This window comes from Ornithodoros turicata, chromosome 1, assembly GCF_037126465.1.
Source record: "Ornithodoros turicata isolate Travis chromosome 1, ASM3712646v1, whole genome shotgun sequence".
Taxonomy (NCBI): domain Eukaryota; kingdom Metazoa; phylum Arthropoda; class Arachnida; order Ixodida; family Argasidae; genus Ornithodoros; species Ornithodoros turicata.
The window spans coordinates 59,856,898-60,100,690 of NC_088201.1; the positions used below are offsets into that span (position 1 = coordinate 59,856,898).

Below are 243,793 nucleotides of genomic sequence, written 5' to 3' on the forward strand. Positions count from 1 at the left end.
GCCAGTTTAAAACCGCTATCGATAGAAAGTGAGATAAGCACAGACTTCTTATCGCATGTGCCCTCAGCGCTGAGAGTAAGGAGGAGAATCTCGCCAGTTTACAACCGCTGTCGATGGAAAGTGAGATAAAAACTAACGCACGTCAGTTTTACAGCGTCAGCTGTGCCGTGCAGCTCCCCACAGGGCTCGTGGTGGCTGTGTGCTACTTCTCGCCTCGCGCCGCGCCGGAACGCATCTGGGATTTTATCGTGTATGTACTTGCGCTTTACCGCACGCACAAGCTTCTCGTCGTCGGAGACTTAAATGTGGACGTTTCACTGCCAAGAACACCACTCTTTCCTTAAGTACGAACAACTGGACCTTACGCTGTGCACCGACATCCACCAACCCACCACTAGACATGGCTCATGCATAGACTTCGTGTTCCAGAACAGCCCCCTCGTTCAGGACGCCACTCACCTCGCCAACCATTTCAGCGACCGCAAATCAATGGTCATCACGCTTAAATAAATTTGTCTACACACTTTCATCCGGCCTCATTTCACCACACACACAGCTGACGCTGAATTTCGCGTTACACGAGTCGTAACCGTCTGTATCTTTTTCTCTCTCTCTCAATGTGTCTTCTGCAAATCCGAGGTGCCTGCGATATACCTATTAGAGGGTTTTAGAGCATCATACGCGTACGCTATCCCTTTTGCGTACGTAAGGGATAGCGTTGGTGGTCCTGCGCACGCGCAAAACATATAGAGAGCTTCGTGCAGTGCGCAGAACCACCACGCTATTCCTTACGTACGCAAACGCGACAGCATGATGGTTCTGCGCAATGCGCGAAGCTCTCTTTTGGTTCCGCGCGTGCGCAGAACCACCAACACTATCCCTTATGTACGCGAAGTGATAGTGTAGATACACTAAAACTCTCTACAATTAGTGAGTTTTAGTGCATCGTACGCTATCGCCTTTACGTACATAAGGGATGGTTCTGCGCAGTGCGCAAAACTCTCTTTATGTTCTGTGCGCAGAACCACCAACTCTAACGTACGCAAACGCGATAGCGTACGATCTACTAAAACTCACTATTAGCGCCGCACGTTCGAATTTTAGCGAAACGTATACGAAGTCAGACTCCCGGGAAAACTGCAGATTTGGAGTCTATTTTTGTCGCTTCCCCAGAAACGTGCTTTTCCCTTCGAGAAGAAGCTGCGATTCTTGATATTCCTCGCATTTGTGGGCAAGGGAAAACCGCGTTTCTGGGGCAGCGACGAAAATGAGCTCTGAAATCTGCCGTTTCGCCCTCATATCCTCGCGCTATACTGGCTTGATCCCTTTTCATAAAATGGGAACGGCATCAGCGCATCAAAGGGAACGGCTGTTGTCATTGGGTCGAGCTTCTGTGTCCCGTAATTAAAAAGTTCATTTGTGAAATTTAATAAGGGCAACGCTCCAGGAGGTCGCTAGTGCAGCCATAAAGTGGCCCACTTAACCACCACCACCACCAACGACAACTTTATTTTTAAACACTTAAGCAAGAATATAACGCCAATTATCGTAATTGAAAAAGGACATTGTCCTATTATTATGAAATAAAATCTGACCACAGTTAGCGTGGACACCCGTATAGTGAATGGTGAAGAACGTCCCCCACCCCTGTCCCCTACTCCTTCCTGCTGTCCTCTCTCGAACTGTCCGCGTCTGCACGTCGCTCATAGCCACAGTTGCTTCGCGGCGCTAACACGGATTTTCATTTTTATTTTAATGGTGAAGAACGTTGGTCCGTGCTTATCAGACATCAGCATCGAGCAAACGACCACGAAGCTCGATTGTGTACATGATTCATTTCTCTGGTTCGTTGATTGCCGAGGCCTGCCGGTCAATGTGGCGGCAACGCGACTTAGGCCGACTTCGCAGGGAGTGTTTGCCGACATTTGCTTTACAATGTAGAGGAGGTGGTGTTCCCCTACATGAGTCCTGACCGGCGATGATGGAATGTCCCAGCGGGCAGGTGTGCGTGGCCTCACGCTAGGACGGTGCCGGTAGAACTGCCGTGCCAGCGCCGTAGCGCGTGGCAGCAGAGGCACGTCTTCGTCATCACAACATCGTCTGAGGAAAACCTAGCGGAAAACACCGAAACAGGACATCCGGTGTCGGGATATGAACCCGTGTCATCCTCCAATCGATTCCTCTGTTCTTTGGGTTGTCGCAGTTCCTCTGTTCAACTGAATAATGTGAGTTTTATTTTTTCGAATTTCTACTGGTGCACACCGCTGGGCTGCTCCCGGCACACTGTGGACTAACAATAACCGCACCTCAAAGTGATCGTCATCGAGGATGCGCATGATTACGACCTCTCTTCCAGTTAAGATTCCCCTGAGAATGACTGCACTGTATACTTGGCAGCAGAGGCTAAGTGCCCCGGGGAAATGAGACATGGGATCTCACATCTTCCGAAGAAGAGCAACCCTACCAAGACGTTGCTAAGCGTGCGCGAAATGCAAGCTATCGCGACACTGCTCGGATCAACTCGCTCGGTATATTCATATTCCTTTGTGTATCCCACACAGTCATATTCGCTTCTCGCCGAGATACGGCTTGCTGTAGCCGGCGGAAGGTGTGTGTGAACTGTGGCTCAACCAACGAAGCGTCCCACCATTATAATATACCTCTCCCTGTTTGTAAACAAATGACGTCATAGTGTTCGACAGTGCCACCAATTTGGTAGAGTTGAACTACGCTCGAAGCTAGGGGCGAACGAGGTCGCGCCCGAAAGCCACGATCTTGAGGAGATTACGATGGTCCCTGAAAGGAACGCGACCTTCGGTCCTACTTTTCTTTCAGTAGGAGGCAGCGAACAAGTGCCCATTCGTGGAACCCAGCCCTCCCCTTGCGATTTGTATCGGTTTCAGTCTGTCTACCAACGCCATGCTGACGTTTCTCGGGTAGAGGTCTATTCCGAGCCCTTATGTGTTCATCGCAAAAGTAAATATACCGCTACCTGCAGAAACTGCCCGAAACTAAAGGAGCAATGGCACATCCCTAGAGGACGATCTCGCTCGTGCAGCACCTTTCACACAGAAGTAATTTTTAGCACCCTGTTTTCTTCCTATCAAACTGTTAAGTAGGTCAGTAAGATGCCCCATGAGAAATAATTCACACCACAGAATCATAATTATCGCAGAAATTGAATTTAAAGTACACCGCAAAAAGCGATCGCGCGCAGCGGCAGTGGAGAGCAGTACCAGCCTGTGATGTGCCTTGGACCTCGCTCGCTGAAAGTGTCCAGAGAAATGTTGTCTGTTATTCGGCTGTTCGGGGTTGTGAAAAAGCATTGCTCCTGGCTCGGTCATGGTTCGGACGCTCCTTTCTATCCCCAATTCTCCGGGGGAACTGGCAAAACTGGTTTACGGATGCAAAGGGATAGGGCGCTGACCCCCACTGACCAGCGCACCAGAACGAGTTGCCCCTGTAACGTCATCGGTGAAGTGGTATCATGTCTTATCCTCCTCGTTAAACCCTTAGTGGCGAGTTAAGGGTGAACGCACGGAGTCATGTTTATGTGAGTTTTTTTTCTTGGGAAACAAATTGCACACATCAAAACATTTCGCGCTATTCGGTAAAATGGCACACACTTTCATCCGACGTCTTAATCTGGAAATTTGTTGGCCCTCTGTACTCCTTTAACGAGGCCAAGTAAAAGGACCGAGAGATATGAGTGCTTAATGCAGAGCGAGCTTTACAGTACTCAAGAACCACGGGCGGCGTCCGAGATATGTCGAGTTAAGCACCTTCCCAAGTTCAAAACCACGACTGAACCACCAGATGGGACGGAGGTAAAATTTCCTGCTATCACGGCGTAAGAGCACAAGACCGCGCAGAGGAACACCATTGCCGAAAAGTCAGTGTTCCTCTGACTGCATGCGATGACAGCACACCTGACATCAGTAGAGCGTGTGCAGGCCACGAACACGCCTGCTGTGATTATAGGACTGCATTCCCTCACAAGTTAGAATCAGCTGCACTGAACACGCCTGCAATGGAATCGAACACAGCGGTGCAGCGATTGCAGCTCACGTCACCTGCAACCCCTCTTCACCAATGTGCGAGGACAGTGATAGACATATGATCATTAGAGAACTACTTCAAACAGAACACACTGCAATTGGGGAGATTACGTTAAATCGTCGTTTAGATCTCGCTATCGCAGGTCTCCCAGGAAATATCCAAACAACACTCCACAGGTTGCAAACTGGGTCAGCTATCACCAGCTCGCTGCTACACAAATTCGGCTCTGTGAATGACGCAAATTGCAAGCACTGCCATTGGGGCGAGCACTGTCACCATTCAGCACATCCTAAGGGACTGTTTTGCGTATGATTGCGCTCCCCAAAAGCACCTAGCAAGAGCGGTACCCTGAATGGTATCGGGCTTCCCAGAGGCACGCTTTCAGAGAGACGCGTGGGAACCCAGCCGCTAAGGGAAACGGGGCTAGTATGGAGACCTTTGAGTGACAATTGTTAATGCGTTAGCATTAGAACATGCAAGTTGGAAAATCATGACGTCTGTCGGATGGATGTTTTAAGCCTCGAGTTGAGACATAGGGTGTTAGATATGAGAGGAAAAGTATAGTAGATTTAAATAGAAGGTACAGTAGTAGATAGTTTGAAGTGATAGTGATAATTAGTGATAAGTGATTGTGATTAATGGTGAACGATGAGTTGTGACGATAGTGATTAGCCATAGTGATTAGTGATTGTTTTTAGTGATAGTGACTAGTTGTAATTAGTGATCAGCGATAGTGATTAGTGGTCAAAAATACATAAGAGAATACGTCTAGTGCTAATGCATTTCAGTCGCACTAGTTACATTAATCGTCCTTCAATTTTTTGGCTTGGACTAGGCTCATATTGTGTGCCCCCAAGTCAGCCATCGATCTTGATCGTCTCTTACTCTCATTTCCTCCCATCATCCAGCCACAGTCGACACACTGCCCACGGGACCAACAACTGCAAGGTGTTCGCATCGTCACCAGGCATGAGCACGAGAATTGGTCTTTCTTTCTTGAGATATTTGTGATACACGAAAGGTGCGTGTGAGTCGGGTGTTTTTCATTCTGTTTTGCACGCGTAATTTATTTAAGTGGTTTCTAATAGTCTCATATTCAAAGATGCCAACGACAGAATGTATGACGCAGAAGTGACGTTTTGCGCGTATATCTGGCTTTTCGAGTGAGGTTTCCCGAACTGAAGTACTCGCTAAGACGTCCGTATACACTTCGAACATTGCATGCCGAAGCATTAGTGAGTTTTATTGCATCTTACAATATAGTGTTTTCGTACGTTTGAGATAGCGTGGTGATTCTGCGCAGTGCGCGAAGCTCTCTTTGTGTTTTGCGCGTGCGCAGTACCACCAACGCAATATCTTACGTACGAAAATGCGATAGCGTACGTAAGGGATCACGCGTAATCCTGGAGCCCAAGAGAGCTTTCAATCTCGCGGGTCCGAAACCTTGCTCCCCTCGGCTGCCAGTCTGCAACGTCGTGTGCCTCGCCAATACTGAGACGAGCCCTTTCTTTTTTCTCTACTTCTGTATGCAGCGCCGCCCTTCCCGTGTCTCGACTGGTCGCTCTCGCTAGCAGATCATCCTCGGTGGCCAATGAAAAACGCTCTGCCACCTGACGTCACGAGACGCGAGAAGCCGCTGGGCGAGGCCGTCGCCGCTGCGCGCTCTCTTGCAAGCAATTTTCTCAGTAAATTCGCACTACCCAAATGAAATATTTTGCGTGACTATTCCTGAAGGTAGTATGCTCATATGACGCTGTAAAAACATATATGTTCCAAGTGCCTTCCATGCTCCTTTAACATGTATTTGTGCGCATCAACATGGCCGTTTGCGCAGTAAAATACTCATATATTAAAGAGAAAGTAAGGAACGGAAACGAAATTCGATGGTTGTTCCACATCTTACACAACATAAACCGAATTCTGCAACGTGCTGTCAATCTCGTAATGTGTCTCGCCTAAGCATATTAGGCAGATAGTGTGCAGAATCCTTTCTGAATCCCGCTTTGCGCATGTGCAAAGATGTGAGATACAGCTATCGACGACAGAGGGAACTGGTACCTGTAACGCGTGCGGCTTACATTAGGCCCCCGGAGCGTGATGGTTGGATAATTGCAATGGCCAGAAGCGTATGCTCCGTAATAGGTATGTTTCGTCCATCGGTCCTGTCAATTGCTGAAATTGCTGCCGCGAAGTGGCAGCGCGCATTTCCAGCAACATTTCCACACTCCTTTCTTGAAGGGTCCGGCGTATGACTGTGCATCGCAATTTGTAGGCGTACACTCTTAGAAACGAACTTCACCGCATAGCACGCTCCTAGCCAACCATCATCTCGAATGATATCGTTAACTGCCCTGATTTGTTGAAAACGGTAGTCGTACGCCTTTTTTGTGACAATTATGAACAGCATAAGTGTCACAAAAAAGGCGTACGCCTACCGTTTTCAACAAATCAGGGCAGTTAACGATATCATTCGAGATGATGGTTGGCTAGGAACGTGCTATGCGGTGAAGTTCATTTTTTAGAGTGTATGTGGGACCAGAGTTACCGCTCATCGTCCATGTAGAAAACAGATTATACAGGATGTTTCACCCAAGGTGATAAAAAATTCGAACTGGCGACGTACTCGTCGGAGGATTGTGGGACTTTCGGCAATTACCTTCTAGAAACTTTTGCCGCCATTTAGGAAGGCTTTGGATGATTTTTAATTGAGGGAAATTAATTTTTTTCAACTGAACTTTGAAAATTGCCAAGCGAACCTCACTTTTTTTTACAGAAATATGAAGTCATCCACGGACAAGCACAGACCCAACAAAAACTATGCACAGTATCGCAACAGAAATAGTCGAAAAAAAAAAACACTGAAACTTAGGCTTTAGCCCCGCCTGCTTGATTTTCGCAAAGAAGCGCTCCACATGTCCGTCTAGGGGAGGAAGTGTCCTTGCCTCTTGTTTTACCTTTCTTTGCCCCGCTTTCACCTTGATGCTAGTGACTACCGTCTTATCACAAAGAAAACAAAATAACCGTCTTATCACATGGCAGGAAAAACAAATGAAGGTGGGGACACTTCCTCGTCTAGACGCACATGTTGCGCCCGCGTCTTTGGAAAATCAAGCAGGTGGGGCTAAAGCGTAATTTTCACTAATTTTTTTCGACTATTTCTATTGCGATACTGTTGTTGGGTCTGTGGTTATCCGTGGAGGACTTCATATTTCTTTATTAAAAAAAGTGAGGTTCACCTGGCAATTTTCAAAGTTCAATAAAAAAAAGAGGTCCCACAATTGAAAAATTGTCCAAAGCCTTCCTCAATGGTGGCAAACGTTTCCAGAAGTTAATTGCATAAAGTCCCACAATCCTCCGGCGAGTACATCGCCAGTTCGAATTTTTTATCGCGTTAAGTGAAACATCCTGTATATGCGAGCCTTGATTGATTGATTGAACAATAAAATTAAAATGGGGAGATGTGAGCCCCGACAAAGTCTAGACAGGCTACTCCAGACGTAAATCCACAACTCCAAGTAAATAGAACAGAAAGCAGAAAAACAGAACAAATGAAACTCCCAGATGTCCAAGAGGCATAATAAAGAACAAGCAGGGTCCAACTAATCAATGAGTCCAGTTAATGAGAAAATCGTTCAATTGACCGTAGACTAATACACTAATGGCCCTCAACGCACTAGAGCAGAGCAGAGCCTTCTTCCCATTATTCGTGGTAGGGTTAATCTAAATGTCACGTGGAACTGAAAAGAAGCACACTAATCGTACCACCAGCGGCATGGCCGAGCGGGCTAAGGCGTCCCGCTCGTTGGTGGTAGCCAAGGTCGTGCTGAAGACTGGGAGGTTGTGGGTTGGAATCCTACCGCCGGCTGTGCTGTCTGAGGTTTTCCCTGAGTTTTCCGAAAACTTTCTAGACGAATGTCGGAACAGTTCCGCCTGATGCCGGCCCAGGACGCATACTAATCCCCCTGTCCCCACTTCTTCCTCCTGTCCTCTCTCCATCTATCCACATCTGTACGCGGCTCATAGCCACAGTTGCTTCGCGGAGCCAACACGGAATAAAAAAATAATATATATTATAACTAATATAATAAGATAGCTCTGGAACGCTCTGGTGGAAACGGAGCACGCTGATTACATTCGGCTGGTTCTATTTGAGCGCTTGCCTGCGACTCGCAGCGCTCTGGGTCGCTCTGGCCCGCATTATCGGTATGGCGATTGCGAGATATTGGCAGGGTTCCGCTCACGTGAGGGTTGGGGCTTCCACTGGGCGCGTGAAGTAGGCTCCAGGACGCCCTTTCCCGGGTTCTCAGGGCAACGTACTCTTGGTGTCTCCACCTAGCTAACGGTGTATGTGAGGCTCTACGGAAGCCGGGCGCCCCGCACGTGAGCCACTGCTCGAGTTCCCTTCTGTCGTCTGCTTTCTGTGAAACAGGCCGCCCACCAATCCCACCAAACGCCATCTCTATGGCCAAACGACGCATACACCGGAAAATGCGTCATGGGTTGGAAGTCGTACTGCTTTACCCTGGCATGATACAAGGAGCGCGCAGCGTGCACCCGGGAACTCGCCCCGGAGGTTGCTTTCGTGCTGTTAAGTGGTCCTGGGAGATAAGGAACGTTCCCGGATTACCAGCTTAAAGTGCCACTACGGATTAAAGGACGTGTCTTCAGAATCCTACCAAAGTTATGTTACTGAAATCTTCTTGTCTCACTTTGCATTCCTGCAAAATATTTCGGCTCTGCGTATCGCGAAAGCTAGAGAAAATTAATCTTTATTTTTGAGAACTGTGACGTCATGTTAAGCTCCGACGGAGCGCCCGCTCTCATCTGGCAACGTTGTTGCCATTAGCGTCTTTCGGGGAGCTCACTTTTTGCACACCGTTAGCGGAGCCCCACGTGACATACCCAACCGGCCGCTCCGACATTCGAGAAAACACAAGGAGGGAGAAGCCATTTCTCCCATTTCCCCCTTTTTGGATCAGCGTCACGTGACTTCACCAACTGACCCTCCCGAACGTCGGCGTCGTTGCTAGGAGAAGAGTGCCCTCTTCAGAACATGACATCATTGCAATTTGTGGGCTTATGATTACGTCACCCGCTCCCTGCGTCATCGAAACTTGTGGAGGCTCCGCAGATCTTCAAAAATTGACAGAAATGCACAGCGTTCGTAAGCAGGATTGAAATTTCGTGTACAGAATCCTTGAGGCACCTTCTTTTTATGGACTAAATAAAATAAACGCTGGAGTCCGGAGTGGCACATTAACGCCCCACTGAGAAGCCTTACTGCGTGTTCATTTCGGATGAATCTCCTGCATGTTGTTGTGTTTCGGTGGAAGACCAGAAGTTGCGTTCAGTTACATATCCGCCGTTTCATTGTTCCGAAGGCGGCTGTCGAGTTCAGCCTGTCTGATATTCCTCCCGCACGGGTTTGAAGCGAGAGCTGGACGAGCACGCCCTAGAAACAAAGCATGATCGCTTAAACGACACGACATAACAATAAAGAATCCACCAATCACTACCGCGCTTTTGGAGGCCATAGCTATGGTGACAAACCGTCATGAGCCGCATGGGCAGCCACTTGTAGCCACAGGCAGCCTGTCTTTGAAATCGTCTGCGGCGATTGGCTGAATCCCGACTACGTATAGCAAGGGGGGAAACGGATGCATTAAGTAGCCTTACCAGCTCCCGTGGCTCACTGGCTAACGTGCTAAACATGTCACGTCGAAACTGGGAGGTACCCGGGTTCGAATCCCGGTGCCGACTGTGCTGTCTGGTTTTTTTTTCTGGGTTTTCCTCAGACGCTTTCAAACATATGTCGGCATAGTTCCCTTCGAAGCCGGCCCGGGACGCACATTCCCCCAGGGCGTCAGTCGTGACGTTGCCCACCTCTGTGAGGCCGACAACGTAGCCTTTATTTACGTGGCGTCGGCTGGACCCGCTTCGCTCCGACTGAGCGGATCGGTGCAACCAGTCGAAGGCACCATAAGTAACAGGTTTCAGCTCCGCTTACACGGCAACTCCCCTGAAAAATCACACATCATGGCATCCTCGGAGTCGTCGTTGGCTGTTCTTCCTTGGACGCGGAGACCAAAAGCATCAACGAGAGCTCGAGGCACGTATCAGCGTTCTCCGCTACCTGTCTGGTTCCCGCTGGGACCGTTCCTGCTCCTCCGAGATACGCCTATATAGTTCATTAGTTTGGCTTGTTCTGAATAGCATGCTCTCCAGGGTATTCTAGCAACAAACATGAAAGTGTGCATTGCGACTCAAGCTAAAACATCACCGCCTCAGCAGACACTAGAGAGCTCTCTATTGAGGCATGCACGCGTCGAGCACTGGTTAGGAATCGGTATGACACTATTCTTGCCTTGGAAACACTTCATTGCTACCCACTTGTTTGACTGATAACAGCGCTCAATCATACATTGCGCAGCATCAGCAAGAGATTCCAAGATACTGACGCGTGCCGCCGGTATGACAAATAGTCTGGACTCTCCAGCAACCCCTTGCGGCACTTGGCATCTCCATAATAGAGGGGGGAATTCAGTCCCGTATCTGCGATCAGACAATGCATTTTAGAACTGATTGAAAGCCACAGATAAAGCTGCTGAGTCGTACGTAACGTGGTTACTTGTAACGGCGTTACTTTCCTACGTTTACTCCGTTGCTTTTTTCGGTGGCGGAGTAAGGATCGCGGTACTTTTTTAAGTTGGTAACGAAATAAGTATTTCCGTTATAAGTTTTCGGCATCGCGATCGTCTAGCGTTACCGATACCGATACTTTTGCAGCTCATCTCGGCGACAACCCGTCTTTTTATTTTTTATTTTTTATTTTTTTCAACCATAAATCGTCAGCCATATTTCTTCTTACCCACGTTTAAACAACGCGCCCCGTACCACGGTCGAACCAGAACGAGGGCATAGAATATTGGCATAGGCATAGGCATTCCAGCTGTCATACTACAAGGAGGCTATACCTGCTTCCATGTGTTCCGCGTCTGGGATTATACGTCAACAAATACTTCGTTGGTGTCTTGCAAACTTAAGATAATGACCCTTAAACTTTGACTGAAGAATATGGAACCTAATTGAGAACTCCGTCACGGTGACGTTGACCTCAGGCTGAGGTCGCAGCAGCGTACTCTAGATTTTGCTGGAATACGAAGCAAAGCATCGCATGAGTCACACATTATCTATTCTTAGAGGGTTCGGTTGGTCACATGACATTGGTACATATTGACCCTAATGCATGGTCCCAGTCATCCGTGCCAATCATGCTGCCTACCATGGAGGGACCATGGTCGGCTGTAGCACAGTCGCAAGCATCTTCGATTACGAGGGGGAGAAAAAGAACTGGAGTTTGGATTTCAGATGTCTTCTCTGCGTCCAGATGGAAAAGATCTCTGCATCAAAGAGCTTAACGTCCAATTTGGAAAGTATATCAAGGTATGCTTAGCAAGTTTATGTTCGGTGTAAACTGAGCTCTTTGTCTAAGCAAAGCTACAGGCAGCGCTCTAGCTTTAGGCCACGGAGCTATACTTGCTTTATGCTTCATCAGCTTTTCATGAGAGCAAGAAAGAGAAATAACGGCAAACCAGCCCTTCAGAAATTTTGAGTTTCGGAGAATTTCCAAATAGTTCCCAAAACCGTAGCGGTTTTGCAAAGCTAAGTAGCATCATTTCTTTATTAACTGATGTAGTACTATGTCAGTTTATTATTGTGTAGCTTAAGTTTATCTTTATTTGTGGTCATATGTCCACACGAGGATACGGATATCATATATCAATATGATACGGATATCATTTCAATATGAGTTTCATCAACACTGGTGTTCATACGTATTAGAGTGCACGTGAATATTACAGAAGATAAACTTTTCTGTTGCAACACTTTCGTCCGTTAATTATTTTCATTTCACACAAACGCAGTCTTAACACGAGCTAAATGTCGGTAGTGTCCATTTCAGACACTATTCCTGCTTTCAGCAATAGTAGCGGATAAATTATCGCGTTACTTTGAATTGGTAAGGGTAACGGTATTCCGTTACATTTACGAACGTGTATGGAGATTTCGTTTTCCGCGAGCTATTTCGTTTCTTTCGTTTTCGTTTTCTTAGGGAACGGGATTTCGTTTTCATAGGGAACGGGTACAACGATGGATAAAAGATACATATTTTCGGGCTACATTAAACCAGACGAACTGTACCACCTGCACCGCAGTGACGATAGCTCTGACGGGCCCTGAAGCAGACTTGTACGTATCTTGAGTACGTACTCAAAATACAGTATTTTAAATACTTTTTCCGGTATTTTGGTACTCTACTCAATACTTTTTGCGACAAGTATTTTTAATGTATTTAAAATAGGTTTTTCGGTATTTGCTACTCAGTACTCAAAATACTTTCCTTCCTCGTCAAGCCATATCCAGCACGGTTCCCGCCGTGCCGAGATTTTCAGCTCACTGGAATTTAACCCCCTTTTTCTTTGTTTTTCTTTTTTCGGGACTTCGCGAATCTGTCATTTATCCTCTTGTACAATAGGCTGGTCCCAAGCCTGGCCTTGCTTCTCAATAGCCAGCTTCGTCAGAAAACCGTTCCTATTCATATTGCCATGTGAATCACCAGGGGATTAGGTACAAGATAATCCCGGCATTTATTTACTTGGTCATCAAAGCAATAAACACATGCCAGAGGTTGAAAGACCCGAACCGACATACAGGAGGGATTACGAAGTTTTGGGTCAGAACATATCAACAAACTTTACTTGGGTTCACCAAAGTTCACCAAACATTACTTGACACCAAGACGTTGCAAATGAAAGGTATGCATGGCTGATGAAGTTTATTCCTTTCATTTGTAAGGCCACGTTCAGAGTACGCGTTTCACTTACTGCTAATACTAAAGTACTTTAAATAGTATCTTAAATACTTCTTAGAGTATTTAGTACTCTACTCAAATTACTTTCAGTTTTGAGTATTTTGTACTCTATTTTAAATACTTTTTCCGTAGAGTATTTTGTACTCTATTTTAAATACTTTTTCCGTAGAGTATTTAGTATCTTATTTTAAATACTTTTGCGCAGTATTTTGTACAAGTCTGCGGCCTGAAGTCACCTTGCGGAAGATGACGCACACATGCCCAACCTCTCCCAACGCGGAGCACTTTCCTTATCTTCTAGAGAGGAACCTTTCACTCGCTTGCACTGCAGCTAATATGAATCACTTCTTTGCCTTCGAGGCTTTTCGAAACTGTAACATATTGTAGTTGACTTTTTTTGATTAGTAAGAAGCTGATGTAGTAGTGTATCTTTTCACAGTGTAGCAGCGCGTCCTTTCTTAACGCTGCACGGCATTTGTTTCCAAATCCGGTAAACAAGGATGTTGATGTTGGCGAAAAAACAAAATGATAGGGAAATATTGCATTCGTCACACGACAAATTCGGCTACTCCCGTAAACAGATCCCCCAAAGGAAAAAAAAAAAAGAAAACCCGCCGCTTTCGCGATAAATATCGGCCAAATCGCGAGTTAACTTAGCGCACAATGAATCACACCGTCCTAGTAGTCTGACTCCAACGCACTGCTCCGAATAAATGTCACAAGCGCTGAGAAGACAGTGCTGCCTTGTCAGGTGGCCAAGGACCCAGCACTTTTACAAGGTCAAAGTTGCGGCTGTTCAATCGGTCGAGAGCAGATTTCATGGCAGCTGTTTGAGATGTGTATCTAGGACAGCTCACGAGAATGTGCTCAGTGTCCTCCACGGTTGCACAAAGTGTACAGTTCGCTGAATCAGCCTTCCCAATTTTAATGAGGAATCGACGCCCGCACGGGATGTTTAAACGGAACCTGTGCAAGAGCGTCTGGATCGGCAAACGAGGAATGTACGGTAAATAAATTGGCTTTTCTGTAGTGCGCACAGCATACTACTTTGTTTGTACCACGTATCGTTCATTTCTTTATTTTATTTTTAATGTTTAGAAGCAAAAATATCTTTTGTAGAGCTATATGGTATAAGGTGTATTGCTTCAATTTATATCCGCGTAGTTAAGTCCTCCACCAGACATTACTTAACCGCCGACTATCTCTCTACCGAATTGTCAGATCGTAATGTGGCAGCGGGAATGTTTCATGGCACGTGTAATTGGTCACGCAGTCCTAATTATCTGATCTTTGCACACGTCGATGGACGGGGATCGAGATAGACGGACAGACAATTCGATCTGCAGTCTTCGTCGCGGTATAATGACTGGTAGGAACGATGGCGCACGGACCCCTTCCGACTGGCCAGTTTCATGCGTTTAAGTGAATACACAATAAACACATATAAAATTCAGAATGACGGGCTTTGTTTTTTTTTTTTTTTTTTTTATGGAGGCTACACCTCCCCCCCCCCCCCCCCCATGATTTTCGTTTTCCCCAGTTTTCATTTCCAAAGAAGGATGTTGATGTGTCTGACCCTATGGCATCATCATTCATAATTTAATTGTTGTTGCTGTTCTCTGACGCGTGTGGTCACGTGGGTGCATGCGGAACAGGGAAGGAACCGTTGAATATTCGCAACCAGCAGCAAACATATTATTCATAATTTAATAAGTTTTCCTGTAATAAGAACATAATTTTGTGTCCATAAAAGTTAAAGATTGTGCTATGCGAACGTTCAGCAACGACGACAGGGTTAGACAAGTTTAACAGTAAGACGTGGCTCGAGCGAGGGACCCAGCAGACCAGAGGACTCTGAATTAAAGCCTACATTCATGTCGCGACGTAGGCCGATCACGAGCGTCTGGCATTGATGTGCTGCAGTCTTGCCATGGGTCTACTTTTGCGAATGCGGGAGACAACTGCAGCGGTCAACCCGCATGCTTGTTGGATCCTGGGCGTTCGGCGGTCGCTTTTGTCGACTTCCTTCCCGCCTGTTTCAGAGCTCTCGCTCAGTCTCTCACTGGCGGTTTCCTTTCTGGCACGTACCCCAAGGCAAGTTTTCCCCAAGTCTTTTGAGCCCATTTTTATGCTCTGGTAGATGAGAATTCTTCCACTTCTGCAGCAGTATACACGGATGGCGCTTCGAGAAGTGGAAAGTCAGCATCGGCCTTTGTAATAGCATCCGAAGGTGTAGTGCAAGGACGACGCTTTTCGCATCCAACCTCATCATCAGCTTAAGAACACTATCCCATTCTATTCTTTTTGCAGCACATTGTTGATTTTAGCCCGTGAGAATTGACAGTGTTCACCGACTCAAAATCTGCACTGCAAGCTATCGAGAACACAGGCATACGAGCCTCGTCCGCACCCCTAGTGACGGATGTGTTAATGGCTCACCAACATGTGTACCAAGCTAGACACACGCTGGTTCTCCAGTGGGTTCCAGCCCATTGTGGTGTCGTGGGGAATGAACAGGCTGACAGCTCCGCAGAAGTAACTCCCTCATCTAGGAGACAAACGAGTATTGTACTGCTGAGAGGAGACCGTCGTTCCATTCTTCGACATCTATTGGCACCCCTGGTTTCCCGCCAATGGACAACTGACATTCTCCCCATCTATGCTTGCCAGAGATATGTTCCAACGTTCGCTTTCCGTATGCCACGAAACACCTCTCGTCAAGACGCCGCACGAATTCATCGGATGCGACTCAATCTGGCGCTTACAGCACAGTGGCGTTACCGCTTGCGACAAGTTGACTCTCTAAGATGCCGTCACTGCGGTGATCTTGAAGATCGAGAACACATCTTTCTCCATTCCCCGTACTACCAACCCATTGGAACCACACGTTCAGTGTATGTATATGGGCTGGACTCTCGCCCTGTGACTGTGCTAAAATTGCTTGGTCCATGGTCGAATCCAGCCCACCTAGAGCACTGCCCGGGCCGTATTCTTAGGCCCAGACCTTCCTTTGATTTACCTGCCCAAAACCCGGCCCGACGGCTCCATACCTGGCCCTCGCGGGGCCGGCCCAAGCCCGAATAATTTTTAGGTTTCGTGGCGCAGGCCCGGCCCAGCGTAGCGGGCCGTATAAGTTGCCCGTGGCTAACTAAGTATGAGGCAATAGCGGCTCGAGCCCGACCTAGGCCCAGCAATGAACGTACGCGGGCCGCGTAATTCCGAAACACTACCCTGTACAACGGATCGCGCAGTGTCTATCTTTAGCGGGCGATAGCTGATCACATGGCAACCTGTGTGACCATGGCAACGCCGAGACGCTACGGCATTTATGGGGGTTTCAAATATTCATGGAGGAAAAGAAGGCAGATATCTTTTCCAGTTGACGCCTCGTCAGCGATACCTTTTGAGTCTGTAATTTCATGGTTCGACTTCCTGTTGTGTGACATGTTGAACTGTGAGCATTGACAGTGTGTCAGTGTTTCTATTCCTTTCCAAACGAAGGAGTTTCGCAAAATGTTCTTTGGAGGAATGGCCATGCAAGATATCGGCTCAGACATCGTATCAGCACACATAGTGCTGGCGTCGTGAAAATGGCGCACAATGGTCCGCAACTTCTTGCTTAGAGCTTCGGAACTGTTGTAGTCTCGTTATTTATTATATTTTAGCTGTTACGTCAGCGCGAATACACAAACAGCAACGTCAATCACTGATTGAATTTGCTTTGTGTGTGTGTGTGTGTGTGTGTGTGTGTTCCATTTAAATATAAAATAGATTGGGTGCTATCTGTAGAAAACTGAACATGTTCGCTGACCGAATTCCAGCTTGCGATGCTTACAAATATGCGACGCGCAGTGTGAGAACAGTGAGCACGTCGTAGACTTAATTATGCCTGAGATATACTGAGCAACTAGTTGCTAGAGCAATACAAAACCATACGTCGGCGCTTTTTACGGACACACCAGAGGTGACACCTTTATGTGGTACACCATCCTCAACTGGAAATTAATACTGCCACACATGTGCGCTTTGTGTGATATGAAATGTTTTTCATAACTAAAGAAACATCTCCTTTGCGTTCTGATTCAGTTTCAGAACGCAAACCTTCTATTTACTCTAGGGGCTTGCCTGAATAATACCACAGTCTGATGTGCGTATCAGGGTTGCGGAATGGGGTCTCCCATTCCGTTCCAATTCCATTCGGAGGAATGGAGATTTGCGAAAATTCCATTCCTTTCAATTCCTCGGAATGAAAAGGTATGATCAGTTCCCGCTCCTGGAATGGCTTGGCAACCCAATTCCATTTCGTTAATTCCCTCAATAAAAGAAAATGACCGGTAACTATACTGGCAAGTCCAGCAGTGCTAGAGGAGATTGACATTACCAAGCACGGAAAAAGGAACAAAGACAAGGTTATTTCGCTCTTGACGGTGTGCAGGTGTGGTGCGAGGGCAGAAACCCCAGCACGTTGAAACCAAAACTGCCACCGGGGCACCCAGACCATTCCATTCCCATTCCTATGACAGTTTCCGCCATTCCATTCCAATTCCATTCCGGGCTCTGAAAAATCTGGAATGATTCCGGAATCATTCCAACTCCGGAGTGGCATCTCCGCAACCCTGGTGCGTGTCACGCCTATAACATAGAGAAAAGTATTCGCGGTTCCTGAAATGTTGCTATCACCTCACTTCGATGCAAATCATCACACTACAGGCACCACGAGCCATCATAGCTGCTAGCGTCCCAAACGAACGCCAATTTTTCTCAGAGTTCAGTTCAGTTCAAATATCGATGAACATGAAAAGGCTACCTTCGTCGACGGCCTATGCATGGCTTGTATCCTACCTTTAGCCATTAAAATTGACTGACCACTCTCTCCCCATACCAAGAAGAAACATCCTTCTTTTCATCGTGAATCACAGGTCCTGATTTAACACAGTCAGTCTATTTGGAAAGTACCACACAGCCAATGTCTGCAATTTAAGACAGCTTGTAGAATGTTCGGCCACAGAAGTGGAAGGGTAAGCTGACGAAAGATCCCTGCAGTCTTTCCAACGATATTTGAAACCACGGAGAAGGCCGTGGCGTCTCCGCGTCGTCACGGCAACGTAGGATGCCAGCGCATCACCTATCATCCGCAAAGATTTGATGATGATGATGATGATGATTGGGAGTTTTGTGGCGCAGCGACAACTGAGATCATAATGCGCCAAAACTCTGCTATTGTTTAAAACAAATTTAACTTAAAAGTAAACTGATTTGTTTAAAATCCAAAGGACTCGAAAGGAGTTGGTCTGACAGGTGTGTAAATCACCATATAAAATAAAGTAACGAAGATATTACAATTCATTCACGATGCCTATATCGCTTAAAAATAGGTAAACGTCCTCGAAAGGGATGAGAGCCTCATCCCCCAGCAATAATGCGGGGTGGAGGGGGATACAGTACTTGTAGAAGATATGGAAATGACGTTGGCGATGTGTCACAAAGGAAGGGCAACTAATGAGTATATGCAAATGGAAAGGTCTGCGCCACAGTGTGCACACTCAGGTGCGTCCTCTGCTCGCAAAAGGTACCCATGGGTCAAATGTGTGTGACCCAGCCTTAACCGACTTGACAAAATCTCGTGTAGCCGGTTTTTAAATATTTGAACTGGGGCTCCAATTTGAGGTTTAACTGTGTGCAATTTGTTATCCGTTTGTCCAGACCAGAAAGCTTGCCACTTCCTGCTGATGACCCTTTTCAAATCTAGCGGTAGGTCAGGGAGAGGGATTTCAAAAGGAGTGGTGTCATGGCTATGGGCAGCGAGAGCTGCACGATCACCCCTCTCGTTGCCGCTTATACCGACATGGCTGGGTACCCAACAAAGTTTCAAACTGTACCCTTTCTCATGTATGACAGTTGCTAAATGCTGCGCACGTCGAACTAAAAGATTTTTGTGTGGCTTGGTGTTACAAATGGCATGTATGGAACTCAGTGAGTCTGTGTATATAACAGACGACGTTATCCGTGTTTCTGGAATATGATTTAGTGCAACAATAATCGCATACATTTCTGCGCTGAAAATTGTCAGAACACTGCTCAAAGAATGCGATTTTGTACATGTTCCTGAAATCATGGCGCACGATACTCCTGTACTAGTTTTTGAGGCATCCGTGTAAATATCAGTGTGTTCACCGAAGCCTTCCTTGAGGGTCTCAAAGTCTTGCTGTATTTCCACAGCGGGTCTCTCTTGTTTGTTAAATTTGGTTAACGAAGTATCATGTGCCACGGGTGTTCGCCAAGGAGGGAGCATTTGTGGGGGCTGTAGCGGGGGTAGATTGTAGCTCCACCTAAAAGTATAGTGCTCTACATCTTGTTGGAGCCGAATACTGTATACAGGTACGGCATTCGGTTTGTTCATGAATAGCCGTTCGGAACATGTACCCTCCACACAGGGCAGCGCAGGAGTCTGAGGGTAACCTTTAATTCTGAGCCATACGACGCACCAAGATAAAACCGTCGTCTTTCTAGGGACCATTCGTTTGCTTGAACATAAAGACTTTGGACTGGAGAAGTTCTGAAGGCTCCAAAGACCAGCCTTAATTCGAGGTGATGCACTGTGTCTAAGGCCTTCAAAACTGAGGGACGTGCAGACCCATACACGAAACATGCATAATCTAGCCTAGCACGGACAGTGGATATGTAAATGCGGTGGAGGGTTTCGCGGTCCGCTCCCCAAGACCTGTGAGAGAGGATTTTCAGCACATTTAAGGATTTTAAGCATTTGCGTTTCAAATCCTTCACATGGGGCAGGAAGGTCAGCTTTCTGTCAAAAATCAAACCAAGAAACTTATGTTCATACTGAACACAAATATCCTTACCTTTCATTTGGAGTGATGGATCCGGAAAAAGACCTCTTGTTCTGGAAAACGGTACGCAAACAGTCTTGGTGGGTGAGAACCTGAACCCGTTTTCAGATGACCATTTGGTTACCCTGTTGATAGTCAGCTGGAGCTGTCTTTCGCACACAGCAAGGTTGGAAGACGAAACACATATTTGCAGATCGTCTACATACAAAGAATACGAGACGGATGGGGGTATAACACTGGCAAGTGAATTCATTTTGATTACAAAAAGGGTGACACTGAGAACGGCGCCCTGCGGGACACCATTCTCCTGTACGAAAGGCCTCGATAAAGTAGTGCCCAACTGAATTCTCAACAGTCGACCCTGGAGGAAGTCTCTGACACAGCGAAACAGGCGACCACGCACTCCCAGAGAGTGGAGGTCCCTGAGAATACCATAACGCCATGCTGTGTCATAGGCCTTCTCCAAATCAAAAAAGGCAGAAATACAGTGCTGTTTCCTGATGAAAGCTTCCCGTATTATATTTTCTAGGCGCAGAAGATGATCAGTTGTTGAGTGTGCAGCTCTAAACCCGCACTGAAAACGGTCCAGACATTGTTTTTTTTTTCAGGTAGTACACAAGTCGACTGTTCACTATGCGCTCGAAGGTTTTTCCGAGACAGCTGGTAAGAGCAATCGGCCTGTAGCTTGATGGATCAGATTTGTCTTTTCCTGGCTTCAAGAGAGGGATGACTGTTGCCAGTTTCCAGCTAGAAGGTAGCATGCCTTCTTGCCAGACCAGATTAAAGAAGTCCAAAAGACTGTCAAGGGAGGTGTCTGACAGATGGCTGAGCATAGAATAAGTGATGTTGTCCGGTCCAGGTGCCGTGGCTCTACGAGAAAACAAGGCTTGAAGAAGTTCTGTCTTTGTAAATGGCTTATTGTAGCCACATCTGTCACCTGATGCACTTGAGAGTGTTTGTTTTTCCGCATGTTCCTTGACCCTTAAGAAGTCAGGTGTGTAATGCGATGAGCTCGAAACATTTGAGAAGTGCTCACCAAGAGCATTTGCCTGTTCATCTATGCTCTTACAAATTGTGCCATTTACCTGTAGCAGAGGTACGGAAAAGCTGGCGTAGTCGCCCTTAATTTTTCTTAGTCTATCCCACAGTGCTTTTGAGGGGGTGCTAGAGTTTAAAGAGGATACAATTTTTTTCCACAATTATTAATTCCACAGGATACAATTTTTTTCCGAGCTTTTTTAAACGCAAGCAGGTTTGCACTTGTGGGGTATCTTCGAAAGATATACCCCATGCTCGGTTCTGCTCCCTGCGTGTCTTCTCACATTCACTTGTCCACCAGGGTTTAGGACGCCTGGGGAGATATCCTTTTGTTTGTGGTATGGGTAGTTTAGCAGCATTAATAATTTTGTTTGTGATCACCTTGTTGGCCTCCTCCACGCCAAGACGATCAAAAGATGAAGGCGCAAGTTCTGCCTCTTTGGTAAATAACTCCCAGCCTGCTTCAGATAGCTTCCATCGGGGTGGCCGAGCTCTTTTATTACTGGTACCAGAGAATTTAAGGATAACCGGAAAGTGGTCGCTACCTCGAGGGTTTTGGTCGACTTTCCAGTCAACAAAGGGGTAAAGAGTGGAACTGCATAATGAGATGTCAATTGCAGAGAGTGACTGGGTTGCAGAGTTCATTTAGGTCGGCAACCCTCTATTTAACAAACAAATTGACCAGGAAAAGAGTATTCTTTCCAACATCTTACCACGGTTGTCAGTTTTTGCACTGCCCCACAAAGAATTGTGGGCATTAAAATCTCCCAAAATCATAAATGGTTGAGGCAGCAGGTCGCAAAGCTCCTCAAAGTCCCTCTGACGTACAATAGCTCAGGGAGGCAAGTACAAAGAGCAGACTGTAATGATCTGGTCTAGACAAATTTGTATGGCTACAGCCTCAAGGTCTGTTACCAGTGGAATGTTCCTTGCAGGGACAGAGAGTGGTACGACAACAGCCACACCACCAGATGCACGTGCTGTGTGCGCACGGTCCTTGCGGAAGATAGTATACCTACGAAAAGGATTTAAATTTTCATTAGTTAGGTATGTTTCCTGTAAACAAAAGCATATTGCACTGTTCTCCTCAAACAGGCCATGAACGTCGTCCAAGTTTGAAAAAAGACCTCGACAATTCCATTGGAGTATAACCTGTGCACCCATGAAAAGGATGATGGAAGAGAGAAGCAGCAAAATCCTTATCATGTGGTCGCTAATACAGAACCCCGTGGACTGTTTGGACATGAATGTTATTTAGGGAGGAGTTATCCTTGGTGGAAGCACTTTCTGTGTACTTTTTGGTCTGCTGCCCCTACCTCGGCTAGATGTCCTCTCTCTCTTTTCTTTCCCCTGAGGGAGTACACCTGGGATACTAGACGACGACTTCTGCGATAAGCAGTCGTCGTCGTCCATGTCCATGTCTTGCAATGTGGCGTGGGATTGGCCTGGTGTGGCCCCATCCCAGATGGAGGCAGTGCCATGAACTTCAGTAGAAGTTGTTTCTGTCTCCGGAGGAGATCTAGAAACAGGAAGAGACACCTCGGTGTCCTTTCCCTTTTGTTGAGGAGTATTGGGTAGAGACCCAGAAGTCTGGGTCTCTACAGGTTTCCTCAGTGGTGCTACTCCCCTGCGCACCACTTCGGAGAAGGTTCCCTTTTTCGAAAACTCAACCTGCGCTTTTGCATCTCGGTATGAAAGATTTTGTGTCACTTTGACCTTCAGTATGTCTTTCTCTTCCTTCCACCGTGGACAGGAGCGAGAGTAGACAGGATGATTACCTTTACAGTTTGCACATCTGACATGCTTCTCACAGGTCTCTGCAGCGTGATCTGTGCCTGCGCATTTCGGACAGGTAGCCTGTCCACGACAGACCTGCGACCCTTGACCAAAACGTTGGCACTTAAAGCACCTCCGCGGATTTGGGATATATGGCCGGACGTGACAGTTGATGTACCCTGCTTTAATGGTAGTGGGAAGCTTATGTAATTGAAAGGAAATAACAATGTGTTTAGTGGCAATCTCCTTACCGTCTCGACGCATAGTTATTCGCCGCGCTGTCACAACACCTTCATCCTTTAGACCCTCTTCGATCTCAGCATCTGAACAATCAAGAAGTTCATGCTCAGATATCACGCCCTTCACTATGTTCAGCGTACGATGCCTCGAAACCTTAACAGGTACGTCAGGAATTCTGTTTAGGGAAAGCAGAGTCGAGCTTTGCTGTCGTGTCTGGACTTCGATCTGCAAGTCTCCTGTAGTCAACTTTTTCGCGGAATAGGACTTCCCTATGGCTTTTTCCAGTTCCTTCGCGATCGCAAATGGTGATACTTTGCTCAGGGGGTTAGACTCGTCTTCTCCATGGATGATCAGAACCTTTGCAAACCATGGTTCTGGTGTGAGGTCCAGTGATTGCGTTACTAGTACATCGGTGCGGTGCCGCTTTCGGTACCGACCATGTTTTTTTGAGTTTGAAGAATCCATAAAAGGAATGTTGTGGTTCAGTGCAGTAGGTGCGTCGCCCACCATGGAGCCCATCAAAGGAACGTGTCCCACACGCTAACGCCTGCCTCTGCACTATACCCTAGTGCAGCTTCTGGAGAGTGAAAGGACTGCCTAAGGTTGACCCTTGCCGCCAAAGAAGGTGAAGGGAGGAAAAAAAAGATAGTGAAGGAGTGGAGAAAGAAAAAGTAATGAAGGGCGAGATGGCGACTAGCTGAATAATCCTGGCCGGGCCTTCCAGGACCACCCGACTATGGGAAGCAGGGGCCAAAGCGGTGTGTTGCTTTCCCAGAGGGGCCCCAAGGAGTCCTAAACAACCTCCGGGTCCACTCAACCGTCAGGATCCCCTTTTCCCCAGACACGGGAAAGCCACGCACAGCTATACGTGGGCTCCCTCCTGCGGCGACGCAACCGTGAGTGCAGGAGGGGGCTACTGCGGCTGCTGCCGGGCAATGGGGGCGCCACTTTCCCGACGCCGGACCGCAAAGACTTGAGAAAGCGTGATCTGTTGTACTGGGTAGTGTTTTGGAATTACGCACCCGGCGTTGGTTCTGGACCGCAATGGTCAAACCCGAGCCCAGTCCAGGCCCACAAAAAGAAGGCCTTCCCCGGCCTTCCACGGGCTTTCGGGCAAGCCCGTCCAGTGCTCTAAGCCCACCAAGGCTCTGCCCTAAATGCACTTCAAACTTTTTGGACACCGTAGGCCTTCGTTCCTCCACTATGAGGCGACTCATCCTATTCCATTTGGGGTGGGAGAGGGGGGGGGTATATGTTTATTAAGAAAAAAAAAGAAAGGCAAAGTGCCGCCTTGTTATTCCAAAAAAGAAAAAAACGGAAAAGAAAAACAAGGAAAAGGAAAGAAAGAAATTAGAAAAGAGACACTAGAACAACGTTACATGCAGTTCACATGCAGTTCACGAGTCCTGAGTCTCGGAGAAAACCGAGGAGAGCGACAGTGGACAGCCCACTGGTTGGGGTGCAAGACGGGGCCAAGGAGAGCGGCCAGCAACTGGGTAGAGTATCGCCCCTTGCGATGAAAGTCTCCAATCATCACCATTAAAATAAAGTTTTGTTTTGCGTTTTGTCGCACACCGTGTTATAAGGTCTCTGCCGAAGGACGTCAAACAGGATTTGTAGTACGTCTGGCTCGCTACGCCCCACTACGGACAATTCTGCACTACGGACAATTCCCCACTACGGACTAAATTTCATGTCTTCAGAATCTTCCCGAATTTATGTCATTGCAATCTACGTGTCTCATACGTATTCGAAATAGTGTTCCCCGAAATAGTGTTCCTCAATGTAACCCAGAAATGTCATGATTAATTTCTAGTTTTGAGAAGTACGACGTGCGTGGTGTGCCCAGTCTACCATCGAGTCTGTCAACGTGACTTCTCGATGGTGGATTTCCGTCTATTCGCCACAGCTGCTGGCAGTCTTCCAACGTTGGAGCGGAGAGCAGAAACGCGTATTGTTACTAGGAGACAGACACCAGAGATCGCGCTGACGTCATCGGCCTACTCTTGGAGTATCCGAAACTATGAAGTTTCGCGTCCCCTTTCGAAAATTCGTGCACCCACGTGATGTTCACTGACGGCACTGATATTTCGCGCGATGTAGGTCCTCTCGAGAGCGAGGTTGACTGAAAGAACGAAATTAAATAAGCATAATGTTTTGAGTCCGTACTGGCACTTTAAAGGAGCATGGAAGGGACTTGGTACATATGTCTTTGGACTGCGTCATATGAGCACACCGCCTTCAGGAACAGTCACGCAAAATATTTCATTTGGGAAGTGCAAATTTACCGAGAAAATTGCCTTGCAAGAGAGAGCGCAGCGGCGACGACCTCGCCCAGCGGCTCCTCGCGTCTCGTGACGTCAGGTGTCAGAGGACTCCTCATTGGCTACCGACAATCATCTGCTAGTGAGAGCGACCAGTCAAGACGTCGGACGGCCTGCGCTGCAAAAGGAAAAAAGAAGGCGCTCGCCTCAGTACCTCGGTATTGGCGAGGCACGTGACGCTGTAGACTGGCAGCCGAGTGGAGCAAGTTTTCTGACCCGGGAGATGGAAAGCTCTCTTGCGCTCCGGGATTGCGCGCTACACTCGCAGTTTTTGTGCGAATGTGTGTCCCAGGGCTTGTAAACCGAATTTCTAATGGACCTTTTTCACAATGGCCTATGCGCATGCGTATGACCTTGAGGCGCCGGAGAGGATGATCTCCGTCTTCACTAGATGGCGTAGTATGGGGACGACAGAAGTGGGGACCAGTGGCGAGACCGCACGAATGGCGCGACCTTGTTGGCCCAACTCCGGAACGGTTTTGGTCCTTTGTGCTATCCATGTGGATTTGTTTTGACGCGCACCGAGCATGGTTCGTTGGAGAGCCGCTAGAATACGACGCGTATGTGAAAAAGGTCCATTCTCCCGACACATTTTTTCTCGTGTCTTTCCATGCTCCTTTAATAAACACGCTTGACGAGCAGCTTAACCGAGAAATAGACATCAGTACCATGTTGTTGTGACACGAAAGGATCGACTGTCACTCAGAACACAGATTACAGTGAACCCTGAAGATAACCATCGCCGTCAAAGTCAGAACGCAACGCTCTCTAGCTCGCAGTTACGAACCGTGACACTTTACAGAGAGTACCGTACATTTACTTAAATATTGGCGTCGGATCGTCGGAGTGCGTTCGGGAGTAAAGGATTAGGGAACGCAACATGAACAAACGAGAGACCCTGTCTGCAAAATGCATCTCAAAAATTGGCACTGGAACACTGCGTGATTGAATAAATCGCTCGAGGAAACCTGACGTCAACATGAGTGAAGTGTGGTAATAAGGAATTTTCCAACTATGAAATGTTGAAAATTCGAACTAGGGTGTAAGCCATGTCGATTTTCACAGTCGTTTGTGTTCAGTCACTTTGTTCACTAATTCGAATATAATTCATTGTGGACCGCGACAACCAGAGCGATTGTCCATTAGCCCTGTGCGAATATTCGAAATTTTTCGATACCGAAATATTATGTATTCGATTCAATTTCAGAATCGAATACGGAATTCTACATTGGAACTTCGAATCGAATCGATGTTTCTTCCAAACCCTATACATTACGGTACTTCTGAAGGCCCGTAAAAGCTCAAATGGCGCAAGAGAGGGTGTAAAACAAAATAAGCGCCACTTCATATTCCGATCCGCATGATTATATATTTGCTGTGCAATGCTTATATCCGTGCATGTGCTCCATGTGTATCCGGTCCGGTTATACAACTGATTGATTGCTTATGAAAACGATAAAAATGGAGAAACAACTATACAAGTATTACAACTATTCGCTTCGTATCCCCTTCGGTTTTAAAATATAACTATTCGCACATGCCTAATATTCAAGTGTTCGTTATCAAGCAAGTTAATAAGCGTAAAGAGCGAAAATCTAGAGAGGAGATGTTTCATACTGGTGTCACGTCTTTGAACTCCATTTTTCTTCTTCTTCTTCTTCTTTTTTTTTTTTACAAACAGGGTGTTCCAGAAAACGTGGCGTTGAATTATAATACAAAAAACTACGCCACCTTGAATCATGAGGTCAACAGTATTTCTTTTTACGAGGTTCTTTTCCACCTCCTGATGTGGACGTGATCAAACTTGAATTTCATTATGTCAATTGAGATCTGTCACGTAGATGTGTCACGTCTTTGAACTTCATTTGTTTTACATACAGGGTGTCCCAGAAAACGTGTAATTTTATTATAATTAAAAAAAAAAAACTACGTCACCTTGGATCATGAGGTCAACGGTATTTGTTTTCACTAGGTTTTTTTCAATTCTCACGTGGATATGACCTAACTTGAGTTTTATTATGTCAATTTAGATGCGTAAGGAAATAATAAACTTGGACGGGGCTTGCCCCCGAGCATCGGAGTAAACGGACACAGCAACCAGCATAGACTTCGTAGAACGTCACCGTCCACGATATGTTTACTTTACAATAGATACACTCGTCCCAAGGACGCAGCATTTGGAAGACCTAATTCATCCAGAACGGGAAGAACGCCTGTCAGCTATTGGTCTGAGAACGGCGCCCCACCTACACACCCGGACAATAGGGCCGCTTTCGCAGGCCATATCGGCTGGCTTGAAACAATTTCTCACAGATGTATCACGTAGATGTGTCACGTCTATCATTTTATTATGTCAAGTTAGACGTGCCACGCCTTTGAGCTTCATTTGTTTTATATACAGGGTGACCCAGAAAATGTGTAATTGAATTAGTAAAAAAAAAAAAAAAAACTACGCCACCTAGAATCATTCGGTCAACGGTATTTGTTTTACTAGGTTTCTCCCACCTCCTGATGTGGATGTGATCTAACTTGAGTTTCATTATGCCAATTTAGATGTGTCACGTCTTTGAATTTCATTTGTTTTACATACAAGGTGTCCCAGGAAATGTGTCATTGAATTATAATAATAATAATAAACTACACCACCTAAAATCATGCAGTCAACGGCATTTGTTTTGCACTAGGTTTTCGCCATCTCCTGATGCGGATGTGATCTAACTGGAGTTTTATTATGTAAATTTTTACGAACTGAACTTGGAAATTTGCCAAGCAAAGGTCACTTTTTTACCCCACCAAAGTCAAGAGCGTGCCGAATTTACCCAAATTCATGATATTTGACATGGATATTGAGGAGCTATCCCATCAGAAAAAATAGTCGAACATCATGCTTTTCGGAGCACCCAGAGCATAGCGCTCGATGCTTTTTGAGCACAGTGGTTGCCAGTCCGACGAAAGGATGTTGCAAACCCAGCCCACAGAGGGATAGTAGTAAAAGTGACAGTTCTTGAAATTGGGAGAGGGAATGCATGATCCCAGCGGAAGCCGAATGCGATAAGCCATGCCTGTGTTATCTCTTTCTGCTATCCCAGTGTGGGCTGGGTTTCTAACCTCCTTACGCCGGACTGACAACGATTGCGCTGAAAGAATCATCGCGCGCTATGTTCTGGGTGCTCCGTAAAGGATGACGTCCGACTATTTTTTCCGATGGGATAGGTCCTCAATATCCCTGTCAATTATCACGAATATGAGTAAATTCGGCACGCTCTTCACATTGGTGGAGTAAAACGTGACTTTTACTCGGGAAATTCACGAGTTTACTTCGCAAAAATGTACATAAATAACTTACGTTACATGACATTCACATCAGGAGGTGGCAAAAACATAGTAAGAACAAATGTCGTTGACTACATGATTCGAGGTGGCGTAGCTTTTTTTATTGTAATTCGATGACACGTTTTCTGGAGCACCCTGTAAAACGAGCCCTAAATAACGCGTCCTAGAGTAGCCAGTCCCGAGTGGTTTGTGTCTAACATCTCCATTTTTTTTCTTTTACCAGTCAATCAATCAACTTCAATAATTTTAGAGAGTTGCATGAGACGGTCAGAACATTCCTCCTGCTTTGTGTCACCTCCGCTCAGAGTGTTGATGGGACGATCCCAGTGTGGAAGTATCTTATCCCAAATACCGTGAAAATGGCCCAGATGGTTGTTCCTTGGAATCCTTTGAGTTGGATCACTCGGGGTGGACGAACTTGAAGTTGGCAGCAAAATTTATTTATTGAAGTTGGCAGCAGTATTTACGGTAATGGAACATAAACAGAAACCTTCCCGAGCAAGCGTTAAACGAGGAGGTAGCGGGCCTTACCAGATGCAACTCCCCAGCTCCAGTAAAATTAACACAAAGATGGAGAATTTACTCAGCCTGTATATCATTCAGGTTGTCGCGTAGTACACCATTCCGGAAATTTGTTACCATGCAAAGTGGAACGCACTTGAAACTGCGCGCAACGACACAGACGTCTGATAAATGGCATTTGTAATATTCAACATCTTTTCCCGTTCTACACAGTGAAGGAAGATATGTCTTACAATCAACGTGCCTGTCGTGCCTTTCTTCGTGCGAGGCAGCATAAAATATAGACGGTGAACTTCGCCTCAGAGACGTTTAATGCCGGGTTTAGAAAGGGACACCTCAAGACTAAAATTCCCTGATCTTCCTACAAGTATGGGAGATATCAATTTAAGAAGACGACGAAAAGAAAACAAAACGCGTTGCAACTCCGTGATTCTTTCCTGGGGATGTAGCTCCAAAGGAAAATGTTATTTACATGCGCGACATAATCCAGGGTGTTTATTTTTATTCGTTACGTAATTTTTATTAAAAAACTAGCAGAGCAAAATAGATACCGTTGTTGCAGTTGAGTTCTATGTCCAGGCTGACATCCCCTCGAAGAAATTATGGAACTAGAAGATGACGAATTACCTAAAATTAATTAACTCTTGAATTAGGGGATTTCTTGCAAAAGCGGAAGATCAGAATGAGAGACCATCCTAGTTGAAAGCCATTCCACGTTTAAAAAATCATGAAACACGCACGTGCGTGAAGATCTCCACCCCCGAATTTCGATATGCAAATGAGGCGAAACCGAAACCGCGGCGACCTGGAACGCAGGGGGTACAGCCCTCATTTCACGTCAGAGGGATACGTGATTTGGAGCGATGGAGACGATTGGAGTAGGTGCCGACCTACACTCTTAAAAATGAACTTCACCGCATAGCACGCTCCTAGCCAACCATTATCTCGAATGATATCGTTATCTGCCCCGATTTGTTGAAAACAGGGGGCGTACGCCTTTTCTGCGACAATTATGAACAGCATAAGTGTCACAGAAATGGCGTACGCCCCCCGTTTTCAACAAATCGGGGCAGATAACGATATCATTCGAGATAATGGTTGGCTAGGAGCGTGCTATGCGGTGAAGTTCATTTTTAAGAGTGTACGACGGGCGAGATAAACCGCTTTCTCGCCCAGATAAGCCTCCGTCGGCGAAGGTGATGCGCTTCTCAGGCGCGCTTTTTCAGTTTCGGCTCATTTGCGTATCAAAGTTCGGGGATGGATATCTTAACTATCCTGAGAGAAACAAGTTACTTTTATGAGTATTTAGTATTCTACTCAAGTGATTTTTAAGGTTCAGCACTCAATACTCTACTCAGAATCCACTCCTTGCCTGATACTCAGTAACTTAACTTAAACACTTTTTCGGGTAATTTCTACAAGCAATGCATGGTGGACGAAAACGAATGTTGCAGCCATACATGACTATGTTTGTTATTGTTGTTATACTGCATTTCTATGCCATTTCTCTGGTTTGACCCCATATTTGAAAAACGCGTAAAACGAAGCGCCGTCTTGCCGTCATCCCTGTACATGTCGCCACTGTCTCTGCGTAAACATGCGCACAATGTGAATGTCCGGTTACTTTCTGGTTCATATCCTCACGTCTAGCCACATTGAGATGATTTGTCGCTTGACTATCAACTAGTTGATAGTTTCCATGGAAAGAAACTCCCGCCCCGCCTCCCCCCCATACTCATGCACATACTCACCTCATTGCCTTGCGGAATTTCGTGCTCGCGTTCTATTACCGTGCGATCTGCCTGCCAATATGGCGGGTTGTTGATCCGGGGGACTGTGCCTCCGGGGCTGACTTCATTGAACACCTTCTCTGTAGTCACAAGTCTGTGTCGGTGCTACGTAGTACCGAAATATCGTGTGAATATTGTGAAGAGGAAATGTACAACCGTGCAAAGCGCTATGTGGTTATTAATTAGGTATGCGGTATTGATGAGCGTGAGCTTTGTCTTCCTCTCCCTCTTCCTAGCAATATTTAGGCGTGCATAAAATAGTCGATGTTGCCTTTCAGTTTCGTTCCAGTTTCAGTGTAGCTACTCTTTCCGGTAATGGAACGTCTGTTGCAGAACTGCGGTAAGACAGCCCTTTCAGCTCTGTCAGCACCCCGTTTGGCCTAAGTGATGCTTCGGTGTCACGCAAAAACACCACGCAAGTAATTTCGCTTCGGTGAGATCCGTATATATCTGAGGAATAAAAAAAAATCTGTAGAAACATGTCTTCATCCATGCAGTGTGTCGTGCTGAAACTCGCGCAACTCGGAATGGGTGTAACCAGACTTTTTTCCAAGGCGGACGCATCTACACTTTTAAAAATGCAAGAGAGAGAGGGGGGATGGGGGGTTCAGGAGTTAATAGGCTCGGCGTTGTTGGCAACACAGCAGTGGGCATCGTTACGGCTATAGCCGGAAAAGAGAAGAAAAAAAAAACGTATGGAGGATGAAGAGTCTTGTAAAAATCCTCCTAGCGAACCATCATCCCGAGTGACATCGTTTTCTCCTGATTTGCTGAAAGCGGGGGGCGCACGAACGTAACCTAAATGTGATTTGCAGTACAACTACGTCGACAAGTCCATCGAAGTTCGTTCTCGCACTCTCCTTTCTCATTTGCACCAAAACGCTTCTAGTCCTGTCCCACGACGTCCGGCAGACGAAAGCATGCCATGCACCCACATATGTGCAGCAGCTATTCGCGGACGCGTACAAAAGCTCTAGCTAACAACCCATATGTGAGATTTTACCGCCCGTGAAACCACCGTGAAAGCTGTGAAAAAGAAAAGGGAGAGAGAGAGAGAGACAAAAGGAAGGAAAGCAAAGAAACATGAAAAAAAAAAAATTCTGGCAGTGGCAATGAATCACTTTCCTGTTGTGGAATCTGACATCGGCAACTGGACGTGAAATATCTCCAACCTTGCACGGATGAAACTGGGCAGAATTTGGGACCGCCAGAGCGGCTTCTTTCCAGGGAGTATTTCCTTTTCTGTTGTTTTTGTGTGCCTCTAATTAAACGTGTTAGCCTCGTGACATGCTGCTGTCGGCCCATTTCAGTCATTAGTCACTTTACCGGTCGATGTGAACGAGGTTTCTCTTTTGTTTCTCGAAACGGCAAGTGTGATGTACGACGCTAATTATTCCACGGGCCCGATTTATACGCACGAACTGCGATTTACAGTGTTTATTCCTCCGGTGCCCACAAGTATATAATCCGTCTTACTCTTTTATCGACACCTGTTGCGGAGATCTCCAAAAAAATGGGCAACCAAAAGTAGAAGGAAAAAAAAAGAATGTGGAAGAGAGAGATAGAGAAAAAATTGAAAGGGAACGAAAGAAAAATTACAATGCGAATAGTGAAGTAAATTACTCAGAGTTTGTGGATCAATGATTGACTAACAAACGCAAAGCCCGTAAAAAGCCATCCCGGACCCAAACCTGAATTTTGAAACCCTTGTCACGTGATTTCTTATGGGGATGGAAGTCATTATGTGAGGTGGCTGTGCGCAGTTTGATATTATCTCCAACAGATTAATTTGTCGGGCACCATGTACAGTTTCTTCGCGCGTTTATTTGAATATATTATCCGGCAGTATCTACCCATGTTGTCTTCTGCGCGAATATTTTTTTAAACTCCATGTTAGCGCCGCGAAGCAACTGTGGCTATGAGCGGCGTACAGACGTGAACAGATTGGGAGAGGACAGCAGGAAGGAGTGGGGGACAGAGGGGTTAGTACGCGTGGTGGGCCAACTTCAAGGGGAACTGTGCCGACATTCGTCTGGAGAGTCTGCAGGAAAACCCGGGAAAAACCCCAGCCGGTGCGGGGATCCGAACCCGCGTCATCTCCCAGTTTCGGCGTGGAAAGCGGCCACTCTAACCACCATGCCACAGGACCGTGGTGGGCAGTATCGCAGATACATGTATCTTCGATACAATCTTTCGATACATTTTGTGTATCGGTATTAGGTATCGCGTGCCAAAAATGAGAGTATCGGTATCGAAAATACATTTTTAGTGTATCGTGCATTTTAACGATACTCGATACTAAAAAAAAACGCAAATATTGAGGCTGTTGTGAGACTTAGGGTCGGCGGCGCTCGTTCAGGCGGTAGTACAAGCCAGGCCGCAGCGGCGTAGACATGTCGACCATAAATTCGTTCGAAGCTTACGTCCGCGTGCGCGCTCCATCGTCAAGGTCGCCCGGAGAGGAGGCCCTGGGCCCTACCCTGGGACGCGCTCGTGGGCGCGCGCGGCTTCTAGTTGGTTCCAGAAGAATCTGTTCCGTCTCTTTCTACGGCGGGCGCGCCGAAAACGCCTTACACAGGACCAACCTCACGGCTTCTGGAACTGCGCTGCCCGATGTCCCCCTCCTCAGTGCGCAAGAGCATGTCCACTTGACTTGAAGTGTGGATTCCGCGTCTGCCATGCGGAAAGAATAACCGCCGGCTTAGCTTGAGCACTGTAACCCGTTCTACAGCTCACAATTCACAACGGCCAGCTAAGAAAATCAAGTCAGAGGCAAAGTCAGAGGCTACCGGGTAAGTACTGCAGTACCAAACGATAAAAGCAGCAGAAAAAGAGTTTCAGGTTTATTCGTGTGTATAGTCAAGTGCTCACAGACCGGTACGCACGAAGAACATTGTCTTAAAGAATTGTTTTTTGCTAGGCTGCTCATTGATGCGATCGTTTCAACGTACCCATGGCTTCAGTCTAAAGTTCTAACAAGACTAGCTGCTTAGACAGTGCAGCTTGGTGGTTGCCCACAGTAGTTATTTTGCAGCCATGGTGTTACCTGGGGATATGGACGTACTAGAAATCTATTTTTGATCATTGCAAATACTCTTGGCACCTGCGACTGGCAATATACGAGGGGTGTTCAATTCAAACCGGGACTTTTCATTTTTCGCAAAGGTAAAATGAACTTACAGGCCAGAAATTAGTTTTATTTTTCAACGTAATCTCCAGCTGCAGTAATGCACTTGTCCCAGCGTTTCACGAGGACTTGGATGCCAGCAGCGTCGAAATCCTTACCGGCGCGTAGCAGCCATGATCGGACCGCATTCTTGACCTCGTCGTCGCAGCTGAAGTGGCGGCCCCCAAGGAACGCGTTCAGTGGCCCGAAGAGATGGAAATCGCTGGGGGCGAGCTCTGGACTGTAAGGAGGATGTGGCAGCAACTCCCAGCCAAGTTCCTGTAAGGTGCGTGTCGTGAGATGCGCGGTATGCGGGCGTGCATTGTCCTGTAGGAGAAGGACTCCTTTGGTGATGAGTCCCGGCCGCTTTTGCTTCAGCGCCTTATGCACATCCCTGAGAACCTGGCAGTAATATGCACTATTGATGGTGGTAGAGTGCTGAACAAAAGTTTACGGAACACGCTCCGGCGCATTCCTTCCTCAGCGAGACACGCTAGTAGCGAATGGTACCGCACGGACTTGCAAACAGGTGACTGGCTTACTTAGGCACACGTCTCTATGTCCGTATGGTCCCATTTGCTGCTAGAGTATCACTCTGAGGAAGGAATGCGCTGGAGCGTGTTCCGTAAACTTTTGTCCAGCACTGTACCACTGGGCAGAAAATCAACATGAACAACGCCAGCCTTGTCCCAGAAAACCGTGGCCGTGACCTTACCCACAGACGGGGTGTTTCGGAACTTCTTGGAAGCTGGCGAGCCCGGATGCTTCTACTGTTTTGATGCGCGTTTAGACTCAGGAGTGAAATGGTGCACCCACGTTTCATCGCACGTGATGATCCGATCCAGGAACGGCTGTCCTTCAGTGTCGAAACGGTACCTTAGCTCTTGGGAGATTTCCAGTCTTCTCTGCCGGTCAAACAAGGAGAGCTGCCTCAGGACCCAACGAGCACTAACTTTCCGAAACTGGAGGTGTTCATGAATGATAGTGTTCAACGTTCCCACAGAAAGGTCCTTCTTTCGACCCAGTTCGAGACATCTTATCCGTCGGTGCTTGAGGATCAGGCGCTCCACAAGTAGGAGGTTCTCAGGAACTCTGACACTGGGCTCTGAGCCGCCCCGGCCGGGATCGTCCTGCACTGATGTACGGCCGTCTCGTTGCACTTGCATCCCCTCCGAACACCTGCAGTTTCACGTTCACCCATAACTGTGCACTTCTTGGATATGCTTGGAGACTTGTTATTAGTTCTAACCGTAAGTTGTCGTTAAACGTCGAAACAAATCGGATTTCTTGCATAAAAGAATCCAGGGGTGCATTATTTATTCGTGCACTGAGAGAGAGAGACTACTTTCCAATAATACGGCACTCGCTTATAAACGGGCAAACGTAAAAACCGTAGTCTACCGACTTGTTAAGAAAACAATACGTCAGCCGCACAAATGCAAATGCAGGGCATTTGCGGGAGCTCGCGTTGAAAACGTTCCCATTTTCTTTCTCACTATGCTAATGAACAACAGCTTGCACATGCAGGGTCGATCTACGTAAGCTACGCAAAGTTTTTTTCTTTCTTTATTACATAGTCCACATCCTTTCTATCCGAACTTGGTTACATAAAGACCAGAAGCTGAAAGAGAAACAATGCCGCAAAATATTAAGCGATAGAGCACACCTCAAAATTACCCTGTTCATGTTTCGCCATCTTTTACCAGAGTGTTCATATATACGCTTCCTTCGACCTCCCTCTTATTCCTTTTTTTTTCTTTTTTTCCTCGGTGAGCCAACCGTAGGCCGCATTCTTTTCACGCTAGACTTCGGTTAGTGTGAACCATTATTGGACAAAACATGTTTTCACTGCTTCTTTTTCTTTTTCCTTTTACTTCCGTTTTGAAGTGAAAGGCTGGCAAATCTCACTTTGTGCGAATTATATCTTTCTTCTCTCTCTTTTCTTTTCACTCAAGCAGAGATAAAGAAAGAGTAGAAAAAAAAGCAATGCCGATGTTTAAAAAAAAGGAGAAGGACGATTAAAGGAAAAGAGACCCACCCTTTCCGTTACGATCGAGCAGACCTTCTGTTGGCAGTGAACGCCCAGGGCATCTGTGTAAGGCTATCGTTATAACGAATTTCGATTTTATTTTTTGAAAGCTCACCCTTTCTTTTCTCAGGAATGTATTCTCCGACTGCTATTCCTGGATGAAGCTTCCTACCACGTTTCTACCCGGGAGCCGTGCCAGTCATGAACAGTGTGGTTTCGAAACGTGACCTAATGGGGCGGTCGCACCCGTCCCGGTCTAGTTCGAAACTATAGTGTCATTTTATTCATCACTGACCACGATATCGAAAATCCACGCGAGATAGTGGCGTAGTTTGAGTGTTATTCGACGGAATACATGACAAGAGCAGACGCCGGATGTTGAGAGCATGCCGGAATTCCCTCTCTGGAAGCACGAGAGAACGTCACTCCCTAAGAACCAACAAAGACGCACCCTCGAGAAAAGGAATGCCGCGGCCTTTTTCTTTCTTTTTGTTTACCAACAAACGCGTTTTGGAGTAGCCAGTTCTGACTGGGTCGGGACTAACCTCTCCATATTTTTCTTTCTTTTCCAATCCAATCCAATGCCGTGGCCGTGCGGGCGTCTCATAGAGTTACGGGGCGTCTGGACGGTGCCTTTCCCCCTCTGAGTGGCGCACTCTCACTCCTCCGCTGAGAGAGTGACGTCACGGCGCCGGAGCTTCTGCTGCAGCAGAAGCAGCGCTGATCTTCAAAATCGCGTTCGTAAACCTACTCCCGAGTTGGGTAGATCACGTGACACGGTTGTTCCGCTAGACCCTAGAGTAGCTAACCGGTCGAGTAGGTTTGGGAACGCACGTTACGCTCTCATCGTGTAAGCATGGAGGCGAGCGACTGTTTTTCAGGGATGATGGGTAGGAAGACGTCATGCACCTCCTACAGGATGGCTACATGGTGTCTAAAAATCATATAACGCGATAAAGCCAACAGCCATGTCCAGTCCCAATTGAAAATATCGTAGCAAGATTTAGTAAAAATACGCAATCGCGATTCTTTTCCAGCAGCTTAGGAAGCTCGAAACGAAAAAGGGAACAACACAACATGACGCGAATTTTGCTGGGGTGACCACATAACGAATGCGCATGGAATATAAAACACATATGCAAAGCAGAAAATGCACGCCTGAGCCAGGAGAAAAAAAAAAGGATAACTTACTTTGGCAACTGTGGAAGTGAATCTCGCTTTGTTCGACCTTCGAAAACCAAGTCACAAAACGCGCATTGAAACAACCGTGCCAGCTTGCTGGCTTTCGAATGGTACGTGTTATGATGGGCCATATCACGACTTGGTGGTCATGTCATGAAGGGATTAGTTATTGGAAAGCTATTCCAGTGCTACACTGGCCCAGTTTCGTTTCCAATGACGCGGCTGGAGTGACATCACTACTCTGTCTTACCCATCCCTGGCGACGTTGGGAAGGTGAGTTGACACAGATTGGACTTCGTTTTGAAACGCAGGTACTGACCTCATCCAGTAACTGAACCTGGTTTTGAAACGACGCTTCGAGTAGAATGCAACTCCCGACGAAGCGGTTTCCGAACGAAAAAAAAATAGCCCGGTAGATTGTCGACCGATGCCGAATACAGTGCTATCAATTTCATAGGTGGGTTTCCGGATGCGACCGTGCCTTTAACGGCAAATAATGGCACTCGAAATATCGTATGCAGAACGTCGAACGCATTACGGCACTCAGGGTATCTTACACAGACTGTATCTTACAGTTGTTTAGGATTAGTTTAGCAGTTTTTGTTTATGCACCAATCACCAATGAGGAAGGCGTTCTATGAATGTCGTGATTGTGAATTGTGTGGTCATTACAAACAAAGTATATTGCGGTATACAGCACATTATGTATGCGCCTTGTGTAAAATTAAAGGAGGTAAGAACTCCAATTTGCATGTATTTAGTTACGGGTTTAATAGATGTAATATTGTTCTTCTACGCTTCGTAATTCTATTTACAATTTATTGTTCAATACTTCTCCTTCATAACGTGTGCAGCGTTAATACAAAAACGCACTTTTATTTCGGGTACGTGCGAGTAGATGCACCGCCATCCAGATACCGCTATCCATTGTTACGTCATATGAAGAATTGTAGCAACCATTCAGACGCCAACGCGGAGGTACACAGAACGTTCTGCTTTACACTCTTGAAAATGAACTTCACCACATGGCACGCTCCTAGCGAACCATCATCCCGAATGACAACGTTCTCATCCCTGATTTGTTGAAAACGGGAGGCGGAGCCTATTTGGTAGCCATACTGCGGTACATAGTCTCCGCCTCCCGTTATCAACAAAGCAGGAGCGAGAACGTTGCCATTGGAGATTATGATTGGCTAGCAGCGTGGTTTATGTAGTGAAGATACGGACCTATCAGATTCATCTTTACAAAAGGTGTCACAGCCAGCAAGTTAAAATCGCCGTTTGGCACAGTCGGCGGGCTAGCTTGGTAGAGTTCATAGCTCCTTTAAAATACCCTTGAACATTGGGCCTGATCATAAGGGCCTTAATTGCGCTACACTCTTAGAAATGAACTTCCTCGGCATAGCACGCTCGTAGCCAACCATCATCTCGAGTGATATCGTTATCTGCCTTGATTTGTTGAAAACGGGAGGAGTACGCCTTTTTTGTGAAAATTATGAACAGCATAAGTGTCACAAAAAGGTGTACAGCTCCTGCTTGAATGCGTCGTATTGTAATCCATTTTGGGGACAGGTTGCGTTGTGAAATTGATACATCGTTCCCTACCCTGCATAACGATTTTAGAGTTCTGCACCTTTTGAGACCACCAAACAAAGCGTCCTTGCTCCCGCTCAAGAGAATACAATACACTGTCCTTTTGAATAGTTGGCGCACCAAAATCCTTCGCCCACATATTGCAGTAACACGACCTAAAACTGTGGCATACGATGAAGTCCACATCTTCTCATGAGCAACCACAAAGTCATCGCTTAATCTCACTCCACAAAGGATCTCGGCCACTACTCTCACATTTTCTTGCGAGCAGTCTTTGACAGCTGCGCTTTCAAGTCGGCACATTCTCAACTTCATCGAGAGGCGCACTTCTATTCTTCCATCCACTCGGCTTTGAGACAATGGCCGCACTCTTCCCTGTAGCCATTCATTATCCCGTCCTCGCCTCAAAGGCCCACTCTTATAGGCCTCCTGCATTGAGTTCTGACGCTATATCTATTGATTCACGACCGCGTTGCCCCCAGGAAAGACGCTGCTCCGTTCGTTGCCCGTTCTCGTGAAATATCTGGCCGTAACTTATCACCGTTTTATGTTTTTGGTGGGGGCTTCTGTAGCGAAAGAAATCGTGGACGGTCATTACTGATTCGTTTCCATGCTCACTTTGTGGTTGCGTTCATTTCCTTTGCCGTGTTCCACGCTTCGGTGACCGACCTGAACAGTGGTGTGCGGAGACAGGAGTGCAGCTGTAAGGCGATCGTGCAGTAACTGGCCTGCTATCTGAACTGTAGTTGTTGGAAGACATTGAGAATGACATCGCATTTGATATCGCCGTTCGGTGGCGCCCGCCCGCAGTGTGTGTCTCACCTGCAGGGTGGACTGATGTAAATCGAAACTCGACTTAGACCGTTGGTGTTAATCGTGGTTTACATGACTATATTTTGTAGCTATTTCAATCAGCACCCCTATACTTTTTTGAATAATCAAATAATCACTCTATGATTCGGAAGGAAGCTGCGGCACAGGCTCACAGATATATTCTAAGCACACATCGTTTCGACAGCACTGAGACTAATGTGCAACAACATTGTGTGTCTGCGCATGAGGAGAGGTGAACAGAAGTGAGGCCACGTGTACAGCCAAGCAAGGAGGCAACACAACACAGCTAAACGCGTCAAGGCAGTTGTCCTTTGGGTGTCTATCACTGCAATGTCCAGCTACACTCTTAAAAATAAACTTCACCGCATAGCACGTTCCTAGCCAACCATCACCCCGAGTCACATCGTTCTCTCCCCCGATTTATTGAAAACGGGATGCGTGCGCCTTTTTGTGGCACTTATGCGGAAATATTAATTGTCACTAAAAGGCGTACGCCCCGCGATTTCCATAAATCAAGAGTGATAGTGGTATCACTCTGTACAATGGTTGGCCTTCAGCGTGCTATGTGGTCAAGCTTCCTTTTCAGAGTGTAGGGTAATCAACATTGTCTGTCCTGAATGTGTATGCGTCCCGTGCAGGCGGGGGGATGTCGATGGACGATCTTACTGAACACAGAGTACAGAATCGCTGTTCACACAGGTACAGAATCCCCAGGTGGGGCGGCCACGCGCTTGTAGGAGACGAGCGCAGCGCTAGGCTCGGCGGTCCATAGCCAACTAGAGGATGCGTAAGACGCACGTCATGTGGGCAAATTAGTGCAGCAGGCATTGAAGGCTGTGGACAAAAAAAAAAAAAAAAAAAAAAGGTGGCGCCACTTTTCTAAGCTCCGCTCTCCTCGTTTGGTCAGCCCAGCAAGGGTTTGAGCGGTTGCCCGGACCGTTAAACAAGCTGATTGAAGATGAAGCGGAGGGCTTGGCCGAACATGCCATCTTCCTGTATGCCTTGCCCATCTTAAAGAAGCTCCTCCGGCGAAGAACCCACTGAGATCTGTGTCCCTGTCACTACGGCAAGCCGGAAAACGAAGTCACCTGGAAGTTTTGGTGAGGCGTAGCGGAGAGCTCCGAGGCAGCGAAGGATGTGAGCTTTCACGGTGATGTCTTACCTTTCCAATGTACTATTAGCTTGGCTGCTCCTGTGCCTGAGCATGACATGAAGCCAATTTCGGGGGAGCTGAGCTCAAAGTTGCTGTAACACTTTCGCACAAGATGTCGTCTCCCGGTCCTGTCATGACCACTTATGCAGCTATCCGAAACTTCGATGGTAGACGTCTTCAGGCGCCATTGGAGATCTACAGCAGACGAGGGCGGAATGAGCGGGTTCCTGCCTCGTGGATGGAAGTGATTCATATTGATATAGAGAGCACAGGAACGAGGACAGAAGAACTGGACAGCACAAAGCGCTTAGGCAGTCGTCAGTACTTCCTATTTTGAAGCCGGGAAAACAACCCTCTGATTTGGCGTCCTTCTGCCCAGACTGTCTCACCAGCTGCCTTTAAATGCAACGTCCTCGCACGAATAATCTTAGTAGTTATAGTGGTGGCTAGAGAAAAGGCAGCCTCTCTTCCCACATGAAATGGCAGACTTCCTGCGGAACGGCAGTTCTACAGACTAAGTTCTTGATCTGGTTTCTTCTGTAGGGAAAGCACAAGCCCAAAGGAAGATAGCGGTGGCTGCCTTCCTACATATCAAAAGAGACTATGATACCGTGAGTGCGACCAATGTACTGCATCGCGCATGCGCTGATCCAGGCTCAGGTATATCAGATAGGATTGTTGTGGACTGCCGACTTCCTCCAACAACGGAAAATTTTCAGTAGAATAGGAGAAGGTGACACAGAGAACTGTACCTGAGGGCGCTCCTCAAAGAAGCGCCGGAAGTCCGTTGCTATTTAACATCGTCATCGGGGACCGCAAAAATTGTATCCCCACAAATGTTAGCCTGTCCATAAATGCGGATGACATGCGTATCTGGACTATCTGACAGTCCCGACCGGCAATTCAACATCGCCTTCAACGTTCACTGGACACCGTTAGGAACTTCTACATGGATGCAGGGATGGACATCTCAGCGCAGAAGATCGCAGTACTCCCCTTCACCCGAAAGCACATGAATAGACTCCAGCTCCACCTCAGGGCAATCTACTCAAACAACAGAAGCACCACAGGTTTGTGGGAGCCGTAGAAGACCACAACATTTCGTGGAAAAGGCACATAGACTACTCTGCCACAAAAACCCAACGCTGGGTATATGTCATCCGTCACTTCGCCGGAATACGATGGTGCAGTAACGAGCGAGACTTTCTTATGTTTCACAAAGCTTTCGTGCGTGGGTCAATGCAGTGCAGCTTGCGTGTGTTGCGTGGAATATCTCAGACATCAGAGCGTACACTTCGATGTGTACAAGCAAGCAGCCTGCGGACGTGCCCAGTAGTACCAACGCAGCGCTGAAACGCGCATGAGGATAACTGAAGCATGGGAGTTTCCTGTCGACGTCCTTCGCCGTAGAGAAACAGCTACCTGCGGTTCATCGCTCACCACCGGCGTTGCCCACTTGTGCGAGAGATCCGTAAGCGGGAGCACAGCAAAGTATTCCAGTGCATCCGTGGCGCATTGCCAAACATCCCTCCTTTCATATTGGCACCCTCAGCCCCCTCTGTCTCATCGGGGACGCTTCTAGGGCCATCCATTTCAGGGCATATTTCTGGCCTCACCGTGAAGAAAAATGAAGCCCCAGTTCCAATTCACAGGCAAAGCACGCTGGCAGTGATGGACACAAGATATAACAACCACATACCGCGGTGTTCACAGATGGATCTTCCATCAGCGACGGATCATCTGCTGCATATAGCTGCTGCATATAGCTGCTGCTGTTATAGCAGTGGAGTACATCTCACCGCACCGCACTGGTCATCCTGCGGAGCCATATGCCATTCTGCTGTTCCTGAGGACGGTGCTGGAGTTCCAACCACGTTCCTGAGTGGTATACATTGACTCCAAAGCGGCATTACAGTGTATAGGGACCATGAGTATCCGCGCATCTTTGGCAGCAGTGGTTGTGGAGATCCTGAAGATTCACAAGACGCTACACTCTTAAAAATGAACTTCACCGCATAGCACGCTCATAGCCAACCATCATCTCGAATGATATCGTTATCTGCCCTGATTTGTTGAAAACGGGAGACGTACGCCTTTTTGTGACAATTATGAACAGCATAAGTGTCACAAAAAAGGCGTACGCCTCCGGTTTTCAACAAATCAGAGCAGATAACGATATCATTCGAGATGACAGTTGGTTAGGAGCGTGCTGTGCAGTGAAGTTCATTTCTAAGAGTGTAGAAGAGAGTGACATCGCTTTTTTTTTTTCTGCAGTGTATCCCTGGCCACATCGGAATACGAGGAGAAGAAGGGGATTAGGCGGCTGCAACCGTATAAAGTGTTTCCAGCGAAGCAGGGGGGGGGGGGGGGGGGGGTTATGCGTATTGTGAAAAACAGCGAAAGGGAAATATTAAGCCATACGTGAGTCGGCTTGCTATTCCCGTACGTAGAAAGAAAATAGCCTGGTGCGTAACCAAAATTGTTACAGGGGCTCTTCGGCCGCTTATGGCTTTCCTAACAGGCACGGCCCTGGTGGATGGGCTCTGAGCCGTTGCTCTGATACCTTCGCGGGCGTGTCAGGGTAACTCATCAAATCATATTACAGCACATGCACTGGGGTAGGCCCCGGCAGCCTTAACGGGGAAACACCCAATGGCATCATCATTCATAATTTAAATTGTTGTCGTTCGTCAAACACCCGCGCTCGCTGTTTGGTTGTATTGCTGCGTCGGCTTAATCGCCTTTTGTCTCCGATGCTGAGACCAAGAGTGTATGCATATCGTCCACTTCAACCTTTCCCCCTTACCTGAAGCCCGACTAATGAGGTCACGGCCTTTGCAAACGGGAGAAGGAGGAAGCTATAGGGAATCCGCTGTCCCTGGACCTACTTGCATATCGTGTTAATGTATGTTACAAAAATCAAGCGTACACTCTTAGAAATGAACTTCACCGCACAGCACGCTCCTAGCCAACCATCATCTGGAATGATATCGTTATCTGCCCTGATTTGCTGAAAACGGGAGGCGTATGCCATTTTTGTGACAATTATGAACAGCATAAGTGTCACAAAAAAGGCGTACGCCTCCCGTTTTGAACAAATCAGGGCACATAGCGATATCATTCGAGTAGATAGTTGGCTAGGAGCGTGCTATGCGGTGAAGTTCATTTTTAAGAGTGTAGGCACTGCCGGCGTCTACGGGGAGGGGGGGGGGCGAAAAGACAACTTTCGGGCAGATTACAGCCGATTTAGTACGACAGAAGAATCGAGGATGCGGGGGGCGGGCACAAATTTCAAATTATCCCCACGGGAGCGAAACGTAGACGCCGACCCTGAGCGTAGAGGTCCACGGCTAGTGGGTACAATGTCAACGTAAGTGCACGCAAGGATTTAAATAATGTGTGTTTTGTTCGTGCATTTGGGAAAGAATAGTTTAGGCCTTCTCAATTATCCGATAGTGACACGAACCAATACACTATAGTGAGTATAACAGTAGACAGTTATCTGGCTGGAATCAAGCTCATTTCCTCTAGCTCAGCGCACTAACAGCTCAGATGGTTTTATCACAACACATGTAACCCTGCAATGCGATCTCCCTTCGTTTTAACGTTTATAGGCATTGACAACTTGAAGTTGTATGGGCTAACCAGTGAATTGTGAACAATGAAAATAAACTGTTCATGCGCTGGTTCCGTACACAAACAGTGCACACCTGACGGTGAACTTTTTCTTCTAAGTCGTTCTATAGTACCGGAGTGTGTTGCGGTTACGCATCCCCGGCAATGAAACAGGCAGTGCCTTTAAAATGGCTGCTGAACGTTCCAAGCATTACTTTTTTTCGTTCTTAATAGATATCTGTCAATATAGGTCCGATAGGTCTTCAAAGAAATGTGAAGGTAAGTGGCAAAAGATGGACAGGCGCTGAAAAATTCCAATTACTATGAACGACTCAAACTTTCCCGTACGTTGGACAACATTCCAAAGACAGTTGGGTGAAGGCAGCAAACTGCGCTTTCTAGCTCGTGTAAAGCCAGTTGTCAAACGTTGCCAGTATGGTTAAGCCTTGACCATAGAAAAGCCGCAGGAGTGAATGGCAGTCATCCCCCATAGAAGCAAGGTGTGGGGTGCAATCCCTGATAGAATAGGACCCCGTTCTCGGGCATACCGCGTTTTTGAGCCTGATGGCGTCCCGAAAGCGATGAATCAAGGTTGTGCACTTGTTCCCGGTGATGATCTGCCCTTTATTACGTAACTGATGAGCACGCCCTTTGAACGTCAGAAAATCGTTGCCATTGCGCTGATGAAAAAGATGTCTTCTTCCGCGTTGGGGTTTCCACTATTTGGACCGGGCTTTACCCTAGAATTGGAAATGGTTGACCCAGGTTTCGTCCACACTCACAAACAGGGCAGGGAAGTCCCCTAATACTTGGAGATTGTCCTTCCCCTCCACGTCCCTCTCCCCGAGCAACGTGCAGTCAATCTCACACCCCTTTTCTACTCAACGTTCCCATCCTCCTAAAGACTGCCCCTGGATGTGGTATAGCGCGCGTGTTTTTAATCAAGCATGCGCAATCACGGGAATCATCTGGCAGAAACCTTGCAGTCAAAATGTGTTGAACTGTGCGTTTGGGTATGCCTGTGCCGGAAGTCGACTCGGTGAACACCCATGACCTCATCGTGCGCACGGTATCTTCTTGCGCGGTCACATCCTGTGGCCTACCAGGATGGAGGTCGACTTCGGGGCTGTCCCGCCACGTCCTCGCCTGAATTCCGCGGCCCACTTTTGTACCGTGCTTTGTACCACAATGTCCTGGTGGATGCCTGTCAATGTTAGGTCCTTCCGAGACAAATATTACACGCGCCTTCACTTTCCTCTTTTAGCTCAGTTGCCGACGTTCGCCACGAGAAAAGCGTGTAGCGCACATCAGTCACTCCTGGTAACATTAATCTTGAAGACTGCATATGTCCCATGCACAGAGCCGTCACGAGGCGAGTTTGCGACCCGGGGAGGGTAAACGTGAAGCGCCCCCCCCCCCCCCTCCCAATGCCGCCAGAAGCTCTGTAAATAAAGAAAAGAAGACGCTCATTCGCACTGCCGAGATCGCAAATTAAATTTCTCGTCATTCCCGCTGTATACTGTACAAACAATCTGCCAGGGCCTGCCATTCGGCACGGGACGGCTGCCCCCCCCCCCCCACCACCACCACCACCACCACCACCACCGCTGCGGCTCTGGTCCTACAATATAGTTACGTGACTGTGCGTCCTTCTGCGCCCGGCGGAGAAGTTGTTGGGCGCCCCTGAGCCTTTCCACGCAAAACCATCCAGCTACGCTTTTCGCCCATCATCATAAAACAAAAACAAAGGAAGACGAAGAAGAAATATTCCCTGTTCTTATCACAGTCTCCGCTCGAGCCAGAGGTCTGACAATTTTTTTTCTTTGAAACGCTGTATGAGAGCTGCGTAAAAAGAATAATCATAGAAATTCCATTTGTAATTCGCTTGTAAAACAAAATCTTAAAATAACTAAAAATTTGTATTTTTCGCTGTTTCCGTATCTCACACCGTTCTAAGTAAACACAGCAGGACTTGAGCGACGATATAAGACCGGCCTTCCTCTACAAAAAGAAACAAATCGTAGCATTCGAGGGGCTCCCAAAGCGTCGCAGCGACGTTTCAAGCGGATGGCGGTTTTCACGAGAGGCGCACGCACTTCGATGACATCTAGCGCTCAAACGCCGTGCGTTAGAACAGAAATAATTTGTTGGAAGGGCACTGTGCATGCCTATATACCCTACGACCAGCCAAGGTATTTTTTCGAAAAAGAAAAAAAAAAACACTATATGCCAGCACTGTAGTTGGATTACTTCGCGTGTAATGGCCCCTCTCGTACCTGTGCATATGTGTCAAAAGTGCGCCTTTCCTCTTGAAACTTTTTTTTTTATCCAATGGGGAACGTTTTCTATTTTCCATCTGTGATTCGCTGCATTCGCGTGCTCGAGTATACACCGAAATTACTTTCCCTTTTCGTGATACAGGATTCCGGAAGCTGCGCCGCATTAGCTTTTTCCCACGACGCTTTGCGTGGCGCTCAACGTTCCACTTGCTATCGCTTGCATGATTATTGTAATGAGACGCAGAGTTGGAACATTTTTTTCGTTCTGGATTAGCTGAGTTCTTCACGTTCTGTGTGCCCGTGCTTACGATCCACGGCTGTTGAAATGTGCCACTGCTCCCAAGCATTCTGGGCTCTCGAAAGCCATGAACAATTTTGAGATGAAGCAACGAACGCTGAATCCGTGATACAGCGTCGAACATCGCAGAAGAAAGTACTACGGCCTTAAAAATTACGGATCTCTCTGTAGAGGTACCATCTGCATGGCACCCCACCACCGGTGCACTTTTCTCCGTTTAAAGGGAAGTTTTCAACTAATTCTATTAACAATACAATTGAGAAATGCGTCAGAGGATGATAGCAAATTTTTGAGCGAAGCATGCTACAATCATCAGTCAAGTTTAATCAAGTAACAGTTTAATCAAGAGAAACGTTCTTGAGTAGCTGAATTTCCGAGTTTATTTTAACGAAGCAAAATCATATCATAACGCGAGCAAAACGTTGCTATATATGGTGTGCCGTTGGTAGTACCAATATTCAATTGTTTGTTTTACTAAGAACTACTTAGTACTTTAAGCACAAAATAGTCGGAACACTTAATTTCGTTAATACGGTGTAAGGCTACAGCTGCAGCACTGAAACTTTTCACCCAAGCCTATGCAAACAAATCTCACATTTTAAAGGCCGTAATGCTTCTCAATTTGATGTTCAACACTCTATCACGGATACAGCGTTCTACATCGCATGTCAAAATGGTTCGTGGCTTTCGAGAGCCTAAAATGGTTGGGAGTCAGTGTTGCATTTCAGAAATACAGAAATACGAGAAACCAGAACGTAGAATTAACTCAGCTCATCCAGTGAAAGTTATTCCAGTTCTGCGTCTCATTACAATAATCATGGAACCGATACCAAGTGAAATGTTGGGCACTATACGCACAGCGTCGAGGGAAAACGCTAATGCAGCGTAGCTTCAGGGAATCTGTATCGTGTAATGTGAAGTAATTTCTTCGCTCTCTTGAGCAAGACAGTGCAGCAACTCACATCCGTTCTCAGTAAGAATCTCGGTACGTCCCGTAGTGAACATAAATGGGACCGATTCGCCTTAAATTTCGCGAGCACATATGACACTGGAGTCTGTATAAATTCGGAAGAGACCGCATTACGTGTGCTTGTAGTTTTCCTTGCCAATGACCGAAGCTAGATATGATGCGTCATGGTACGTTGCTGAAGGCTCCATAAATTGGTAACTATAGATGTGGATTATATGAATTTTATTCATAATTCGCGATTGTCCGTCACGATTGAAAAGCGATAACGAGCGATATGGTCCATGTACTACTATTTGTTTATTTTATTTATTTTTCGCGCCATATACGGTAAGTCCTAAAAGGAAGAACACGGAGGCACAGAACACATACATGCAAACAACATACGTGCACGCAACCATAGCTTACAAATGAATAACAGCTACGGTTTGTCCACCTGTGGGTTTATAAACGCTGTAGTATCGCATTTCTACGTATAGCATAGCTGACGTACACTCTTAAAAATGAACTTCACCGCATAGCACGCTCCTAGCCAACTATAATCTAGAATGATATCGTTATCTGCCCTGATTTGTTGAAAACAGAGGGTGTACGCCTTTTTTGTGACACTTATGCTGTTCATAATGGTCACAAAAAAGGCGCACGCCTCCCGTTTTCAACAAATCAGGGCAGTTAACGATATCATTCGAGATTATGGTTGGCTAGGAGCGTGCTATGCGGTGAAGTTCATTTTTAAGAGTGTATATAAAGAACTTTTTTCGTGCCGGGAAGAGTTCGCCTTCTTGGCTGGTGTCGATCCGACAATTTCGATTACCTTGAGAGCCGCCCCCGGTGGCTCGGTCCGGTCGGTAGCGTGTCCTCTGCTGATCCCAAGATCGCGGGTTCGAACCCGGCCGAGGACGGCGGTAGTTTGGTGGAAGGGTAGAAGTTGCTCAGGCACGCTGTCTTTCGCGAGGAACGTCAAACGTGGAGTGCCATGTGTGGCGATTTCGGCGAACGCAAAGGACCCCTCAGGTGGGCAAAGTTAATCCACAGACCAGACCACGCTCTAAAAACAGAACTTCACCGCATAGCACGCTCTGCGCCAACAATTGCCACGAATGATAAGGTTATCGCTTCTGATTGGAAGAAAGAGGGGGGCGTACGCCTTTTTGTGGCAAGTTTCATACATCCAAATTGCTACAAAAAGGCGTACGCCCCCCCTCTCTCTTCGAATCAGGAGTGATGACCCTATCATTCGTGGCAATGGTTGGCGCAGAGCGTGCTGTGCGGTGAAGTTCTGTTTCTAGAGTGCACTGTGGCGTCGCTCATGATCGCACACTCTTAAAAATGAACTTCACCGCATAGCACGTTCCTAGCCAACCATCATCTCGAATGATATCGGTAACTGCCCTGATTTGTTGAAAACGGGAGGCGTACGCCTTTTTTGTGACACTTATGCTGTTCATAATTGTCACAAAAAAGGCGTACGCCTACCGTTTTCAGCAAATCAAGGCAGATAACGATATCATTCGAGATGATTGGTTGGCTAGGAGCGTGCTATGCGGTGAAGTTCGTTTCTAAGAGTGCAGTTGTCTCGCGGCGTAAAGCCCCAAATGATTAATATTAAGACCTCCTTGAGGAAATAGATTCACCATCAAAGTCATCATCATCACCATCCTCCTCCTCTTCATTGGAGAGTCATCATTTACAGGAGTTTTTCCACCAAAGTTACTGGTGCAAGTCATGCGAAGTTGCGGGACTCACACTAGTGAAGCCAAAATCTCCATTTTTTTTTCTTAAAATGAAATTAAATCAATCTTGACGATATAAATTTTGTTAAACAGAGTTGACGTACAGTGCTGCAGACGTGTTTCTAGCAGAATCACTAGGTATTTAGCTTCCACATCGTTTCAATTACCACGCGCATATGCATTGTACGAATAAATAATTTTGTGCCCAGCCGATCGAAGTAATGAGACCATCGTGTTCGAACAATTCAGTCTAAGGAACTGAATTACCTTTTGTACCATACTATTTTACGCTATTTAACATTCGCCCTTGATAACTTTTCTGTAACGCGTGACAGACACAGCAGATTTCGCGACAGTAAACACAGAAAGAATCATCATCATCGTGCGCTTAATGCGGCCGTGCACCCTCCACCCTTGTTTCTCCATCCACGCTCGACAGTCGGATTCTGTGACATTTACACATTGCACCTATAGCTTGAAACAGAAATATTAGCTCGAATCTTCTCGGCGATCATAGCTGTCAAAGAAACGATCCTGTAGATTTCTGTAGCGCTCAATGAGGTTAGAAGTCTCCTTTGAGGTTTGAGATTTTCTTTGAGTGATCAAAAAGAGTGAATGAAGCAGGAAATGTAATTTTTGTCACCCTCTGAGCGCCGCACAAAAGTTCCTAAAGGCCCAAACCGATTTGTTTCTTGTTAGAGCCGCGAAGCCATGTCCATGAGCGGCGTACAGACATGGACAGATGATGAGAAGACAGCAGGAAGGAGTGGGGGACAGGGGGAGGGTTAGTATGCGTCCTGGGTCGACCTCAAGGGAAACCACGCCGGCATTTCCCGGGAAAGTCTGCCGGAAAACACCCATGGAGAACCTCAGGCAGCACAGCTGGTAGTAGGATTCGAACCCGTCACCTCTTACCCACTCGGCGATGCCGCAGGTGAAACCGAAAATCCGGCCGCATTCAGCGCGAGAAATCACTGAACTCCACTAGTGAACACATATTTGACGCAAATTGTACGATTCCTCACGACTCTAGTGGTCTTAAAAATGTATGGGGAATCCCATCGAGGCTGGAGCGTGTCGCGACCTGTTAAGGACCGCACCTGTCGACTAAAAGGATTAAGCAAAATACTGCTATGAAGCACTCAAACAAAGAAAGAAAGAAAGAAAAGCTTACTGCCATCTCGGCTTAACCAAACGAAGCATTCTTTACGAAGAGTAACTTTTTTTATTTTTTTATTGACGTTACATCCAAATTAGCCACTTTAGTGAGTTCCACTTGAAGGGAGGTTCGTCCTGGAAGACAGGACCCGTTGTAAAAGCGAGAGAAAAGACGCTCACAGACTTTCCAACTTCACGGAAGCAGGTCTCACTAAGGCACTTCCTTCTTACTTTCTCGGTGCTTTGAAGAGGAATGCTTTGAATACGAAACAGGGACGACCCCGCATTCTGTCGCGAACGCTGAGGCTAGAAAGCTAATTAAGAGGCAGTTCTCAACTTTGTGGCCGTAACGCTTCGCTACGCGTAATTATAGTTATTCGAAGACACTAAAGCTCCCGCAAAGTGGCTGCCGGGCTTATACGTTACGAGTAGCTCTGTATCTGCTCAGTATTTCACGCAATCTGCGTTTCGATATAGCGGAAGAATAAGGTGGATGGAGAAACTCTTAAAACAGAATTTCACCACCGGCACGGCCGGGTGGATGCAGGCATCCGATCGTTGGTGGTATAGCTGAAAGGTCGTGCTGAAGACTGGTAGAGGGTAGACAGTTTCCGGCAGACTTTTGCAGACGGGTGTTGTTGGCACAATTCCCCTTGAAGTCGGCCCAGGATGCACAATAACCTTCTGTTTCCCTCTCCTTCCTGTTGTTCTCTCTCCATCTGTCCACATCTACCCCGCTCATAGCCACAGTTGCTTCGGCGCGCTAACACGGAATTTAAAAAAAATGTTGTAAACGAGAGGCGTACGCCTTCTTGTGACAAGTATCTTAACTGCATTAGTGTCACAAAATGGCGTACGCCCCGTGCTTTCCACAAATCGGGAATGCTAACTGTATTATTCTGTGTAATGGTCGGCCTTCAGCGTGCTGTGTGGTGAAGTTCTGTAGGAACTCCTATCCTTGTTGATGAAATCCTGTTCATGTTTAAACGCCCTTCGGTCAGTAAGATCAATCTGCATAATGAGTCACCCGCATTGTCAAAGGAAAACCTAGCACGATTGCAGGGCTCCTGCGCACGCGCAGCCGTACACTTGTTTCCACCAGCGCAAGATGAGCAAGGAGCTGACTTTGCTGCATGTTACAATCGTTGGCGGAGGCACTTGGTTTGACAATGACACCCTCATTCCCTTTCTGTAGCACCCTTCCTCTAACGCCGAGCGTAACGCGTGCTCGCACGCGCGCCGAGGACATCTACGCAAACACGCGCACGCACACGCAACCTCAAAAGCAGACACAAAACAGCACGCTCTGCTGATTGTTCACCAACTGCTATTCAGAATGATACCATTCTGTCGTTGGAGTTGTTGTGACAGTGGACAGTATGCCATTTTCGGAAAATTTGCATATAAATATATATCTCTGGAGAGAAAGTCGTACGCACTGTTTTGTCATCTCGTAAGAGTAGATACTGGTGTCACTACGCAGTGGGCGCCGCTGGGCGTGTTACCAGTGGAACTTCTTTTTTTAAAGTGAGAAACGTGGCCGTTCCTACAAGTTGTTCGAATGCTTTTGGGCGGTTCGCCAGCAGTGGTACATTATAGTTTGCAGTATCAAACGTTAAATCGAAACGGCAATGGGAATGGTGTAGAGTATGTGAAGTCCGACATACTATATAGTTCTGATGAAATTTATAGTACTATCTTAACATCACTGCAGCAAAGAATAAAACAAGAAACATACGTTTTCAACCTGAAAACTTTCCCTTCCCCTTCCACACTGCGAGATGAAAAATTTATGACCGAGTGGTTTCTTTCTTCCCGTGTACCTTGTAGAATTTGAAGTGCAGTCATTCCCAAAGGAGTCTATGATCACTAATTTAAAACCATTGGTCTCGAATCTCTCGAGATAATGTGGCCTTTCGTTTGTATGACGTAGATTTTCGTTTGGTCCCGTGCGCTCGCTCCTGTTTCTCGCCGAAGGGAAAGAACGTGGTATTGACACCTAGCAAACATTCCTGGAACGCAGTCTGGGCAATGTCAACGGGTCCCTCCGTCTTTATTTCGAACGTCTTTTCTTTGCCCAGGTATTTCTTCCATGTCCATTTGTTTTGTCATTGTTCTTCTTCATTCTTCTTCACTGGATACTGTAGAAACTTATCCGCTCTGTGCTACTGTACTGGAGTTCGTCTAAAATGAACTTCAACTCACAAGGCATCATTGGATAGTGCATCCCTGTGACGGTCAACTATCTTCTAACTTGGCTTACCTCTCTGGAGCAATTCCAATCAAGAGGGAGCTTTCACACTCAGTTCCCGTATCGAGTCAGAAAACATAATGCGTTTGACGTGTTCCGCAACTCGCGGTCCTGTTGTGGGAACGCACATGCATTTATCGGAAAGCAAGTCGAATTATGGAGCAGTCTTGCGACGCGAACAACTATCTCGTAAACAACGAGAATTAGCCGAGGCAGGCTACAAATGTGGACGACACAAACACGTAAGCCTCGAACGGCCAGAGACAATGAAATCAACTCAGGAAAAAGATCATCCTGGCGTCAGCATCTTTTCCCTTACAGTTGTTTGACAACTCTCTCCTTGTGGATAACGTGGTACAGGAGTACCGGATACATTACCGTCATTCGACCAAGTTTTCTGGGGATGTCTCTCCATTTTAGATATTTGTTCTCGAAAAGCCATGTCGTCACCAATGCATATCGTCATCACCGCCACAAGGTGTGATTGTAAAGACGTCGACTATAAATGCAAAGGTACGAGTCTACTCTCTAAAACAGTGTTTCTCAACCGGAGTTCCGCGAACGGGATACTGGTCCGCAAAAGCGGGTGTAACTGGACCGACGGCCAAGGTTTACTCTCGGACAGCCATGTTATCGGACTGTGCTCGACACTTGATCGTTGGCATTGGGATTGACACCACTGTGCCACGGGAGCTGGTCACAACATAATGTGCCACCTGCATTAAGTAATTGTCGAGCACGGCATGCCGACGTGGGTAGACTTTCAATTTCGTTTCCGGTAATGGAAAGGCTGTTACAGAACTGCGGGAGGAGAGCCAGTCCAGCTCTCTCAGCAGCCTGTTTGACCCAAGTGCTGCTTCGGTGTCACGCGTACACACTACATCAGTAATTTTACGTCGTTGGGATATGCAAATCTTGCAAGATTGTTTGAAAAACGTAGGGACATGTCTTCAGTCTTCAGTTCAGCAACTCAAGATGGGTGTAACCTTCATCCAATGTCACATCCATAAGCGGACGCTCTCACTAGCAAATAATACTGCCATAGCCACGGTGAAATGAGAAAAAAGGTAAAAATCAAATAACTAAAAATCGTAGGCTGTCATCGTCGTGCTAAAGCGGTGTATAGTCATGTGTTGATATCATGGAGCTATGAGGACTGGGACGAGGTAAGTGAGGGATGCACCCTCGAGATTCAATATTGCGCTTTGTTTTCATGCCCACGTGTCGTCTTTACAGTATTAGAGGGAATGGAGTCACCAAACTACAAAAATAAAATGAAAAGTCACTCAAATGTCGTCGCACAACAGGAATAGCCATTACCCGAATTCAGTACCGGACGATAATTTTCGTTTCCGTTTCTGTTTCCGGTAATTAAGGACCGTGACATGCGTTTCCGTTTCCGTTATCGTTACCGTCTCCAATTTTGGTAATATACCGTTTCTGTTTCCGTTACCATTACCGTTACCCTTCCCTGCAAAGAGGACGACGCTTTTGGAGTATACATGAACGCATCAGGCCGCACAAAATGTGTGACAGCATTCCTGTAGTTCTGGGACGCTGTTTGCGTCAAGTGGGACTGTGTAAGGGAGAAAACTCGTTTACTATAGAGATTTCCAGTGGCTGCTTTCGACATCATGTAAGGATATTGCATCCTGTCCCTACTGGTCCTTGAAACTCTTGAACATCCTGAAATTCGAAAATGCTGTCTTCAAGGTCTGGAAAACCCTGCAGTTTTGCACAGTCCTTTAGCATATTTTTTCCTATTATTATATTATTCGAAAGATGCACCAGAAACAACAGAAGCGCCACTATTATTGGCTTGTTCATATATATAACAATACTTTCAGCCCCAGAGCAGGGGCCACGATATCTTACACCGAATGAATGTCGTTTATGGTACGCGCTTAGTCGTTTCCTTCGGTGCCATGCTTTCCAATTCGTTGTCATCGCAGCTAAAAAAGAATAATTTCCTCTTCAGGTTAAAGATTCAGCATTAAGGAAGAACTGCCAGCAACACTCTGGTCTAAAATCTCATGCCACTCTGCACATGCACCCCAGCGGTTGTTTCGCGGACTAAAAGAATATACTGCAAACAAGGGGAGGCTGGCAGGCAGTTACGGGTACAGGTCCCGGAAAAAGTTTACTGTACACTGGTGTGGTGTATATAGTCATCTGAGCGACGCGGTTGCTGCAAACAGGAGCAGATAGACTTAAAAACAGGTGACCGGGTACTCGACGCACCTCTCAGTAAGTGGGTCCACTCCCGTTCGCCGCTAGGGTGTCGCTGAGATCAAGAAATACGTCGCCCTTGTGTCCCGTAAACTTTTGTCGGGATCTGTACGCCGTCAATAACTGCGCTCTTTGCCGCTGCGCTTGCGTACAGTGTACCGGCACCCTCTCGTAGTCCACTTTTTTTAGGTGATACAGCCGGTAAGGGATGCCTCGGAGCGTCCCGAGATACCTGACAAGTGTGTTACAAGCAGTACATCAGTTCTGAATTAGGTGATTTGCTTGTCATGCGTTGTCATAGTTATTGTTTCTTTTTTTTTGTACACTCTACGCTACGGGAGTCCCCTAGTAGCTAATTCTATACGGTAGTGTCTTTTTTGTTCACTGTTCTGTACCTTGTACGTTGTTAAATAAATAAATAAACGGCACTCGTAAGTCGTAGCAGAGAACAGACAACAAGCACAGTGATATAATTAACACCTAAAACAATAAAACCCCTGAAAGCACATCTCTCACGCATGTGCGTTGCTAGTTTCATGTTTACGCGAATTTATGTGATACCTTATGATATCGGATGAAACATCGTCTTTATGAAGTCGGACTCATAATACTCATCAGCTTTATCGTATAACCACCCAACTTGCGTAACTTACGTTTATATTTGGATCTCGATATCCCAATTCCTTCATACCATCTTGTGCGGTGTAAGAATGGACCCCCGTGTGTGTCCCTGTCGTTCTTCCTGTGCCCAAGCTCAGGCTTTTTCAACTATGGAATTTATCCACCAGCTTGTCTGCAGTTATGCTGTATTAGCAATGGAGCGTCTCTATCTTCCCACAGCACACGTAGTCCGCGACAGCACTAAATGAGTTGTAGGGTGAGGCTTTTGAGGATTGACGCAATATCAGCCTGCGGGGCAGTTGCAACGGCTTGTATTTGACAGCACTCTCATGATCAGACATAAAATTGCTAGCGGCACCGTCTATGCTCAGCAAGGACGCAGCACTCTTGATCGCGATGGACGCGCCTGAGGTGCAGAGGTGTTTAATTTGCTTCAAGAGATACGTAAATACGGCTAGTAAGTCTTACCAAATTTCATGACACACCATTCGGAAATGGTTCCCCCATCGCTGAGGCGAGCGGAGGTGTCATAGAAGCCAACGTCCTAGCATGGACCGGTGGCGCTGCGTCGGGTGTCCCATGCAGTGATGTGCACATAGCGTACAGAGCTAAAAGGTAAGCGTAACAGCAAGGACTCAGCGTACACGACACATTAGAGCAGAAGTAAAATGGTCTACATTTTTAAAGTGCAATACATCCTTTTCCCGCAGTACCACTTTCCAGAGTCCGTCCTTTTGAACGTTCGTTAAGCGCGGTGTTACAGAAAAGGAAAGGAGAAGAGGGCGGATATGAAAGTTTATTAAATGAAAAAGAGAAGGGCAGCCAGACAAAGGTCGGCTTCCTATTTCAAAATAATAATAATAATAATATAAAAAAGAAAAAGAAGAAAAGATAATTCACAGTCAAAACAGTGCAGGAAAAGAGTGCATGAAGTGTCTCCGCCCACGATTCCAACATGTGCAGCAAAAGCTGCTCTCCCATATCGGCAATGATGCCATCCTACGTTTCTGGAAACACGTATGTGGCGGCGCATGGGCGTGAGTGGCGTGATACACTCTTTCCCATTACCCAAGTCTCTATGCACTCGTCCCTTTGGTACGCCGAGTATTGCTGCTTCGACCGTGCAGATGAGTTTTTATTGAGATATTTCATTGATTTACCTGCACTTTGATTTATTTCCCAATGAACTCAGAAGCGGTCCCGGTCTTCAATTATGAACAACATTTCACAGGCAGTATGAACTGGCAAGCCAAGGACGTATTCTACGTTCATCGGGATCATTAGTGAGACTAAGCAGCCTATAATTCAGTAGCATCTCTCGATAAGTAATCGACATAGTCACATATCTTAATCCCTTCTCTCGCAATGCAATGCACAAAGATAGAACTGTTCCAGGAAAAAATGGCTAGGAAGCAAGCGAGCTGGTGAAGATGATGCATAATGAAAAACCCCGAAACTAGGGAACACGAAAGGACAGACATCGTGTTTGTGTCTGTCCCTTCGTGTTCCCTAGTCTCGGGGTTTTACATTATGCATGTTCCAGGAATTTCATTTTCGCATGCACCGATAAAGAGTGCGGGTATAATCTACCGCATAAAATCTCTCATTCTGCCGCCTGATGCGCCCGGAAGCAGAACAACACACCCTTCAGCTTTTGTTTGAAGCTAGTCCAACTGCAACCTCCGAAAAAAAGAAAAAAAAAACAACCACACACAAAAAAAAACACCCAATCTCACTGGGAGCATTCAGGACAACTCTGACGCCCGCCGCTCAAGTACTATGCGAGATTCTCGCGCTTCAGCGCATCGATAAAAAGCAATAACACTGTGCCATACACCGATAAAACTTTCTACAGACCGTCTACTAGTTCCCATCTCCGCCGCTTGGAGGCGCAGTCGCTGTACCGAAGCGAATGTTGCCAGCGGCGCAACAACGATTTCCGCTGTTCTGGCCGCCGTCGAAAGCTCACCCAAGCGCGAGATCAAGCGAGCGACTGTGTTGCAGGTATGAGCTTTCGATTTTCGCGCAGAGCCGTTTTCAATCGTGACTATGGTCTCCTATCCCCTTTCCACATTTGCGGGCCGCAACGACCTGTAAATGCATGGTGCGCATGTAGGGTCTCGGAACCACGTTAGCGTGAGGACGGGGTTGTGTGTATTGCGTGTTTACACGAAAAATGAGGATAGCAGACGGTTGTGGGGAGCTGGAATTGAGGAGGAGGATGAAATATGTGGTGTACGTTGTGTGTGCTGAAGTTTGATTGCCCGCCAGTTTGTGGTGGATTGCGTGTGTGAGGGAGGTGGAGATGGATGTGCGGGTGTCAGACGGTGGCGATATTTTGAGCGTATACTGCTACCGAGTTTTCTGTGAGCAAAATAAAATCGGCAGAAAGTTTCTCGTGCGGGAAATCTTGTATCGCCCCTTATTTGATCGAAAGCTTTTCGACAACAATTCCTGCTGGTTGTTGTTTGAACTACACGGATCGCATCAGAAGGTTTTCTGCCGGTGTAGGTAAGCAAGCCTGGTCGGTAAGCTTTGTGTTTGTGCGTCACATTACACGTATGCCGGCAAGTCCTCTGCAGATTTCAGAGCAACAACAGCAACAACAAATACACTGATGATGATTTCAGAGCAAGTTATTGTCTTCTTGACTGTTAATGATCGACCGATAGTCCTATACTATTCGCTACCTCGCTAGCAATAGAAGGACGTCAGGAATGCAGCAACACACGGAATTTCAACATGAAGGCTCGGTCCCTGTGTCACTTGAGTCATTTGTACTCAACCGACAGCAGAAAGGTGCATACTTATTATTTAGTGCACTAGGTATTGTAACCATCATGTGAATGTACAAGCACCCCTGTGACAAAACGCTTGCCTACGGCTACGGAGCCTGCAAACTGGCAATTCCAATAGTAGTCATATGGTATATATAACGCGCGAGAAATCCTAGCTCCGTGCGACCCATCCCAGCTTTGCCGGAAATTGGTCCGCTGGGTTTTTTAGTCGACATTTTACCTTTCGTCGCGAATGTTCGTGAAGCATAGAATTCCCTGGCATGCAGCAGTAAGGCGGGAAACAACATCCCGACAAAAGCGCTTTTCAGACACTTGGAAAATGGTCTATGTCGAGCAGCCGACATGGCGAAGAATGCCAGAGAATACGGTGTCCGCTGTGATATTCGGTGCTGTTTCTCGTGGAAATAACACTATTGTACATATCAACATTGCGCAACCGCAATATTGGCAGGCAATCCATCGAAGTCCTGCTTCATTTGTGAAGCTGTCCACAAGGAGTCACCATGCAAAATATTTCCGATCTGCGGCGTATTGTCACTGCGCAATAAAATTTACAAAAGACAGTCGGAGAACGGCAGTCGCGGGCGAGAGACACGAGCCCCGCGTGACGTAGAAGCTGCTCGGTTCCTTTTTTCTTTGTTTTTTCTTTTTTTTTTTTTTCATCTCGGCTCGCGCGCCGCTTATACATGTTTCAGCTGTGCCGTTGGACGTCACTGGTCACGTGCCGTAGCCCGTGATACGTCACGCCGTCTTCGGCTTCGCTTCGGTGCTCTTCGGATGTGGAGAGCGTTCTTTAAAGGTGTGCGGAACAGAGCCTTGCGCGTGCTCTCTGGGTTACCTGCGCTTATCGTTCTTTCGCAGCAGCTCATTTTATTTGTTGTAGAAGACGTTGCAGCGAAAAACTAAAAATATTTTTGGGGTCACTTCCATGCTCATTTAAATTTTGCAAAACACGGTAAAGGGCCGAAAGTTTTTCTGGTCTATGTGTGGTTCTTTTACTCTCATGGGAGGTAATACTATACCTGTACGTGTCACATGCCCTTGATGGCGCGTGCATAGCATCAAACATCAAAATGTGAACATTCCCGCATGTGTAGGAACCACGAATAGGAAGCGGCCGATGAAGCCTCCGCAGTAGCTTCTCAAAAACGAAGGTGAAGAATTTGCAGGTCGTATGAGCCTTCCCCGACTTGTTGATAGTCGGCTGTACCGTCGGGGCTTCGTTTTGGTACTCCTCATGAGATAATTCATTTGACGTCCGTTATATGTCTTGCCTTCGAGAGTGTTCTGCCGGTTCCTGTGTGAAAGACATGCTTCAGGGACGCCGAAAGGATGTACGACTTCCACGAATTGGTCGCGTATACTATACTAGCATGTTGGAGTGCGGATGAAAAATGTGGCAGGTTGTATGGAAGGTGCGCAGGAAAACGCTATGTAATATGAGGTTGACGCTCTCGAGCAATGCAGCAAGGAGCTGTGTCCCTACACTGTTAAAACAGAACTTCACCACATAGCACGCTCCTAGCCAACCATCATTCCGAATAATATCATTCTGTGTCCTCATTTGTTCAAAATTGGGGGGAGGCGCCTCCTCCCATTTTCCACGAATGAAAACACAGAATGATATCATTCGGAATGCTGGTTGGCTAGGAGCGTGCTATGTGGTGAAGTTCTGTTTTAACAGTGTACATACACTGTCATCTGAACCATCTTGCGCACACACGCTCTAGCTTCAGCTGACGACAAGGGGAGCTCTTCGACGACTAAGAAATGGAGGATATATCCCGAATTGAACGTATGCAAGATTAAACCCTGTACCACCAGGACGTTAAAGGAGGTAAGAACTCCTATCTGCATGTATCTAGTTACGGGTTTAATAGATGTAATATTGTTCTTCTACGCTTCGTAATTCTAGTTACAATCTATTGCTCAATTCCTCTCCTTCGCAACTTGTGCACCGTTAATACAAAAACACACTTATTTCGGATACGTGCGAGTAGACGCGAGTAATACAAAAACGCCCTCTCTTTCGTATTCGGGCGAGTACACGCACCGCCGTCCAGATACCTCTATCCATCGTTACGTCATCTAAAGAATTGTAACATCCAATCAGACGCCAACGCTGAGGTACACACAACGTTCTGCTTTACCCTCTTCAAGATGAACTTCACTACATGGCACGCTCAGCGCCAACCATAATCCTGAATGACAACGTCCTCATCCCTGATTTGTTGCAAACGGGAGGCGGAGCCTATTTGGTAGCCATACTGCGGTACATAATTGATCCACATAATAGTCTCCGCCTCCCGTTATCAACAAAGCAGGAGCGAGAACGTTGCCATCGGAGATTATGATTGCGAATGCGGATCTGGATGCGACCGTGCCTTTAATGGCACTCGAAATATCGTATGCAGAACGTCGAACGCATTACGGCACTCAGGGTATCTTACACAGACTGTATCTTACAGTTGTTTAGGATTAGTTTAGCAGTTTTTGTTTATGCACCAATCACCAATGAGGAAGGCGTTCTATGAATGTCGTGATTGTGAATTGTGTGGTCATTACAAACAAAGTATATTTCGGTATACAGCACATTATGTATGCGCCTTGTGTAAAATTAAAGGAGGTAAGAACTCCAATTTGCATGTATTTAGTTACGGGTTTAATAGATGTAATATTGTTCTTCTACGCTTCGTAATTCTATTTACAATTTATTGTTCAATTCTTCTCCTTCATAACGTGTGCACCGTTAATACAAAAACACACTTATTTCGGATACGTGCGAGTAGACGCACCGCCATCCAGATACCGCTATCCATTGTTACGTCATATGAAGAATTGTAGCAACCAATCAGACGCCAACGCGGAGGTACACAGAACGTTCTGCTTTACAATCTTGAAAATGAACTTCACCACATGGCACGCTCCTAGCCAACCATCATCTCGAATGACAACGTTCTCATCCCTGATTTGTTGAAAACGGGAGGCGTAGCCCATTTTGTAGGTGCGCATAATAGATACATAATAGCTTCGCCTCTCGTTATCAACAAATCATGGGCGAGAACGTTGTCATTCGGGAAGGTGGTTGGCTAGGAGCATGCTATGTGCTGAAGATACGCACCTATCAAATTCACCTATACGAAAGATGTCACAGACAACACTTTGAAATCGCCGTTTGGAGCCGACACGGTCGGCGGGCTCGCTTGGTACAGTTCATAGCTCCTTTAAGACCGACACCACGAAGACGACTCACCAGCGGCTTAAGCGATGTAACATTTGCTCGTTGATGGTAGCTCAAAGGCAATGCTAAATACTGGAAGGTGGGAGGAGCGAATCCTATACCTCCTACTGTGTTGTGCTGAGATTTTCTCTGGGTTTTTGGAGGATTCTTCGAAACAAATGTCGGCATGTTTGCCTCTGAAGTCGCCCCCGGACGATTACTAACTGCAACCTTCCGCTCCTTCCTGCTGCCTTCTGTCCACTATTCAAATTTAACAAAAAGAATGACAATCGGCATGTCTTCTAACCATTTGCCGCGTCAATTTGCATTGCAAACGCTGTCTTAAACTTCAACCGTGCTGTCTTACCAACCTTCCGAATGCATTGCAAGAGCTGAGAAGTGCTGAAAGTGATGCAATCCCAGAACACGACCTCTCACACCAAGGAAGGTATTTAGAACTATGAAATTATGGAACTAACTAAGTCCTGTCGCCTCCACAGTAGTTGTTACAAAGAGGTACTTATCCGAAGCTTAGGTACATACACTAATACATGCTATTCAGTCACTCAAAGAGCTTTGCTGACGTAAATGTGAGTACCGGAGGCTAACAATTATGTAAACTCATGTGCTCAACTCGGGTGTCCGCTCCCTCCATTCGCGGGTGCTTAGTGGCAACGGGCCACAGGTAATCTTCCGTCGAGGATAATGTTCCCTTCCTTCGAGATTAGCCTTTTATGTGTTCTGAGGAGTTGATGGAACGGCCAGCAATAAACACTGCACTTATTCCGCACTCCTGCGCACTGATTGTGCTCTTCGTGGAAATATGTGGCAGAAAGCACAAAGTTTAGCACACAAATTGCACGCCTCGCTCAGATAATGTCCGAGCTATAACGCAAACTTTACAAACCAGAGTTCAGAAGAGTGTTTACGAAACGACTGAAAAAACCGCCGCAATTATATTCGCAAGTCACCGAAGCTGCGTTTCCCTTGTTGTGAGACTCTAAAAGCAGAAACCAGCGGCATGGCCAAGTTTGTAAAAGCACCCGCTCGTTGGTGGTAGCCAAAGCCGCGCTGAAGACTGGGCGGGTTTGAATCCTACCACCGGCTGCGCTCTCTGAGGTTTTTCTCTGGGTTCTCCGACAGACTTTCCAGTCGAATGTCGACACAGTTCTCCTTGAAGTCGGCCCAGGACGCAGACTGACCCCTTGTTTCCCACTGCTTCCTGCTGTTCTGTCTATCTGTCGATGTTTCTACGCTGTTCTTAGCCACAGTTGCTTCGCGGCGCTAACACAGAATAAAAAGTAAATAAAAGCAGAACGCCACCGCATAACAAGGTCGAACCCCACCACTATTCAATATGTTTTCGATCTGCCTCCTGATTGTGTTGAGAACTGGAGACGTACGCCAGTTTTGTAACACTTAGCGTAGCCTACATGTAAAATGTGGCTAGCGGTGGCGCTAGTCATCGGCCCGCTTAGTGCTCCTTCAGTTGCTATAATATCTTGTACTCAAACTTACTTTATGATTTTCGCACAATCAGTGCAAGTTTTGGAAGACACATTTACTTCCAAAAGTGGTACATTCATTCTGATCATCACTCCATGCGTCTTACTGGGTTTTGGAGTTCGGAAATACGCGTACCATTGCTGTCGTCTGCTACGGCTGTGCGTTCGGTCCTGCCCGTCCAAAATTAAAAATTGCACTGTCGAATCACGATGCAGTTCCCGCGGGCCGATGCATATAGCGCCCCTAGCGTATCGTGCGGACAGGATTGTGCATACACTCTAAAAAACAGAACTTCATGTCAATAAGCGAGCAAAAAGACACGAACAGCACACACTCTTAAAAATGAGTTTCACCGCATAGCACGCTCCTAGCCAACCATCAAGTCGAATTGTTGAAAACGGGAGGCCTCCCGTTTTCAACAAATCAGGGCAGATAACGATATCATTCGAGATAATGGTTGGCTAGGAGCGTGCTGTGCGGTGAAGTTCATTTTTAAGAGTGCAGGACACGCTCAATCCTGAACTCAATTGAGCTCGTCCTGTGCTGCTCGTGTCTTTTTGCTCGCTCATCGACATGTCTTACCAACTACACTCTTAAAAATGAACTTCACCACATAGCACGCTCCTAGCCAACCATCATCCCGAATGACAACGTTCCCGCCCCTGATTTGTTGAAAACGGGAGGCGGAGCCTATTCTGTGCCGTGCATAATGGAACGAAATAGGCTCTGCCTCCCGTTTTCAACAAATGTAGGGCGAGAACGTTGCCATTCCGGATGGTGGTTGGCTAGGAGCGTGCTATGTGGTGAAGTTCATTTTTAAGAGCGTAGCCCACGCTCTTAGAAATGAACTTCACCGCGTAGCGCGCTCTAGCCAACCATCACCTCGAATTGTATCGTTATATCGTTATTATATCGCTATAAGCGATTTGCTGGAAACGGGAGGCGTAAGCTTTTTTGTGACAATTATGAACAGCATAAGTGTCACAAAAAAGGCGTACGCCGATCGGTTTGAACAAATCAGGGCAGATAACGATATCATTTGAGATTATGGTTGGCTAAGAGCGTCCTACGCGGTGAAGTTCATTTTTAAGAGTGCACCTCTCCACGCCAAACAGCGGGCGGGGGGGGGGGGGGTCGAAGTAGCTTGCCGCTGATGGCCGCACTCAAGTAGGCATCGTCACGACTTTAACCAAAAAGAAAAAAAGTAGGGAGGAGTGAAGAGAGTTGACGATTTCAAAGTGAGGCATAGGCAGGATGAACGATACTGGTGGGGCGGAGGTGCTCTGTAGACGAGAGGTGCACAAGATTGGGTGCACCGTATGCTGTTGAAAATGAACTTCACCGCATAACACGCTCCTAGCCAACCATCATATTTAAAGACATCGTTATTTGCCCTGATTTGTTGAAAACGGGTGGCGTACGCCTTTTTTGTGACACTTATGCTGTTCATAATTGTTACAGAAAAGGCGTACGCGTGCAACAAAATAATAACGATATTATTAAAGATGATGTTTGGCTAGGAGCGTGCTATGCGGTGAAGTTCATTTTTAACAGTGTAGAACTTCTAGCCTAGCCAACCTAGCCAACCAGTGCCACAAATGATAGTATTATCGCTTCTAATTCGAAGACGGAGCAGGGGCGTACGCCTTTTTGTGTCAATTATCATATATCCAAATTGACACAAAAAGGTGTATGCCCCCCTCTTCTGCGGTGAAGTTCTGTTGTTAGAGTGTACACTGTTAAAACAGAACTTCACCACATAGCACGCTCCTAACCAACCATCATACCGAATGATATCATTCTGTGCCATGATTTGTTCAAAACAGGGGGGAGGCGCCTATCTGGGACAAGATAATCTGTCCCAGATAGGCGCCTCCTCTCATTTTCAACAAATCATTTCACAGAATGATATCATTCGGAATGGTGGTTGGCTAGGAGCGTGCCATGTGGTGAAGCTCTGTTTTAACAGTGTAGGAGTTGCTGAGTATGACACGATCGTAACAATCTAGCATAGGTCATTGTCAGGACACCGATCCAGAGTGGTGGTTGTCCCTGAGCATGTTCTGTGGTAAAGTTCTGTTTTTGGAGTATGTAGTCCTGAAACTCGTTTAGCAGAAGACGCTGGAATAGGAAACGTGCGAAACTCACAGATAAAATGGCATGAACGCAGAAAACCTTAAGAATAAGCTCAATGATGAGAGAAGCCACATCGACTCTGTTGTCTTCGCGGAAGCCAAGGAGCCACCCGTACCCATCATGAGGCTCGATCAGTCTCTTAGCCACTATATGAGGCTGGTAACTCGCCACCATCGACACCCCTTAGTGCGCGCTTTGATTCGTCGTCCAGCGTCTGGGTACAGCCAAGCCGTTCTTGCCGACCGAAGCATCATCCCCAAGCACAAACCTCTGTCGAGGCACCCTGTCCCACTTCGGGCCCTGCCCGCACACCCTGTCCGTGTCAACGTACCTGGAGTGTCCTCGAAGAAATCTCGGTTGTTCTACGGCAGCTCACCTTGGCCGTATTTGACAGCGATACAGGGAAGATTCAGGTTTTCACCGCTGCATCAACGACGCGTTCCGGCTCTGCTTGCGCCTATGTGATCCCGCAGTTGTCAGCTGAATGATGTGCAAGACTCTCACACCGCACGCCGGCGGCGGCGGCGGAACTCCACGCGGTTTCTATGTCCCCATTCTCCATCCCCAGCTCACTGGTCCATCTATACCGACTCCAAAGCCGCCCTACAAGTCATTCTCTACTCTAGAGGATCGGGATGTCTGTCTCCAATGGTGCATGACGTCCTTGAAGTGTACACCTCTGCCGTATCACAGGGACACGACATCCAGGTGCAGTGGGTCCCTGGCCATTGCGGTGTTCCCGGAAATGAGGCTACGGGTGCAGCTGCTAGGCGTGCCCTCTAGCGCGTGGCGTTCGCACGCACCCCGTCTACTTCACAAGAGGGGATGCAAAGAGCACGATAAACGCAGTAGTGAAGCTTCTGAACGGGGAACACTGGCGTCGATGCGTCCGAGTTTCCTCACTACTGCACAAAGTGGAACCGGACCTGCAGTTTTTAATGCCCTCAGCGCTCCCCTGGGCCGTTACCTCCATCATTCACCGGCTCCGTCTCAATGTGCCATATACCGGCCGCCTCCTCTTTAAACTTGGGAAGGTTTCCTCACCGAATTGTTCTGAGTGCGAGGTATTGGAGGACACAGAGCATGATATCGAGGCCTGCCCCCGATGCAGAGCCCGTCGTCTTTCCCTTGAGACGGCACCAGCCCGCCTCGACAATCGCCCTTTCCCCATTGGGAATGTTCTAGGCTACTTCCAACATGGGCAGCGCCATTTTGGGTGGCAAGTGGATTGGATGGGATTGAAATGGATACCTCTCGTAAACTGCAAAAGTAGTGGATTGTTGGTCCAATTTGATGAGCGCCACCTAGGGAGCGTAAGGAACGTCGGGAATTGTCGTCTGCTTCCGTCGTTGTACCGCTGCCGGCAGCTGGGACACATTCTGTTGTCGGTATGATTTTTAAACAAATCCACATGAATAGTTGGAATATAAGAGGCAAGAATGTTTATATCCATGAAATCCAGCAATTAAATATAAGATTGTACAGCACAGCGCCGTTTTTGTTATGGTTTCGTTGTGATGGCCGTGTTCACTAGGCCTAACACCGGCGACAAAACGTATTATTTTCAGTTAGACATCGATGGATGAGCATAAGTTGAAACTGATTTCCGAGAAACTTATATTAGGATGTACACTTGCAGCGTAAAATCAGGTTAGTCTGTGAAAATTTTTTGTCACGAAATCCCCGCTTCACTGTGTTTGTTTTCGTCGCCATTTTGGGTGGCAGTATGGTGTCATGGCGACCCCCTTGGTAAAAAGCAAACCAATCAGAGGAGCGAAACTGTGATTGACAGGTCGAGCCTCTTTTTGTGACTCCTCCCAATGGCCAGACTCCCTTTTAATATACGGCTCTGCTCTTGTGAACTTGCTTACCGCATCGAACCTGCTTGACACTCTGTGACAACTTCTGTGACACATGTGTTCGCGCGGTATCTGACATTATGAGCCAGTGAGTGTTTCTCTTAGCCTAACGATTCCCCTTTCATTTCCCCCGTTTTCCTTTATGCTTTATCCTGCTACGCCCACTCGACCCCTTTCCTGTTTCCTGTGTAGCATATAGTCAGCGCGAATTCTTTCATCCATCAGCTCAGCCCTCCACAGCCGCACCCGAATACATTGATAACCTGCGGCATACCTTCGCTCAGATCCGTCCAACGGATACCCGTGTACCCTCCAACCGCCCGCATCACGTTCCCAACGAATTGGCCACGGCATCTCACGTGTATCTTCGAACGGATGCCACGCGGAAGTCCCTTCACCCTCCATATTCCGGATCGCACCTCGTCTTGTCCCGTTCATCCAAGCATTTCACCATCTCGGTAAACGGCCGTAAAGACACAGTCAGCATTGACCGCCTGAAGCCCGCCCACGTCAACAATGAGTGCCTCGCCGCAGCTGTCTTTCCCTTGGCGACGTTTTTTCCGCTGAAGACCAAACACGTTCGTTCGTCGGACGTCTCTTCGCCGTTTCTGGAGGGGGTGCTATGTAGCATATCGTCAACATCGACAATGAGGAAAATAGCGCAGAGCGCGTGATCTCTAGCAACCTAGGCGATCCCGTCGAATAAACTAGTTGTTGTTGTCACCCGGGCTGTTCACTTCATTCCTCTCGGGCTCCTACACCTGTTTTTGTTTGTTTGTTCGTTCTTCTCTATTTTCTGGCTCTATTCTTTCACCCACAAACGCGTTTTGGAGTAGCCAGTTCTGACTGGGTCGGGACTAACCTCTCCATATTTTTCTTTCTTTTTCCAATCCAATCCAATCCAATGAAAAAAGCCAGGGCGTGTGCCGAAAACTGATGCACACTACGGCAGCTCAATCGCCATCTAGTCGCCTTTTATTTGCCGTCCGCGATCAGGCTTTTCTCCTTATGTACCACAACTGCGTGGTTTCCAAAATGATTCTGGAAATAATGACGTCGACAGCAAGGAAACGGGAAGACACATAGCTGACGCTCGAACCACGATCTGGGATGGTATTTCAGGGGTCTGTCTACGAGGGATATAAATGCGTCTCCTCGAGTTACCTGTATTGTATGGTAGGAACGTCAACAAGAACAACAGCATTTTGCGGAATTCGACGCAAGATATAGTTAAGGCAGTTTCCCGGAGAACGAAACCTTTAGTGTCCTGTGGATTGAAATGAATAACATCGTAAGGTTGGGAACAATGTTTGCGGATGAAGCCATCAAAGCTACCTTCAATTGTGATTGGTGACGCTTTTATCGCCGAGCGGTTTGTCTGCCGACGTGGCGGGTTGTGTGTCCTATAGGGCCCCATCGGCCCACATATGAGACGTCTCCCACAACCGCTGTCAGCTCCCGTCTTTGCGCGGAAGACGGTTCTCAACAATGGGAGTTCGGCAAGACCGAAGTCATCGATACACCGTGAAATATAACGCAGTCATCTATTGAATCTTCACCATGCGTCACCCGCAGCAGTGTTATGAAAAATTGAACACCGAAATAGTGCAAACGAAGCTTTTCTATATTACCGGTGGTGTCGTTAAAGGAGCACCGAGGTGACCACTATTTTTTTTCTTTCGTTTTTTGATGCAGAGCGTTCTCCAACGAATAAAAGGAGTTCCTGCGAAAGAACGATGAGCGTAGGTTACCTACAGAGCTAGCGGGAGGACTCTGTTCCACGCACCTTTGAAAAATCCTTTCCTCGTAAAAAGAGCGCATCGCAGAACGAGAGGACGTCGTGACGTGCGCTGCTCCCTTCACGTGACCAGTGACGTACAGCGGCACAGCTCAAGCATGTATAAGCGGCGCGTGAGCTGCGAAGAAAAAAAAACAAAGAAATAACGCAAGGAGCCTTTACCACGTCATGAGAGCATCGTGTCGGCCGTCCGCGACTGCTGTCTCCGACTGCTTTCTTGTAAATTCGATTGCAGAGCCATAACGCACCGCAGAGCGAAAATATTTTGGAAATATAATATAAAAATCATATCTCAGTATAACCAGCACGCTCCTCTAGTGCGATCCACTGGTGCGCTGCTGGAGCATGCCCATCCACGTCCGGAACATGCTTGGACTATACTGGTATGTCAACCGCGATCGGCAGGATGACACCTGCGCCGCGATTAGGGATGAAGATGCAATTAACATTCTCGCTTCCACTGGTGACCAGCGTGAAGATGATGGCACTCAGGAAGCCAGCGTTGTGACCCTTGAGAATGCACGCAGAGAGAAGTACACAGAGAGCGATTCTGGTACTTTTTTGAGCAAACGAATAATGTGTCTCAAGTTGACGTAATCGCGGCCGTCCTCCTCATCAACATCGTCCTGTCCTCTCGAGTTTCATTTATCGAACTCCGCCGCCATCCGGATATGTTCGCTGGGAACGGCCAGTGCCAGATAAACGAGGCTTGGCTACTTATTTCTTTACTGACCTTTTCTCTGAGTATGTACGTGGCTGTACACAAGTCCTGTGGGACAGAGATCCATTCTGAGTGTTACAAAGGACAAAGGCTTTTCGCGGTATTTTTGCGTCGGAGTAAAAAAAAAAAAGAAGCAAAAATATTTTTCGCACAATTTTACCCCAGGTATTGTGTTCATTAATCTTGTACACCAGTGATTGGTGGTTCGCGCTAACGCGCTTTTCTTGTTTTTCTTTTTTTTTTTTTATTCGCGTACTTTCTGCTTAAATTTACCATCTTACAGCCGTGCAGGAACGACAGTAACCGACAACCTCCAGAGCGAAACTAGCCGTCTTTTCTATGTCTCAACGATATGAGGAGATAAGAATAACAGAGCCCTATAAGGAGTTCACTCAACTGAGAGCCTCTGTAAATACGGATAATAGAATTCACTTCTCAATCATCGGGACCTGGTTTCAAAGAATAACCTAAAATACTCCTTAGGCACCGTTCAGTTACTCTTTCTGTATTTCTTTCCAAGAAGTACACCATCTACTGTCATTCAGTAGTCTCCGTGAATGTCAACACGAACAAAACAACAACTGTACCAAATACGCACACTTCGTAGTAAAAGTTCCGCGCATGAATACAAGAAGAGGCGCATTCAAACGTGCCCTTGCTCACTAGTCGACCTCCCTCCCCACCTTCGAAAAGACCACGTCGTTAATAACGGCCGGCGGAAAGTTGCCCTCATTAGGTGAACGTCTAGAGTAATTAATAGGACTCGAGGGTAATAAAAATGCGAGCCAGCGAACTCCAAATACGCTACTTAGCAAAGAGTTTGGGACCCTCTTGTCCCGTGTTTACTCGTAAAGACGAACGGCAGGGACTGCGCTGCGTGGCATTAATAAAGGAGTTATGCGCCTTTGCTTTGGTTAGTATAGGATAGCGTAGATGTGAATAAGAAGGTTCCAGAGCAAACGTTGCCACTTTGTCGCTATGGAAGACGTTGGTGTGCACAGTCAACAGAGAGCGGGAAAATATTGGACCGCGGCGTTGGTGTTCGCTGCTAAAACGCCCGGGAAGTTTCTCCGTGGTAGGAAGGAGGCAATGGATGATTATTAGATAACTGGGTAGGCGAGTGTAAACTGCCTGACGTCCTCGAGAAGAGTAGAAAGAAACAGGGGAAAAAAAGTGCGATAATAATACCAATCAAGTGTGCGCCTAAAGAGTCGCGCTCAACATACGCAAATGCGGATGAAAAACCCGGAGCGGAACTGCCGGTATTTTGAGCGACCTCTCCATGGGCCTATTGGTCTCTGTTGCCTATATCTTCCCGCTTGTATCATCCCTTTCATAGTTCATGGCGTTGAAAGAAGCTCCACCACTCAATACTTGAGTGTTTAAGTCGAAGCACGGTTTACAGGCAGTAAGTGCATTGCGTAACTGCGGCCGGCTGAGGCCTGCGACTTTTTAGGAGCCTCCAGCTTGTCACTTCCAACGTCGAGCTGTTGAGTTGTTTTCATTCACTGTGTCGCGTTCACCATAATTCATCCTGTCGTATTAACCGCTGTGAAGTGGGGTAAGGTCCTATATGGCTACCACGCGGAAACATCCCATGTTATCGTCACTTCTGCTTCATTTATTGTTGTTGTTGTCGAGCAATGTACGTGTCGCCCACGCAACAATCGCAACATTTTGCAAGCACACACGGGCCCTCAGTATGTCTTTAAAAAAGCGACATAACCTTGTTTGAGTTGAGTTGAGTTGATAAGAAAAAAAAAAATGAACATAACATTGTTAATGTTTCTTTGTACACTGTTTTCTCTGGTTGAGCGCTCTTGCTGCAATTACTGAAAAGTAGGGTAGCCGTGAGTTAAAAGTCACCACGACAGTATCGTACACATATGGAAAATAAGTTTGCTACACTGTACGCGCGGTTACATTACGTGTGGAAGTCGGTAGAAAACAAAGAGTTGTTTTAAAGTCACGCGCGCCAACTAAGTATTAGCGTGGTTATTCATTAGTAAAATCATTCAATTCTGGGACTTCCTGTGGAACCAATGCAGTTGAATGGAATCCACCTGCGATACAATGGAACCAAACGCCTGGTCCCTTGGAGGGACGATCGAGGAACGCATCTAAATTTCAAAGGAGGCGACATCTCATTACTGCATCATGCGGATCTATGTTCACTAATAAGAGGGACGCGTTTTACAGATTTGGCACCCCAGCGACACGTGTGCTGGGAGATGGCAGTATGTCACGTTATAGCTTCATTTAACGGTGACTGAATCATTCACAGGCTGACCTGCAGTATATCGAGTGTTTCAGTTAAATCCCCGGGCTAAATAATTCGCGAACCGGTGCACCAATCGACTAACTTTCTTTTTTACAAGTACCTGTCCAATACCGCCTACAAGATGCGCACCGCGTGAATGAGCGGGAGGCGCTCATTATTTAAATAAAAATTCAAATGGGTTTCGTGAAAAAAGCTAACTTCTAAAGCAGGGCGCCGTCGGCAATATAATGGGTACTACCCCTTCTGGGACCTTCAGTAGATACCTTTTAGAGAAAAATCTGCAACCGAAGCGGGTCATTTGTTGCAGTAATAAATTGGTTTCGGTTTACATATTTTTGTCGCGGCTGGTCGCGGTGAAGCGCAAAAGGATGCTCTTCCACTCCCTTATCCACCAATGAATTACATCCTTACACCAATGAATTACGTCCTTTTGCGCTTCGCCGCGACCAGCCGCGACAAAAATACGTAAACCGAAATCAATTAATTACTGCAAGAAATGACCCGCTTCGGTGGCAGATTTTTCTCTAAAAGGTGTCGACTGAAGGTCCCAAAAGGGGTAGTACCCATTTTAATGCCGACGGCGCCCTGCTTTAGAAGTTCGCTTTTTTCACGAAACTCATTTGAATTTTTATTTAAATAATGAGCGCCTCCCGCTCATTCACGCGGTGCGCATCTTGTAGGCGGTATTGGCGGTATTGGCGGAATGGATAGCATTGGTTCTGCGCAATGCGCGAAGCTCTCTTTATTGTTTGCGCACAACCACAAACGCTATCCCTCACGTACGCAAAGGCGATAGCTTACGACCCACTAACACTCACTATTGACTGAAGACGTAACGACGGACCAACCGGTCCCTTTTGTAGCTTATTTAAATACTCACTCTTGATTGGTTGCTTCGCACACTATACCACCGTTGTTCCCCCGACATTAATTATCACATTTATATTTCGTATTTGATGATACGTTACAGGTCCAGAGCAGGCAATTAACAGTAAACACGCCTATTAATGCTATATCCTACATCATAATGGCATTACCTGAGCAGACTACACACTCTTCTCGGATATCTTGCGTTTCTGGGTAAGCGTAAATGTACTCGCCCCCTGTGGTCGGTAACTCCTTAAACTCCTATTTGAGCTCTCCTCTCACACATTTTTGGAAAGCCTTTCTATAGCTGCCGTCCACACGCGCAAATGGACTCCAGACATCGACGTCCGGGAACGTCAAGCATCGCATCGCGAAGTTTACGGCAATTCCCGACTGACTGCGGTTAGGAGGCGTATCAAATTTTGCGCAACCTTCCTCTCAATACATATTTCGTGCGGTTACGATACCGCGCGTTCCAGATACACAGTGTTCCATTGCTTGGATCGTATGGGGCGTCACGCTTGGAAAAACTGCAGCCTTCCGTATCGGTCGTGATAAATTAAGTTACCCAGGTCCTCCCCTGATGGTTCCCGGAGCCACCGTCAGAGCTTCAGAAGGGGCCCATTAAATAATCGGCCAGAAACACCACGCTCCCGAAAGCTGAACGTGTGATAACGGTCGCTCCATTACGTCCGCTGTGCGCATCGGTTTTGTTTAAAATGAGGAGAGCAAAAAAGCGGGGGCAACGTTGATTGAATTTTTTTTTTTTTTGCATCTGTGTGTGATTGGGAAAACCAGTCGAGGAGGTGTTGCGCAAAAAAGGAATGGGAGATAAGTGAAAGGAAATAAATAAAGCGCGATGGGCGGAGCTGGAAATTGAAAGTATGATACGGTTCGCACTAATTGTCTCTGCAGGGTGATTTGTCGTGTCCATCGATACAGAATGTGCGCGCTAGGGACATAAATAAAAATAGTCCCACAACGCCCAAGCAAAAGCAGGAAGCTATTCTCCCTCCAAGAACATTTATCGTACGTTGAACTATAAAGACGCAACGAGCTCGGAAACAGCGCGAAATGATTTCGCCAGCGTCTTTGTTATCCTGGTATGTCGCGGCCTTCGCGTTTCAATCATGCGACGAGTAGCTTGTCCTGCGGACCTTCTGACGACGAGCGGGTCTCTCGAGAGAACTATAGACGATCACTGTAATTTAGCCATGATCTTCTAACCACTCCTTTAGACGGCAATAGGACAGAGGTCGAGCTTGATGACGGACGACAGTTCTACATCATCATCATCTGTGCATATCTGTCCTCTGGGCGTTCCTCTGTGTGCCCTATGGATAATTACAGGCAGTTCGAACGTCCGGCAATTCGGTGCGCTTAATCGTGCGTATAATGATGATGTGAACGAGCAAACTATGGCGCACTTCCAAGGTTAGGTACACTGTAAACTTTTTCACACCTTTAAAGGTGTGCGCTATGAACCCTTAACGTGGTTGCGTAACATTGCATCTCCAGGATGATATTTTACAAAATTTGGAAAGCATTACTAAAGCTCAAGTGTCAGTGCAAATCTTGCTTTCATTATGTCTTGGATATCGTAGGTACGAGCTAATGCCTATATGCATCGCTATCGATAATCGAGCACGCGCAAGTGTCTACAATACTGTTGAACAATGTTGATTTGTGGCAAGACTGAATTTTTGGGAGGACAGACAACACTCGAGTAAAGAAAATTTGTGCGAAACCGTGCTCCATAATGATGTTACCAAAATTACACCTAAAAAGGCGTGCGCCATGCACGTCATTACACCTTTAAAGGTGTGAAAAGATTTAGAGTGTACTAGTGACTGAAGAAATTTGCTATGCGACCAGCGTCGTCCATATCTGGAGGGCTTACTCCTTAACTGAAGGAAATATGAAGTCAAATAAGATTTTCTGAGATATAGCAGCTTTTCTTACTTGCTGATTTGCTAAAGCAGGAGCTCATAAACGCCTAAGGATCACAAATCTTTGTGACGTACCTATGTTTCGTCTCCGGTTGAACGGAGAAAGAAGAAATGCAGAAATACTTAACTGCGTTGTCTTCGTAAGCGATTGCTCTCAGTAATGTGCGACCTGTGCGCTACACAGGCTGCAAAGTCTCTAGAGAATTTCGCGTTACGCTCTAAAAAGATAACTTTACCCCATTTATTTATTGACATAATAAATGAATAAATTAATGTGGTGAAGCTCTGTCCCGTTCTGTCACAAAACACGCGCCCAGCCGATCGTCATTCACAATGGTATCGTTCTGTCATCAGATCTGTTGAAAATGCGCACACGCCTTTTCGTGGCACTTTGCATTTGTTGTAATGATCACGAAACGGCGTACGCCCCGCCTTGTCCTGAAATCAGTACTCATAACGTTGGAATTCTGCGCGGTGGTTAAGACCTTGGGCAATTGATGCGGTGAAGTTCTGAACTGTAATATCGTGTGACTTACGAAATAACGAAATCCCGTCACGCTGCATGTATCTGCACGAAAAGTATAAAACCAGGGTCCGTTGTGAATTTCTTGCTAGTTTTACTTTCATGCGTCACAATGTGATGCGTATGGCATTCATGCACGCCACACATGCTTACCGGCCTCGAAAAATTGGATACAATGTGATGAAGTAGCGTTGAAGCGTGTGTTTGGTATTCACGCTGAATAGTTCTGTCTGCATGCTGCGGCCAGCGGCGAGCGACGTTCGTGGTGTTAAAACCGTAGCCAGTCGCCACCTGCGGTGTGTATGCTTCTCACGTACATTGCAGCGCTGGGCGCTCTCGCCGAGAGTCATCGGTTAGGCGCTAAAAGCGCGTTCGACCTCTTTCGGCCTTTTCGCAAGTTCCTTACTTCTGCGTGGTGACCACACTCTATAAACAGAGCTTCACGGCCAAAGGCGGTTATCACTTCTGATTCGTAGAGAGGGGACGGCGTACGCCTTTTTGTGTCAATTATCATATATCCAAACTGACACAAAAAGGCGTACGTCCCCTCTGTCCTCTAGTCAGAAGCGACAACCCTATCATTCGCGGTAATGGTTGGCGCAGAGCGTGCTATGCGGTGAAGCTCTGTTTTCAGAGGGCAGGGATTCCAGGACTTGATTTGTCGCGGAAAAACCACAGAAAATACGGAATTTGAGTTTTTGTCACACACACAAAAAAAAAACAACAACACGGAACCTGTTCACAAACTTTATATTTGGGGTTCTGAAAGAGGTGAGTTTTGTTTGAGTTTGTTTGTTTTGTGAGTTTGTACATGAGTACGTAGAAGGCCCGCTACAGTGCTTTCACTGCCAAAGGTTTGGTCACCTCGCACGCAACTGTCGCTGGCCCCAACGCTGCAAAATTTGCGCCGGCCCACATAATTTCAAGGAATGCACGGCTCGGCGTCAGCCGAAATGTGCTAACTGTAGAGGACCCCACGTTGTCTCGCATTCCCAATGCCCTTATAAGCGCCAAGCTATCAAGCGTTTTCAAGAGTCTGTTATCAGCATATCCCAACCTGTGAGAGACCATCATGCGTCCGATACTCGTGTGCAACATCACCGCCCCCATGTGTCTGAGGGCCCCGCTATGTCACCGCGGCCTTCTCGAATTGGACAGAAGTCCCCTCGTCAGCTTGATGGCGACGCAGCTCGCGTCTTCCACAGTAGTAATGGGAAAAAGACGCTAATGCCACCTACACCTGACGCCGATACACCCCAGCTTTCACGGGCAACTTATGCTGAGGCTATACGAAGGCCTTGGAAATGCGCTACGCCGAAGCCAGTGGTTTCCCGACGATCGAAGCACGCACACACCGCAGTATCGAGTGACAGTACCACAATTTCTGTCCTCCTCCCTCTAGTTCTGGCCGCACTCAAAGCGATTGTGTCCTCTTTCCCTGCTGCTGCGTCCTTACCCGAAGTTCAGCACCTTCTTGCTGCGGAAGGAGTGCTAATATCCCTGCATGGACAGTCTTTATAGGAGAGCCACAGTGCTGCAGTGGAACGCGAGGGGCATTCGCAATAAGCTCCCCGACCTCAAGTTGTTTCTTCTAAAATATCCCATTCCCACACTTGCCATAAGCGAAGCGTACATTAAGGACGACTTTAGGCTCAGCGGGTACAACGTATTTACATCTGGCAGCCAAGGCGTATCAAGGACTGTGCTTTGTGTTCGGAAGGACCTAACGGCTGCCCGATTACAGGAGCCGCATATTTCTTCCGCTGACCAAGTGAGATGCAAGGTTCGACTGGGTAACATTGTACTTACTGTTGTAAGTTTGTATCTCCCGCCCTCTATTACCTTGTCGCAGCAGAGCATACGGGACATATTTCTTGGGCTACCACCGCCGTTCCTGGTAGTGAGGGACATCAATGCCCACCATCCACGGTGGGGAAGTGCACGTACAGACAGGAGGGGAATAAGATGGGTTGACGTCATCGACGAAATGGACCTGTGTCTGCTCAATGATGGTTCACCAACGTTCCTGCGTAGAGATTTCTCAACTGACGTCCTGGACGTGTCCATCTGCTCAAAAGATGTTTCCAGGAGTCTCTCGTGGTCGACTGATGTCGATGGGAAAGGAAGTGACCATTTGCCCATCTACATTTCATGCGACAGGTATACTGGCCAACCCAGGACCAAATTTGTTAGGTTAATTAACTGGAAGGACTTTCGAACGTCTTGTTCAGAATTGGCGCAGCCGAACATGTCAGCAGAGCAGCTAACCGAAACGCTGACTACTTCTCTTCGATGCTGTTCGCGAACCGTAAAGGTCGCGACAGGACATATGGGAACAAATCCTCGCGTGGAACAACTACGAGCGCAAAGGCGGAGAGCTGAACGAAAGGCTAGACGATCGGGGCTGTTTCAAGACATCATAGAAGCCCGGCATGCTGCCAGGGTAGTACAGAAGGAACTAAAGAATGTTGACAGAGAGCGCTGGCGTCAATTCTGCGCAACGCTGTCGCCTTTTACTCGCGCTGCCAGAGTGTGGAGCGTGGCCCGGAGTCTGAGAGAGACCCTCCCGCCCAAAAATCCTTTGGGAGTGCTAGCGCTGTCTCTCATGCGGTCCGAGAACTCTGTTGCGGTGGACTTCTGCAAGATTATATCCGCAAATCCGCAAGCTTCAAACACTGACGTATTCCGCGCTTCCAATTCCGAGATACAGGAGGCGATCTCACGAAGAGAACCAGTGGTGAACGAACAGATGGATAAGGACTTCACATTGGGTGAATTCAGAGCCGCGGTATGCCTGTCACGAGTACACTCGACGCCAGGTGGAGACGGAATCTCCTATCGAGCCATCCGAAACCTTAGCGACGGCTGTGTTTCCTGTGTGATCCATGTCTTCAATACATCATGGAGAAGCGGTGAAGTGCCGCAGTCTTGGAAAGATGCCGTAGTAGTCCCGCTGTTAAAGCCTGGAAAGCACCCATCTGACCTGTCATCTTTTCGTCCAGTTAGCCTGACGAGTTGTCTTGGTAAAGTCTTGGAGCGAATGGTCTTGCATAGACTGGAGTGGTGGCTTGAGGGTCATCGTACCTTCCCCGAAGAGATGGCAGGCTTCCGTCGGAATCGTAGCTCCATAGGCTCTGTTCTCGATCTCGTCACCACCGTCGAGCAAGCGAGGAGCCAGAAGAAAATAGTCATGGCAGTGTTCCTGGACGTCAAGAGAGCCTACGACACCGTCAGTCATGCCAACGTTCTGCATCTTTTGTTGCAAGCAGGCGTTCCCGACAGAATGTTCTTGTGGCTGGCTGATTTTTTGCGCCACAGAACACTCTCTGTTCGCACAAAAGAAGGAGTCACTTCGAAAGTTGTCGTGACTCAGGGCGTACCACAAGGCAGCGTTTTAAGTCCTATCCTTTTCAACCTTGTAATGGCAGGCCTAAAGTCCTGTATCGCCCCTAAAGTCAATATATCTATCTATGCTGATGACGTCTGCATTTGGACTGTTGGGAAATCGAGGCCTGCAATCCTACGCCGTCTTCAGCATTCCCTGGATAACATCTTGCGGTACCTAACGGAGGCAGGCATGGATATATCAACTGAGAAAACAGCAGTCATGGCTTTTACTCGGAAGCATATGCATCGGTATCAGCTCTTCCTTGGCGATACGCCTCTTAGGCTGGTAGCACACCATAGATTCCTGGGTGTCATCCTAGACTCCTTGTCCTGGAAGAAACACATCGATCACCTGGGCACAAAGGCACACCGGTGGATTTCCGTCATTCGCCACTTTGCTGGGCCGAAGTGGGGAATGAATGAGAAGTCTCTTCTGGCCATCCACAAAGCCCTAGTCCGAGGGTCTCTGCTATATAGCCTACCAGTCTTGCACGGAATTTCACAGACGCAAGAACAACGACTGCGGTGTATTCTAGCACGGAGCTTAAGGGTATGTCTTGGCGTCCCGAGAGCCGCGGAAACGCGGATGGTGATAGCAGAAGCCCGCGAAATACCCATTGAAGTCTTACGGCAGAGGGAGACCATTCGCCATTACTTGCGCCTCAGAGCACACCACCGCCGCCATCCACTAATAGCAAAAGTTTGTCACCGGAAGCAATGTAACGCATACAACTGTTTCATGGAAGTGAAACCTAAGGTTCCCCCCTTTTCTGCAAGATCAGTGGTGCCCACGACGCCTCCGTGGTCGCTTCCAGTACCATCGATCGCATTGTCAATTCCTGGTCTTAATGTCAAACGAAACCAAGTGCCTACATCAGTTCTGAAACAGCTTGCAGCGGATATGATGCACAATCGCTATTCTGACCACACTGCAGTTTTCACTGACGGATCCTCCAGTCATGAATGTTCATCGTCTGCATTTGTTATTCCAACTGACGGTGTGTCACATGGATACCGTCTCTCACACCGCACATCATCAACGTCGGCTGAGTTATATGCTATCCTGTTGTTTCTACGTAAGACGCCCTGTGACGATCCGCGGGCCTGGGTCATCTACTCATATTCAAAGGCTGCTCTTCAATGTATAGTCAACATGGGAATACGTGGATCGCTTGCCCCAGTTGTCACTGATATCCTCCATCAGGTTCAGCGTCTAAGCGATCACGGTCATCATATATCCCTGCAGTGGGTCCCGGGTCACTGTGGTTTGAGCGGAAACGAAGAAGCCGACAGAGCGGCAACGGCTGCCCAACAGTCTCGGACTGTTGTACCAACGGTGTTATCAAGAGGAGACAGGAGATCACTTCTGAATGAGCTCATTCAGCCACTAGCTCACCAGCAGTGGAGTCGGGACATCACTGACAGGTCTCTCATGTATTCGGTGGATCCCACTATGTCCTTCTCAGTTCCTGACCGTTTTCCACGCTATTTTACGTCCCTCCTGCACAGGCTTCGTCTCAACGTTGCCTTCACTCCCCAATTCAAGTGCCGAATCGGATACTGTGACAGCTGCCTATGCTGCAAATGTGGCGTTGTAGCGAACATTGAGCACGTCCTACTAGAATGTAAGCTCTACGAAACGGAGAGGTGGCAACTCTGTGCTCAGCTGAGTGGTGCTAGCCGACAGACGTTCAACCTGGCTGCAATTCTTGGCCCATGTCAGAGCCATGTCCAACACCGTCGAAGACTTCTGATGTTCTTGGAGTTCCTCTTGGCTACCGGCTTGCTCCAGACGCTGTAGGGTCCTCCCCTGCATCTCAAGGACCATTGGCGCTTCTTTCATGTGCTGCTTCCTTTTGTGCGACGTATAGCGTTGCGCAACCAGAGGACGGGAGTTCGAGTTGTACTTGCACATAACTTCATTTTCATATTTCACATCTCATGCTTCTCGTGTAATGGGGTAGGGTACTGCTCTCAAGCGGTGAATCACCCCAGGTCATAGTCATGATTTTGTTGTTGTTGTTGTTTTTGTTTGACCTTGGCTACAGTTTTTGGCGATTCGTTGCAGTCAATCGTAATCCCATAAGAGAGCAACGGCATGTTCCTTCGAACATGCGCAAGACACTTCTACAAAAGTGAAGCAACCCGTACTTCTTCGGGAGGTCCTCGTTCAACAAACTCTTGTGTTCTCTCACACCGCGTTTTCGAATCGGTATCCGTCTTTTTCTGTTCCTGAGGAGTGGAGCTATAGCAGATAAAAGGAGTCAGGTCCGCGATGGAAAAAGCGCTGGAAATATAAGAGCACTCAAGCTTATGTCTACATTTATTTGGTACAAGCTTTCTCGTGATGGACCAAGCTTCGTCAGGTACAAAAAATAAATTTTTGTGCTCGACAAAGTGTGGTCCACCACGTGAAAGCTTGTACCAAATAAATGTCGAATGTTTCCTTGTTCTTATATTTCGAGTGCTATGAGAGGAGAGAAATACTTTGTTAGGAAAAGTTACGTATTGATACAAATTATGAGAACACGAGAGCGCATCATTTTTCTGCTTCGGGGGCGTATAAGTAACAGCGTATGTGAAGCCGGAAAGTATATCGTTGAGCATAAAAGGATTATGCAAGCGAGCTGGTGTAAATATGACGTAAGTAGCAAACAATGAACAAACAAAGGTACAACACAGGATGTCATGTGCTGTGCTGTACGTTTATGGGATATGTTGCCTACGAAAATACATTATCTGACCAGATTGCGGCCGACCTTTATTGCAGGAAACGTCTCCGCAACGTGTCACTGTTACCATTCTGCATGAGGAGTATCGACAGTGCAGGATTATTATTCCCGCGTGGGCCAGTAATATGTGCAATTTTTCTCGCGGACAAAAGCGGAGCTTCCAATCCCAGCTCATTACACGTATTGCACCTGGATGTACGGATGGATACGTGAAGAAAAATATGGAGATGGTGGTTCAGCAACTGTGGATCCATCTACTCCACGACGCTTAAAGCTGAGTGTTCAGCAACTGCTTGGTGTGATGGAAGAAATGAAGAAAAACGTTGAAATGTGAACAAGTAACATATGAAAGAAGAGGTTACAAAGGAGTGAAGTTACTGTTGCACGAGTGTGCAAAAATAAAAAGTGAGGAAGCAAAACTATAAAGCGACGTGGTGAGTTACAGTGCTCTTCTCTGAGGTCCCTGAGCTTTAGAACCTGGTGTCCGGCTGAGTGTCTTGGAAATATTGGACTAGAGCGCGAAACGCTTGTTGCTTGAGTTGTGAGTCCTCACGGCCCTAGAATTTTGACGATGCTGAGAGGCCGGTCGCCCAGCGCTGCCACCTCCGATCGTAGGCGGTGACGCGCCTCAGAATAACGTTCGCACACAACTACGATGTGCTCCGCATCCTCCACAGCTCCGCACGCAGATCAGTTGGGGGTGGCCGCTTGCCCGATGTTGTGTATGAATGCGGTCACTGTGGGGGACATTCAGTCGAAAGCGATGCAAAAGTGCCTCCATGGGCCGAGACAGCGATGTAGGTATCAAAAAGGCGTCGTGTGGGTTTGTCCCGTAAAGTGACGACGTGCTTGTCGACGTGTGCTCACTAAACCAGAGATCCCGCACATTCCCTTCATCACAGTGGCGTACATTAACCGCGCGTCATAGCTCGTGAAGTACGCCCGACGTACTGGCTCGCCGAAGTATGCTCGGGAGGATGCTGCATTTGCTACGTCGTTGCCAAGCATACCGGAATGCCCAGATATCCGCTGTAGGATGATATCATGCCCTTTCGCAGCGCAAGGGTGGTATGTGCCAACGGCGTCGCGTACAACGTGAGCCAAGGCCATCGGAAACCAACACTACTTGCAGGGCTTTCAACCCAGATTTTTGAATCACTATGTCTGACTCAGGATTTTGCTGTTGCGAATGTCTGTATGAACAGCAGTTCCACGATGATGCCGTAGAACTCCGCTGAAGTGGATGATGTGCGATAAGCCAGACGGGCACAACCCTCGACTAAGAGCTCAGGAACCACATAAGCGCATGTCGGTCCCCGGGCTGTCGTCGATGCATCTGTGAAAACTGTGCTGCCGCACGACACATGAGGGAACAAACTTTTTCCGGTAAGGTCAGGGATCGCAGGGCTGGAAAACCACAGGAGGTTGACGAGTCGAAGGCGGGGAGCAGGGCACTGGTAGAGGCTTATGTCGAGGGGTACAATGACGGCCTTGCATGTCAGCTTAGTGGAATCCTGAGGAGCTTCGTCTAGAGAGTCCCTGTCGACGTTGTCGTGTGATGATACGAGCCGACATCACCACCAGCAATGGGGTAGATTATCGCCCCTGGCGATGAAACTCCCCATTCATCATCTCGCAATAAAGTTTTTCTTTGTTTTTGTTTTATGATACGAGTATAATGGCGCAGCGATTCTTACATTCGTAACGCGTAGCACCCGGGATGTCCACGAACACGGCCGTCGTTAAGCGGCCATTCGCTCGCTCTTCTTCAACTCTGGTGCTCAGATTGAGTATTCAATCCATTGCACAGGGATACTTTCTGAAACTCACTATAGATTCAGGAAGGACGCAATAGGTCTCCAGGTGCCGCTCGATGCGATTAAGAAACATACGTTCTATTACCTTGGAGAGGCAGCTCGTTGAACTGACTGGGCGGAAGGATTCCAACTCTGTTGGAGACCTCCCAGGCTTCAAAATGGGTACTATTTGTGGTGTCTTCCGGAAGTCTGGGAGAACCCCATTTTTCCAACTTTATTAATCTGGTCCAGCAGCCTGGTCCAGCAGCGTAGTTCCATCGAATAAACCTCACTGAGCACTCTGGATCAAACGAGGTCACGTTCGAGATCGGAGTCCCGCTTGGAACTCCTCTTGGACACGGTAAAGAAATCTCTTGGCGCTTATTCCCACGGCAGGGTCCCTCAAGGTTTAAGGGACACATGCAGTGACACCTACAAGCCAATGGGGATTTTCACGCCCACGTTCTTTCTTCTTTTCAACGAATTAGTATGTCCGGTATGTCACACTCAGTACATGTCCAATTATTGTTGTCCGTTTTCCAGCACATTGAAATCTTTGGGTAAAAGAAAACGGGGCAGCACATGGCAGTAATGCCGATTTGAAAAGCTGTCCACTGTACCCGTTACTTCTTTTAAGATATAATTAAGTTGAAAATCGGGAATGGATATGTCATTAATTAGTAAATAGAAAACTTGGTAAAAGAGAAACGCAGGAATGTCGTGGACAGGAAAAGCAATTTCGCCTCGTGATCCAGAAAACGAGAAATGTAACTAAAGCACTATTATTACCGCTTCTTCTGCAGTGGTGAACTGGGTTCTATATTCCCATACTATGCTGCCCTTTGTGCTGTCATCCGTATAGACGGCCCATGCGGATTTCTCCACTGTCCCCTACAATGTAACCCAGGACGCGGTATATCCCCGCAAGCAAATTCCCGCCAGCTATATGTTTCCCACCACCCTGCACTGTTAAAACAGAACTTCACCACATAGCACGCTCCTAGCCAACCATCATACCGAATGATATCATTCCGTGTCATGATTTGTTCAAAACAGGGGGGAGGCGCCTATCTGGGACAAGATAATCTGTCCCAGATAGGCGCCTCCTCCCATTTTCAACAAATCAGTGCACAGTTTAGAGTGTAGCCAACCATCATCCCGAATGACAACGTTCTCGCCCTAGATTTGCTGAAAACGGGAGGCGGAGCCTATTTTGTGCCTATTATGAGCGGCACAGAATAGGCTCAGCCTCCCGTTTTCAACAAATCAGGGGCGAGAACGTTGTCATTCGGGATGATGGTTGGCTAGGAGCGCGCTATGTGGTGAAGTTCATTTTTAAGAATGTACGAGTGAAGGGTTACCGCTTCTGATTCGGTGAGCGAGGGGGGCGTACGCCTTTTTGTAGCAATTTGGATATAAGATTTTGCCACCCTTTTACACCCTTTATCAGACGCTATGTTTACCTAGGTGGTAACTATACAAGTTACCACATTTTCACACCATTTTTTCATAGAGTGCAGCTTCATTCTCCGGCGTGCTTTCATGTCCAGGAATATGACGAATTGCAAGCATAATTGAATGGGACAGAGACGTAGAAACGGACCACAGCCCACACTCTTAAAAATGAACTTCACCGCATAGCATGCTCCTAGCCAACCATAATGTCGAATGATATCGTCATCCTCCCTGATTTGCTGAAAACGGGAGGCGTACACCTTTTTGTGACAATTATGAACAACATAAGTGTCACAAAAAAGCGTACGCCTCCCGTTTTCAACATATCAGGGCAGATAACGATATCATTCGAGATTATGGTTGGCCAGGAGCGTGCTATGCGGTGAAGTTAATTTTCAAGAGTGCAGTCCCACGTCCTACACTCTAAAATCTGTACCTCTTAAAAACCCCTTTTATAAGGTACATTTTTGCAAAAATGTACCCTTTATTTTATGCGGTATGAAAGCACCTAAAAGGTACAGCACTTTTAAGGTACTGCTGTCTAACAGGTACCCCCGTATAAGAGGTACAGCCGTGTAAGAGGTACTGCCATCTAACAGGTACAGCCATTTTAGAGGTACCGTCGTGTAAAGGGTACAACCGTCTAAGAGGTACTGCCGTCTAACAGGTACGCCCGTCTAAGAGGTACTGCCGTCTAACAGGTACGCCCGTTTAAGAGGTACATCCGTCTAAGAGGTACGCCCGTCTAAGAGGTACGCCCGTCTAACAGGTACGCCCGTCTAAGGGGTACAGTTGTCTGAGAAGTATACAGTCCGCACACAACAGAGAGGAATATGTTTGTGGTGACATAATCCGCACGTGACGTATGGCACGCACAGTAAAATGCACGACGCGCATCATGTATTGTGCGCTTATGCTTTCGTATCGGTAGTGGTAATACACACTCGCAGAAGTGCGCACCTGTAACACACGCGAAGGCAATCAACGTGTTGCAAGCACATGCGGTACAAAGACAAAAGGGGATCTGAATACTGGTTCGCTCTTTATTTGACCTTCAGCGATTTCAGCAGCTGCGAAAGCCGTGACTTTCTGTACGGCTTCGGTAATTCGTTGTCGCCCACGACATATATTTGCAGCAGGCCTAACAACTGGCCAAAAGCAGTTGGGTATGTCAAGTTTTTTACGTAGTAAATTGTCAAGCAGCACAGCAGCACAAACTCATATAAGCATGTCCGATGGTTCCAGCTGCACAGCCTCTCCGTCACTACACCAAACAAGGCTCTCCTGCCCGAAAAAGAGTTTCGGTCCCGGAGAGACCACCTCTACGGGGAAGGTCTGGAGAGGAACGCCGCAATTAGTTCGTGTTTGTGCCTTCCAAAAGATTTATCTCAAACAAAGGAAGCAGTCCACATACCGTTGATATCAGGTCACACTTCGAATTTTTTTGGACGTAAGAATACGTCCACATCGACGAACGTCCGCGATTCTTTTCCTTCATGGCTGAAAAAGCCGCAAGGATGTTGGTCATCACCACCATAGCTTGATGAAAGCTTTTGCGGAATCTGACGTCGAATTACAGTATCAGCTGAGAAACAAATGAAGTTTAGATATTAGAGATAAAACTACACTGTCAGCTTGAGCAGTAACAGAATAGCAAAACCGATCACTTCGCTTGATTTATTTCGATCGTATGAATAATTAGTGTTGACAAACTACATCGCTACGCCGTTAAGTGAAGACGTCATTCTGACCCATGGGTGTTTTGCTGACTGGCTACTCTTGCTGGTGCCTGACCTTCCAGCAAAGCAATGTATAAAGGTGATCAGATTTCCCTCCAGTATAGAACTATAATTTTATTCCTTACTCGGGGAGCTGGACTCGAAAGGATCAATTGGAGGTGGCCATGTCACGGGGTAGTAGTTTTCGTTATACTGACGGGAGGTACATTGGCGCACAGACGTGTCTTAACCAGTGGAGCGCGTGACACCGAGAAGCGAGGTTGGGATGATCCACTATCCCCTTCAAGGGAGGTCGATACGCACAGCGGATGAGGTCGCGTTTCGGCATCTCCGTTTGCGCGTACCGACCCTCCCTTCAACGCGATTGTAGATCATCCTGATCTCGTTTCCAGCTGTCTATCAGCGCCCGATGACACGCGCTCCTCTGGTTAAGGCAAGTGTACGTGCCACTGTATCTACATCAGAAAATATTTCAGAGCTACAACTGGGAGGATAACCTGCAGCGCTAGACAAGCCTGAAATAATACAGTGACGTGGAGCGCTTCTAGGTTGTTAGATTAACCCCCAATGCAATCGCATACGCACTCTGGCAAGCTCGCGTTCACAAAGCTCACCCCACATGCACGTAGTTGTAGCGAAAATGAAGAACGTTAAAGAGCAACTTACCACACTCTTAAAAATGAACTTCACCGCATAGCACGCTCCTAGCCAACTATAATCTAGAATGATATCGTTATCTGCCCTGATTTGTTGAAAACAGAGGGTGTACGCCTTTTTTGTGACACTTATGCTGTTCATAATGGTCAAAAAAAGGCGTACGCCTCCCGTTTTCAACAAATCAGGGCAGTTAACGATATCATTCGAGATTATGGTTGGCTAGGAGCGTGCTATGCGGTGAAGTTCATTTTTAAGCGTGCATCAGGTGCACCTTCCCGGCCTCTCCATGTCCCTTAACCGGTCAACTTAACCGTGCGAAGACGGTGACTTCCTGATCACAAATAACCTTCACACGCGGACGCGGCTGCACCTATAACGCATGTTTCTTCCGTAGGTATAAAAAGTTTGATTCGCTAGATATGAGGCAAGATAAAGAAAAAATAAGAAACTGACCCGCCTGACCTCATGAAACCACTGGAAGGTGTGGCTTGTCGGTACGTCGACAGCTTATCTGTTCCGGAATGTTCTTTTTCTTTTAGTTTTCATGTTGACCAAAAGAAAACCTGCCTCCTTCACGAACACACGGAGAGAATTCAATCTCTTTCTGTTTTATCGATGTAAACACCCAATAAGCAATAAACCACGCCTATACAGAACGGCATTTTCCTTCCTCACTGTCTATAGCCTGTGTTCCTAATATACTTGAAACAGACGCAGACAATTTAAATAAAAGTACCACGGTTGAGGTTAGTAGTAGAGAGAGGTTGAGAACCCAGCCCCATGAGAATCCAGGACCCCCCCTACCCTGAGCCCTGCGCGTATTTTTCCCTGCGCGGCGCGTGTGCGGAGGGTTGTCCACGTGATTATCGGTGGGGGAGGGCTGCGCGTGCGCTCATCGTAGCATATTTTTCATCCTGGGCTGACTTCTTGGGCCGACTTCACATATTTTTCCGACAGCAGGTGAGCGGTTTACATGCAGAGACATGCAAAGAAGGGTCATACACAAAAAAGGACAAGTCAAAATATATTTATTAATGCCAATCAAGTTGAGATATATTTATTAAAGCCAATAGTGCTGGGAATTGTGATGCCAATCAGGTGAAGGAGAAAAACCCAGCCGAAAAAACCTTCACCACCTGTAGCTGGGCGGTGCTCGGGTGGAGGGTTGCTGTGGTGGGCGGAGCGTGCCCGGAGGGCTGCGCGCTTACCATTCATCCTGGGCTGACTTCTTTCACAATTTTCCTACTTGGGCGTCGCGTGGCCGGAGGGCTACGTGTGCGTTTACCATTCAGCCTGGGCCGCCGACTTTCGTCATTTTTCAGACTGGGCCGCCGACGTTCACCATTTTTCAGCCTGAGCCGACTTGAATCATATTTTTTCCAGCTACAACAGGTGTGCAGTTTACATGCAAAGGATAGCCATACACAAAAGTACAAGTGAAAATAGATTTATTAAAGTCATTAGGAATTATGTTATGACTCTGTGTCAATGGGAAAAACTTAGCCAAAAATCTGGAATAGAAGGAACACAATACACGTAACAACACTTATTAAAGGTATGATACAATAGCATTGAATAGGTATCACAAATCAAACACAATATTTTTATTAGTGGAAGTTTTCAATGAATCAGAAGTGATAGCGCATTTAAGATATTTTTAAACAATACGATTACAATCAAAATTATAAAAAGTCTGAGATGTAAGAATCTGATAGGTGTAAGTAATTTCGAGCACAATAGCTAATATTCCAATGTGGCACAAATTTAATTTCTATTGAAGTTAATAGCACAGATATAAGGCAATAATTCGAATCAACACATAGCATTAATATAGAACCTAACCGACATGTAGGGAAATAATAGCTACACCATATCAATACGATCATCACATTTAATCAAAGAAGATATTCTTAATCAATATGATTATAAACAAAATTATAAGTTGTATTATAAAAAGTCTAATATTCCTATACGCGAGAACCATCTTTGCAATAGCGGGAAGTTCTGATAGTTGTATGTAATTAACTGTGAACAGCAGAGACACTGGACGACTATGGGACACGAACACAAGACGAAATAAAATCTATACCACTACAAAGAAGATATTCCACTTCACCACATAGCACGCTCCTAGCCAACAAACAGAACAAAGAACGACACGAACACAAGAGGAAAATCAGAAGAAAAAATCAAACTCATCAGAAAATAGATATGTTAAAAACGAACTTCACCACATAGCACGATCCTAACCAACAAACAGAACGACACGAACACAAGACGAAATAAAATCTATACCACTACAAAGAAGATATTCCACTTCACCACATAGCACGCTCCTAGCCAACAAACAGAACAAAGAACGACACGAACACAAGAGGAAAATCAGAAGAAAAAATCAAACTCATCAGAAAATAGACATGTTAAAAATGAACTTCACCACATAGCACACTCCTAGCCAACAAACAGAACAAAGAACGACACGAACACAAGAGGAAATAAGATCTATACCAATACAAAGAAGATATTCCACTTCACCACATAGCACACTCCTAGCCAACAAAGAACGACACGAACACAAGAGGAAATAAAATGCAGAGTAATCTATCATTCAGAAAATCAGAAGAAAAAATCAAACTCATCAGAAAATAGACATGTTAAAAATGAACTTCACCACATAGCACGCTCCTAGCCAACGAACAGAACGACACGAACACAAGAGGAAATAAAATCTATACCACTACGAAGAAGATATTCCTAATCAAAACAACATAGTAATCTATACCATTCAGAAAATCAAACTCATCAGAAAATCAGAATGCAATAGCGTGAATATCTGTCATCATCCTTTTGCGTTTTCAACAGCTCATCATCGGATTGAACTTTCTGTATTAAGTGTACTGGGGTAGCCAGTTTGACTTCGTCGAAACTCACATCACCATTTTTTTTTCTTTATTCACATCACATCACATCACATCTGTCATAACATTTCGAGCGCAATAGGGAATCTCAGTTTCATATTCCAACATTACTCAACTTTTAATTTCTTATTAAGTGAATAGCATAGACGTAAGGAAATAACGAGAAACAACACAATCAACAGCTACAATTAATAGAGAGCCAAACCTGCGCACCATCCAACACATAGAGAAATAATAGCTAATCAATCTATCAAAGGCGAAATAGCACAGACTTAACGATGAAGAACAGAGGAACACGCGACGACACGTAAACAACAACAGAGGAAAATAATCTATCATTGAACCATCATAAAATCAAGCAATATACAATTTTCATTCTAACAAACACTACGAACCTTAATGGAGGTATCCAAGACGTAGGAAATATGCACTGTTTTCACTCTTTTCCTCAAAGTCGGGAGACTTTATGTCTCTATCTATATGCCCAAAGCACTGCGCATGCTTTATCACTCAAAGGGTTAGGGGCTATATTACTTTGTCCAGCAAACGAGGCGCTCTAGAGGTCAGATGAGAGAGTTCAAAGGCGATATAGTTTATTGTGCAGCGCAAATAGATGTCGATATCACTCGCGGGGGTCACTATCTTTTCACATCCTTTCCCTGAAACGGAAATCTTTCGTCAAAGTGGTTGACAAGTCGGCTAAGTTTATAGAGATGCGATATTGTTATTGAAGATGTAGAGAAAGTCCAAATTATTAATTGGTAGCAATGATACTCAATCAAAAAGAGAAAGAAAACTAATTACATCAATTTTTGTAATATCTTGCAACAGAAATTTCTAATGGACCACACAGAAATATCAAATGTGAAATGCAACTCAGAGTTATGAGGCATTCCAATCTTAGAGGTACTTACCTATGACATGCGAGTGAACAATTGAAGCAAATGCAAGACGATAATTATTTCAGGCAGTAAGTTCACAACTCATAGAGTATCAGACGAATGAATACTTGAAACAAAATCAAAACAATAACTCTCACGACAGGTGGAGATTCTAAACCAGATAATAAAATTTTAATCAATAAAATAAACATAGATGTGCTTTTAATTGAGTGTAGACGTGCACTTGAAAACAGAAGAGACAATTGCTCTACATTGAAAAGATGGACAGATTTTGTACTCGATACCATAAGTCATGGGAAGATGTGATAAAAAACTGCTTCGAAAAGGAGGAGCCGCGAAACGATTTCATTATCGCTGCATTTCAATACGTCCTAGACATGGTCGTATTCGGAGATATGGTACAAACTACAGAACTGAAGGTGCAAGAATTTATATGCCGAATCTACAATACTTATAAAAATATCTGCACATCAACGTCTGAAGGGCCATTGGGATTGATGGCGGAGTTTTTGAGGTTTGCCAACGAAGAATTGAAATACACTAGACCAGATGTAATTGTAATCATTGCAATGGGCATTGCGTACATCAAGAAAGCAGTCGGATCAAATTATCATATACAAGCGGTCTATATCGCACGATTCATTACGGATTTGTTTAAATTACACATATCTGAGATGGAAAGTACATAAAATCTTATCATGTGATATATTCCACTACCACGACAACGCAATTATTTTCTTCTACCAGTCTCTGCAACGATGTCGAATCAGCAGAAGTTCAATATTGTCGTGCAAGGTCTGATGTATTATCACCTGTTGAAACTCAACAAACATATCAATTGCGGTGGACCACCGGACGATTTTCATCTAATACTCTCTTGTACGCCATTCAAGAACCTTCATACAAAGAAAGGAAGCATCAATAAGAGACTCTGCAAATTCATCGCGACAAAGTGCAAGTTGTTGAAGCAATACAAACACGACGACAACATAGCGCCTGCATTAATCAACGCTGGATTCAAGCGCCCAATAATCAGAATAAACTATTTAATGTCTTCGGAATTCATCAATGAAGACAACAAACGAAAACTTCAGAGTTTGAAATAGAATTGTAATTTATCGAAATAAACAAGTGTATAAGTGGAACAATAATTGTAATCTTTGTCATCATTAAAATGAATTCTTCGCATCACAATGAAAAACACTTTACATTTAGCATGGCTAGACTGAGAACAATGATCGCTAAGGAAACGAATATTCCACAATTTGTGTAAGAATTCTCATATGGAATGAGACCTGACCACCAAATAGGTTTTACTCGACTACACTCTGTACAAATTCAATACCCGATGGATAGAATTGCCGGAGAAGGATCGGTCATTGAAATTTAGAGACATGATACATCGGTCTATGATTACAAAAAGGATCACTAATCTCATGTGAAAACTTATCATATTTCATGAATTAAATTCCACAGTGCACGTATATTTCTCAATCAGTTGCACTATCCCAGACTTAGTAAAAGAAGAAAAGGCCTCTTTGACAAGCAACCCGATTGGAGTGCGGAACAAATAAATAAATATTTTTGTCAACACAGTTGTCCATTGTTTGAGTACGAAAAAGGAGCCGTCCAAGGCTTGCAGTGGGTGCCAAGATATGGCAAAATGGGAAGTAAGGCAAGATAACTGATTGCGGAGGGTCGTTCGCGACAACTTTTACAATCGCGTTGGGGTTCACTGCCTGGGAGATAATACGAAGCCTTCGCGAAAAGCGACTCAATTATCAGATGCCACAATGCAAACGAAAGATTTTACGAGCACGACGTACAGGCCAAGTCTACGTTTCTAATCACGTAGTCTTCGTAACACACGGCACACAAACGTATATGAAATAATTTCCAAGTGGCAATCAGATTTTGGGAGAAGCGGATCACACAACAGCCATCAGAAGTGTTTAACCAATGTACAATGAAGATGAGCGTTATGCATAAACACAATGGAAGATATGTTATATTAATTATAATAATCAGATCAGCGCAGGTCACACATAAACGTAGATCCAATTCACAAAATATACTCGAGATTTCCCGTAACCATACAGAAAAAAACTATCATGTCATGGCATCTGGGCACTACAAATGGAAAGGCCATACTTTAATTTATAAGTCTTTAACTCATAACATTGTAAAACGCAAACTCATCGTTAAAGATCATTTTCTTCTTTAAATTTTCAAAATCAAAACTGCACGCTATTTCTTGCATTTTTCTAAAGATATAGATTAAAAAGTTGTGCATATACTCACACATACTATACAAGATATTTGTTTGTGGATTAATTGCTAAAATTTATCGGTTCACATTCAGGAGAAGTGGTGACTACCACACATCAGTAAGAGTTTAATCACAATTTGAACAAGTGTTGCGATTTATGATCAGTGTTGTAGAATGTGTAATTTCACAATACGCAAGCTTTAGGTCGCTCACTTTGACGAGCACTCTTTCACGATGTCAGAGAAGTTATCCGAATGGATTGATATTTTCTGTATAGACTATAACATAATGCGAATTCTTTATGTCGCGGATATTAAAAGTTACGAATATTTTTCGAACGAAAATTTACTTAAGACTCGAAGAAAGGGTCACCCGCGTCGACGAACCCGTTTCCGGAAAAAGCAACACGCTCGCGTGCGGTACCGCGTTAACGCGTCGGGCACAGAATCGCGTTCGGTTTCGGGTACGGCATTGGGGATACGCGGCCCGGCGTGTTGCCGAAACGTCTTCGACGACGCAGGTGAAAAATATACAGAAAATATCAATCCATTCGGATAACTTCTCTGACATCGTAAAAGAGTGCTCGTCAAAGTGAGCGACCTGAAGCTTGCGTATTGTGAAATTACACATTCTACAACACTGATCATAAATCGCAACACTTGTTCAAATTGTGATTAAACTCTTACTGATGTGTGGTAGTCACCACTTCTCCTGAATGTGAACCGATAAATTTTAGCAATTAATCCACAAACAAATATCTTGTATAGTATGTGTGAGTATATGCACAACTTTTTAATCTATATCTTTAGAAAAATGCAAGAAATAGCGTGCAGTTTTGATTTTGAAAATTTAAAGAAGAAAATGATCTTTAACGATGAGTTTGCGTTTTACAATGTTATGAGTTAAAGACTTATAAATTAAAGTATGGCCTTTCCATTTGTAGTGCCCAGATGCCATGACATGATAGTTTTTTTCTGTATGGTTACGGGAAATCTCGAGTATATTTTGTGAATTGGATCTACGTTCCTGCGGCGTCTACGACTCAACGTCGCCTTCACCCCTGCGTTCCGTGCTAAGCTGGGTTACAGTAACACGGCGCTGTGCCTAGCTTGCCGTACCCCAGCTACGATCCCCCATATCATCGAGGACTGTGAGCGGTACACGTGTGAACGCCGGGTACTTCGACGCCAACTTGAACTCCTCGACCATAGACCATTCAGCTTGTCCAAAGTACTTGGCCCATGGAGCTCTCCTGAACATCAGTGCCGGGCTCTTCGCTCCCTTTTTGTTTTCATGCAGGCCACTGGACTCCTTGAAGAGCTCTAAACAGAACTCCGACCTGTCGTTGCTTCATTCTCACCATAATTCATCCTCTCATATTAACCACTGTGAAATGGGGTAGTGTCCTGTGGCTACCACGGGGAAACATCCCATGTCATCATCACTTCTTCATTTATTGTTGTTGTTGTTGTTGGATCTACGTTTATGTGTGACCTGCGCTGATCTGATTATTATAATTAATATAACATATCTTCCATTGTGTTTATGCATAACGCTCATCTTCATTGTACATTGGTTAAACACTTCTGATGGCTGTTGTGTGATCCGCTTCTCCCAAAATCTGATTGCCACTTGGAAATTATTTCATATACGTTTGTGTGCCGTGTGTTACGAAGACTACGTGATTAGAAACGTAGACTTGGCCTGTACGTCGTGCTCGTAAAATCTTTCGTTTGCATTGTGGCATCTGATAATTGAGTCGCTTTTCGCGAAGGCTTCGTATTATCTCCCAGGCAGTGAACCCCAACGCGATTGTAAAAGTTGTCGCGAACGACCCTCCGCAATCAGTTATCTTGCCTTACTTCCCATTTTGCCATATCTTGGCCCCCACTGCAAGCCTTGGACGGCTCCTTTTTCCTACTCAAACAATGGACAACTGTGTTGACAAAAATATTTATTTATTTGTTCCGCACTCCAATCGGGTTGCTTGTCAAAGAGGCCTTTTCTTCTTTTACTAAGTCTGGGATAGTGCAACTGATTGAGAAATATACGTGCACTGTGGAATTTAATTCATGAAATATGATAAGTTTTCACATGAGATTAGTGATCCTTTTTGTAATCATAGACCGATGTATCATGTCTCTAAATTTCAATGACCGATCCTTCTCCGGCAATTCTATCCATCGGGTATTGAATTTGTACAGAGTGTAGTCGAGTAAAACCTATTTGGTGGTCAGGTCTCATTCCATATGAGAATTCTTACACAAATTGTGGAATATTCGTTTCCTTAGCGATCATTGTTCTCAGTCTAGCCATGCTAAATGTAAAGTGTTTTTCATTGTGATGCGAAGAATTCATTTTAATGATGACAAAGATTACAATTATTGTTTCACTTATACACTTGTTTATTTCGATAAATTACAATTCTATTTCAAACTCTGAAGTTTTCGTTTGTTGTCTTCATTGATGAATTCCGAAGACATTAAATAGTTTATTCTGATTATTGGGCGCTTGAATCCAGCGTTGATTAATGCAGGCGCTATGTTGTCGTCGTGTTTGTATTGCTTCAACAACTTGCACTTTGTCGCGATGAATTTGCAGAGTCTCTTATTGATGCTTCCTTTCTTTGTATGAAGGTTCTTGAATGGCGTACAAGAGAGTATTAGATGAAAATCGTCCGGTGGTCCACCGCAATTGATATGTTTGTTGAGTTTCAACAGGTGATAATACATCAGACCTTGCACGACAATATTGAACTTCTGCTGATTCGACATCGTTGCAGAGACTGGTAGAAGAAAATAATTGCGTTGTCGTGGTAGTGGAATATATCACATGATAAGATTTTATGTACTTTCCATCTCAGATATGTGTAATTTAAACAAATCCGTAATGAATCGTGCGATATAGACCGCTTGTATATGATAATTTGATCCGACTGCTTTCTTGATGTACGCAATGCCCATTGCAATGATTACAATTACATCTGGTCTAGTGTATTTCAATTCTTCGTTGGCAAACCTCAAAAACTCCGCCATCAATCCCAATGGCCCTTCAGACGTTGATGTGCAGATATTTTTATAAGTATTGTAGATTCGGCATATAAATTCTTGCACCTTCAGTTCTGTAGTTTGTACCATATCTCCGAATACGACCATGTCTAGGACGTATTGAAATGCAGCGATAATGAAATCGTTTCGCGGCTCCTCCTTTTCGAAGCAGTTTTTTATCACATCTTCCCATGACTTATGGTATCGAGTACAAAATCTGTCCATCTTTTCAATGTAGAGCAATTGTCTCTTCTGTTTTCAAGTGCACGTCTACACTCAATTAAAAGCACATCTATGTTTATTTTATTGATTAAAATTTTATTATCTGGTTTAGAATCTCCACCTGTCGTGAGAGTTATTGTTTTGATTTTGTTTCAAGTATTCATTCGTCTGATACTCTATGAGTTGTGAACTTACTGCCTGAAATAATTATCGTCTTGCATTTGCTTCAATTGTTCACTCGCATGTCATAGGTAAGTACCTCTAAGATTGGAATGCCTCATAACTCTGAGTTGCATTTCACATTTGATATTTCTGTGTGGTCCATTAGAAATTTCTGTTGCAAGATATTACAAAAATTGATGTAATTAGTTTTCTTTCTCTTTTTCATTGAGTATCATTGCTACCAATTAATAATTTGGACTTTCTCTACATCTTCAATAACAATATCGCATCTCTATAAACTTAGCCGACTTGTCAACCACTTTGACGAAAGATTTCCGTTTCAGGGAAAGGATGTGAAAAGATAGTGACCCCCGCGAGTGATATCGACATCTATTTGCGCTGCACAATAAACTATATCGCCTTTGAACTCTCTCATCTGACCTCTAGAGCGCCTCGTTTGCTGGACAAAGTAATATAGCCCCTAACCCTTTGAGTGATAAAGCATGCGCAGTGCTTTGGGCATATAGATAGAGACATAAAGTCTCCCGACTTTGAGGAAAAGAGTGAAAACAGTGCATATTTCCTACGTCTTGGATACCTCCATTAAGGTTCGTAGTGTTTGTTAGAATGAAAATTGTATATTGCTTGATTTTATGATGGTTCAATGATAGATTATTTTCCTCTGTTGTTGTTTACGTGTCGTCGCGTGTTCCTCTGTTCTTCATCGTTAAGTCTGTGCTATTTCGCCTTTGATAGATTGATTAGCTATTATTTCTCTATGTGTTGGATGGTGCGCAGGTTTGGCTCTCTATTAATTGTAGCTGTTGATTGTGTTGTTTCTCGTTATTTCCTTACGTCTATGCTATTCACTTAATAAGAAATTAAAAGTTGAGTAATGTTGGAATATGAAACTGAGATTCCCTATTGCGCTCGAAATGTTATGACAGATGTGATGTGATGTGATGTGAATAAAGAAAAAAAAATGGTGATGTGAGTTTCGACGAAGTCAAACTGGCTACCCCAGTACACTTAATACAGAAAGTTCAATCCCATGATGAGATGATGAAAACGCAAAAGGATGATGACAGATATTCACGCTATTGCATTGATGGTTCTCACGTATAGGAATATTAATTTTCTGATGAGTTTGATTTTCTGAATGGTATAGATTACTATGTTGTTTTGATTAGGAATATCTTCTTCGTAGTGGTATAGATTTTATTTCCTCTTGTGTTCGTGTCGTTCTGTTCGTTGGCTAGGAGCGTGCTATGTGGTGAAGTTCATTTTTAACATGTCTATTTTCTGATGAGTTTGATTTTTTCTTCTGATTTTCTGAATGATAGATTACTCTGCATTTTATTTCCTCTTGTGTTCGTGTCGTTCTTTGTTGGGTAGGAGTGTGCTGTGTGGTGAAGTGGAATATCTTCTTTGTATTGGTATAGATCTTATTTCCTCTTGTGTTCGTGTCGTTCTTTGTTCTGTTTGTTGGCTAGGAGTGTGCTATGTGGTGAAGTTCATTTTTAACATGTCTATTTTCTGATGAGTTTGATTTTTTCTTCTGATTTTCCTCTTGTGTTCGTGTCGTTCTTTGTTCTGTTTGTTGGCTAGGAGCGTGCTATGTGGTGAAGTGGAATATCTTCTTTGTAGTGGTATAGATTTTATTTCGTCTTGTGTTCGTGTCGTTCTGTTTGTTGGTTAGGATCGTGCTATGTGGTGAAGTTCGTTTTTAACATATCTATTTTCTGATGAGTTTGATTTTTTCTTCTGATTTTCCTCTTGTGTTCGTGTCGTTCTTTGTTCTGTTTGTTGGCTAGGAGCGTGCTATGTGGTGAAGTGGAATATCTTCTTTGTAGTGGTATAGATTTTATTTCGTCTTGTGTTCGTGTCCCATAGTCGTCCAGTGTCTCTGCTGTTCACAGTTAATTACATACAACTATCAGAACTTCCCGCTATTGCAAAGATGGTTCTCGCGTATAGGAATATTAGACTTTTTATAATACAACTTATAATTTTGTTTATAATCATATTGATTAAGAATATCTTCTTTGATTAAATGTGATGATCGTATTGATATGGTGTAGCTATTATTTCCCTACATGTCGGTTAGGTTCTATATTAATGCTATGTGTTGATTCGAATTATTGCCTTATGTCTGTGCTATTAACTTCAATAGAAATTAAATTTGTGTCACATTGGAATATTAGCTATTGTGCTCGAAATTACTTACACCTATCAGATTCTTACATCTCAGACTTTTTATAATTTTGATTGTAATCGTATTGTTTAAAAATATCTTAAATGCGCTATCACTTCTGATTCATTGAAAACTTCCACTAATAAAAATATTGTGTTTGATTTGTGATACCTATTCAATGCTATTGTATCATACCTTTAATAAGTATTGTTACGTGTATTGTGTTCCTTCTATTACAGATTTTTGGCTAAGTTTTTCCCATTGACACAGAGTCATAACATAATTCCTAATGACTTTAATAAATATATTTTCACTTGTACTTTTGTGTATGGCTATCCTTTGCATGTAAACTGCACACCTGTTGTAGCTGGAAAAAATATGATTCAAGTCGGCTCAGGCTGAAAAATGGTGAACGTCGGCGGCCCAGTCTGAAAAATGACGAAAGTCGGCGGCCCAGGCTGAATGGTAAACGGCACACGTAGCCCTCCGGCCACGCGACGCCCAAGTAGGAAAATTGTGAAAGAAGTCAGCCCAGGATGAATGGTAAGCGCGCAGCCCTCCGGGCACGCTCCGCCCACCACAGCAACCCTCCACCCGAGCACCGCCCTGTTACAAGTGGTGAAGGTTTTTTCGGCTGGGTTTTTCTCCTTCACCTGATTGGCATCACAATTCCCAGCACTATTGGCTTTAATAAATATATCTCAACTTGATTGGCATTAATAAATATATTTTGACTTGTCCTTTTTTGTGTATTACCCTTCTTTGCATGTCTCTGCATGTAAACCGCTCACCTGCTGTCGGAAAAATATGTGAAGTCGGCCCAAGAAGTCAGCCCAGGATGAAAAATATGCTACGATGAGCGCACGCGCAGCCCTCCCCCACCGATAATCACGTGGACAACCCTCCGCACACGCGCCGCGCAGGGAAAAATACGCGCAGGGCTCAGGGTAGGGGGGGTCCTGGATTCTCATGGGGCTGGGTTCTCAACCCCTCTCTACTACTGAGGTTCTTTAGCTGACACAGACAGGAACGTTTTATCATGTGCCGTGAATGAAATAATCATAGCTGTAAATCAATCTATATCTCCAAGTCCGTGCGATGTATAGAACCGTGCAGAGACCTTAAATCACATGCACTAAAGAAGAAACTCCGCGTGCCGACTAACCCCAGATAAATCCAAAGTACAATGGATATCAACAAACCACGTGACTACACCCTCCACCCCTCCTTCCTCCTGCGAACTGCCAATCCTACCGTCAAGCTGCAGCATACAGCCCTCCAGAGTGCTATGCTGAAAGCTGACATTCAGGCGAAGAAGAGGAGCTGAACTGAAGCTGAAGAGGGACTGAAACAAATGAAGCAGCGGACCCCATATTCGGGCGTCACCCAGCTCCAAAAACCCAGCTACCACCCTTTCTCTCTCTCTCTCCTGTGGACGTCCGGAATAGATAGCAACGTCCATATCCGGAAATTGATGTCCGCCAGACATCTCTGGGAGCTTCATAGATGGACGTCCCTGACTGTATATTTGTAGAATGCCCCGCCGCGGCTGTTTCAAGAATTGTTCAGGGGGCGGGGGGGGGGATGATGTTTGGTGAAGGTACGGTCAGTCTGCACGGGGGTGGCGGCTCGGTGCACACAGGAGGGGGAGAAGAGAGGAGGGTGAAAGAGGGAGGGGAGAGATGATGGCGGCACAGGAGAGGGAGGGGCATGCAGCCCCTTTTGCTCTGGGATTTCGGTATGTCCACGAGAATTACCCACCACAGAGAACATGAGAGCATACCTCAGTGGCCTTCATGGGGATGCTCCCTATGCCACTGTAACCGCCAGGGTGACACCAAGCGCAGCGATGTTTCGGGTTAAATCGAACATGCGCTTTCCATTTCCGTTGGAAAAACGTGGGGTTGACTTGGCAAATTAGCGAGATAAATTTTAAAAATTCCATTTATTGTAGTTGAATATTGACAAAATCGGTGTTTCCTGGCGCCAAAAGTGCCGCAAAGACAAATGCAGCAAGCGGCATCCCTGTACAACGTCTAGATTTTTTATATAATTCAGGGACACGTTACAGCAAACACCCTGTAGAACGGTGGCAACAGGGGCCTCAAAAAAGAAAAAAAAAAAACGTAGGTGACCTGTCGCTTAGGGCGGTTAGGTGGAGGTCACCCATTAAACTTTCAAATATTTTGCCACGACCAGAGGCGTAGCGCCTCCATTTTCCTGGGGGGCGGGGGTCACTCCAAAATCCTTATGAAAATTAAATTTGCCTGTCTATTGACATATTTTGGACATTCTTTGACTTCTTTGGCTTTTCTTTTGACTTTGATTTCCCATAGACAATTGTCCAAACAACAGCTTTAGACGGCCTTTGGCCTTTCTTTTTCCTGAAAGTCTAAAGAGGTCGCGCCAAAGGAAATCTATTGACTGCCTTTGGACTTCCTTTTTCTTCATTTTCAAAAGACAAGTCAATAGCCAGTCCAAAGAACGACCAAAAGAAGGGCATTCCGAAGGAAACACGAAAACTTAGGTGGAAGCATAAAGTGGGCTAGTGTAGCGGTAATAGATTATACAATATGGGGGTTGCACATTCCTAGAGTAGGAAGGCGAGAAAATGACGGAGGGCTCCACGTGATAGCACATCCTCCCCTCCGCCCCCTACAACAAAGCCAGATCGAGGAGCACGCCTGTAAGCCCGTACTTAATACTTAGTTATTTGCGCTACATCTTAAAAAAAGGAAAAACTCGCGTTTGTGCCATCAATAGTTATAGTAACACCCGATATTTCTTCCTTCTCTTCTTCAATATTGTCATTTTTAGCGCACCTTTCCTCCTCAATTCGTCGCTCTTGATGACAGTGAATCGCGCCGGGCAACATTGTTTGGCTTTCAAGCCGAGCCAATCCATTCATTCCCCCGCTTGATCTTTGCCATGTTTACTTGAGAGCGTTGTGGCGCCATTTACAGGTTATCTGATAACTTAGTTTTTTTCGCGTTCCAAGTGGATTTTTGTTTGTGTGAAGTGGCCCGATGTGGGCATGCTGGACGTCCATCGGATCGAGAACCTCTAGAACATTGATGCGGGTTTACGGATACTGCAAAGCGTAGATAATTTCTGAGGAAGGAAATTCGCCGCCAAATGGGTTTCGGACACAGATGCTTCGAGGCTTATATTATTGCTACAGGTGAGCCTTCTAATGTTATATTTATTTAATCATATTGAGGGAGGGATAAGCTTAATGATATAAAAAGTATTTGTAGCTGCTTCGTGTAATGAGCTGTATTGCACGTGGTTCTGAGTTTGCGCTCAGCTCAACTTATTTTTCGAGCATGCACAAAGGACTTCAATTGCATGGTTCACACCCGTCGTATTTTGAGAGGGGATACATAATACAGTTTGGGTCTTCTTTATTCCACTATTTATCACGATGCCGGAGTAACATTACTGGTGTATCCATGGAAGCGTGTGTAAATGTCAAGTATGCGACACTGTAATGGCCACCTTTTGTCCCCATATGGGGGTAGGCGTAGAGGATGTGTGATATTACTCATGTTAAATGCAGATGCCACAATACATTATATGCCACAAAATATTAAGGATATGCTATTCTATGTTTTCAGACAAAAGCTGAAAATTGCGCTTTCCCTGTAGGAGCACTGTGAAGGTAAACAAGCACCAGCCTACGGGAGACCAAGGAAAGCATCGCGTCGATGATTTCAAAAATGAAGTGACTCAATAAAGTGCACCTGTTCACATGTGATTTTGCGTTATTCGTCTCCCTTAATACTTCACGGCAGACTGAATTAAATTTGAGGCTAAGGCAACCCGAGACAACGTAGTATGTGCTGGGAGGGAGGGGGGGGGGGAGAAATCAAAAGAAAAGCCAATGACTTTCAATAGATGTTCAAACCAAAGCGTGTTGACTTTCAAAAGGAAGTCTAAAGGAAGTCCAGAGCGGAAATGTCTTTTGAAATCTTTCGGACAAATGTCAAAAGGAAGTCTGTCCCAAATAACCATTAGTGTTCCAAAGCAATTCCCAAGGATTTTCCATATAAAATCTATAGAATTTCAATATCGTGTCTATTCACTCTTTTGACTTATTTCTATAGAATTTCTATAGCATGGACAAATATTTTTTCATAAGGGATATTAAGCTACAGAATTCGTCGACAACAACTTTATTGTGAGATGATGAATGGGGAGTTTCAAAATACGAGGAGTTCGGCGACACACTCTTTAACGGCCTTCGCTAAAGAGTGCACCGCTTCTGCACGGCTAAACTGTAAGCTCTTCCTCTGAAGAGCAGAATTTGCAATTTCCAATCTTTCAAAAACGAGGATCACGAGCTTAGCATGAAATAACCGAATTTGTTGAGCGCGTTTGCGTATACCCACCAGCTTTTGGCCATGTGTCATTCTATCTATCCGACGACAGCGTGAACGGAAATTCGACTAGCTCGGAATTGTTACCTGATACTGAATGAAGTGAAGACGCCTTTAGCGTCCATCTGGTTTCGCAGAATTGCCTGAGGGCAGGTGTTCCTTCCTTTCGAAAGTGCTACAGCCAGCTGAGGCAGTGTGAAGAAGTTTTAACAAAAGTTACCAGGCTGTGAACAATCTTACACAGTCCCGACACACATGAATTTTCATGCACAAATCTTGCAACACCAGGTTCGGTGTGTGTGCAAGGCAGTGGACGCAAATGGCTCTTGGTTCAATGTCTTGCACTGGGGCTGGAAGACCATCGCTTTTGCCAGAAACATTTGCAGCTCCGTCACGGCATTCGGTTCGAAGATTGAATCGACGAAGCGTATCTTTTAGAATCGAGAAGAGTGTATTTGCTCCGGTGTCCGCGGTCACATTAAATCCAACAAGTACACCTCCTCAACTTCCATACCTCGTTTAACGTACCTGAGGCAAATGGATAGCTGTTCCTGCGTCCCTATGTTCGAAGTCTCGTCAGCAGTCGCCGCATAAAATACTGTATCTTGCACATCTCTCATTTGCGAGTGAAGCATGCTGTGGGTAATTAGCTCTAGCTTTTTGTTCTGCACTTCCCGGAAAATCCACCTACTCGTATACCCTGTTTTGTTGAGCCATGCCCCTAGCCCAGGTACATATCGGCTTCGCGTAACATTAAAAGTTGCCTCAAGTTACCCTCGTCCTCGTGACCGCGCAATGCGATACCTTGGCATGCGAAAAAAGCGAACAGACGACAGTACAACCAACAGCGATCGGCGACTATCCTTCATTTGATGAAGCTTTGACTGTGAGAGCGTAGGCGTTACAATTAAGTCCTGTGCTTGTATAGCTCTCAACGCCGTGGAAGCTGCGCGATGAAGCGCTGACGCTTCATGGCTTCTGGAGAGTTGCAGTGCTTTTCTAACGTTTCGGAAACTACTTTCAGCAACTGCAATGCATGAATCCTTATCTCGCGATGTGCATGGTAGCGGAAATTTTTTGTCCCTGGCAGTGACACAGATGGCACAATGCACCTTGCCGGTTTTTGCATTGTACGAAAGCCACGCGTAGGTGGATTCCCAGATCTTCAGGGAGCCCCGCCCGCTGTAGCTCTTGGTGGATGACGGCTCGGTCGTTTCATGACGGCCGCGAGTGCTTGGTTTGCAATGCGGACAAGTCACATCCACGGTAACTGAAGACGCCCCCAGAACGTCTCCTGCAATAGCTGCTAACGGGCCTGCATCAATGGACTTGCCGGCCGCAAACGTACTGTAGGCGTTGACATTGTTGTGTGAAACACCGGAAAGTGGACCTGACGAGCTGGGAGTTTCAGATGCTTCAGCAGACAACGGTGGTCCCTTCAGGAGATTTTTTTTTCATTCAGCATGTCAGGCTGACTGTCCCTTCGCGTAAACTGACGTGTTAAGCACAGGGTGTCTTCAGCAGACCACCAGACCAGACGATCGGCGAAGCGATACTTTCTCTGAATGCGTTCTCGCATGTTCTCGTCTGTACGTAGAAGGAAGGCGCACCATGCGCGCGACGAAGAATCCTCCTCACCCTCGCCTGTCGCGAAACAACACTGGCGCCGACTCCGGAATTTCACAAACGTTTGGGCTCATGTTAAGAGGGTAGAATGCTGGGCAGGTTGGTGAAGACACATGGTGAAACGAAAAGCGCGACAACGAGATGAAGACACAAATGGGTATTCATCTCGTTGCCGCGCTTTTCGTTGCGCCGTGTGGGTTCATGTAAACGCCACGGGGTGAAAGGAGGGTGGACGAATCCCGGACTGACAGGCCGGTGGGAGGGGGGCACGAGCCCCGCTCCCCCGCCTAATATATGCTTATGACCACGACTGTCCGTGTGCTGGCTGTCCAGTAGCACTATCTGCGATCACATCTCTGCAGATGATGACAGGTGAAGGACAGCCAATCACTAAGTCTGGCCTGTTCGAGAGTGATACTTCTGTTCCTCGCCATGTTCATGTAAGCTTGTTCGACACGTTGCGTAGTCAAAATTTTCTCGCGTGGACTCACGCAGGAGGGCATGTGGTATATCCTTTCTCACGACGCAACATGGATCTAGATCAATTATTACTTATGGGAGAGACGTATAGACATCGTACCCTGGCACCCTGGAAAGCTATGACGAAAAATGAAGTTGTGAAAATCATCCATTTGCTAGCGTAGACCATTACCATTCCGCAGAAAGTTTCCGCTCGATGGACACACGTTTCCTTGGTTCGCGATACTCAGGTAACAACCCTAAGACACATTACATTGGGTACAGTACTGATTACACTTACAGCCCCGTCAAACTTCAATGAATCAGACAATACCACAACTTGACATTGCGAGTAGAAAAAATTCAGCGGCGATTTAGCGGTAAATGCGAAAGAAATGCGTTCGCATTAAGCGCATTTTCCTGTGCATACTTGACTTCCGGGTATCCACTTCCAGTCTAAATCCAACTTCCGGTTGTCCGCTTCCCGTCTAATCTCGACTTCTGGTTCTCCGCTTCCGGTCTAACCATGACTTCCAGTCTATACTTGACTTCCGGTTCGACACTTTCGATTACTATATATCCATACTATAAGTCCATTTAATTAGTCTCAATTACTTTCGATTATCCGGTAATGACCTTTACTACCGAAGGTAACCGCATGATACCTCAGGTAATCCTGAACTCCATTTCATTCCTTTTGGTTACGTTTACTTGTTTTAATTACTCTCAATTCCCTTTAACTCACGTTAATTACCTTTAACCACATCCAGTTACCTCCGGTAACCTGCGATTACCTTCGGTAATTTTTAATATTTTTCTTAATTACATATATCTTATATTCATCACCTTTAAAGTCAACTTTCCTGCTTGAATTACCTTGAATTACCTCTAATTACTTTCAGTCACTCTTACCTCTTATTGTTAATTGCCTTCAGCTACTTGAATTTCAAACCATTTAGTACCTCCATTCACAATTACCCTCTTATATCCCCTTTACATGCACACTTATACCTCTGTCTCGGTGAGGCTTCACCACCTCACACACGGACATACGCGCGCACACACACACATACAGCCTTCTCCATTTTGACACTCCTAGTGCTAACGAATTAAAATTGACTGGCCTTGCTTGGGAAGAAACGAGACGAGAGAAAGCGGGAAGAGACTTAATTTCCCATCCACCCCGTACCACAGCCTCGGGGCCGTATCGCATTAGCAAGCAAGAAGGAAACATAAATGAATGACAGGAGCAATTCACGCGTGTGCACTGTTCTCGAGCGAAGCCGCAACCGGGGAAGAGAGTGGCATTTCGAAAGCTTCCTTGCCACGACCCTTACTGCGTACATTGTACCTGTACTGTGTACGCGAGCACTGAAAAAGGGTTTTGCCATTGAGACTGCCGCGTGGGACTCAAATTTTTATCTGTGACGCATACTTTAAGATTGAAGGACCTTTGAACGCAAATAGCCTGGAATGCGACATTCCACATATGTCTGTGAAGCGCAATAGAATATTTTCCAATATTTCTTTTCTCCCATAACAAGTTCGTTCAAGCTGAAAAGAGGAAACGCTCTTGCAATATCTAATCTTTTTTGTCTAGTCTTCGCGCTTCCCACACGCTGTCAAGCGCCCCGCAGGACATTTATTGTGCAACCTGACTATGCAAAATGGCGGCATGGACACGGCAAGAATAGGAAGAGGAAGAATCAAACAGCCTGCACAGTTACTAAGTCGCCTGAAAGGAAGCAACTGTTGTAATCATGTTTTCTACAATCTCTTGGGGTTATCATCTCCAACAAGCGCTCGGTGAAAGGAACTTCAATGGTGTAAGTCGCTCGATCCCCAATCTGAGCAGTGACATTTGCGCGCGTGACATTTACACACACGCACACAAGTGTAATCCAAAAGGGCAATCGACAACTTTTGGGAATATCTTCTTAAGCTGGACGACTGTTCTGCGTCTTCGATTTCCGTGTACCGTGTTTGGAATATTTATCCACTGCTGGCGACTGATATAGGATCTGGTACATGCAAGAAGGTGTCTTGCCCTTAACGCATCTATACGCATTCGATACTGCAATTCTGTAATATTCGGAGTTCTGTGAATTGGTTGAAGCGCACCGTTCTTTATGTGGGAAATAGAAATACGAAAAAGTGCCAAATGTGGGTAAGACATGCCTTGGGAAAGTTTGTCTAGTTGGTTAGTTGCGCGGTAGTAACGAGCGGGGAAAATTCGGCGGCTACAACCGACACAATGTCCGGCGTGCTACCCACCCATAGCAACAACGGACTACAATCAAATGAATATTTTGTAGAAGATATAAACCGATAGGGACGTCGTATTGGTACTGACACCGTCAAACCTAGCCGGGACGTGCGACCTAATGCGTCGCGCAGACTTCAGCACCAAGGAGCGTACAGTCGTTTGGTTTAGAAAAACTGTAAAGTGAAATATAACCGCAGTGTTTCAAGATACCAACATGTAGAACTTGGCTGTGTGATCACACACACAAGTCATCACCTCTCAATTCCTCACACTTTTTGCGCTAATTAATTTTAAACACTTTTAGAAAGTGAAAGGTGGCGACCCTCAACGTTCTCCAAGGACAAAGTTGGAGTGGGCCCATCACATGATATTGAAGTTCAACCTAACGCACTTGAGACAGCTTACTAATTACCATTCCACACTTAGAACAACAGTTCCGTTTAAAGTGTTCACGGTTGTAACGTGTGCGCTTCGTGCATGTGAGAAATATCTGTGCGATCTGCGCCATCTGTTGGCCTTTGTCTCTCTCCGCGTCTCTGTGTCGTCTGCTTGCTGTATCGCTGCTGTTTGCAAAACCTCGCATCCAGGGGATTTATACGAATGTCTGGCTTGCGTTCTTGTGTTCCGTGGTATAAAAAACTGCACATTCGACAATGAAATGTGTACTGCACCCGCGAGAAAGGCACGATCTCGCCTGATGTCTCGTCTGCTAGTAGTAGTAGACTTTTCCTATCCCGTTTGTGACAGGGTGGGCTACGCCAGCCTCCAATAGGGGGTTCGCGAGCAGCTGGCTCTAAAATGAAAAGTTCAAAGTTCGCTGCGTAATACCACTCATCTCTTGTTTGCGCCGTTTCCATTCCTCCAGGCGGCGTTTGGTGGTATCCTCTTCCAATGTTTCAAACACAGCACGGTTGGCGCGGTGCTCCGCAGACACATCCGTCGGGTTTGGGTTTGCGTATCCTGTTCGCAGGTCTTGCGTGTGGGGTTGACTTGAGCCCACCGTACTTCCGATGAAGTCGAGGGCCTGGGCTAGGTCACACTGTCTGGTTCCTCCCGGTAGTTTCGTACACTGTACGACGACAATATGTCCTCAATGTTGTTGCCGCAAACGGTGCACTTAACATCGTTTTCCTCGAAGAGGTCCTGCTGCCTCTTCGGGGTTAAGACGGAGCCCGTTCTTGCTTGAACCAATAGCGAGCTGCCTTCATCACCTCTGTAAAGTTGCACTGGGGAGGGTTTTTCTTTGAGCGATCTGTACGTGCGCAGGCTTGCTCGTTGCTCCATGTTGTGTTTCCACATTTCCAGGTATAGTCTGGCGTCTTCGTTCTTGACCGTTTTCTCCCACTCTCTTTTTGTCTTGGCTTGGTGTCGTACCGTGTCTTTTCTAAATTTGGAATGATATCGTTATCTGCCCGATTTGTTGACAACGGGAGGCGTACGCCTTTTTTGTTACAATTATGAACAGCATAAGTGTCACAAAAAAGCGTACGCCCTCCGTTTTCAACAAATCAGGGTAAATAACGATATCATTCAAGATGAGCGTGCTACACTCTTATAAATGAACTTCACCGCATAACACGCTCCTAGCCAACCATAATCTCGAATGATATCGTTATCTTCCCTGATTTGCTAAAAACGGGAGGCGTACGCCTTTTTTGTGACAATTATGAACAGCATAAGTGTCACAAGGGGGGGGGGGGGTGATGACAGGATAGGCTCGCCGTTGTTGGCCACACAGAAGTGGGCGTCGTCACGACTATAGCCAAAAAAGAAAAAGAAAACGCATAGCAAAACAAAACACAAAGGAAGGACGGACGGATGGAGGATAGAGGAGGTTGAAGGATGGGGATGTGGTGAGGTGTGTGGGGTGTGGTGAGGTGTGGTAAGTGTCACAAAATAGGCTCCGCCCCACGTTTTCAACAAATTAGGGACGAGAACGTTGTCATTCGGAATGATGGTTGGCTAGGAGTGTGCTATGCGGTGAAACTCATTTTTAAGAGTGTACGCGGTGTAGTTCATTTTTAAGAGCGTAGGAGCGCGTTCCTCGCCACTCCTTAGCTTTGCAAGTTCGCGTTTGCTCCGACCTCGTCAGTGCTGTACCGAGGGCCATCCGATAGTCATGGTGCAAGTGAAAAAAAAAAAAGTAAGACAAGGACGAGAGTGAGAGAAGGAGTGAGAGGAGGAACGTCCATTGCTTTGTAATGGCTCAATCGCCGTCGCCAACCGTCGAGCCGCGTGGAGAATAAAGCATTCTCTTTTACATTATCGTCCGTTGGCTGCTTGTGTTACATTCGCGATCGCTACATTAAAGCATTGCATGGAAGGTCTAGTATTGGTTCGGATTGCTATTCGAGTCGCGTCATTTTACAGGATGTGGCACGATACATAACGTCTGTAACGATTGTGTCCAAGTTTAACATTAAAGGCTGGTTCACACTATTGCGTTCCAACGCGTGCGAATGCGTCCGCGTGCGTGTTGCCGTGGTAACCAACCTGTGCGTCGCCCCGGGTGTAATAGGGTATTATAGGCGGCGCTCCAGGTTGAAGAAGAAAAAGCATGTCAACGCATACACACTTAAAAATGAACTTCACCGCATAGAACGCTCCAAGCCAACCATCATCTCGAATAATATCGTTATCTGCCCTGATTTGTTGAAAGTGGGAGGCGTACGCCTATTGCTGTGACAATTATTAACAGCATAAGTGTCACAAAAAAGGCGTACGCTCCCGTTTTCAACAAATCAGGGCAGATAACGATGTCATTGGAGATGATGGTTGGCTAAGAGCGTGCTATGCTGTGAAGTTCAGTTTTAAGAGTGTACACACGCAGCCGCACACACGCATTGGAACGCAATAGTGTGAACCGGTCTTTAACACAGGATTTACAAAGCTAATGTTATTATTGCGAAATATGTTTGTCACCTTACTCTCTTTATTGCTTTTCTCCCGCATAGTAGTGAAGGCATCCCTTTGAGTGCGGCAGTTGCGTAGCACTGGGCCGTCATCACTTATGCCTTCCTTATTTAGGGGCACTTAAAGACTTATTGTCAATGACAACGTCCAACATCGAAAATATTCGTGTCGTTCAGTCTCCTCCCCCAACGCCGAGGATCATGGGCGCCCAGAGTGGAAAGGAACGCTTCCTAGCGCTAACGCCGTGAAGTATACCACACTGTTAAAACAGAACTTCACCACATAGCACGCTCCTAGCCAACCATCATACCGAATTATATCATTCTGTGTCATGATTTGTTCAAAACATGGGGGAGGGGCCTATCTGGGACAAGATAATCTGTCCCAGATAGGCGCCTCCTCCCATTTTCGCCAAATCAATGCACAGAATGATATCATTCGGAATGATGGTTGGCTAGGAGCGTGCTATGTGGTGAAGTTCTGTTTTAACAGTGCACGTGGCCCGCCTGTTGCTATGGTGATGGGCGTAGTCAACGCGAACTTGCGAATCTGCGACGCGACTGTCAACGCGCCCCTGACAAATCAACGGCCTCCCATGCGGCGCAGTCGAAGCCGGAGCAAAGGCGAACTTGCGAAGCTACGAAACGGTGAGGAACGGGCCCTAGGTCCGAACCCGCATCCAACGCCACGATGGCAAGCGTGAGCCAAGAACGACCGCAGGTGAGACAGCTAGTACTGCGAGCAGCTTTCGCAAGGCGGAGCGTGTGCTCTGACGTTATGTCTAACGACGGCTGTACACTGGCTTATAAATAATGCACGTCGCTGGACATCTCTTCTGCCTCAGTGCAAATAGCAGTGGCAACTGAACTGAAGCAGCAAAGCTCAGAAAACGATAACATTTCTTTCATTGCTCTTTGACTGTTGTGCAATGCTACGTGTATAGGGTGCATGATGTCTTAAAGCCAACGTGGTTCGACGGTCCTCTCAGTTCCGTTTGTTAACGCATTTGTTTGTTTCGGTAACAACCTGTCGCATGTAGACGTACCGCAAGGAAATAGCGTGTTCAGTAACAACTGAGCTCTGAATTACTTGACTCGATGTTTCAAGGCTTTGCCCGCTTTTGACATCTCACGTTGCCTTCACATTCATCAAAAGCACCGCACGAGCTCTGCATCACTCGCGGCATCGTTATCGTTCCTTTTGAATAACGGCCAGTTTCATTAATATTGTGGTTGATGGTAAATTATTGGAGCACACGCAGAAAGACTTGAAAACTTAGACACGTCTTAATTAGCCTTCTTTACAACTTGACGCATATTTGAGTAGTCTGGTCCGTAGATATGAAACGTGGAATGATTGAGGCTCCGAATTAGTTAAAAACAGAAAATACTGTATGAGAAAGAAAGAGAGAGAGAGAAAGAGGGAACCACGACTGGCTACTTGATGCGATCTGGCATATTCCAGAAATTAAAATGCAATTATCCCGACGTTGATCTTTGAAGACAGATTTCGAACTTTTTTTTTGTTTTTTGTTACTGTCAAATCGCGCGCATGTTCTTTTTTTTTTTCGTATCAGACACATACACAGTGCACTAATTCATATTTTAACGTGCCATGATTTATTCTGGAATGCCGCACACCGCGACTGCGCCGTCATTTCTTTTTCATCATCCTACGTAATCATTTATCTTTTACCCCCATACGGCTGCAGCGGCTTCCCTTTGGTATATGAAGCTATTTCAGAGCTTTTGTGTTCAGTAGTACCGACCGCGTTCAATACAGGATAAACATTCGAAAAAAAGAGCCTTTAGGGGCTCGTCCATTTGCTCATTGGATATGAGTGCCAATGAAAGTGGGGGATAAAAAAATCTACTTGCCAGCTCGCGTGGCGTAGTGGTTAGGACGATCGCCTTCCACGCCAGAGACTGGGAGGTGCCGCGGGTTCCAATTTCGGCACCGGCTACGGGTTTTCCTGGGTTTTCCGGCACACTTTCCCGACGGATGTCGGCACACTTCCCCTGGAGTCAGCCCAGGACGCATTCTAACCCCCCCCCCCCTGTCCCCCTCTCCTTCCTGCTCTCCTCTCTCCATCTGTCCATGTCTGTACGCCACTCATAGCCACAGTTGAAGACGTTCAATTTCTCGAGACTTAAAAATTGATAAATTTGCCCGTAAGTCACGGGAAAAGCTCCCCCGAGATACATAGCGTTGACCCCCATGATTTTCAGACAAGTAGACTTTTTCTAAAATATGTTTTTAATACGTTAAGTGGAACACCCTGTATATTCAAATTGCCACGAAAAGGCGTAAACTTCCTGTTTTGAGGAAAGAGAGCAAGATCATTCCGAATGATCGTTGGATTACGATCGACCCCGATGTGCTGGCGATGTTGATATCGTTCGTTGGGTTATGAAGGTTGCCTAGATGCAACAGTGGGTCAAACACCTTTCCTTTCTTTTTTTTTTTTTTTCATAATAACTATCTCACCCCCGTGTCAAACAATACGGTAGTCACGTGCTCCACAATATTTTCCCGTCAACCCTACATCATTTATTGCTTGATGTGCCTTATGCGTAGGTGGCGCATGCCTACAGTCTGTGCACCTTCACATGTTCACATTCACAGATTCACATTCACAGATTCACATATCTCTATGTCGCAGAACGACCCGCATGTTATACCGCAATTCTTGCAGTGAAAGACCTCGTGTCATCATCATCAGGTGTTTGTTGTTGTTGTCATTATATTGACACTAAGGAAAAACTACACTGAATTATAAATGAACAAATGATAGCGATCGGCGTAAAAAAAAAAAAATAAGAGCTTTCTGCGCTGCACTGATTATAACTCATTAATGGCAAAACATACATTTGCTGCGGGGATGTTGATACGCTTGATCGACAAACCTGAAGTAAAAATATGAAATACGATATGTATTGGAATTTGCGGTATTTATGGAGGAGCTTAGTATGTGACGGGCGCAAACTGCTTGGGATGAATAGTCACAAAAACGCCAAGCCCCTGAGAATTTCCTCCAGGGAGAGATGAAACAGTACACTGTCAACGATGTTCGCCAAATGTTATACTGCGAGAAAAAGGTACATAAAAAAATACTTCGGATGGCGTTCGTTACAAACTTGGCGAAGCAACTTTAGAGGAAAGGAGGAAAGAATGTCATTACGACTCGCAACAGTCGTTCATAGATTGTAATAAAGTCATTGGAACTTCCATCAAAATGCCTTTATTTTTTCTTAATAAATAAATATCCCCCCCCCCGTTCCGAATACCAGAGAAAGATGGCCTGGGCCACAATATGTAGAATCCAAAAATTAAAATACGAACGGCAGCGCGCCCGGCATAATTGGTGGTATCGTCATACCGAATTCAATTAAAGCACCCAAAGCTCTCATCGCCGGGTGGTTAGGAGGGCAGCTTAGTGCACCAATTCTGGAAGGCGTAGCAATCTTACGGAGCGAGCGAGAGTGGCAGAGTAGTTAGGAGAGAGTTCAAGAGCAAGAAAGGCCTAAACGAAGGCAATTTTCACAGGTGAAGCAATATTGTCTACCGAAACTGATATCTCTTTGGAAATGAAAAACCGACGGCGGACAGGTGACCGTGACCGGTGAGACGTGTGTATCTCTTTGAAGAAGGAGAGGGACACCCTGACCGGGACACAGTGGGCGAAATGCAATGATAATGATAAACGCATGCAAACATACGCGATAAAGATCACGAGTTACAACGTGTCGAGCAGCTTGACGCTTTACTGCTGGCGTTATCGATTGGTTCGAATCTGCAACCTTGCAATCGGTAAGCGGACAGCTAATGCACCGAGGCCGCTAGGGGTGTGCGGACGACGCTCGTCCACTTTTTTTGTTATATGTTTTTCTTTCTCGTGTAGCAAGTATAGACGACCTGTACCCCCTACGTCATTCATTACGTAACGCCACCGCGCAAAGCATGCTGGTGTGCACTATCAGCCTATCAGCCCACGAGTTTTTTACCGCTTCTTGCCCACCAGAGCAACATATAACCTCGAACCGGTCTTCTCGTGACGTCATATGTTTGTAAACAGTTCGTCTGTAAAAGTCGTCTGTAGGTGTAAGGGCTTCTTAGGCTGGTCAGCTGGCTTGTGGAGACATATCTGAGTTTTTCTACATGTTTGAGATATGTGATTTGAACAGTTACGGCACGACGTCCGAGTCTAATACCCCTGCCACACGGGCGTCTCGATGGTCATCGAAAGCGATGATCATCGAAAGTAGAAAATTATGTAATCTGAGCGGCCCCGTGTAATTAGTATTATATATTAACTTTTTTACACCTCATCACAGCGCCCTGCAATGTCGCGCATGCGCAAAGCACCCGTTGAGTCGTCTGAAAGTTCGTCCGCTTCCGTGACACCAAGGAAAAGAACCAAAATGCAAACAAATAAACACGCTTCGCAAAATTTAACTTCCAAAATCATCTTTTGTACTCAGTTTCGCTTCTCTGTGCATGTGTTTTATCTTACAAAAGCTTTATACGCAGAAGCCGCTTACCATACCACGCGTGGTGCCATCTGACGTGTGACGTGCCAATCTCCCGATGGGTATCAAATCGTCCGTGTATAGCAGCGATCAAGCGCCAATGAACATCGAAATGACGGGTGTCAATCGCTTTCGATGACCATCGAAACGCCCGTGTGGCAGGAGTACGACACAGACATCAGAGCAAGCCAATTAACTACGGCACACACAAAGCATACGGTGACGCGTATGTACCCACCTTTATGTGAACAATGCTTTTTATAATGCTCCCCTGAGGCATGCATCTCTTGTGAAATGGCATTCGTATTTCCGTTCTAATAAAATGTAAGTGAGCGGCGCCGGCAGGGCGGGGAAGAGGAGGAGGAAGAGAGATTGAGAATCGAATGGAACAGGAATAAACAGTTTTGAGACCGCAAAGTCTTACAATTGGCGCAGCCGACACTGAATATGTGGGTTGAGCTCCACGCCGAAGCGGACTCGACCGGACACCTGCTTTTTACAAGCTGTACGCCGGCGGATGAGGAAGCCGTGCAACTTCCCAGAACGGTGAGCAGTGATGCTTTTCGCCAACTTGTGCTTTCAAAAACCAAGAAAACGGCGCAGGAGATCCTTACCGAAGGATCCGTGAAGATCAACATGAGGGTCATTGACTACGAGGAACATATCGGAAGTGCTCTCAGGGTCGCTACACAGGCTTCAACTCTGATGGGTGCTACGCAGCCTTCCGCAACCGATGCGCGCATTCGGTTAGTGGAGGCACAGAGTCAGCAACTCATACGATGTCAGGAAATATTCAATTCGGTCCTGCTCTCACAGTCTGCTCCTGTTCGCCAAGTTCGCAAGTGTTGCAGGCACTTTGCAGAGCTTCGCTTAAAGTCAACTTTAAGAAAAGTGAGTTTTTCAAGCACCATGTCACCTTCTTAGGACGCGTATTTGATGGCAACACAAAGACGACAAAAGCAGAGTCCATAGCACGGATAACTCAGCTTCCCAAGCCACACAATTTGCACTCGCTTCGTGTTTTTCTTGGTCTGGCTGGACATTTTCGCGCGTTCATCAAAGACTACGCTAGGAAAACAAAGTGTCTGACTATTCTAACACAGAAAGATGTGCCCTTTGTATGGTCAGCAGAATGCGAAGCTGCGTACAACCATTTGGTTTCTGCCATTTCCTCCGATCCAGTCCTTACGCTGCCAAACTTTGAACTTCCCTTCGAACTACATACTGACGCGTCCTACTATGGAACCGGAGCTGTACTCTATCAGCGCAACTGTACGGCATCTACTCACCAGCAATTGCATGTCATAGGATACTACTCCTACACCTTTACTAAAGCTGAACTCAACTATTCTGCGACTGAAAAAGAAACGCTTGCAGTCCTCGTTGCCTTGAGGTACTTTCAACCTTACCTGGATGGGAGGAGGTTTCAGCTTGTCACAGATAACGATGCCCTCACGCATCTGCTTCAGACAGCACAACCGAAAAATCGGATAGCTCGCTGGATATTAGAACTCCAGCATTACGACTGTGAAGTCATACATCGTCCAGGACGACTTCTCCAGGATGCGGACGCCCTCTCAAGGTTACCGCACAATCATCATGTGAACAACCTCACAGTATCCAACGCGTGGCAAGACTTAAGCTTCAAAGACGGCAAGTACTTCGTTCCACCGTCGCTGCACGCCACAATACTATCACTGTATCACGACAGTCCCCATTCTGGTGGTCACGACGGATTCCCCCGTACATATGCAAAAATTAAGCAACGCTTTACTTGGCCTGGAATGAAGGCATCTGTAAAAGAATACGTTCGATCCTGTCATACGTGCCAACTCGCAAAAGCGAAATTTCATCCTCAACCCGATGTACTTACATTACCAGATCACTCTTCGGTGCCCTTCGAAGTCGTCCACCTCGATTTTGCCGAGATCAAGAAGAAGTCAGAGAGTACGAAGAAAACTCAGTCCTTCCTACTGGCCATCGACCAATCCACACGAATGGTTGCCGCGCGAGTGGGAAAAGAAAATTCACACACCATAGTAACCCTTTTGAGCCGACAGATGTTTCAGGACACCAAGACTATAATATCCGATAACGCATTGGCTTTCAAGAGCAAGCTCCTACAAGAGTTCGCGAGCGAACGTGGCATCGCACTTAGATATGCATCGCCATACCACCCTGCGGGAAACGGTCTTGCCGAACGCGCAATCCGGGATATCAAACAGTACATCACGTTGTACCCTGACTTCCCAGGAGGCTGGAAATGTTGTCTTGAAGCAGCCGTTCACCACCACAATAGATCGGAAACAGCAGCACTTGGATGCTCACCCCACTTCGCAGCTTCCGGTGAGCAAACAGTACTGCCTGCAGACAAGCAACTTCATATCCAGGACGGTGTACAGCTGCATGAGAGACGCACTACTCCTACTGAAGAACTAAGCTACAGACAGTCAATGAAGAGGTCCTACGATAAGCGCCACTCGAACAAGATCCCTGTGGTACGAGTAGGAGACCTGGTCATGGTACGCAAAGGTATCCCTGGTACGGCTCGCAGTATCCACGGCCCCTACATCGTCCAGAAAACAGCTCACAAAAACGACGTCCTCAAAAACATTGTATATGTAGCGCCGTCTGGACATTCTGAATGTGCGGCAGCAAGTAATGTCATCCCTTACCATCTCAGGAGAGATGAAGCTCAACTGGGGGAGAATTGTAAGTGAGCGGCGCCGGCAGGGCGGGGAAGAGGAGGAGGAAGAGAGATTGAGAATCGAATGGAACAGGAATAAACAGTTTTGAGACCGCAAAGTCTTACATAAAATATGATTTGCCATGTTTGAGTGTCTCTAAATTCTACAATGATGCCTTCCGGCAGTAGTGTCATCAATTCTTGCAGACGACAGCTGAAAGTGCATTGTCCATTGTTACGCCCTGTGGTCGTTATCTGAGTGTCCCACTGATCGCTATATTGTGGACCAACGATGTCTTCGAAGTTGCGGGGGCACTCTGCCTTTGACCGACTGCGGGTCCCCCGTGGTGTGCTCTTCCACATGAGCCTGGAGTGTCACTTCCATACTGAAGCCATTGAATGGGAGCAAGGGACGTGCCCCTTATATTCACTCAGATAGTCGCCGTCACTAGTTAGCGGTAGAGCAGCTGCGGTATATTCTTATTACTGTCGTGACGAACAAGAGATTATGGATAGTGTCTCTATAACATTGGGGAAAATTCCTCCTTAATATGGCTTTGATTGCTTTTAACTAGAAACAATTTATTATTATAGTTAGTTGTACTATCATTTTCGTTGTGCCTCTGAACACTATCCATCTACACCCGTGGCAGAGAATGATCTCTGCTGAAGCAATGTTCACGTTCGAGTGCTTCGCAGTGCGCGTGGAGAAGGCCAGTATTAGGGAGGCGATGAATAAACCCATGAAAAAAAAAAAAGAAGAGTGCGGGAGAGAGAGGGGGAGACGAACGCGCCAGCATATTCGACGGACAAATAACAATAAGCTTTCGTAATGTGTTCTAAATGAAATATGATATGCCCAACTAAGAGCAACGTCTAGACGGGAAATTTCACAAAGCGCCAAGGCCATGGGGTGCGGACTTTTACTTTACTCGTAATGTTATAACAACGGAACGTAATGATATTTACAACGGTTATGTTCAGGTGAAAATGGAGTAGCAGTAGCAGTAGCAGTAGCACATGGAGTAGCAGTTTGCGTTAAGGCGACGGTTTCAATGAACGCAAGGTAATACCCCTGACAGGTTTACAGGCAACTACAGAAACGGACTGTATTCTATACGCGAGTAAAAAAAATCTGATTCGGTCATTATATATCATTGGACAACGTGAAACATATGTGAAACGCAAACGTAGTGCATGTTGTTAACTGCAACTCATAGCACTCTGAAAGTGTCTAATGACACACCTAAGCTAAGACCAGAAGCGTTAGTTATACTGAGACGCGTTCCAATAACGCGATGAAGACAAGGACGAACTATACCGAGAGACAGCGTTCAACATCTGCCTCAACGCATGTCTCACTGTTACGCAGAAATGGTTCCATGATATTCGGTCTACGACGCACGAATGAAGTTCTAACATATCTCAAAGTTTACTTTCCCGCAAAACATCACTTCTGGCCTATTCATTTGCCGTGCGCCACGGTGTACGCTCACACGCACGAAGATCCTAGGGCCAAATTTGCGATTCACTGCACTGCGCTTTCGAAAAAAGTTATGCGCACAGAGTCGTTCGCATATACCGCACCGGCAGCGTGCTTATGCGTGCCGATAAAGCAACGGAGGAGAAAGTTCACAATATATTGTCTGATCTATCAATTCAGAATGCGTTCCACGAAAAGAAAGTGAAGCCACACAGAACGTGTCTACGCATCCGTGGTATTCTCCTGTAAAGGGTGCTTTTGTTGCAAGGACACCGTGTACGCACGGGAAGCAACCAAGCGGTATGTCTTTGCCCGGCTCTGTGAGCGAGCAGACGTAATGTTGCAGCGCTGCTGTAATAAACTGGGATGATAGTCGGATTTGCTTTGGTACATACGTCGGGAAGACGGTAATGCGTTGCAACTCAAAATTAAGGAGGCCGAAGCGTAGCGAGCAAGACGGCAGCGGCTAAATGGCGAGGCCCGAGTCTGCATACTGCACACCATTTACTTCAAGCCTCGCAAGCCCGTTCTCAGCATCGCCAGTTGAAGCACCCTTGAAGCATAAGTCACACACAAACGAGTGGCAAGGATTTTTAAATGATGATGACTCTTACTAAGCGGAAGAGTACTTAGCCATCCGAATCGCGTAGAAAAAGGCTTGCCACCGGCGTGTAAAATGTAAGGCAGTTTAATTCCGTCTCATTGGCTTTGTCTTCTGCGATATAAACGCGTATGCAGATCGATAGAATGCAATCTGCATTCTCATTTTTTTTCTAGATGACTGGTAGACCTCTGCGAGTTTTCTGGTCTTCTGGTCTTTTTTTACTTGTTGAACCGAAAGTGACAACAGAAATATACAACATTGAAGCTTTCCCCCCTTCAATGGATACAAGCTTTCATGCAGTGGACTGCATTTCGTCAGATACCTGACGAAATGCAGTCCACTGCATGAAATCTTGTACCCATTAAAGGGGGGGGGGGCGAAAGCTTCAGTGTTTAATCTTTGTGTTGCTACTTTTGCCAAGTGGATCTTGACCCAACCCTCTACATTCTTCAACTGTTGAACCGAGGCAAGACGCAAGGGGCGTGGCAGTAACCGAATGGATCGCAAGTGCGCCCATAATCTTAATAAACGCCGATGTGGTTATTACATAAATTATTAAGATTGGCTAACAATTGTGCAAACACCGATAATTCAGTTTTTAAAAAAAGTTCCTCATTTGGCACGTCTTTTCGTCAGGCGGTCAGTGGAAGTTTAATATGTGATTAATAGGCGATAGGCAAGACGCGCAAGAAAGCTGACTGTACGCCGACCATTTTAGCGAAGGCAAGGTAGTGAAACCGGATCTCTTTTGCTGGAGTCGCTTTGCATGTTTCGCATTAATTGGCACACACGCGCACAGCGACAAACGAGCATACGCATAGCGCGTGGGCCGAATTTCGACTGTACGTACAGCCTCTTCAAGATGCATCGCGAGAAAACGACGACCTATTTGTCGTGCAAAACTTCGATGAAGACCCAGTGGTTTTACCAGCTCATGGTGAGGACTGCGTAGAAGCATGGAGGCATGGAAGCATGGAGCGCCATATACGCTATGCAAGTAAGTCAGTTCTCTGCGCAGTTCCCCAGAATCCCTCTTTCCCCTATTGCCCGTTGACCGATCTCATTGGTCGGTCTACTGTCAAATAAGGCGGTAACAGCTCAATGTGATGCGCCTTCGTTTCTTCTGTGGACCCACCCCCGGGGGGATTCCACTCTTTTGTGGAATACCCCCTTGTTGCTGCCCTGTGAATGGACGTCACGTGGTTTCTCCAAACTTTACCCTCTCCCATACGCAGAGACAAACTGTCGTAGCGTATTCCACCGGAAAGAGAAGCATACAGTAGGGATGGGGGCATACGACGTCACCTCCAGCTTCCCAGTTTCGGTTTTGAAGTTGCCTGCACAGCCGTTTAAAAAGTAACCTTGCAAGTTCTGGACAGATGTGCCCGTAACGTGTCAAAATGGCGTCTGCGGCGCCTTTTCATTGGCCGTAACACAACCCTCACAATGCTTCAAAGAAGCCGAGTCTCATCCCCTATTCATACGTTCACTTGCCCCTTTCCCGATTTTCTCTTCTCTCCAATACCACTTAGGGCACTTCTGCTTCTCTTCCTTCCTCTACGGTGCAAAGTTCCACTGACGCTCATGCTGTATGGAGACGAAGGAGTCGAGCGCACACGTTTTTCACCGAATCGTACGTGAACTGCCAACACTTTATCCTATACAATACAACACAGTTACGATATGTTATGATGATGGCTTCAATATGGTAGCAGCAGTGGGTAATACGCTGTCGTTAGGAGTTAAGTGTACCCCTTATCGGTAATGTCCGTCGGCGGAACAGTGTATCTGATTTTTGTATTTATTTTTAATTACTTTCCTCATCTAGTTTGCACAAACTGTGTTTATTGATTTGTTATATTTCTTTCGTTTGAGGTTTTACTGTATATTAATACTCTGAGATAACAGTTCATCTCAGGTCAGGTGAATGGCTAATGCCCTTAGAACACGACACAACTTCTGGATTCAGCAATATCCCAATACTTTTCTTCTAAGCATGGGAGTTTGAAGTTGTGATTCACAAATGTCCACACTATTGCCTTGACGCAGTTCTGATTCGTACCTAATCCCTTTACGTACTTAATCAATCAATTCTTATTTATTCGTATTCAATCAATTCGTACTTAATCCCTCATACGTAAGTATGAGGGATTAAGTACGAATTGATTGATTTACCACGAACGACTTTCTACTAGCTGTATATACAGGGTGTTTCGCCTAAAGTGATAAAAAAATTCTAACTGGTGACATACTCGCCGGAGGATTGTAGTACTTTCGGCAATTATCTTCTGGGAACTTTTGCCGCCATTTAGGAAGGCTTTCGACAATTTTTAATTCAGGGAAATTTATTTTTGAAAATTACTAAGTGACCCTCATTTTTTTTTACAGAAGTATAAAGTCCTCTACGGATTACCGCAGACCCAAGAAAAACCATGCACAATATCGCAACAGAAATAGTCAAAAGAAATTAGTGAAATTTACGCTTTAGCCTCGCCTGCTTCATTGTCGCAAAGAAGAGCGCACGGAAGGCGCGGGGAGAGCAGGAAATGTTCCCGCCTCTTGTTTTACCTTTGTTTCCTCCGCTTTGAGCTTGATGCTGGTGACAACCAGCATCAAGATGATGTATTATGACATATTGCATGTATTATCACAATCATGTATCTATCATGTATTGCATGTATCATCACAATATGCATCTATCATGTATTATCACAAAGAAAACCAAGCAGCCGTCTTATCCCAAAAAAGGCAAAACAATGAGGTCGGGGACACTTCCTCCTCTAGACGCACATTTTGCGCGCTTCTTTGCGAAAATCAAGCAGGCGGGGCTAAAGCGTAATTTTTACTTTTTTTTACTATTTCTGTTGCGATACTGTGCATAGTTTTTGTTGGGTCTGCGATTATCCGTGGAGGACTTGACATATCTGTAAAAGAAGTCAGGTTCGCTTGGCAATTTTCAAAGTTCAATTGAAAAAACATAAATTTCCCGCAATTAAAAATTGTCCAAAGCCTTCAATGGTAGTAAACGTTTCCAGATGGTAATTGTCGAAAGTCCCATAGTTCTCCGGCGAGTACATCGCCAGTTAGAAATTTTTATGACTTTAGGTGAAACACCCTGTATTATGCACGAGTCAAATTACGTGCGTTGATCTTTGAACATAATCTACCACGATGTTAACGCACTTGCGCCTACGGTGCACTAAAACGTTGAACACCATTAGAAAAGTCTTTCGGGCGTATGCACAATCATTCACAATATTCTTGACGTCGCCGTCGTCTTGAAACTATATTAGCCAAGCGTAGTTGAAGAATGAAGAAGGCATCACAGCAACAACAGCAGTGTACTACTACAGCTTTTCACGGAGCTTTTGTCGAAGGTTCTGGTTTCGTGGTTCTACGTGCACCGCCAACACCCGTTCCCACTTCGAAGAATATTCCTATACCGAGCAGGGCTCCATATCATGACAAAAAGATGGAACGCTCTTCACTGGAACGAGTTCATTAGGCAAAAGAAACACAGAAAAAAAAAAGCGAAACGACTTTTAACGACGCTCATCCAACTGAGATTGGCTTTACCCGCAAAAATATGAGAGAAAAAATACCGAACAGACAGGGCACCAGCCACCTCTTGTATTAAAAGAAAAGGAAACAGCAAAAACGGGGGAAGAATGACAGAGATAGACAACAGGGACGTACCTTGGTTCCCATGACGACTCAACCCTTTGATCCATCAGCAGAATGAAGGTTCTCTAGTTAGATACTTTACATCCTCTCCGCGTGCCTGCGGAATATAGCGGGCTGCATATTGAGGCTATAGCCTTGCGTAGGTGTATGTGAAATGTCTCCACGTGTTCGTTGGAACAAAGAGATGGATATCGGATTGACTAGGAAAACTAGTCCGTGAGCAAGAAAGGAATGAAGTACCCTTTGTCGTATGAGCAACGAAAGCATCTGTCACCACGTTATTTTCTTCTCTTATGCGTCTTCTCACTGCCTTTCGTATCCTACGGATCCCTTTAGTATTATCATACAGCGACTTCCCGAATTCCGTGCAGGTTTTGCTTTCTCTTATCTGTTGCCGTGAATAATCGTTCAACGTAGAATACTGCATACCAAATGGATGATGAAGACAGCGAGGCTGATTAACGCCTGGCGAGTTGATTCCTCGTGCGATTCATTACTCCGAACGAAACCGTCACCGTTGCTGATAAGTGTATATAGCGTAGTCGGGTGTCTTACCTGAAACACCGTTTCGCATTGCGTTGGAGAACGCCGTATCTGCAGAGCAGGAAACAACAACGACAAATAAATCGTGAATATGACGTGGGGTGATTCGCCGCTGCTGATTCGCAAGTAGTGTTCAAGAATATCGGTTTCTCATCACACCCTTGGAGCGAGGTTTTGTACGGTATAGATGGAGAGGCGTGCACGCCAACGGTTGACAGCTTCTTTTACCGTGTCGTTTTCCTATCGCTTGCGAACTAGGAGGGGCGAATTCCGCCGGTCGTTTTCGTGCCGCGCAGTGTAGAGTGCCGGTGTGGGTTCACTGTAGACGGAACATGTCCAACCGAACATGCTACGGCGGTGCGAATATCGACCAGAAATGGTAAATGCGAAACCGTTTCCAATCTCTCTGTTCATCTCGCGTCGTCCATTGTGCCTGCACGGACCTACCAAGCTTACCCAAAGCATGCGCGAACCCCTTTCATCGTGAAGCGCTTAAGCTTCGAATAACCCAGTATGCCCTTTTGTAGGGTACACACCACAACAGCTTGGCTCTGCGCAGGGAGGAGGGTAAAGTTTGGAGAAACCATGTGACGAAGTGTCTGTCCAATCACAGGGCAGCAATAACGGGTATTCGTACACCGGCATATGAGTCCGCAGAAGAGACCACGTGCGCCTCAACTTTTATATGTTACTCCCTTCTTTGGGAGAGGGGTCAAGATGTCGCTAACGGGCAATAGGGGTGAGAGGGAAACTGGGGAACTGCGTAGCCAGCTGTCGTACTTTTATAGCATTATTCGCGCGCTCTACCCAACAATACTTTCGGTCATGGTGAGAGCTACACTGGTGTTACATTAGTCAGTACAGGTCGTCCTGAAATGGTGGTGGGTTCGAATCTTACCACCGGCTCTGCTCACTGAGGCTTTTCCCAGTGTTTTCCGAAGATTTCCCAGACGAATGTGGCAACAGTTCCCCTTGAAATCGGCACCGGACGCATACTAACCCTCCTGTCCCCTACTCCTTCCTGCTGTCCTCTCTCCAACTGTCCACGAATGTACGCCGCTCACAGCCACAGTTGCTTCGCGCTAACACAGAAAAAAAGGTCGACCTGAAGCGACCAGCGCATAACTACGCACCTTGCACTGAAATGACCGCATGCAAGCCAGTGTAAGTTTCAAAGACCACTCTTCAAAGACCACTGGAATTCTCACTATAAAATTTCCTTTTATGTCTGCCTGTGCCTTCATTCCTCAAAGTCAAAGATGACGCAAAGCAACAAACACTCAGTTTATGCTGACAGCGTAGTTTAGCGTAACAAGCTCCACATGCGACAGAGCACTCTTTTTTAATTTGCTAGCGAATTTGCGATAAAACGACTCCAAGAGACGTCTCGTGGGAAATAGTCCCCAATTCGTCAGGCAACACTGATATGTGCTCCCGAGGTTCCCGAGAATGATTTGTTGCTCCTGGTGGATACGTAAACCACTCCCCCCCCCCCTCTTTTTTAGACCCAGTGTTGCGGGTATTCAATGTAGTTTTGCCGCCGTACTTCACGGCCAATGCGCAGTTGAACTTCGACACAGTGTTGCCCGTAGTTTTCAATTCCAACTTTCTATTTAAAAAAAAATGAGTGCAGTTGATACGAAAATTAATTATGTAAGAGTACTGAGGGCTCAAGCTATCGCATAGACAAATTTTCTTACGTTGATTTACGGTACTTTTAGAGGGATTATCGTGTGCATGAGACCGATACGGTAATGCCTGGCACCGCTTCACAGTCAACTTGGCCAAATTTCTCTTCCCAAAACAGCTTACATATTAAATAAATAAAATAAATACGTATTATTATGATTATACACGAATTCTGAATCGGTGTAACATTGAAACCTCAAATCAGAGACGCATTTCTTTTGAAATGTGTGCATGGATCATTGCACGATAGGAACAATCCGGGGTAGTTGGTATAGGTTCATGATGACGAATAGCAGCAAGAAGACAAGGACAGGGTAGAAGTAGACAGGACGACTGCAGTCGTCCTGTCTACTTCTACCCTGTCCTTGTCTTCTAGCTGCTATTCGTCATCATGGATCATTGAGCTGTCCACGTTTGGTTGAATCCCTGGCCTTTTATGCTACCGTTAGACAATTTAGACATCACCCTTTGATTTCTAAAGTATCTAACAATTCCAACTTTGATCCGATGAGGCGTATGCAAAGTTTGCATAATCGGATGGCCTTATACAGATCTAGATATTTTCGTTTCTCCCAACACTTTTAGATCTATACGTTAACTGACACTGTGTAACCAGAAGTCACGTGTTGTTTTGCCTTTCATCGGCGAACTTTCTTGCTACACTGGCTGTTTGTTGCACCATTTAGACGGTCATGTGCTGCTTTTGGGCAACAACAACAACAACAAATAAGTTAATGATAATGAATGGGGAAATTCGCCACTTAAGGTGCGGCCCACTACCCCAAGGCACAATGGGGCAGGATGTGTGGGGCTTTTGTGCAACTTGATACAGGAAAATGAAATAAACGAGTTTTAAGTATTCGCACTGCCTCTGCACCCACAGTAACATCACGATGACGTAAGCCAGACACACCAATGGGAGCACAGCGTAGGCGATTGTCTCTGAGATCTTCCGCTTCGGGTTCGCGTCGCGATACACTAGGTGAAAAGTGCTAGATACGCCGATTTTCGCTTATGACTGTGAGTTCTGACGCGACCGCGCGTGGAACACTGTGTTACCGTCCTGACTGTACGAACACGTCCTCTCTCCATCTGCCCTTATCAGTACGCCGCTCATAGCCACAGCCAAAAACACGTCCTGCGCTAACCCAGCCATTCCGACATTCTACAAGCCAATCACATATCTCCGCTGCTCGCAGACGCCAGCCCGCCTCGCCGGTCGCCAAAGGGCGCGCCCTTATTGGACTTGTCCGTGTGATGTTTTCTCCTATTTCCAGAGAAGTAATTCCGTCATACCCTCAAGATCCGGCGTCTGCTCCTGCTATGCAGTGCATCTGATTACATAAAAGCTACTACAGTGATTCCTGTCGGATTTTCGGCGTTATCGTCGGTGGTGAACGATGAGTGAAACGGCGCTATAGTTTCGGAATCGATCGGGACGCATGCGACAGTCCCTTTAAAGGTAGTAAACTGTTATGTTCTATTGTATGTTTTGAAGCTCGCAGCAAACCCAGAGCTCTACTGATATTAACACGTTTTAGTACGTTCAAAACACTCTACGAAAACGGTGCGTCGCCGAAAGCCGTGACATCCAAATTGAGCCATGTGATGACAGCAACTTCAAAGGAGAGCAGTTAGCTTGGATTCTTTATCGTGAACATCGTCCGAGGTATTAAAATTGTATTCTATAACGCCGTAGGTCATAGGTCATACCTTGAAGTTCTAACATGATGGGTAGATATTGAAGTACCTATACTCAGACGATATCAAATATTTTCATTTAAAAAAACTACATTCTAAGCAACTATTTTTTAGTCATGTTAGTAATCCAGAAGTTCGCTGTACGCACCCAAGTATCCACGTGTCTACACTGAATACGCAAACTGTACTTACTACTAATTGGTTTCAGCTCACCATAGTGAACAGCAAATTGTGGTGCGATCCAACAAATGGTAAAAGGTTACAATTCACGTGTGTTGAATGCTTACTTAGTACACCACGTTTACATGTCTGAGGGATTACAGTAAGAAAAATAGTGGCGTCTAGTTTCTAGGACATTTTAATTGAAGGATATAAATATCGTTTATGCAACACGGGCACGGATTGCCTCCGTCTAATCGCGATCCATCGCTTCTCTGCGAACTTTTTAGTTCCTGCTACGCTGCCAGCATACGAGGTGAACGAGCGCACACACACACACACTACTCTTAAACCGCCCTCACTCCGGCTCCATGAAAGCTTCCTTGATGTGTAAGACTTGGATCGTAAAATGAGCTCGACTTCAAACTTCTGTACAACGAACATTTTTCACAAAAAAGGGCGTACGAAAAAAATGTTTCAAATTCACATTCCCGATTATGAAATGTCTCTTGCGCAAATCTGAGTAACTTGATCCTCTTTTTCAAAACGTCGCTCCTCAATCTTCCTTTTTTTCCCCTTAATTTTCTTCGATTTCGAATAGTACGTACGAACTTTCCCGGAGAGATCACGCTTAATCCTCTTTTCCCTAAGATACAGCCCTATCATTTTCAACGCGCTGATAAAAAAAGAGCACGGGCGGAATTCACGTTTCCTAGTTCCCTAGGAGTTCTTTTTTTCAGCCCAGAGGTTTTTTTTTTCTTTTTGATAGTGCTCGGCCGTTTACGATCTTGACGTGTGTGCCTCAAGGCGATAGCCCCCAACTAATCCCTTGACGCGAGAGCTGTGTGTGTGTGGGGGGGGGGGGGGGGCGCATCTTCTTCCCTCGATACTCAGGTTCCCTACAGATAACACCGGACGACGTTGCTTTTTACGCGTCCTCGTACTTTATGTTCTGCCTTTAATACTCAATACACGTGCCGGTGAGAATCTTCCGACTCCATATCTAGGATTTTTTCCTCTTTGCTGCTACATCAGCCGCGGCGATATGTATACGCTACGTGAAAGGGTATCAAGCGTTGTTCCACGAAGCTGTACACGGAAGGCTTTTATAGCGGACCGCCTTCGGGTTCAGTAAATCGAAAGGATACAGGGAAGAAGCATAGAAGCAGCGCAGCGCTTTGTTCAGACCTGACAAAATCATCATACACCTAGACCACGTTTTTCCTTCTGGAAACGACAGTGCGACGACGTCAAATTAAATATTGTATTGGTTCAATGTGGTAGCTACGATATTTTGGGCTGGGTTTTTGCGAATTCTGAGTTTCTATTGCAATGCGCGTCGGAAGGGTGAGGGAAAGGGGGCGGCCGCCCCACTGAGTTTAGGTTTCTGAGGCCGTGCCCCCTTTCGTGCATTGTTTCTGGCAGGGTGTCTGGCATTCCCTCCTTCAAGGGCCACCTTTACAGGATTTCCATGCATTTTGTTTGCCATAGGCAAGGTTTTCATTGCTTATGCATCACATATTACATTACGTGTTTCCATCTCCATATTTTTCTTCTCATATCCTCTTCCTACATGTTACATATTATGCATTACACCATCCACCCAACACATAACACGTAACTATAAGCATGTGCGAATATTCAAGTTCTTCGAATACAGAAGTGGATAATTCAAAATTCGATTTGACTTCAGAATTGAATACGAAATTGTATATTTGCATTTCGAATCGAATCGATGTTTCTTCCCAACCGAATTCGAATAGTTCCGAAACTGCACACGTAAGGCCGAAAATAGCACAGGAGAGGGCGTAAAACAGAGTGGGTGCTACTTCATATTCTGATCCGTGTGAATATATTGCGTATACATGATGTATACATGTTCCTATCCGTACAAGGGCTGCATGTGTATCCCCTCCGGTCATACAGATATTCCATTCGGTTTTATAACTATTCGCCTCGTATTCGATTTGGCTTTAAAATAATTATTCGCACGTGTCTAGACGTAACCCGATCATCGTTCATCGAATCCAAGCTGGCGTCAGTGAAAAGATCCACTTGTCTCCACGGGCATATGCTTATTTTGGTTCCACTTCATTTGCCTTCGATACGAAATTATCGTTCTTTCACAACATGTCTGGCAGATATCGTGATCCGCATAAAGCGGCACAGCATGCTGCAAAGTCGTAAAAGTCTGCAGCACTTCATGCTGATCTAATACTATCTACTTGTTGAACCGTGCTATTGTGCTTTTCCTATTATTGTCGTACTTAAACTGGTGTTCAACTTAAAAAGGAAAAGAAATCTAGTCCGTCATCTACATACGCCTTTGGAGATAACGAGACACTAGCGCGAGACACAAAATGCAATAGATAGTGCAGCGCCGCCATGGGGGAGGGCTCGCATAGTGTCATGCAGCCAGTCTTAACAGCCAATACGGAAATAGAGTGAGTTATACTCGTGTTCCGTCAGCCTACAAAATATTACTGCGCCGCAGATCGGGTGGCTGGGCACAAAGACGTCACACTCCCTCCTCCGCCAGATAATGTAATACATCACGCTCACTCTGCTGCCGTATTGGGTGTGGAGACTGGTCACATGGCAGTACGCGAGCCCTCCCCCATGATGGCGCTGGCGGTTCGCTGGCGTTTCTCCTGGCGCTTTTGGGTCCCCTTATCTCCAACGGCGTATGTAGATGACGGACTAGATTTCTTTTCCTTCTTAAGTTGAACACGACTATAGGCAATGTATTCGCGCGAACACTGCGCTTGCGATATCCTTTTCTGAAATTCGACGTCCCTATTTTTACTCCCGACAACGTGATCCGTGTATCATACATAAAGTGTGTCTATAATGACACTGGCGAAGTCACCAATTTGCATATGATCTGTAAGTAGACAAGGAAGCGAGCGCGATTCTAATATTCCAGAGGCGCATTTCCTAAGCAGTATCTTGCAGTCTCGTTTGCTTTAGCCTGAAGAGGGTTTAAAGTAAAAAAAAAAAGTACTTTCCACGTGCTAAAAACCATAGAGTTCATGTTGATTTCTTAGTCTTATCATTAACATTCTGTTATTCGCGCATTAGAATGAAAATGGAGACACAAAGGAGGATATCTCTCTTCAACGTATGAAATCGACGAACTGTTTTCTTCTTTCCTTTACTTTCTGGTCGATGCATTTTTATTGGTAACTAGGTGCTTCAAGTACAACAGATTGTATATAAGAATGACGAAACTGACGAATCTTCATATCAAGCAAGCAAACAAAAAATGGAAGTTCTATGAATTCGTCTGGCACGGTACCCAAACATTAGTGAGTTTTAGTGCACCGTACGCTATCGCCTTTGGCCTACACTATCGGGTGGTGGTTCTACGCACTGCGCGAAGCTCTATGTTTTGCGCGTGCGCAGAACCACCAACGCTATCCCCTACGTACGCTAAGCCGGTAGCGTACGATGCACTTAAACTGTCTACTTTCAGACCCAGAACCTGGTGACCTCCTCCCCCCCCCCCCGCAAAAAAAATAAATAAATAAATAATAAGAAAAAAAAAACGCCACATAATAAGAAGGAGCATTGGTTTCGGCCTTCGACAATCCTTTTACGAAGTTTCTCGAAGCTGATGTCGCTTCGAGTAATAATAATAAGTAATAATAATAATAACGTAATAAAAAAAGTAATAATAATAATAAAAAATCAAATAGGGAGTGCCGTATGGGCAGAAATCTCTAGGTGTAAAAACTGACTTCCTAAACGCGCCAATAGACATCATTCTGCAACAGTCGGCGACGAATCTGTCACATGCAACGCAACAACTCAACATATACATAGAGAGAGAGAGCAACTGAAACGGCAACGTTGTGGCCCTCCTGTTTTGATTTCTGCTTGCAGGGCAACTTCCTGCTAAGCTACCCAAGGAGCGCAATGTATACTAATTTGTGCTGCAACCACAATGGGGTACCACACCTGACAACCACCCCTATGTACAAGAACTCGTACTTGAATGTTCAGTACATTGTGTTGCATGGCTAAGTATAGCACAACCGCTTTCATAAACATCCTGAAGAGCAGGTTGCATCATAGAATATCTAATGCTGGATTTGAACGGGAGGAGACAGGGCGTATGCCCCCAGGGCTCCCCCACCCCCAAACAAAGGGCACCCACCTTCGCGAAGCCCGTTTTCTATAAACGCTATTGTTTGTAGAACAACAACATGAATGACGATGGGATGAGGTGATTCACCGCAACAATTGCGGTACCATACCTCAGTGCATGTGGGTTTTTTGTTGAGATCATCACAGAACTCACTTATATCCATTTAGAATCGTTATGCAGTACAATTTCTGTGCAACTTCGAAATCAAAAGAGAAATAATAACACATATAACAAGCACAAATACAAGCCAAAAAACGAGTGGTCATCGTACTGTGACGAGTATTTCCACGTTATGGCGGAAGACAGCTACCCGGTGGGAATTGCCATTGTCCGAAATTTAGCGCAGTGCCAATGGTGTCAGTGGGCTGAAATAAGTGAAATTGAATTAGCATTTTTGACAATAGCGAGGTAACAAATGAATCAAATACTCTGTATGTCAATTTATTGAGGACATCAACATGTGATATAGTAATACGCGTAGGTCACACTGGAGTTAAAATTCCCTCAAAGCATGACCTTCCTCCATCCATGGTGTGAAGTGAACCACCATGCATCCAGATGGGCGCCCGCCATTGTAAATTCGGCCCCGTGGATGCCTATAACACCTTCACAGGGAGACTCACACAGTCTCACAACATTGATTTGGCATCAATGGCGTGCATGAGCGCTGGAAAGTAAAGGCGAAGCCATCCTATACCTACCTGCCTTCCGGGTAAGCGCCGGATGTTAGAGAAAAGAAAGTACGGACGAAGAAAGAGATGCTCTCGCTTATTTACGGTAGAAGGTAAAAAAAGGAGACTGGGGGATGATTGCCTCAGGCAACCATACAGTGATATGTTTTTGTGTCAACCAGAGAGGAACTGCAGCCATGGATTAGTTGCCTGTTGCTCAATGGACCTTTCTAGCGTCGATGTCATTATCTCTTTCTTTCTTTCTTTTTTTTCGATACAGGAGGAGAGCTGTGGAGGAAAGAGGTTCATGATTCGATTTTTTCCCTTTGAGTTACTGGTATGTACTCACTTACTTGATTTCCTAGACATGTTTCCCGGAAGACTCGACCGGGTGCGCCGACAATCTGATAGAGGTTGCTTTGCTGTATCGCCCTTCTGCTTACGACCTGTTCACGTTCAACGTACAATTCGTCTTCAAATTCTTCACTTCGTCTACAAATCGTTTTCTTTCTTTTCTCTCTCTCTCTCTCTTTATGGAAACTACGTGTTTCTTTGCGGTACATGTGGGGTGTTATGATCGACGAGGCAGCATCGCGAAATTGAAAGTAATTTCAAAACGTTCATAATTTCTAAGCTATTCAAGATATCGCAATAAGTGATGTGTCGTTGTATAGATAACAGATAGAAGGTTCACGGGAAAATGGACGCGTCACCGGCAGTGATGCGGCGGAGGAGTATGTCCCGCAATTGAATGCAACGTTTCGGTTTCGACTCATTCGCATAGCTCCGCCTGTCCCTCACTCCTTCCTGCTGTCCTCTCTCCATCTGTCTACATCTGTACGCCGCTCATAGCCACTGTTGCTTCGTGGCGCCGTGACAGTCTTGAGATTTCAATGAGGTCGTTTTGGGTAATGGCTAGCTCCAAATTTTGCTATCACACATTACCCAGAAAACCTCTATTTAAAAAGTAATTAGCTAATTACACTGCAGACCTCGACAACTGCCCAGCCCTGTGGAGAAGGAGAGAGTCTTTGTTGACTATTTTTTGTAATGTCAAACATAATTTCCGCAGAGCTTAAGAAACATATAGCGAAGAAACCGTCCGCGTAGCAAAGCCCCTCTTTTTTAACGAAGACTCTCCCCCGATTAAAAAGATAACCCTTTGTAGAATCATCGATAGAGAACCAATCTTCGCGCTGCAAGAACGACCGCCTTAGAGAACACGCTGCTAATGTAAGAAGGTCAGCTCTTCATTGGAAAATCGTAAGCGATTTACAAGATCGTAACCGTTGCGTCCCCATGCGGAACCTCTCTACTGTCATAGACAAAGAGCTGGATGGCATAAAAAGGCTATTGAAGGAGACAACTGAGAAATGTGTTTCCGGGAACTGCACAAGTAGAACATCTCTCTCAAGTACACTGTGCAAGTGAAAGCCTCCTCGTTATACAGGGCGTTTTTTATCATTTCTAAATTTTTATTAAAAGGCTATATGAGAGCAGCATAGATGGTGTTCTAGCAGTTGAGTTATACGGCCATGCGGACGTCCTCTCGGAGGGTGTATGTAACTAAAAGATTCCGAAAATTCCGAAAATTCGTTAATTAACTCTTTAGTTAACCTGATCGAGAAATAGTGTTTGTAAAAGTAAAGGTGCTTATTTTCACGTTATTATTGGGTCCTGCTGCCGTACTACTCCTGATGCTGATTCTGAATCTCATTTGTAATCTAAGTATCCATATGCTAGATATCCACTATCGTTTCCCAAATAGCACTGGAGTTATTGCGGGAGACTTCAACCTCGCTGGCATTGATTGGTAGACTAATAGACTATTTCCTTCGAGTCGAAATCCGTGTGAGTGTAGGGGCACTCTGTGAATAATTTAGTCTGGAGCAAGTCGTAATGCAAAGCACATGTGGGAGTGCTCTACTGCATATTTTTCTCACTGCAAGTGCGGAAAAAGTAGCACTTGAGGAAATGAGTGATCATAAAGTAGATATCGTCACAATGAAATACAATGTAGTTAGAAATGAAAAGGTTCGTAAATATATGTACGATTACAATAGAGCTAATACCAAAGGTATGAATTAACTTATTTATGGCCGACTTCTATACTATCTTTGCTGGACTATGGCTGCATAATTCTGTCAATGAAAACTGCATTGCATTGCTTGAATGTGCTAATCAGTATATTTCAAGAGTAATTGTCAAATCCTCAACAAGAAGTCCACGGTTTGCCTCCGAGCTTAAGAGATTAGGCAACAGGAAGAAACCTATTTATCGCAAAGCTAAGCAATCCGGCAGTGGAACTCACTGGCTTAAGTATTAAAACGTTGCTCGACAGTTGAAACGTTCTGTAAACAATGCTAAACCTAAGTTCTATAATGACGACCTCCGCAATATGTTAAGTTACAACCCTCAAAAAATTTCCAACCCTCAAAAAAAAAAAAAAAAAAAAGCCGAGAAATTCCACGAGCACTTTTCCGTGATGTTCACCCGTGAGAATGCACCCTATCCCTCTCCAGAAAAAATTATATGTGGTGAGCTATCAGATCCAATCAGTGTGTCTCCTGGCGGAGTATTAAGGATTATGGACGGTTACCATTGTCACCATCCGCAGGGTGCGCGATAACGTCTCTACCAAACTATTAAAACTGATGAAAGAACCGGCGAGCGAAGTCTTGGCAATTTTATTTCAGCAGTCACTCAATACCGATGAAAAGTTCCGGAAGAGTGGAAGCATGCCATTGTTATATCTATTCCGAAAAAAGGACTTTCATCCTGCATACAAGAGTACCGGCCGATCTCGCTGATCTGTGTCTCGCGCAGGTTGGGACAAACGTTTATGGAACATGCGAGCAGCGTACTTTTTCTTCGGTGCGACACCCTAGCGGCTGGCGGAAGCAGGTGAGTTCACCATTTCGGAAGGGTGGAAGGGTGTGGTGTTAGCGACGCACAGCGGTAGCTTCCACTTCCAGAGATACCCAAGCGACATCAGAACTGCCACTCTGTGTCTAACAGCGCACCCGTCCACGCCTCCGAAACAGTTAACTCACCTGCTTCCGCCAGCCGCTAGGGTGTCGCACCGAAGAAAAAGTAAGCCGCCCGCGTGTTCCGTAAACTTTTGTCCCAACCTGTACAAGGTTCTGGAACGCATTATTTTCTCTGTTGTAATGAAATACTTGGTACACAGTAACTTTCTGTATGTAAATCAGAACGGCTTTAAGAGTGGTCTATCGTGTGAAACCCGACTCTTTCAATTCATTACGGATATATTTGCCTTCCTCAACAGTGGAGCACACATGCAAGCAATTTCTATTTTTGTTGCTTTTAGGAAGGCTTTTGATCCAGTTCCCCATCTACGTTTGATAAACGAGATGAACCCCCTAAATTCCCACCAGTCTATACCAAGGCGGACGGCATCTTTTCTTGAAGGCAGAACACAGCAGATTAAGTGGGGAAATTCAGTATCCGCAACGCCTTTACGTCTGGGGTACCTCAAGGCTTCGTTCTACACTCTTAAAAATGAACTTCACCGCATAGCACGCTCCTAGCCAACCATAATCTCGAATGATATGATATCGTTAACTGCCCTGATTTGTTGAAAACGGGAGGCGTACGCTTTTTTTGTGACCATTATGAACAGCATAAGTGTCACAAAAAAGGCGTACACCCTCTGTTTTCAACAAATCAGGGCAGATAACGATATCATTCTAGATTATAGTTGGCTAGGAGCGTGCTATGCGGTGAAGTTCATTTTTAAGAGTGTAGGTCCGCTATTATTTCTCATATGCGTAACTTTCTTACCCAACTGTATCCAGTCGTGAATAAGGTTGTATGCTGACCGATCTTCTTCTTTACCGTATCTGGCGCTTCTGTCTTATACTACAGAATGACCTAAAGCCTCGCGAATCCTGGTGGAACCAGTGGTTGATGGAGGTAAATTTAAACAAAAGGGAATGTATGACGTTTTCAAGGGCGAGGACACAATTAGCAAACGATTATGTATTTAACGGGTCCACGTTAGAAAAGGATCATAACTGTAAGTATCTAGGTATTCGTCTGTGACGCAATCTGTCATGGAGGTGGTATCACATTAACGAAATTTCCCCAAAAGCAAATGACCGTTGGGTTCCTTAAAACGAGTACTGTACGTATAGCGTCGGCTGACGTTAGGTTAGTTTCCTATAATGCCCTTGTCCATAGTAAATTGGAATTTGCGTCTGCCATACGGAAGCCTTCACTAAAATACCTTATTTAACAAATAAAGATGTTCGCTTTATATATAATTACTGCGATCAGTTATAAAAAGCGAAAGGAATTCCGCGTCAAGAAAAATGAAGGAAAGTTCGTAGCTTAGTGCATATGCATAAAATCTTTCGTGGTGGTTCAACTTATATTCAACCTGCTCACCATTGATCATGCTTTCAGGCTACAACTTCCAGCACAACGGATTATTTTTATAACTCCCTAATGCAGGTAGAAATACGGGACTGGAACTCTTTACCACCGAATGTATAGTATCAAACAATATTGTTGATTTCACCAAAGCATGCGAACAATTATGTTTCTTGTGAAATCCTTCTCGTGTATTTGAGCATCCTCCCTTTTTGTGTAATGCCTTCTTAGGCATTTCATGTATGTGAATATAAAAAATATAGGGAATTTTGTGCAAAAGTGATATAGCAGAACGGGAGACCATCCTCGTTGAAAGCCATTCTATATTTTTAAAATCCTGAAACGAGCGCGTGCCGCGAAAGATCCGCCGCCGAATTTCGCTGTACGAATGAGACGGAACCAAAAGCGTGCGCCTCAGGAACGCATGATCTCCGCCGACGGCGGCGTATCTAATAGTTAATGCATTCGTTAATGCGTTAGGCCCCTAGTAGTTAATGAATTTGAGGTGATTAGTCATGTTGTAGTTACGTGAGGACGTCCACCTGGCCGTATAACTCAACTGCAAAAACGACGTTTATGCTGCTCTCATAGCTTTTTTTAGGAAAAAAACAAATCTGTAAAGGATAAAAAAACGCCCTACTTATATTCGTGACATTGCACATAAAACTTTTAGCAGTATGTGATATCTCGTCGATTGGTCTGATTTTCGCCAATCACGGAGTTTAAGTGCATATGGCCAATGTCACTTGCAGTTGTCCGGTTTCTCCGTCTTTTGCGTATAGTTTCATTTGCATCCCAGTGCACGTAACCTACTCCGTTCAACACAGGAACAGTTTCAACTTAAAACATCAAGTACTCTAAGCCGAACACCACATCGTCCGGCACGATTACTGTCGTCTTGAGACCTAAAACCGTGACTTGTTGTTAAACCCTACTTAAAGCGAAAGTGCTGCGCATGCACATATCCCCCCCCCTCTTTCTACTGTGTGATTCCTAAATTAAGACCAGAGTATACAGCAGCCGCTGTATAGGGATCCCAGATCGTTTCATTTCCCCCGAGGGGAACAGATGTGACTCAGACTGTCTCAGTTTCTAATGGAAGCGGCTAAAGATGCCGGCAATGTCAATCTGCACACTGCATACATTGACACAACATGCCGTAATGGTACGATAGCAACAAGATTCAAACGCAGATCGAACGTGTTGAACTGCACCATAGGGTGCACGGCGACAGACACTATATTTATTTATTTATTAGCACCCTCAAGACAAGCACTATAGAGGGGAGTGGTGATCACTGCAGTGATGGTGCTCAGTGGTGATAGACTGCACATATAGGAAGCTACATTCCTACACACATGATTCAATGTTAAAATATCCTCATTTACTGCGTTGCGTTGATGCTACTTGTCCGTTGCGACTTGCTCAGAGCTATGTGACCAGGTCGAAACCAGCGGGGCAATTTCCTGAGAAGCAATCTCGTCCCTCGGAGAACAAAACAATGCGCAAACGAGAAAGACAAAGGCAGTCACTCTGAAATGCACCTTTTTTCTCGGCACGTTCTTTACTTGCACAGCGAGCGCTTGGTGTTTAATGACGCAACGACGCTTTTTTGCTTCTCTTGCAAAGCACCGTACAATTAAGTTGAATGCACACAGAGGTCGAGCGGAAATGAAGATGAATTTATCTAACGAGGTGTTGAAAATTCAGTTTAAAGTAGTGGAAAAGGGAAGAGGAATTCAACTTTTTCGGTTTGCCAGGCGCGCTGGCGGGTGTGGTGAATAGCAAGTGCATGAATAGCAGGCCGTAGCATAATGGCAATGGAGACAATCTTTGGTAATCTTCCGATCCGATTTTTTTCTAACGGTTTTCTCCTGATAGTTGACCGCGTCCGAGCTTTCGTCGAATTCAGAAATACGCTCGTGTGTACACTGCATTCTAGGTGAATTAAAACTTTGAACTTCAACCCAATCCTGTCTCATTCGCTAACAGCTCATGAATAGCAGATCCTAATTTATTTTACCAACACGCACTGCATAACCTTTCTTTGCATGTTTCCCTCTCCCTCCAATTTCATAAGTGGAATCCCTAGTCTAATTCGGGATAGTATGCCCTAAAGTAAAAAAATAAAAAATCGCAGGACGGTTACGGTTGTGTAACGCGAATTTCAGCGACAACAACAACAACAGATATATTCTGATGATGAAGTGGGGAGGTTTTCCACTCTAGGAGTGGAACGCTACCCCATAGCTAGGCGACAGCTGTTGTAGGTGAACGTTGACACTTGTATTGAGGTATGGAGACCTACTTTAGAGTGCCGACTACTGTCTTGCGATCTGTGAAGTGAGTGGTAATGTGATCGATATTCTTGACGAGGTCTCGGTTTTGGAAGACTAAATCAATGCAGGTCTTTCTCGAGGTTGTTACGGCCCGTGTTCTGTTTGCGAGTTGCAACATCAGCGCTTCTTGTAGGTATACCGGTGATGAACTTGGTGGGCTTTGCGTGGCTGTTAAAGTCCCCCAGCAGTAGTGTCGGCGATAGCATGTGGACTGTTAAAGGAGCACTGAGGTGACCCCTAAATTTTTATTTTTCGTTTTTCGGTGCAGAGTGTTCTCCAACGAATAAAATGAGTGGTTGCGAAAGAACGGCGAGCCAGGTGACCTACAGAGGGAGCGCAAGGGCGCTGTTCCGCACACCTTTCAAATATACTGCTCCTCGTGAGAAGAGCGCATCGCAGAACGAGAGGACGTCGTGACGTATGCTGCTCCACTCACGTGACCAATGACGTACAGCAGCACAGCTCAAGCATGTATAAGTGGTGCGTGAGCTGCGAAGAAAAAACGAAGAAACAAGGCACGGGGCCTTCTCTACGTCACGAGAGCATCGTGTCGGCCGTCCGCAGCTGCTTTCTCCGACTGTTTTTCTATTGCACAGCTATAACGCACCGCGGAGCGATGTGAAATGTCACCTCATTGCTCCTTTAAGGCATAGGTGAGGTATGTTATAACTCCCGAAACTGTTGCGGTGGGGGCAGAGTATAGGCGGCCAGGACGATGAGTCCACTCTCAAACTGCACCGCATACATCTCTCCCTCGTCTTCGCAGTCAGCGATAGGGGTGAAGCGTTGACCCAATCTCGCATGCATAGATGGCCACTGCGGCCGCGCGGTTCTTGCAGTCGCGTGGACAGGCACAGCTATATTGAATGCCCTTCACCTTGCAACGGTGCGCACCGACTGTGGACACGATGCACACAAGTAGATGATAGTAAGGTCGGCAGTTGGGAGTTCTAATCTAAGCATCGCATGGCAAGTCAGTGGCAGTCTTGAACCACAAACGATCGCACACCAAGCAACTGTACCCGAATGGGTTCTCAGTGACTGGATCTTTTTCACATACGCGTCGTGTCCTAGCGGCTCTCCTGCGAACCACGCTCGGAGCGTCTCAAAGCAAATCCACGGGGGTAGCACAAAGGACCAAAACCGGTCCCGACCGGGTCAGACGAGCTCGCGGGTTCGTGCGGTCTCCCCACTGGTCCCCACTTCTGTTGTCCCCATACTGCGCCACATACTGAAGACGGCGATAACCCTCTCCGGCGCCTCAAGGTCATGCGCATGCGCATAAGCCGTGGTCCTTCGTGGCTCCTTCGGCTTTCGCCTACCTCTGACGCCTGTTGTTATAACAAAATTTATTAACATCACCGATTGGCTGGTTGCGCTGCTAGGACTGCCTCTACTCGTACATGCTATGTACAATAACTATACAGTAGCTACACAATGCTATACACTAACTATAATCTTAGGTATATAGCTGCAAGATTAGATATGCATAAAGTATGTAGGTATGTGCAGACGCGGTATGTGCAGATGCTTATTGTATGTACACTACACACTAATATGTACAGTCAATATGTACAACCACAGTGGTCACCATATACAGATGAAAAAGCGAAAAGACAAAAGGAAATGAGATTCACAGTTCAGGGACGCCTCTCTGCCTCCTCTTCGGCCGCACGTACTGCGGGGGTTTGCCGCTGAGTCCGCCTTGCCTCAGCTTCGCCGGCACGCACGTTTGCATCCTGACGTCGCACTCTCTTGTTTGCGGCTTCGGCTGCACGACGAGCTGGGTCCTTGACAGCTGTGCGCTTACGTTCGCGTTCTCGTGCCCGCTGCAAATCTTGTGCGTCAGCGGGACCCGGTATCTCCATGGCGTCTGAAGGAGAAACACTAAGCCGGCGCTCACACGGGGCAAATTTTCCCAGCAACTGGAACCGTCTTACGAGCAATTTCGAGTCCGCGTTCACATATAGCAACTCGGTAGCTCCACCCACAAGCAAACTTACGGCGACCGGAGAATGTCGGTTCGAATCGAACTGGTGGAGTCTTTTCTCTTGCTGCTGTTTGTCAAATTTTAGTCACTTTTTTTGCGCGAATAGGTCATTGGCAATTGACATGTTTTCGTCACGTTAGTAAAAAGAAAATATTTCTCAGCTGCACCTGCAGGATTTGAACCCATGAATCCACGAACGAAATCCACCACGCCATCGGGGGTCACGTGGCAATGCTCCCCTCGCTGATTGTCCGGTGCGCGCGAGCAACTTCTCAAGTTTTCGGTCGGGAAGCGATAACGAGCAACTCGAGTTGCTGGAGGTTGCCGGTGTCGGCCGACGCCCCCCCCCCCCCCCCCCCCCCCAGCATGTCTAAAGTTGCTCATAGTTGCTGGAAAAAGTTGCCCGGTGTGAACGCCTCCTAAGCTTGTACTCGGTCAACTTTTTCGTCGTCGCGCTAACACTGTCGTCGTCGTCACTAATACTGTATTTCCTTCTAAATGATGATGTAATGCAGGATACAAAGCGCCGTCGACGGCGAACGTGAAGCACCACTGAATTACTATAAACGAGGAGGTAAATGTAGTTCCTTCTGCGGACGCCGACGCCGCTATCTAGATCTCGGGAAACGAGGCACTACCAGCTATCGCTGTAGAAAGGCGTCGTCAGTTTTTCTATAAAAAGCGTTGTGCATTTGAGAAGAATGTAACTTATTAAGTTATGGCGAATGTTTCCATTGACATGTAGAGACAGAGTGCTGAGTAGACAGTCAGGGAACGTCAGAGTTACTACTCAATGTGAATTGGTGACGTATTTGACTGGAATCGCTACTACATCGGAACACGTTCCCGATAGAGGCTCCGGAAATGCGATAAGCCAATAGCGTTAGTCTTTCGCTGTGGCTGACACATATTCTTGCGCCTGGATTCGACAGCTACCTTTATCGTATCCATTTTGTTGAGTGCGTCTGATATACTAAAAAAAAAAGTAGACCCGAGGGTGCTCACGGTAACGATTCAGAAAGCACGATAAGCCAATCACCTTACTCCTTCGAAGTGGATGACATCACCTTACTGATTTTTTATTTGTCTGCCTTCCGTTATCGTGTCCCTTTTTTAGAGCACTTCCGATCTAGGGTTTCAGTACATGGGCAAGGTACAAGGTGTCCACGACAACGGTTCCCAAAACATGATAAGCCAATCGACTGTGTTTTGATTTGATAACTTCCTTTATCGTACGTATCCTTTTCGTAGAGTTCTTCCGATGTACTAAAACTCGCTACTACTTGGTGGATCGGCATCGCTCTATGAAACCGATACGTTAAAGGAAGTTGTAAAATTAAAGGTCAGTCACTTCAAGTAAGGTTCCGCGTTTTTGGTGTTAATCGAAAAACACCGAAAAACATACGCCGGGTAAATCTTCCCTCATTTGGTGTTAATAGAAAAACATCGAATACAGAGGGACATTCCAGGAACGATGACAGAGGTAAATTGCTGCACATGCCCAGAAAGTTGTTGATGCACATCAAAAAACAAAAATACGATGGTTGCGAAAAAACGTCCGTTTACTTTTTCGTTAGTCGTAAAACGCGCCACCGTTAGACGCACTTAGATGCGTTAGACGCACAGCACTGAAATTACATTGTGATTTCCAGTCGTCGATAACTGTCGGATACACGCCAGGAAAAACATGGAGAAACGCCGATTTCGTGAAAAATAAATAAATACCGAAAAACATACGCCGAATCCGCCCAAAAATAAAAACCGAACCGCGGAACCCTAGGTATACGGCAATTGGCTTGTGTTTTCGGAGTCGTTGTCGTGAACACCTTCCGATCTACTAAATCTCGCAAACTATTTTCCACGGTTCTCAGGTCAGATATGTGATCATTCCGCATAACCTCACGCACGCGTGAGTTGCCATTCCTACGTTCACTGATACGTGTCGAGAGATGTGGAACAACAACAACGACGACGACAAGTCGATGAAGCGGCGATGAATAGGGATAGAAACGGTGGAAAAACAGTTTCATACCTTGGAAACATATTCTGTTGTACTGATTACAAAAAGCCAAGTCTATTCTCGAATTGTACGGTTCATCGGGATAACTGAGTGTGCCTTCTAGAACATATCTTGTTCACCCTCATAGTCAAGCGTCTGAGCCTAGACATGTATAGTTTTTTCTGTCTCTCATATATTATCACGTAATGTGGAGTAATGTACAGAAACAAATGACTTCCAACACAACCTGAAGTAAGCGGCTTCCTCGGTTGTAGGAGCCAACAGTTTCATGTTTTCTTTACCACCACCTAACCCCCCTCCCCTTCCCCTTCTAACCGAACCTTTTTTTCTATCCGTTTCCAGTGACTGTGTTACTGACGGAGTCAGCGACTGCAGACCTGCCTTGCGACCTGGGTTCTCGTGAAGACAGAGCCGTGAAAGCCTGGTGGCATCGGGGAGATGACCCCACGGTGGCCCTTTATACCTTGGAAGCACCCTCGGGACGCAAGGGCACCATCAATCTCGCGCAGGCCCATCACATTGTGGGACCCTCTCTGGAAGGTCGTGCCCATTTCTCCGTCGTTCGTTCACCCGCACTGCTGTCAATCTTGCGACTGAAGTATGAAGACCGCGGTATCTACGTCTGCAACGTACAGTACGAACACAGTTCGAGTCGTAGCTACGGAATCGAGTTGAATATAATCGGTAAGTCGTAAAACAACAACAAATGCACGTACTGACAATGGGTGATGAAATTAGCCGCTCAACTTGCGGCTCACTCCCTCGGGCACATTGGTTAGTGTAAGGTATGAGATGATGAGGTCATGGGTGAACATAATGATACTACATCCATGTCTTTGGTATAACACGAAGCCATCATGGCCAAAACGTCACTGCACAAAGGCATACAACTCACAAACCGAGCCCCATTGTACTAAAGAGTGTAAAGGAGACCAGTGTCCCTTAGAATTCCAGGGAGGAAAACAGTGCTTGACGCTGCTGCATGATATCGGGCTATAAGGACCTAGAACCGATTCCAACGTGAACGGCGTCTCAGCGATGTTTTTCATCCAGTCTCCGCAGCGATTTTCCTGCATTACAATGCAGATTCACAGTCCACGGGTAAGTCATACACTCTATGAAAAAAAGAAAAAAGAGGAGTAATTTTACTCCTTTTGTGGACTAAATGCATTGCTACAAAGTAAATGCCTGGGACTAAATGAATGTCACAGAATGGGAACTGCAGTACACGCGTTGTTCTAACAGTCCTACATAATTCATGTGCATGAATGAAAATATTTTGAATTGAACCGTCAACCGTGATATATCGAGTGATGTAAAATCTTGCGACAAGCATTGGGCACAATTTCGCAAGAAAGACCCGCTATTTTCTGCTCTGTGTATATGGAAAATTTCAAAGTTAGTCAAATTATAAGCCTTATTCCATCAAATTCAGGAAGAACATATATTTACGTAGCCTGTTGCATTCAGGAGACCGCTTGCGAAGCTCGCTGACTCTTTGAAGCCCAGAGGAGTAAATTTCGGGGTTAGGGAACTAAAATGGGGAGTAATTGCACTCTAGGGGAATAGAAGCTGCACTTACTACACATTTTACTCATTACATTTTTTTTTTCTTAGAGTGACAAGCTGGACGCGAAAGACGCATTTCGCTGTTTTCTAGGTTTCGCTATACCAAGCCCCGCGTAAAACCACGACCGTGTCAATAGACAGAGGAATGTGCAGCCAGACGATGTACTTTATGGAAAAGTACAGCGGTTCAATACTCTGCACAACTTGGTCTCTTGCCTCACTACAGAGAGAACAGGTAGATCTCACGAATGCCCCATAGAAATCGGCAAAAGGACACTGGATGACCCGTGGAACGAGTCTATAGCAGGAAGAATGATGTCTCATGCACAACTGCACACCTATTGTTCGCTCCCACCTCGTCTCAGCGATGCTGGTCCTCGTCTGCCCCAGTTGAAAATCCGGAAAGCATGCCGGAACTGAGTAAAAAGGATAACGATGTAGCCGAAGGAGCCTCGTGCGCATCGTTATCGTTTTTACTCAGTTTTATTCATATTTGATTTCGTATCAATATCTTCATAAACATCAAAATTGCGCAGAAAGATCATATTGGTTTCCTTTTCATACCCGCGTATGAACGAGCTCAATGATACGAAAACAATGTGAAAACCCCGATAAATGCAGAAATTGTGAGCGCTAATCGGAATTCGTGATGCCCTGAAAAACGAGATGCCTCGACCGTTGCGATGACCACGATGGCTGGCCCAAGTTGTCTCCGTTTCACGGTCAAGACGTTTTTTTTTTGCGCTGGCATAAAATCAGAGTGTCGCTGACGGCGATGGAGAAGTAATTAGACAGAAGTTGTTGGATGCAAAGAGATGGCATAACTGTTTACTTGAAATCCGTGTGGGGGCGTAACATATATAATTCGCGGTTTTATGTCGAGAAGCAACTTCTCTTAACTGGGTGTTTGCTGGAGCTATGTGGTGTTGCCTGCAGCTCTATTGCTTGTATGTGGTATAGGTGGTGTTATCCACAGGAAAGTCTTTAGCATGAGTGAATGACACGTGACACTTTTGGTTTTAGGTTTCATGTATTTGAGTCCAGGTTTAGAAGCCGTCTGCTCTGCCGCTCTCTCTAAGAAAACGAAGAGGGCTTTCTCCGCTTTCTTTTGCAATTTAGAGAAGGGCCATTTACCTAGCAGCTTACAAAAGCTGAAGGGGCGCGAGTCGAGCTTGCTTAAAGGGGCACTAAAATGCAAAAACAACTTGCTCTAAAATGAAAGTCCGTGTTTCATTTAGTGTAGTGCAAGCACAATTAGTTCACACAGCGCTACCGTTTTGGAGAAAAACGCAATGAAAACAAAGCCGTCTTTGACGGCAACGGATGGGATTCCCCGGAGGCAAAGATTGGCGGAATCCAATGAGACAGCAGGAGAAGCGCGCGCATAGCTATCGTGGCCGTGTAGATTTGGAACGGGCCCGATCGTAGTATTCCGTATACTATGCGCGGCATGATGCGCACTCCTAGATTTTTGAATACAGATTCACTGAATTGTAGCCCACAACAGTTCTCGTGAATGTTCCACTGACAACATTTATCTTCACATCCTTTGGACAGCGACGCCAGTCCGCATCGCAACGCGCACTATGTTTTTCACAGAGACCGCTTCATAGCGTGGCACGTGCGTGCACGCGCAGCCACTGCCGTGTATGCCAAAGGGAGTCTGGCCATTAGGAGGAGCCTAAAAAAGAGGCTCGACCTGTCAATCAAACTTGGGCGCATTTCATTGGTTACCGTTTTCCATGGGGGCTGCCATGACACCAAATTTTTTCCAAGATGGAGGATGGTGCTGGGAACAGCGAAGCGGAGATTTCGTGACAAAAAATTTTTACAGACTACTTTAATTTCATACTGTGAGTATATATCCTCATGTACGCATGTGCAAAGTCAGCTTCAACTTTCGCTCCGCCATCATTATTTACGTGAAAATGGGATGTTTCGTCGCTAACGTTAGGCCTAGTTAAGATCGTGATACCAGGAAAATAGCAAGAAGGACGACCCTTATACGTAGGATTTTGCATTATATAATTGCATTTTATTTATACATACATCTTTGCTCCTTTTTGATTCAATGTACTTACATTACGTGATATAAAACTTCATACCGGCTGTCGTCTGCTACGAAGAAGCGGTTGTACCGCCATCCAGGCCAATCACTTCTGTCAGCAAGCATTTCTGCAATTCTGAGCCTTCCCAACATGCCTCTCTCCGTGCAGATGGCTTTGATAAAAGTGGGCGCAAAATCCGTCGTTTTGGTCTGTCACCAGTGATATCCGTTTCAATCCAAATCCATCAATTTTCTCCAAAATGGTAGCGCCCAGTAAATAAGGGTGAGGTATAAGTAATGGATGGATGTAACAATAGACAACTGTATTTCGACCTGTGATTAGCTAGATACCTCAAAAAGTGGGTGGAGCCTCAGGTATAGGCAGGTCCCATTAATGGCCAGACTCCCTTTGGCATACACGGCACTGCGCGCAGCATGGGCTAAAAACACCGATGCACGAGCTGAGACGACGTTCACTGCTTAGCGCCGAAGCAAGAAAGAGTCCAGTATAATTTCGATTGTAGCTCCGTAACGGAATCAAAGTTTTGAATTACGATAACAAGTATGAAATTAACAGAGCGTCTAACGTAATTTCAAGTCAACTTGTTTTTGCATTTTAGTGCCCCCTTTAAGGCAGCTTTCAGTCTTTCTCGGCGCTGTTTGAAGGCTGGCCATGGGATGATCACGTGGAGCGTATCTTCCCGTCTCTTACATGTTGCGCATAGTGGCGATGCCGATCTCCTCATTCGGTAAAGAGTCGCCTAAGTGTAGATTTGTCCCATGCGAATTCTGTGGACCGCTGCTCGGATAGACCTATTTTGATTTCTAGGGAGGATACCATTTAGTTCTGGATCGATGTGGGATAGGTAGTCGGACAGTCTGAGGTTCCTTTTCCACTGGTGTACCGATCGTTGTGCTGTCCGTTGTCGGATATATGATTTGGCGTCAGCTTTTGTAAGAGGAATTCCACTGAGGGTTCTCTTGGAGGGCGCTTCTCTGGGTGTTTCGTCCGCAGCCTCGTTCTCTTGGATTCCACAGTGGGACGGAACCCACTGAGAGGCTACGCTGCGTCTTGCTTAGTTGACGTCGGTGACAGTAGTAAGGATTTTGTATACGAGGTGCGTGCCACTCCCTAGACTGATCATGTGGAGGGAGGACAAGGAGACGCTGCAGATAATCCATTCTTTTGATGTAGATTTTCTGATATGGAATATGGCTTTGAAGATACCATGCAATTCGGTCATAGTCGATGATGTGCCATGGGAGAGCCGGTATCCTTTCCTGACGTCTTCGACAACAAAAGCACTTGCAAATTTTGCCTCGGAGCCTCCGAGGAACCAAATTTTGCCAAATTTTGAATTCAAATTTTACCAAATTTTGCCTCCGAGGAACCATTCAGTATATATCATTTCTTGGCTGGAAACTTTTCTTGTAGATGTGTCAGGGCCAAGGTTCGGAGCACTGATGAGTTTGTGTCAGCCTTCTTATTGATTCCTGAAATGGTCACGTGTACTCTAGGTTCGTGCCAGAGCCAATGAGGTCGGTTTTGCTTCATGGTGTGTATCCTTTTCTTTGGGAGACTTCTCAGTAGTTGCTTTAAGGTCCGTGCTGTGGTCCTCTTGTGCCAACTTGCCACTTTTTTGGTGAGCTCGTGATCTGAGTGCCGTGTGATGAGTCGAACAAGATGTCTTCCCAGCTCGGCTCCTAGTACGACCGCAAGAGGCTGCTGTGCTTCTGCGCGAGAACAAGGGACGTTCTGGTTGTTCTTGGCACTCCAAGGCAAATCCTAAGGCTCCTTCCTAGGATTGCATCCAGTTGTCTATCCTGATGAGCAGTGATATTTTGTAGGTGTGGCATGCTATGTGCCAGTGATTGGCGTACCAGTGCAGGATGAAAGTTCTTGATCATGCTCGTGTGTCCCCACCTTACACCGGCCATAATCTTGACAATGTTGGTATAGGTTGTGGTCTTCTGCTGGAGTTTTTGAATCCCTTGTGTCCACCATAGGTGTCTGTGTAGGACGATTTCTGAGAACCTGCGGCTGGATGTTCTCTTGATTGCCTCACCCCATACTGTTAAGCTCAAGTCCTTGAGTTTTTTCCGGGTGAAGGCTATGAACAGTTTTTTTTTTGGGGGAAAGGTCTATAGCGCTCTCTTTGAAAAATGTTGTGATTGATTCCATGGCATATTCCAAAGTGTTCTTGATTCGGCTGGCATATCGTCCCCTGGCCCAGATACACACATCGTCCGCGTACACAGTGATCTTCACACCCTGGGGGAGTAGAGGTATCAGTCCAGTCATGACAATATTGAAAAGGCTAGGGCTATGTACTCCCCCTTGTGGTACTCACCTCCTGTCTTCGAATCACTAGAGAGTTTTAGGAAACCGTTGATAACGTATGGTTGAAGAAGGATATATCTTCCGCAAACAATCAGCGGATGAAATTCTAGGTCACACAACGCTGCGATCGGTTCCGGTAGGTACAATAGCATCACATTGACGTTACCAATGGTCTGCTAAAGCGCTAACTATCTTGTGTCTCAGCTGTCGACATGGGCGCCTTCACCGGGGTGGGGGGGGGGTCGCTGCCCCTCCCCTGGCTACCAGAAACGCAGGGTTTCTGAACCAAGACAATGTAGTTGCGGGCACAAAAATTCTGCCAGAATGCCAAACATTCACTGGAAAAAATCCTGGCGGCACCCACGGATGTCGAACTCATATTTTCTTATCAGTCCCATGCGACCATGCGATCTCTGCCACATTACTACATCATCGCACTCATACCACCGATGCTTTTTTCACACCGCACGTCGCAGCCGACACTCTTATGTTTCCCACATATCGAAAGACAACGCACGGCAAATTCGCAGTGTAATACCACAAGCCCCACCGCACATTCCAGCCTGATTTCCTCTCTATCCTTTCCGACAGGGAAGGCCACAATCCGTCCTGACTACACGTAGTTTCTGACCGATCGGGCAGCTTAGGTCGCCCCTGTTACCTTTGAAGGATAACGTCACGCAGGTCGCCCCAATATAGCGGAAGGACACGCTCTGTAATACCTTGGCGACTCTAACGACGCGGATTGACAAAACGAGGAAAAATCGCTTTCCCAGAAGGCGCTTTCTGCCGGTTCCAATTTGCAGCGAAGATTCTCCACGCGCCAACAGAGCCGCCGCAATCGGCTGCCGTGTCCAATAAATATAGCCAGGTCTACATCACGGCGTACAGAGAGGAACGAAGTGGGGGTGGGGGCGTTGCGTAGGGGGGGGAGGGGGGCTTTCGAAATGAATGCTCCGGTAATTTACCCTCCTGGACTCCACCCTTTTCTTTTGTGCTCGGGAGAGACCGTGTGTGCGTGCATTTATCTTTGTGTCTCGGTTTATGGGTGGCCCCGCTCGTTTGTTATCGGTGGCGTCAATATGTCCTCCTCTGAAAGCGAGTGTGTGTGTGTGAGAGAGAATTTGGGAAGGGGGTGAAGCCGGGGTGGGAATGGGACATTTCCGAAAACGGAGTGATTTTTGAGAACGACTCGTTTTCTTTTTCTACTTTCGTTACTTTTTTTTTATCGTACTTACTGGGAAAGTAAATTGCTTCAGTGAACAAATTTTGGGTGACAAATTTGTGCCGTAAAAGAGTACGTGAAGCAATATTGGCTCTTCAGAAGGAATACGTCGATACGGTAATTCGTGTTGGCAGAAAGACATATATCGCATTATTTTTTATTATTTTTTTAATTCTCGCTTTTGTGGCGAAACGTATGTTCGATGCTGCAGTTTGTCACATTTTTGTAACGAAACAACAGGCAAGAGAGAACTTCAGGTAAGCCAACAGAAGGAACAGAGCTTCACCAAACACGGTCAACGCCAACTGCTGCACAGAATGATGCCCTTGTGACTTCGTAATTGAGAAGAGAGCAGGTCGTATGCTTTTCTGTGACCATTTAGTTTTACACTGTTGCACCCCGTGTACAACAATGAAGATGTGTCTCAGCTACCGTGCGCCACTGCGCCTGCCAGCCAGTTCTACCGTCCTAGCGTGAGGTCACGCACATCTGCCCGCTGGGACATTCCGTCATCGTCGGTCAGGACTCATGTGGACATCCCAACATGTGGACAACATCCCCTGTATATACGTTTGGTGACACGAACAACGAACACCATGTGCGCCGTAATTCGGCCCTCAACCATCCCAAATTTTGCAAGAGCTTCGACGGCATGCTGCCGAGCATCGCATGGGAGCCTCCCAACCCAACGACACCCTACGCCCGCGCAACGACCCGACCATCCAACTGTGACTCGACTCCTTCGAACCGGCTCATTCACACGCCTCGAGCTGTTCACATTTTCGACTGCTTCCTGAACTCGGCAAGACCACCGATGTGCTATTGATGACGTATTGCGAAGCACACCACTCTGGCACCCAGGAGACTTCGCTGTTTCTTTAACGTCACATTCTGCGCACCAGACCTGCTCGGCCACAAGGCTCAACTCTCCTCGCTGCCGGCCGCAACGTTAGAGCTTCTAGATCGCCTACCGGTTGCGGTACGTTGCGGCAGCCGACGCCATGGCACGACTTATTTCTTCAGCCGGCGTCTTGGCACTCGTTACGCACTCATTCACACCTGGGACTGTCCGAGCTTTCGCTCCCGTGCCGGTCGCGGCAACCCAGACCGCCTCGACAGCGCCTCCTTACATTCGTCGCCCATTTCATCATCTTCAAGCACCGCCAAGCACATTGTGACGTGTCGCCAATGACTGTCGTGCTGTCCGTCCTCGGTCGTCCTTTCTCCCTTCCTGCGGTTACGACGCGGTTGTCTTCATTGGGAGTTTTAGTGCATCGTACGCTACCGCCTTTGCGTACGTAAGCGATAGCGTTGGTCGTTCTGTGTACTGCGCAAAGCTCTCTTTCTGTTATGGGCGTGCGTAGAACCATCAACGCTATCCTTTACGCAGGCACAGGCGACAGCGTGCGATACACTAAAACTCTCTAAGATTACCGCCACTCCACGTCTGAGGAGGAGGGGGGGGGGCGAGTGATGTTGCAGCCCTCCGACAACGATGAAGATGTGTCTCAGCTGCCGCGCGCCACTGCGTCTGCCAGCCAGTTCTACCGGCACCGTCTTAGCGTGAGGCCACGCACATCTTCCTGCTGGGACATTCCATCATCGCCGGTCAGGACTCATGCGGAGGAACAACATTCCCATTACAACACAAATGCAAAACATCACAAAAAGGCGTAGGCTTCCAGGAATCAAGAGGGAGATAACGACGTCATTCAGAGCGACGTTTGAGCACGTCATGCGGTGAAGTTCTGCTCTTAGACTACAGTGGCCGAGTGATATAAACGGTGTACATATAAATGGTGTCCCTGTCATTCCTCACTAAGCTACTCGAGGCGATATCTCTATCACTCCTTCAGAAGTCATGACCATGCATTAACGGCACACTCGGACTTATACGCATGCTGATGACAAACAAACCCACGCAAGCCGAACTTAGGAGCACACAGAAATGTTCAACGCGAGAAACGGGGGCACTTTAAAGTCACCGATTAGAATTTTTTAGCCATATACAACGCACAATACTCTCGCGCTTCCGAACACAAGCATCAGTAATCATTTTCCGGACGACTATAATCATTCTGTTAGCCTAGTATAGTATTAGTATCAGTTACTACTATTAAATTAATATTGTTAGGTTGTGGAAGGACGAGTACACTCTTAACTCGGTACCCTTTAGTAAAGGGTAAAAAATCGCAATATTTTACCCTCTATTTCAGAAGCTACCAGGTACCCTCTGAGCAGTACCTTTTATAAAAGTTACAAGGAAACCCACTAATTAGAGGTTACGGCCTTCAATCCAGCACCTGCCCGTAAAGGTTACGCCAACGTGCGGCTTTTTATATAGGATGTTCATTTTTATTCGCAACAGAGTAGCGCTCATTTGGCAGGTGTGTTATGTGAATTTTTGCAAATTAATCGATCCGTAGTTACAAATACATGCGTCAGGAAATGTCGAAAATGTTTGTAACTACGGATGGGTTAATTTGCGAAAATTAACATAACCCACCTGTCAAATGAGCCCTGGTGTGATGCGAATAAAAACGAACACCCTGTGCGTGGGATATGGACAGACCATTTACAGAACACACCAAGGTACCAAAATGAACCAGCAGAAAAGGATATCTTGAACATATGTATATTACAAAAACAGAAGTCTGTCGAGAGGTGACACATTGTGCACAAGTGCGATTCTGATGTGAGGAGAAACCATGGTCGCTTTACCATGTATGTGGAAAAAAGAACTACGTATCTTCTAAGTGAGAAGCAATGCATAAAAGTGCGAGGAAGCCAGCAAGTCAAAACAACTGACCTATGTTTGCTAAGCTGAACAGACCAACGAAATGGAGAATTGCAGCAGAAAAAAATTTATTCCACATTCGTGTTGCAGAGGCGAGCGCAGATGGCTATACAGTATTACATAAAACGCACACAACCTTGAGGAATATGAGTGTACAGTAACGCAGGAGACACTACATTACTGCGTTATCAGCGTTGGAGGCGCTCTGGGACGAGTTTGTGAGGTACTGCATTGCGCTGGTGACGGTATGTGAATCTGCATGTGGGATCCTGGGAACAAAAGTTTGGGCAATGAGAGTAACATTTACGGGACCATTCAAATCCGTACAAAGCACAAGGTACAAAGCAGCATAAATGCTGGAAGGCGTTCACTCCGCGATTGAGTCTTAGAATATCGTAAGAATACAACAAGTAGGAAGCTGCGAATTATATATCTCGATGCATATATCCGCAGCTCGCAAAATGCACGCCCGTGTATTGACTTGGCGACCAAGTGAGAGCAGAAAAGTAGCAAGTGTAAGTGGCGTTTATATGCAGGACCGCAAAACGCTTGCCATAATCACAACAAACATGCGCTAAGAGCTCTTGCTATCAAAATAACGCACGTACCCAGCACAAAATGTGCACTTACCCAGTGTATGAAGTGTGTGAATTAGGGCTGCTGTGGTGACGTTCGTTTTCGGATATATATTCTTTGCAATCTTCGCACTCACTACACTTTCCCCTGAGAACACCGAAAATATCCTTATTTGCTAGCGGCATCTAGCTTTTCCGTTGTTCCTGATGATACTATGATAAACGCGAGGAAAACCACTGATTAAAACAGATTATACTTGTTAACGGACGGACGACGAGCGTTAAGCGTTTCAAGGAAACCGCTCTCAGTGTGGATAGACCTAGACCAGGCTCGGCTACGCAGCGAAATCGGAAATCTTGGTGGTCGCGGCATTGTCAATCCACCCTTTAGAAAGAAAGATACTATCAGTATCCCAGACTGCGAACTTATAATCGGTGTTCATACAGCATTGATAACATGTAGTCGACGTATAGATGACGCTGAAACAGATAAAAAATAACAGCGTAGATTCGCAACTGTCGTCTCGAATGGGAGGCTGAAACGCGGCACTATGCTGAAAAACAGAAGGAAAACAAACGATAAGAAACTAACAAAGAAATTATCGTTGGAGATCTCGCTTAGAAGTTACAGTGTCGGAGTAGAGGGTACATTTATAAGTTACAACAAGCTGTTTTTGTTTTTTCCGAGATGTAACTTCTATTCGTGTTGTAAAGACATGACTTTGGTCGCTTTTAACCTCTAAATATACGTTACAGTGGTGTAACCTGTAAGAAATCTCAAAATCTACGTCTATATAGAAGTTACATGTTTCTAAAAGTTACAATAAAAGGTACTGGTTTAACAGTGTACAGCCGGTGAGCTTGGGTGCAAACGGCAAAAAAGAAGGTTTTAATATGTCGCGCGCTTACAGCGCGCTTACAGCTGGTTGAACCAACCAGCTTCTTCCTCACAATATCCCCTTCGCTGGAGCATCCGCCATGTCCTCATGGCGGGCGGTGTAGGGCTTGAGGCGAATGACGTGAGCCGTCTGTAAAGCTGGAGTCCGTCGGGTAGACGGCGGGGTACAAGGCTCGATCTGATAATTAACATCAGAAATGCGGCGAACTACTCGGTGAGGGCCAGTGTAACGTGGGAGGAGCTTCTCCGAGCGTCCAACACGACGAGTGGGCGTCCAGAGCCACACGAGGTCGCCAGCAGCGTAAGACACAGGACGACGTAGTGCGTTGTAGTTGTTGTAACGGATGGCCTGCTGTTGCTGAGAGGCCAACGTCCGTAAGCGCGCCAGTTGTCGTGCGTCTTCGGCATTGCAAACAGCCGTCGCCGAGAGTGGGTCAAGCGGGTTGTCATCGACACAGCGTGGGAGGAGGCAGTCCAAGAGAGATGACGACTCAAAGCCGTAGAGCAAATAGTAAGGGGAGAAGCCAGTGGTTGCTTGACGAGCGGTGTTGTATGCGTAAGTAACATAGGGAAGGACGGCGTCCCAGTTTCGATGATCCGCCGTGACATACATCGAGATCATTTCGGCAATAGTCCGGTTGAGACGCTCCGTATGCTCAAATGCAAACGGCAAAAAGAAGGTTTTAATATGTCGCGCGCTTACAGCGCCTGGTTGAACCAACCATCTTCTTCCTCACAATATCAGCTAAATAATATTGCGCGATAACCAAGTTGTGAGGAAGGAGTAACAAGTGAGTATACAGGCAAAGCTACTAATCTACTAATGAGGAGAAATCCGTGCTGAGCGGCTACCAGGGAAGAACTCCCGTGCACGCACGTTTATTCTTCGTCATCTGGTCTCAGCTCATGCCACCGAGGGGGCAGCGAAGAGGGCACACTGAAACTGTCGACCCTGTCTTTCGTGATAGTTGATGGGAGGAGGGGGGGCGGATATACGTTTATTATCTTGATCCGAACCTTGATACCCATGTGATACCGGAGGCTTCGGCAATGGTTTGTGCGGAAATGTCGGCAAAGGGGTCATCTCGTCAGGATCGACTTGAAACTTTTGATGAGTGTAGTGACCCGACTATACAACATTGGACGTGGTCATATCGGGCGTGTGGGGACTGGAGCGGGGTCTTAGTGTGGCGCCCAAGCTTCAAGCGCTGGCAGGAGACGCAATTTTTCACCCGTTCGATGCCTTTGTGAATGCCTGGCCAAACATACCGAGTCACCAGAAGCATCTGGGAAGTGCGCACACCCGAATGGGTCATATTGTGGGCAGCATCGCAGGGCTCTAGGAACCAGCGGACGATTCACGCCAGTGTCGCAAATGAGAGACGTCGTGGTGGTCGGCATGGGAACCTGTCGGTGTGTAAGCGAAGCCCGCCGAGCGGCCTGGAGTTCGCGTATCTCGGGATCATCAGCTTGAGCCGCAGCGATGTCCTCGAGGCTTATAGGACAAGGGGCTGCGATGTGGTCCATCTGAGATAAGGCACCCGCAGCACTGTTGTCAACACCAGGTATGCATGACGGATATCCGCTGTGGATTCCGAAATGTAGGCGTGGTGGCGGATCTCACAGGAAAGGTAATCGTTGCGAGTGGTCCAAAATACGAGTACGTACACAAGGGGTTTGTAGTCGGTTAGCGCGTGAAACGTAAGACCTTCGTGAAAGTGGCGGACCGCCGCGTAGATTGTAAGAAGCTCCTTGCCGAAAACGCTGTATGTGGTCTAGTAATCGTTAAGACGTTGGGAGAAAAATACCACGGGATGCCAGGAATCACTGATGCACTGGTGCAGTACAGCGCCCACAGCAGGACTTGATGCATCGACCATGAGGCGGGTGGGCGCATCCTGACGCGGGTGGATAAGCATGGTGGCACAGCCAGTGCTTGCTTGATGGCTACAAAAGCAGTGTCCGCGCACCTTGTCCATGGGACAACTGCTGACGCCTTTGTCGGTTGAGAGGCCGAATGTTGTCTGCACAGTTGGATACAAAACGGCGATGGAAAAGGCCAAGAAATCGGCGGTGCTGACGAATAGTGTTTGGCTTCGGAATGCCCGTGATGGCTTCGACTTTGTTATCCAGAGGACGGATACCTTCAGCAGAGACATGATAACCGAGGAATTCCAGCTCAGGCAATCCGAAAATGCATTTGTTGGCATTGCCAACAAGGCTGTTTTCCTAGAGTTGGCCAGATAGATGTCGTAGATGTTGCTTGTGCTGCTCGGGAAATGAGCTGAAGACAAGCAGGTGCTCAATGTAGGCTACGACAAAGTCCTGTCCTCGGATCACTTCGTTGATAAAACGTTGGAAAATTTGCGCAGAATTTTGTAACCACATTCTGACATACTCCAACAGTCCGAACGGAGTGGTGATGGCAGTTTTTGGTATTGCTCAGCTTCCACCGGCATCTGATGATAGGCCTTGACTAGGTCTATCTTGTACAATAGCTTAACCGCCGCCAGGAGTACAAGTGCGCCTTGTATACATGTTTAGTGCCCCTACAGCAGTAACAAATATACGATGACATTGGGTGTTTCGCCGATTTCATTGACCTTCATTAAACGGAATACACAAAAGTGATTCTGGCGACACGCTCGGAAATACGCCTAATGCCCAGTTCGGGTGCCAGTCGCCGCCAGACGCCTAGAGCAACCAGTATCGATCCTATGTATTTAGTGAGCCCCCGATATCGGTATGTATTGATTACGTTTGCGCAGTCCCAAATGAACGTCTTGTTCTGTTCACCTTTTGCCTGCACACACCCATCTCAATACTATATGAACAGATGGAGGATATAATTTTCAAAAATAAATTATAGTAACAAATAAGATAGATATAGGTATTAATGAATGACGATAGTCATACTTCGTGGCTCCACGTCGGGAGACAACTATATCGTGATGAGCAACGCCACAGTGGTCGGACTGTGGATTAATCATGGTTCTTTAATGTGCGCCGAAGACTCGGCACACCGTATTTAATGTCCTTCCCGGAAGACGGCGTGTCTAAGCAACGTACCCTGACGCCAAGTTGCTGGCGTCCTCGGCGGGGTTCGAACCCGCAACAGTGGTGTCAGTAGACAGTGACATATGCTATGATCCACCGAGGCCGGTGTTAATAAACAATATAACTACCCGTCAAATACATTATAAAGCTATTAATATAGCTATGCAATATTTTTTTCAGTGCCACCTTCCGTACCTTTGATTATGGACGAGAATATGACTGAAGTACACGGAACAGTTGGACCGTACAACGAAGGAGCGCTTCTTATTCTACACTGTCACGTTACCGGAGGTAAGCCTGGCACGATCTTGGAGCACATTTCTTACGCACATACTGGGATTGTATCGCAATATTTATCGCGTATCACAATGTAAACTCTTTCGGCCGACGTAGACTGAACAAATTTGACGATTGAGAAAACAGAATATCAACGACATCCATTCTCTGTTGCGATCGTACTAGTTGTGATGGTGCTCGGCTCCTTAGCCTCCATCACGTATCCTGAGGTATTAACCGAAAGCGAGTTGGCTGGGAACAGGAACATGGACATGTCGCGCTGACTCTCCGCCTGTTATGATGATGATGATGATGATGACAGAAGTTTCAATGGCGCACGAACAGCTACGGTCATATACTTGTAATACAGCACGGTCCTTAGCCTGTCTACCGTGATCTTCATAGTGATAGCTTTCAATATACTTAAAGGGGAACTAAAGTGCAAAAATTTCCCCTCGGGTAATAAAAGATAACATTACCTTGACAAGCAATACAAAGGGAACGGGATTTATCCGTTGCGTCGTTCGTAATTTATGATCGATAGAAGAAATGCGGTTTACGCCTTCCCTCCTTCTCAAGAAGTGTGCGGCAATGCACAGCGCCTCCAATTGGTCCCCTCAAACGATCTCCTGCGGTAATTGGGTAAGCCGTTTGAAAAGACCAATGACAGTCCGCACCGCACTGACGCCCTTCTTGAGGAGGAGAGAAGAGGGAAAGGGTAAATAGAGGTTTCGTTCGCGCATATAAATCATGACCGACATAACGGATGGATACTGTTCCTTTTGTGTTGCTCACAATGTAATGACATCCTTCATCCCACGAGGAGAGAAATTCTTGTACTTAATTTTGCCCTTTAAGTTCGTGCGCTTCCAACGACTGTCACAGCAAACATACGTAGTAGGATCCTATTCCCCAGGAAACACAAAGGAACCTGTACAATGATTGTCGCTCGAGAAATGATACTTTTTATGCCCGCCATTAAACTGGAGCAACTATTAGGCTATTTAACATTTTTCTGCACAAGGCTTATTCGCATTGCGTCTTACCTATTCTGTGCATGTGACATGTTTCTACTTTAGTTACGTCATGTACCCTGGGAAGCAAATGACAAAATCTGCCATACGTATACACCATAGAGCATAGCTCTACCCGCTGTTAGAGTCACTGAATAGCCTCAAACTACTGCAACTGATGTAGAACTTCGAGTTCTACTCCAGGGGGCGCAGTATGGGGACACCATATTGGTTCCGTTAAATTCGTCCCGTCTGTACACTCTTAAAAATGAACTTCACCGCATAGCACGCTCCTCGCCAACCATCATATCGATTGATATCGTTATCTTCCCTGATTTGTTGAGAACGGAAGGGGTACACCTTTTCTGTGACACTTATGCTGTTCATAATTGTCACAAAAAAGGCGTACGCCTCCCGTTTTCAACAAATCAGGGCAGATAACGATATCATTCGAGATTATGGTTGGCTAGGAGTGTGGTATGCGGTGAAGTTCATTTCTAAGAGTGTAGACGTTCGTTCTTTCCCTTTATTCGACCACGCTTTTGCGTCTTCCTTGACGACACTGGATCAAAGCCCTCTAAACAAAATCACACATGCTGTTACGGTCAACGCGCTGCAATTCGCGATGTGAAATAAGTTTGCCGCAGCATACGGTCGTTTTGCCTGGGCGGAAAGAAACTGCACTCTTAAAAATGAACTTCACCGCATAGGACGCTTCTAGCCAACCATCATCCCGAATTACATCGGCTTCTCCCCTGATTTGTTGAAAGCGGTAGGTGTACACCATTTTTGTACCGCTTATGCAGTACATAATTGGTGCAAGAAAGGCGCACCCTTCTCTTTTCAACAAATCAGGCGAGAGTACGATGTCACTAGGGATCATAGTTGACTAGGAGCGTGCCATGCGGTGAGGTTCATTTTTAAGAGCGTGTGGTTCCACTGGCGTGTCAACAAAATGCCACCGAGTTCCATATTTTGTCCAATGGGAGAGCGGCGCTGTCAATGTTGCCAGGCGTCTGTTGGCATAATACCAGGGAAAAGGAATGCAATACTCTGAGCGAAGCTATTCAGTGACTGTACCCGCAGTGATTGCCTCAAAGGTACTGTAAAGTAGTAGAGTCGCAATCTCAGAAAATTCATCTGTTCGATAGCATGTCCCTTGGTACTCTCGTGTCATATTTTTTGTCCTAATTTCACTCGTATTTTTTTTTAGAAAATTAAATTGAAAATTACGTGCAACACTGTGTCGCCACAACTCCGCATTGCTCGTCAAGTACGGCGGCAAAAGTAATTGCATGCGCATAACACTGGGTCTAAAACGAAAGAAGTCGGCTAGGTGCCGGCTACATATTCATAATGAGCAGCCAGCCAGTTGGGAACATAGCTCACTGTTGCTCGATAAATTGGGGATTAGTTCCCACCAGACGTCGCCCCGAGACGTTTTACCGCAATTTTATGAGCAAATTAAAAACATATTCCCCGGCACATGTATAACTTGTTGTGCAGGGTTTACGAGCAACAAGCTGTTAAACTACGCCGCCAACGTAACCTGTCTGCTGCTTTACGATAGCTGAAACAACGAGCTAAGTGGACACTGACACAGCAACAAAAGCTGTGAGAACGTACTTCCCGGCTTTAAGACATCGAGGCATAACAGTGTGGGTATAGCGACACGGCAACAGGCAAGAGACTAAAGCCCATTTGTGGCAAGTTTGACGATCAACCAGTATAAACAACGCAACAATAAGAGCGCAGACAATTTCTCGTAACAACACACGATATAGTAGCCCCCCACTTACTCATATAGGAAGGCTGTTCCCTATTGGGAAACACATGGGCTAGTTAAGGATTCGAACGGAGACCTGTACCAGATTTACAAACCATACACTGTTAAAACAGAACTTCACCACATAGCACGCTGATAGCCAACCATCATTCCGAATGATATCACTCTGTGCATCGATTTGTTGAAAATGGGAGGAGGCGCCTATCTGGGACAGATTATCTTGTCCCAGATAGGCGCCTCCCCCCTGTTTTGAACAAATCATGACACAGAATGATATCATTCGGAATGATGGTTGGCTAGGAGCGTGCTTTGTGGTGAAGTTCTGTTATAACAGTGTACGATACAATTGATACGGAAGTATCCTAACATTTTATTTAATTTACATTTCCAACTTGGAACGCGTAATTATCGCGACTCTGTCTGGCCACACCAAAGTGAAATATCCCTTCAAGGCACGTGACGTAATTGGGGATCTGCAGGCAAACCAGAGCCTCGTGTGTCATGGCAGCATGGAAGCGAACATCTGCACCGTGTATACCACCAGACGGAGGATGGAGTGAAGAAAGCAACGCTTCATGTGCGTACCTTACGGAGGGAGTTCCTCGGAGCTGCGTTCACGTGCGAAGCGGCCAACAACAACATCACCCAGCCGTCTAAGGCTACCGTCGTAATCGACATGAACTGTGAGTGTTCACCATTTCCTAACAAAACGTGTATAGCAAACGAACAGAGCTAGAAACTGGCTACTTGGAACAATATTTGCGAGTGTTTTCTATACATGACATTCTCGGGTAAACATAAACAAGCCCCGTCACGACTTCCGGTGCCACGAAGACTTCCGGTCCTTCCGCGACTAAAGACGCTCGCACTCTAAAAACAGAACTTCACCGCATAGCACGCTGTGCGCCAACCATTGCCGCGAATGATATGGTTGTCGCTTCTGAGTCGAAGAGAGAGGTGGGCGTACGCCTTTTTGTGGCAATTTGGATATATGAAAATCGCCACAAAAAGGCGTACGTCCCCCTTTCTCTTCGAATTAGAAGCGATAACCCATCATTCTTGACAATGGTTGGAGCACAGCGTGCTATGCGGTGCAGTTTTGTTTTTAGAGTACGGAACCAGCCACCATGCAGAATGATATCTTTCACTTTCCCTAGGCGTACGCCTCTTTGTGGCAATTTGAATTGCCATAAAAAGGCGTATACTGCCCTCTCTGTCCTCAAATCAGAAGCCATAACTGTATCAATCGGCACAGTGGTTGGCGCACAGCGTGTTTGCTGCGAAACCGGATGTCGTTTTGGCAACAAACCGGAAGCGGTGCAGAAAGGCATGTACTCATTTACGAGAAAACAGGAGGTGTACGCCTTTGTCGTTACATTATGTACTGCGTGATTGTCACAAATATGGCGCACGCCCCCCCGCCTCCCGTTTTCAACAAATCAGGGGAGAAAACGATGTCATTCGAGATGATGGTTGGCTAGGAGTGTGCTACTGGTGAAGTTACGGCCGTTCGATTAACGACCAGTTTGCCGTCTGACTAGGGTATAAGGGCCAGGTATTGCAATCGTCTGGCAAGTGGTTAAGGATTGATGCTCGTGGGTGGGTCGTGCTAATCTGATATGTGTGAATAATTTCATCCTCAATCAACATCCTTAAAAAGAAAAAAACATGCTCTTGGACAGACATTCAAGGCCCTCAACCCAGCAAACATTGAGCAACAGAATGTGAAGCCGGCGTTTAAGATTTCCAGCCATATTGCAGCCGAAACACATACGTTTGTTGTCAATGCTGTTCTCTGTGCATCAGTAAATCGACAAATTCTGCATCCGCAAAAGAAAACAATCAGAAATTCCTCCTCTACAGAAATCAAAAAGGAACACTCCGCGTCATTATTCAATACATTTTGGAGGAGGAAGAAGATAGCAATAGGTGAACATATTCGGAAATTTTTTGCTTCAACACGTTCTAGCTGTAAACACGCTGTTGAACAACTACACCAAGCTGCGGAAGATCAGTTGCACAGGGAGAAGCAGCAAGCAACTTCTCAGAAACAAAAGATAAAACTCTACAAGGCGAATAGTAATCGAGTTATTTGATCAGAACGAGTTCTCGTGTGCCATTTATAACGTAGTTCTATGTTGCATCCAAAAACGGATGCACCCGTAATTGTACGCCTTAAAGTGAAACTTTTTCACGTATTTCGAAGTACGTTACTCACAGACCGTTCTGGAGGAAGTATTGAAAGGTACTCGATGTCCAAACGGGTAGTAAACCTGTTCAATAAACTTTTGCTCGTGCTTTCGTACACCCGTAACAAAAGGAGCTATAAGTGGCTCGGCTTGCCGGACACAACCACAACAAGCGGACGCCATGTTGTGTTCCCGTCGGACGAGATGTGGTGGCGTCACGGAGCTATGGAGAATTGGAGAGGCCTTCTCTGTCTAGGTGGTGTTGGATGAGCGCTGTGCTCCCTGCGTTTCCGGTCGCCGCGATTTCGGTTTCGGCTCATTTGCATATCGAAATTCGGGGATGGATATGTTAACGTACGTGCGCGTTTCAGGATTTGTTATACGTGGAATGGCTTTCAACGAGGATAGTCTTCCATTCTGCCTGCTATCTCGCTTTTGCACGAGATCACCTAATTAAAGAGTTAATTAATTAATTAATTTAGGTAATTAGTTATCTAGTAGTTGCATCCTTTCTTCGAGAGGATGTCCGCCTGGCCGTAGAACCCAACTGCAAAAACGACATCTGTGTGCTGCTTTTCTAGCTTTTTTTTATAAAAAATCTGTAAGTGATAAAAATAAACACTGTATTATTAGCAGTGGACCCCACCCTAACAGAAGTGGCCAGTGTTTATTCACATTTCATGCAAGGCTGCTGGCAGGTAATTTGGGAATATTCCTGACCTGATTGTCTGAACCTGATATAGGGCATTAAAAGTGCGCAGTGTCATTGGTACGGTACGGCCTTCACATATTACCAAAACCACGCGTGTTATTGATCCGGCTTGTCTGGACGGAAACCATGAAGCCGGATCTCGCGAAGCTTTAGCGAAGTCGGATCGAAGGATTTGGGTCGTTTAGCTGCACAGGCCAGACCGCGCGACCGTAACGATCGGCTGCTAAATATTGCACTATACAGGGTGTTTCACCTGGCGTGAACAAAAACAAACACAAAAATCGTATTAAGAAATCTACTTGTCTGGCCATTACGGGTCAACGCTACTTATCTCCGGAGAGATTTCGCCATGACTTCAGAGCCCCATAATGAAATTTAATTCGCGAGCAATGATTGAAATTCCCTAATTGATCCGAATTTTGCCAAGTCAACTTCACGTTTTTTTTTTTTTTTACAGACATTAAAAACGGTCATCAGATTTACCCCGTTGCATTACAAGATACGCCCCTCACTTCTTTTGTAATAGCTGAAAAAAAAGAAAGAAAAAAAGTACGCGAAAACGTTAGTTTCGAGGGGCGCAAATTGTCGGCCGAGGTCAGTTTTTCGTCTAGGTAATGCCAGATACGCCGCAAGAGAGACGGTCACCCGCCCCTTCCTGTTTCCTTCTCGCTCTTCTTTCAGATAACTTTGCGTTACAACTATGCTGCCGTTATCAATAGAAGTTTGGAAAAGTAAAAGTAAAAGGGCAAGGTACATGGCCTCCTCGCAACGCTTCTTTCGAAGATCTGAGCGCGGCCGGCAATTTTCGCGCCTCGGAACCACGGTTTTCGCATTTCTCGTTTATTTTTGCTCTTACCATTGTAATAGTGAGTGTATTTTGCAATACAGTGGAGTAAATCCGCCACAGCTTTCTGTTTCCGAAAATAAATAAAAATAATAAAGTGAGGTTGACTTGGCAAATTTCGGAGTTGAATTGGGAAAATTCAATTTCTCGCGGCCTGGCAAAATTCGCGTTCTAGCAAAAAAAAAAAAAAAAAAAAAGTCCTGGCAAGCTGAGATAAATAGCGTTTACCCACAGTGTTCAGACAAATAGATTTTTAATACGACTTTTTTCTTCACGTTAGGTGAAACACCCTGTATATATAAGAGATAATATAGATGTTGTATTTACTCTACGAGTGGTTTGTCTACAGGGTGTCCCAGAAAACGTGTCATTGAATTATAATAAAAAAACTACGCCACCTAGAATCATGCGGTCAACAGCATTTGTTCTTATTAGGTTTTTGCTACCTCCTAATGTGAATGTCATGTACTCCAAGCTTAACTATGTAAATATTTGCGAACTGAACTCGGAAATTTGCCAAGTTAAGGTCACTTTTTTACCCCACCAATATGAAGAGCGTGCCGAATTCACTCAAATTCATGATAATTCACAGTGATATTCACGAGCTATCCCATCGGAAAAAATAGCCGAATATCATGCTTTTCGGAGCACCGGACCATAGGGCGCGATGACTTTTTGAGCGCAATCGCTCTTAGTGCGACAAAAGGAGGTTCCGAAGCCAGCCCACAGAGTGATAGTAGAAAAAGTAACAGTTCCTAAAATTAGGAGAGGGAAAGCATTATCCCAGCGAAGGTCGGACGTGATAAGCCGTGCCTGTTTTATCTCTTTCTGTGATGCCGGGGAGGGCTGGGTTTCCAACCTCCTTTCGTCGGACTGACAAAGATTGCGCTGAAAAATTAATCGTGCGCTATTCTGTGCGACCTCCGTGGAGCATGATGTTCGGCTATTTTTGCCGATGGGATAGCTCCTGAATATCCCTCTCAATTATCATTAATTTCACTAAATTAGACACGCGCTTCACATTGGTGGGGTAAAAAAGTCACCTTTACTAGGCAAATTTCCGACTTAAGCTCGCAAAAATTTACATAATTAAACTTACGTTACACGACATTCACATGAGGAGGTGGCAAAAACCCAGTAAGAACAAATGCCATTGACCGCATGACTCTAGGTGGTGCAGTTATTTTATTATAATTCAATGACACGTTTTCTGGGACACCCTGTATACAAGGTGGAAGCTCCGGGATCCTGAGGGACGTAATCATACCAGGAAACACTAACGCTAATCGCTTTCATGTTTCGACCATAGCATTATTCCCTTGACTAATACACACTTCAGAAACGTTGTCTTGTTTAATAATGCGTCAGCATTAGGAGTGGAAAAAGATGTATGTATGTATGTATCTATGTGTTTGTGTGTGTGTGTCTGAGATGGTAAAGCCTCACATAAGCAGAAGTATAAGTGGAGATGTCAAGGGAGATAAGAGGGTAAATATAAATGAGTGTAAACGATATGAAATTGAAGTAATTGGAGGTAATTAAAAGTAAGAGGTAAGTGTAAAGGTAATTAGAGGTAATTTAAGGTAATTAAAGCAAGAAAGTTGTGTTTAAAGTTAATGGATGTAATTAAGAGAACTATTAAATGAAATTAAAGATTACTGAAGTTACCACAGGTAATTAAATGTAATTACGTCAATTAAAGGGAAATTGAGAGTAATTCAAGCAAGTAAACGTAATTAAATGGAATTAAACGAAAATTAAGATTACCTAATTACCTATTAAAGGGTAATTGAAAGTAATTCAGGCTAATTAAATGTTAATTAATTAGACTTGCACATAGTAATTGATGCACAAGTATAGACCGGAAGTGGACAACCGCAAATCACGTTAGACCGAAAGTGGACAACCAGAAGTCGGATTTAGACCGGAAGTGGACAACCCGAAGTCGGGTTTAGACCGGAAGTGGACAACCGGAAGTCAAGTATAGACCGGAAAAGGCGCATAATGCTAACGCATTTCTCTCGGATTTACCGCTAAATCGCCAATCGCAAATTTTCCACCCTTTGGGCCCCAAAGGGTTCTTCTTCTTTCCTTTGTTTTTATCCGCTCGTAGATTGTAAATTAGGGTAAATGTGGAAGCAGAATGCAGGTAGAGGGACAAAGATAAGAGGTTGTGTAACATAGCCGCTCGGACATATCACTTCCCATTTTAAGTTGATCTGAGGTTGGCCTTAAAAACACCAACGTAAAGCGTGCTTTCCCACATAGACACCCTTAGTGTGGCAGAGCACGCTTCACAGGCAGGATGGTTCGATGAAGAAAATATACAGGGTGTCCCAGAAAACGTGTCATTGAATTATAATAAAAAAACTACGCCACCTAGAATCACGCGGTCAACAGCATTTGTTCTTATTAGGTTTTTGCCACCTCCTAATGTGAATGTCATGTACTCCAAGCTTAACTATGTAAATATTTGCGAACTGAACTCGGAAATTTGCCAAGTTAAGGTCACTTTTTTACCCCACCAATATGAAGAGCGTGCCGAATTCACTCAAATTCATGATAATTCACAGTGATATTCACGAGCTATCCCATCGGAAAAAATAGCCGAATATCATGCTTTTCGGAGCACCGGACCACAGCGCGCGATGACTTTTTGAGCGCAATCTTAGTGCGACGAAAGGAGGTTCCGAAGCCAGCCCACAGAGTGATAGTAGAAAAAGTAACAGTTCCTAAAATTGGGAGAGGGAAAGCATTATCCCAGCGAAGGTTGGACGTGATAAGCCATGCCTGTTTTATCTCTTACTGTGATGCCAGGGAGGGCTGGGTTTCCAACCTCCTTTCGTCGGACTGACAAAGATTGCGCTGAAAAATTCATCGTGCGCTATTCTGTGCGACCTCCGTAGAGGATGATGTTCGGCTATTTTTTCCGATGGGATAGCTCCTGAATATCCCTGTTAATTATCATTAATTTGACTAAATTAGACACGCTCTTCACATTGGTGGGGTAAAAAAGTGACCTTTACTGGGCAAATTTCCGACTTAAGCTCGCAAAAATTTACATAATTAAACTTACGTTACACGAGATTCACATGAGGAGGTGGCAAAAACCCAGTAAGAACAAATGCCATTGACCGCATGACTCTAGGTGGTGTAGTTTTTTTATTATAATTCAATGACACGTTTTCTGGGACACCCTGTAGAGACGGTACGACGGTAGCATTCCCTTGAGTTGTGGAGCTCCAGGACAAGGACGTCTGCGACGAGGAAACAGGAAAGAACAGGACGAGACGGACTCAAGCTCAAGGATATTCTTTAGTCGTTTCAATTGCACCAACACCTGCTGTTCTATGTTCGATGGAGATGGAAATTCGACAAATGTGGATCCAGTTACTCCAGAATACTCAAAGTTAATTGCTCAGCGATCGCTTAGGATTAAAGGAGAAATGAAGAAGAAATTGGTTTAATAAAATGTAACGAAAGAGTGAAGTTACTGGTGACCAAGTGTGCGAGATTACAAAAAGCGACAAAATCGGATAATTTCCACATTGCTTCACTCAGATATCTAATCTTTAGTTCTTTATATCCGCCTCAATCTCAATGAGATATAGCAATTCCAACAGCGCAATCGCAGTTCGTAGCAAATGCGGTGATGTCGTGTTCGCTTGCCGAAGTTTGCATTGCGTCGATGGGCAACGTCTCGATTTGCGCGAAGATATCGGCCCAAAAACATGATCTCCCGTGCAGCATTTCGCCACGTGATAAACAGGCGTGATAAACACATATCGAAGGTAAAAGCGACAACTGCAGCCCATGTGGCTCAGGAGATTCGGTTTTCAGCTAGCGCTGTCGAAATGACATAGTCCTCGTAACTTATCTCCCAACATTGTGAGCGCCGTCCTGACATTGCAGGTTATGCTACACTCTCAGAAAAAACCCTGATAGTAAGCGTCAAAAAACGACCAAATTCTTGGCCTTTATTCTATGCGTCATGGGCTTCCACTTAGCGCTTTTCACGGATAGTAAAGGTCAAGAATTTCATCGTTTTTTGACGGCTATTTTAGAAGTAAGCCATTGACTTCTGTTTTATGCGTAGAGTCTTTATGCTTATATTTCCCCTTATTACGGCCGTATACCACTACTTATACCGGATAGTATACGTCAACAGAGAACGCTGTACAGGCGTAACAGATCACTTTGTCGCTGTGAGGTAAACGCCTTTGTACCAGCGTAATAATCAGAACCAATTCCATGCAAAAAAGTGCGAGAATTGAAAGGAACGTACAAAAAGCGACACTCGATCTGCTTCTCAATGTACATATACTGTATGTACGTACAATGTTCATGCATGCTCAATGTTCATGTATGCTACATTGTTCTGTATTGTACAGGTACGGTACACTGCTGAAGAAAGTGTACAGGATACATTGCACAATTTACATGCTGTTCAGGAGCAGGATCTAAGGCAGCTGAGGTTGCCGGGAAGCCTGGCTAAGAGGAGTGTCTCCTGTTCCTGGGGATGCATTTTCTTCAACCCATCATACTCAGCTATAATATCCAATAATAATTTGCAATGCAATTACAAAGAAAGGTTTTGAAACTGAATCACTAACACAGACGCTTCAACGGCGGGAAACGCGTATCGAAAAAGAAGAAACAAAAAAGAAGTAAGAGTCACCTGTACCAAAATGATCTGCTTATAGATACATAAAGGTACCAGCCCGGTGAACAATGGGCATACGCTTATAAATTTGCAGCGTGGAGATAGCCGGGACAATCACAGCTCTGGCCGACGTGCTTGCTGGCCGACGGCGTGCTTGGCCGACTAAATGGTGCCAAGTTGTCTCGTTCGATGCCGTTTCTTCCCGCCATACGTTTGACATGAAATAATTCGGTAAAATTCAGTTAACTCAAGCCACCGAGCCCGTGGCGACTCACATTGGTGTTGGACGATGCATGATTGAGGCCATGAGACGCCACACGCCAAGAAAGTGTCGGTTATCCCAGCAAACGCTTGGCAGTTTGCACACGACACCACAAACGTGCACCCGCTCTCAGATAGCAGGGCCCGTATAACATTTGAAGAAAAATATGCGTCAATATAGCCGTAAAGGACTGGTATTGCAACGCAAAGCCTGAGTTTATCCGTCAAAGCGTCATTCCGTCAATCCGTCCGAATACAAGAGTAAATCGTGTTCCCCGTGCCATTTACGCATAAAAGTTTGACCTTTACGGTTACAGCGGACACGTTGACGGGTACCATGAATAAAAGTCAGCTTGACGGATACGGCGTCAGCCGCTTTGTCGAAATTTACGCTTAGTAAGGGACTAAGGGTAAAATATGCTGTACGCGTAAATTTATCCGTTTCGTTTCTGAGAGTGTACTCGAGTGGTGTACGCCACTTTGTCTAATGGTGTTCTCCCTATGACTTACCTGGTTCTTACTATTATGATCGATTTGAAGACAGATTTCAAAAGAACAAAACCTCTGGAGCAACTTTATTTGATGGCGCACGAGCTTTCGCGCAGAGTGTACGCTTCTTAAGGTAACAAACCAGTTCACTACATAGAATACGTACAGCATATTGATAGTGGCGAGGGAAGTGAAAAAAAATAATAAGCATAAGGAAACACAAAGCTGAACAGCCACCAGGGCGACACACAACTAAATCCTTCAAGCTGCTAGCAGAAGCCGAGATGTGAGAGAGTGTGGCTATTCAGCAACTACAGGAAGTTAGGGCAGATGACCATAGTGTCCGCACGTGCACGTGTGGTACAGCAAGTCCTGTGAAGCACAAGAGTATCTGTGTGATGATTGACAGTGTCCTTGCTTGTAGTACCCATGTACAGCTTGGGACAAAAGTTTACGGAACACGGGGTTGTCACATTTCTCCATTTGAGCGACACCCTAGCAGCAAACAGAGGTGGATGCACACATTGAGAGATGGACAGAACAGCCGAGCACCCGTTTCTTATTCGATAGCTTCTTGATATGTAGCAGGGGGACGCTCCCATGAAGAAATACGCCAGTGCCGTGTTCCGTAAACTTTTGTCCCAAGCTGTACCGTTATCGACGCCTTGTGACCGTGTGTCTGATTATTCAGTTCTTCTTCTTCTTCTTTCCTTCCTTCCTTTCTTTTTTGGGATAGCAAGCCGACCGCTGTCTGGCTGACCTTTCCTTTTTCTTTAATAAATCTTCATATCCACCCCATGCAGCGACGCGCACAGACGTACCTTTCGTAATTATAGTGATAGTGACAAATGAATGAAACGTAAATGAAGAAGTATACCTTCGCCCACCTTCGGCATGTAGCGAAACTGCGTTTCGGTGGAACTTCAAAGAAACGCTCTGTGCGCAAAGATTCTTCTGTGGACAGCAAACGAGATTAACTTTAAAAGGAGTACGTCAAAGTTGATTTCATTTGCACAGGCGGCCGCGTTGGCGTGCGTAAAAGGCTTGTACGCTTTTCTCTACTGTATAGTGCGGTCCTGTTTCTACTTCATTTTGCATCGACTGATTTCGGAAAATGTTGTATTTTATGAACAGATAACAACATTGAAACCACCATGTTTATTATCGCGCAAGCTATCATGCAGTGGACTGCATTTCATCAGGTACCAGTGAAGAGGAAAATAGCAGCTGTCTGGAATGGTCACGACAAACATATCAGTCTATATGTAACGAGGATTCAGCTCCAACAGAGAACCGATTGGTGCGTTGTGTTGCAGGGCCTTTGACTCGACCTGCAAGAAGCACAAACACGTTCATTTGGTAAGCGACGAGTAGAAGAAGGATGTATAGACACACACAGGGGGGGGGGGGGGGGGGACGAGTCGTGTCCTTTGCTCGTCGCTTAACGAATGGATTTGTATCAACCAGCCCGGCTTCTTCTTCGCGCCTAGACATGTTTATACGCAGACTCTCCTACCAAAAGAAAGGCCGATAAAGAAAAGACACGGCACTGCAGCGAACTACGCACGTTAGATACATCCTACTGAAGCCTACGAAAAAAAAAAATGGAGAAGCCGTTACATATTGAGCCACTCTCACACAATATTCATACTACCCAGCATACAAGTAGAGCTGCATAGACCTAGCAGCGAGTGGATGGCCACAGTAGATCCTAAAAAGGTTGGATCAGTTGGAAAGTACTTAAAGTAAGTAAATGGGTAGAAATCCAGCGATACCGGTAGAGATGTAGGAAGGGAGTTGCCTCAGGACAGAAGCCGCCGATATTTCGAACAGTGACTGTTCTTCTTCTGGGCACCGTCCTCATCATTGGCATAGTATTTAAAGGGTTTGGTGTGACGTGTTTAAAGGTTCATGCCAATTGTGGGTCAACAGCCCGGAGGGAAGAAAGGTTCCGTACGGGCTTCTACGGCCGGAGTGAATGGCTGCTTTGTTAGAGTGTGGAGGGGATTATGTGAACGTTGTGATCTAGGCTACAGACCAGTTACAGAAAAATGGAAGGTTCACGAACACGTGGACGAAACGGGACAACAGGCAAGAATTGGCATGCATAGCGAAAGATAAGGAGGCTAGTGGTTACGTGGGGAAAATTCCAGAACAAGCAAAGGTTTTTTCTTAAAATATATTTGTAATACAAAGTTGTGGCATGCAATAAAGAAAGTAGAAAGCAGTGGCCATGCAGAACATAACAGATGATAATGGAGGTAGAAGGGAAAAGCATATTTTATTTGTGAAGTGTTTCTAGGGTGCCTTGTGATTTGTTGATACCGGACGGGTGAAGAGCGTTGAACTTGTATATGAGATAAGACTCCCTATCACGTCTGGTCCCAACAAAGGAGTACACGGCGCTAATAACCCATACCATACAGGACCTCCACGAACGAAAGCTCATCACACGTGATGACCTCAGATATCTCACCCCATCAAACACAGGCGCAGGTCGTTTTTATTTACTGCCCAAAATCCACAAGGTACACGCCGACGAGCTCTATACGGCTGACATCCCCGGCAGGCCAATTGTATCTAATAACAACACACCAACAGAAAGACTCTCGAAATTCCTGGACCACTATTTAAACCATATTCCGACAACACTGCCATCGCATGTACAAGACACACCCCACCTCCTCAGAATAATCAGAGATATAAACAACACTCGTACATTTGGTAGGGACACAATACTAGCCACGCTTGATGTGACATCACTGTATACTAACATCCCACACAACGACGGAATCACAGCCCTCTGCAATACCCTTTCTACAACAAACACCAGAAAAGACACGGAAACACGGACTCGCTCTAATGGACTTGATCCTTAAACTGAACTACTTCGAGTTCAATGGCGAATACTGCCTACGAGTACACGGTACAAGTATGGGCACACCTGTTGCACCCACATACGCAAATATCTTCATGGGGTTCTTAGAAAACAAAGTTCTCCGCGCCCTCTCATTAAAACCCACGGTGTACCTTCGATACATCGATGAAATACTGATAATATGGGAACACGGGGAACATGAATTTCAAAAGTTCATAGATCTACTGAACACCGCGCATAGCAACATAAAGTTCGCATCACAACAGTCAACTCACTTAATTAACTTCCTCGACACCACAATATCACGAGACAACGGCAACCTCATCACAACCCTGTACAAAAAGCTAACTGACAAAAAAATACCTTCACTTCAAGAGTCACCACCCGCGTCACTGTAAGGTTGGAATTCCTAATGGGCAGAGTGTAAGACTACGCAGAATTTGTTCAAACGACACAGATTACGCTGAGAAGCTTGACGAACTCTGCAGTACACTTGCCCAAAGGGACTATCCAGACTCCCTCCTAACCGAATTCCGTCGCAAGGCACTCACACTCGATCGAGACGAGGTTCTGGAAAACCGAAAAAATCCTGACGCGCGCCAAATAAGCTTCATCACAAGATATTCCAACGCACTTCCAAACATCAAAGCCATTCTACAGAAGCACGAGCCCCTCCACCAAAGCAATGACCGACTTAGCAATATATTCACAAATCCCATACAGGTGACATACCGACGCGCAAAAAACCTGGCAGACTCCTTGGTCAATGCCAAAATCAGCAAAACGAGCACCCCGTACACGGGAACACGACCCTGCAACCTCCCGCGCTGCAAAACATGCAAGCACGTTCAACACGCTAACTCCATCAAAACCACTGCGAGCAATTACACCCACCCCGTTAACCACGCATTCACATGCACAAGCTCCAATGTCATATACTGCATTGAATGCGGCTACTGCTCTATGCAATACATTGGTGAAACCGGCCAACAAATGAACAACCGCCTTACCGGACACTGAACCGACACGTCCAACAAACTCCCCAAAGCAGTCGCCGAACACTTTAACGTTCCTAGTCACAATTTTGACAACATTAAACCATACATTCTAGAAACCGGGTTTAGATCCACACGTGACAGACGTGATAGGGAGTCTTATCTCATATACAAGTTCAACGCTCTTCACCCGTCCGGTATCAACAAATCACAAGGCACCCTAGAAACACTTCACAAATAAAATATGCTTTTCCCTTCTACCTCCATTATCATCTGTTATGTTCTACATGGCCACTGCTTTCTACTTTCTTTATTGCATGCGACAACTTTGTATTACAAATATATTTAAAAAACTTTTGCTTGTTCTGGAATTTTCCCCACGTAACCACTAACCTCCTTATCTTTCGCTATGCTTGCCAATTCTTGCCTGTTGTCCCGTTTCGTCCACGTGTTCGTGAACCTTCCATTTTTCTGTAACCGGTCTGTAGCCTAGATCACAACGTTCACATAATCCCCTCCGCACTCTAACAAAGCAGCCATTCACTCCGGCCGTAGAAGCCCGTACGGAACCTTTCTTCCCTCCGGGCTGTTGACCCACAATTCGCATGAACCTTTAAACACGTCACACCTAACCCTTTAAATAATATGCCAATGATGAGGATGGTGCCCAGAAGAAGAACAGTCTCTGTTCGAAATATCGGCGGCTTCTGTCCTGAGGCAACTCCATTCCTCCTTAAAGTAAGTAAAGTACTGAAGTACTCGCACCTACTTAAGCATAAACTGTATACGAAGGAAAAGCAACATTACCGCCTGAGTCGTGAACCCGCACAATAGTGCACCCGACGTAAAACGAGAACAATGCGGATCGCGACACACGCACGTGTCGGCGTAAATCTGTACCACTCGCTTCTCCCTTTGTCTCAATCTCGATCTCTTTGTGTGTTACATCTCAAGTGCTGTGAATAGAGTGCCGACGATCGTGAGCAGGATGCGGCATCGCGAGGATGGCTCCACCGATCGCGAAAATTATGATGCATAGGGTTCCGCGTTTACGACATTTATTTGAAAAACAACACATGGAGGCTCTACAGGGTGTCCCAGAAAACGTGTCATTCAATTATAATAAAAAAACTACGCCACCTAGAATCATGAGGTCAACGGCATTTGTTCTTATTAGGGTTTTGCCACCTTGTAAAGTTAATGTGATGTACCCCAAGTTTAATTATGCAAATATTTGCGAACTGAACTCAGAACTTTGCCAAGAGAATGTCACTTTTTTACCCCACCAATATGAAGAGCGTGCCGAATTCACTCAAATTCATGATAATTGACAGTGATATTCACGGGCTATCCCATCGGAAAAAATAGCCGAATATCATGCTTTTCGGAGCACCGGACCATAACGCGCGATGTCTTTCTGAGCGCAATCGCTCGCAGACCGACGAAAGGAGGTTCCGAAGCCAGCCCACAGAGTGATAGTAGAAAAAGTAACAGTTCCTAAGATTGGGAGAGGAAAAGCATTATCCCAGCGAAAGTCGGACGTGATAAGCCATGCCTGCGTTATCTCTTTCTGCGATGCCGGGGTGGGCTGGGTTTCTAACCTCCTTTCGGCGGACACAGATTGCGCTGAAAAATTCATCGTGCGCTATTCTGTGCGACCTCCGTAGAGCATGATGTTCGGCTATTTTTTCCGATGGGATAGCTCCTGAATATCCCTGTCAATTGTCATTAATTTGAGTAAATTAGACACGCTCTTCACATTGGTGGGGTAAAAAAGTGACCTTTACTAGGCAAATTTCCGACTTAAGCTCTAACAAATTTACATAATTAAACTTACGTTACACGACATTCACATGAGGAGGGCGCAAAAACCCAGTAAGAACAAATACCCTTGACCGCATGGCTCTAGATGTTGTAGTTTTTTATTGTAATTCAATGACACGTTTTCTGGGACACCCTGTATAGGCACCTGTGTTTCTTTTTTAAACATACGTAATCCCTAGCGCTTAATTTTAAAAGCAACAATGAATAGCGAAAGTAGGATGTGTACGATGACAGTCATGATCTTTAACCGTGCGACGAAGCAACGAAGAACGCCACAAAATGAATACTTACATACAGGGTGTTTTTTTTACACAAATTTTTAATGAAAAAGGCTACGACAGCAGTGCTGACGTCATGTTGGCAGGCATCCCGTGGGACAGTGTATGTAACTACTGGACGATTAATTAGCTAATATTCATTAATTCATTAGATATTTACTGGTAAATGAGATAACAGAATTGGAGCCATTCATTATTCATACCCATCGTCCTTACTAAGCAGCCCCAGAAGCGAACGTACCTTGAGATATAAACTGCCCACTTTCGCTATGCAAATATGATATCCTGATGATATGAGTTAGCGTGACACGCACGCGAATGTAGCAGGTCAAAGGCTTAGCTATAGATAGGCCAGCGAGCCGAGGCGGGCTCCATCTAGGGACAAACACAACATAAAGAGCCTACGAGAACCCAAGGAACAAAGTCAAAAGTAATTCACGAAAAAGCTCATGAGTGCTTCCCCTGGCACTCATTGGCTTATTCGTGAATTACTGGTCGAAAGGCGTAGTGTTCGTCCGGTAGGCCTGCGACTGTTAGGAAACTTATAACTTATAACTTATGAAGCGCAAAAGGACGCTCTTTCATTCCCTTATCCACCAATGAATTACACTGAATTACGTCCTTTTGCGCTTCACCGCGACCAGCCGCGACAAAATCTGTAAACCGAAATCAATTAATTACAGCAATAAATGACCCGCTTCGTGGCAGATTTTTCTCTAAAAGGTGTCCACTGAAGGTCCCAAAAGGGGTAATATCCATCTTAATGCCGACAGCACCCTGCTTTAGAAGTTATGTTCTTTTTACGAAACTCACTTGAATTTTTATTTAAATAATGGGCGCCTCCCACTCATTCACACGGCGCGCAGCTTGTAGGTGGTACCGAACAGATACTTGTAAAAAAGAAAGTTCGTCGATTGGTGCACCCGTTCGCGAATTATTTAGCCCGGGGATTTAGCTGAAACACCCGTTATATACAGTGACGAATCTGATGTCATCCAGTGGTAGAAAATAACTTGCTAACTAGAAACATGTTCGCCCACCTATAACGCCGATCTTCAGGGGCTGGCTTCACACTGCTACCGGCAGGAACATGACCCAACCAATGCTGACATCTCAACGCATGAGGAATAATCAATAATGAACGCACAGCGTCGCTCGTCGTGGTTACGCCAATCACGTTCGTGGAGAGAGGGACGAGATATCACAACTCAGTGTCACGGGATGGGTCAGGACAGGTCTCACGGAATGCCCGACTCCCTTAAAAAAAAAAAAAAAATAAGATCGTGGAACATATGATGTATCAACGTTGAATAACGTGTTATGTGTAAGACAAAATAAACTGCAGTTGACAGAACAGGAAAAGGTTTTACCTCCTCCTCCGTTCTTTTCGTGCTTGTCGTTTTCGTTATAAATTCGTGGCTGGGTACTTCGTACGCCGTACTCGCAGAACAACTCGCTCATGAGAGCTGTATTGTCCTTGGAACGTCACTTGGAGTGTGTATACGGAACCGATTTCTAGGATAGCTTATTCTGCGTCCTAGCAGCGGCATGGCCGAGCAGGTTAAGGCGTCCAGCTCGTTGGTGGTAGCCACGGTCGTGCTGAAGACTTGGAGGTGGTGCGTTCGGATCTTCGGATCCTCCTCCGGTTGTGCTGTCTGAGGTTTTCCCTGGGTTTTCCGAAGACTTTCCAGACGAATGTCGGAACAGTTCCCCTTGAAGTCGGCCCAGGGCGCATACCTGTCCCCCACTTCTTCCTGTTGTCATCTCTCCATTTGTCCACATCTGTACGCCGCTCATAGCCACAGTTGCTTCGCGGCGCTAACACCGAATTTAAAAAAATAATTATATGTGTCCGTTCTCGAACGAGATATTACGGCGTCTGGTCACTAATGCCAGTGTCAAAAGGCGTCGAGTGGATGAACTCGCTGTTAACTGTAAGCATAAAAACCAACAATGATGTCGAAAACGAAAGCTATACGAACTTGCGCGAAACTTTCTGTTGGAAACGCTCAGATACATACCAATCAGTGTCCTTTGCACAGATGCCGGGACACAATCGGCACGTGAAGTTCCGTCTCGATTTGGCCGCCTAGTCAAATGTCTCGTTTTCGCTAACGCTTCATTGAACCAGGCCGGTAACATATGGTGCACTGCCCCCCAATATTAAATCCTGCGAGGTGTCCCACGTAAAAGTAGCCCATATCCATGCGCTACTGATGTCTCTGTGCTTATTGATGATCAGAGAAGTCGTTGAGAATGATTGCATTGATAATCAACACACCCTGTGCGCGGCTAAACATATTCCGGTACCCCCGCGGCCGCTTCCAACATGTGCGGGTTGTCGACGTACTTCTCCTTCAAATACGAGGGGTGTTCAAGTCAAGCCGGGACTTTTCATTTTTCGCAAAAGTAAAATGACCTTACAGGCGAGAAATTACTTTTATTTTTCAACGTAATCTCCAGTTGGCACTAATGCACTTGTCCCAGCGTTTCACGCGGGCTTGGATGCCAGCAGCGTAGAAATCCTTACCGGCGCGTAGATGATGGCGTGCCATGATCGGACCGCATTCTTGACCTCGTCGACGTAGCTGAAGTGGCGGCCCGCAAGGAACGCCTTCAGTGGCCCGAAGAGATGGAAATCGCTGGGGGCGAGGTCTGGACTATAAGGGGGATGTGGCAGCAACTCCCAGCCAAGTTCCTGTAAGGTGCGTGTCGTGAGATGCGCGGTATGCGGGCGTGCATCGTCCTGTAGGAGGAGGACTCCTTTGGTGATGAGGCCCGGCCGCTTTTGCTTCAGTGCCTTATGCACGTCCCTGAGAACCTGGCAGTAATATGCACTATTGATGGTGGTACCACTGGGCAGTAAACCAACATGAACAACGCCAGCCTTGTCCCAGAAAACCGTGGCCATGACCTTACCCGCAGACGGGGTGCTTCGGAACGTCTTGGGAGCTGGCGAGCCCGGATGCTTCCACTGTTTTGATGCGCGTTTAGACTCAGGAGTGAAATGGTGCACCCACGTTTCATCGTACGGGATGATCCGATCAAGGAACGGCTGTCCTTCAGTGTGGAAACGGTACCTTAGCTCTTGAGAGATTTCTAGACTTCTCTGCCGGTCAAACACGGAGAGCTGCCTGGGGACCCAACGAGCACTAACTTTCCGAAACTGGAGGTGTTCATGAATTATAACGATTCAACGTTTTTCAACGTTCCCACAGAAAGGTCTGTCTTTCGAGCCAGTTCGAGACATCTTATCTGTCGGTCCTTGAGGATCAGGCGCTCCACAAGTTCGATGTTCTCAGGAACTCTGACACTGGGCTCTGAGCCGCCCCTGCCGGGATCGTCCTTCACTGATGTACGGCCATCTCGGAACCGTTTCCACCACTGGAGGTTATGGAGGATGTGGGAGGAAGGGAACATCAGGCTTTGCATGAAATTATGCGGGGGTTTCAGAAAGTAACAACAAACTCACAATATTTCAAGAAACAAATACACCAGGCATTTCAAACTCCCGCGCAGGGTAGGGAAGGTTTTGACGCTGCCCAATAGTTGGCGTAGCATGCTTAACCGGAAGCGCAGCATACACGAAATGACAGCAGCCCTAGTCGTTTCCACCGTAGAAGAGTAGTGAGCAATCCTCATTTTTTGTGATCGGAGACTTTGAAACCACGTGAAATTCCTGAAGGAGTACTACAACATAATGAGATACCTGCTTTGGTGGTGAAACCTGGGTGCGTCACTATAACCTCTAAATCAAGTAGCAGTCTTCAGAATGGCGGCACACGTCCTCTGCAGTCGTGAAAAACTTAATGTGGAACCCTCCGCTGGAGATATCCTCTTCACTCTCTTCTGGTATGTGAGTGGACCAGTTTTGGAGCTGTCGTAGAGTGCTTTCGTCTGAGGGCGTTCTTCTCTTTCGTGATAACGCTCGCCCCCACACCACTGTTGTAACTCTCGACACCTTTCGGAGATTCAGATTTGAGATCTTACAGCATCCCTCGTACAACCCTGATCTTGCTTCCTATGGTTATCATGTGTTTGGACCTTTGAAGGTCGGTTCGAGAGGAAGATTTCACAATGGCCACAACGCCAAAGGATCGATGCATTTCCGGCCAAAGGCTCAGCCGTATCTTTTCTTTATCTTTTTCGAAATGAATAAAGAAGTTGGTGCATCGGTGTCAGAACTGTATCGAAAAGGAGGGCGACTATTTAGAAAAACGACATATTATTTGTATCTCCAATTGAATAAGATATCTCAAAATATTTAATTCTCTGTTACCCTTTGAAACACCCTTGCATTATGTGGTGACAAACCTGTGATGGGGAACATGCCCACTCTGCAGGATAAACCCGCTTCAGTGAGGATTTTCTGGCACGTACCAAATTTTATACTGACATCATCTGCAGCCTGTCTCATTGGCAACGGCGGTCAGCGTGAACGATTTCTCATCGGCGTGTTTTCGGGGGGGTCGTCTTCGAAGGATCGACATCCATCAAAAAAAAAAAAAAAGAACAAAAAAGCACTTGAATGTCTTCGATTTCGATTTCTCAGGGTTCTTCGAAAGCTGCTTGTAGCGTATCTTTTTCTTTTTTTGCGTTTCATCACCCGTTTTTCCCGACATGGACATAGACATGAACGCAACTGCTGAACTATGTCGTTCATTGTGAAAGGCGACGCACGCTGCCTGTTGACGTCCACTGAGAGGCTTGCACAAAACGAGTACGCGGAAATACCTGCTTCCTTTATTGCATGTGCACTGGCACGTGTGGTTGCCACTTCGCTGCTCGTTCTGCATAAAAAAATATAGAGTATAGAGAAATGTATAAAAAAATATAGAGTTGGATAATGAGTCCTCGAATCTCGAGTCTTAGTCCTTTTTCTATGTTGTATTGCGACGCTGGACTCGATGCTGTATAGCAATTAAGTGGAATGACTCGACGCCGGTAGCGAAGAAGGTTTCGCTTAAGACGCGAGGCGATCGTTGGGTTGGGTAAAGGTGTTCGCGGTATACAATTGATTCGTTCCAATATCGTCTTTTTGCAGTTTCGCATTGAAGTGTGATTGATTTCTGCATAATGACTTCGCGTGGAAACGGAACGCAAACACAAATTTATATGGCACAGGAAAATATGTTTAGCAATATGGTTATTTGAAATACATCCTAGATGCTGCACCTCTGCTCAGAAGCTATTGCACAGGTTCCGTTTGAACGCCCCCGTACGGGCGCCAGTTCCTCCATAAAATTGGGAGGGTTGATTCAGTGAACTGTGCACCTTGTACAGCCGTGGGAGACACCGAGCACATTCTCGTGCACTGTTCCAGATGCGCATCTCAAAGGGCAGTATGAAATCTGCTCTCGACAACAAAAAGTGCTGGGTATTTGGCCACCTGACAAGGGGGGCGCTGGTCTTGTGTTGGATTTATCGCCTCCACGTAGGGCAGGCGAAAGTGGCGTTCTTACTTTTTCTTTCCCTTTTTTTTCGGGCAAGGGGGGGGGGGGGATCTGTTTATGGGAGTAGCCGAGTTCGTCGTGTGACGGATTGAATCTCTCTCTCTCTCTCTTTGTTATTTTTATTTTTTGTTCTTTTCAACATCAACATAAATCTGCTATAAATTACTTCTGTGTCTCCAAGTCCCGCAGGCTGTTAAGGCATCGAAAGCGATCATAACAATCACAATGAAGCTTGTGCCATGAAACAATCAATTCACCACAGAAGCAACAGTGCAAACAGCAAGTTGGCTTTATACTGACACAGAGAGTAAACATCTGATTGTAAACAAACGGAAGAGTTTGCTTGGAAATCCCGTGACACCCAGACATGCCGCGTATCGTTAGCAAACAAAAATGCGGTGAGCGCTCAAACGTTGCCGACATCGCGTTCGTTTGCAAAGCCCGAGGCGTGCTCCTGCGCGCCAGCCTTTCAACGTGTTACGTGCAGAGACAACAACGCAACGACGAGGGGCTGTTTTAAATGCGCACCTCGTCAGCAAATCGCGACGAGAAGAAATTTGGTCGGAGTATCTGACACGTCCTAATCTCGTTTGAAATTCTGCTTCCCATGGTTGCTGTCTCTTGGGGTAATCCAAGGCTTTGACGCCTGTTTCACCTTACACTTCGAAGGCCTTTTGGGCGGCGATTTTTCTGTCAGTATCTTGGTTTCAAAGTGGATGAATGCGCTACATTACAGGAGCGTCGAGAAGCCCTGGAAGCGCAGGGGTTTGATCAGTTTCTTTGCATGCACTGTGCGGAGGAACTCATCGGTGTATTTCGCGGATGTGACGTTCGTACAGTAGTTGAACAGCCTGTTGAAGTATTTGATTGAAATGCAGAATGTGCCCCGCTAATTTAATGCACGATCGTAAATTTTAGGCGAATAAATATAGGGTATCTTTAAAGGGACTGCAAAGCGAAATGCAAGCGCATGTTTTTATGTACCACCAGGTGGAACTTGGTTTTGTGATGACACACACAAGCCATTACGTCTCAGTTCTTCATATTTTTCGTGATAACGAGTCTCAAAGATTGATAATTTCGCGATCGCAGCGTCCACAGACGTCTGCCACGGGCAACAGTTGGAGGCCGCTCCGGATTGACGGACTGGTATTACGTGATATAGACGTATTATCCCAGGCAGCACACAATATTGGGCCAATTACTGGTTCGGTGACGGCGATACGGGTCCAATATGGGACCGTTTTGCCAGGATTTTTTCCATATTGGTTCAAACTTGGCAATATGGGACCCATAGTGCCAAGTTTGAGCCAGTAATGGGGAAAATGACGGCAATATGGGCACCATATTGCCCGTGTGCATCCCATATTGGCTGAAAATGTGGAAAATGGGACGTACCCCTATTCGTACTTGTACCAAATGGCCAAGCAGCACGGCAAGATTGGACGTCGAAGCATGTGAAATGCCCTGCCCAATACGTCGTTACATCCAAAATAACTTCCCGAAGACGATACGCATTGTTCCAAACAGTCAACATGTCTGGCAATGCCACTGTAACATGCACTGTAACTCAACTGGTACACCTGCACCTGCTGCAAACATTCGCCATCTTGCTTCGCGATGCCAATCGCTCAAACCGACTCCGAGCGTGTGGCTGTTTGAGCGAGATCACGCGTCCTACAACTAATACGCATGCGCGACACTCGTATGGGTCTTTCAATCGAGCGAAAATGCCGTTGGTTTCTGTAATGACAATGGAAGCCGCATGTCAAGTAAAAAACACAATGTTTGATAGAAAGGGACGTCTGTTCTGTAAAGCTAGGTGCCTTGAAGTTACTGCAGAGGCAGTGCGTGCTGTTGAGGTATATGTCCGTCACAGTCACGAAAGTGTTTTCTCCGTTGTACTCTAGGAGCGGGTTGGAAGTTTTTAGTCATGTATACTAATGCAATCCCAATGAAGGTTTTTGAGGAATGTTTCGTTTTTAGTATGAGGGCAGTACTATTTTTGAGGCATGATATGGGCAAGCTTTGCTTGTCCCATCCTACAGTTGGCAATACGATTACCCGGACTCATCATTGGCGTTATCACAGAAAAATTGGCGCAATATGGGCTTGCCAATATGGGCTTGCCAATATAGGCAGCCAATGTTGGTCCAATAGGGAGCGTGGTTACACTTTCCATGTTGGACCAATATTGGCAGCCGATATGGGACCAGTATTGGCCAACCTGGCAGCCCACATTGGTCCAATTTTGGGCCGATAGTGGTGTGTTGCCTGGGATGTATCGCATTTGAGACAAGTTACTAGCTACTATTAGACTTGTTTTGATGAATAACAGCAACTCTTCTGCAGTTCGCTTTAAATGAGCTATGAACTCTACCAAGCTAGCCCGCCGACTGTGTCGGCTCCAAACGGCGATTTTAAGGCTGTGACACCTTTTGTATAGATGGATCTGATAGTCCGTATCTTCACCACATATAGCACGCTGCTACCCAACCATCATCCCCAATGACAACGTTCTCGCTCCTGATTTCCTGATAACGGGAGGCAGAGCTTATTATGTACGGTATTATGGCCAGAAAATAGGCTCCGCCTCCGGTTTTCAACAAATCAGGGACGAGTACGTTGTCATTCGGGATGATGGTTGGCTAGGAGCGTGCTATGTGGTGAAGTTCATTTTTAAGAGTGTAGAGCAGAACGCTATGTGTACCTCCGCGTTCGCGTCTGATCGGATGCTACAATTCTTCAAATGACGTAACAATGGATACGGGTATCTGGATGGCGGTACGTCTACTCGCCTGTATCGAAAACAAAGTGCGTTTTTGTATTAACGCTGTACACGTTATGAGGGAGAAGTATTGAACAATAAACTGTAAATAGAATTACGAAGCGTAGAAGAACAATATTACACCTATTACACCCGTAACTAAATACTCGCAGATAGGAGTTCTTACCTCATTTAAACGGTTGTAGCCTGTAAGAATATCTGCGCGATGTCTGCCATCTGTTGGCTTTTCTCTAGCGTCTCTGTGTCGTCTGCTAGCTCCTCTGCCATTACCATTGTCCCGGCATGAGTCTACAGAGTGAATAGAGTGACCAAAGGTGAAAGCTGTGAAAGTCGCTTTGCTATCGCTGCTGTGTGCAAAACCTCACAACCAGGTGATTTCTGCGAATGCCTGGTTTACGATGTAGTATATCGTGGTGCACCAACCGTGCACCTTCGACGTCGAAGCGCACATCGCTACTGGCCACCTGCAGGCTGGCTAGCCTATAGTTGCTTGCGTTCTTAATAGATGGCGCGCGAGACGCCTCAGGGTTGCCGCGTCTTGGAGTCCCCCAATTTTGTATGGCGCTGCAATCTTTGAAATTCGATTGCTTCAAAAATATTCAATATACCGCAGAGCTATTACGTATTTGAAGAGTTCAAGTTACAGGCTTTCAGAAGAACACAGACTTTCTATAGGTTTACCATTTATTTTACAGTTCCTTTAAAGAGAATGTCATACTTCAGAACTTCAAACATGTGGCATGGGGTTAGTAAGTTTGCACAAGATCACAAAACAATCAGTGCACCCTAAGAAAACGGATTTTTTTTTTCTGTAACATTCATGTTTTCCTTGCTATTGTATGTAGATAACGATTATGGGGGAAAAGATTTTAAAAATGCCCTGCTATACCCCACGTACGGTAGCAACTTCGTTAACATCCCGTTATGTAAACATGGCAAACCCGATAGCACAGGTAATTCGCACACTACTAGTATCGGTAGAGCAAGTCAAATGCTTGTAATAATTCTGGATCACCTTGCTGTTACGGGAGTGCTAGTGCGTCTCGCACTTGCATAAGCACGTATACACACACACTTGCATACAAACACATTTGCATAAACTCTTTCGTAAACACATGTGCGTAAGCACAACTTAAGCGTCACATATTTCGAAGCACTTGAAGCTTATATGGTGCAGCGTTCGTATTCGCGTTCAGCCGTGTCCACTCAGCAGAACCCAGAGAAGGCTACGTCTGAGTTTGCGTCATTTAACACACAGACGACTTGCCCGTCCAATGCACAAGACACTGCCTCGGCTCGGCTACACAATATTCGATTTCCAGAACGGAAAAAGTCGCCGTGACTGTGGTGCGCAGGCACGGCTTCAATAGTTTCAAATCGCGCGCGCCTAAGCCGTGCGTCCCGTCTAATCATATTGGTGAATCGTCCCCCATAAAGCATTCTTCTCCCCTTACCTTACCTTACCTTTTGGGATATGTCGTTTTAATTATATTTTCGGTCTTGTAAAAAAATATGCTGATGAAAAGAAGCATGATGGATGACAACTATAGCTGCCCGAGGAGTGAGGGCATCTGTTCTGAGGTTTCTAGCCACGAACTAAGCCGAGTGGCCGGAGGATTGGTTTCGAGCTCTTTAGATATAGTGCGCTCTCAGCTCCACAAGTGCATTTGATTAAGCGAATTCCGGACTTCCGTTCCACTGGATTATCAAAGTTAATTTGGGTTGATTGATTGAAAAAAAAAAAAAAAAAAAAGAGAGGTGAGTTACGACAAAGTCGGGATTGGCTACTCCAGAACACGTAAATAGAACAACAAGACATTGATAAATGCGATAGGATATCATGAAAAAAGCTCCCCTGAGATAAACAGCGTTTCCGCATAATTTTCAGACAAGTAGACTTTTTAATACAATTTTTTAACACGTTAGGTGAAACACTTTGTATACAATAATGGACATTAAAGGAGATAAGAACTCCAATCTGCATGTATTTAGTTACGGGTTTAATATATGTAATATTGTTCTTCTACGCTTCGTAATTCTATTTACCAATTTATTGTTCAATTCTTCTCCTTCATAACGTGTGCAGCGTTGATATAAAAACGCACTGTTTTTCGGATACAGGCGAGTAGACGCACCACCATCCAGATACCTCTATCCATTGTTACGTCATCTGAAGAATTGTAGGACCCAATCAGATGCCAACGCGGAGGTACACATAACGTTCTGCTTTACACTCTTAAAAATGATGGTGGTGGTGGTGATGGTGAAAGGGCTTGCCGTTGTCGGCCTCACGTATGTGGGCAAAGGTGAGATGCCGCTCTCATTGCTTTTTTATAAAGATATGTTGCCGACAAAAAATAAAATAAAAAAACACTCTGCATACGTTAAAGGGGCTATGAACTCTACCAAGCTAGCCCGCCGACTGTGTCGGCTCCAAACGGCGATTTTAACGTGCTGGCTGTGACACCTTTTGTATAGATGAATCTGATAGGTTCGTATCTTCACCACATGGCACGCTCCTAGCCAACCATCATCCCGAATGACAACGTTCTCGTCCCTGATTTGTTGAAAACGGGAGGCGGAGCCTATTTTGTAGCCATAATGCGGTACAGAATGGCTCCACATAATAGGCTGCGGCTCCCGTTATCAACAAAGCAGGAGTGAGAACATTGTCATTGGGGATGACGATTGGCTAGCAGCGTGCTATATGTAGTGAAGATACGAACCTATCAGATTCATCTATACAAACGGTGTCACAGCCAGCACGTTAAAATCGCCGTTTGGAGCCGACACAGTCGGCGGGCTAGCTTGGTAGAGTTCATAGCCCCTTTAACGTATGCAGAGTGTTTTTTTATTTTATTTTTTGTCGGCAACATATCTTTATAAAAAAGCAATGAGAGCGGCATCTCACCTTTGCCCTACAGCCCCTAACTAAAGGTTAATGAATGAATTTTAGGTAATTAGTAATAACGTATTCTCTTTCCGGGGATGTCTGCCTGGCCCCAAAAACTCAACTGCAGAAACGGTGTCCATGCCGCCCCCATAGCTCTTCTGTGAAGTCTGTTGCGGATAAATTAAAAACACCCTTTATTTCCACATTGTGTGAGCGTCGATTTGTTACTACGTCAGTTATACCCCTTTCCCACGGTCTAATTTAGTGTCACTTTCAACGAGTGACTCTTGCACTTAGCGTCATTCGTGTGCAGTCACACGGCATCTTTTATTGACACTCGGCGGAAAGTGCTACTAACGATTTAATGAGTTCCCTTCATTTCACTTCGGCGGACCGATTGCGCAGCCTCGAGAGCAGGCTTTTGGCTGGTTTGTCGTCCCTTCAGATGACGCACCCCGAAAGTCACTGGAGAGGCGTGTTAGCTTAGCTCAATTGGTAGAGCCCTGGACCGGCAATCCAGAAGATGTGGGTTCGATCCCTACAGCTGGCTAACCTTTTCTGTGACTTTCATCTTTCATCGTTGATTTCCTAGGCAATTTGAGGCTTTGTTTGTATCTGTCCCTTCTATGTCGTTCCAGCCTTAGAAAATCAGTTTATCTCTTGTTCAACAGGTGCCGCTTGCGTCGATTTCCGTCGTATGAATGTGTGTATGAGTGAGCAAAAATGTAAGAGTGAAAGGAGGGCGAGTGAGAGTGAGTGGCTGGTTTGTCGTCCCTTCAGATGACGCACCCCGAAAGTCACTGGAGAGGCGTGTTAGCTTAGCTCAATTGGTAGAGCCCTGGACCGGCAATCCAGAAGATGTGGGTTCGATCCCTACAGCTGGCTAACCTTTTCTGTGACTTTCATCTTTCATCGTTGATTTCTTAGGCAATTTGAGGCTTTGTTTGTATCTGTCCCTTCTATGTCGTTCCAGCCTCAGAACATCAGTTTATCTCTTGGTCATGATGACGTTTCTCGGGTAGAGGTCTATTCCACTATGTATCACCGATCTCTGTTTATGTTTACAGTGAAGCCTCAGCATGCAGTCATACGTGGAAAGCAAGACTTCTTGTCGGCAGACTTTCCAACAGAAGTAGAGTGCGAAGCGGAAGGTTCCCTTCCAGCGGCCATTATATCCTGGTGGCTAGGGAGGACTCACATAGATCCTTCACAAGCACACGTCCGCATTCTGAGTGGAGGCAATATCACGTCATCGCTGCTTCGTTTTGTCCCCAGAGACGTTAACAATGGGCAGCAACTGCGTTGCCTTGCCCACAACCCCAGGATGACTGGACATGACAAAGTACAGGACACCTGGACGTTGCAAGTTCACTGTGAGTAGTGGGCTACTTACGCCTTTTTATATTACACTAATTTTTTGTTGTAATGCTAATGTGTAAAAAACACCTATTGTTGAAGATAGAGAACTACGAGGTAATTTACCTCTTCGTTACCACCCGGTGGCTAGACGTCTAGACTAGCTTCTATTGGTACGCCCTCCTTATCGTATTTTGAACATGCAGAAACGGGCTTCAAAGGGACAAGCAGGAGCCGTCGGCTGGATTTGAGTTGAATCGACAGTGTGTCACATTAGGTGCCATATGCAAATTTTCAATCCCATAACAGCCCAGTTTTTGAGATACACAAGAGAAGCGAGCAAGATGTTCATATCCGGTCTGGGTTTTACGGTGACGTTAGCAACAGTCGCTTCACCTTCTGCGGCCGTCACAAGTAGTGTTGGGAATCCCGGGTCATTTGTTTCAATCCCTGGATTTCAGGATTGTTCCGAACCGATCCCGAGACGGGATTTCGGAATTGAGATAAAACCGAGACAGCGTATACATACACAACATTTGTGCAATAGCTCTGACGTTTCCTGCGTGCGCATTTTTTTTCTTTTTTCGTTTGTGTGTGTGTGTGTGTGTCTTCGGAGCCCTGACTCTACGTGTCAGTCAAAATATTCCTAATAACTTAATGTTTTCCAGTGTGTTCTAGCATTTTTATTTTGAAAAAATACTGACGCGGCTTTGTTTATGTTCTTCACAATCGAGAGGCTCAGTGAATTTATGCGCGGTCCTCGCGTGTAGCTCCGCTCAATATATTTAATACTGTACAGTACCAAGCTTCGACTTAAAAAACGATCATTGAAGCGTCTGTCTCTGACAAGCAACAGGAAATGAATGTCCCGGCTGCTTAATGCTGAAGAAAAAGCTGGCTGTCGAAACTCAAGATGCTATATCTACCAAGTGAGCGCTTTCCGTTTGAATGGAAAGAGACCTGTGTGTAGACCTTTCGTAGCGGCCCCAAATGTTTTCAGTATTTTGCTACATCTCCTGCACTTAGCGCGCCGTCCAGCTTCGGCGCACAAGAAGTATAGGACCGCACGTTAGTTGAATTGCCTGAGTCTTGCGCGAAGTCGCTATTCTTCCTCTGTGTGCTCATCGTGGAAGCTAAGCCGACCCCTGTGATCACCAGCCTGTCTCTTTTCGGTATTTTTTTCTTTCGTTCTCTCTCCCTCTCTCTCTCTCTCTTTCACGAGCACGGCGTCACGAACGCCGTTCGACGCCAACAATACCCCTCGAAAGAGCAAAGCAACGCACGGAGCTCCGGTGCGTTTGTCATAGGCGTCCACAGACGAAGCCCACTCGCTGCATCGCGCCAGGAAGGAAATATGCCTACACGATATTAGGGTACTTCCGAGGCAGCTAAGGGCAAAAGAACTGTAGACCATTCAAACCGTGTGCTATACAAATCAAACAACTCGTAATTATTCCACAGTTCTGCGTCGCGATTGCGCCAACTGCTTTGCCGTATTCTACTGGATTCCTTTAATCCTGGAATTTTTTCAGTTCCGGGTTTACTCCAATACTGCGAATACGAAAAAAAAAAAAAATCCCGATATTCCTGGACTTTTTCGAGCACATCCCGAGATTTCAACATGCCAAAAACAGGCGAGATCCTGGGATTTCGGGATTCGTTATATGCCGGATCCCGACACTAGTCATAAGGCTGTGGAGCGGAACTAGAGGTTACTTTGGACTGCTTCGAGATACGACACAACGTAATCAGCATGTTCTGTTACGACACTGGAATCGGTTGTTCCGATGCTTGACAGAACACCAGAAGCTGGTGCCGCGGACATCGCGGGCGCAAATTCACTGGAAGTTAGTTACAAATAACTGGCTGCGAGTTTAGTTGCAATGTATTAAATGTGTATTATACGAAGGCACCGTCTTTGTTAGCCGATACATTTTTTTACCGCTAGCTTGGTACATCACATTACACTTATGGGTACAACCTGTCATGCTGCAACACTTACGAGTATGCGATATCGACAATGCAGTGCTTGAACTTGTGCTTCGTAGGTATGGTTCATGCAGTTCGTGGAGCTGCTCCAGGCTCCATGCACACACAAGATTTCCAATCATTTCACATCATTTCAGACAAACCACGCCCTCACCTCCGCTGGGGCCATCACATGAACTCTTCGGGGATCATTCAAGGCCAAGATGTCTATTTAGACTGTGACGTCGACGCCAATCCAGCTTTCACGGACCTATCGTGGCGCTTCAACGGACAAGACCTGGCCTCCTCTGAACTTCGAGCTAATGGTGCACGGCTGTTACTTAGCAACCAGTCCTTAGCTCTGAGAGGCGTCCAGAGGCACAATGCTGGCCATTACTCGTGCATGGCGACGAATGCGGAAGGCACTGAGGAAAGCAATAGAATTTTCCTCAGGGTGCGACGTAAGTAACATCATCTTTGTCTTTGTATGTCTAGGAAAGGAGTGAGAGAGCTTAGGGAATATCAATCAATCTACGAATCAATCAAGGAATGTCCAAGTTTCCGACACCTGAGTAAGATACCGAATTAATTTTTTATGTTGTCTGTGCTTGGAGTTCTCGCCCCACACGTTGTCACAATGTCACGTGCTGTAAGTGGTTATAGAGTGACAGCGTCAACACGCACACACACACATAAAGCAATGATGATGAGATGGTGCCGATGCCGGCCAGCAGGCAGCGTCAAATCCTGATACTGGGTGTACATTCTGCGCCCACTTGATCGCTTGCTCGCATTGTTATTAATTTCTCTTCCTCACGACGTAACAATTTCGTAATCTATACACGAATTTTAGTGCGCAGTTTGTTGCACACTTTAGTTTGTATTTACTTACCGTTTTGTGCTATAAGTACGCCGCCAAGTAAGCTGTCAACTTCACCGATGTGATTGGTTGTCTTGGTCTCCTTTCTCTTATACTTTGATGTTGTCTTCTTTTCTGCTAATATTATATTTGATCTACGTCATTATTTTCATGTAGTCTTGGTGTGGATCTGTAACGTCAAAACAAAGGCAGAAAGGTGTCCATGCCGGTACTTCTTCACACTGCGACAGGCTTGTTACATGAGAGTGTACTAAAGAAGGACTTTACAAAGTAATGGATATTGGTATCCCATATAAAAGGATGCCCGCAGCCGTGGTTATCCTCAAAAATCACATCGACACGCGTACCGCTAAAGCAATCAGCATCGTGCAACCACGCCAAAAAGGTTGAAGCCACGCTCGAGCACACTTTCGTATACGCGTTCAAAACACATTCTTTCTCCCATGTACAACTACGCGCCTATATCTGTCTCAGAGTCGACAAACGTCTCTTAAGCTTTCTTCCGCTTCCTATTACAGCTAAACTTCGCAGGAAGCATTACGTATAAAAAGCCATTTCGACCTATATACGCGTCTTCAATATTCAACAAAGCTCCGCCCATGCCAGCGAAATAAGACGTATAGCTATTCTTACTGTATACTACAAAAACCTTTTCTTTTCTTTTTTTTTTTCTCTCCACCACAAGGGATTGCGTAGTGTACCCAGATTTGCATTTCGCCCGCATATTTTGTCCGCAAGGGATCACGGAACCGTCATTTCGTTCCAACGGTGAGGCTTATTTACATTTTTTGTATCTTTTTCTACGATGTCGTAAGGAGCTTATTAAGTCACTTCACGAACATGTCATTTTCATCGATCACAACTTTCTTGTATTTCCTGCCGTCCTGCCTATAATCTTGCTGCCTCTAAGTATACAGCTTGGAGGTATTCTTACTGAGAATTATCATTTTATACTGATATTCTCGAAGAGCTGTACCTAACAAAGAGGGGAGTATGGCTGAAGGAATATATTGAAAATCAAGCGTGCCTGGAATGCGGAATGCATCCAGTTATGATGAGAGGGTTGATTTTGTGTTTCCCCGCCCGCTCTCTTTTTCTTTCCGTTCATGGGGGGCTGTGTTCCTTTTTAGTCTGTTTCACGTATCGACGATATTGTTGATGCAATTGTGGCTCACTTATAGCAGACCATCCTAAGATGAGTGCTACACATTGAAGAAAAGAAAAAATGCCCTTCGGATTTATGTACTCAAAAAATAAAAAATAAACTTCCATTGTTGTACAGTATATTAGTGTTTTTTGTTTGTTTTTTTGTTTTTGTTTGGTGGGGGTCGTTTACCAGGCCATTCGCTCTGTACGACCAATCAATAGAAGGGGATCCTATAGACGAGGTTGTCAAGTATGAGTTCCTTTGGATATGGTCAAAATGCGAAATAGCTGGCGGGTACACAATAGAGTCTCTGTGCGAGATTTGTTATGGCAGCTATCGATCGGAGGTTCCTGCATTTTGTTCGTCGTCCATTCGTGTTCCTTCTCCTTATTTTTTTGTACATATGTTTCTCACCCGATGCACAATTTTTATCTAGTTAGTTAATTTTGCAGTGCGGCTATTGTTCTCCCCCTTGTTTCCCAAACTTTGACATCTGCGTATAGAAGGAAAATACAAGAGGAAGCGCACAAAGTGAAACACGAAACAAACATTAGAGAGTTTTAGAGAATCACAAGCGCAACACCGACAACGACTCCCTATACATTTCAAGAGTCTTGGCACTATTTGGCCTTAGGTGCCCTTGTGCCATAAAACACCAAAACACCAAACGACTCGCGAAGTGGACGCGGAGTGCACTTGATGGGGTAACTTCGCCAATAGTCCTGGCGGTTACGGTGGTACAGATAGCATCCCAATGAAGACTACTGTGGGATGCTCGCATGTTTTCTGTGGTGGGTAGTGTGTGGGTTAGCACACCCCTCCGTCTCCTGTGCCACCATCTTCTCTCCCCTCCCTCCTTTCACCCTCTCGTCTTCTCCCTTCCCTGGGTGCACCGAGCCGTCACTTCAGAGCTGGCTGACCGCACGTTCCCCCTACATTACCCCCCCCCCCCCCCGTAGTGCCCTTCGAAGCGTTCTAGTAGAGCCGTTTATAGGGAGAGTTTGGCCATTAGGAGGAACCTATTTTAAAGCGCATCATTTGACGTCACATGAGGCGCGGATTAAAGACCAGTGGTGCCATTTTTCAGCGGAGCTACCGCTTAGAAATCTCCTCGTGCCGCCGCGATTGGGCTTTCATTCATTGGGCCATGTGGGCGGAGCGATGAGGCGTCTGACGTCACGGCGAACACCCATCTCCAAGTTGCTAATGGTCAAAGAGTGGTCAAACTCTCACCATAAACGGCTCTGGACGCCTCTCCGTGGTACGACTCCGGCTACTCCGATGTGGCGGCATCTGTGAGCGATGGGAGGAATTATGGGTCACGGTGATGTACCGTCCGCTCAACTGTTTTGTTTAACTGTCTGTACATCTCGTTATCTCTTCCTTTCGTCTATTAAATCCTGCAGAAATGAGGAAACAATCATCCTCCTGGTTAATGCATGTAATCCGTGCAGTTCCCGAAACAATGGTCGAACCTCTTCGGGCCGCCATATTGATTTCACGAGATGGATTTGGAAAGAGGCTCCTCCGTTCCACGCTTAGGGAGTCGTTGGCCCGTAAAACGTATCAGTCTCCGGCTCTGCGGGCTGAGCTATGATTGGCTGACAACGATACGGAGTCGGGCGGGCGCTTACGATTTTCTAGAAGTAAAGTCAGCGGATTTGGGAAAGTACCGCCATCCTCTGATCTTTGCCGCCGCTACCTAGCAGCAACAATGGCGGCCGTAGCATGCCAACATATTCTGCGGCCGCCATTGTTCCCCCATGGTCGAGGTGGGAAAGGGAAAGGATGACGTTACTTTCTCCAATCCAGTGACTTTATCTATAGTCGTGTTGAACTTAAGTAGGAAGAGAAATCTAGCACGTCAGCTCCCAAAATATTATTGCGCCGCGGATAGGATGGCTGGACACAGTGAGGTCACGCTTCCTCCTTGGGCTAGATAACGTAATCCATCATACTCAGTCTGCTTCCGTATCTGTTAAGATTGCCGCATGACACTACGCTGCGGCAGAAAGTGCGCCCCTCACTGATGGCGCATGGTGGCGCTTCAGTATTTCTTCTGGCACGCTATTGCGTCTCCTTATCTCCAACGGCGCATGTAGTTGACAGACTAGATTTCCTTTCCTTCTTCAGTTGAACACGACTATAGAAGTCTCGATTGAAATATGGCATCCATCGTTATAGGCACATTGAGGCTTACGTCGTGTTCGTCTGTTTGTGTGCTCCAGCCTCACAGTTACTTTCCATCACGGAACAAACAGCTACGTTTTAAACGATAAGTTCCATTTCGTCATCCTACTGCAGAAGGGAGATATTATTTTGAAAAATATTCCGTCAGGCACCGAGTAGAAACAGTAATGTGCTGTTTGTCTGTAACACGTGCATAATATTAAACTCTTGCGGCAAGGCCAGAATTGTTACAGCAAAACAACATTTTGTGGTATAGTAGACCTATTTCTGCGGGCCAGGTGGCGCGAGTGAGCAGCAACGTCAGCGCCCCAACAATATGCAACGCGCGGTAGTTAGCAGACGACGGCGGCACTGTCACATACATGGTCTCGAGTTGTTCGCACTTGGCAAGGTTCACCGCTTTCTCTGTGGATTTTCTACAGATTATGTAGCTTTCCTTGGCGCCATGCCGCTTCAAACACCGTGCTAAACCTGCTAATGAAGCTACCTACTGTTGGATCCATAGCCGCTTGGGCTCGCAATGGCGCTCTGCAAACTTTACTGCAACAGCCCTATACAAGCTACTCCCTAAGAGACACGGACGATGATGCTATCGGCAATTTTTAGTCCTACGGCCTAGCGCATTTATAATTGTCTCCCATTCTGAGAGAACAGAAAGGATGGCGGCTAGCTGGGGAACGTTCATAGTGCAGAATAAACTGGTCTCATCATGGAAAGTAATTGTTCTGAGACTGGAACAAAGTCGTCCCGTCATTCCCCGGTGGCCCTCAAGCTCAAGGCGTATTCTGCACTATACCCCCCATTCCTTTCGTTGAATTATTCTGTGCCGTTGGTCACGTCCTACAATTCGTTTGACTGTGGTGTGAAAAGCGCCCTCTACGATTCTGTGTTATAATCCTGGCGCACGGGCAGGCTAGCACTGCTTTGACACATGCCAGCACACAGCACTACCGATCTATACCGGAAGTATTTCTCTGAGCGCACGCCGCCAGAAATGCAGCGTGAGCTGTGAGACAAAAACTAGAGACTGGAGAGTAATCAAACATATTTATCGGCCGGAAATTTTAAATTGCTAACTACAGTTGTTATTAACTACAGGTATTAAATAACTTAATGGAACTATATGCACATTTTACTAGTTTCGCAGGAAGTAGTTTCGTGCGAGAGAATTGATCGGTCGTATTCGCTAATCGGTCGTATCACCCGTGACGCGGCTCTTATAAGTCTAGTAAACTGTTTTAACGTTCATAAAAGCTTAATACGAAGTTTAATAAAAATATTTTAAAAATATGTTTTAGTTTTCGATATTCGTGAGGTACAAAACATCGGCTGCCCTGCTACGTGGCTACGTCTTCTCAGCCGCCAAAGGTGGGCATAAACGCCCTTCGGATAGGTGTCTTCTTGCGAAGGCCTTTAGAGTGCCCGTGTGTCCGGGACATTACACTGTCGCGTTAAAGTGTCGCTCGTTCACCTTCGGTTTCACTTTGGCGAACAAAAAGAAGGCAGAGGGAGCCAAACCTGGCAAATATGGACGATGCGGGACAATCGGCACGTCGTTGGTTGCCAAAAACTGGTGCGTTTTTACAGCTGTGTAAGCAGGAGATTGATCTGGTTTCACAGCCACCTGAGATCGCGCCACAGTTCTCGTTTTTTCGAAGAACGTATTCTACTAGCTTCCTCAAAACATCGCAGTAGAAGTCTGCATTGGCAAATGAACTGTTTCTTGAATTCATCATCATCTTCGTAGATTTTGTTAGTGTAGCTGCCGCCTTGTGTGTAGCTGTCCCCTTAGTGATTCACTCCCATCCCCGTTCCGCAACGCCGATGGCCGCAGTTCTTGAGCTCAAGGTTTGAAACAGTATGTATATATAATAAGTAAATCTACGTTCACTCTTTCTCAGATCTTCCAGTATGTGCCCCAGGCCAACAGACAGTCTACTCGGCATCTCGTCATGAGCACATCCGCGTTACATGCACTGTGCTTGCGGATCCAGCTGACAACGTCACGTTCCACTGGGCCTTCAACGGGTCTTATGGCCGACGTCGCGACCTGTCCTCTTCTTTGCATTCAGTGGTGCGCTCTTCTCGGGGACGCGAGGATCACGGAGGCTTGCACAGTGCCTCGCCTTCTACCATGAGCGTGCTTCGCTACCAACCAAGGAACAGAACAGAGTTTGGAACGCTCAGCTGCACTGCGAGGAATGCCATAGGGCTGATGATACGCCCATGTGTCTTTCACGTCGTCCTTGCAGGTACATTGTGAATAACGTAACTAGCTTAGCTCGCTAGGGTGAATGAGATCCCTGTGTTCTGTTGTAGTGTATGTGCTGTGAGGTGAATGGGGCTGTATTTACAGCATGAACTGCAAATGGGCTCCCATTACCAAAAATAGGAGGTGGGACGTTTTGCTGAAAATCTGAACATTGTTTATATGTCTAAATCTGAAGGTATCCCTTATCCCCGAAATTAGGATAAGAATGTCACCCGAGAAGCATAATCTATGGGAAGATAGTCCATGGCATTTTTAATATCGGTGTTGCATGTCTTGAAAATGAACAGCATTAACATGCCATTGGAGTAGTAGTATTTTACTTTAGTATTCAGGCTGCAAACGCTGGTAAATACTACCTTACATGCATCTTTGCAAGGTAGTCATTACTAACGCCACGCAATAGATGCCCGTGTCCGGAAGCCTCGCACCAGGGAAAGATGTCTTTTGCTTCACAAAAAAAAAAAAAATGCATCACGAGATCAATTCATCATTTACATTTGATGAATCGCTACATAAGTGACAGCGTGTATTTTTTTTTTTTTTAGTCGCTCTTGAGAATAGGTCACGAAAGACAGGAAAAAGTATGCAATAAAGCGGAACATAAGATCCTACCGAACAAAAGGAGGGATCTCGAACTTTGACTCGCAGAGTACTTCAACATGATTCACAGCATTCGCTATAAATGAAAAAGCAGATAGATGAACAATGCTTATAGTTGAATACAATCGAGACACCTGGATGCGCACGCAGCATAGTGAACTGAATGAAAAAAATTAGTGAGGGAAAGTGCCGCAGGTAAGTAGTGACCATGGTTATGTGGTGAAATAGACGATCCTGAGTGATACTGTCCCTCAATACTACTGCTACTACTAATTATTATTATTATTGGGAAGAGATTTACACGTATGGTGAGTTAGCCTCCATGTGTGTGGTGACTTGCTGCACGTGCCGTAGGGATGGATTGCGGATAACTTTCCTGTGCGTCCCTCAAGAAAATATGTTTCTCCACACTTTATAAGCCCGTAAGGGGAATCACGAAATAGCCACCGGGAGCGGGATTAGCGGTGAGGCAAGCCGAAGGTGCGAAGCGTAGAATAAGAGGAATGTGCGGAAGTCGGAGCTTGTCGTGACGTTACGGTGAAAAAAAAATGAAAGGACGGTCATCCTCTAGATTGGCGGCAATAATGTGCCCTGCATCAAAGAAAGACAGGTAGGACTAAAAGAAAAACACACACACACACGCACGCACGCACGCGCACAAGCACACACACCACATACGGAAAGGGCCTGTACAGGGCAATGAACTGTTCACATGTTGACTTGTTCTGTGAGTAGTTTGATTCGACTCTGTTCCATCTTTATCGTTAAATGACTCCTATGACGTGACTTTCCCTCATGAAGTCTAGTAGAATCCTTTGAATTTTTCGCCGTGTCGTTACTGGTCCGTTGGGGTAAATTAGGGGTTCCAGCAAGGGTGCTGGGTAGCCCAGGTCCTTCATTTTTTTCCATTAGACGTCTTTTTTGGTCCATAGTGAACGACGACGTCTTCTTTGGTGAACAACGAGAATTAGACGAGGCAGGTCACAAATATGGACGATACAAACACGTAAGCCTCGAACTCCCTCAAAGGTGTTCTCTCACGCACTAGCTCCAGGGAAAGTCGTTCTGTCGTGGTGTAGCGGTACCATATCTGACCGGAAATCCCAGGTTGGATTCCTGGCGTCAGCACCTTTTCCCTGTGTTGCTTGAATTCTTCTTTGGGGTTCGTATTTTGTGCAATGAAGCTGTACGTGTTTAATACCCGCGCCACACAGGCAGAAAAAATAACATTAGCGTGTAATGTCAGTAGGGTCCCGAATGCCATTTCTCACGATAGTTGTGGTACACGTCAGATTGGAATGACATTAAACGCGGCGGGTTTCCCACTAGCCGCGTAAGAGACGCGATACTTGAATAGCATAAACGTGTCAAAGAGATTGAAAATGCCCATAATATCCCACAAAATGAGAAATTTTTCTTTATTTCATAATTGATGGTTCGTATACCATGTCGGGAAACTGCTGTCATCTTGCCTATCAGGTGGCAGTCTACGCCAAAAGCAAACATGAAAAAAAGCAATCATTAACAACGTCAGGCATTTTGCCGAAATAATGATCGTTTTCGTGTAATTTACGAAATAATTGTGCTGTGCGCAGTAACGAGTGGCTTGTGGAAGTTTTAAATTGCTCTTGTGCTCAGACAATGGGAGCGAGGGTACGCATTTCATGGGCGAATGAGTTGTGGCGATCTCATTACGCGGAAAATGTGATCCAGACGAATGCCATTAAATATATCCGTATAGCACGGCACGAATGACAGTAAGTCTTAACTCATTACGCACTTCCTGTCATTTTTCGTGCCCATGTGGCAGGAGTATTACAGTCTCTTGCGGGTCGCAAGAGGTGCATGACTCATCTTTACTTCGGCCTGTGTGGTGAGGACTTCCTTTGTCTTGTCACTTCTAGTTCTCAGTCTTATTAGTAGGGACGTTTCTTCTCTGGTGAAGCCCCTCGTGATGCAGAGCGGTGGAGCCGTTTTCTTAGACGTTCTTTCGCCGAGTTGCAAGCGCCATACATGATGGTTAATGGAATATCGAGCTCGAATGTTATTTGGAATGACTGGCAGAGTAGGAAGATTATTTTGTGGCTTGCTTGACTACAGCATCAGCTCTCTTATTCCCATGTATGCTCATGTGTGATGGTACCCACTGCTGGGTTATTTATTGCTTTTGACATTTATTTCCTTTATAAAGTTTGCACAATTCGTAATGCCAGGTCAAGATCTCCGTAGTTGTTGGATATTGTCTGTAGAGCGGCTTTTGAATTTGACACGATTGCTACAGGGCCAGGATGTCGGTTGATTGCTTTTATGATCATCAATGATGTCAGGATTGCGGTCATTTCAGCGTTTCTGGTAAAAGGTGATTGGAGTACCTTTCACCAGCGTCTCTGGAGTTTGGACGATGGTGTCCTCTGTATCGCTGCTGCTCAATCTGTTTGTAGTGCTCGGAGGCAGAAAGCAGCGGCACTCGTTCCAACGTTTTTGTCTACTGCTTGCATCCATGAATATTTGTAGCCTTGACGGTCGTGTTCCTGCAAATCTAACTAACTTCTGTACAACTATACGTCTGGTGTGTTCTCTTTTTTCCTCATGCTTGGGATTGTTGTTTTACACTGTGGGTGGTGCAGAGTCCATGGGCTGGCCTTTTCGACTGTCCCGGTGAGTGGCTTCCGATCAACTTGTGAGCCCACAGAGCTGCTACGAAGCGGGAGCGTTTCCTGATCTTGAGTCGGCCAAGGAGAGCCATTCCTGTTTTTATTTTCCCCAGTCTGGTAATTTGTTGGCAAGTTTTTGGCAAATTTGTTGGTTGTTTGGTGGCAAGTAATAGAAGAGGCTGGAACCTCAGCGTACGTGGCTACATACCTTGCAGTCAGAGGAAGGAATGGCGTTTTTCAGTCCACTCAAGTGAACCCTTTCTAGCGCTGTCCGTGATGATTCACTGAGCTTGGCGTAGGGGTAAGCGTACATAACTCTTGCCACAGTGAGCGCGTTATGAATGATCTTTATTGCATCCTGCGGACACCCTGACGCAGGGTTTGTGATATTTAGTGAAGCTTGGCAGCGCAATTGGATGTGTTTTGTGAATGGTATCCACGACATTCGATTGTCTATAGTTGCACCGAGGTATTTGGCTGTTCAAACCGTATTTATTTAGAGGGGAATTGTTTAAAGTGAGGGGAGACAGTCGTCCCCATCCTGCTCCTGGGCCAATCAACACACATGTGTCTTTTTCATTTCAGATTTGAAGACTGTCCTATGCACATAGTTGTTGACGGCGTTGGCTCCTGTTTGTATAGTTCGTAGTAGCGTGTACGAACTTTTGCGTGCTGTTGATATGCAAATGTCATCAGTGTACATGAGTCCATTGATGCAAGGTGCGTTCGCAGGTAGCGCTGCTGAGAGGCCGGCCATGACGAGGTTGAGAAGCAGCGGGCTTAGCACGCTGCCTTGACGAAGTCCCATATTCTGTTGTATTCTTCGGTATAAAACAAGCCTTTGATATGGTTCAAGGATAAAGCGTCCTTCATGCGTTAACACTAGCAGACATTAGGGGATACAATACGTTTTGTCCATGCTATTCCGACGAAGAGGGTCTTCAGAGTCCGTCCTGGAAACACCTTTAGCACTACACGTCTGAGCTTGTATGTCTGAAAGTCTTTATTCTGGAACACAGTAATAGCTAACCCACCGAATCCAGTGCCACACACATAACAGCGCGAGACTTGCATTTGTTCCTAAACGTCTTCTTTGCTTGTAGGGCATCTCTCCCTTCTTAATGCTCCTAGTTGGCTATGCTCACTCATACCAGTTCCGTAAACACCAAAGCAAAATGTTGTCAAACACATAACCGTTTAGCTAACATCAAGTAACACATCGCTCAGAGTAGCAATCTCTCGAACGGCTTCATGACCGTCTGCCGCTGCGGGATGTTCCCATGGCAGGATTTCCGAAAGGTGCTGTTCCAATCAGAATCCCGAGTGGTCGGCGGGGGTAGTCCTTAAGCCGTCTGCAGACGTCGACCCTGTAGAAACAGTCAACCCGGCCCTGGGATTTCTGCTACCTGCAGTGTCCTTTGGGGACCACCTTGAACGGGTATGCGTCATCCATTCCATGCACCCCTGCCGTAGGGATATAAGGTCTGTAACACCATGTCACAGGTCATAATTTCTTTTCAGCGTTTCGATCCGTTTCTCTCACACTGCCACAGCTTCGTCTGGTCCGGTACACTTTGTCATGAGTTGACAAGAACTATCACTTTCCCTTTTATAGCACGTTCCCAGAAGTGACAAAGGGCACACGCAACGAAATGTGAAATGTTTTAAATTATAGCATGAAGCACCTTGGAAGACCCGCCTTGGTATCGTGCGAGGTTGAAGATAGTAATGTAAGATAGATATTAGACAATTAGACGCAAATATGACGCTCAATGCGCGTAATCATGGTGAATCTTGAAACAATCGATAAGGGGAATAAAAAGCTACAGCTAACAACGCACGTACTGATCGCCAATCCTAATGGCCTAACAGAAGTCAGCACGACGCCTACGGCGCTTAACCAGAATTTTGTGCCCTTGGGATTAGGAATGTGCGAGTGTTTCCGAAGGTGCCGTTCTATGCTCCTCGTTTTTGATGATGACGCACATTCCGGCAGGGCCGCCGCAAGCGCTGAGGAGCTGCACTGTAAGTGAACAGACGGACAGCTCGTTCAGAGTGGAATGCAGGCCCCCACCAGGACCCCCAGAAACAGACCTGCGCTTCATGTTGGAAGTACAAGAGCAAGAAGGACAGCGGCTCGCAGCTAACTTAACTTCTCCTGTTCCTGCCTTCTGGGTGCGGGATTTGCCTCCAGGAATACAGTGTACTCTTCTGCTATACGCCGTCAATGGTCGTGGCCGTTCCGAGCCGCTACTTCTAACCACCCACACGCTCATCAATACTGCGGAAGGTTATTACGAGCCAGGTAAAACAAACCGTTCCTTTCATTTTACGAGTGACTATAGGGGTGGAGTGTCGTTATACTGTTTGTTTCGATCTGACGTATCCACAAAGCAAGACATGCAAAGTAGTCGTGTGCAAAAGTGCATCGTAATCAGGGTCGATCCATCATTCAGAAAATTATGAGCATTTCAACCCACTGAAGATCAGAGCACTGGAGCATCCGCGCCTTGCTTGCGCTTCTGCGTCGTATGACGTGCAAATTTTGTCGAGGGCTTACATTTGGCACTCGCTTTAAAGGTGCGTCCTCACTATGCCGATCGGCAAGGGCGATCGGCATAGTGAGCCATAGACAAAGCACAGCGGGGAGAGCCGATCGGGCGATCGGCATAGTGAGGACGCACCTTAAGAGCACTGTACGGTAAGATAGCGTGCCAAGAACACAGAGCTTCTTTTTGATTATCACATCAAAATATTAGAAAATAGCTTGTTTGAGAAGCTATAACCTTTTCAGTATCAGAATATTGGATACTTATGATGAGAATTTACCTTAGGTAAACTCCTCAAATGAAAGAGGATATGAAGCCCTTTTTTTTTCTTTCTCTCTTTCTTTTTTGTTCCAAATAACTGCATTGAGTATCCAATGACTGTTTTCCTCCTACACAGGGAACGCCTGGGTATTCCCTTCCAGAACAGTACTGTTCGTCCTGATAGCGGCCAGCCTGCTGTTGCTTCTTCTGCCTTTCGCTATTGTCCTGGCTCTCAAATACCGAAGTAAAGCATCGGATGAACAAGGTAACTTGGAATTAACAACACAATTTCATAAAATACACATGCCACTTTGACAAAAGCAATTACCACGTAGCAATGATGTTCGGGGACAATACGTACAAGTACGAAGACAATCTTGAGAAGCATGCGGCTGCGTGGCAGGCAAATCGCTTGTAAAAGACATATTGTCGCAATGTGACGTTTGAAGAAGGGCGGTCTGCCTGCCAGAAAAGGCGGCAAGGCATATCTCGAGCGGAGGTCACGCATACTGGTTATCCGTGGTGCAGCACACAACTCTCGAGCCAGCGACGATTGCACATACAGACGCAGACAAACGCAGTCCCAGCACAGGTCTAGCAGTTGTGGTGGTCGCCGCTTCGCGGGTGATTTTGCGCTTATAATCACGTGGCTTGCTAAACAAATTCGGAAGCACTGCAGTGTTTTGGACGAAGAACAGGGCCGCGTGTATTGCAAGCATCATAGCCATAAGCGCTACCCATTATTTTAATCTCACTCCATCTCCTCTCGCCAGTAGACGTAAAGTTGTGCTTGTAGCGGCCGCTATCTGTTAACTAACCCTCAACCTGTTATACCGAAGATTATGTGTTAGCACCGCGAAGCAACTGTGACTATGAGCGACGTACAGACATGGACAGATGGAGAGAGGACAGCAGGAAGGAGTGAGGGACAAGGGGTTAGTATGCGTCCTGGGCCGACTTCAAGGGGAACTGTGCCGACATTCGTCTGGAAAGGCTGCCGGAAAACCCAGAGAAGACCTCAGACGGCACATTCGGATTCGAACCTACCACCTCCCAGTCTTCAGCATGACCTTGGCACCATCGGTATGGCCGAGCGCATTAAGGCGTCCGCTCATTGGTGGTAGCCAAGGTCGTGCTGAAGTCTGAGAGGTGGTGGGTTTGAATCCTACCACCGGCTGTGCTCTATGAGGTTTTCCCTGGGTTTTCCGAAGACTTTCCAGACGAATGCTGACACAGTTCCCCTCAAGTCGGCCCAGGATGCATACTAAACCCCCTGTTCCCCACTCCTTCCTGGTGTCCTCTCTCCATCTGTCCACGCCTGTACGCCGCTCATAGCCACAGTTGCTTCGCGGCGCAAACATTACATTAAAAAAAAACTACCTCGGCTACCACCAACGAGCGGACGCTTTAACACGCCGGCCATGCCGCTGGTCCTCAACCTGTCTTTCCCGTAGACGACAGATCTTTATGTATAGTAGCATATCGTGAAACTAGCTGAACCCTTCTTCTTTCTTCATCTGATCGAGTACTACAATCTGGTCAAGCAACCAGTTCGTGTTAGTAAGTAAATGAATCACAACATAGTGATGAATTGATAAAGACATTATACACGCTTGAAGTCAACTCTGTACTCAAATCCCGCGCCTTAAAAATCTCTTCCAATTTATGCTACCGCAATCTGCGTCTCCCTTTCTATTTAGCAAAATGTATGATGCCAAAAATATCGTTCGCGAAATGTGACGTCATTATGCGCGTGATTATGAGATGATATGATAGACTATGAGCAAAATGTATGATGCCAAAAAATCTCGTTTGCAAAATGTGACGTCATTATGCGCGTGATTACGCTGCCGCCTAGCAACATCGGTGCTTCACGAATGATACCACCGACTCGAAACGAGAGCAGGCGGCCGTCCATACCCGAGAGCAGCGGACAGGGAAATCGCCGGTGCCGTTGTTAGGAGGCAAATGCTCAGCGTGCGTGATGACGTCATCAACCCGTTTGTGAAGTCGAAACTTGTGGAGGCCTGGCGGTCCTTCCAAAATTAGTAGAAATGCAAAAGGAAAGCAAAATACGTAACACGATATAGTGTAAAGGCCAAAAAGTTTGAGTCCAGCACTGACACTTTACACAGAAATAATGTTTCATAATTTTCCTACTTTGTCTTGTTTGGCTAACGTTCGCTTATTAATACCGTGATAAAGTCTATCATAGAAATAGGAGCACAAGAGTTTACCTGTCCTCTTGCATTTTTCGTCAGTCTGTAATATTAATCGTTAGAGATGAGTGCGGATATGAAGATTCGTACCTGCCACCGCACCGCACCCGCGGGACCACGACCCGCAGCTGCAGAAGTGTCATTGGTACAACCCGCATCCGCACATCCCCACGGATACCCGCATACCCGCAGGTGCACCCGCAGGCCAATGCGCACGCATGTTTCAGTTATGCCACATGATCGTCACAACACGAAATGATTTATTGATGCTGGGTACACTGTCCGTTAGAGAGCCACTTTTCCAATAGTCACACGCTATGGCGACAGTTGACATGGTTGTCAGTTTACTAACGCAAAGCGAACCAGTCGTCGTGTCGAAAGATAGCCAAAATTAGCCCTATGTGACAAACATAGCCCAAAGAGAGACAACAACAAGAACTTTATTTTGAGACGATGAATGGGAAATTCAAGCGCCAGAGGCGATACCCTACCCCATTGTTATTGCCCACACTTCCAACCTCCCGGTCTCACAATCAGCTGGACTTTCGCCTTCCATCTCTCTCTCTCTCTCTGCCTCTCTCAAAGAGCATAGAACGTGGTGCCAGTAAATGACAAAGCTGTCGTCATCTCGCACACCACGGAAGGACTGGATATGGAACGTCTTGGAAAATATTTTGGGCACAATGTTCGCGGTAAATCGGGTCGTACACCAAAAGCCGACAGGCTGGTGTTGTGCCTGCGGCTATTGCGGGTATACCCGTGTAGTCCGCGGAGGCAGTGCGGGTGTACCCGCGAAGAGCAAACTTGCGCGGATACCCGCGGGTAACTGCGGGTATACCCGCACCGCACTCATCTTTATTAATCGTTATATAATAGCGACTTTTACTAGATCGGAAGGTGTTCACGATTACGGTTCCGAAAACGTGATAAGCCAATCACACGGTTTCTTTGAAACGGGTAACATCACATTGCTGAGCTTGGGTTCGATAACTTCCTCTATCGTATCGTTTTGCTACAGTTCTTCGGATATATTAAAAGTCGCTTTTACCGAGTTTTAGTGCATCTTACGCTATTGCCGTTGCGTACAATGTACTAAAACTCTCTATTATCTCGTTATATTTACATTACCGTGTGGTAATTTACGCAGTCCACGGAAAACCAATGCCAGCACAAGAGACCCCGCGTGCTATAGTCACGATTTATTTTGTTGTTGTTATCGGGAAAAATTATCCAGTTATCATTCTTGCCATTTTTAAAATCCCTATTGAATCCTACACCATGCTCAGTATTAAAACACGATTACCGTCGTTGCGCTTTCCTCTATCAAGGTACAGTACAAAGGACGTCGTAGATTTCTCCATAAATGTACGTATTTACGTGGCCACATGCTTTTCAATTTATTCACAATAACCAGATATCTCTGTCTGATGGGAATTTCTGACAAGTAATTGCTGGGTAGTTTCATTTATAATCGAATGATGCCCGCCGGTCACATTTTTTATTTCTCTCGAAAAAAAACATATGTTATACCACCCACAAAGGGATGCAAAAGGTGCCTGACCGCAGGTCTCTGCGATATTTTCTTCTCCGTCCACGGCGCTTCCAAGGAACCGGCGTGATTTCGCAGCTTAAATTTTTTCCAACTTTGTGACCTTGTGTCTCTTGAACGAGATGTCCCATTTGAACGAATTTTTTTTTTTTTTTTTTTGCTGAGAGAGTGGATGGTGCACGTTCCACCGTGGGCTATTAAATTTACGTGGTCAAGAGAAAAGTATACGAAAAAAATCCCGAAAACGCAACAGAGAACCGTTTTACCGCACGTTTGGAAGGTCATGGCCGCGGCGCGGGATCTCCGACTGTGATGTTCTTCGCATGAGCAGAAAGATCATTCTTCGCTCTTTTGATTGACGTCAAACACATTGATTTACCTTTAACCATTATCCCGTAACAACATATCCGTGAACACGGAAGGGTAGGGGAAAATTCTCATTTTCGCGGCAGTTTTTACCCAAAAAGGACATCTTGAAATTTTCCAATATTTCGTACTAACATAGCTGTGACATAGCTCTTTCACGATATGCAATAAAATGTTTGCTTATTTTGCTCCCAGAGGGCGCGCAATTTTTTTTTCGCACCCCTATTGGGCAGCGCTCGCAGGGGTCAGACAGACGTACAAAGAGTGGACTTCTACCCCGCCCCCTGATTTTTTTTTTTTTTTTTTTTGCTTTTGGTGAGGGTGCTGTCATGCCGAAGGCCGATTATAGTAATATGCACAGATCACTGTGATGTCCGCAGACAAGCAAAAGTTCGTTGCTTAGGCTTTCCCACCCGGTTAATCCCTGTGGAGTTGTTGAAATACTGCAAGACTGTTGCCTGTTAAGTGCTTGAAGGAAATCGGGCATGGGAACGTGACATTTGTAAATACTGCGGCTTTGCCGAACCGAAGCGCGAGACGTCTATTCTCTTGTAATTTTGTTTTGTTCTTTGCTGGTTTCTTCTACTTGTGAACATAGACGGAATTTTAAACACTCAGGTGATATGCCACGATGCCGACAGATCGCCCAAGGACTGGTTGCCTGGTCTTCCTGGGAATGATAGGACATGTCCCGTCCCTTATTTCTTCAAGGTGAACTCCTTTAAGAAATATTATTTGAAGGAGTTAGCCTTCCAATGGGTGAGAAAGTCGGGACGCTGCGTGGGAAAAGATGGTCTTTAGGCGTCTACGGGGTTCCCGCCGCCGTCCACATTTTAAGACAAGGGCCTTGCTTTCCTCGATGCTACGTTTGGATTTCGTTTTGTCGTCGGCGTAGCGTGTACTTCTGCGCTCCCCATGTCCAGCCGTAGACACACCAGAAGTCGACAATGGGCACCGTGCGCTAGAGTTTTCTATCGACGGCAGCAACGTCTAGCAGTGCTGTGCTAGTTTCGCCGTTCGGAAAGAGCGATTTGAAGCTGCCTGCATAGAAAGTCAAATGAGAAGACAAAATGGAAACTAATTCTATGTGGTAGTCTGCCACGACAACCAAGTTGCTGTGAAAGAGAGGCAACTTGACGTAAAGTTTTCGTCCTTCTCGCTGTATCGTCCCGCCGATCACGTATTTGAGAGAGCGCTTTCACGGCAATCCACCCAACGTGCCGCTCAAATCTGTTGTTTCAAACTTAGAACTCATTCCTTGCATTTAGTATATTTGTCAATGACCAGTTGAGCATCACGATGCGAACTTATAGCACAGCAACTGACGTGAAAAAGTTGCGAAATACACCAATGAATGACCAATGAACATCGTGGAGCTTGGCTAAAATTAGTGTCTGCCATATGTCGTACAGTATTTATCTCTTTTACTCGGACCCTAATTTTGCGGCGTGTCGGCGAAGACTGGATTTGGACCTCGTCTTCCTTCAATGTAAAGCTTGCATGCGAACACAGGGAATTATTTCTCCTCCCCGAGCTGCGTTTCGTAAGCCGTCATGATTTTATGTAGGTGCATTCTGTCCCTATGATCTTATTATCGTTGCCAAATCTTGTGATCTCGGTTTACAAGTGGTTCTTTGCTCCTTCCTATTCGTCCGCGCACACACACGCAAACACACACAAAAGTAATCATGCGTTTGTCGAACAGCAACCTCAGAGTTTCTTCTTAATTATTGTCAATTTTTTTATTTTTTAGCATAGTTTATGTTTTGTGTTTCTTTTGCGTGATATTTCTGGCTGCTTCTATGTTGCAATTTGCGACAATGTGTCTGATGCGCCATGTTCACCTATACTAAGGCCGCTGTGGTCGTTTTTAGCACTAACAAAACATTATTATCATTATATATCCAGTTTCAAACAAAAACACGCCTTATTTATATCCTGAAACAATCTTGATTGACTGATTGATTTTTATTACTGTGGCTGTGCATCAAATGCAGGCACAAAGGGCTAAAAGGGAATCCCACGACTTGCATGAGCGATGCAAGATTGGGAATAATTTGACTAAGAAACTTATCCTCACAGTGCATCATCACGCTAACGGATTATGCATAAGAAAGAAATGAGAACGTTTTTTTCCGCTATCTCCGTAATGTATATTCCAATTTGTTGTTGACTGTATTATTCATGTGAATTCTTCAGTGCGAGATTTCCGTCCTCATAGCGCAGGTGCTGGACGTAGCTAGTCTCTGATGTGTAGTCTATAATTGGTAGTCCCTTGCGGATAAATATGCACTTAACTTCACGTAAATACGGGCCACGAATACTACACGCTTATCTGCGCTACACACTGTGTCACACATTGTGCATAGACACATAATGTTCCACGTGCAAAAGGCTTCCCCATCGCATACATTTTACGTGACAAACCACTTCCACACAAATAGTCTCACGGGTTAATGAGTCCAAAGCCCAAAGCCGATATATAAAATTCGAAAAAACACCCGTACGCACCAAAGCTACATACGCGAAGGCGCCGATACGGCTCAAGTACCAGACCGTTACGCGCGAAATCTCCACGGGTGGCGCTGTCGATCAAGCGACCGCAGCGTCCTCTCGCTAGTGCACGGTGCCCATACTGCACGGACTACACTCAACGACAAAAGAAATAAATACCCGGGAACAAGAACTTCAGGCCGGTATCGTTGATAGGATCAGGGCTTGTATACCATCTTGAGCACCTCGGAGGCAGTCCATGTCCACGACACCGACGAAATATGTGTGAACTGCTACAACACGTTTCGACTGCAGGTTGCTGAGGCAGGGCCTTCAGGTGAACAAGATCCTCCGGCTTCAAGCCCTGATGACGCTGACTTCACTGACCCCACCGAAATTGTGCAGACTGTGAACAGGAGCATATCAGAGCAAGATATTCGTATGAGCCCTCTTAGGCACCCGTAGTAGACAAAGTAGAAGAAACAGAAGTAGAAGAAACCAGCAAATAACAAAACAAAATTACAAGAGAATAGACGTATCGCGCTTCGGTTCGGCAAAGCCGCTGTATTTACAAATATCATGTTCCCACGTCCGATTTCCTTCAAGCACGCAACCTTGAAGGGATTAACCGGGTGGGAAAACCTAAGCAACGAACTTTTGCTTGTGTGCGGACGTCACATTGATCTGTGCATATTACTATAGTCGGCCTCCGGCATGACGGCACCCTCACCGAAAGCAAGAAAAAAAAAATCAGGGGGTTGGGTGGAAGTCCACTCTTTGTACGTCTGTCTGACCCCTGCGAGCGCTGCCCAATACGCTGTGCAAGTGCGTCTCTGCGCATGAGAGGGGGCAGTCAGAGGGAAGAGGGAAGGCGCCGCCGTAGCCAATGGGGCTTCCCGAGTGGAGTAACTGGGAGAGGAGATATGCGCAACGCTCGGTTACTTGCAGAGCGTATAGGGGTGCGAAAAAAAATTTGCGCGCCCTCTGGGACCAAAAGAAGCAAACATTTTATTGCATATCGTGAAAGAGCTATGTCCCAGCAATGTTAATACGAAATATTGGAAAATTTCAAGATGTCCTTTTTGGGTAAAAACTGCCGCGAAAATGTGAATTTTCCCCTATCCTTCCGTGTTCACGGCATTGCTACGGGATAATGGCTGAAGATAAAGCAATGTGTTTGACGTCAAACGAAAGAGCAAAGAATGATCTTTCTGCTCATGCGAAGAACATCACAGTCGGAGATCCCGCGCCGCGGCCATGACCTTTAAATTGAAAAAATTTAAGCCGTGAAATCGCGCCGGTTGCTTCGAAGCGCCGTGGACGGAGAAGAAAATGTCGCAGAAACCTGCGGTCAGGCACCTTTTGCATCTCTTTGTGGGTGGGATAACATATATTTTTTTCGAGAAAAATAAACATTGTGACCGGCGGGCATCATTATTTCGATTATAAATGAAACTACCCTGCTGTGCTCACTCAACAAACTGGCTAATCAATAGGTCATTTTCCCGTGTCGTCGGGTTTAGCTTACTGATTATGGAGATGCTGACAAAGAAAAAAAGAGAGAGAGAAATAGAAAGGAAAATCCAGATGCGATGTCACAAGGCGAAGCTAACTTGCTATGGGTTGCACTAGAAATTCAAATAATTTTACATCCCTCCATCCAATGTTTGCTACCAAGTAGATTGTGTTGGAAACAGCAGTGAACAGACAGCTGTGATCATGAACGACGCCACAACTGTCGGCCTGTGGATTAATTTTGCCCCACCTGAGGCAACCCTGCACCGAAAGCTCAACACATGGCACACCGTCGTGGCGTCGTCGGCCGGGTTCGAACATGCAACCTTGGAATCAGTAGCAAACTGAGTCACTGGAGCCGATGCTTCATTACCTCGTGCACGCTTCGTATTGCATGCAACGAAAATAATAATAATATTGGCACCGTGATTTTACACGTAACGTTTGTCTGCCTATAGTATGGCGCCATGTTGTACGTGCCGCCGAGTGGGGTTGCGGATAATTTCGACCACCTGGGGTTCTTTTGACGTGCGACGCAAATCTCCGACACACGGTGCTGGAAGCAATGTTTACCCCCCCCCCCCCCCCCCCCACACACACACACACATTGCTACCGTCCTCGGCAGGGTTTCAATTGAGTGATATTGAGCTGAGCAAGCCAACCCGTTACCGACTGAGCTACCGAGGAGGGCAAGGAAAAAGAATGGCACAAATAGCAAATGTACGTTACAATACGAGCACAAACCCTTTATTTACAAATTTATCCCTCATAAGGGTGACAGAATTGTACAACTATCACTTACAAACGCATGCACCACCGAAATAACCATAGCTTTCATAACCTTGTTACACTATAGTGAAAGATGAACACGTACATTGCTTACGTTCCCTCCCGACCTGGGGGCGTAATCGCTTCATCGTCGTTACGGTCGTTACAAGCTAACGAGTGGCGGGAAATTCAAAAGGGTGGGCACGTGACACATTGCGCGTGACGTGTACCACGGCCTTCACGTATCGTGTGAAGAGCGCCGTGCACGTGTTTTATGACGTGCCCACCTTTTAAATTTCCCGCGAGCCTTTCTGAATTTCCCGCCACTCGTTAGCTTGTAACGACCGTAACGATGATGAAGCGATTAAGCCCCCTGGTTTGTTCAGCCCCTTACAGAAAACGGAATACAACTAATATCATATCAGTTGCCAACGTTACTAAATTTCCACACGCAGGTCAACTTCCTAAATTTAAGCAAACCTGACATTAGGCTCGCTCTCTTTGCCGCTGACGAATGACATGTTTTTCACTTGTGTACGGTTCTTGTGAAGTGTTTCAATTAACGTAGCCTCCATATGTCTTTTTTTAAACATAGACATTCTGGTATCGTACTCGAATGTGCATTAGGTTGATATACATAGGCTATTTTGTGTTGTACTGAGGTTGTGTTTTGTACCGTTTATGTTACTTATATAGCTTGTACTTAAATTGTTTGTGTGCTCCACTGCTGGAGAACCGGGGCTGGGACTCGTCAAGCCACATTGCTTGGCTTTTTCCCCACTACCCTGAGCTTACTGTAGAAGTAAGCAGAACAAATAAAAATGAAATGAAATGAAATGGCTTTCTGCGCGTTCTTGTTGGCGCGTCACAAACCCTCAAACAAACTTCGGCGTCGAACACTGACGTCAGACGAGCGACAGCCTCGGCTTATTGGTTCTCGTAAATACGTGGCCTCTCCGTGATTTCAGAGGCGGATGAGTTTCGGTTTGCGCGATTATCATGTTCTATGCGTCTATTGCACCCTTGCTGTAAATCATGGAATGCAGGAGCACGCGTCGATGCAAGTAGCCATGTGCTACAGTTATTCGGTATAGCATGCGGCGTCACAACCCCTTTAAGTTTCCCATATAAGATGCCTTCGTACTTAGATATAATTTGCTGAACGGATTCCATGTGGACTACGTTTCATAGTGCTATTGTTCTCTCCTATTTGTTTGTTCTAGACGAGAAGGAAATAAAGCAAGACAAGCAGTAAGTTGGAAATATCCGTTTTCTTGCGACATTGTATACTTGCGAAGCATTGTCTATACTCAGCTGCTGTCACACCTTATTTTCAGTTCATGGATCCAGCTGTCACAAGGAGTGGAGCTTAAGCACGAACCAAGCATATTCCCTGAGCAGGCCTTCACTACGCAGATGACGTGTAAGTTTCGGGAAGCATTTCACTACGCTGCCGACGAATTTAATTTGAACGTACAATTGAGCAGTGATGGCACCGAACGCACCAAAGGTAGCAGTTGGTTATACGCTTACCACATGAAACGACATGGCGTGCACTGTTTACGGCATTCTAACTCGTTTTCGGAGCAGCCAGCGTTTCTTCTTTCTTTTTTTGCTTGTTCGAACTTTAATTCTTCAGTCAAACGCTACGCAGCGTTTTTAAAGAGCCCTCCATTCCAACGAACCTTGAGAACGCTCCTCGACAACTTCATTTGAGGACATCGTTTCTATTTCCTTTCATAAAGTACTTGAACAACATGCACTTACCGCACTCCGTTACATGTCTTTCACAGGTTATAGATTGTTGAGCACTTCGTTCGCTCTAGACTTTTATGCTATTGTGTTAACAACTTTATGGTATTTGCAGGTTAACGACCACACATGTATTTTTTCTCCTTACAGCATTTCAGTCACCAGCATCTACAAAAACAGTTGTGTCCTCGCCTTCCTCTATAGCTTTGGCCTCCGCAGGCCAAGACTCGTGCCCTCAGTGCGTGTGCTAGTGCTCATTCGACAAATTCTGCGAGCTTCCCGTCCGATAGCGTGCGCGGGGCTGTCCAAAGTGATGCTGTGTGGAGATGTCTGGCAGACGTCACGTCGCCGACGTAGACCACTGCAGTGTGTGGAAAACGCACATCCACGACACGCCTTATCAAGACCAATGGGAAGGTGGCTACAACGCACATGTGCACAACACATACAGCGTACATGGGGTGCCAAAATATTACAGCCTCGAGCTTACGCGCTTTCTAAGCACCATATTTTCCATTTCTGACAATGAAACGATTAGATATCCCTGTCCGACGGTCACACTTAAGGCTTCATTTGTCAATGTTACTAAGCTTGTCTACACTTTAAAAAAAAGAGAGAAAAGAAGAAAAGAAATCGGAATTTGCCGGACGGCGAGTTGCACATCGCGTCATCGCCGAAACAAGCGTATTCTTTCCTGCTTTCAGCGAGCTGCCATTGACAAATTGCGGAGCAATGAAACCTGCTCCTCAAATATCCGATGGACCCGATACTACAGGATGTATACAGCGAACGTCCTAATGTTTGCGAACGATCTTGCACGCCTACCTGATGTCCCCTTGCCATCCAGCGCTGATGAAGATTCAGTATACGAGTAAGGTGACAACTCGGATATGCCCTGGAGGATCGTACCACGCGTATTGCTTGCGCTGTTTTATGCACGAGCTACGACTATTTCGAACTGATGGAGGAGCACATCCAGGAATGGGCAGAGAGTCATCGAAATTCGTAAATAAGTGCACATACACAAGTCAAACATCCAAATGCCAATAACAGCGTATCACTGCCCCCCCCCCAAAAAAAAAAAAATTCGTTCGACCTCAGATAGGAGGCAGCGAAGTTGTCTACCGCTACCCCGTCCTTATAAACCACGCGTAAACAGATAAGGTCGTTTATAAGACTTCTCCCGAAAGTTGATGGGTCCTCACGATACACAAAAATGTCAGGCATATAGCATGTAATACCGCGAAGTTTAGTCTGATACAGATACTGTCCTGGATGTGCATGTGTATCGTTGGTTCCTGTCCCGATAATATGTATCAGTTTATTTATTCGTAACGGCAGCTACCCAAGCAGCACAGCACCTTGGTCTAATATTGGTCCAATCTTGGTCCAATATTGGGCCGTCATTGTCAATATTCGGCCAAGATGTTGTGCTGCTTGGGTACGGAACTTCGTTGTGAAATGACACACACACACAAAAAAAACGTGAAATGTAAGGAATTCCAAATGATTCTTTAGAGAGCAGAGCTGATGGATGTAACCCTCGTACTAGTTGCAAACTCACCTTACTGTTTTCTTTTCCTTCTTTAGTCATATTCAAACACATCGGTTCGCCCCTTAAAGTATCATATTTTCAGGTTTGCTTCAGCATTGGTGAATTCAGCCCCTGGCGATTGCTAACAGTTAACTATTAAGAAAGCCAGTTTTTCGTTGATGACGAAAGACTGTTTCAAAATTATAGCTTATTTATTTGGTCTTTACGCAAGATGCGTGACGGTTATAATTTTAGATATTTAGTCACTTAGTCTCTGCGGTGTCGTCAGATGACCATGTTTGGTGATTCCCAAGTTTTACTAAATGCGTGTGTGATATATGTTGAAATATGTTCTTTAATGAAAATCTATTTAACGCGTTCACTGTGAGATACAAATCCGTGGATACTGACCCTCAAGAGTTCAGCTAAAGGATCGTGTATTTGCCTGCCATAATCGCCGAGGTTGGGTGCTGTGAAATTTAGAAGATTCAGCATCGGATAGGGTGAACAGCACCGTAGAGCCCTACGTACCATAATCAAAATTGTGGCGAAACGATCGTTTAAACTTGATGTGCCTATTTCTGGATCGTGCTCCAGTTATGTGTGTCCGAACTTCCTTGCTAGATTTCGGCGTGTAACTGGGAGGCAGAAGCAATAGCTGGAGCTTTATCTTGTGAATCCATTCCCACATAATACACTGTTGTTATCGACGCATTTTACGCTCAATTAATGTAGCTCGGTACGAGACGTCGCTGAAGAGGAGAAGCCAATGTGACTGCTCGAATATTGTGAGTGATGTGAACTGAGTGCATGTGATGAAATTTACATTACCTGTAGAATGCCGGTATTCAAAGCACAGACTGGTCAAGTAATGGACGAAGGCTCTGTAAAGGACAGAGAGCTCAAGTGAAAACGATCGCTGCAAGACCACGCTACTTGAAGATACGGTAACGCGAACTCTGCAACGGGTTCGTGTTGCTCCATTGAAGTCTGCAACTGCTGCTTGTTGGCGTCTTCGATACTTCACGGACTCACCAACCACATATTTGTAAATAACTCTGCTCACAAGCATTAGGGAGGTGAAATATTACGCATAGGGTAGCTACAAAAAAAAAAAAAAATACTATACCTCCCAGCCGCCGTAGGACAACGGTGGGACTTCAGAAAGATGACGCTCAACCACCGCGCCAACATGTTCATTTCAATCCTATCAGTTTCAATCCTACTTTGAGAGAATAGGTTCTTCATTGAGATCTGCCTACAGATCTGGCGGCCGGGACGGTGCCGGAATTCGAACCGGGGTTGCATCGCAGTCGCGACAGTCTCGACCTTCGAGAGAATAGTTGCAGCCCAAAAGTGCTAACCTCCAATGCCAAAGGTGGAAGGCTGTAGCAGACAATCGGACATTGTAGAGCATTTTGTGAATCAGTCTGCACGAAGAGGATGAAAGCTGGGCTTTTTAGATGGACAGATACCCTTCCAGTTCAAGGGGGCGATTTGTGTCCTACGTTCATGCTCCTTGTTGGTACGAGAAATGTGTACCTCTGCTGCTCGCTGTGACCAGCTGTTCACAACATCACCGCTTGTCGCCATTTTTTGGCATTAGTAGTTTGCACATTTTATCCGATAACATTCCTTTCGAATTTCCAATCGTGTTGAAAATAACAGAGGGCAAACAGGGTGGCGCCAGGAGGCCACGTAGAACGTGATGTCCCCCCGTCAGGATGAGAGGCTCACCCTGTCGATACTGTAGAGTTTTTATAAGTCGCTACCGTGTGCTTACAGGCAGGCTGGACACTATACAATGGCGTAGCTCTCCCATGAATGAGACCTGAATTTCATACGGACGCTGTACTACGCGCTACAAAAAAATCGTTACCGACTGCTATTGTATCACGAGTGTGAATGCCACCCCTGTGTTGAAATGTGCCATCGCCATTTTTGTATGTGGAGTCAGTTCTGTTCCCTTGTCACATTCGTTATCCATAAATATGCTGTGTTGTGCTGCGTTGACCAAACCTCTCCTACGAAGCGTGGTTGTTCGCTTGTGATATAGCCGAGCAGAAATGACAGCTGGTAACGCGGTAAGGATGTTAAGGACGGCAAAAGGGCAAGGGTGCAGGCCAGCTGGTACATGGTGATAAAATTTGGAACCCGAGAAAGGGACAGAGGAGGGACGACACGACATGTTAAGGACCGTTGGAACGTATTCTCCCCATATCCCCATATCGGAAGCCTTTCGCAAGCCACTATGAAAAGACATTTAAAAGGAAGATTTGTGGTTTTTAAGCATTTGTCTGGAAAATTTCATGGCTGGTGGCATACGCAAGAAATATTTTCCTTGTGTGTTAACAGTTGAAGGAAGGCGTGCGCACGTGAGGCACGCCATCATGCACATCGCCAAAAATATAGCAAACAACAGAAGAGTGACTGTTCTGGATGCTTTCCGACATTCCTTCGTGAACTGGTCTGTAATAGTTGTTGCGGCAGAGGAGCTCGGATCTGGAAGTTCTAAAGGTAAAGCTATCGTTTCCATCACTTATTCAGAGAGAGAGAGAGAGTGCGTAAATGTGAACGCACACGTGTGTGCGACCAAGTCGAAAACTCCAAATGTCTTCAGGTTGGGGGCCTTGGAGTTGATAGTGACAGGACATGTTGTTTACGCGATGATTCCTAGGTCTCAGATGTACCCAGTTTACCGGCATTAGTCGGGAATGGCGGCGAAGTTTCACACACATCGTCGTTCGGGAACAATAATGAAAGTAATCGAAATCGACGGCAATAGATGCACTGGTTGAATGTGATTGAGAGAAGGGGATAGAGGAGGTTGTCCGTGGCGTTTCTCGGTTCACGACGCAGAAAATTCTCCCCTCTTTCTGCGGACGTTTACTTTCAGTGTGACGCGAAACACCTCATCGCTGACTACTTCAATACTAGATAAACAAAGTGCAGCGTGCGAGCACTGTTTGATCAACATAGTAGAATGAGTCAAGTAAGGTGGTGTATATTTTAAGGCATTTACTTCTGAAAAGAGAAGCAGTCAACCAAGTGGAGTGCAATGTTGTCTTGAGTTCTGTCCGTTCCTATTTGCTCCTACCCACTTCGCTCTCTGCTTGTTTTTTGTTTTTTTCCCTAAGGGTCAAGAAACTGGCTGGTAATCTCTTGGTGGTGGTAACCGGTGCATGTGGAGTCAAGTGGAAATACTGTACATAGAGCATGAAACTGGCGAGATGGTGTCTGTATAACGTCCCATGTTTTCTACCTTCGAAAGCAATTGTTGAACGCTGAAAATAAAACTGGTGGGAAATCCGTGTACGTCGTGTGGCATTACTGTCCCGAGTGTCGTTTTTTCTTTCACATTGTCACACTGTTGCCGCACTGTCCCTGTACACTGAAATAAAGATTTAAATAAATAAATAAAATTTCGCTCAAAGCTGGAAATGTCTAAACCTGGTGGATTCATGGATGTCGTCACCTTTGTCTCAGAAACCTGAAACTTCGCGAAGACAAACGAGGATCAAGATCACCTTCAGGCATTTTGAGGTGACCGTAACGGAAGTAGGCTTGAAAGTATCCAGTGGAAATGAGGACCACCGATGCTTATGCCAGTGAGCTAGGCAAAATTCAAAGGAAATTCAAACAGAAATGACGAACAGAGCCACTTTTAGGGAAATGTCCATCGCTGTTCTCGTTTATTTCTGCTTTGTGCAAGTATCACGTGCTGCGAAGTTTGCCCGTGCGTCCAGGAGATGATGCAGATGCTACTATTGTTTGCATTGTCCGATTTGGTATTGTTTCGCCTCACGACCACTTTTCTATGCAAAACTGCAAAGTCTCAATTAAAAAAAAAAGTAGCTCAAAACTTCAGCTTTCCCTGATTACGCCGCAAATAATCGGCAGTTCGCAGCCACGGAGTTCCTACCGACGTCAGAGATTTGTGGTGCGAGGACTAAAACGCATCTGGCCCTCTCCTACGCATATTTTCTTTTCTTTTCTTACACATTTACGAACGAGGCTAGCGGCACCTTTCTCAAGTTCTATAGCTGAGGGTAATTGTCAGTAACTTTCAGTTTCTGTTGTGCCAAGCAATGGAGCCATCGATCCCAGAGAAAGCTTGCTGATTACGTCTGTAGCACCCCGCTATATTCGACCACATCTTCATGATCATCGCCGTCCTGGGTGCGCGCTCGACCGTGCACCCGAGGTTTCATTTTCAATGCGCGACCGCCATCGATCATTAAACATATTTCCATTGTACAGTACGGTCCATTGTAGATAGAGTAACGAGTGGCTCTGAAGCCGAATCAGCTCCACAAGTACGGCGTCCTTATTAACCCCGCTAAGAATTCGGCGTTAACGCGCTCACTTACTTGAGAAACACCATCACGCCTGACAGCATCTGTCCCTTCACACCGAGGCCAAAGCCATTATGGATTTCCTTCAGCCCGGCGCAGTCTCCGCATGCTTTTTTGCCTCATCAATTTTTACCGGCAGTTCATTCCGCACTGCGCCGCACTGATTGCGCCTTTACAAGACCTCCCCGCTACAACCAATTGTAAGAAGACTCTGAATACCCCACTACCTCGGACACCACGCGCTCACTGTGGTTTCGAGGATGTTACAAACCACCTCGCCCAAGCCACGCTCCTCCACCATCCCCAACCCCACGCTAAAACAGCTTTACTCGTCGCTGCTTCCAGTCAGGGCACTGGAGATGTACCAAGCGCCAGAATGGCTCCCTGACACTCTTTGGTTTCTTCTCCCACAAACTTACTCCCGCAGAGACCAATTGCAGTACGTTTGGTAAAGATACTGGATGCATATTGCCCTGTGAAGCATCGCCAGTACTTCCTCGAAGGACCATTTCGCCCTCTGTACCGATCAAAAGTCCCGTATGCGTGCACTCTGGTCTCCTAGAGGTCTGGTCTGCAAGAGGTCAACACGTGAAGACCGCCACAATGCACACATCCTAGAATTCACGGACGACCTCCGTCACATTCCCGGCGACCTCAACACAGCGGCAAACGCATTATCCCGTGCGGTGGTTGCGCCCATGTTTGTCTCACAACAGCGTGTCTCGATGAACTGCGAGGCCCATCACCGCCGCTCAGCAGGCCCCCACCTCAATCTCGAGCCGGTTCCTCCTCTTATGGCTCCAAGGTCGTTATGGTGTGACACTTCCACGTGCACGCCACGTCCCTACGTTCTCCCACAATTTTTCCTTGGTCCGTCTGTGACGCCTTGCACAGCCTTGTCCACCCCACGACTTCAGGCATCACGCAAGTTCGTTCAAGCACGCTACTTCTTGCCCGCTATGAACCGCGACATCGCAACCTGTGTCCGGTCCAGCCTCACCTGCCAGAGCTGTAAGATCCACCGCCATGCCGTCACTCCACCTGACCTGACGCATGATGCTCGATTTGACCGTATCCATCACAATCTCATAGGAACCATCATCAAATGGTAACCACTCCCTAGTCCCTACTGTCCTGGATCGACCGGTTCACTCGTTGTCCCCAAGTTTTACTACTCCCTGACATGTCAGCAGAGACCGCTGCCTCTGCTGCGAATGGTAAACTCTCAATTTTGATTTTCGTCACGAAGCAAAGAAGCGAAAAGGATAACGAGGTCTGTGCTCGTGTGGATTGAGATGCACGCAGAACCAGGGATGGGACACTCCTATTGATCGCAATGGGGACGTTTTTCGGGCAGCAGCAGCGCCAAATACGACCCCAGTGGTTGCAAGACCAATTCTGCGCATGCGCATTCGCCATGATTTTGGATAAGGCGGCGGGTAGCGCATTCATCCGAGGACGCTGTTTTTCATGCCTATCCAACATGGCGGAGCGCTCTGCGGCTCCGGTGCCGGGGTTCTGTGCCTTTCATTAATTATTCTACTGGTTTACGAGGACGTCAGAAAGTGACAAGAGACAGATATCGGAACGGAAACACTGTATTCATCAAGCTTACTCATAGATATGCAAATATGATGTCACTACTTTTCTCGAAATCGCTGCACAGGCGTTGCAAGATAGCATAATTACATAGTTTACAAACACATCACAGGGTTTCTTCGCAACAAGTCTCTTCTGGAGGAGGCATGCTTTTTGACTTGCTTTCCAGTATCATGAAGCTTGGCTTTCAGGCGGTCTTTATATATTTGCTAGAGTCACTAAATAAGCTACGTAAGCGTAGCTTATTTAGTGACTCTAATATTTGCAAGGTTCTTTGGCATGCCCAATGTGGATTTCCGTACGTACACAACGCTTTCGGGAAAGCAGTTTCGGTGCTCTGCATCCCGAAAGACCTGAAATTAATCGATCAAATGTGAATCCTGCAATTCCGGTTTCCGCACGTACTAACTACCTTTGTAGAGATACGAGTATTCTTATTCTTACCAGTGCGATTTTGCTTGGCGTATATCCGTGTATCCGGAACTGGTGTCTATCACATCTGTGCAATACAAAATCGCATAACAATTCACGCACCCACCCAGGCGCATTCATCATAACTCATAATATTTCTACGGTTGCTTACTTTGAAAAACACAGGTTGATACAAAGCGCACACTAACGCACCAGCTTCTACCTTCCACTGCTGCCACTCCAACGGTCAACGGTTCAAAGCTCGCGCTCAATGTTTCGGATTGCTTGCTGGCGGTTGAAAGGAATGTGACCACGTGACACACACATTCTAAATCGAAGAGAACGAGTTTACTCAAACAAACGTAGGCTCGCACTTTGTTCAGTTGTTGTAGAAGAAGTACACCTATTAAGTGGAGTTTTGTTTTCATAATGAAGAAGTCTTGCGAAGCGATGGCACCCCAATCGATACTACCGTGGCGACACACTTGGCGCGGCCGCGAAACTCTCCCAGTGGCCCTCCTGTGGCAGAACATTGATTTTTTTTTTGTCTTTTGCTGAGTTGAGATGTGTTAAACTGCATTCATACCTACGTGCGATTGCTTTGTGCCCTCTTCTTTACTAACCCTTGTAACGCTACGGATTGTCACAGCCTCGTAGTTCCGAAACCCGGGAAACTCAATATACCAGGAGTCCAGCAGGACTTTGAAGCTACAAGAGATTGGCTGAAGGTATAGTGCACTGTCTACACTCTTCGAAAAATGCGCTCCCGTGGCTCCCGTGGCTCAGTGGTTAGCGTGCTGGCCTCACGTCGAGACTGGGAGGTACCCGGGTTCGAATCCCGGTGCCGGCTGTGCTGTCTGGGGTTTTTCCTGGGTTTTCCTCAGACGCTTTCAGACATATGTCGGCACAGTTCCCTTAGAAGTCGGCCCAGGACGCCCATTCCCCCAGGGCGTGAGTCGTGACGTTGCCCACATACGTCAGGCCGACAACGGCAAGCCCTATCACCACCACCACCTTCGAAAATTGCGCGGAGCAGTTACACCTTTTATGAGGTAATAGTTGTCGCATATGTTGTGCCTAAGAGGTTGCAAAGTTCGACCTGCTACCTCACTCTCAAAACAGAACTTCACCGCATAGCACGTTGTCCGCCAACCATTGCCACGAAGCATAGGGTTACCGTTTCTGATTTGGTGAGCGGGGGTGGCGTACGCCTTGTTGTAGCAATTTGGATATATGATAATTGGGTTTTTCCAATAATTGATGTTACTACCCTTTTCCACCCTTTATCAGACGATATGTGAATCTATGAGGTAATTATAGTAGTTACCACTTGTTCACACCCTTTTTTCTTAGACTGTACGCGCTAACTACACGAGAGTAATCAACAACGCAAGAACTCATCTCGGCAGCGACGACTCCACACCAGAGAACTTGACCAGATGTATCAATCTGCTGACGCCACAGAACTAATACAGCTTTGACAACGCTCCTCCCTATTGAAGATTTTGAAAAGTAATTGACAACCGGTTCTGATTATGACGAAGCCGTCTCGATGGAGAATTTTTGTTCGCAGGGTTCTCGAAAACCTAGCTAAATTTCTACACGAAACAGGTACAGGCGTGTTCGCCTCGAGTTTATCTAGGGAATGACGAATTTTTGAAGGCCTGATGCGGTCCACTGATTTTTGGCGAATTAACGTTTGTCAAATTATCAATACATGGAAGTCTATGGGGGATGCAACAAAATCGCTTCTGTCGGCACGGCCGCTTGCGATATTTGGGCCAAAATGATGTCATTCCCTGTAGTAACAGTCACGGAATTGATTGCAATCAACAAGTTCGACAAGCTTTCTGCAGTTTCCCAGATCCCTGCGAATGAAAATAATGATCTTGTCGTTTGCTAGCATGTTCTGCACGCTGGCGCACATTACATTACTTCCTTAAAGCGCGGGAGAAAAGCAAAAAAAAAAAAATTGCGATGGTGCAGTTAACTTTCTCCGGAAGGGAAAGTTAACTAGACCGCGTGAGACCGCCTTAAGACCCTTTCAATGATGAGGTATCGTCTTCAACACCGAAACGAGGTAACGGTAATGGTAACGAAAACAGAAACGCATACCACAGTCCTCCATTACAGGAAACAGAAACGAAAGTGATCGTCCGGTGTTGCATTCCGGTGATTGCTATTCCTGTTGTGCAATGATATGAGTGACATCATTTAATTTTTGTATTTGGTGACTCCATTTCGTGTAATATATGCAATGAATACTATACGAAAGCATGGAAAGCGCAATATTAGACCTTGAGGGTACATCGCTCGCTTACTCATCTCAGTTCGCATGACTCATGGCGCCAACGCGTGCGACCAACACAACAGACTCCGCGGCATAGCATGAGGACACAAGCCTAGGATTTTTTTTTTCATTTTACCGTTGCTATGGCAGTATTGTTTACTACTGAGAGCGTCCGCCTATGCCTAATGGGATATTGGAAGGAGGTCTGGTCACGCTCATCTTGAGTTGCCGGACTCATAGCTTGAGCACGACACTCTACGGCATGAAGGCATGCTTCTACAGATTTTTTTTTAAATCCTGTCAGATGTACGCATCCTACCGATGCGAAATTACATCTGTAGTGCGTATCACGTGACACAGAAGCGGCACTTAGACCAAACGGGGTGCTGAAAAAGCTGAACAAGCAGTCCTCCAGCAGCTCTGTAACAGCTGTTGAATTATCGTAAACAGTAACGAAAAACGTAAGGGAAACGAAATTGAAAGCCGGTAACAAAAACAGATCACGGAAACGAAAATACTGCAGTAACGAAAACGGTAACGAAAATACGCCCGCTATCCTTCCATGGAAGAAACCAAGCACGGAGCGGGGTTAAGTTACCTAAACTGGAGCTGCCAAAGTTCAATGGACAACTGTGCCACCCTTTTGAGAGTGATTTCAGGACACGGTACACAAGAATACGACGTAGTCAAGAGTTGAAAAATTCTACTATCTGCGGACAACACTGACCGGTGCAGCAGCTTCTGCCATCTCGGGACACCAGGCTACAGAAGCTAGCTGAAGATACTAGATAGCCGTGTCGGCGATAAGAGAAGAATAGAAAAACGAAACAAAAAAGAACGCCTGTTTATGCTGCTGCTGCTGATGATGATGATTCGGTGTTTAATGGCGCAAGGGCAGCTTAGGCCATAATGCGCCAAGACAGATATTGAGTATGTACTTAAACTAAACATATGATCATTATATTAAAACCAAACAGAAATCAAAATAGCACGTGAGAAAAATGGGACGGGTTACAGATTACGCAGTTGGCCGATGTCCTTAAAAAACTTAAAAACTGTATGATGGGTAAGAGAGGTTCATCACACAGCAAAAGACAGGGATGAGTTGGCAAGTGAAAGTGGTAAAATTCAGGAAAATGATGACACTCTACCTCGTAAAGTGGGCATGAAATGAGTAGGTGGTGGTGGTGGTGTGGGTGAAAGGGCTTGCCGTTGTCGGCCTCACAGAGGTGGGCAACGTCACGACTGCCGCCCTGGGGAAATGTGCGTCCTGGGCGGACTTCTAAGGGATCTGCGCCGACATATGTCTGAAAACGTCTGAGGAAAACCAGGGGAAAATCCCAGATAGCACAGCCGGCACCGAGATTCGAAGCCGGGTAGCTCCCAGTCTCGACGTGACATGGACAGCACGCTAACCACTGAGCCACGCGAGCTCACGACGAGTACAGTCAGCTGCTCCCCACAACGTATGCATTGTGGCAGCTCTTCCCCGCGCAACAAAAAACCATGTGTCACATGGGTATGACCAAGCCTTAAACGACTTAAAATGATCCCCTGGAGGCGATTGTCGACACTGCAATGGAAGTTCCCGATTGTCTGCTAAATGAGCCTCAGTTTATTTTGATGCTGGTTGTCCCAGTGCTGTTGCTATGTGTTGTTTAGTTTCGTCCTCAGGACCCTGCGAAGGTCCTGAAGATGCACATAAAATGAGCTAATGTGAGAACAAAGGGTGGCTGTCGCATCAGCGTCTACACATTCATTCCCGGCAAAGTAACTAAATACGAAAAAAGTAACTAAATACGTTACTCGTTACCAACATACATATATAACGAGTTCTCGTTACTCACAGGTAACGAGTTACTTTTTCGTTACCGCCGCATAGTTAAAGAAACCAACAAACATGCCGTCACTTGCCTTCAACTCAATATTAATGAGAAATTGCACTTCACAAAAAGCTGATACTCGAAATTTACATCAGTGATCTTCGTTCTCTTTCGTGTGATGACATCTGCTGCCGAAGTGAGGGTGATCGGAGGTTATGAAAACACGAGAAAAGACACCGGTTTTCGTGCCACCGATCACCAACGGTTCCCAAAAACAGACGAGGGGCTGCGTCACAATTTAGGGCTCTCAGAAGCTTAGCAAAGACAAGAAAAGGCTAGAAGTCGAAACGCGTTTTTTATAGCCATAGCACAATTGGTACCCATCCTTGGGAAGGAGTGATGGTCGGAGATGACAGAAACAAGAGAAAAGACAAGGGCCTTCGTTTAAGACGATTGAGCACGTGAACAACACATCCAACGAGGGACTGCAATAATACTTTGAGTCACACGTGGTCGTGGGTCACGCAGGCCCACGCATTGCGCCACACGGAGTGCCGAAATGTGCTCCCCCGCGCTGAAGAAAAGGAACGAGTAACGTCAGTAACGAGTTACCAATTTTTGTAACTGATTCCATTACTATTACAATTTTTTAAAAAGTAACTGAATCGTTACTTCGTTACCAAAAAAAGTAACCGTTACCAAGTAACGAGTTACTTGTAACGAGTTAGGCACAACTCTGATTCCCGGGTACCCCGACATGACTGGGTACACAACAGAAAAACAATCGAAGAGCTTTGCTCAATGCTTTGTTCGCTAAGTATTGTGCAGTCAAGACCAGGTTAGAGACATAGAGACAGAGAGAACACCATGCCGAAGGTGGGATGGCACATGCCTATTGATATGATTTTGACTAAAAATAATGTACCCCTGTGAACAGATCCCTGCGGGACAGCGTTCTCCTGACAGAAAGGATGCGATAACACAGTGCCCAGCCAGATCCTGAGCTTTTTGTTTTGAAGAAAATCAGCGATACATCTGAGGCGTCCCCTAATACCAAAAGAATATATGTCCTGAAGAATACCATATCTCCATGCAGAGTCATACACCTTTTCTAAATAAAAAAAGACCACCCTGAACCCACATTGGAGTGTTGATAGAGAGAGGAGTAAGAGGAGTAAGAGGAGACGAGCCGACCATTGACCATTATCTCAAAGGTCATGTCTACAGCTAGTTAGAGCGATAGGTCTGTAATTTCTTGGACAAAATGGTTCCTTGCGGGCTTTAGAAATGGAACAGCTGTAGCGATTTTTCAAGAGAATGGTAATATCCCTTCTATCACACCCGATTAAAGATGTGCAACAAAAATGTCTTTGACTCGTCAGACATATGATGGAGCATAGAATACATGACATTATCTGGGCGAGGTGCGGTCGCTTTTGCAGGGGATAAAGCTCGCAGAAGCTTCACCATGCTAAACGGCTGATTATACGAATGGTCATCATAACCATTCATTCTAATTTTTTGTTTCTCAGCAATGCTTTTGTGTTTAAGGAAGTCTGCGAAGAACCCGAAACGGTCTCACGCTCTCAATGTGTTGACCAAGTGCATTTGTCTGTGCTTTCACATGAGCGGCCATTGTTTTGCAGCAGTCGAATGGGAAAATTTGCGTATTCACCATTAATTTTCCTGAGCCTGTCCTTGAAACCACCTTGGATGGGGTTTCGTGGGATAAAGATGATACAAAGTTTTGCCAAGAGGATCTCATTGCTTGTTACCTTATCCATCTGGCTTTTGCTCCTGCTCTTTTGAAGAGCAGAAGATTTTGCGTCGTGGGGGTACATCGGAAATCTATTCCATGCATGGTTTTGAAGTTTATGAGTCTCCTCATACTCACTCGTCCACCAGCACTTCAGTCGTCGCGGTAGATGGCGATACGTTTGTGGTATAGATTGAGTAGCCGCCTGTTGGATGACATTCGTGGTTAAGTTATTGGCTTCTTCAATCCTTATCTCATCAAAAGGAATTACGCATAGGTCACACTTTTCTAAAAACTGTCCCCAATCGGCATGTTGAAGTTTCCATCTGGGAGGTCGAGTGGTCAAACAATTTACAGTTGGGAAAAATTTCATAACCACAGGAAAATGGTCACTCCTGTGAGAGTTATCTTCTACAGTAAATTTCAGATCTTGGAAGAGGGACGGACTGCAGAAGCAGAGATCCAGAGAGGAAAAGGATAGCATTGCAGTGTGTACATAGGTATGTAAACCTGTCTTCAGTAGACAATGTGCTGATGTCAGTAGAATCGTTTGTAGCATGTTCCCTCGGGGATCAACTCTGACTCCGCCCCAAAGGGGTTATGAGCATTAAAATCACCAGCAAGAATAAAAGGTGATGGAAGCTGTCTACACAAGTTTTCAATGTCTGTTTCTGTAATTGCTGTTGCAGGTGGGAGATAAACAGAACAGATTGTTTAGATTCTATCGACGCAAATTTGCACTGCAACAGCTTCCAGATCAGTCACCAAAGGGACCTTCTTTGCTGGAACAGCTCCACGAGTAATGATGGCTACTCCACCGGATGCCTAGGTTGTGTCTGTTCGATCTTTCTGGAAAATGTTGTACCTACGGAACGGATTTTGCGTATGTGCGTTTAGGTATGTTTCTTGTACACAAAAGCTTATTGCATTGTACTCTTCGAAAAGATCACGAATATCGTCCAAGTTGGAAAGCAACCCACGACAATTCCACTGAAGGATTGTGTAGCCCATCATGATAAGAGAACTTAGAAAAGGAAAAACTGCGTACAAGAAATTGTTATGCGAAAGAAACATTGCCATTACCCATGGCTAGGTCTTACTCCTCTGGGGAGGACTAATCCTCGGCTTCCGGGCTTTTCGTCTGGCCTCCGCCAAATCCTTCTCTGCTATCTCGGGGAGAGAACCACTCCTCGAGAGGTTTCCTCTTGCCTGTGTCAGAAATGGCGAGCTCGTGCTCCCCAAGCAAAACTCTCGAGCTCGAATCATCATCACACTCCATTGAGCGCACCTCCATGGAGGGTGATCACGGGTAGGACTGCTGTCGCAGTCACTACCGCATTTTTCATCATAGGGCTTGGTTTTCACCCCACCTTCGCTTGCTATTGGTTGTGTATTATGTGGAGCATCTCTCTGTGTGTGTACTGTTACCATCTTTGGTTTCTGTTGAAGCACTGCCGATAAAGATTTCTGTGTAATGAAAGGGGATACCCTTTTCCTTGCTTTGGGGTGGCTGGTGTTTTCGGTAATCTTGATGATAAGATCTCCTTTTCCAATTTCAACTTAGGGCAAGGTCTTGAGTAAGGGGGGTGATCGCTGGTGCACTTCACACAGCAATCAGACACTCTGCACTCTTTAGTATCATGGCCCTGCTGGCCACAACGAGCACGGCATGGCGACCCACGGCAGGCGCCAGCAGCGTGCCGGTATCGGTTGCACTTAAAGCAACGAAGAGGGCTCGCGATATACGACGGGCCTCTGCAGACAAATATCCAACTTTCAATTTATCAGGCAGTGAAGGACGGTCGAAGGTAAGGACTACATTTCTAGTGGTAATATATTCATTTTTTTCCTATCTTGAGCTTCCGAACATAAATTACTGCCTGGTCCTTTATGTTTGCAAGCATCTGCTCTACTTTGACGTCGATCAACTCAGTGACAGCTAGCACCCCACGACATGTATTCAAGGCCTTATGCAAGGAAGCGGATATGGGGACACCAAACATTTATCTGGCATTCAGGATCGTTTCGCAGTCTGCCTCTGCGTGCACTTGATGAGAAGGTCACCAGATCGCAGTTTCTTAATTTCGGTTATGTGTTTTGACAGGGAAGACACTGCCTTCTCAATAAAGAAGGGTGACATTTTCCCAGGTGGTACATTTTTTTCTTCTTCAGACAAAACTATGCATTTTGAGAAGAGAACATTTTCGTTAGCGTTGAAGACATCGGTCCGGGGACGTTTGCCAACGTCGTGCCAACGATGGACTCGTTGCCCTGAACACTGAGTTTGGGTGGACGTTACAGGGTCCAAGTGGAGTTCGAAGATTTCTGGCCAGACAGACGAACAATATGATGTGCGTTCTCCAAGCGAACGCCAGTCTTAATCCGGACACGTCTGGTAGTGCTTCTGTGAGCTCCATAATATCTGAATGGTGGACACGTCCCCATCTGTTGGCGTTGGCGGCGTGGCATTTCGAACAGTTCGAGGAGACTACAAATGTGAAAGACGGACGGTACATGGTACGGGTACCATGGAAGCTATATAACTATCACTTGGGCGACAAGTTCAGCGTACGTAGCTATGACACGATTGAGCAAAGCAGTTAGCTGCCTGCGCAAAGACAAGAAACTTCATGAAGTATACGATGAGGCTGATGAGATGAGGCGCGCGATGAGGCGATACGCAGCTCTGTGAAGAACGGGCACGCCGAAGAGGTTCCGGTAAACGGGGCGGTCTGTTTCGACCACATTTTTTAGATGCCGCATCGAGAAGTGATCAGGGAGAGCTTAAAAACGACTAAGCTTAGCGTGGTGTTCGATGCATCATCCCCACGCTGTAGAGCTTCATTGAACGATTGCCTCAAAACAGAACCTAAACTCAACCCCGACGCTCTGGATATCCTGATAAGCTTCAGAATGAAGCCTATTGACATGACAGCTGACATACAGGTTTACATAAGGTTTTCCTACAGATTGCCTTAAAGGAAGTCGACAGAGATGCTTTGCAATTTCTATGGGTCGAAGCAACTCCCAAACCTTCTCCAAACCCAAAGCTTCAAACCCAATGCTTCATTGAACGATTGCCTGGAAACTGAACCTAAACTCAACCCCGACGCTCTGGATATCCTGATAAGCTTCAAAACAAAGCCTATTGACATGACAGCTGACATACAGGTTTACATAAGGTTTTCCTTCAGATTGTCTTAAAGGAAGTCGACAGAGATGCTTTGCAATTTCTATGGGTCGAAGCAACTCCCAAACCTTCTTCAAACCCAAAGCTTCAAACCCAATGCTTCATTGAACGATTGCCTGGAAACTGAACCTAAACTCAACCCCGACGCTCTGGATATCCTGATAAGCTTCAAAACAAAGCCTATTGACATGACAGCTGACATACAGGTTTACATAAGGTTTTCCTACAGATTGCCTTAAAGGAAGTCGGCAGAGATGCTTTGCAATTTCTATGGTTCGAAGCAATTCCCAAACCGTCTTACCCGCACATAGCAGGATACTGGAATGGCGCATGACGCGCCTACCCTTTGGCTCTACTTCTATCTCGTTTCTGTTGCCTGCAACTCTGTGTCATCACCTTACAAACACGAAGGAAGAGTTGTACCAAACGGCTTCAGTCATGACAGGGCTGTTTTCTGTCGATGATGTGCTGGTCGGGGCTGATAAGGATATGCTCAAGCTCTATGAAGAAGCCAGGCTGATTATAGGATAGGCTAAACTGATACTGACAAACTGGTTCTGGAACTCCTCAGCGGTGCAGGTGACATTTGAGAGCGACAAAGTCAGCGACACTACCGTTGATTCTACTTTTATACGAATGGCTCTTCGTGTCGTCAGGGACGTATAACACGATTCTTTGGCTACCAGCATGAACCATGTTTCTGACTGTATACACAAAAACGCGATTCAACGAATGGGCGCCGCCATTAGTGCTGCCACCCTGTGGTAGTCACATGAACTGTGCACGTGTGGACTGTTGTTTGCAGAGTGCCTTCATTTTCCCGTTGGTGTTTCTGTTCATTTTTGTGTCCGTTCGTTTTGATTTCGTGCTGGTTAATTTTCTCCCGCTCGGGAACCCGTGTAGAACAGATATCCCATTGGTCAGCACCCCTCACGTGAAGAACTGTGCATATCGCACGCGGAAGCAAGCAATCTCCTTTTTCCTTGATGTTGGGAACGTTGATACGCTACTCAGATGTTTACCCAATGACTAGTTATATGGAATGTTACGTTATCGTCAGTCTCATTAAAGACGGCGGTCACCAGTATTCTTCTCGATGGGAAGAGCGATTTTGGCGGTCCACCCCTGTTGTGTCGTCGTTGGGAACGAGGCTAAGGAGTGCACGGAGACTAGTGGTTCGAGAGTAACGCGACAAGGTCTATACCTACAGACGTGGGGAAAACTAATTGCTTGCTGGGAAAACTAATTGCTAATTGGGGGTGCTCCAAGTCTCAGCACGGATATTCGACACGTTAGGATTTCAGACCCCCTTCATAATCCGACCAGTCGATCATAATGTTCCAGTCGATGTGGAAGGGTCAAATAGGATGAGACGACACAGTAGCTGCGCTGCGAACCTTTGAAACAGTCGGTATGCTGAGGTTCCGCAGTTGGAAACAGTGAGAGTGCCATGGTACTGTAGAGCGAGAAATGAGGCGACCAGGCTCTACTGAGGTTGATGGAGAAAGGCGGCAGGCGGAGCGGTGCCACAGAAGCCTCGAGCGGTGGAAGTGGCGGTGGCCGGCTGGGAGGCGAAGAGCTGGTGGAGTGCTGGTCACCGTTCATGATGGTGGAACGTTAAAACATCACGTCCGGGTCACCAGTTGTAGAGCGAGAAATGAGGCGACCAGGCTCTACTGAGGTTGATGGGTTTAATGACGGTTAATGGCGATGAACCGAAAACGAAAGCTCGGGTCACGCGCAGTGCTGCGCGTAACCGATGGCGGTGCTGGTGATGATTATGACGCTGCTGCTACAGTACGTTTCCCTTCTAAACGGTGAGTTCCACATTCACACATTTTCTGATGCTAGCCCACGGGCCTATGGACCTACAGCTTATATCCGCTACGAGGAAGAGGAAGGAAATGTTCCATCTAGACTCCTCCTTTCCATCCCTTCCATCTAGACTCCTCCTCCATGTAGCTGTGGCTATGAGGGGCGTACAGATGTCGACAGATTGAGAGAGGACAGCAGGAAGGATTATGTGGGGCGGTAGGACACTTCTTTAGAAAGGGACGAGCAGCACCTCTAAAGAAGCAAAGCCTGCTTCGGTTGGAACTCCACGTCGCGATTGTTGGATCTCGCATGCTTAAGTGCCTTCGAATCGTCCTAGAAGGTATCAGGCACGAATATTACATGTGCACAGAATCCACAATTACCCTCTGTTGCACCTCAAGACCCAGTAAAAGCTGCAAAGGCTTTGTGGGAAAATATTTGTCTTCCACTGACATATCTTGTTGGAAGTAGAGTTACTGAATAGCTTCAGAGTAGTGCAAGCTATTCTGTGACTCTAGTTGAAACCACTGTCCAAGTACCGACAACCCCGCCGACTTACTGACGCGCGGACTGTCAGCGAGAAAGTCGTTTCTTGCGCTTTGTGGTGCAGTGGCCCTGGATGGCTCTGGCTGGAGGAGCAGCTATCGAGGAGGAAGGTCATATTCAGTCAACTTTCCAAGCTCAGGACGTAAAAAGCTCTTGGACATAGACCATTGCAGCAGCCTTATCAAGGTGCTCCGCATTACGGCATGAAGAAAACGTTTCATCGGAAACAGCCGAACGCCAAAGGAAGCTGCAACTGCTTCCCTCAGCGCCCACAAGATAGAGGTAGCATAAAAATACCAGGTCAATATCGTTTAATGTTCATCCTTTAGAAGCGAGCTTTGAAACTTACAAAGTGGGTACATACTACTTCATCGTCTCGATTTCTCCTGTCTACACCTTTTTCTGGATGGCCATGCTATCATGCGCTTTCAAGGACGTCTCCTGGAAGCAGACGTCAACGAGGATAATAAGAATCCCATTATTCGCCTCATGAGTCATGACCATCCTTCTGACACATCCTACAGCATTATAAATGTCAGAGTTTAGAGTAAATTGGCTGACCGTTACATTGGGTAGCGCTTTGATTAAGTTCAGTGACCACCATACCACCAGCATCAATGGAAGAACTGATACGGGAAGCATGATGAGGAGAGAAACCGACGGTCAGTGCAAAAGCTCCGCAGGCGTGCCTGTCAGTTTGTCCAGCAGAAGACGCTTTTTCAGATGGACGCGACGACAAATCCTATGGTACACCTTCATGAAAACATATTCGACGTGAGATGGTGGTGGTGACGACGTGAAGAGCTTCCCACTGTGGGATGGGGTGAGATGTTGAAAAGGGTTTATATGTAGAAGTTCAAGGTAGACTGCGATGAAAATCAATGCCTCTACGTTAAAAAGTAGTATTGCAAGCAGCAAACCTTACGGCTCATCGTAATAAATCTCCGGTTGATTCTCGTTTTCATTTATCTGCTACCCCTGCTCAGCGACACCCACCTCAACCGTCTCCAGGTGAAGCTCTTTAAGGCAGAAGAAGTAAAGCTACACGGACCTGCGGCTACATCAACATTCACCGTTAAAAGCATTGCCACTGAGCACTGACAACTGGCTAGTTCCATCTCAAGTCGAACAAAGCGTGAAATCTTGTGTCTCGGATGCACTTGAAAAAAATATATGTTATAGTTACGGGTCAGCCATGAAAAGTAAACGATTTTTAAACATTCTGCGTCACCCGGTTCGGGAGCTAGGAGAGGAGGAAGAAAATGCTTCTCAAGGGTCACCGTTGTCACGTGCTAGTTTGAAGGCCTCTTGCAGCGGCGTTTTTTGGCGCAGGGTACTGATATTTTTTCTGACCACAGTAGACATGGTATGAATGGGCCACTTCATTTTCCACGTTGCAGTGATTTTCGTTTATCCGGGAAAAAATTCCAAAGTTAAGCCGTAGCCTCAATAAGCACGAAATTCATGACCACATTGTGGGTGATCTACACAACCGATGAAGTTGAGCCTTACACCGCTACATTGCTTGTTTATAGGGCTATCGAACGGATCTCACCTCGTGGTTGCATATTGCTGGCAACACTGGCTACGCTGGCCTCGCTTTCTCCTCCAATCTTCCAATCTTCCTCCAATCCTCTTTCTCCTCCATCCTCGCTTTCTGCATCCAAAACATTGTTTCAAACTGCAGATAAGTAGTGGACTGTGGAGTAACCACAGGCACCTGAGAGATGAATACCACTTTTTTTTTTTTTTTTTTCACATTGCACTTGGGGTTGCTTACATGGTCATGTTGATCATATGCACATGGGTGTTTTCGTCAAAGTTACTTTCGACGGATCTTGCATCTCACACTTCTCCCATACAAATGACGAGCGAAGACGTGGAACAGGGCGCATGCAATCCTACACCGTTTCTTTCGATTGCCTCAAATCTTCCACCGCGTTCCGCGGTAAATCAATAAGGCATACCTTTGAGAGCTTTTCCGACAATGCATGCACAAATTCGGCTGCATTTTGTACGACCTGTGTGCAAGCTTCACAGTTTTAACTTACCGAATGTTACGTTACCGAATGTTGGCCTTGAATAAGTATAACACACGAGTGTTGCTCTACTCTTTTCAAGCGCAGAGCGCACTCGGGCTCATCGGAAATTCTATAGCGACCGTACTGCAATTGCTGATCCTGTGCATACCTGTCGCAATGCAGACCCCAAGTGCAATAAACATGTTATAACGTGAAAGAAGGTATTTTCGTTGCTCACAGCACTTGAGTGCTTGTGCCGAGTCCCACGAACGACGTGGACGCTACAGCACAATACACTATTTATCTGCAGTTTGAAACAATGTTTTGGACGCAGAAAGCGAGGATGACACAAAAGAGAGGAATTTGTGGACAGGAAAACGTTCATCTCGGAAATCCATTCGGAAGGTTCGATTTCGGCGTCATTCACGGCGGTGCATCCACACTTCCTCGGTGACGTTGGTTCGTAAAAAAATCGCCACGGTAATAGAGATAAAATACTAATTACCATTTTTGTCTGTGTGCAGTCAATGGATAAGCCTACAATATATCTAATTTTGGGGCACATTTTTAGCGGGGTTTTTGACGTAAAGCGTTCGGAAATTTGCCATTTTCCGAGATGTTGTTTCATTCGACCCAGCGTTGACAGTGTTACCAGCAACATGCAACGACGAGGTTGTACCATTCGATAGCCCTAGAAACAAGCAATGTAGCGGTATAAGGCTTTACTTCATCGGTTGTGTAGACCACCACAATGTCGTCATGAAGTTCGTGCTTTTGGATGCTACGACTCAACTTTGGAATTTTTTCCCGGATAAACGAAAATCACTGTAACGTGGAAAATGCAGTGGCCCATTACATACCATATCTACTGTGGTCAGACAAAATATCAGTACCCTGCGCAAAAAACGCCGCTGCAAAAGGCCTTCAAACGAGCACGTGACGACGGTGACCTCTGGGAGGCATTTTCTTCCTCCTCTCCTACACTGTAAACTGAAAAACTCCCTTTTGGGTGTATTTGGGGTGTAAATAGGGTGTAAACTTGTATATACTACTTTTTTTACTCCCTTATTACACCTTCTAAGAAAAGGAACACCATTTGAAGGGTGTTAAATGGGTTTTAGAGCTTTCGAACACCTTCTGCACAGCCCGTTTACACCTTTTTGGTGTGAAAAAGGTGTACGAGGTAACAATGATACACATCCGCACTATTGTTTGGGAAACTTTCTTGTTCATAACTTTGAAGCCTTTCTGAAGCCATCACAAACACTTTAGTCTTTGTCAATCAAAGTAAGGGAATTAATACACTGAATAAAAACGTATTCTAGTAAATGTTATTAGCAGACTAACGATTGATATCACTGCAAATGTCCAAAATACTTGACAAAAACATGCACAAAGATATAGCTGCAATGCAGAAATGGACTGCGGTACGGCACCTTGCGTGACCACCAGCGCATCAGTAATATGAATAAATTAATAAGAAACAGCCAGTAACAATCACACAATTGTTGTAAATCAGTGACCCAGCATTGAAACATCTACTACTTCTCTTTTCTCTTCAACCAACAAGCCCCTTCCGTTATGCTCAGGGATGGGATTTTTAGTTTGTCGAGTATGTGGTGCATCCCATATTGAGTCCAGCATCCCTGCTGGGTTGCGTGCAGATCACAGGTAATATGCTTAAGGCCTGTCAGCAAACTTCGAAAATTCGCGAAATTCAAAGTTTGACACAGAATTTGGCAGAATCGCTCAATTTTAGGAAATTCCCACAAGAAAGGGACCGATTTTCATCGCCTTTGCGTCATTTCCAGCCATACACAACACAACACAAAACTTTCTGTCGTTCAGAGACGGGCAGAGACGCTTTTGTAACTCCGTTTTGTCAAATTTGGGGGCCCTCTTTCGGAAGGATATACGCGTCGGAAGATGTTCATCTTTCTGCAGCGTACTCGTCTCGACTAGGTGAGCATGACAAAATTTACTTCGGCTCTCTAAGCTTGCGGTTCTCGAGTTACCGGTTTCCGTGTTTACACTCCTAATACATGGGACTGACTGCAGTTGTTCCTAAAACAGCTTCTGTTGCAGCTACGTGGTCGTGTGTGATATAGTTTTGAATGTCTCGACATGCTCCTTCCAACTTTAATCCCGTACGCCCGCTACATTCCGTTCTACAGATATAGGCTTTGGAGTATGAGGGTTTTGCACTTGGCGACGCTTAGTCTGGGTAACGCCGCCCGAAAACGCTTCTCTCTAGTTTGTGCCGTAACTCGCTTACCTTAGGTCCAATTTACTCGAAATTTTGGGCGCGCGTGCTCTGTTCTTTGCGCTACAACTTTCCAATTCACACCACCAGTCTTTTTGCAACCGGTTATGACGTTATTCTTGAAATTCCTTAGGCTAACCGCCATTCTGCAATTTTTGTCCCTGTTTTTAGGTTCGAACCCTGCGGGGGACCTGAACCGCCTATTAACGAGTTGCTGTACTCTGCAAGCCGAATACGTAGCAACTTGCGGTATCTTTCTATCCATATCCGTTCCGTATCATTATGGCTTCTCTTCCTGCGCAGCTTCATAATCACACTCACATTACAATATATGCTGACGACGTATGTATCTGGACTTCCGCCGTTCGGCGTGATACGATCCAACGCCGACTACAAGGTTCATTAGACATCATTTCAAGATACCTTTTGCACCGCGGCTTGGTTGTCTCGCCTAGCAAGACAGTAGCCATGGCATTCTCACGAAGATCATTTCATAAGTACCCGCTTTTCATTGATGGCTCACCCCTGACCTTTGTCACGACCTGCCAATACCTGGGGATTACAATTGACCGTGGCCTGACGTGGTCCCAGCATGTGAAGCTGCTTGCTACCAAGGCAAACTGTTTGGTAAATGTACTCAGGCGTATTGCTGGTGCATCCTGGGTCCCGTCATGTTCTGACCTCTATCGTGTCCATCAGGCCCTGGTGTTGGGGACATTGCGGTACAGCTTACCCATCCTGCATGGTCTCAGTCGAACCCAAGAACAGGAACTGCTCAGCATCCAGGCCCGTAGTCTCCGTGTCTGTTTGGGAGTCCCCAGGACAACGGAGACGTATTCTGTCTTGGCAGAGGCGCGAGAGCAGCCGGTTCACATACTGCGGGATGGTGATACCCTCCGCGCTTATACACGCTACATTACACGGCACCCGCTCCACTCTCTTTGTCGCATTGATCAGGACTGCCCGGCGTCTGCTTTCGACAGTGCCATTGCCCGCCTGAAAGGGAGCATTCCATCTCCCGCGTCTACACCATCCTATGCACCGGCGATGTGGACTCTTGAAAGACCCTGTATTCACTCTAACATCCCTGGACTCCAACGCAAGAAAGACGTCCCCACAGTCGTGGCCCACCAGCTCACACTGGAGCACCTCGCCTCAACACATCGACTAAGTCGCCATATATACACAGATGGCTCGGTAACCGAAGGTAGTTCGAGCGCGGCTTTCTACATTCCGGATGAAGACCTGGGCCACGGTTTCAAATTCCCCTATACAGTGTCCTCGACAGAAGCCGAACTGTTTGGTATCCTGGCAGCACTGGAGCATATTACAGAATCCGGGCACGGAACGTGGGTCATTCTTACAGACAGCAAGGCATCACTAGGTATGTTGTCGTCATCTCGCCCCAGCATAATAAGCGATTTGCATACCATGACGCTTCAAAAATTCAATGAACTCTTCGCCACTGGTTACAACATCACGTTTCAATGGGTCCCTGGCCACGTAGGCGTGTATGGAAATACCCGAGCAGACGCAGTAGCGAGACGCGCTGGGTCTGATGACACTTCGGCCCTGGCACCTCTGCCGCTTACAGCCTCAACATGCCGTCTATACATACGCCGTCGGTGTGCCACATGTGCTCAGCAGTTCCGTGCCGAAACAACGACTTACAACTCATTCCTACGGTCTATCGACCCATTGATGGAGTTCGTCATCACTTGCCACCGCAGCCGTAAAGAAGAATCCCTTCTCCACCGCCTACGTCTCAATGTTGCCCGTACACCCTCACTTCTCTTCAAGATGGGTCGGCTAAATTCACCAAACTGTAATGTCTGTGGAGTGGAAGCGGACATCCCACACCAACTCCTGTATTGCCAGCAGCACCTTCAACATAGAGACACCCTCCGTTGCCGTCTGCTCCAGATTGGTTGTAACGACTTTTCGTTGGCCGCTCTTCTTGGCCCCGTCTTGCACCCCAACCAGTGGGCTGTCACTGCCGCTCTCCTCGGTTTTCTCCGAGTCTCAGGACTCGTGAACTGCCTGTAACGTTGTGCTAGTGTTTATTCTCTTCTTTCTTTTTGTTTCTCTTTTCTTTCTTTCTGTTTCTCCTTTCTTTCTTTCTGTTTCTCCTTTCTTTCTTTCTGTTTCTCCTTTCTTTCTTTCTGTTTCTCCTTTCTTTCTTTCTGTTTCTCTTTTCTTTTCCTTTCCTTTCTTTTTGTTTCTTGTTTTCTTTCCCTTTCCTTTCTTTTTGTTTCTTGTTTTCTTTCCCTTTCCTTTCTTCTTGTTTCTTTTCTTTTCCTTCCCTTTCGTTCTGTTTCTTGTTTTCTTTCCCTTTCCTTTCTTTCTGTTGCTTTTTGTTTTTCTTTCTTTCCTCTGTTTCGATCCCCCTTTTTCTTTTTCCTTCCTTTTCTTTTTCGTTTGCCCCTTCCCCCTTTTTTTTTCGGAATAGCAAGCCGGCTCTTTGCCTGGCTAACCTTTCCTTTCTTTTTTTCTTAATAAACATATCCCCCCCCGTTCTCGAGTTAGCACAACATGGCAAGGGCGGTTTCTTATATTCACGGGGCTGGTGGCATTTTTCCCGATATCGGTTGTTTATTGGCGTAGGAATGTGATCGAGGACTTATTTTGACGGGGAAAACATCCCCTTTGCGATAGCTCTGGTCCCGTCTTAGCGCGACTTTCTGCTTTCTTGATATAGCACGGGGAAAGCCGTTACAGACAGCGTCCTTGGAGTGCGCAGCGCGCAGCGCATCCCGCGTCCCCTGCTCATTCAAATTTCGTGTTAGACGCGTTCGGACGTATGTTTGGAGGGCTCTCGCTTGGTAATCGTCTTTCGCAGTAGTTTTGGTGGTGCATGTCTAATTTAGGTCCACCACTCGATTTGAACCTTGAAATCTACATACCTGGATGTAATTATGCAAGGTGCATCGTAATCTGTAATTAATATGCGGCGCTCGGTTCCACAAATTCCTCTGGAGACCCGTGATTCACGGAAAGTTTCGGCAGCGGCGACCATGTCATCTTCATGCGCCCATTGTTTACCTATGACAGCTTACGCACACCTCGCACTCTTCCCAGCATGCTTTTCGCCTGTTCGTTGCTAAGACGCACAGCGACTCCGCTAGCGGACGACAGTCGGCCTCCTCCTCACGCAATTGCTCCGCGCCAAAATTGGCACTGTCTTCTGCCAGCACAGTCTCGAACAACTGCGCGGGGGGGGGGAAGCTACCGCCCCCCCCGGACCCCCCCTCCCCGCGTGAAATTTGTACTGACCTGGCCTGACCTAACCTCACTACATTTCGTGTAGTGAGGAAAGCCAAGCTCTATGGCTGATGCGTAGGAGTACCACAAATGATACCCGTCGAGATCTAGCGCTTTCATTGTGCATTCTTGGCAACGAGCGAGAGGGAACAGGCGAAAGGCATGCTGGGAAGAGTGCGAGGTGTGCGTAAGCTGTCATAGGTAAACAATGGGCGCATGGAGATGACATGGTCGCCGCTGCCGAAACTTTCCGTGAATCACGGGTCTCCAGAAGAATTTGTGGAACCGAGCGCCGCATATTAATTGCAGATTACGATGCACCTTGCATAATTACATCCAGGTATGTAGATTTCAAGGTTCAAATCCAGTGGCGGACCTAAACTAGACATGGACCAGCTAATGAATACCGAGCGTGGCTTCTGTACTACTCTCTCCCCGTTTTGTCTGGCATATTGCTGTAGTAGACTGACGAAGATGAGACGCGCGCGGCTGCGTGGATCAGCTGTTCGACTGGGTTAGTTAGTTAGTCTACGTCTGGCGTCAGCCTTTTCTTTAAGTATTCTCTAAGTATCTAACTGTTTACAGTATACCTCGTGAAGATATGGTATAATGAAGATCCCGTATAAATAAGATCCCTCGTATAATGAAGATCCCGGTATACTGTAAACAGTTAGATACTTAAAGAATTAGCTATCCTCCGTCTCGCCCTGTTCTTCTCTTTCAGATAAGGCTGGAGGACATCCCCGCACTGCGGACAATGCTACGGAAAAAGCAGATAGATGACTTAGCCTTACATGGACTATTGATGAAGCAACGGGGCCACAAGAACAACGCCCCGAACCACGACTTCCCGAGGAGGCCACCTAAGGCTCCCAAACACGATGACCTGAACCCGGGACTCCCAGATATGATTTTACCACGGACGACGCCCTTGGAAGAAAGACGATGACCTCCGGCTCTGACTTCAGAAGACCCCCGAACATCAGGGCAGTGACACCACACCGGACAGCAACAAACGAACCTTCCAGAACGTGACCCATCGACGAGCGCCTGGAGGCGCGAATACACAAGATTACGCCAGCAAGCTAAAGGAATAAAAGCCGTGGACAGTCTTGTTGCCTTTTCCGTCCCGAAGAAGGAGGAGCTTCCCCCCGAAAAGTCGACTCTTCCCCATTTCCTAAAGAATGTTTTAATTATGCAAAATAAACCTCTCTGTATTCCACTAACACCTCAAATCCGTCGCTGTGTTCCCTTGCCTTATGTATATATACATATATAATTACGGTATATAGTAGTATACGTATATATATGTATAAACATAATTTGAGCGTAATACCGCATGTATATGAGTCTGGACATAGAGTAACAAATTTTGTAAGTATTTTGGGGTAGACTTGGTATTTGCCAAAAGGAAATCGCTTAGTGCATTAGCGAGGAACGAAAAAACACAAAAAAGAAATGGACTGCAAAATTAACCATGAAAATCGGCATATAAATTGTCGTGGGGGTAGAGCTTACAGGTAACCACTACAGTTTACATGGAGGGGGCGGGGGCATACGATAAGTTGTGAAAGATGTGAGCCCCTATTCAAAAATGCTACAGTACTGTTTAAGGGTAGAAAGCAAGCAGCCTAATTGCTCATGGGAACGAAAGAAATCAAACGATCAAGGGGGAATTGCGTTAGTACGGCTCCATTACATATATCTAAGAAAGTTACCTTCATATTGTGACGAAAGTTTCTAGTTATACGCGTGGAAACACCGGCACGAAAATAGGAGGAGAGTATAAAAGGTCCTGGTTTGATCGAATAAATCTTTCATTGGCAGTTCAGCGCACTTGCCGTTTGTCTTTACTTGTGTCGTCCTTTGTTCCTTCTTTTACTCAGCACTGGGGTTTAAAAGGAGTTACCAACCTGCCCAGATTTTAACTTCATTCAGTTTGAAGAACATTCAACACAAAACAGTCATAAACTATGTACTTACCGTGCGAGCAATGATGCGGTCAACGGCGTAGAATGTCATCGGGTGCTGTGCGTAGCAGGTGGCTGCAGAAATGCATCGGCGGCGAAGCAGTCTGTTGCGTATCGGGCAACAGCGTATGTGATTCCAAAGCGAAGGAGACACCCGGCTTAAATACAGCTACCAAGTAGTACAATGTACGGAAAGTCAAATGTAATGGGGGTGGAAGGTATGTGTCTTATCAATGTTCGTTAGTTTCACAGGTCTGTTCAAGGCCTTTCACCTACACGTCCAGCCCCACTGCATTCGACTTTCAGTACATTATGCTGCTTGGGGCATTTACCCAGGCTAAGATAATGGGCGCTAAGATAATGTGCGATAAAAACGATTACGCGATTTAGTGGAATTCTTTGGTGCAACTGGTTACCGGATTCTTTGAATTTGATGCCTCCTGTTCCGGGACATTTGATCGAACGTCATTTGGTCGAAAGCCGTTTGATCGAACGTCGTTTGATCGAAACGACAGCTGTCGTTTGATCGATTTTTTTTATTGGCACGCTTGTAGCGTTGATGGAACAAAAAACAAAAGAAAGCTTCAGTCGTAAATGCTGTTATCCTAAGGAATATTTAACTCTGTGTAATCCGCTTGCCCATAAACACATTCCTCATCCTAACTCGCTTTTTCGCATCCAGAAAGCGGTCCAAGGGCCTGGGTTGTTCAGCCTCTCCCGTTCGACAACTTGATAGGTTTTTCCGCTCTGACAGATAGTGACTAATCATAGCATACATGCCTTTCACCCATAATCCCGCAACACTTTGTCGAATAATAATTTATGTCAATTGTCAGCTAATAAACATTTTGACAAATAAATAACTCAGATAAATAAATGACATTTCTGAATGATTTATTCGCATCGAACGCGGACCAATTTTAGCAATGTATTGTTAATGTTTGTAGTTAACTGACATTGTATAGGAGAAATAACCGTTTTAGTTTATTTACTTTTTTACGTTTTAAATTTGGTTCTTGCAACTTTCACGGAACCGAAGAAGCCCTTCGAAACGGAGACAATATAAGCCGGGGAGCTTATCTTTGTACTTTGTCTACCTTTTTGTGATTGTTTTTATAGCGTACATGTGTAGAGATCCCAGACTGCAGATACATACTCTAACCAAGGCTGAAGTAAGGTTTTATATGGCTGTTAATTTAATATCATTATTTTTTCCCATGGCGTAACTTCCTTC

General features: G+C 46.0%; 2 protein-coding genes and 1 long non-coding RNA gene across 3 annotated transcripts; 1 reads left to right on the forward strand and 2 right to left on the reverse strand.

The window, feature by feature from the left end:
- Nucleotides 1-22,071: 22,071 nt before the first annotated feature.
- Nucleotides 22,072-23,343, reverse strand: LOC135396745 (uncharacterized). Its single transcript, XM_064627926.1, has one exon. It carries the CDS (start codon nucleotides 23,341-23,343, stop codon nucleotides 22,072-22,074), a length of 1,272 nt encoding a protein of 423 aa, XP_064483996.1.
- Nucleotides 23,344-56,470: 33,127 nt separating this feature from the next.
- On the reverse strand, nucleotides 56,471-242,660 carry LOC135399272 (uncharacterized). The gene is made up of 3 exons (XR_010424233.1): nucleotides 242,573-242,660; nucleotides 227,632-227,698; nucleotides 56,471-56,518 (listed from the first exon to the last, which is right to left on the reverse strand). It is a non-coding gene; the product is annotated as an uncharacterized LOC135399272 (long non-coding RNA).
- On the forward strand, nucleotides 141,191-214,778 carry LOC135378442 (hemicentin-2-like). The gene is made up of 12 exons (XM_064611484.1): nucleotides 141,191-141,341; nucleotides 143,677-144,018; nucleotides 158,024-158,134; nucleotides 161,398-161,601; nucleotides 188,253-188,558; nucleotides 190,668-190,970; nucleotides 196,628-196,978; nucleotides 202,249-202,557; nucleotides 203,199-203,327; nucleotides 213,197-213,224; nucleotides 213,311-213,396; nucleotides 213,876-214,778. The coding sequence occupies exons 1-12, from the start codon at nucleotides 141,191-141,193 to the stop codon at nucleotides 213,974-213,976; spliced, it is 2,421 nt and encodes an 806-aa protein (XP_064467554.1). The 3' UTR covers nucleotides 213,977-214,778.
- Nucleotides 242,661-243,793: the final 1,133 nt, after the last annotated feature.

Bases quoted from the DNA above. Each gene is read 5' to 3' on its own strand.
- LOC135396745 (XM_064627926.1), bottom strand. From the start codon at position 23,343: ATGGTGGGCGACGCACCTACTGCACTGAACCACAACATTCCTTTTATG.
- LOC135378442 (XM_064611484.1), top strand. From the start codon at position 141,191: ATGGCGTCTGAAGGAGAAACACTAAGCCGGCGCTCACACGGGGCAAAT. The intron at 141,342-143,676 runs GTCGGTTCGAAT...ATCCGTTTCCAG, and splicing joins ACTTACGGCGACCGGAGAAT to TGACTGTGTTACTGACGGAG. The intron at 144,019-158,023 runs GTAAGTCGTAAA...TATTTTTTTCAG, and splicing joins AATCGAGTTGAATATAATCG to TGCCACCTTCCGTACCTTTG.